Source organism: Pristiophorus japonicus, chromosome 11, assembly GCF_044704955.1.
Source record: "Pristiophorus japonicus isolate sPriJap1 chromosome 11, sPriJap1.hap1, whole genome shotgun sequence".
NCBI lineage: Eukaryota > Metazoa > Chordata > Chondrichthyes > Pristiophoridae > Pristiophorus > Pristiophorus japonicus.
In genome coordinates, this window is record NC_091987.1 from 75,709,746 (window position 1) to 75,980,456 (window position 270,711).

General features: G+C 46.5%; 1 protein-coding gene and 1 pseudogene across 3 annotated transcripts; one reads left to right on the forward strand and one right to left on the reverse strand.

The window, feature by feature from the left end:
• The first annotated feature begins 2,780 nt into the window (after positions 1–2,780).
• On the forward strand, positions 2,781–210,884 carry cfap91 (cilia and flagella associated protein 91). 3 transcript variants are annotated; one of them, XM_070893569.1, is made up of 18 exons: positions 2,781–3,024; positions 23,925–24,001; positions 34,302–34,459; positions 40,786–40,869; positions 46,315–46,371; positions 68,254–68,429; positions 74,231–74,408; positions 84,959–85,116; positions 104,203–104,385; positions 144,136–144,275; positions 152,689–152,805; positions 173,399–173,470; positions 173,925–174,071; positions 174,859–175,080; positions 185,336–185,484; positions 186,959–187,050; positions 189,483–189,662; positions 210,824–210,884. In XM_070893569.1, the coding sequence occupies exons 1-17, from the start codon at positions 2,949–2,951 to the stop codon at positions 189,659–189,661; spliced, it is 2,265 nt and encodes a 754-aa protein (XP_070749670.1). In that variant the 5' UTR covers positions 2,781–2,948; the 3' UTR covers position 189,662; positions 210,824–210,884. The 3 variants fall into 3 exon arrangements, with proteins under 3 accessions (XP_070749670.1, XP_070749669.1, XP_070749671.1); XM_070893568.1 differs by lacking the exon at positions 210,824–210,884 and having other exon boundaries at positions 189,483–190,276; XM_070893570.1 differs by lacking the exons at positions 104,203–104,385; positions 210,824–210,884 and having other exon boundaries at positions 189,483–190,276.
• A 48,194-nt stretch (positions 210,885–259,078) lies between these two features.
• On the reverse strand, positions 259,079–259,713 carry LOC139275539 (large ribosomal subunit protein mL46-like; annotated as a pseudogene).
• Positions 259,714–270,711: the final 10,998 nt, after the last annotated feature.

Sequence of the window (270,711 nt, forward strand, 5' to 3'; positions counted from 1 at the left end):
ATCTGTCCCCTTTAACGAATCAGAAATGGTAGAATGGTTGATAGTGCAAAATAGGACAAACCTAACCAAGGTGTCAGAAACGAAGGATCTAACAGAATGGAGGTCAGCAGGGTATAAACTTACAACCTTCCAGGGATGGTACCAGCCAAATTATAAAAATAACCGTCAGCCTCCCTTCCTAAGCATTACTCCCGGAATAGGAAATCCTGAAGGTATAATATGCCTAGTGAGTAATGATAATAAAGGACCAGAAATGGGTCGCAGCAAGTGTTCCCAAATGACTAAATGGCAAGCCACAACTAATCCCACTGATGGGAGAAAGATAGCAACTGTTGGCTGGACAATGGTCCATAACAAAGCCCCAGGTGAAGGGTGGGAAGGTGAGACCACTCGAGTATGAATGGCACGAAAGGACCAGGAGCTGACGTCCTATAATTGCACCTACTTTATTTGTGGCCATAAAGCCTACCCATGGTTATCAGTCAACTGGACAGGGTCCTGTTACTTAGGATATGTGGTACCCTTTATCAGATCAATAAAGACTCTAAGGGATGCCTATGGAAGTCATAGATTTAAACAGGATTTGACATGGCTAAATGGAATATTCAAGGTAATGGTGCCACCCTATGGAATAGCATCAACCGAATGGCAGTTATGGGAACTGGCTAACTTAGTCGAATCAGTAGCCAACGCAACTTCCCAAGCCTTTGAAGGGGTGAATGATGAAATGGTAGCTATTCGAACAGTGGCTCTCCAAAATTGTACGGCCTTAGATTATCTCCTAGCCAAGGAAGGAGGGACATGCGCATTAATAGGTGGAGAATGCTGTACGTATATCCCAGATAAATCAGAAGAAATCGGCAGTCTAGCTGAATACATTAGGAAAAAGGTAATAGAGTATAAACAGACAGTTGGCCAGGATGGTATCACCTTGTGGGGTTGGGCATCGGGATGGTTGGGATCTCTAGGGAGATCTGTGGTACAGGGTTTGATCATATTCCTGCTGATAGTCTTTGCCCTATATCTTTTATTTGTCTTGGTTAAGTGTTGCTGTGCCAGGGTGGGAAAAACCACGTTACCTACCGAGACCACGGCTAGAGTTATGGTAGCAACAACTACTGAAGGCTCTTGTGTGGAAATGGAAATAGAGAGACTGTACAAGATCAGAATGGATTAAGTTGTCCTTGTGAAGGACAAAATGGAGGAGTGTGGAAATGTATTTTTATCTAAGCTGTACCACATGGTATTTTTGTGCCCTTTTTAATATAAAACAAAATGGAGTCCTGGTCCTTCCAGAAATTTTTGCATAAAGCAGTCGGCTTGCATAAAGAGCTAAACCTGGCTTGAAATGGCTGATAGCTACCAGACAGCTAGGAGACAAGTCCTGCTGAAGACAAGTACCACCCATGGTTCTCTCCTATTGTCTATACGACACCAGTTCCACTCCACCCCACCCTTTTCGAAGTACTCAAACCACCAGCCATTATCTCTTGTACAGACCTCATCCATTTGATGCAAAAAGGTAACTGACCAGGAAACTGGACCATCCTGACACAATGCAAGGCAGGTAATAGCTCATTATCACACTCTCATCGAGTAATGGCCGGCTGGCCAACTAATAACCCTGACAAAAGGAAATATCTGGAAACCATGTCAGGACAAGGATGTAGTAATTAACTCTTTATCTGTATTCACTGACTGCGAGACAGAGCCAATACACAGGGAGAGGCCATAACTTGGGTTTTACTGTATAAATATCTTGTGAAATTGTACCATTGCGAAGGTGTTCACTTAGCCATTGATTGAGTGTGACCTTTCCCTTGCTAGCAAGTAAATTAAAGAAACTTCTGCCGGAGCTGAAGGTGTCTGAATCGTTTATCGGGGGTCGAGATTTCGACAGTCACCAGTCGCAAACGTTAGGCATTGGCTGTGTCGCTTCTGATTTGCTTCTATGCTTACCAGCAGCTAGAAGTTAGTTCCCACAACATTTAAGTAGGAAATCAATACAATTGCATCAATAATTTAAATATTATATTACTCCACAAGTTTTGAATCATGTAAAAAATATTTACCCTAAAAAGAAAATAATACAATGTGTTTTTTTACTGTGGAGATGCTATATTGACATCTAAAACTTAGCAAGTTGTATTGTAACAGATTTGACTTTCCCCTCATCTCTTACAGAAGTAACGTAAATCCTGTTCAGCTCAGCTCAGCTGCAGCCGTGAACCGCCAATACAAAAGTACTTTTCTCCGGGGCTGCTAGTTCCGGGAGACTCCTGGGCAATCTGGGAGGGTTGGCAACCCTAATAACCATCTTCAATATTTTTATAACTAATAAACTAATGTGTTCGAAGAAAATTTAAAAAACACAATGTTTTTAATGTCTCTTGATTTTTCTCCTAAATTGTTCACAACCGTATCCTGGAGATTATTCTTTAATTCCTGGAGACTCTAGGACAATCCTGGAGGGTTGACAACCCCACTTTTGGCTGCTGAATTGACCAATTATCCCAGTAGATAAATATTTTACAAAGTCTATCACCCCCTTCCCTGAAATTTCAGGTCAAGGTCGAAGATTAGAACTAGAATAATTTCCTCTTTAAAAATTTATTTTTTTGGATGACATTAATTGAATAAGTTTAGTTGTTAAAAAAAAAATTCCTACTTCCGTTAACTGAAAGGGTTGCAGGGGCCCGGCGGGTAGGTGGCAGTGTGTGTGGATGACAGCATTGCAGGCCCATCATTCCGCTCGTTTCCATCAGCCTTTGCTGTAAATGTGTTGCTGCGAGGTGGGTTGCTATGGTGACCTTACGCTACAAACAAGATTGCTGCTGAACGGATTTTTTCGTCGAAAAGGAGTTTAAACGGATGATTTATAATTAATAATTCGACTGAAATATCAAATCGTTGGAACTGTAATTAGCGGTCTTTCAAATTCAAGCACCATGAGCTTTACTATAACTCAGACCCTGCAGGAAAAGCAACGATTCAAGCCCGAGCGAACCCACGACTATATCTATGGTAAAGCAGCCGCGCTGTTCACTCACACTGCGGACCACTGCTATGCTGCCTATTGATCCACTCCTTTTCAATTATATTTTTTGCCATGTGTTTTTTTTGGTGGCTTCTTTTAACTTAAATTGATTTGCTCTCCTTTTCATTCTCTGCTTTCCTGGCTCACCTAAAATTAGGATTCTATGGGTACCGGTCACCCTCCAGTGCACTGCCCAAAAATGGCCATTTTGTATGTGTGAATCTACATAGTGAATATTGGGAAGCTTTTTGCCTCTGGGACCATTGCAGCTGCGTTTAATTCTGCCTTATCTGGACACAGAATAATACAGCACAGAATGAGGCCATTAGTCCATCGAGTCTATGCCGGCTCTTTCGAAGAGCAATTCAATTAGTCTCACTCCCCCGCTCTTTCCCCATTTTCGTGCAATTTTTTCTCCAAGTATTTATGCAATTCCCTTTTGAAAGCTCCTATTGAATCTGTTTCCACCACCTTATCAGGCAGTGCATTACAAATCTTAACCACTCGTTGAGTAAAAAATTGTTTTTCCTCATGTCTGTCGCCTCTGGTTCTTTTGTCAGTCATCTTAAATCTGTGCCCTCTGGTTAGAGACCCTTCAGCCATTGGAAACAGTTTCCCTTTATTTACTCTATCTAACTCCTTCATTATTTTAAACACCTCAATCAAATCTCGTGGCCTTCTCTGCTCTAAGGAGAACGTAGGAACAGGAGTAGGCCATTTAGCCCCTCGAGCCTGTTCTGCCATTAAATGGCTGATCTGCGAGCTAACTCCAGATACCTGCCTTTGGCAAATATCCCTTAATATCTATGGTTAACAAAAATGTATAAATCTCAGAATTAAAATTTAACAATTAATCTAACATCAGTTGCTGTTTGTGGAAGAGAGTTCCAAACTTCTACCACTCTTTGAGTGTAGAAGTGTTTCCTAATTTCACTCCTGAAAGGTCTGGCTCTTATTTTTAGACTATGGCTCCTAGAACTAGACTCCCCAACCAGTGGAACTAGATTTTCTTTATCTCCCCTACCTGTTCCCCTTAATATCTTGAAATCTTCGATCAGATCGCCCCTTAACCATACAAATTCTAGGGAATACAACCCTCATTTGTACAATCTCTCCTTGTAATTTAACCCTTGAGGTATGGGTATCATTTCTGGAAATTCCAGCTTCTACAGTCTATTCACGTAACTGTAAGCCCTTATCCCTGGATCCATTCTAGTAAATCTTTTCTGTATCTTCTCCAAAGCCTTCATGTCCTTCCTAAAGTGTGGTGCCCAGAATTGGACACAATACTCTAGCTGGGGCCGAACTAGTGATTGATAAAGGTTTAGCATAACTTCCTAGCTTTATACTTTTTGCCTCTAATTAATAAAACCCAGAATCTCATGTTTTATTAACTGCTTCGTTAACCTGTCTTGGCATCTTCAAAGATTTATGCACAAGCACTCCCGGGTCTCTCTCCTTGCATCCATTTTAAAATTGTATCAGTTAGCTTGTATTGTCCTCATTCTTCTGGCCAAAATCCATCATCTCACACTTCTCTGCGTTAAGTTTCATCTGCCATGTGTGCGTCCATTCCACTAGCCTGTCTATGTCCTCTTGAAGTCTATGTCCTCTTGCAGTCTATTACTACCTTCCTCACTGTTTACTACACTTCCAAGTTTCATGTCATCTGCAGATTTTGAAATTGTACCCTGTACTCCCAAGTCCAAGTCATGAATTTATATCAAAAACAGCAGTGGTTCTAATGCTGAACCCTGAGGAATACCACTGTATACCCACTCCAGTATGATAAACAGCCATTCACCACAAGTCTCTTTTCTATCCTTTAGTTAATTTTGTATCCATGCTGCTTCTGCCCCTTTAAACCCATGGGCTGCCATTTTGGGAACAAGCCTATTTTGTAGTGACACCTTTTGAAAATCCATATATACAACATCTACTGCACTGCACTCAGCCACCCTTTGTTACCACATTAAAGTTAGTCAAACACAATTTGCCCGTAACATATCTCTGCTGGCTTTCCTTTATTAGTCCGTACTGTGCTGTAAATGTTCTCCTGGATTATTGTTTCTAAAAGCTTCCCCACCACCAATGGTAAACTGACTGGCCTGTAATTGCCAGGTTTATTCTTCTCTCTTTGGAACAAAGGTGTAACATTTGCAATCCTCCAGTCCTCTGGCACCACCCTTGTATCAAAGGAGGATTGGAAGATTGTGACCAGCACCTCCACAATTTCTACCCTTGCTTCTCTCAGCAACCTAGGATGCATCCCATCCAGAATGAGTGACTTATCTGCTTTAAGTGCTGCCAGCCTTTCTAGTACCTCTTCTTTATCTATTTTATCACCCAGTAGCCCAACAACCTCCATAGCTTTGGCAAAGTCCTCTTACTTGGTAAATACCAATGCAAAGCACTCCTTTAGTACCTCAACCATGGCTTCTGCCCCCACCAAATGATCTCTATTTTGGTCCCGAATCGGCCCCATCGCACATCCGACAACCGTCAACACTTTTACTGTTAATATGCCTATAGAAGATCTTTAGTTTCCCTTTTATGTTAGCCACCAATCTATTCTTGTACTGTGTCTTTGCCCCTCATTTTTTTTCACTTTTTCTCGGTACTTTTTGAAATTCAGCCTGATTCTCCCTTATATTATCATCTGTCATACGCTCCCTTTTTCGGCTTCATTCTATTCTCTAACTCCTTCGTCTTCCAGGGAGGTCTAGCTTTGGTTGCCCTCTCTTTACCCCTTGTGGGAACGTACCTATACTGTACACAAATGATTGCTTTAAAGGCCGCCCATTGCTCCATTACATTTTTGCCTTCCAGTCTTTGACTCCAATTTACCTGTCCAGGTCCCTCATCAATTTGCTGAAATTAGTCCTCCTCCAGTTAGGTATTTTTATTCTGGATTGTTCTTTGTCCTTCTCTATAACTAATCTAAACCTTATCATACTATGATCGATATTCCTAAGATGCACCCCCACTGGTGACATTCTCCACTTGACCCACTTCATTCCCCAAGCCTAGATTTAGCAATGCCTCCTTCCTTGTTGGGCAGGAAACACACTGATCAAGCAAGTTCTCCTGAACACACTTCAGAAATTCTCTACCCTTAACACAATCACTGCCCCATTCAAGATTGGAGTAGTTAAAGTCTCCCATTATCACTACGCTATAGTTCATGCACCTCACAGTAATTTCCCTGCAAATCTGCTCCTCTATCTCCTTCCCACTATTTGGTGGCCTATAAAATACACCAAGTAGCGTAATAGCTCCTCTACTGTTTCTTAACTCCAACCAAATAGATTCTATTTTTGACCTCGCAAGGAGATTCTTTCTATTGTGTTCCTAACACAGATGAGACTGCACACAGTTATCTCAGTTTTTATTAAGACGCTCCAGAGTGAGGAACAGGCCTTAGGGGCCGGCTTATATACAGTGCTCCCAAGGGGTGTTGGGATCCCTTGGGACTTCAGGGGATGCACTCCCTGGTGGCGGAACATGGGAGTGCATGCTTTACAGATATACAACATAACTCCCCCGCCCTCCCCGCCCACCCCCCCAAAGTCAAAGTGAAAACTATTTACAAGGTGAGGCGGTCGGGAGCCTTTCTTTCCCTGGTGGACTGCCTCGTACAAATGTTTGTTCTGGTGTGTTGGCTGTGCCCTCGCTGGGCTGGCTTGTTGTTGGCCCTGCAGAGCTGCTGAGTGAGCCTGGCCTTGCTGGGCTGTTGGGCGTGATGGGTTTGATTTCCTGGTCCGGGGTGGTATCGTTGATCCTTTGGGTGTGTGTTGTGGGCTCGAAAAAGGTGGTGTCTGCTGTGGATTGTTCAAGGCAGTCTGTGAACCACAGCCTTGTTTGGTCCAGGTGCTTTCTGCAAATTTGTCCATTGTCTAGTTTGACTACAAACACCCTACTCCCTTCTTTAGCTATCACCATGCCCATGATCCACTTGGGACCATGTCCATAGTTTAGCACATACACAGGGTCATTCAGATCAATTTCCCGTGACACAGTGGCGCGACCATCGTTTACACTTTGTTGCAGCCGCCAGCTCTCTACCTGATCATGCAGGTTGGGGTGAACCAGCGAGAGTCTGGTTTTAAGTGTCCTTTTCATGAGTAGCTCAGCCGGGGGCACCCCTGTGAGTGAGTGGGGTCTCGTGCGGTAGCTGAGCAGTACTCGGGACAGGCGGGTTTGGAGTGAGCCTTCTGTGACTCGTTTAAGGCTCTGCTTGATTGTTTGTACTGCCCATTCTGCCTGCCCATTAGAGGCTGGTTTAAACGGGGCCGAGATGACATGTTTGATCCCATTGCGGGTCATGAATTCTTTAAATTCGGTACTGGTGAAACATGGCCCGTTGTCACTGACCAGTATGTCAGGCAGGCCGTGGGTGGCAAACATGGCACTCAGGCTTTCAATGGTGGCGGTGGCGGTGCTTCCCGACATTATTTCACATTCAATCCATTTTGAAAAAGCATCCACCACCACCAGGAACATTTTGCCGAGAAACAGGCCCGCTTAGTCGACATGGATCCTTGATCATGGTCTGGAGGGCCAGGACCACAAACTTAATGGTGCCACTCTGGGCGCGTTGCTCAACTGAGCACACCCACTGCATTGCCGTACACAGGACTCTAAGTCAGAGTCGATACCGGGCCACCGCACGTGGGATCTGGCTATCACTTTCATCATTACTATACCCGGGTGTGTGCTGTGGAGATCCGAGATGAACGTCTCCCTGCCCTTTTTGGGTAGCACTACGCGGTTACCCCACAACTGGCAGTCTGCCTGAATGGACAGCTTGTCCTTTCGCCGCTGGAATGGCTTGATTAGCTCTTGCATTTCAACGGGGATGCTGGCCCAGCTCCCATGCAGTACACAGTTTTTTCCTAGGGAGAGCAGAGGATCTTGGCTGGTCCAAGTGCTAATCTGGCGGGCCGTGACAGGTGATTTATCATTTTCAAACGCTTCCATGACCATCAACAAGTCTGCGGGCTGCGCCACCATCAACAAATCTGCAGGCTGCGCCATTTCCACCCCCGTGGTGGGCAATGGTAGCCGACTGAGAGCATCCGCACAGGTCTCGGTGCCTGGCCTATGGTGAATGGTACAGTTATACGCTGTTAGTGCGAGTGCCCACCTTTGTACGCGGGCTGAGGCATTAGTATTTATCCCCTTGTTTTCAGCGAACAGGGATATGAGGGGCTTGTGATCGGTTTCCAGCTCAAATTTGAGGCCAAACAGGTACTGATGCATTTTCTTTACCCCAAACACACACACGCTAATGCCTCTTTCTCAATCATGCTGTAGGCCCTCTCGGCCTAAGTCAAGCTCCTGGAGGCATAGGCGACAGGTTGCAACTTCCCCGCAACGTTAGCTTGTTGTAATACACACCCGACTCCGTACGACGACGCATCTTTTGCTAGCACAAGTCTTTTACACGGGTTATACAATACAAACAGCTTGTTGGAGCATAAAATGTTTCTGGCTTTCTCAAAAGCAATTACTTGTTTTTTTCCCAAAACCCAGTTCTCACCTTTACGCAATAACACATGTAGGGGCTCTAAGAGGGTGCTTAACCCCAGCAGCTCCGTGATGTTCTGTGGCCTGGGAGCGTTCCTGATACCCTCTGTCTTGGCGTCTGTGGGCCGAATGCCGTCCGGCGCGATCTTTCTCCCCAAAAACTCCACTTCTGTTGCCATGAAGACGCATTTCGACCTCTTCAGCCGCAGCCCTCAGCGATCCAGTCACTGGAGGACCTCCTCCAGGTTTTGTAGGTGCTCGACAGTGTCCCGGCCCGTGACCAATGTGTTGTCCTGGCAAACCACCATGCGTGGTACCGACTTGAGTAGGCTCTCCATGTTTCTTTGGAAGATCGTTGCAGCTGACCGAATTCCAAACAGGCATCTGTTGTAGATGAACAGTCCCTTGTGCGTGTTGATGCAGGTGAGGCCCTTCGAAAACTCCTCCAGCTCCTGCATTATGTAGGCCGAAGTCAGGTCGAGCTTGGTGAACGTCTTGCCTCCTGCCAGCATCGCAATAGGTCGTCTGCCTTAGGTAGCGGGTATTGGTCCTGTAACGAGAAATGATTAATAGTTATTTTATAATTGCCGCAAATCCTGACCGTGCCATCACTTTTGAGTACTGGGACAATCGGGCTGGGCCACTCTCTGAATTCCACTGGGGAGATGATGCTCTTGCGTTGCAGCCTGTCCACCTCGATGTCCACTCTCTCTCATCATGTGAGATACCGCTCGCGCCTTGTGGTGAATGGGTCGTGCCTCTGGGACCAAGTGGATCCGCACCTTCGCCCCGGAAAAGTTTCCAATGCCTGGCTCAAAAAGGGAAGGAAAATTTTTAAAACCTGGTATATGAGGCCTCATCGACATGTGATAGATTCGGATGTCATCCCAGTTCCAGCGGATTTTCCCCAGCCAGCTCCTTCCAAGCAGTAAAGGGGCCATCGCCCAGGACAATCCAGAGTGGCAGTTCATGCACCGTGCCCTCGTAGGTGACCTTGACCATGGAGCTGCCCAGGACAGTGATAAGCTCTTTGGTGTATGTTCTCAGTTTCGTGTGGATGGATCTCAGGGCTGGTCTGAATGCCTTGTTGCACCAGAGTCTCTCAAACATCTTTTTACTCATGATGGATTGGCTAGCGCCAGTGTCCACTTCCATGGCTATGGCTATGCCATTCAATTTTACATTTAGCATTATAGGTGGACATTTCGTCTCAAATGTGTGCACCTGGTGTACTTCAGCATCTGCCTCCTCTCTCTGACGCTCGAAATTGCTTTGATCCACCATGGACCAATCTTCCTCTGCCACGTGGTGGTTAGCAGGTTTTGCAGAGCTTGCAGCTCGTCTGGAAGCTCGTTGGAGGTGCCCCATTGTTCCACAGCTCTTGCAAACATACCCTTTGAAGCGGCATGAATCGGCTGAATGGAAGCCTCCACAACGCACACAAGGTGTGAATTGCCTTGCATTCATCCTTTGTTGCGGACTCTGAGTCATCTGGATCACCTGAGGCCTGCTGGCAGTTGCAGACTCGTGGTTTCTGCCCTGTACATTTCTGCTCGCAAACACAGTTCCAGTTAATTTATGAACATTGCTAGCACTTGTAGCTGAGAGATTTGTTTGGTGTTATCACTGGTGGACATAAACGCCTGTGCTATCGCAATGGCCTTACTGAGGGTCGGTGTCTCTACAGTCAAAAGTTTTCATAGGATGGTCTCGTGGCCAATGCCCAGTACAAAAAAGTCTCTGAGCATTTGCTCCAGGTAGCCATCAAACTCACATTGTCCTGCAAGTCGGCTTAGCTCGGCGACGTAGCTCGCCACTTCCTGACCTTCAGATCGCTGGCACGTGTAGAACCGATACCTCGCCATCAGCAAGCTCTCCCTCAAGATGCTCCCGAACCAGTGTACACAGCTCCTCATACGACTTATCTGTGGATTTCACCAAAGCCAGAAGATTCTTCATGAGGCTGTAGGTCGGTGCCCCGCAGACCGTGAGGAGGACCGCTCTCCTTTTTGCAGCGCTTCCTTCGCCGCCCAGCTCGTTGGCTACAAAGTACTGGTCTAGCCGTTCGACATAGGCTTCCCAGTCCTCACCCTCCGAGAACTTCTCCAGGGTGCTCACAGTTTGCTGTATCTTTGCATTGGATTCATATACTTGTCGCCAGTTATTGTGTTCCTGACACAGATGAGACTGCACCCATGGAGGTTAAAGTAGCAGTGACCTCAGTCTTTATTAAGACTCTCCAGAGTGAGGAACAGACCTCAGGGGCCGGCTTATATACAGTGCTCCCAAGGGATGCTGGGATCCCTTGGGATTTCAGGGGATGCGCTCCCTGGTGGCGGAACATGGGAGTGCATGCTTTACAGATACACAACACTTTCTAGCATTTTAATATTTTCCTTAATCAAAACTCTAGCCCTCCTTTTTTTTTCCTTCCCTCTCTTTTCTGAATACCTTGTACCAAAGAATATTAAGCATCCAAATCTACTCTTTTTGAGCCAGATCTCCATTATCATCACTACATCATATTCCCACGAGGTTATTTACGCCTGCAACTCCCCAACCTTATTAACCACACTTTGTGCATTTATATGAACATATGCACATGCACTTCAAATCTAACTTAGACATCTTTGTATTTTCTATGATCCCACCTAATTCTGTATTATTTCGAACTCAAACTGTCTCCTCCAGTCCTCTGTGCACCTTGTTTCTACTTTTGAACACTACATCTTGGTGCCCAATCCTTAACAAATGAGTTTAAACCCTTCCCCACAGCATTAGTTAACCTGCCCGTGAGGATATTGGTCCCAGCTCTGTTCAGGTGCAACCTGTCCATCTTGAACGGGTCCCTTATGCCACAGAACAGGTCCCAATGTCCCAGGAATCTGAAGCACTCCCTCCCACGCCATGTTTCTAGCCACACATTAACCTGCCTTATCCTCCTATTCCTATTCTCATTGGTGCATGGCACTGAGAGAATCCAGAGATTACTACCTTTGATATCCTGCTTTTTAATACATATGTACTTTTCAACATTAAAAGTAAGCAACAGCCCTGACTAATTTCTCCTCATCTTGGGGACACAGATCAGTTGCACAGCTTCCATTGCCACCCCGATTGAGTTTGGCAATTTCAGCACAGGCCAGAGATTGAATCTGGACCCTTCCTAGTGTCTGTGGAGTGCACCAAGGCATTTACTCACTGATCCATTGGGGGAGCCCACCACATTTTTGTTTTTTCCCTCTTTTATTTTCTAATATAATCAGGAAATAACCACTTTTTCAACACTGTGATAATTTAATTGTCAATTACAGTGAGCATAATTTTCTTAGAGGTGTGTGCTTCAGTTTGATATTCGTGGAGGTAGAATCAGCAGTGATATGATTCTAATGTGTTTACAAATAAACAATTGTTAATAAACAACAGAGGTTACAATGATGCAGTCATTGCCATAGTTACATTACCATGCCATCAGCTGTATCCGTTTAAGAACATAATAATTCAGAGCAGGAGTAGGCTATTCGGCCCCTAAAGCCTGCTCCGCCACTCAATAAGATCATGGCTGATCTTCTGCCTCAATTCCACTTTCCTGCAAAGTCCCCATATCCCTTGACGGATACATGGCTCCAGGGTGACCAAGGCTGGGAACTCAACATCCAGGGGTATTCAACATTTAGGAAGGGTAGACAGAAAGGAAAAGGAGGCGGGTGGCATTGCTGGTTAAAGAGAAAATTAATGCAATAGTAAGAAAGGACATTAGCTTGGATGATGTGGAATCGGTATGGGTGGAGCTGCGGAATACCAAAGGGCAGAAAACGCTAGTGGGAGTTGTGTACAGACCACCAAACAGTAGTAGCAAGGTTGGGGACAGCATCAAACAAGAAATTAGGGATGCATGCAATAAAGGTACAGCAGTTATCATGGGTGACTTTAATCTACATATTGATTGGGCTAACCAAACTGATAGAAATGCAGTGGAGGAGGATTTCCTGGAGTGTATTAGGGATGGTTTTCTAGACCAATATGTCGAGGCATCAACTAGGGAGCTGGCCATCCTAGACTGGGTGATGTGTAATGAGAAAGGACTAATTAGCAATCTTGTTCCCCTTTGGGGAAGAGTGGCCATAACATGGTAGAATTCTTTATTAAGATGGAGAGTGACACAGTTAATTCAGAAACTAGGGTCCTGAACATAAGGAAAGGTAACTTCGATGGTTTGAGGCGTGAATTGGCTAGAATAGACTGGCACATGATACTTAAAAGGTTGACAGTGGATAGGCAATGGCAAACATTTAAAGATCACATGGATGAACTTCAGCAATTGTACATCCCTGTCTGGAGTAAAAATAAAACTGGGAAGGTAGCTCAAGGGAAATTAAGGATAGTGTTAAATCCAAGCAAAGAGGCATATAAATTGGTTGGAAAAAGCAGCAAACCTGAGGACTGGGAGAAATTTAGAATTCAGCAGAGGAGGACAAAGCGTTTAATTAAGAGGGGGAAAATAGAGTATGAGAAGAAGCTTGCAGGGAACATAAAAACTGACTGCAAAAGCTTCTATAGATATGTGACGAGAAAACGATTAGTGAAGACAAATGTAGGTCCCTTGCAGTTGGATTCAGGTGAATTTATAATGGGGAACAAAAAAATGGCAGACCAATTGAACAAATACTTTGGTTCTGTCTTCACGAAGTAAGACACAAATAACCTTCCGGAAGTACTAGGGACCGAGGGTCTAGTGAGAAGGAGGAACTGAAGGATATCCTTATAAAGCGGGAAATTGTTAGGGAAATTGATGGGGTTGAAGGCCGATAAATCCCCGGGGCCTGATAGTCTGCATCCAAGAGTACTTAAGGAAGTGGCCCTAGAAATAGTGGATGCATTGGTGGTCATTTTCCAACAGTCTATCGACTCTGGATCAGTTCCTATGGACTGGAGGATAGCTAATGTGACACCACTTTTTAAAAAGGGAGGGAGAGAGAAAGCGGGTAATTATAGACCGTTTAGCCTGACATCAGTAGTGGGGAAAATGTTGGAATCAATTATTAAGGATGAAATAGCAGCTCATTTGGAAAGCAGTGACAGGATCGGTCCAAGTCAGCATTGATTTATGAAAGGGAAATCATGCTTGACAAATCTTCTGGAATTTTTTGAGGACGTAACTAGTAGAGTGGACAAGGGAGAACCAGTGGATGTGGTGTATTTGGACTTTCAAAAGGCTTTTGAGAAGGTCCCACACAAGAGATTGGTGTACAAAATCAAAGCACATGGTATTGGTGGTAATATACTGACGTGGATAGAGAACTGATTGGCAGACAGGAAGCAGAGAGTCGGGATAAACGGGTCCTTTTCAGAATGGCAGGCAGTGACTAGTGGAGTGCTGCAGGGCTCAGTGCTGGGACTCCAGCTCTTTACAATACACATCAATGATTTGGATGAAGGAATTGAGTGTAATATCTCCAAGTTTACAGATGACACTAAACTGGGTGGCGGTGTGAGCTGTGAGGGGGACGCTAAGAGGCTGCAGAGTGACTTGGACAGATTAGGTGAGTGGGCAAATGCATGGCAGATGCAGTATAATGTGGATAAATGTGAGGCTATCCACTTTGGGGGCAAAAACGCGAAGACAGAATATTATCTGAATGGCGGCAGATTAGGAAAAGGGGAGGTGCAACGAGACCTGGTTGTCATGGTTCATCAGTCATTGAAAGTTGGCATACAGGTACAGCAGGCGGTGAAGAAGGCAAATGGTATGTTGGCCTACATAGCTGGGGGATTTGAGTATAGGAGCAGGGATGTCTTACTGCAGTTGTACAGGGCCTTAGTGAGGCCTCACCTGAAATATTGTGTTCAGTTTTGGTCTCCTAATCTGAGGAAGGATGTTCTTGCTATTGAGGGAGTGCAGCGAAGGTTCACCAGACTGATTCCCGGGATTGACTGACATATGAGGAGAGACTGGATCAACTGGGCCTTTATACATTGGAGTGTAGAAGGATGAGGGGGGATCTCATAGAAAGATAAAAATTCTGATGGGACGGGACAGATTAGATGCAGGAACAATGTTCCCGATGTTGGGGAAGTCCAGAACCAGGAGACACAGTCTTAGGATAAGGGTAGGCCATTTAGGACTGAGATGAGGAGAAACTTCTTCACTCAGAGAGTTGTCAACCTGTGGAATTCCCTGCCGCAAAGAGTTGTTGATGCCAGTTCATTTGGATATATTCAAGAGGGAGTTAGATATTGCCCTTATAGCTAAGGGGGATCAAGGGAAATAGAGAGAAAGCAGGAAAGGGGTACTGAGGGAATGATCAGCCATGATCTTATTGAATGTCGGTGCGGGCTTGAAGGGCCGAATGGCCTACTCCTGCACCTATTTTCTATGTTTCTATGATTCCCTAATAAAATATCTATCGATCTCTGTCTTGAATATGCTCAACGACTGAGCCTCGAAAGCCCTCTGGGGTAGAGAATTCCAAAGATTCACCACCCTCTGAGTGAAGAAATTTCTCCTCATCTCAGTCCTAAATGGCTGACCCCTTATTCTGAGACTGTGACCCCTGGTTTTAGACTCCCCAGCCAAGGGAAACATCTACCCTGTCAAGCCCTGTAAAAAATGTTGTTTGTTTCAATGAGATCACCTCTCATTCTTCTAAACTCTAGAGAATGTAGGCCTAGTCTACTCAATCTCTCCTCATAGGATAATCCCCCCCCATCCCAGGAATCAGTCTGGTGAATCTTCGTTGCATTCCCTCTATGGCAAGTATATCCTTCCTTAGGTAAGGAGACCAAAACTGTACACAATGCTCCAGGTGTGGTCTCACCAGGGCCTTGTATAATTGCAATAAGATATCTTTACTCTTATACATCTTGCTCTCTCCTGAGTTCAACTACCCTCCTGTCCTCCCTTAATCTCTCCAACCATATAAATTCCTCAACCCATATTCACGGTCACCCCTATTACCTTGCAATCTCTCGTAGCCTTGCTACTCCAACTGTATCAATTAAAGATCAAGCCATCTCTGACCATTTCCTTGTATCACTCTTGACCCACGTCCCCCTTCCCCAATCCAAACCTACCTCCTTCTACATCTGCCCCTGGAAAAAACACTCTCCAAACTTTATTACAACTGCACTTATCAACTCCAAACTGTCCAACCTTTGGCTCTCTTTTAACAAAGACATTTCTGCAGCCACCGATCTACTCAACCACACCCTCACAGCCACTTTTGATGCCCTAGTACCTATTAAAATGATTACTCTCACCCACTCTGGCTGTTCCCCCCTGGTACAGCCCTCACCTTTGCTCCCTCAAGTCAAAAGGGTGCAGACTTGAACGGATGTGGAGGACAACTGGTTTAGCCATTCACCACCAGATCTGGCTGGACCACATAAAACATTATCGATTCCTACTCTTGTCTACAAAAACTGCTCACTATTCCAGGATCATTCTGGGTTGCAAAAATAACCCCCGGCTACTATTCTCTACTGCTAACCATCTCCTTAACCCCCTCGCCCCTGTCTCCACCACACTCACCTCCAACAACAAGTATGAGAAGCTCATGGACTTCTTTGTCTCAAAGATTGAGACCATCCGATCAGCTGCCTCTGCAAGTTCTGTTCCTTCACCTAGCCCACATGGTCAAACGTCATCTGAGGCTCCCACCTGCCCTAGCCCTAAACTCACATCTTTCTCTAATTTCTCTTTGATCTCCCCTCTTGATCTCTCCACGTTCATCTTGTCCACGAGACCTCCTTCCTGCTCTCTTGACCCTATTCTCACTAAACTGCTGACCACCCAACTTCCTTTTTTGGCTCCCATGCTAACGGTTCTCCTCGGGTACTGTTCCCCACTCCTTCAAATCTGCTGTCATCACCCCTCTCAAAAAACCAACCTTTGACTCCACTTTACTTGCTAGCTATCGACCCATCTCCAACCTCCCTTTCCTTTCCAAAGTACTTGAACATGGTGTCGCCTCCCAAATTTGTGAGCATCTTCCCATGACTTCAGTGTTTGAATCCCTTCAATCTGGTTTTCGCCCCTGCCACAGTACTGAAACTGCTCTCATCAAAGTCACAAGTGACATCCTTTGTGAGTGTGACAAAGGTAAACTATCCCTCCTTGTCCTCTTGGACCTGTCTGCAGCCTTTGACACAGTTGACTCCTCCAACACCTCTCCACCAATGTCCAGCTAGGTGGGACTGCACTCGCCTGGTTCCATTCTTATCTGTAGCCAGAAAATCTCCTGCAATGGCTTCTCTTCCCATTCCCACATCGTTACCTCTGGTGTCCCTCAAGGATATTCCTTGGCCCCCTCTTATTTCTCATCTCTATGCTGCCCCTTTGCGATATCATCCAAAAACACGGAGTCAGTTTCCAGATGTACGCTGACTATACCCAGCTCTACCTCTCCACCATTTCTCTCGACCCCTGCTTGATACCTAAATTGTCAGATTGCTTGTCCGACGTCCAGTACTGGATGAGCAGAAATTTCCTCCAATTAAATATTGGGAAGACCGAAGCCATTATCTTTGGTCCCCCCAACAAACTGCGGTCCCTAACCACTGACTCCATCCCTCTCCCTAGCATCAATCTGAGGGTGAACAAGACTGTTTGTAACCTAGGTGCCATATTTGACCCTGAAATGAGTTTCCAGCCACATATCTATGGCATAACTAAAACCGCCTTTTTCCACCTCCGTAACATTGCCCACCTCTGCACCGGCCTCAGCTCTTCTGCTGCTGAAACCCTCATCCATACCTTTGTTATTTCTAGACTTGACTACTCCAACTCACTCCTGGCCGGCCTCCCACATTACACACTACATAAGCTTGAGGTCATCCAAAACTCAGCAGCCCGTGTACTAACTGGCACCAAGTCAAGATCACCCATCACCCTTGTGCTTTCCGACCTACATTGGTTCTTAGTTAAACAACGCCTCTATTTCAAAATTCTCATCCTTGTTTACAAATCAATTTATGGCCTTGCCATTCCCTATCTCTGTAATCTTTTTCAGTCTCACAATCCCACAAGATGTCTGCGCTCCCCAAATTCTGGCCTCTTGAACATCCCTTATTTTAACTCAACCATCGGTGGATGTGCCTTCAGCTGCCTGGGCCCTAAGCTCTGGAACTCCCTCCCTCAACCTCTCTGCCTCTCTACCTCACTTTCCTCCTTTAAGATGCTCCTTAAAACCTACCTCTTTAAACAAGCTTTTGGTCATCTGCCTTAATTTCTTCCTTTGTGGCTCGGTGTCAAATTTATCTGTTTTGTCTTGTAACACTGTTGTGAAATGCCTTGGGACGTTTTACTGTGTTAAAGTTGCTACATTAAATAAAAGTTGTTATTATTATAATACTCAAATCCTCTTGCAATAAAGGCCAATATACCATTTGCTTTCTTAATTGCTTACTGTTAACTTTCAGTGATTCATGTACATGGACACCTAGGTCCCTCTGAACACCAACATTTCCCAATCTCTCACCATTTAAAAAAAAATACTCTGCTTTTCTATTTTTCCTACCAAAGTGGATAACTTCACATTTCTCCACATTATATTCCATTTGCCATGTTCTTGCCCATTTACTTAGCCTGTCTATATCCCCTTGAAGCCTCTTTGTATCCTCCTCACAACTTACATTCCCACCTAGCTTTGTATCATCAGCAAACTTGGATATATTACATTTGGTCCCCTCATCCAAATCATTGATATAGATTGTGAATAGCTGGGGCCCAAGCACCGATCCATGCGGTACCCCACTAGTTACAGCCTACCAACCTGAAAATGACCCGTTTATTCCTACTCTCTGTTTTCTGTCTGTTAACCAATCCACAATCCATGCTAGTATATTACCCCTAATCCCATTAGCACTAATTTTGTTTGATAACCTCTTGTGTAGCACCTTATTGAATGCCTTCTGAAAATCTGAATAAGTCACATCCACTGGTTCCCCCTTCTCTATTCTATGAGTTACATCCTGAAAAATCCATGTTATCTCTGCCCAATCCTATTATTATTTTCTAAGTGCTCTGTTACCATGTCCTTAATAATAGATTCTAGCATTTTCCCTATGACTGATGTCAGGCTAACTGGTCTGTAGTTCCCCATTTTTTCTCTCCCTCCTTTCCTAAATAGCGGGGTTACATTAGTTACCTTCCAATCTGAGGGAACCGTTCAAGAATCTCTGGAATTTTGGAAGATGACAACCAATGCATTCACTATCTCTATAGCCACCTCTTTCAAAATCGTAGGATGTAGGCCATCAGGTCCAGGAGATTTATTGGCTTTCAGTCCCATTAATTTCTCCAGTACTATGTTTTTACTAATACTAATTTCTTTCAGTTCCTCATTCTCGCTAGACCTTTAGTTCTCCACTATTTCCGGGAGGCTTTTTGTGTCTTCTTCTGTGAAGGCAGACACAAAGTTTAGTTTTCTTACTTAATTTGCTAAAAATATGAATAAAAATAATAATGGAAAATTTCCCCAGCTGCTGATGTGGTGCCTCTAGCAGCACACAGCCTGATGTTACAGGAACTGAACCTACATAAATAGGAGTGACAATACTCCTACTTTAAAAACAAAATCCAATGGTAATTATACAATATGAATAGCAGTTCTGCTGCCGATGGCCAATCTGGATGTTAACAGGCTGAAGGAATTCCTGTAGTTTGATGCTGGTTTTATTAACAGCATGTGGTATATCGACTGATTTGATGACAGAGGTTAGAGTGTTTTTGGACCTGGCCTGGAGACAGCGAAGGTTGAACAGCTTCCCACTGGTTCTGTAGTTTATCTCCACTCCAGCGGGGAGCTTATCAACTGTGAGGTGGAGCATGGCAGCAAGGAAGATTGAGAAGAGGGTTGGGGCGATGACGCAGCCCTGCTTGACCCCGGTCCAGACATGAATTGGATCTGTGATGGATCCGTTGGTAAGGATCACGGCTTGCATGTTGTCGTTGAGCAGGCGGAGTATGGTGATGTACTTTTGGGGGCATCCAAAACGAAGGATGACGCTCCATAGACCCTCGCGGTTGACAGTGTCAAAGACCTTTGTAAGGTCGAAGAAGGGCTGGCGCTGTTCCCTGCATTTCTCTGCAGCTGTCGCGCTGCAAACACACAGAGGCTGAACTCTGTGCACACACACAGGCTGAACTCCAGGACATAGTCGACGTATTTACCGAGGCATATGAAAGCATGGGCCTTACGCTAAATATTAGTAAGACAAAGATCCTCCACCAGCCTGTCCTCGCCGCACAGCACTGCCCCTAAACATCAAGATCCACGGCGTGGCCCTGGACAACGTGGACCACTTCCCCTATCTTGGGAGCCACCTATCAACAAGAGAAGGCATTGATGATGAGATCCAACACCGCCTCCAGTGCGCCAGTGTAGCCTTCGGCCGCCTGAGGAAAAGAGTGTTTGAAGATCAGTCCCTCAAAACTGTCACCATGGTCTACAGAGCCATAGTAATACCCGCCCTCCTGTATGGCTCAGAGACGTGGACCATGTACAGACACCTCAAGTCGCTGGAGAAATACCACCAGCGATGTCTCTGCAAGATCCTGTAAATCCCCTGGGAGGACAGACGCACAAACATTAGTGTCCTCGTCCAGGCCAACATCCCCAGCATTGAAGCACTGACCACACTTGGATCAGCTCCGCTGGGCAGGCCACATAGTTCGCATGCCAGACACGAGACTCCCAAAGTAAGCGCTCTACTCGGAACTCGTCCACGGCAAACGAGCCAAAGGCGGGCAGAGGAAACGTTACAAGGACATCCTCAAAGCCTCCCTGATTAAAGTGCGACATCCCCACTAACACCTGGGAGTCCTTGACCATAGACCGCCCTAAGTGGAGGAAGTGCATTCAGGAGGGCGCTGAGCTCCTCGAGTATCGTCGCCGAGAGCATGCAGAAATCAAGCGCAGGCAGCGGAAGGAGCGTGTGGCAAACCAGGCTCCCTGCCCACCCTTTCCCTCAACGACTATCTGTCCCACCTGTGACAGAAACTGTGGTTCTCATATTGGACTGTACAGCCACCTAAGAACTCATGCTAAGAGTGGAAGCAAGTCTTCTTCGATCCCGAGGGACTGCCGATGATGATGATTTCATGAGCTCATTGCTGTATCTATCATTTTTCCTGGGTGTATGAAAGCAGTAGCATTTGCATTGAGCATAGATATTTCAACATAAATTTTAAAACTACTACTCTGAGGAGAAATAAAGATACATTAAAATGACATCTTTTTAAAAAAAAAAATTCTACTTGTTTTAAAACCATCTTGGACTCGGGTACTTCTAGTGCAGAATTAACTGGATATAATTCTGATGAACAAAGTTCATGTATGAGCTTTAATACTACTTTCCTTTGAGTGCTAAGGTGTGGGTTAATGCCTGGATAAAAATAGCACCCACGGGAATGTAGTACAAGCATGTTAAGCATTTGTGCATGTAATTCACGATCAAATTTCTACCCTATTGTTTACCAAAGAAGCCTTCACTGCCCTCTTAAATTAAACAAAGTTTTATAAGTGGGCTGTAACAGAATAATAAACTTACTGTATCACCCAACTTCTGAGACTTGCATTATATGAAGAAACTGGTTCTGCATCTCATTTAATAAAGTTTCTAGTACAGTGAACATGTATAGGGAGGCCACTTATTTACAGTGACTATTCAATAATAAACAGTATACTAATGATTCACACTTGGATGTCCCTGGCTGGTCATGCTAGATTGTTTGTTCTATGTTCCATAGCAAGTGTCTTATTTTTGACCACATCATTCAGTGGCATTACACTGCAATTTGTGACTATGTTTGTTAATCCCTTGGATATATAAAAGAGTAGGAGTAAACGGGTACTTTTCAGAATGGCAGGCAGTGACTAGTGGAGTGCCGCAAGGTTCTGTGCTGGGGCCCCAGCTGTTTACATTGTACATTAATGATTTAGACGAGGGGATTAAATGCAGTATCGCCAAATTTGCGGATGATACTAAGTTGGGTGGCAGTGTGAGCTGCGAGGAGGATGCTATTAGGCTGCAGAGTGACTTGGATAGGTTAGGTGAGTGGGCAAATGCATGGCAGATGAAGTATAATGTGGATAAATGTGAGGTTATCCACTTTGGTGGTAAAAACAGAGAGACAGACTATTATCTGAATGGTGACAGATTAGGAAAAGGGAAGGTGCAACGAGACCTGGGTGTCATGGTACATCAGTCATTGAAGGTTGGCATGCAGGTACAGCAGGCGGTTAAGAAAGCAAATGGCATGTTGGCCTTCATAGCGAGGGGATTTGAATACAGGGGCAGGGAGGTGTTGCTACAGTTGTACAGGGCCTTGGTGAGGCCACACCTGGAGTATTGTGTACAGTTTTGGTCTCCTAACTTGAGGAAGGACATTCTTGCTATTGAGGGAGTGCAGCGAAGGTTCACCAGACTGATTCCCGGGATGGCGGGACTGACCTATCAAGAAAGATTGGATCAACTGGGCTTGTATTCACTGGAGTTCAGAAGAATGAGAGGGGACCTCATAGAAACGTTTAAAATTCTGACGGGTTTAGACAGGTTAGATGCAGAAAGAATGTTCCCAATGTTGGGGAAGTCCAGAACCAGGGGTCACAGTCTGAGGATAAGGGGTAAGCCATTTAGGACCGAGATGAGGAGAAACTTCTTCACCCAGAGAGTGGTGAACCTGTGGAATTCTCTACCACAGAAAGTAGTTGAGGCCAATTCACTAAATATATTCAAAAGGGAGTTAGATGAAGTCCTTACTACTCGGGGGATCAAGGGTTATGGCGAGAAAGCAGGAAGGGGGTACTGAAGTTTCATGTTCAGCCATGAACTCATTGAATGGCGGTGCAGGCTAGAAGGGCTGAATGGCCTGCTCCTGCACCTATTTTCTATGTTTCTATGTTTCTATTATAATCCATGTTAATTTTCTTATGTAATAGTATTTGAGTTTTGGAGGAAAATCACTTTGTCCAATTATTTGTAAATTTGTTCGCACTGTTTAAAAATGTAGTAATTGCATTCCTATTCTGTCTCCTGTCTTTATCCTCTCTTTTATTACCAGTGTAAGAGATCATAGCCTTGAAGTGTAGTGGTCCTCTATTTTTAAATTTTCTATCATAAGAGATCATAGCCCTGAAGCGTAGGGGTTATGGTATCGAAATAGTAAAGCGGAGGTTATGTTTCAAATCTCACGTGGCAATTTGTGAAATTGCTTTTAATAAATCTGGTCATTTGTGGCGCAGCATCAAAAAACAAGCTGCTGGATTGTTGTAAAACCCCAATTGGAACATTAATGTCTTTCAGAGAAGGGAAGCTGCTACCTCATAACTCACACTATGTGGTTGTCTCTTATTGATCTTTGAGATGGTATAGCAAGTTTCTCAGTTGTTATTACGGCAACGAGTGACTGGTAATAAATGTGGCCTTGCCAGCATCACTCACACCCAGATAACAAATAAAAATAATCTAACTTCTTTTGGTGCTGTATTTGCACAATATGGGTGAAGGGCAAAATTAGGGCAACTACAATATCCACCCTTTTTTTGCCCTGTTCTAGAATTCCAGTGGGGAGTAGGTGGGCACTTCCAAGGTGGCATCACAATAAGAACCGGGATTGTGGACTGATGTTCCCCGCCACAGGTTCCACCTATTCTGCCCAGCGTAAGACCAACATATAATACCATAGTGTCAAATGACAATCAATCTTATTACAGATCGATTGATGATCTTGGAGAGATTGATTGTTGTTAGAAAAACGGCAATGACACAGGGGAATACGTCAGGATGAAAATTGTGGCTAGACCAGTCCTTTGCCGCTTCCCACCCCCCACTCCCCCACGCTGTCACTGTGACTAGGTGAGACGCCAAAACTCCAAGGAGCACCGTAAATGGTGCAGGAGCTCATCCCATTTATACTAATGACCTGGGAATAAGATTTGCAATGAGGTCTCTGCTGGGGCAGTCTGGCAGGCAGAAGTCTAGCTCTGCTGCAGTTCTGGGGTGCAGAGACCCAACCAGAATTGCCCAGGTCTCTACCCATTTCAACTTTTTGTTTTTGTTTTAAATTGGTAGTATAGTTTTCAGAAATGGTATCGTCCCAGAACATAAATGTACTTTACTTTTGTGTGAATTACAGGACAAAATATAACCAAATTAATGCACTTATCTGGAAATTGATATTACAGTTAGATGATTTCTTAGAAACGAACTAATTACTTGGTGCTGAGGGATTTATGTTGATGACTCCTATAGTAAGCAGTCATTCTTATTTTAATTATATGCAGCAATACTTCTCATCAAGTTAGAAAATAATTCTGTTGATCTATTGAATAACAAATTCCTTTGTCCATCACAGATCCTCTGTATTCGGTATCTAGTGAGAAGGACCATGCCAAGATGTCCATGAAGGCATTCACATCCAGTAACAGATTAGTGAGTACTCACAATTGCAGTTTATCAATATAGCGCAATCTAAAAATAAATTCTTCACTAGAATGTGTTGAGGGGGTGAATGTGCTGGAATTTTTTCCACTTACTATTAAAATGCATGGAAATTCATAGAATAATAAGCTTTAGAAATGTATTATCTCTAGGATCATTTATGGTTATCATTTTTTTCTCAAAATAGTATTCATTCTCTAGATTTTTCTGAGTTCCCTCGTTTCCCCAGATAACACTCTCCTCTGATGCTATTCTGAGATGTTTCTAAAAGACATATAACAATAATTGGTACTGCTGACTATATTCTCTCCCCTCCCCCTTCCACATGGCACATTCTTTTGGTTCTTTCACACACTGGTCTGGATTGTCCTTAAGAAAACTGCCCATTTTCGGGTGGTGTAGATTCGGCCTGGCAAGTAAAATGGGGTGAAACTCTGCCTTTCAAAACAGCACCACATTTCCTTCACATAACCTGCTGTGATTTTGAATTGTGTGCATGAAGTGGCACCACTGCATGTGAATGGAGCGGGCAGAGGCATGGCCAAGAGGCCCCTGAGATTACCCTGCCTGTCTGCCTACTTGCTGCTCCTGAAAATCATATTGTAAAGGTGGCTCACAGGCAGGAAGCAATCAGGAAGGTCATGAGCTGTTTTTGTTCTGAGTCATTTCCACTACTTTGAAACTACAGTATTTGAGTATATGAAGGAACTTAGTGAAATTTGCTGAGAATTTAAAGGGTCCTCTGCATGATGAAATAATAGACTTCTCTCGGGATACTTTTGTCCCTGTGTTTTAAGCAGAGGAGGATAACATGGAAGAGGAAAGAATGGAAGCTAGGAGAATATAGCATTATATAAACATTCTACACTGGAGGTACAGGTATCTGTACCACACAGGATATATCTGGATTTTTCATATAGGGAATATCTGAGAAGGGTGCATTTTCTTCCTGACACTGTTATAAAGATATGTCAGCTATTGGAACCTGACCTGCATCCTCTTCCAACTAGGGGGATGTCTTGTCTGTGGCTTTGAAGGTGATAACTACACTTTTATGCATCCAGATGCTTCAAGTAGTATTACTCACATCAGTCAATCAGAGGTTCATTGCCACATTAGACAGGTCATGGATGCTCTTTTCAGGCACTCCTCTAAGTTTACTCAGTTATACATGGACCCAGCAATGCCGATGACACCTTTCAGAATCCAAAAACAGATTCAGTAAGGCCTTGAATGTTACCAGGATCATTGTGGAGCAGACAATTGGAATTCTCAAGTCCTGTTTCTGGTACTTGGACAGCTCAGAGGGAGTCCTGCAATATAATTCAGAATTATAACAGCATGTCGCATGCTTCATAATTGGTCATTACAAAAGGATTGGAACTTCCAAGCACAGAAGGTGAAAGGGAGAAGGTGCTGGAGACCAATCTACTCGTCGCGACGAAGAATCCCAGGAGAGAGAGGAGGTGGGGAATGACAGCCCATTGTCAAAAGCATGTGCCATCAGGCAAGAGATCATCAACAATTTCTTCTAATGAAGGGGGTACCCTCTATTTGAATGACACAGTAAAGCCCTTCATGATCCCTTACCTTTCCCTTGGATAACTATTCAGTGAATCTATAATACTTTCAATATCCTCTCTGGGATAGAACTGTTACAAACATTAATGACCATATATAGGGCCCAAGTTTCCACAAGAAAAAAAACGGGCGCCCCTCCGAGCTGGGCGCCCGTTTTTCGCGCCTAAAACGGCGCCTAAAAAAATCCTCGGTATTCTCCACCTACTTACAGGTCCTCTGGCTCTCGGCGCAGCCAGCACGAGCTGTGGGGGGGGGCGGAGCCAGGTCCCGGCGCTGAAAACAGTGCCGAGACCTCTGCACATGCGCGCTACAGTCGGCACGCAAGTGCAGTAGCTCCAGGCGCCGAACTGTGTGGGAGGGGCCCGAAGCACGCAGCCCCTAGCCCTGGCTGAATGGCCTCACTGGGGCTGCGTGAAGAAGGCTCCTCCCACGGCCAGCTCCTGCTCCTGCTCCCCGCCCCCGACCCGACACCCGCTCCCCCCCCCCCCCCCGCCGACCAGACCCGACCCGACACCCGCTCCCCCCGCCGACCTGACCCGACCCGACACCCGCTCCCCCCGCCCCCGCCGATCAGACCCGACCCGACACCCGCTTCGCCCCGACCCAACACCCGCTCCCCACCCCGCCCCGACCCGACACCCGCTACCCCCCCGCCCCAACCCGACACCCGCTCCCCCCCCCGCCCCAACCCGACACCCGCGGCCCCCCCCCCCTGCGCTCCTGTTCCCCAACCCGACCCCCCCCTCCCTCCCCTCTCACTCTCTCTCTCTCCCCCTCCCTCCCCTCTCTCTCCCTCCCCTCTCTCTCTCCCTCCCTCCCTCCCTCCCTCCCTCTCTCTCCCCCTCCCTCCCTCCCTCTCTCCCCCCCCTCCCTCCCTCTCTCTCTCTCTCCCCCCCCTCCCTCCCCCTCTCTCTCTCTCCCTCCCCTCTCTCTCTCTCCCCCTCTCTCTCCCTCCCCTCTCTCTCTCCCCCCCCTCTCTCTCTCTCTCTCTCTCCCCCCCCCCCTCTCTCTCTCTCTCCCCCTCCCGCTCAGCGGCACGAACGGCTGCAGAATTCTCCCTGGCTGAAGCACTTTCACAAGATGGTTTATTTAATCTTTTCTTGGCTTATAAATGTTTATTCAGGTTGGATTTATTTGTATAATATTTGTAGAAGTATAAATAAGGATTTATTGTTGAATTTAATGAGTTCCCTTCCCCCACCTCGTTCTGGACGCCTAATTTGTAACCTGCGCCTGATTTTTTAATGTGTAGAACAGGTTTTTTCAGTTCTACAAAAATCTTCACTTGCTCCATTCTACTTTAGTTTGGAGTACATTTTCACTGTGGAAACTTTCAAATTAGGCGTCAGTGGCCGGACACGACCCCTTTTGAAGAAAAAATTCTGTTCTAAACTAGAACTGTTCTACCTGACTAGAACTGAAGAAAAAAAAATGTGGAGAATTGCGATTTCTAAAATAGTCCGTTCTCCACCAGTTGCTCCTAAAAATCAGGCGCGAATCATGTGGAAACTTGGGCCCATAAAGTCTATCTTGAAAAAATACCCAAATATATTGAATTTCCGGAAATGTACCTGCTTACTACCATCTTGTCCATTCTTTGTGCCCTACTGCTTTTCACGTGTGATCCTTGCCTCTTATTCCCTCATGTTGTTACCTCACTACAGGTGGTTGTGAGGTTTGTGACTGAGAACTGATAGGGCATTCATCTCAATGGGCCCAAGTTTCCCCAGGAGTTGCTCCTATTTTTTTGGAGCAACTAGTTTTTTTTGGAGTATCTTAAAAATCACAATTCTCCCCATTTAGTTTGCTCCAGTTTCAGTGAGTTAGTTCAGTTTTTTTTCTCCAAAAGGAGGCGTTACCAGCCACTTACGCCTGTTTTGGCCATTTAAGCAAGTTTGGCCAGCGAAAAGTTACTCCAAACTAACTTAGGCCAGTGTATGTGTTCATTTTTGTACGCTCAGAAAAACCTTGCGGAGACTTAAGAAATCAGCGCAGGTAGCCAGAGATGGGGGGGCGGGGGGGAGGGAAGTTCGAGGATTTTCCAAAGCACTAAACACCTTCACAACAACATTAAAGAAGCATAAGTACATTTAAAGCACTAAGCACTAAACAAAGCAGTACATTTAAAGCACCAAGCATTAAACAAAGCACAAAAAGTAATAAGCAATTAATTAACAAATAAAAAATAGAAGGAACCCTGCACCTAAAGCACCAAGACCAAAGTAATAATCAATCAATCAATCAATCAAAAACAAATAAAAAATAGAAGTCCTACCTTTATGTGAAGGGAAGACAACGGGCTGCCGATGAGGGAGCCCGTTCGACCAGGGCTGGGGCGGTAAGACACAGCTCAACGCTAGGCTCAACGCAGCATCGGTGAAGGGGGTGGGTGGGAGAGGGAGGCCTATCCACCCAACAGCCAGGGGTGGTGCGTCAGAGGCCATTATAAAATCATCCACTTGTTTGTTTGAATGCGTGTATCGTGATATTCGCAGGAAAATTTCACAATGCAACTAGAAAATTTAAATTGATGTGTAGGCTGGCCCCTGTTATCTTCAATTACTCCCTCTTTGATTGATTTTCCATTCCGCTGCCCTGATCGCTCCCTTGCTGCTTGATTTTCTATCCCACTGCCTGGAGTCACTTCTTACCTAGTTCCTTCTCTAGGGAGCCTACTCGGCCAGGGCTAGGGGTGGCATGCTTCTGGCCCCTCCCACATAGCCTGCAGAGATTCAGGCCAAGGAGCTACTGCACATGCGCGCACATTCTAGCATTGTTTTCAGCGCCGGGACCTGGCTCCACTCCCCACTAGATCCGGAAGACGTCCTGAGGAGTGGGGAGAATTCACGGAGGTGCGTCATTCTAAGCATCGGGGCAAACTTGGGTCCAATGAAGCTAATGTCCTTAAAAAACTTGTTTCCAGAGCTATGTTGTTGCTTATGCGTCCAGTGTCTAAAAGGACCTGACTAGAAGGTCCTGTCTCTGCTGGCTTTGGAGAGGGCTGCATTGATGCTGGAATATTGTCATTGTCCGTGAGAAGCAGCAACATCTGCACCCGCTCCTTGCAGCCCACTAGTGATGGGCACGGGCTCAGTGGGCTAATTGTCTGCATTTTAGCAGGTTGAATAGTGTCTTAAGTCCTGAAAGCCCTGAGTTAGGATTCTCTTCAAGTCATCTATAGCAGTAGTCATTGTTGCTATTGTAGAAATGACAACTACCCTTGGGGCTTCCTCCTGATATTTTGAGGATGCATTGATTTCCTGGACATGGTCTCCCTCATGTCGTGCCATATCTCCTGCATTGTATTGCAGATGTAGGTTGTCGATTCCTCCAGCTTTTCCATCATCTGCACCATATGTGAGGACCCTGAATCACTGCTTACACATGTGATTGCGAGGGGGGTGGGGGTAATCAATACTGAGGAGGACTGCAACAAATTACAGGAGGACATTAATAAACTTGTAGAATGGGCATATAATTGACAAATGAAGTTCAACACAGATAAATGTGAGGTATTACATTTTGGTAGGAAGAATAGGAAGGTCACTTATTACTTGGGAGGGTGCGAGTCTAGGTGGGGTAGAGGAACAAAGGGAACTTGGAGTACAAACACACAAATCATTAAAAGTTGCGACACAGGTTAGCAAGGCCGTATAAAAAGCATATTTCTCAAGGCATAGAATTGAAAAGTAGGGAAGTTATGCTGAATCTTTATCGAACCTTGGTTAGACTACACTTGGAGTACTGTATACAGTTCTGGTCGCCATATTATAAAAAGGATATAGAGGCACTGGAGACGGTGCAGAGAAGATTTGCAAGGATGATACCAGAAATGCGAGGGTATAGATATCAGAAAAGGTTAAAAAGACTTTTTTTTCTCTTGAATAAGAAGGCTGTCTTTAAAATTGGGAAAGGTTTTGATAGAGTTCAGAGAGAATGTTTCCACTTATGCGGAAGAGCATAACTAGAGGCCATCAAGATAGGTTGGTCACCAAGAAATTCAATGGGGAATTCAGAAGAAACGCTGGCATGGACTGGTTGGGCCTAATGGCCTGTTTCTGTGCCGTAGATCCTAAATAATCCTATGCAATTGTATGTGATATATGCTACTGAATCATATATCTCTGAAAGACTAGGCCCTGATTCCTTGATCCTTGGGCTTCTCGACTGACAATGGCAGGAACTGAGGGAAATCCTTATTAGTCAAGAAATGGTGTTAGGGAAATTGATGGGATTGAAGGCTGATAAATCCCCAGGGTCTGATAGTCTGCATCCCAGAGCCCTAGAAATAGTAGATGCGTTGGTGGTCATTTTCCAACATTTCCTGGACTCTGGATCAGTTCCTATGGATTGGAGGGTAGCTAATGTAACCCCACTTTTTAAAAAAGGAGGAAGAGAGAAAATAGGGCATTATAGACCGGTGAGTCTGACATCGGTAGTGGGGAAAATACTGGAATCAATTATTAAAGGTGTAATAGCAGCGCATTTGGAAAGCAGTGACAGGATCGGTCCAAGTCAGCATGGATTTATGAAAGGGAAATCATGCTTGACAAATCTTCTGGAATTTTTTGAGGATGTAACTAGTAGAGTGGACAAGGGAGAACCAGTGGATGTGGTGTATTTGGACTTTCAAAAGGCTTTTAACAAGGTCCCACACAAGAGATTGGTGTGCAAAATTAAGGCACATGTTATTGGCTGTAATGTATTGATGTGGATAGAGAACTGGTTGGCAGACAGGAAGCAAAGAGTGGGAATAAACGGGTCCTTTTCAGAATGGCAGGCAGTGACTAGTGGGGTGCCGCAGGGTTCGGTGCTGGGACCCCAGCTATTTACAACATACATTAATGATTTAGACAAAGGAATTGAATGTAATATCTCCAAGTTTGCAGATGATACTAAGCTGGATGGCAGTGTGAACTGTGAGCTAAGAGGCTGCAGGGTGACTTAGACAGGTTAGGTGAGTGGGAAAATGCATGACAGATGCAATATAATGTGGATAAATGTGAGGTTATCCACTTTTGGTGGCAAAAACAGGAAGGCAGATTATTATCTGAATGGTGACAGATTAGTAAAAGGGGAGATGCAACGTGACCTGGGTGTCATAGTACATCAGTCATTGAAAGTAGGCATACATGTACAGCAGGCAGTAAAGAAAGCAAATGGCATGTTGGCCTTCATAGTGAGAGGATTTGAGTAAATGAGCAGGGAGGTCTTACTGCAGTTGTACAGGACCTTGGTGAGACCACACCTTGAGTATTGTGTGCAGTTTTGATCTCCTAATCCGAGGAAGGACATTCTTGCTATTGAGGGAGTGCAGCGAAGGTTCACCAGACTGATTCCCGGAATGGAAGAACTGACATATGAAGAAACACTGGATCGACTAGGCTTATATTCACTGGAATTTAGAAGAATGAGAGGGGATCTCATTAAAGCATATAAAATTCTGTCGGGATTGGACAGGTTATATGCAGGAAGAATGTTCCCGATGTTGGGGAAGTTCAGAACCAGGGGTCACAATCTAAGGATAAGGGGTAAGCCATCTAGAACCGAGATGAGGAGAAACTTTTCCACCCAGAGAATTGTGAACCTGTGGAATTCTCTAACACAGAAAGTTGTTGAGTTCAGTTCGTTGGATATATTCAAAAGGGAGTTAGATGTGGCCCTTATGGCTAAAGGGATCAGGGAGTATGGAGAGAAGGCAGGAGTTGGGTACTGAAGTTGCATAATCAGCCATGATCATATTGAATGGTGGTGCAGGCTCGAAGGGCTGAATGGTCTGATCCTGCACCTATTTTCTGTTTCTATGGGCCCAAGTTTCCACATGATTTGCGCCTGATTTTTAGGAGCAACTGGTGGAGAACGGACTATCTTAGAAATCGCAATTCTCCACATTTTTTTTTCTGCAGTTCAAGTCAGGTAGAATAGTTCTACTTTGGAACAGAATTGTTTCTTCAAAAGGGGGCGTGTCCGGCCACTGACGCCTGATTTGAAAGTTTCCACAGTGAAAACGTACTCCAAACTAAAGTAGAATGGAGCAAGTGAAGATTTTTGTAGAACTGAAAAAACCTGTTCTACACATTAAAAAATCAGGCGCAGGTTACAAATTAGGCGTCCAGAACGAGGTGGGGGGGGGGGAGGGAAGTCATTAAATTCTATAATAAATCCTTATTTATACTTATACAAATATTATACAAATAAATCCAACCTGAATAAACATTTATAAGCCAAGAAAAGATTAAATAAACCATCTTTCTACCTGTGTGAAAGTGCTTCAGGCAGGCCTTTCGGGACCGAAGGCTGAACGGGCCGGCCCGAGACTTCAGGCAGGGCCTGTCCCCAGCACCAGATTTACAGGTAGGTGGCGTTGGGTCGGGTCGGGGGGGTGGGGGGAGGGAGAGAGAGGGAGAGGGGGGGAGAGAGGGAGAGGGAGAGGGAGAGAGAGAGAGAGGGAGAGAGAGAGAGGGAGAGGGGGTGGGGGGAGGGAGAGGGGGGGGGAGAGAGAGGGGGGGGAAGAGAGAGGGGGGGGAAAGAGAGAGGGGGGGGAAAGAGAGAGGAGGGGAAAGAGAGAGGAGGGGAAAGAGAGAGGAGGGGAAAGAGAGAGGGGGGGAAAGAGAGAGGAGGGGAAAGAGAGAGGAGGGGAAAGAGAGAGGGGGGAAAGAGAGAGGGGGAAAAGAAAGAGGGAGGGGAAAGAGAGAGGGGGGGGAAGAGGGGAGGGGGAAGAGAGAGGGGGGGGGAAGAGAGAAGGGGTGAGGAGAGAGGGGGGCAGAGAGAGAGAGAGAGAGAGGGGGGAGAGGGAGGGAGGGAGGGGGAGAGGTCAGGTCGGATCCAGTCCGGGAGTCTGGTCGGGTCCAGTGGGGGGGGGTCGGGTCGGGGGGCGGGAGCGCGGGTCGGGTTGGGTCCAGTCGGGGGAGCGGGAACAGGAGTGCGAGTCGGGGAGGCGGGGAGCGGGAACAGGAGCGCGGGTCGGGTTGAGGCGGGGAGCAGGAACAGGAGCGCGGGTCGGGTTGGGTCGAGTCGGGGAGGCGGGGAGCGGGAACAGGAGCGCGGGTCGGGTCGAGTCGTGGAGGCGGGGAGCAGGAACAGGAGCGCGGGTCGGGTCGGGTCAGTCGGGGGGGCGCGGGTGTCGGGTCTGGTCCGGAGGCAGGGGGGGTGCGGGGAGCGGGTGTCGGGTCTGGTCGCGGGGGGGGGAAGCAGGAGCTGGCCGTGGGAGGAGCCTTATTCACGCAGCCCCAGTGAGGCCATTCAGCCAGGGCTAGGGGCTGCGTGCTTCGGGCCTCTCCCACACAGTTCGGCGCCTGGAGCTACTGCACTTGCGTGCCGACTGTAGCGCGCATGTGCAGAGGTCCCGGCACTGTTTTCAGCGCAGAGACCTGGCTCCGCCCCCCCATAGCTCATGCTGGCTGCGCCAAGGGCCAGAGGACCTGCAGGGAGGTGGAGAATACGGAGGATTTTTTTAGGCGCTCTTTGTGGCGCGAAAAACGGGCGTCCAGGTCGGGACTGCGCCGTTCTAGGCGCGTGTGGAAACTTGGGTCTTATGTTTCTATGCTCATCACTGTGTTGCCAAGTTATCTGGTATCCACTATTTATTGATTTTTCACTGTGCTAATGGATTCTTTCTGAAATTGACCAAGCAGGGAGCCATCATTTTGTTTTTGCACTTATATATATGTATTGCTTGTTTTTGAACACAAATTATCACCTTCTATATGTTTCATATTTCCCAATCTGTGACTGGGTTTCCTGAGATTCATGTTGTTTTTGGAAAATGTGCCTGCTTGTTGTGTGTCTTTAAGCAAAGCCACAAACCGTCATCATATCAATACTTCAAAGTACAAACCTGTTTGTAATTTCTGCAAATTAGAGATAAATTTCTTCTTTTCAAAAATGAATATACAGGAAGCAATGAGTGCAACCACATTAGTTTATAAAAACTCTGCAATGCCAACTGGCAGATAGAATGTTTGTAATGCAGTAGTGAGCTTCTGAATGACATAACAAGTCACAAACTATTCTTTCTTAATATTTGTCTAAGCAGAATAAGTAATGGTACAATTTACTGACGCAGGCTGGAATTTTCCTCTTTAAATAAAAACAGGTGGTTTGGAGCATGGGGGCTGTTAAATTGTTAAAAATGGGATTCCCAATCTGATCCAGCCTCCAACCTGCCCACTTCCGCTTTGCCGGAGACGGGACCAGGTTGGCGGCGGTGGGGGGGAGGGGGGAGGCAAGCAGCCAACCCAATCCCCCACCGATCCTGTCTTACCCACTCCTGCTGACTCTCGACCGATCCCCCCCCCCCCCCCCCAGACTTACCCCTCCCAACTGAGGCCTACTCACCCACAGCCAGCTAGCCTCTCAAGCTGGCTGGCTACGGGCGGGAAACCAAAGCCTCACATTCAAGTTAGGCACTGCTAATAAAGTCGGCTGGACCCACGGCAAACCCAGCCCCCCCCACTCCCCCAACAATAATCCGCCTCCTAGAAGAAAATTCTCGTTTATGTCAACAATATGCCTTGCAAATATCGAGTATTTATGAAGTGCAGAAATGTTTATTACACTGACATCTCCGCTAATTTACTGTTGTACTAAGCAGTGACATAACTGTATTTTTATATCCATATATTTATGTTAGTGTGTGCTTTGTGTGTGTTAGTGTTAGTTTGTCTTTGGGTCTAGTTGTCACTGAGTTTGTATTTCTTATATCATGCAGAAAAAAGTACCTGACTATGAGGCCATGTTCAGTAATTTGCAGCATTTTCCAAACTACACCCTTCAGCTGGATCATAATGACCCTGTCCCAAAATTTGTTGATCAACGCTGGAGAGGATATAGAGATAGAAAACAAGAAGCCATCAAGCAACTGGCAGCGTAATTTATTTTTCCTTTTTCCTTTTTAGATAAGATAAATAGTCAAAATCAAATAGACTTTTATTAAAAAGAAATCTTATAACTGGAGTTTAATCACATTTGAAGAGCATGTCTTGCTACAGATACCCGTTTGAAAAATGTAAAATTATTGCAAAAAAGTTTTAACAGTGTTTTCGAATTCTTTTTTTGTTCATTTTATTTATTTTTTTATAAATTGTGAACAGCTGTGACATTATTGGTGAATTGGTTGAGAGGAGTGGCTGAATGCAATTTCTGCAGGGTTTTCCCCATCTCCTGCTGTAAAGATTGACAGAGCCGTCTTGTAAATAGTCCCCATAAATGGCCATTTTTAGCCGTTTACACCATTTCTCTGGGGGTTCCACCAGTCTTCCTTCGAAGTTAGAGTGGGAGATTAGGAGAACCCCCAAGGAAATTTCAGATGAATGTGTGAGGGAGCTCAATTATCATTAGTAGATGGTCATTAAACCAGATGCTTTAAAAATCTTGTTAGTTCAGCTGTGTGTTAAGTAAGGTTTGTCAAACTGTTCAGTGTAATATTCATCTCAGCCAGTTCCTTTCATGTCTTCGGAGCTCAAATTTCAAAAAATTAAATGAAGCAAACAGGAAAGAAAAATGTCAGAAGATTTGTGCTGGTAGGGTGGATTAGCACCTTTTCTCTTTATGTCTAGATTTGAATGCAGCTAAGACTGATCATAGAATAGTAGAGCACAAAAGAAGGCCAATCGGCCCATCAAGTCTGCGTTGACTCTTTTAAAGAGCAATCCAGTTAGTCCTACTCCCCTGCTCTTGCTCCATATTGCTGTAATTTATTCTCTTTCATAGAAACATAGAAACATAGAAAATAGGTGCAGGTGTAGGCCATTCGGCCCTTCTAGCCTGCACTGCCATTCAATGAGTTCATGGCTGAACATGCAACTTCAGTACCCCATTCCTGCTTTCTCACCATACCCCTTGATTCCCCTAGTAGTAAGGACTTCATCTAACTCCTTTTTGAATATATTTAATGAATTGGCCTCAACAACTTTCTGTGGTAGAGAATTCCACAGGTTCACCACTCTCTGGGTGAAGAAATTCCTCCTCATCTCGGTCCTAAATAGCTTCCCCCTTATCCTTAGACTGTGTCCCCTGGTTCTGGACTTCCCCAACATTGGGAACATTCTTCCTGCATCTAACCTGTCTAACCCCGTCAGAATTTTAAACGTTTCTATGAGGTCGCCTCTCATTCTTCTGAACTCCAGTGAATACAAGCCCAGTTGATCCAGTCTTTCTTGATAGGTCAGTCCCGCCATCCCGGGAATCAATCTGGTGAACCTTCGCTGCACTCCCTCAATAGCAAGAATGTCCTTCCTCAGGTTAGGAGACCAAAACTGTACACAATACTCCAGGTGTGGCCTCACCAAGGCCCTGTACAATTGTAGCAACACCTCCCTGCCCCTGTACTCAAATCCCCTCGCTATGAAGGCCAACATGCCATTTGCTTTCTTAACCGCCTGCTGTACCTGCATGCCAACCTTCAATGACTGATGTACCATGACACCCAGGTCTCTTTGCACCTCCCCTTTTCCTAATCTGTCACCATTCAGATAATAGGCTGTCTCTCTGTTTTTACCACCAAAGTGGATAACCTCACATTTATCCACATTATACTTCATCTGCCATGCATTTGCCCACTCACCTAACCTATCCAAGTCGCTCTGCAGCCTCATAGCATCCTCCTCGCAGCTCACACTGCCACCCAACTTAGTGTCATCCGCAAATTTGGAGATACTACATTTAATCCCCTCGTCTAAATCATTAATGTACAGTGTAAACAGCTGGGGCCCCAGCACAGAACCTTGCGGTACCCCACTAGTCACTGCCTGCCATTCTGAAAAGTCCCCATTTACTCCTACTCTTTGCTTGCTGTCTGACAACCAGTTCTCAATCCATGTCAGCACACTACCCCCAATCCCATGTGCTTTAACTTTGCACATTAATCTCTTGTGTGGGACCTTGTCGAAAGCCTTCTGAAAGTCCAAATATACCACATCAACTGGTTCTCCCTTGTCCACTCTACTGGAAACATCCTCAAAAAATTCCAGAAGATTTGTCAAGCATGATTTCCCTTTCACAAATCCATGCTGACTTGGACCTATCATATTACCTCTTTCCAAATGCACTGCTATGACATCCTTAATAATTGATTCCATCATTTTACCCACTACCGATGTCAGGCTGACCGGTCTATAATTCCCTGTTTTCTCTCTCCCTCCTTTTTTAAAAAGTGGGGTTACATTGGCTACCCTCCACTCCATATGAACTGATCCAGAGTCAATGGAATGTTGGAAAATGACTGTCAATGCATCCACTATTTCCAAGGCCACCTCCTTAAGTACTCTGGGATGCAGTCCATCAGGCCCTGGGGATTTATCGGCCTTCAATCCCATCAATTTCCCCAACACAATTTCCCGACTAATAAGGATTTCCCTCAGTTCCTCCTCCTTACTAGACCCTCCGACCCCTTTTATATCCGGAAGGTTGTTTGTGTCCTCCTCAGTGAATACCGAACCAAAGTACTTGTGCAATTGGTCTGCCATTTCTTTGTTCCCCGTTATGACGTCTCCTGATTCTGACTGCAGGGGACCTACGTTTGTCTTTACTAACCTTTTTCTCTTTACATATCTGTAGAAACTTTTGCAATCCGTCTTAATGTTGCCTGCAAGCTTCTTCTCATACTCCATTTTCCCTGCCCTAATCAAACCCTTTGTTCTCCTCTGCTGAGTTCTAAATTTCTCCCAGTCCCCGGGTTCGCTGCTATTTCTGGCCAATTTGTATGCCACTTCCTTGGCTTTAATGCTATCCCTGATTTCTCTTGATAGCCATGGTTGAGCCACCTTCCCTTTTTTATTTTTACGCCAGACAGGAATGTACAATTGTTGTAGTTCATCCATGCGGTCTCTAAATGTCTGCCATTGCCCATCCACAGTCAACCCCTTAAGTATCATTCGCCAATCTATCCTAGCCAATTCACGCCTCATACCTTCAAAGTTACCCTTCTTTAAGTTCTGGACCATGGTCTCTGAATTAACTGTTTCATTCTCCATCCTAATGCAGAATTCCACCATATTATGGTCACTCTTCCCCAAGGGGCCTCGCACAACGAGATTGCTAATTAATCCTCTCTCATTACACAACACCCAGTCTAAGATGGCCTCCCTCCTAGTTGGTTCCTCGACATATTGGTCTAAAAAACCATCCCTTATGCACTCCAGGAAATCCTCCTCCACCGTATTGCTTCCAGTTTGGTTAACCCAATCTATGTGCATATTAAAGTCACCCATTATAACTGCTGCACCTTTATTGCACGCACCCCTAATTTCCTGTTTGATGCCCTCCCCAACATCACTACTACTGTTTGGAGGTCTGTACACAACTCCCACTAACGTTTTTTGCCCTTTGGTATTCTGCAACTCTACCCATATAGATTCCACATCATCCAAGCTAATGTCCTTCCGAACTATTGCCTTAATTTGCTCCTTAACCAGCAATGCTACCCCACCTCCTTTTCCTTTTATTCTATCTTTCCTGAATGTTGAATACCCCTGGATGTTGAGTTCCCAGCCCTGATCATCCTGGAGCCACGTCTCCGTAATCCCAATCACATCATATTTGGTAACATCTATTTGCACAGTTAATTCATCCACTTTATTGCAGATACTCTTTGCATTAAGACACAAAGCCTTCAGGCTTGTTTTTTAAACATCCTTTGTCCTTTTAGAATTTTGCTGTACAGTGGCCCTTTTTGTTCTTTGCCTTGGGTTTCTCTGCCCTCCACTTTTCCTCATCTCCTTTCTGTCTTTTGCTTTTGCCTCCTTTTTGTTTCCCTCTGTCTCCCTGCATTGGTTCCCATCCCCCTGCCATATTAGTTTAAATCCTCCCCAACAGCACTAGCAAACACTCCCCCTAGGACATTGGTTCCGGTCCTGCCCAGGTGCAGACCGTCCGGTTTGTACTGGTCCCACCTCCCTCAGAACCGGTTCCAATGCCCCAGGAATTTGAATCCCTACCTGCTGCACCACTGCTCAAGCCACGTATTCATCTGCGCTATCCTGCGATTCCTGCGATTTCAAGTATTTATCCAATTCCCTTTTGAAAGCTATCCACCACCCTATCAGACAGTACATTCCAAATCCTAGCCACTTGTGTGTAAAAAAAGGTTTTCCTCGTGTCGCCTCTGGTTCTTTTGCCAATCACCTTAAACCTGTGCCCTCTGATTATCGACCCTTCAGTCACTGGAAACAGTTTCTCTTTATTTACTCTATCTAAATCCTTCATGATTTTAAACACCTCGATCAAATCTCCTCTTAGCCTCCTCTGTTCCAACCCCAGCTTCTCTAGTCTATCTACTTAACTAATCGCTCATCCCTGGAACCATTGTAGTAAACCTCTTCAGTGCCTTCTTCAAAGCTTTCACGTCCTTCCTAAAGTGTGGTGCCCACAATTGGACACATTACTCCAGCTTGGGCCAAACTAGTATTTTATAAAGGTTTAGCAAAGTGTTTTATAAAGATGTAGCATACATTCCTTGTAGTCTATGCCTCTATTTATAAAGCCCAGGATCCCATATGCTTTATTAACTGTTTTGTTAACCTGTCTAACCACCATCAAGGATTTGTACACAAGCACTCCTAGGTCTCACTGTTCTTGCATCCCCTTTAAAATTGTATCCTTTAGTGTGTGAAATTGTGCCCTGTACCCCCAAGTCCAAGTTATTAATGTATATCAAAAACAACAGTGGTCCTCGTACTGAACCTTGGGGAATGCCACTGTATACCTCCCTCCAGTCTGATTGGATAGAAAACGTAAAAACAGGTGCAAGAGTAGGCCATTCAGCCCTTCGAGCCTGCACCACCATTCAATATAATCATGGCTGATCATGCAACTTCAGTACCCCATTCCTGCTTTCGCTCCATAACCCTTGATCCCTTTAGCCGTAAGGGTCACATCTAACTCCCTTTTGAATATATCTAAGGAACTGGCCTCAACAACTTTCTGTGGGAGAGAATTCCACAGGTTCACAATTCTCTGAGTGAAGATGTTTCTTCTCATCTCAGTCCTAAATGGCTTACCCCTTATCCTTAGACTGTGACCCCTGGTTCTGGACTTCCCCAACATCGGGAACATTCTTCCTGCATCTAACCTGTCCAATCCCGTCAGAATTTTATATGTTTCTATGAGATCCCCTCTCGTTCTTCTAAATTCCAGTGAATATAAGCCTAGTCGATCCAGTCTTTCTTCATATGTCAATCTTGCCATCTTGGGAATCAGTCTGGTGAACCTTCGTGCACTCCCTCAATAGCAAGAATGTCGTTCCTGCTATTACATCTTTAATAATTGATTCCAACATTTTCTCCACTACCGATGTCAGGCTAACCGGTCTATCATTCCCTGTTTTCTCTCTCCCTCCTTTTTTAAAAAGTGGGGTTACACTAGCTACCCTCCAATCCATAGGAACTGATCCAGAGTCTACAGAATGTTGGAAATTGACCATCAATGCATCCGCTATTTCTAGGGCCACCTCCTTAAGTACTCTGGGATGCAGACTATCAGGCCCTGGGGATTTATCGGCCTTCAAACCCATCAATTTCCCTCACAATTTCCTGGCTAATAAGGATTTCCTTCAGTTCCTCCTTCTCGCTAGACCCTCGGTCCCCTCTTATTTTCGGGAGGTTATTCGTGTCTTCCTTAGTGAAGACAGAACTAAAGTATTTGTTCAATTGGTCTGCCATTTCCTTGTTCCCCATTATAAATTCACCTGATTCTGACTGCAAGGGACCTACATTAGTCTTCACTAATCTTTTTCTCTTTACATATTTATAGAAGATTTTGCAGTCAGTTTTTATGTTCCCTGCAAGCTTACTCGCGTACTCTATTTTCCCCCGCTTAATTAAATCCTTAGTCCTCCTCTGCTGGATTCTGAATTTCTCCCAGTCCTCAGGTTTGCTGCTTTTTCTGGCCAATTTATATGTCTTTCCCTTGGATTTAACACTATCCCTAATTTCCCTTGTTAGAAAATCTTCTCTGTGCTGCCTTGTAAATGTTCCCTGCAAAGTGAGGTTAAGCAGTTCTAATTGCAATTCAGCAAGAATAATGCTTTTAAAAAGTCAACATCTATGAATTTTTTAACAAGAATTATTGATAAAGTACATTGATACTAGTCTCTACTTAGAAAATTCTTTTGCTTGTTATTTGCATTTTAACTTTTACAACAAGAAGCAGCAAAATTGATTCAAACCCATTCCACAAATATTTTATTTTCTTCCCAGTCATAACCCTTATATTAAAATGCAATTACAAGTGCAGGAAGATCCACAAGTGAGTGGTAGGAACCGGTGCAAATATTTCACAAGGTAAGATAACCAAAGAAAATATGTTTTCTATTTGCCAATATTTTTGTAAAAGTCAGCATGAGTATAAAGTGAAGAATTCAACTTTATATTCATGTTACTTAGTTTGAATTATTAGATAATTTGAATTTGATTTGTGTTATTAAACTCTCCTGTGTTGTGTTATTACAATTACTGGATAATTCAGATTTTTTTTACTGCACCCCAATGGCTTGTTTCTCATGTATGCAATTGTAATAAAAACACAGCAGTTTCATTTAATTTTGAGGTTCTTGTACAGATCAATCTTTCCAAGTTTGCTAATCAAATGTTGATGATTAACTGGGCTAATTTATAGTTTTGGTATACTTACTGCTTTGCATATATTTGTCAGTGTCCAGCTAATACATCTATGTGTTCTAGTTTTACAGCAATGTTAAGTATTTTGTAGAACAGGATCTAAATGGGCTCAGTTCTCCAAATTTGACAATATGTAGTGCTATGCAATGTCCTAGGACTTTCTGCATTTATTTATAGTATTCTGAATTTCCAGTAGCAGGAATGCATATGATTTGTTTGCTTGCTACCTGATGCACACACTAGTAGCAAATAACTACCTCTCCCTCTCTTTCTCTCAAACAGCACACTCCTTTAATGACTTACTTAATCTGAATCCTTGACCTTTTTAAAGCTAAGACACATAGCACGATAGCAGTCATCACATATGGATCAAAAGGGCTGGGTGAGGAGCGGCTGTCCAGGAGCAGCTACAAAATATGTGGGTGAGAGAGAACCTGGGGCAGAGGCAGGATCTGGGCCTGGGTTGCACCTCTTGCCTGGTCTGCAAGGCCAGTTGCACTGGGTCATGAGCTACAAGCTCAGCTGGTACTGGCAACATGTTCAGGTGAGTGAGAAATTGTGGCTAGGAAGAGACTTGGGAGTAAAGGGACCAGAACCTGGGGCTTGAAGAGTGCAGGTACATAGAGCGTGGGATAGAGGAGGAATTTAGGATCCAAGACTTGGGAAACAGCATGAGGGGCACAGCCTGTAAGTAACTGGATGGCTTGGAATGGAGTTATTGATGGGGGCATGCGCTACAGGCTCCCGCGAAATTACCCGGGAGTTAGCGCAAGCGCAAAACCGTAGCACCGCGCCCCAGCTGGTAGCGTCCCGGGCTGCTGCGCCTCAGGCAATCATGTCATCGCCATGTGCGTCCACCCCTTATCACCCCGTGGCAGAAATTGGGTAGCACCTGTGAGGCTGCTGCGACTGATATCAGCGTCAGCCGTGCAGGTCGTGAACTAGGCTACACTTTGCTCGTGGGGCGAAACATAAAGGAGAGGTGCGTGCTGATGTGTGCCGATATTTTTTTTTGGCCGACTTATAAGTCGGGCCTTTCTCTGCCAATTCCGCCGGGTCCATGCCGTGATCGTGCAGCTCGGCACTCCGTTTCGGGGGCGGTAAGCTCAATTTTGTTTCCGGGGCGGGACTTCTGCACTGTGCGCAGAATGTCCAGTCTTGGAACGGTTATCGCCCCAACCGGGACGATGTGCAATTTTGGCCCCCGAGTATTTGGGGTTGGGAGTCGGTGCTTGAACAGAAAGCGAAGCACTGAAATAAAAACAGAAAATGCTGGCAATCTCAGCATGTCAGGCAGCAACTGTGGAGTGAAAAACAGAGTTAATGTTTCAGGTCGATGACCCTTCGTCAGAACTGCCGAATGTTCGAAAAGAACTCATTCTTAAGAAACGCTGAAAGGGGGAGGGGAAGAAAGAAAAAAAGGGAAGGTCTGTGATAGGGTGGAAGGCAGGAGAGATTAGAGAGACAAAATGGATGATGGGCCAAATTGAAATGGTAATGACTGGAGTTAGAAAAAGGTTAATCTAGATAGGGTGTGAATGGTGGAATAATGACCAGCTGCCATTGAAGATAAAGAAAAAAACAACATAAGCTCGAGGCGGGGGGCGGAGGGAAGGAAGAGAGCCAAAGATGGGCAGAGGTTATGTTCTGAAATTGTTGAACTCGATGTTGAGTCCAGAAGGCTGTAAAGTGCCTAAACGAAAGATGAGGTGCTGTTCCTCGAGCTTGCGTTGAACTTCATTGGAACAGTGCAGGAGTCTGAGGAAGGAGATATTAGAGTGGGAGTGGAGTGGAGAATTAAAATGACAGATGGTCGGAAGCTCAGAGTCGCACTTACGGACTGAGTTGGAGCAAGGAGTGCAGCACTGTGGAAGCAGATTCTGAGTTACAGTGAAAAGCATATACATTTAATTGATCTCTGGTAACCACATGACTGATAACCCATTAAATATCACTTGGTTACCATGGACTACCGAAATATCTGGCAACGGACAGACACCCATCATTGTTTTTTTTAAAAAAAGGAAGCAGGCACAAATGTATAGGGTACAATAATGTTTTGGTTATGATACTGGACTAGCAACCCAGAGATTGTGAGTTCAAATCTCATCATGGCATAATTGAATTCAATAAATCTGGTAAGTTTTCAGCAAGTACTAGAAAATAAGTGATCATGAAAGCTGTTGGATTGTTATAAAAATCCAACTGGCTCACTTATGTGAAGGGAACTTGTTACTCTAAGGTGGTTTGGCCACTTCCTGGTGACTTCAGTCTCACACCATGAGGTTGACTCCTGATGAGTTCTGAAATAGCCTACATTTGCTATAACAGTACGCAAAAGAGGTCCACCAGGCAACTATGGACTATAAGTAAAAAGAGATGTACTTTAAACAAAATCACCACAACTGTCACAAAAAAAACAGCAAAATAAGGATACATATAGTATAGTATAACAAAATGTTCATGGACCTGTATGGACTGACCATGAAGCTGTCAGCTTGTTGTAAAAACACAACTGGTTCACTAATGTCCTTTAAGGAGGGAAACCTGCTGTCCTTGCCCGGTCTGGCCGATATGTGATTCCAGTCCTACACCAATGTGGTTTATCCTTAATTGCTTAATTAAGTGGGCCATTCAGATGTATGAAATCGCTACAAAGAAAATCACCATCTCAGGGCAACTGGGGATGGGCAATAAATGCTGACCTTGGCAATGACGCTGGCATCCCAAGATTTTAAAAACATGTTATAAAGATCTTTGCCATATTGTAATGTTGCAGTGCTCTTTTTTTATTCCACTTTACTAATAATAGCATTGTCACCAGTATGAAAAAATTACTTCAAATTACTCCTCAATGGGCCTTTGACCAGCAAAATTTTCCACCCCTTCATTTCCAAGATGCTGAAATTTCCACAGACACATTTTTATGGTTGGGATGGTGATTTAAAACTTTCTTCTAAAATACATCTACTGTAGCTTTCATCTAATAATTAAGTATAGGTCTTGAAATTAGTAATACCTTTCTGCCAAGTAATCATTTAACAACATTTGCCAAAGTTTTCCTTACTGCCATTGCTTGATACATCTGATGAAATAGAGGCAGGTTAAAGGATTCAAGTTGATTAATTAGAAGTCTATCATTACACCTCCAGTGTCTGTTCACACATTACCCTTTGCATACTCTTCCTTCACTTCAGCTGGCTGTAAGGATATTTATTAAATTTAGTAAGTTGTGCCTAGTTTATAGTGAATACTTTTGATGCTATTGGTTGAGGAATCATTTCCTCTAAAGGATGGCATCTCTAACAATACAGGACTCCATCTCGATTACATGCTCAAGTCCTGGAGAGGGGCTGTAATCTGCAACCTTCTGATTGCAGGCAAGAATGCTACCAAATAATTAATATATCTAAAAAGAATTGTATACATGCACCTTCTGTGCATAAGGATACAAAAATATATGTATGCCATATATATTTACATACAAGTACATCTTAGATACAATGATGTCTGCTATTTGAGCACAAGATAAGAGCTCACGGGGTTGGGGGTAATATATTAGCATGGATAGAGGATTGGCTAACTAACAGAAAACAGAGAGTCGGGATAAATGGGTAATTTTCCGGTTGGCAAATGGTAACTAGTGGAGTGCTACAGGAATCAGTGCTAGAGCCTCCACTATTTACAATCTATATTAATGACTTGCATGAAGGGACGGTGTAATGTAGCCAAGTTTGCTGATGATACAAAGATGGGTGGGAAAGCAAGTTGTGAGGAGTACACAAATAATCTGCAAAGGGATATAGCCAGGCTAAATGAGTGAGCAAATATTTGACAGATGGAGTATAATGTGGGAAAGTGTGAGGTTATCCACTTTGTCAGGAAAAATAAAAAGCAAATTATTATTTAAATGGAGAGAGATTACAAAATGCTGCAGTGCAGAGGGTTCTGGGGGGTCCTTGTGCATGAAACACAAAACATTAGTATGCAGGTACAGCAAGTAATCAGGAAGAAAATGGAATGCCAGGGGGAAGTAGTATAAAAGCAGAGAAGTCCTGCTACAACTGTACAGGGTATTGGTGAGACCACACTTGGAGTATTGCGTACAGTTTTGGTCTCCTTATTTAAGGAGGGATATACTTGCATTGGAGGCAGTTCAGAGAAGGTTCACTAGGTTGATTCCTGAGATGAAGGGGTTGACTTATGAAGAAAAGTTGGGCCTATACTCATTGGAGTTTAGAAGAATGAGAGGTGATCTTATTGAAACATATAAGATACTGAGGAGGCTCAATATGGTAGATGCAAAGAGGCTGTTTCCACTCATGGGGGAATCTAGAACTAGGGAGCATAGTTTAAGAATAAGGGGTCGCCCATTTAGAACTGAGATGAGGAGAAATGTCTTTCCTGAGGGTCGTAAATCTATGGAATTCTCTGCCCCAGAGAGCTGTGGTGGCTGGGTCATTGAATATATTTAAGGTGGAAATAGACAGATTTTTGAACAATTAGGGAGTGAAGGGTTATGGGGAGCGGGCAGGGAAGTGGAGCTGACCCTATGATCAGATCAGCCATGAGCTTATTAAATGGCGGAGCAAGCTCGAGGGGCCAATGGCCTACTCCTGCTCCCATTTCTTATGTTCTTATGTTCTTTTCTAACAGGGTGACTCCTGAGAGCAAAGAACTCCTGGTACAGGTTTTGGTACCTAGAAAATCTTAGTTTGTTGTCAATTAGAATTTGATCTCTGGAAATTCACTCGACCAATTCTCAATAGGGCCCCTAGATATTACAGTGTCCAGCAATGGAACATTTTATTTTCAAGGAACAAGCAGGGAGGCTGATTGAAACTGACCAGAATGGTCCGACTATGCATAAGTGTGCCTCTTATTGGCAATTTGTGAAGTTGCATTACATTGACAGGTCAGAAAGAAGCCTGGCTGTGCTGCCCTCATGATTGAGAAAAGAAATTGGGAGGGAGGAGGCAGCAGACTAAATGATGAAGAGGGAGAAAGAATTGAAATCTGTTTGAAGTATCTTGCCTTAAATAATTTTTGGCTCATAACAGCAGTCTTGTATTGTAATTTTTAATGGTTATATTTATGCTTGCTTTACAGGCCTATTATTCCCTTTGTACAACAGCTACCTGTAAATGTTATGCTGGAGATGACCAAGTAAGTTCATAATACCTTCTTATGGAGGTTAGTGATAAATTTGGTTTAGTGTATAACTCTGTCGATATAATATTTCCCCTTTTTTGGAGGAGGTTGGTAGAAAGGGAAGTAACTGAATCAGTTGGGCTTCTAAGTATGTCAATAGTTTCTGTTACTAGTCTAAGGGCTGGATTTTCGGCTTTTCTGTTTTCGGGGCGATAATGGCGGCGTGGTAGATAAGTTAGCGGCCGGGAATAGTTTCCGCTTTAGTATTTAAGTGTGGGCGTCTGGGCCATCAGGGGGTGCAGCGCTAAGGGAGGCATTGTACACCTCTTTTGGCACAAGGAAGGGAAACTCCCAAGCTAAACATTCCTAAAACATTCTTCTTCTTAGGCAGTCCCCTGGAGTCGAGGATGACTTGCTTCCACACTAAAAGGAGTTCTGAGGTGCCTGATGAGACCAATGTGGGATTTACAGTCTTTGTCACAGGTGGAACAGGTGGAGGGATGGGTTGCTTGATTTGTCATACACTCCTTCTGCTGTTTGTACTTGGCTTCTGTGTGCTCCCGGCGAAGAGACTCAAAGTGTTCGGTGCATTCTCGAACACTCTTCCTCCATTTTGAACAGTCTTGGGCCAGGGATTACCAAGAGTTGGTGGGAAGTTGCATTTTTTCAAGAAGGCTTTGAGGATGTCCTTAAAGCATTTCCTCTGCCCTCCTCGGACATGCCAGCCGTGACGTAACAGTAGTAATGAGGATCGGGACAGCATCAAACAAGAAATTAGGGATGCGTGCAATAAAGGTACAGCAGTTATCATGGGCGACTTCAATCTATATATTGACTGGGCTAACCAAACTGGTAGCAATGCGGTGGAGGAGGATTTCCTGGAGTGTATTAGGGATGGTTTTCTAGACCAATATGTCGAGGAACCAACTAGAGGGCTGGCCATCCTAGACTGGGTGATGTGTAATGAGAAAGGACTAATTAACAATCTTGTTGTGCGAGGTCCCTTGGGGAAGAGTGACCATAATATGGTAGAATTCTTTATTAAGATAGAGAGTGACACAGTTAATTCAGAGACTAGGGTCCTGAACTTGGGGAAAGGTAACTTCGATGGTATGAGACGTGAAGTGGCTAGAATAGACTGGCGAGTAATATTTAAAGGGTTGACGGTGGATAGGCAATGGCAAACATTTAAAGATCACATGGATGAACTTCAACAATTGTACAACCCTGTCTGGAGTAAAAATAAAATGGGGAAAGTGGCTCAACCGTGGCTAACAAGGGAAATTAGGGATAGTGTTAAATCCAAGGGAGAGGCATATAAATTGGCCAGAAAAAGCAGCAAACCTGAGGACTGGGAGAATTTTGTAATACAGCAGAGGAGGACAAAGGGTTTAATTAGGAGGGGGAAAATAGAGTATGAGAGGAAGCTTGCTGGGAACATAAAAACTGACTGCAAAAGCTTCTATAGATATGTGAAGAGAAAAAGATTAGTGAAAACAAACGTAGGTCCCTTGCAGTCAGATTCAGTGAATTTATAATGGGGAACAAAGAAATGGCGGACCAGTTAAACAAATACTAAGGTTCCGTTTTCACGAAGGAAGACACAAATAACCTTCCGGAAATACTAGGGGACTGAGGGTCTAGTGAGAAGGAAGAACTGAAGGATATCCTTATAAAGCGGGAAATTGTGTTAGGGAAATTGATGGGATTGAAGCCCGATAAATCCCCGGGGCCTGATAGTCTGCATCCCAGAGTACTTAAGGAAGTGGCCATAGAAATAGTGGATGCATTGGTGATCATTTTCCAACAGTCTATCGACTCTGGATCAGTTCCTATGGACTGGAGGGTAGCTAATGTAACACTACTGTTTAAAAAAGGAGGGAGAGAGAAAACGGGTAATTATAGACCGGTTAGCCTGACATCAGTAGTGGGGAAAATGTTGGAATCAATTATTAAAGATGAAATAGCAGCGCATTTGGAAAGCAGTGACCGGATCGGTCCAAGTCAGCATGGATTTATGAAAGGGAAATCATGCTTGACAAATCTTCTGGAATGTTTTGAGGATGTAACTAGTAGAGTGGACAAGGGAGAACCAGTGGATGTGGTGTATTTGGACTTTCAAAAGGCTTTTGACAAGGTCCCACAAAAGAGATTGGCGTGCAAAATCAAAGCACATGGTATTGGGGGTAATGTACTGACGTGGATAGAGAACTGGTTGGCAGACAGGAAGCAGAGAGTTGGGATAAACGGGTACTTTTCAGAATGGCAGGCAGTGACTAGTGGGGTGCCACAGGGCTCCGTGCTGGGAACCCAGCTCTTTACAATATACATTAATGATTTAGATGAAGGAATTGAGTGTAATATCTCCAAGTTTGCAGATGACACTAAACTGGGTGGCAGTGTGAGCTGTGAGGAGGACGCTAAAAGGCTGCAGGGTGACATGGACAGGTTAGGTGAGTGGGAAAATGCATGGCAGATGCAGTATAATGTGGATAAATGTGAAGTTATCCACCTTGGGGGCAAAAACACGAAGATAGAATATTATCTGAATGGCGACAGATTAGGAAAGGGGGAGGTGCAACGAGACCTGGGTGTCATGGTTCATCAGTCATTGAAAGTTCACATGCAGGTACAGCAGGCGGTGAAGAAGGCAAATGGTATGTTGGCCTTCATAGCTAGGGGATTTGAGTATAGGAGCAGGGAGGTCTTACTGCAGTTGTACAGGGCCTTGGTGAGGCCTCACCTGGAATATTGTATTCAGTTTGGGTCTCCTAATCTGAGGAAGGACGTTCTTGCTATTGAGGGAGTGCAACATAGGTTCACCAGACTGATTCCCCGGATGGCGGGACTGACATATGAGGAGAGACTGGATCAACTGGGCCTTTATACACTGGAGTTTAGAAGGATGAGAGGGGATCTCATAGAAACGTATAAGATTCTGACGGGACTGGACAGGTTAGATGCGGGAAGAATGTTCCTGATGATGTGGAAATCCAGAAGCAGGAGTAAGGTAAGGGTTCGGATAAGGGGTCGGCCATTTAGGACTGAGATGAGGAGAAACTGCTTCACTCAGAGAGTTGTTAACCTGTGGAATTCCCTACCGCAGAGAGTTGTTGATGCCAGTTCATTGGATATATTCAAGAGGGAGTTAGATATGGCCCTTATGGCTAAAGGGATCAAGGAGAGAAAGCAGGAAAGGGGCACTGAGGGAATGATCAGCCATGATCTTATTGAATGGTGGTGCAGGCTCAAGGGCTGAATGGCCTACTCCTGCACCTATTTTCTATATTTCTATGAGTAGAGTGCTTGTTTCGGCAGTCTAGCATCGGGCATGTGGACAATGTGACCCCCCCCCCCCCCCTCCACTGGAGCTGGTTGAGCATGGTCAATGCCTCGATGCTGGGGATGTTTGCCTGAGAGAGAACGCTGACAATGGTGTGCCTACCCTGCCAATTAATTTGCAGGATTTGTGGAGGCACTTCTCCAATGCTTTGGGATGCCTACTGTACATAGTCCACGTCTCTGAAGCATTTAGGAGGGCGGTTATCATTACTGCTCTGTAGACCATGAACTTGGTGCCAGGTTTGAGATCCTGGTCTTCGAACACTTTTCCTCAGGTGGCCGAAGGCTACACTGGCACACTGAAGGTAGTGTTGCACTTAGTTATTGATGTCTGCCCTTGCTAATAGTAGCTCCCAAGCTATGGAAAGTGGTCCACATTTTCCAAGGTCACATCGTGGATCTTGGTAACCGGGGAGCAGTACTGTGTGGCGGGGGCTGGTTGGTGGAGGACCTTTGTCTTACTGATGTTTAATCTGAGGCCCAGACTCTCGTATCTTTCAGTGAAGGTGTCAACGATGGTTTGGAGTTTGAACTCCGAGTGTGCACAAACGCAAGCGTCATCTGTATATTGTAATTCAGTGACAGAGGTTGGAGCAACCTTGGATCTGGATTGGAGGCGTCGGAGGTTGAACAATTTCCCGCTTGTCCTGTAGGTTAACTCCACTCCAGCGGGGAGCTTGTTAAGGGTGATATGAAGCATTACAGCGAGGAAGATTGAGTAGAGCGTTGGTGCGATGACACTGTCTTGCTTGACCCCGGTCTGCACTTGTATTGGGTCTGTGGTGGATCCATTGGTAAGAATCACAGCTTGCATGTCATCGTGAAGCAGGCGGAGGATGGTGCAGAATTTTTGTGGACAGCTGAATTTGAGAAGGACACATTGCCCACGCCACCGCAACACAAATTGTTCAAAAATTAAAAATTAAAAACACTTGGATTTACTTTTGTAGTACTTCACTTTCCTCTCCGCCGCTGGCATCGTGGAACCGCTCTGATTTCCCGGCGGTCATTGCGGGTGCACTTCCAGGTGGATGGGTTGGGCATAACTCAAAACTACGCCGGTGTCACAACCAGGGGAGTTGCACACCCGGAGCAGCTCTTCCCTTCCCAGTGCTGCTGCTCTGCACCGCTGCAAAACCCAACTGGAGGATCGCCACGAGGCGCTGGAGACCTCACCACCGCCTTTCACACTGCTCTGGGGCAAAACCTGGAGTGCAAAGGGCTTGAAAATCCAGTCCATAATAAGTAATTTAATCAGAGTAAAGGATTTGACAGTTTTTAAACCTAGACACAGCAACTTGAACCATGCAAAACCAATGTGAGACAAAAATGATGTTGTTTAGATAATGACTGCTGTTACTGAAATTTATGCTGATATAACACTAACATTTTGGTCAGTAAAATATAATCTTGGAGGATAAAGTCATTGTGCAAAGATAAAGGTAGAATAACTAGTTTCATTACCTGGTTTTGGAACAGTTAACCTGAGAATTCGTGAACTGATTTTCTGCTTTAGTACTGCATTTGTAATGCAGTTTCTGATCCCAGATCAGTAGTTTCAGCATCAGTTCCAGTTAGTACTCTGTTTACATTTTCTAGGTAAAAGTGCAATTCTGCTGCAACAACTACAACAAAAAAACGTGAATTTATATAGTGCCTTGCCACAGTACCGAAATGGCTCTTTTCAAAGTCACAGTGATATCCTTTGTGACTGCGACAAAGGTAAACTATCCCTCTTCATCCTTCATGAACTGCCTGCGACCTGTCTGCAGCCTTTGACATGGTTGACCACTCCAGCCTCCTCCAACGCCTCTCCACCATCGTTCAAATGGGTGGGACTGTGCTAATCTGGTTCTATTGTTATCTATCCAATCGTAGTTGCCAGAAAATCACCTGCAATGGCTTCTCTTCCCACTCCTGCATCGTTACCTCTGGGGTCCGCCAAGGATCTATCCTTGGCCACCTCTTATTTCTCAACTATATGCTGCCCCTTAGCGACATCATCCGAAAACACGCCGTCAGTTTCCACATATACGCTGATGACACCCAGCTCTACCTCACCACCACTTCCCTCGATCCCTCCATGGTCTCTAAATTGTCAGACTGCTTGTCCGTCATCCAGTACTGAATGAGCAGAAATTTTCTCCAATTAAATATTGGGAAGACCAAAGACATTATTTACGGGCCCCGTCACAAACTCTGTTCTCTAGCCACCAACTCCATCCCTCTACCTAGCATCTGTCTCAGGCTGAACCAGACTGTTTTCAACCTTTGTGTCATATTTGACCTTGAAATGAGATTCCAACCACAAATCCGTGACACAACTAAGACCGTCTATTTCCACCTCCGTAATATTGCCCGTCTCCGCCCCTGCCTCAGCTCATTTGATGCTGAACCCCTCATCCATGCCTTTGTTATCTCTAGACTTGACTATTCTGGCTGGCCTCTCACTATCTACCCTACATAAACTTGAGGTCATCCAAAACTCTGCTTTCTAACTCGCACCAAGTCCCGTTCACTCACACCCCTGTGCTTGCTGACCTCCATTGGCTCCCGGACAAGCAACACCTCGATTTCAAAATTCTCATCCTCGTTTTCAAATCCTTCCATGTCCTTGGCCCTTCCTATCTCTGTAATCTCCTCCAGTGTCGAAGGCCTTTGTGAGGTCAAAGAAGGTCAACCTCTGTACATGGCCTTCTTTGACCTCACAAAGGCCTTCGACATTGTCAAACCGTGAGGGTTTATGGAGCGTCCTCCTCAAATTCGGCTGCCCTTTTAAAAAAAAAAAAAAAAAAATTTCACCATCCTTCGCCTACTCCACGATGACATGCAAGCCGTGACCTGACCAATGGATCCACCACAGATCAAATTCACGTTCGGACCAGGGTCAAACAAGGCTGTGTCATCGCACCAAAGCTCTTCTCGATCTTCCTTATTGCAATGCTCCATCTCGCCCTCAGTAAGCTCCCTGCTGGAGTGGAGCTAATCTACAGAACAAACGGGAATCTGTTCAACCTCCGCTGCCTCCAGGTCAGATCCAAGGTTGTCCCACCCTCTGTCATTGAATTACAGTACGCAGACGATGCTTGCGTCTGCACACACTCGGAAGCTGAACTCCAAGCCATCGTCAACACCTTCACTGAAGCGAACGAGACCATGGGCCTTACACTAAGACAAAGGTCCTCTACCAACCTGCCCCCGCCACACAGCACTACTCCCCGATTATCAAAATCCACGACGAGGCCTTAGACAACGTGGATCATTTTCCATACCTCGGGAGCCTACTGGCAACAAGGGCAGACTTCGACGACAAGGTCCAACACCGCCTTCAGTGTACCAGCACAGCCTTTGGTCACCTGAGGAAGAGAGTGTTTGAAGACCAGGACCTCAAACCTGGCACCAGCTCATGGTCTACAGAGCAGTAGTGATACCGCCCTCCTATATGTTCAGAGACATGGACTATGTACAGCAGACACCGCAGAAGTACCACCAACGCTGCCTCCACAAGATCCTGCAAATCCATTGCCAGGATAGGCACACCAGCGTCAGTGTTCTCGCTCAGGCCAACATCCCCACCATCGAAGCATTGACCACGCTCGGATCAGTTCTGTTGGACGGGCCACATTGTCCACATGCCTGATATGAGACTCCCAAAACAAGTGCTCTACTCGGAGCTTCGACACGGCAAGCGAGCCCCAGGTGGGCAAAGGAAATGCTTCAAGGACACCCTCAAAGCCTCCTTGAAAAAGCGCAACATCCCCACCGACACCTGGGAATCCAAGACCGCTCAAAGTGGAGGAGAAGCATCCGGGTAGGCGCCAAACACCTCTAGTCTCTTCGTCGGGAGCAAGCGGAAGCCAAGCGTTGACAGCGGAAGGAGCGCACGGCAACCCAAGCACCCCACCCACTCGTTCCTTCAACCACCATCTGCCCACATGTGACAGAGACTGTCGGTCCCGCATTGGACTCATCTGTCACCTGAGAACTCATTTTTAGTGCGGAAACAAGTCATCCTCAACTCCGAGGAACTACCGAAGAAGAAGAAGAATCTCCTCAAATTCTGCCCTCTTGAGCATCCCTGACTATAATCGCTCAACTATTGGTGGCCATGCCTTCAGCTGCCTGGGCCTTAAGCTCTGGAACTCCCTCCCTAAACCTTTCCGTCCCTCTAGCTCTCTTTCCTCCTTTAAGATGCTCCTTAAAACCTACTTTTTGGTCATTTACTCTAATTTCTTGTGGCTCGGTGTCAACTTTTTGTCTTCTAACATTCCTGTGAAGCACTTTGGCGTGTTTTACTATGTTAAATGTTCTATATAAATCCAAATTGTTGTTATAACAGAGCTAATAGTAATAACAATAATAATAGTAATACTAATAACAGAATGTTTCAAGTATAAGAGGCATTTATTGTCTTTTTTGCATTATGAGCATATATTCTTGCACTTCAGAACTGTTTGGCTCATGTGTCAGATAAATTTTGGTGCAGTCTGAAATGCAGTAAGTAATTCCTACAAACATTAAAATCAATTATTTTTATGAATCTTTATATGCAGCTTTATCAAGGAATTATAATGTAAACTATGTACATTTTAGCCAGTTTGATAATATTTCATCGTTTTGCTCATGCATATTTTTTCTATCCTCATCATAGGTGAATTGTTCCGAGATTTGGAACAGACACCTTCAATTTAAAAAAAAAATCATATAATTCATGTGGGAGTGGTGCCAGAGGAGTTGAAAATGTTACACCCTGTTCCAGCTGTGGCTCAGTGAGTAGCACACTTGCCTCTGAGTCAGAAGATTGTGGGTTCAAGTCCCACTCCAGGGACTTGAGCACATAAATCTAGACTGACCCTCCAGTGCAGTGCTGAGGGAGTGCTGCACTGTCGGAGGTGCCGTCTTTTGGATGAGACATTAAACCGAGGCCCCGTCTGCTCTCTCGGGTGGATGTAAAAGATCCCATGGCACTATTTTGAAGAAAAGCAGGGGAATTATCCCCGGTGTCCTGGCCAATATTTATCCCTCAATCAACATCACTAAACAGATTATCTGGTCATTATCACATCGCTGTTTGTGGGAGCATGTTGTGCGTAAATTGGCTGCTGCATTTCCCACATTACAACAGTGACTACACTTCAAAAGTACTTAATTGACTGTAAAGCGCTTTGAGATGGCTGGTGGTTATGAAAGGTGTTATATAAATGCAATCTTTTCTTTCCTGTTTAAAAATAGCGGAGCGGGATAAACCCGGAAACTATGGCTCAATTTTAGCCAGGAGTTGCTCCATTTTTTGGGGAGTAGGCTGCTTTTTCTGGCCTAACTTAAAAATCCCCAGTTTTCTCAATGAATTTGCACCAGCGTAACTCACTTAGTTAGAAACATAGAAACATAGAAAATAGGTGCAGGAGTAGGCCATTCGGACCTTCGAGTCTACACCGCCATTCAATGAGTTCATGGCTGAACATGCAACTTCAGTACCCCATTCCTGCTTTCTTGCCATACCCCTTGATCCCCCTAGTAGGAAGGATTACATCTAACTCCTTTTTGAATATATTTAGTGAATTGGCCTCAACAACTTTCTGTGGTAGAGAATTCCACAGGTTCACCACTCTCTGGGTGAAGAAGTTTCTCCTCATCTCGGACCTAAATGGCTTACCCCTTATCCTTAGACTATGACCCCTGGTTCTGGACTTCCCCAACATTGGGAACATTCTCCCTGCATCGAACCTGTCTAAACCCGTCAGAACTTTAAACGTTTCTATGAGATCCCCTCTCATTCTTCTGAACTCCAGTGAATACAAGCCTAATTGATCCAGTCTTTCTTGATATGTCAGTCCCGCCATCCCGGGAATCAGTCTGGTGAACCTTCGCTGCACTCCCTCAATAGCAAGAATGTCCTTCCTCAAGTTAGGAGACCAAAACTGTACACAATACTCCAGGTGTGGCCTCACCAAGGCCCTGTACAACTATAGTAACACCTCCCTGCCCCTGTACTCAAATCCCCTCGCTATGACGGCCAACATGCCATTTGCCTTCTTAACCGCCTGCTGTACCTGCATGCCAACCTTCAATGACTGATGTACCATGACACCCAGGTCTCGTTGCATCTCCCCTTTTCCTAATCTGTCACCATTCAGATAATAGTCTGTCTCTCTGTTTTTACCACCAAAGTGGATAACCTCACATTTATCCACATTATACTTCATCTGCCATGCATTTACCCACTCACCTAACCTATCCAAGTCACTCTGCAGCCTCATAGCATCCTCCTCGCAGCTCACACTGCCACCCAACTTAGTGTCATCCGCAAATTTGGAGATACTACATTTAATCCCCTCGTCTAAATCATTAATGTACAATGTAAACAGCTGGGGCCCCAGCACAGAATCTTGCGGTACCCCACTAGTCACTGCCTACCATTCTGAAAAGTACCCATTCACTCCTACTCTTTGCTTCCTGTCTGCCAATCGATCCACGTCAGCACACTACCCCCAATCCTATGTGCTTTAACTTTGCACATTAATCTCTTGTGTGGGACCTTGTCGAAAGCCTTCTGAAAGTCAAAATACACCACATCAACTGGTTCTCTTTTATCCACTCTACTGGAAATATCCTCAAAAAATTCCATAAGATTTGTCAAGCATGATTTCCCTTTCACAAATCCATGCTGACTTGGACCTATCATGTCACCTCTTTCCAAATGCGCTGCTATGACATCCTTAATAATTGATTCCATCATTTTACCCACTACCGATGTCAGGCTGACCGGTCTATAATTCCCTGTTTTCTCTCCCTCCTTTTTTAAAAAGTGGGGTTACATTGGCTACCCTCCACTCCATAGGAACTTTTTTTTAGGTTAGTTTTTTTTTTTAACCAGCCACCTACGCCAGTTCTAGCCATTTAGGCAACTTTGGCCAGCTAATAGTTACTCCATTTCTACTTAGGCCAGCATATGTGGCCACTTGAGAAAACCCTTGTGGAGAGTTAAAGGAAATTGCCGCAGGTAGGTACATCGGAGGCCATTCGGCCTGGGATAGGGGCGGGAAGCGGAGAGGACCTGGACCTGAACCAACCAAGCCTTCGGGAACAGACTTGCAAAACCATCCTTCCTTCGCACAATTAAAATAAGAAATAAAAAATTTAAGTCCTACCTTCATCATCAAACTGCAATTCACCTTTCTGCACTCGGCCCGGGCAGGCAGCGGGGGTGCGGGAGGCCACACGGCCTGGGCTAGGGGCGGGACAATGCACCGGGAGGCCACTTGGCCTGGGCTAGGGGTGGGAGAACGCAGCGGGAGGCCACTCGGCCTGGGCTAGGGGTGGGAGAACGCACCAGGAGGCCACTCGGCCTGGGCTAGGGGTGGGAGAACGCACCGGGAGGCCACTCGGCCTGGGCTAGGGGTGGGAGAACGCACCAGGAGTCCACTCGGCCTGGGCTAGGGGCGGGACAATGCACCGGGAGGCCACTCGGCCTGGACTAGGGGCGGGACAATGCACCGGGAGGCCACTCAGCCTGGGCTAGGGGCGGGAGCGATCGAACTGGCCAACATCGGGGCCCACAGAGCAGCTGCAATTCAACGGAGAAGCTGCAATTCAACGGAAAGGGTGGGGGGAGGGAGGGAACGACCTGGCAAGCATCGGGGACCACAGAGAGGCTGCATTTCAACGGAGAGGGTGGTGGGGGAGGGGGGAGGTCACAAGACTCAAGGAGGTGGGGGAAGGAGAGAGGAGAGGACAAAAGAACTTTGGGTGCGGTCCATCCATACAGACCTTGGGGGGAGGGGGGAAGAGTGAGAGAGAGCGAGAATTGCAAACCTGTTCTGCCTGCTTTCCTGCCGTTTTGACCTTTTTTGAAAGAGCTCATCACATCAGGAACATCAGAGCCCGTAGGCTGCTGGGCAGGAGGCCTTACCCACCTCGGCAATTTCAAGACAGGCGTTCGTACCTGCACCTGAGTGATGCAGAATGTGTCAGAAGGCTGCGTTTCCGCAGAGAAGTTGTCCGTGAGATCTGTGAGTTGCTGAGACCTGCAGCTGAGAAGCGTCAGGTGGACTGCTTTGTCAGTTGAAGTGAAGGTTACAGCTGCACTTTCATTCTATGCCTCCGGATCGTTTCAAGTTACAACTGGAGATGTGTGCGCCAACTCTCAGCATGTAATACATGTCTCCATTCGCCAGGTCACGGCTGCACTGTATGCGCGGAGGAATGACTTCATCAAATTCCCAATGATTGCCCAAGCAATCCATGACAGGGCTGTGGGGTTCTCGAGGATTGCTGGCTTCCCAAAGGCACAGGGGCTGCATTGATTGCGAGCACCTTCGGAGGATTCCGAGATGTTCAGGAATAGAAAAGGCTTCCACTCCATTAATGTGCAGCTCGTGTGTGACAACATGCATCGCATCATGTCAGTCAATGCAAGATACCCTGGCAGCACCCATGATGCGTTCATCCTAAGTGACAGCGTTATATCTGCCATGTTTGAGCAGCAGCCAGAAGGGCAGAGCTGGCTACTGGGAGACAAAGGGTACGGCCTCGCCACCTGGCTTATGACGCCCCTACGTGTAACCCGGATGGAAGCTGACCATCAATACAACATGTCGCACATTGCGACGCGCAGCATCATAGAGAGGACCATTGGCATCTTGAAACAGCGTTTCCGATGCCTGGACCATTCCGGAGGCTACTTGCAATACTCCCCTGAGATTGTCGGTCAGTTCACTGTTGTGTGCTGCATGCCGCATAACTTAGCCATCATGAGGCAGCAGCAGCTGGTAGTGGAAGAAGACCCACCTGTGGTGAGAGTGGCTGATGATAATTATGTGGAAGATGCAGGTGACGAGCAGGAGGAGGTGATGGAGGAGGAGGACGACTAGGATGAGGAAACCATGCAAGTGCCTGAAGCCGGAGCACGATGGCGGAGGAGGGCAGGCCATTGTGCTCCTTTAACGATTGCTCAAGCCTTGCGCCAGCAGCTCATCCGTGAACACTTTACTGATGTCTGAGGGTTCAGCGACAACTATTCCGCATGGACATGTTTATTTTTTGGAGCTGTTCCGTAATGTTGTGTTGTGTTAATGGAACAAGATTCAGTTTTAATGTAAAATATATTTTATTCAAAAGTTTACAATGTACTTAACTTTACTATAATAAAATTATTCTTGTATCAAACGGAGTGAATGTTTAAGGTGGTGGATGGGGTGCCAATCAAGCGGGCTGCTTTGTCCTGGATGGTGTTGAGTTTCTTGAGTGTTGTTGGAGCTGCACTCATCTAGACAGGTGGAGAGTATTCCATCACACTCCTGACTTGTGCCTTGTAGATGGTGGAAAGGCTTTGGCGAGTCACGAGGTGAGACACACGCCGCAAAATACCCAGCCTCTAACCTGCTCTTGTTGCCACAGTATTTATGTGACTGGTCCAGTTAAGTTTCTGGTCAATGGTGACCCCCCCAGGATGTTGATGGTGGAGTATTCAACGATAGTAATGCCATTGAATGTCAAGAGGCGATGCTTAGACTCTTGATTGTTTTAGATAATCATTGCTTGGCACTTGTGTGGCGTTAGAGGGAGTTAGATACGGCCCTTATGGCTAAAGGGATCAAGGGATTATGGAGAGAAAGCAGGAAAGTGGTACCGAGGTGAATGATCAGTCATGATCTTATTGAATGGTGGTGCAGGCTCGAAGGGCTGAATGGCCTATTCCTGCACCTATTTTCTATGTTTCTATGTTTACTTTAATATTGTTGTGTTGCTAACACAGATGAGACTGCACACAGGGAGGTTAAAGTAACAGTGACCTCAGTCTTTATTAAGACACTCCAGAGTGTGTAACAGGCCTTAGGGGCCGGCTTATACACAGTGCTCCCAAGGGATGCTGGGAACCCTTGGGACTTCAGGGGTTGCGCTCCCTGGTGGCGAAACATGGGAGTGCATGCTTTACAGATACACAACAAATATGATTCTTTAAGATCACTTAAACTTTAAGATCACTTATAAAGTTGTAAATTTACATAACTTACAAAATACTTTTAATGTGAGAACATTTACAACTGTAACATCAACAACAACAAGAACAGCAGCAGCAAAGAAAGGCTGCAGCCATCTCTTATCCCCTTAGTGTAAGACCGCCCGCTGCACTTGATCTTGGACTCTCCTCCACCCCTGCCCGCAGGCGGTGGCGCAGTGATTTTGGGTTTGGTACCAAGCTTATTTCTTCTAACATCTCGGGTAATGCGCACTTCTCGATGGGGGGGGGGGGGGGGTGGAATTGGGGGGAGTGGTCAGGTGGTAATATGGAGGGCCCGGCTTGGGGTTCTTCAGAGGCTGGTGTGGGGATTGCAGTGGGAGTGGCAGTTGATTCTGTCAATGGGCGCATGGACTGGGTGTGTTCCCTTATTGCAGCAGCGAACTCACACATGCCCTCCCTCATGCACACTGACAGTGTCTCAGCGGACTGAAACATTCCCTCCCTGATGACCTGTGTCATTGCCAGTGTCATCCTTTCCACTACCTCTGATATTCCCTCCCTCATGGCCACTGCCGTGCTTTGCACCACCTCTGACATTCCCTCCCTCATGGCCACTGCCGTGCTTTGCACCACCTCTGACATTCCCTCCCTCATGGACACTATTCCCTCACTGATGGTCCCGGACATCGTTCCCATTTCCCATGTCATTGCTGTTACTTCTCCCGACAGTCCTGCTACCTCATCACTCACCCCACTGATGATGTCCAGGAGTGATCGGGTAAGGTCAATGCTCTCCGCACTCAATGACATGATCTGAACCACATCTGTTGCATCCTGCATCTCAGGAGAGCGTGGTCGATTTCTCCTTCCCCTCACTCTGGGTCTGCCTCACGGCATCCCAGTGGGACCCGCATCCTCGGACGGTGGGGCCCTGGGTGTGCCTCGCTGCATTCCACTGGGACCCGCATCCTCGGATGGTGGGACCCTGGATGTTACTTGCTGCAGCCAATACTGGGACTCGAAACCTCGGAGTGTGTGAAACCATGGACTGTCCCATCAGAAGTAAAACCACTAGTCATGGAAGGGGCGGGCATCTCCATGAACTGCACCTGCTCCATATTCAGTAGAAAAGTGGCAGCTTCATCCAGCACATGCCACTCCTCCTCCCCCTCCCACCCATGTTCTTGGTCTGGAGGGCTGGATTGTAAGATGTTCTCTTCAGGTTCATCCGCATCTGAATCTTCTTCTACATCTTCAGGATTGGCCTCAAGTTCTGCAAAATATAACAGAACAGTCAAATGGTTAGCAGCAAAGGAGGGGGCAGGGTGGGTGGCATGAGTAGGATCACACATAGCAGGCCAGGCAGCAGGTTGATTTGAAGGGCCATGATGAATTTTCAGGACTTACCCTCTCCCTCGAGTGTGGGCCCAGCTTGTGCAGTACTGATAGTTTTTCTCCAGGCAGGACCCATAAAGCAGCGATCCTGTCTTCCAAGGGTGTCAGTGGGTGCAGATTTGGCAGGCTACCCCCTGTTTGAGTTCTTTCCCTTTTGTTGTGGGACAATTTCTCTGCAAAGATGAAAATGCAACTTTTTAGAGAGGGTGTCTTTCTACTGGGTGGGACATATACAGCTGGTCACATTTACAATTGCAATGGCATTGAATAAATGAAAATATTACTTACACTAACTACTTGACCAAGGTCCTGCCATTTCTTTTTACACTGGCTTCAAGATCTCTTGGTGTTCACCAATGGCGCAGAAATCTTCTGCAAATTGGTTCCAGCGTTTCTTCATTTCTTTTGGTGGCACTTTTATGTGACCTCTGCTGGTATCCAGCTCCTGCCATCTGTTTTCAATGACATTAACTAGTGTCTCCATTTTTTCCAGCAAGAAATTCTTTGTCCTTGGTCCACGTTGCTGCATTGCTGTATTGCTGCAACTGCTCTGAGACACTCAGCACTTTTCCTCTTAAACACACAGTGATTTTTCCAAACACACAGGATTGATTTTGCATGCAGCAGTGATTTTTCCAAACAGAGCTCTGCTTCTGGCATTCAGCAGTGATTTTCCTAACACAGCATTCCTTCTGGCACGAAGACACAAGCAGCTCTTTAAAAATGGCTGATTGCCAACTCGCAGCGCTACTGCGCATGCGCAGCCATCAATATTCTCCACTGCGCATGTGCAGACGTCCCGGCACATTTTCCAGCGCAGAACGCAGGCTCCACCCCCCGAGGTGACTGGCCACGCTGCGCGGCTGCAGTGAAGAGGCCAGACAGCGGCCAAAGTTGGAACATTTTTTTCCGGAGCATCTCCGGACGTACTTAAGCGGCGTAACTTGGGTAAGTATGCTGAAAAACTGGCTCGGCCAAAATTGAGCCCTATGGGTCAGTCAGCTTAACGTCAGTGGTGGGGAAACTTTTAGATACAATGGGGGAAATTTTAACCCCCAAAAAACAGGTGGGTTTGAGTTGGATGGGAGGCTAAAGTAGTAGAAATCAGAATCTCGACCCCAACCTGCCCCCAACCCACCCACTTCCAATTTTAATGGAGGCAGGACGGGGGCCAACTCGATCCCAGCAGGTGGTTTGACATGAATCTTTATATGCAGCTTTATCAAGGAATTATAAAGTAAACTCATTTTTGAATCTCCATTTTAAATGTAACTCTGGGTGGCCAGGTCTTTAAAGTCTCCAGGAAACCGGTAACTAAAGGAAGGTGAGCACTGCTGGATTCAGGAGGTAAGTTCCTTTACACTTACCTGCTGGATCCAGTATTCCTGCCTCGCCAACCCCCATGATCAGACACCCCAGTCAAATCTTATGATCTCCCCCCTAACCTGCTACCATGAAGCCTCTGAACCCTCCCCCCTCATCCCCACGAGGCCTCTGACCCCCCCCCCCCCATCCCCACGAGGCCCCCCCCCCCTCCGGCCACCGATCCCTGTCTCCCTCCTTACTGCTCCCCAGCTGTGGATTGATGTCACAGGCCTACCTGCCTGACAACCAACCAGCCTCTCAAACTGGCTGGCTGCGGGGAGGAAAACAGAGAAAAAGAATGTTAATCAGGCCTTGCTGTTTAAATTTGGCAGGAGCGAAATCTGTTCACCCGGATTTCCTGACCGCAATCCAGCCCTCCCGTTCCCTACCTGCCTCCAAGTTAAAATCCTACCCAATAATCTGGAACAAAATTAATTGGCATTTGGAAAAATATGAGTTAATAAATGAAAGTGAGCACAGATTTATCAATGGCAAATTGTGTTTGACTAACTTGATTGAGTTCTTTTGATGAAGAACAGAAAGGGTTGATAAGGGTAGTGCGGTTGACTCTGTGTATATGGACTTTCAAAAAGCATTTGACAAAGTACCACATAATAGACTTGTTAGCAAAATTAAAGCCCATGGGATTAAAGGGTCAGTGGCAGTGTGAATACGAAATTGGCGGTGAACAGTTGTTTTTCAGACTGGAGGAAAGTATGCAGTGGTGTTCCCCGAATATCAGTATTGGGACAATTGATGTTTTGATATATATTAATGACCTGGACTTTGGTATACAGGGCATCATTTCAAAGTTTGCAGATGACCAGAATCTTGTAAATGTAGTAAACAAAGAGAGGATAGTAGCAGACTTCAGGAAGACATAGAGAGACTGGTAAAATGGGCAGATGAAATTTAACGCAGAGAAGTTTGAAATGATGCATTTTGGTAGAAAGAATGAGGCGAGACAATATCAACTAAATTATACAATGTTAAAGGGGGTGCAGTTTGGTATCTGGGATGAGGGACTTAAGTTATGTGGAGAAACTGGAGGAGCTGGGGTTGTTCTCCTCAGAGCAAGATGGTTAAGATGAGATTTGATAGAGGTGTTTAAAATCATGAATGGCTTTGATAGAGTAAATAAGGAGAAACCGTTTCCAAAGGCAGAAGCATCGATAACCAGAGGACACAGATTTAAGGTGATTGACAAAAGAAACACAGGCAACATGAGGAAATATTTTTTTACACAGTGAGTTGTTGTGATATGAACGCACTGCCTGAAAGTGAATTTGATAAATGCTTGAAGAGAAAATAAATTACAGGGCTATGGGAAAAATGTGGGGGAGTGGGACTCATTGGATTCCTCTACCAAAGAGCCGGCACAGGTAAATGGCCTCCTTCTGTGCTGTATCATTCTATGATTTTATGATAATTCCGCTGGAAATGTATTGTCATACAGATTAGAAGGACCAGGTTTGCTCCTGGGCTGCAATTTGCTTCTGTGCCCCAGGACTAAAGCAAGGAAAAATTAGCTAGTTTTCTTTAACCTGATTGCTATCCAATGTAAAAACAGAAAATGCTGGAAATCTCAGTGGGTCAGGCAGCATCTGTGGAGAGAAACAGAATTAATGTTTCAGGTCGATGCCCTTTCATCAGAACTGGCAAATGTTCGAAATGAACAAATTCTTAAGGAGCACTGAAAGGGGGAGGGGAGGCAAGAACAAAAGGGAAGGCCTGTAATAGGGTGGAAGACAGGAGAGATTTGAGAGACAAAAGGGATGATGGGCTGATGTGAGATGGTAATAGCAGAAGTTAGAAAAATATTAGTTTAGTTAGGGTGTGAATGGCAAGATAATTATCAGCTGCCATGAGAAACAAAGAGAGAGAAAAAATACATCTGAGCAAAATATGGGCAGAGGTTAAGATCTGAAATTGTTGAAATCGATGTTGAGTCCAGAAGGCTGTAAAATGCCTGAACGAAAGATGAGGTGCTGTTCCTCGAGCTTGCATTGAGCTTCATTGGAACAGTGCAGGAGTCTGAGGACAGAGATATCCGAGTGGGAGTGGAGCGGAGAATTAAAGTGACAGGCGACCGGAAGCTCGGACTGAACGGAGGTATTCCGCAAAGCGATCACACAATCTGCGTTTGGTCTCCCCAATGTAGAGGAGACCACATCGTGAGCGGTGAATACAGTATACTAAATTGAAAGAAGTACAAGTAAATCGCTGTTTCACCTGGAAGGAGTATTTGGGGCGCTGGACAGTGGGAAAGGAGGAACTAAAAGGGCAGTGTTGCATATCCTGCGCTTGCCAGGGGAGGGGGTGCTGGTGGTGACTGCGGAATGGACCAGGGTGCCGTGGAGGGAGCGGTCCCTTTGGAATGCTGAGGTGGAGCGGAGGGGAAGATGTGATTGGTGGTAGGATCATGCTGGAGGTGGTGGAAATGGTGGAGGATGATCTGTTGAACATGGAGGCTGGTGGGATGGACCCCTGTTGTGGTTCTGAGAGGGAGGGGAAGGGGTGAGAGCAGAAGTGCAGGAAATAGAACGGACAAGGTCGAGGGCCATGTTAACTATGGTGTAGGGGCATCCTCGGTTGCCAAAAAAGGAAGACATATCAGAGGCTTTCGTGTGGAAGGTGGCGGAGAAACTGGGAGAATGGAATGGAGTCCTTACAGAATGCGGGGGAAGTGTAGTTCAGGTAGCTGTGGGAGTCAGTCATCATCATAGGCAGTCCCTCGGAATCGAGGAAGACTTGCTTCCACTCTTAAAATGAGTCCTTAGGTGGCTGAACAGTCCAATATGAGAGCCGCAGTCCCTGTCACAGGTGGGACAGATGGTCGTTGAGGGTAAGGGAGGGTGGGACAGGTTTGCCGCACGCTCCTTCCACTGCCTGCGCTTAGTTTCTGCATGCTCTCGGCAATGAGACTCGAGATGCTCAGCGCCCTCCCAGTTGAATGCTTGTCAATAGTCTATCCCCAGAAATGGACACCGAGAAGTCGAGGAAGGGAAGGGAAGAGTCGGAGATGGACTATGTGAAGGTGAGGGAAGGGTGGAAATTGGATGCAAAGTGAATGAAGTTTTCTAGTTCAAGGCGAGAGCAGGATACGGCACCGATACAATCATCAATGTATTGGAAAAAGAGGTGAGGGAGGGGACCCAAGTAGGACTGGAACAAAGAATGTTCCACATATCCCACGAAAAGGCAAACATAGCTAGGAACACCTTTAATTTGGAGAAAGTGAGTGGAGTTAAAGAAGTTGTTCAATGTGAGAACAAGTTCAGCCAGGCAGAGGAGGAGGAGGGTGGTGGTGGATTGGACCTCTGCTCGAGGAAGAACTGGAACGCCCTCAGGCCATCCTGGTGGGGAATGGAAGTGTAGAGGGTTTGGACATCCATAGTGAAAAGTAGACGGTTGGGGCCAGGAAACTGGAAACTCTTAAAGTTGCGGAGGGCTTCGGAGGAGTCGCGGATGTAGGTGGGAAGAGAGTTGGCAAGGGGAGAAAAAATAGAGTCGAGATAGGAAGAAATCAGTTCACTGGGGCAAGAACAGGCTGAGTTGATGGGTCTACCAGGGCAGTCCTATTTGTGGATCTTGGGAAGGAGGTAGAAGCGGGCTGTGCGGGGTTGGGGAACTATGAGATTGGTGGCTGTGGAGGGAAGATCTTCAAAGGATATGAGGTCAGTGTCAGTCTGGGAAATTATGGCTTGATGTTCAGTAATGGGGTCATGGTTCAGGGGGAGATAGGAGGAGGTGTCAGAATTGCCGATCTCTCTCTGCAAGGTAGAGGTCGGTCTGCCAAACAACAACAGTGCCACCCTTGTCAGCAGGTTTAATGATGAAGTTGGGGTTGGAGTGCTGCAAGTTCAGAGGGAGATAGGTTGGAGTGAGTGAGGGGAGCAGAGAAATTGAGACGGCCAATGTCCCATCGGCAGTTCGCAATAAAGAGATCTAGAGAGGGTAAGAGGCAAGCGGGAGGGGTCCAGGTAGAGCGAGAATTCTGAAAATGAGAGAAAGGGTCTGCTGTGCGGAGAGAAGACTCCTGGCCGAAGAAGTGGGCACAGAGGCCAAGGCGATGGAAAAAGAGCTCAGCATCGTGCTCGAAATTCATTGAGGTGGAGACGCCTGGGGATGAAGCTCAGGCCTTTGCTGAGGACTGATCATTTGGGGTCAGAGAGGGTAAGGTCAGAGGGGATAGTGAAAACACAGCAGGGGGTGAGATTGGAAGAAGGGATGCGGTCAGAGGGAAGTTAAGGAGAAGATGGTTCCGAAGGGGCGTTGGTATCCAAGAGTTGTTGAAACAACTATTGCTATCCAATGTGTTTAGTCTGAAAAGTGTACTTGTGAGGACAGGATCAGGTGTGGCTATGATATGCTCCACAGCTAAACAGTTTCCCATATCCACTGTCTAGGCTCAAACATGAAGAATTGCTACTTGGGGCAAGTTATCAGAGGGTGGTCAGTGCTCGTTGACACATACACCAACAAGACTCAATTCCTTCAAGAGAAAATGAGGGAGAACTGGCAAAGCTGTTGAGGCAAATTTAAAACATGCAAGTAGATTCTGATGGTTGGCCAACAATGAGTTCTTAAATAAAATCAGAAAATGCTGGAAATCTCAGCAGGTCAGGCTGTGGAGAGAGAAACAGAGTTAACGTTTCATGTCGATGACCCTTCGTCAGAGATGGAGTGTTCGGAAAGAACACATTCATAAGAAGCGCTGAAAGGGGGAGGGGAAGAAAGAACAAAAGGGAAGGTCTGTGATAGGGTAGAAGACAAGAGAGATTAGAGAGACAAAAAGGATGATGGGCCAAATTGAAATGGTAATGCTAGGAGTTAAAAATTAGTCAAGATAGGGTGTGAATGGCGGGATAATGACCAACTGCCATTAGAGACGAGGAGAAAAAAAGAAACAGGCTTGGGGGGAGGGATTTGTGCCTCAGTAGGTAAGTTTGGGCATCTGGGCACTGCGTCAGGAGGAGCAGCGCTAAGGAAGGTGTTGTACATCTCTCTTGGCGCAAGGATGGGAAACTCCCGAGCTAAAGAGCCGGCCTGGGAGAGCTCCAAGAGACGTTCTGGGGGGTGGGGAAAAAAAACACAAAAATATTCCCAAAACATTACCCACGCCACCACAACACAAATCGCTAAAAAAAATTTTAAAAAAAACAATCACACTTACCTTAGGAGTCCATTACTCACCTCTTCATCAACAGGATGGTTGGACCGCCTTGATTTCCCTGGCGGTCATTGCAAATCGCGGTTCTGAGTGGACGGGTCGGGCAGGAGGTCAAACTCATGCCAGTGTCGCAACATGGGGCATTGCATACCGGTGTAGCTCTTCCGGGTGGTGCTGCTCCGCGCTGCCACAGAACTGGACCCCAGGATTGCTGCGGGGTGCTGGAGGCTGACCACCCACCCAGAAAACCTCACCTCCGCATCTGGAGTGAAAAACGGAGTGCAGAAGACCGGAAAATCCAGCCCATTATCTGGTCATTTATTTAATTGCAGTTTGCGCACAATTGGCTGCTGTATTTCTGTACATTACAATTGTGAATACGCTTCAAAAGTACTTCATTGGCTGTGAAATGTTTTTGGATATCTGAGGTTTTGAAAGGTGCTATATGAATGCAAGCTTTTCCTTTCCTGCAATGGATTGTGGGAAAATTTGTCTGTCACTCAGAGTGTCAGTCTACTAGAATCTCGAAAGCCAACTGTGATCGTGAGGTTGCCAACTGGGTTTAACAACATACACCATTAAAATTAAAATCCTGGAGGTAGTTTAGTTTTGTTTATCATCATTGTTCTAAAATTTATTTTCCTGTAATTCTTTTCAGGGATGGCTCTCCAATGAATTATCAGGATTTTGATTATCAATCTGTACACAGACGGACAGTAGGGGTACAAACCGATTACAGGGACAGTGAAACACAAACTGAGCCATATTCTCCAGAATATGTGGTGCAACCTGGATCGGCTCCTGAACTTCTTATTCTTGCTGCATTGAAATTTGGTGAGTCATATATAAAAATCAATGACAGTTAAAGCAGAGTAACGTAGTACTAATGTATGATCATTTGAGGAGCATTCAAGGCTGCTCTTTCAGATGTGATGTAAATAAAGTTAATGTAAATATGAAGTGATACATTTTGATAGAAAGAATGAGTACATGAGGGACCTGGGAGTGTGTGTGCACAAATTGTTGAAGGTGGCAGGGCAGGTTGAGAAAGCCATTAAAAATGCATACGGGATCCTAGGCTTTATAAATAGAGGTATAGAGTACAATTGTGTGGAAATGATGATGAACCTGTATAAAACACTGGTTCAGCCCTAACTGGAGTACTGTGTCCAGTTCTGGGCACCACACTTTAGGAAGGATGTGAAGACCTTGGAGAAGGTGCAGAAAAGATTTACGAGAATGATTCCAGAAATGAAGGTCTTCAGTTACGTTGATAGACTGGAGAAGCTAGGGTTGTTCTCCTTGGAGCAGAGAAGATTGATAGGAGATTTGATGGAGGTGTTCAAAATCATGAGGGGTCTGGACAAAGTAGATAGAGAGAAACTGTTCCCATTGGCAGAAGGGTCGAGAACCAGAGGAAACAGATTTAAGGTGATTGGCAAAAGAATCAAAGGCGATGTAAGAAAAATCTTTTTTATGCAGCGAGTGGTTGGGATCTGGAATGTACTGACTGAAAGGGTGGTGGAGGCAGACTTAATCTTATCTTTCAAAAAGGAGTTGGATAACTAGCTGAAGGGAAAAAAATTGCAGGGCTACGGGGAAAGTGCAGGGGAGTGGGACTAGCTGAGAGCCGACACGGGCTCGGCAGGCCAAATGGCCTTCTTCCATGCTGTAACCATTCTATGATTCTCAATAATTCCCCCAAGTTGTTCCCCCTCCAAATAAATATTTAACCAACCAAACAGGGTGAGGTCCAGGGTTTAGCGTAAGGCCCAGACCGCCCTAAGTGGAGGAAGTGCATCCAAGAGGGCGCTGAGCACCTCGAGTCTCAACGCCGAGAGCATGCAGAAATCAAGCGCAGGCAGCGGAAAGAGCGTGCGGCAAACCAGTCCCACCCACTCCTTCCCTCAATGACTATCTGTCCCACCTGTGACAGAGTCTGTGGCTCTCGTATTGGACTGTTCAGCCACCAAAGAACTCACTTCAGGAGTGGAAGCAAGTCTTCCTCGATTCCGAGGGACTACCTATGATGATGATGATGGTCCAGGGTGCACAAAATTCAGGGAAATGAAAAATATTGTGAACACTTATTTTTGCTGCTTGTAAAAGCTCACATCTGTCTTAAGTGCTTGTTTTCACATCTGTGTGTAGCATGGTGACTCATCTGCTAAACCTACGTCTCCTTTTATAAATTTGATTCTTGATAATGCCAGTTGATTTGCTTTTGCATTGCATCATTGGCATTGTTGTGATGTAATCTTGGCTGTAGATGAAAATCAAGTGTGCTGCATAAAATGAATAATTGTAATTCAGTGCACTATTATTGATGCTACCTGAAAAAGAGGTTAGCAACAAGCTTTAGTTTAAAAGAAACTGGTGTGAGGGTTGCCAAATAAAATAACCTTTCAAAACAAAAGACAACTTATATTTTAATGATTTAAAAACTCCGATTTCATGCAGTGAATGAGCCCTACAGATTAGGAAGGGTCCATGTTCGATTCGCTATTTGTGTTGAGTTGACTGATCTTAACCAGTATGGGGGTAAAGAGGCTACAGCTGGCCTCAGTGCTCCTTAGGGATGGAAAAATCAACTAGGACTCCTGCTTCTGAATGCTTTCCTGTGACCCTTGCTGAAAGTGCTCATATTTAGTCTTTAGGTGAGGACAGAATCAAATTTGGCAGTGGTGCCCACACATTGACTAGCTTGCCAACAGTCTTATCTAGGCTCATAAATAAATAACGCCCCCTTGGGTCAGGTAGTGGACGGCACCTGATACCCGTGGAACTATAACTCACCAAGCAGTCAATGCCTTCAAGAGATATGGGGAGAAAATTGATGAGAAAATTAAAAAAATTAAAGAAGGGTGAGGCCAGTAGCAGCATTGCATGCACATGTTTGTCTAAAGTTCTCTTGATGCACTGGGCTATGAAGCAGTCTTGTATTTCATTTATTAATTCTGATTCTAAATTGGTCGGGTTATGCAAGTTTATATTTTGCTGATTGAAATCACCCATTAAATTAGCTACTCATATAGAAACATAGAAACATAGAAAATAGGTGCAGGAGTAGGCCATTCGGCCCTTCTAGCCTGCACCGCCATTCAATGAGTTCATGGCTGAACATTCAACTTCAGTACCCCATTCCTGCTTTCTCGCCATACCCCTTGATCCCCCTAGCAGTAAGGACCTCATCTAACTCCTTTTTGAATATATTTAGTGAATTGGCCTCAACAACTTTCTGTGGTAGAGAATTCCACAGGTTCACCACTCTCTGGGTGAAGAAGTTCCTCCGCATCTCGGTCCTAAATGGCTTACCCCTTATCCTTAGACTGTGACCCCTGGTTCTGGACTTCCCCAACATTGGGAACATTCTTCCTGCATCTAACCTGTCTAACCCCGTCAGAATTTTATATGTTTCTATGAGGTCCCCTCTCATTCTTCTGAACTCCAGTGAATACAAGCCCAGTTGATCCAGTCTTTCTTGATAGGTCAGTCCCGCCATCCCGGGAATCAGTCTGGTGAACCTTCGCTGCACTCCCTCAATAGCAAGAATGTCCTTCCTCAGGTTAGGAGACCAAAACTGTACACAATACTCCAGGTGTGGCCTCACCAATGCCCTGTACAACTGTAGCAACACCTCCCTGCCCCTGTACTCAAATCCCCTTGCTATGAAGGCCAACATGCCATTTGCTTTCTTAACCGCCTGCTGCACCTGCATGCCAACCTTCAATGACTGATGTACCATGACACCCAGGTCTCTTTGCACCTCCCCTTTTCCTAATCTGTCACCATTCAGATAATAGTCTGTCTCTCTGTTTTTACCACCAAAGTGGATAACCTCACATTTATCCACATTATACTTCATCTGCCATGCATTTGCCCACTCACCTAACCTATCCAAGTCGCTCTGCAGCCTCACAGCATCCTCCTCGCAGCTCACACTGCCACCCAACTTAGTGTCATCCGCAAATTTGGAGATACTACATTTAATCCCCTCATCTAAATCATTAATGTACAGTGTAAACAGCTGGGGCCCCAGCACAGAACCTTGCGGTACCCCACTAGTCACTGCCTGCCATTCTGAAAAGTACCCATTTACTCCTACTCTTTGCTTCCTGTCTGACAACCAGTTCTCAATCCATGTCAGTACACTACCCCCAATCCCATGTGCTCTAACTTTGCACATCAATCTCTTGTGTGGGACCTTGTCGAACGCCTTCTGAAAGTCCAAATATACCACATCAACTGGTTCTCCCTTATCCACTCTACTGGAAACATCCTCAAAAAATTCCAGAAGATTTGTCAAGCATGATTTCCCTTTCACAAATCCATGCTGACTTGGACCTATCATGTCACCTCTTTCCAAATGCACTGCTATGACATCCTTAATAATTGATTCCATCATTTTACCCACTACCGATGTCAGGCTGACCGGTCTATAATTCCCTGTTTTCTCTCTCCCTCCTTTTTTATACCCTTCCTATTTCTTTACATAATAATTTAACCTTCTTATGCTGACCTGGTGGGCTGGTCATTACTATCAGCCTGGATTGTTTTGTTTGTCTAAACAGAGTAGTTCATTCTGAATCTGCATGCATTCTTGCCTCATGAATGCTGGCATGTTAATGCTGAGCATTATAATGATGGTCTTTTTCTCTCTTTCTCTTTCTTTTTATTTTCTTTCTTCTTTCTCTTCACAGCCTGCCTTTAGTATTTTATTAAAACTGCGGGGCTTGGAGAGGGAAAGAAGGAAAGAAAAAATTGTCAGACTGTGAAACTGAGAATTACTGGTGCAGTCTGTACAGGTGGGACAAGTATTTTTTCACTGCTGGAATTAGGTTGTCCCAGACAATATGAGACATTTGTAGACATATGCTACCTAATGAATTTCTGAACTGTTGTTTAATTCCATGAACATCCCCATCCTCAATGATGGCAGAGCCCAACACGTGAGTGTGAAAGTCAAGGCTAAAGCATTCGCAACCATCTTCAGCGAGAAGTACCGAGTGGATGATCCGTCTCAGCCACTCCTGAGGTCCCCACCATCACAGAAGCCAGTCCTCAGCCAATTTGATTCACTCCACGTGATATCAAGAAATGGCTGAGCACACTGGAAACCTAAAAGCTATGGCCCCAACAACATCCCGACTGTCATGCTGAAGACTTGTGCTCCACAACTAACCGCGCCTCGAGCCAACTTGTTTCTGCACAGCTACAACACTGGCATTTACCCGACAATGTGGAAAATTGCCCTGGGATGTCCTGTCCACAAAAAGCAGGACAAATCCAATCTGGTCAATTACCACCCCATCAGTCTACTCTCAATCATCAGCAAAGTGATGGAAGGTGTCTTCGACAGTGCTATCAAGTGGCACTTACTCACCAATAACCAGCTTACTGATGCTCAGTTTGAGTTTTACCAGGACTACTCAGCTCCTGACCTCATTACAGTCTTGGTCTAAACATGGACAAAAGAACTGAATTCCAGAGGGGAGGTGAGAGTGACTGCCCTTGACATAAAGGCAGCATTTGACCGAATGTAGCATCAAGGAGTCCTAGTAAAATTGAAGTCAATGGGAATCGAGGGTGGGGGGTGGGGGGGGTGGTTGGAGAAACTCTCCACTGGCTGGGGTCATACTTAACACAAAGGAAGATGATTGTGGTTATTGCAGGGCAAATCATCCCAGCCCCACAACATCGCTGCAGGAGTTCCTCAGAGCAGAGTCCTAGGCCCAATCATCTTTAGCTGCTTCATCAATTACCTTCCCTCCATCATAAGGTCAGAAGTGGGGATGTTCGCTGATGACTGCAGTGTTCAGTTCCATTCGCAATTTCTCAGATAATGAAGTAGTCTGTGCCTGCACGCAGCAAGACCTGGACGACATTCAGGCTTGGACTGATGAGTGGCAACATTCGCACCACAGAAGTGCAAGGCATGACTATCTTCAATAAGTGGGAGTCCAACCAGCCCCCCTTGACATTCAGTGGCATTACTATCACCGAATCCCCCATCATCAACATCCTGAGTGTTACTATTGACCAGAAACAAGACTGGACCAGTCACATATTCTGTACTTGCAGCTCCACCAACACTCAAGAAGCTCAACACTATCCAGGACAAAGCAGTCCACTTGATTGGCACCCCACCCACCACCTTAAACATTCACTCCCTCCACCACCGGCGCACCGTGGCTGCAGTGTTTACCATCTACAAGATGCACTGCAGCAACTCGCCAAGGCTCCTTCAACAGCACCTCCCAAATCCAAATGAAAAGAAACATACTGAAGGAAGTGTATCCAATTGTAACATTCACATAGAGTAATCCTCTGGTATAAGGTTTACTGATAAATTCTAATACATTCAGCATTTTTGCACAAACGTGTTCCTCAGCTGCAAAATAGAGGATGCAATGTACAATAGATACAATTGTCCTGTGTTCTGTGTAAAGATTATAGGTATAACTTGTGTACAGTTTTTTTTAAGTAAATGTAAATTAGGCTTCTGAAGAGCAAACAGGATCTGTCTTGTCATAACAATCCTTGAACATTTGTAGAAAATCTTTGCTTTCTTCTTAAAGTATATTCAGTCTTTTTTTCAGCTACTGAATGAATGGTACTCTCTCATGTGATCGCAGGCCGAGGCTTACCAGCAGGCTTAGCAGAAGTGGAGATGATTGAACGCGCACGAGCAAAGCGTGCTTGGGAAGCTACTCTGCCTCCATTGAGTGATCGCTGGCAACTTGAGAAGAGGATGAAGATGATGGAGGTTATGGAAAGAAAGGAGTGGGCATTCCGGGAACAAGAAATTGAAAAGTAGGCATTGTGCTCCTAACATAGATGAGGCTGCACACAGGGAGATTAAAGTAACAGTGACCTGTCTTTAATAAGACACTCCAGAGAGAGAAACAGGCCTTAGGGGCCGGCTTATATACAGTGCTCCCAAGGGATGCTGGGATCCCTTGGGACTTCAGGGAATGTGCTCCCTGGTGGCGGAACATGGGAGTGCATGCTTTGCAGATACACAACATCACTCCCCTGCCCACCCCCCCAAAGTCAAAGTGAAAACTATTTACAAGGTGAGGCGGTTAGGAGCCTTTCTTTTCCTGGTGCACCGCCTCAGTACAAATGTCTGTTCTGGTGTGTTGGCTGTGCCCTCGCTGGGCTGGCGTGTTGTTGGCCCTGCAGGGCTGCTGGGTGAGCCTGGTCTTGCTGGGCTGTTGGGCGTGATGGGTTCGATTTCCTTGTCCGGCGTGATGTCGTTGATCCTTTGGGTGTGTGTTGTGGGCTCGAAAAAGGTGGTGTCTGCTGTGGGTTGTTCAGGGCAGTCTGTGAACCACAGCCTCGTTTGGTCCAGGTGCTTTTTGCAAATTTGTCCATTGTCTAGTTTGACTACAAACAGCCTATTCCCTTCTTTAGCTATCACCGTGCCCGCGATCCACTTGGGACCATGTCCATAGTTTAGCACATACACAGGGTCATTCAGATCAATTTCCCGTGACACATCGTTTACATTTTGTTGTTGCCGCCTGCTCGCTACCTGATCATGCAGGTTGGGGTGAACCAGCGAGAGTCTGGTTTTAAGTGTCCTTTTCATGAGTAGCTCAGCTGAGGGCACCCCTGTGAGCGAGTGGGGTCTCGTGCGGTAGCTGAGCAGTACTCGGGACAGGCGGGTTTGGAGTGAGCCTTCTGTGACTCGTTTAAAGCTCTGTTTGATGGTTTGTACTGCCCGCTCTGCCTGCCCATTGGAGACTAGTTTAAACGGGGCCGAGGTGACATGTTTGATCCCACTGCGGGTCATGAATTCTTTAAATTCGGCACTGGTAAAACATGGCCCGTTGTCACTGACCAGTATGTCAGGCAGGCCGTGGGTGGCAAACATGGCCCTCAGGCTTTCAATGGTGGCGGTGGCGGTGCTTCCCGACATTATTTCATATTCAATCCATTTTGAAAAAGCATCCACCACCACCAGGAACATTTTACCGATAAACGGGCCCGCATTGTCGACATGGATCCTCGACCATGGTCTGGAGGGCGAGGACCACAAACTTAGTGGTGCCTCCATGGGCGCGTTGCTCAACTGAGCACACCCGCTGCATTGCCGTACACAGGACTCTAAGTCAGAGTCAATACGGGGCCACCACATGTGGGATCTGGGTATCGCATTCATCATTACTATACCCGGGTATGTGCAGTGGAGATCCGAGATGAACGTCTCCCTGCCCTTTTTTGGTAGCACTACGTGGTTACCCCACAACAGGCAGTGTGCCTGAATGGACAGCTCGTCCTTTCGCCGCTGGAACGGCTTGATTAGCTCTTGCATTTCAACGGGGATGCTGGCCCAGCTCCCATGCAGTACACAGCTTTTTACTAGGGACAGCAGAGGATCTTGGCTGGTCCAAGTCCTAATCTGGCGGGCCGTGACAGCTGATTTATCATTTTCAAACGCTTCCATGACCATCAACAAGTCGGCGGGCTGCGCCACCATCAACAAGTTTGCAGGTTGTGCCCTTTCCACCCCCGTGGTGGGCAATGGTAGCCGACTGAAAGCATCTGCACAGTTCTCGGTGCCTGGCCTGTGGCGGACGCTGATAGTGCGAGTGCCCACCTTTGTATGCGGGCTGAGGCATTAGTATTTATCCCCTTGTTTCCAGCGAACAGGGATATGAGGGGCTTGTGATCGGTTTCCAGCTCAAATTTGAGGCCAAACAGGTACTGATGCATTTTCTTTACCCCGAACACACACGCTAATGCCTCTTTCTCAATCATGTTGTAGGCCCTCTCGGCCTTAGACAAGTTCCTGGAGGCATAGGCGACAGGTTACAACTTCCCCGCAATGTTAGCTTGTTGTAATACACACCTGACTCCGCACGACGACGCATCACATGCTAGCACAAGTCTTTTACATGGGTTATACAATTCAAGCAGCTTGTTGGAGCATAAAATGTTTCCGGCTTTCTCAAAAGCAATTACTTGTTTTTTTTCCCCATACCCAGCTCTCACCTTTACGCAATAACACATGTAGGGGCTCTAAGAGGGTGCTTAACCCCAGTAGGAAGTTACCAAAATAGTTGGGGAGTCCCAGGAACGACCGCAGCTCTGTGACGTTCTGTGGCCTGGGCGCGTTCCTGATAGCCTCTGTCTTGGCATCTGTGGGCCGAATGCCATCCGCTGCGATGTTTCTCCCCAAAAACTCCACTTCTGTTGCCATGAAGACGCATTTCGACCTCTTCAGCTGCAGCCCTACGCGATCCAGTCACTGGAGGACCTCCCCCAGGTTTTGTAGGTGCTCCACGGTGTCCCGACCCGTGACCAATATGTCATCCTGAAAAACCACCGCGCTTGGTACCGACTTGAGTAGGCTCTGCATGTTCCTCTGGAAGATCGCTGCAGCCGACCGAATTCCAAACGGGCATCTGTTGTAGATGAACAGTCCCTTGTGCGTGTTGATGCAGGTGAGGCCCTTCGAAGACTCCTCCAGCTCCTGCGTCATGTAGACCGAAGTCAGGTCGAACTTGGTGAACATAGAAACATATAAAATAGGTGCAGGAGTAGGCCATTCAGCCCTTCGAGCCTGCACCGCCATTCAATAAGATCATGGCTGATCATTCCTTCAGTACCCCTTACCTGCTTTCTCTCTATACCGCTTAATCCCCTTAACCGTAAGGGCCATATCTAACTCCCTCTTGAATATATCCAAAGAACTGGCATCAACAATTCTCTGCGGCAGGGAATTCCACAGGTCAACAGCTCTCTGAGTGAAGAAGTTTCTCCTCATCTCAGTCCTAAATGGCCTACCCCTTATCCTAAGACTATGTCCCCTGGTTCTGGACTTCCCCAACATCGAGAACATTCTTCCCGCGTCTAACCTGTCCAGTCCCGTCGGGATCTTATATGTTTCTATGAGATCCCCTCATCCTTCTAAACGCCAGTGAATAAAGGCCCAGTTGATCCGGTCTCTCCTCATATGACAGCCCAGCCATCCCTGGAATCAGTCTGGTGAACCTTCGCTGCACTCCCTCAATAGTAATAACATCCTTCCTCAGACTAGGAGACCAAAACTGAACACAATATTCCAGGTGAGGCCTCACCAAGGCACTGTACAACTGCAGTAAGACCTCCCTGCTCCTATATTCAAATCCCCTAGCTATGAAGGCCAACATACCATTTGCCTTCTTTACCGCCTGCTGGACATGCGTGCCCACTTTCAGTGACCGATGAACCATGACACCCAGGTCTCGTTGCACTTCCCCTTTTTCTAGTCTCCCGCCGTTCAGTTAATATTCTGCCTTCATGTTTTTGCCCCCAAAATGGATAACTACACATTTATCCACATTATACTGCATCTGCCATGTATTTGCCCACTCACCTAATCTGTCCAAGTCACCCTGCAGCCTCTTAGTGTCCTCCTCACAGCTCACACCGCCACCCAGTTTAATGTCATCCGCAAACTTGGAGATATTACACTCTATTCCTTCATCCAAATCGTTAATGTATATTGTAAAGAGCTGGGGTCCCAACACTGAGCCCTGCGGCACCCCACTAGTAACTGCCTGCCATTCTGAAAGGGACCCGTTTATCCCGACTCTCTGCTTCCTGTCTGCCAACCAGTTCTCTATCCATTCAGTACATTACCCCCAATACCATGCGCTTTGATTTTGTACACCAATCTCTTGTGCGGGACCTTGTCAAAAGCCTTTTGAAAGTCCAAATACGCCACATCCACTGGTTCTCCCTTGTCCACTCTACTCGTTACATCCTCAAAAAATTCCAGAAGATTCGTCAAGCATGATTTCCCTTTCATAAATCCATGCTGACTCGGTCCTGTCACTGCTTTCCAAATGGGCTGCTATTTCATCCTTAATGATTGATTCCAACATTTTCCCCACTACTGATGTCAGGCTAACCGGTCTATAATTACCCGCTTTCTCTCTCCCTCCTTTTTAAAAAGTGGCGTTGCATTAGCTACCCTCCAGTCCATAGGAACTGATCCAGAGTCGATAGATTGTTGGAAAATGATCACCAATGCATCCACTATTTCTAGGTCCACTTCCTTAAGTACTCTGAGATGCAGACTATCAGGACCCGGGGATTTATCGGCCTTTAATCCCATCAATTTCCCGAACACAATTTCCCGCCTAATAAGGATATCTTTCAGTTCCTCATTCTCACTAGACCCACTGTCCCCTAGTACATTCGGAAGGTTCTTTGTATCTTCCTTTGTGAAGACAGAATCAAAGTATTGGTTCAATTGGTCTGCCATTTCTTTGTTGCCCATTATAAATCCACCTAAATCCGACTGCAAGTGACCTACGTTTGTCTTTACTAATCTTTTTCTCTTCACATATTCATCGATGCTTTTGCAGTCAGTTTTTATGTTCCCTGCAAGCTTCCTCTCGTACTCTATTTTCCCCTTCTTAATTGAACCCTTAGTCCTCCTCTGTTGAATTCTAAATTTCTCCCAGTCCTCAGGTTTGTTGCTTTTTCTAGCCAATTTATATGCCTCTTCCTTGGTTTTAACACTATCCTTAATTTCCCTTGTTAGCCATGGTTGAGCCACCTTCCCAGTTTTATTTTTACTCCAGACAGGGATGTACAATTGCTGAAGTTCATCCATGTGATCTTTAAATGTTTGCCATTGCTTATCCACCGTCAACCCTTTAAGTATCCTCTGCCAGTCTATTCTAGCCAATTTACACCTTGTACCGTCGAAGTTACCTTTCCTTAAGTTCAGGACCCTAATTTCCGAATTAATTTTGTCACTCTCCATCTTAATAAGGAATACTAGCATATTATGGTCACTTTTCCCCAAAGGGCCTCGCACAACAAGATTGCTAATTAGTCCCTTCTCATTACACATCACCCAGGCTAGGATGGCCAGCTTCCTGGTTGGTTCCTTGACATATTGGTCTAGAAAACCATCCCTATTACACTCCAGGAAATCCTCCACTGCATTGCTACCAGTTAGGTTAGCCCAATCTATATGTAGATTAAAGTCGCCCATGATTACTGCTGTACCTTTATTGCACACATCCTTTATTTCTTGTTTGATGCTGTCCCCAACCTCACTACTACTATTTGGTGGTCTATACACAACTCCCACTAGCGTTTTCTGCCCTTTGGAATTCCGCAGCTCCACCCATACCGATTCCACATCATCCAAGCTAATGTCCTTCCTTACAATTGCATTGATTTCCTCTTTAACCACCCTGCCTCCTTTTCCTTTCTGTCTATCCTTCCTAAATGCTGAATACCCTTGGATGTTGAGTTCCCAGCCCTGGTCATCCTGGAGCCATGTCTCCGTGATACCAACCACATCGTATCCGTTAACTGCTATCTGCGCAGTTAATTCATCCACCTTATTCCGAATACTCCTCGCATTGAGGCACAGAGCCTTCAGGCTTGTCTTTTTAACACACTTTGCCCCTTTTGAATCTTGCTCTAATGTGGCCCTTTTTGCTTTTTGCCTTGGGTTTCTCTGCCTTCCACTTTTACTATTCTCCTTTCTATCTTTTGCTTCTGTCCCCCTTCTATTTCCCTCTGTCTCCCTGCATAGGTTTCCATCCCCTGCCATATTAGAACGTCTTGCCTCCTGCCAGCGTCGCAAATAGGTCATCTGCCTTAGGTAGCGGGTATTGGTCCTGTAGTGAGAAACGATTAATAGTTACTTTATAATTGCCGCAATTCCTGACCGTGCCATCACTTTTGAGTACTGGGACAATTGGGCTGGCCCACTCCCTGAATTCCACTGGGGAGATGATGACCTCGCGTTGCAGCCTGTCCAGCTCGATTTCCACTCTCTCCCTCATCATGTGAGGTAGCGCTCGTGCCTTGCGAATGGGTCGTGCCTCTGGGACCAAGTGGATCTGCACCTTCGCCCCGGAAAAGTTTCCAATGCCTGGCTCAAAAAGGGAAGAAAATTTGTTAACAACCTGTGTACATGAGGCCTCATTGACATGTGACAGCGCTCGGATGTCATCCCAGTTCCAGCGGATTTTGCCCAGCCAGCTCCTTCCAAGCAGTGTGGGGCCATCGCCTGGGACAATCCAGAGTGGTAGTTCGTGCACCGTGCCCTCGTACGTGACCTTGACCATGGCGCTGCCCAGGACAGTGATAAGCTATTTGGTGTATGTTCTCAGTTTCGTGTGGATGGGACTCAGGGCTGGTCTGAGTGCCTTGTTGCACCACAGTCTCTCAAACATCTTTTACTCATGATGGATTGGCTAGCGCCAGTGTCCAGTTCCATGGCTATGGGTAAGCCATTTAATTTTATGTTTCGCATTATAGGTGGACATTTCGTCGAAAATGTGTGCACTCCGTGTACTTCAGCATCTGCCTCCTCTCTCTGAGGCTCGAAATTGCTTTGATCCACCATAGACCGATCTTCCTCTGCCACCTGGTGGTTAGCAGGTTTTTAGCTCGTCTGCAAGCTTGTTGGAGGTGCCCCATTGTTCCACAGCTCTTGCAAACATACCCTTTGAAGCGGCATGAATAGGCTGAATGGAGGCCTCCGCAACGCCAACAAGGTGTGAATTGCCTTGCATTCATCCTTTGTTGCAGACTCTGAGTCATCTGGATACCCCTGAAGCCTGCTGGCAGTTGCAGGCTCGTGGTTTCTGCCCTGTACATTTCTGTTCACAAACACAGTTCCAGTTAATTTATGAACATTGCTAGCACTTATGTGATGAGAGATTTGTTTGGTGTTATCACTGGTGGACATAAACGCTTGTGCTATCGCAATGGCCTTACTGAGGGTCGGTGTCTCTACAGTCAAAAGTTTTCGTAGGATGGTCTCGTGGCCAATGCCCAGTACAAAAAAGTCTCTGAGCATTTGCTCCAGGTAGCCATCAAGCTCACATTGCCCTGCACGTCGCCTTAGCTCGGCGACATAGTTCGCCACTTCCTGACCTTCAGATCGCTGGCACGTGTAGAATCGATACCTCGCCATCAGCACGCTCTCCCTCGGGTTAAGATGCTCCAGAACCAGTGTACACAGCTCCTCATACGACTTATCTGTGGGTTTCACTGGAGCCAGAAGATTCTTCATGAGGCTGTAGATCGGTGCCCCGCAAACCGTGAAGAGGACTGCTCTCCTTTTTGCAGCGCTTCCTTCTCCGTCCAGCTCATTGGCTACAAAATACTGGTCTAACAGTTCGACATAGGCTTCCTAGTCCTCATCCTCCGAGAACTTCTCCAGGATGCCCACAGTTTGCTGCATCTTTGTGTTGGATTCGTATACTCGTCGCCAGTTATTGTGTTCCTAACACAGATGAGACTGCACACCGGGAGGTTAAAGTAACAGTGACCTCAGTCTTTAATAAGAGACTCCAGAGAGAGGATCAGGCCTTAGGGACCAGCTTATATAGTGCTCCCAAGGAATGCTGGGACCCCTTGGGACTTCAGGGGATGCGCTCCCTGGTGGCGGAACATGGGAGTGCATGCTTTACAGAAACACAACATCAGGCATTAAAGCTGCACCCTAAAACTGAATGCTCCAACTGAGTTTCAATTGAGTGGGCAACTTGTATACAACAACAACAAAAAATTTTTTGTAGGCCTGTTAAGGAAACTGTTTAGATGATGCACAGAGTAGGAATGAGAATTATAGGGATGTGACAATAGGTAAAAGGGAGCTGCGAATAAGAAAATAGATGATTCTAATTGAACTTGGTTGTTGGCTGGCACCTCAGTGGGATACTGAGGGAGTGCTGCACTGTCAGAGGTGCCGTCTTTCAAATGAAATTGTAATCTGAGGCCTCATCTGCCCGTTCAAATGGATGTAAAAGATTCCACAGCACTATTCGAAGAGCAAGGGAGTACTCCCGGTGTCCTGGCCAACATTTATCCCTCAACCAATACATAAAATTAGATGTTTTAGTCATTTATTTCATTGCTGTTTGTGGGATCTTGCTGTGTGGAAATTGAAAGCCGAGCTTCCTACATTACAACAGTGACTACACTTCATAAATGGCTGTAAAGCATTTTGAGATGTCCGTAGATCAAGTGCAACTTCTTTCTTCTCGTCAAGATAGAATTATTGTCTTAGAATGACCAATCCAACACATTACTCCACAAAGTGGAAGTTCGTGTCTCTGCTTTGGTTGGACTGATAACAATCTATTATCAATCTATAATGTATTAAAGACCTTACACTTGCTCCATTTTCTGTCTGTGCCATTTGATTTCCTGTTATCACATTTTGGTCACTCATTTTGTGTCAAATTCTTCCAATTTAAATTCCTATGTCCACATTTGTGATGGAAAATGTCTTTGTAAACTTGTCACTCTGAATTCACAATCTGACCACTGGGTTCTGATAAATCTTTCCTCATTAACTGAAAGTTCTAATGCCTAAATTAAGGGTTTAAGAGTCTATGTGTATAATGGAGAGAAAGACATGACAGTGTTCTGATTGCACACCTATTGTTGCCATTAGCTTATGTTGTCTAAGCTTTCGAAAGTGAAAGCAAAAGGCACTGGGTTCAGTGAAAGAGAGAAAGAGGGTGAAGGCGGGGAATAAACCCTCTCCCCTGTCATCGAGGACCTTGTGCCTTCCTTGACACTAGCCCCTGTCCTCATGTCCTGTGTTACTAAATGTCAGTTCCTCCTGTCAGTCAGAACAGCTTCATGTTTAAGCGTTTTGAGTGTTTTAAAAACATGATTAACTTTTTTGAATCTGTGATCTTCCTGGTTTGTATGGTTCCGTACTATATTGGGTAGCGCATTAACCCAGTGAGCTATTGGGTAAGTTCAAAAATATTTTTGAAACAAAACACAATGATGCAGTGTTACACGTTATTGGAAATATCTTAAAGGAGGCCAGAAGAATAATATATTGTAACAAATGTTATTGTTTGAAAGATCATTGTCTATACTTTTTTTCAGTATATACTAACTACAGGATGCACTGCAGCAACTCATTCACTGACAGGAGGGTTGGTAACCAGAGAACACAGAGTTAAGCTAATTGGCAAAAGATCCAGAGGGGCGATGACATTTTCTTTTAAGCAGAGGCTTGTTGTGATCTAGAATTCACTGCCTGAAAGGGTAGTGGAAGCAGATTCAATAGTAACTTTCAAAAGGTCATTAGAAATACATTTGAAAAGGAAAAATGTAGCATGTTTGGCCTTGGTTCCTCTGGGCTCAATTTTGGCCCACCCCTTTTTTCGGTGCATTTACCGGAGATGCGCCGCTTTACTCCGTTGCCAAGTGCGCCGAAAAAATCGCTCCCCACTTTGGCTGCTGTCCGGCCTCTCCTCGGTTGTTGCGCAGCGTAGCCAGTCGAGTCGGGGGCGGAGCCAGTGTCCTGCAGTGAAAACAGTGCCGGGACGTCTGCACATGCGCAATGGAGTGTCCGCGCATGCGCAGTAGCTCCTCGCCCCCAGCCTTTCTGTGTGCATGCTGCAGTCGCTGTGTGTGTGGGACCAGATGCCCGCCCCCTATCCCTGGCCGAGCGGCCTCCCAGTGCGATCAACCCCAGGTTTGAAATTTTATGCACTGTAGCTATTTTTAAACTTTCTTAATGGCTTGTCATTTTCCTGGACTTTTGGATATTTTGAAAAAATGATGTAAATTTTGTCTCTTGTGAATAGTGGTGACCATTTGTCAAGCCTATTCACCTGGTGCTATTGTGAAAGAAGAACATAAGTGACGGAGGAACACTGAGAGAATATCTTATTTATTGAAGTAGACTTTATTTAGATAATATAGGCTCAATTTTGACCCAGTATACTTATTGCAAACAAATAGTTGTTTAAATTAGTTGTGAGATTAGGGCAATTTAATTCAACTATCTTTTACTTCTTTTATTGTTGTAGTTTAAGCTTCCATGAATGCTTCTGTTGTATAGTAAATTAACTTTGCGAAGTTTGTCATTTGATGTCCTGTATAGCTGTTTGAAGCTATTCACATTCTTTAGTCAAGTCATTAAGTTCCGCTGGCCTCGCGTCCCTATTCCAGGCCGAATGGCCTCCGATGTACCTACCTACGCTCATTTCTTAACTCTCCGCAAGGGTTTTCTGAAGTGGCCACATATGCTGGCCGAAGTAGATTTGGAGTAACTATTAGCTGGCCAAAGTGGCCTAAATGGCCAAAACTGGTGTAGATGGCTGGTAACGACCCCTTTTGAGAAAAAAAAACGGAACTAAAAAAATCCTAACTAACTCACTTACACTGGTGTAAATTGAATGTGCAAAATGGGGATTTTTAAGATACTCCAGAAAAATCAAGTTGCTCCTAAGAAAACGGAGCAACTCCTGGCCAAAATTGAACCCTCTGTTACTGTACCTTCTATCAGGTTGCAGCAGGCAGCCTTGCATTGTCAGTGTAATAAATGCATCCTTTTATATATTGTACTTTTTCTTAAGACTTCAGGAAATTCGACTAGAGGTTCTGAAGAATTTGTTACACCAACGTGAAGCAAAGCAACAGGAAATGAATGTGAAACGGGTTGAAGGACACTGGTCAAAGCTTCAGCAAAAGAAAGGAATGGCTACAAAGAAGATAAGATTGGAGCACATCAAAGGTACTGCTAGCTTCATTTAGAAGACTATGAGTGACTATTTCTGGTTTGACTTGTCTATCATTTGCTCACCTTTTTTCTTGTTATTCTTCTCCATTATTTCCCCTGTTAACAGGTCGGACCAGTGCCAATTCCATTATGCAACTTATCTTGGAGATGTGCAAGTGTGGCCTCGGTCACCTATCTCTGTTTATCAGCAATTTATCACTATGGGGAACAATTGGGGAAATACTTGTCGTACTACTCTGACGTAATCCTTTGCTACACCAGTTTCCTACGTTGCTGGACCTCACGGCTGCCTTTTTTGTCTCATGGAGTGCAAAGTTAATGTCCTTTATAGCATTATACATAATGTCATCATTAGATAGTCATGTTGCTCAGCTTATGAGGCTGCTTTATATAATCTATCCATATGGATGGGAATTCTGGTCCCAAAAAGGTTCTTTAACACTCTATGACTTGTGCTCCAATCTAGCAAGGCTCCATGCTGGAAGCAGTGCCTGGCAAAATTTACCCTATAGGATTTTTTGATTGGTTGCTTTTTGGAGAATGGGAAATCTGAGTCAGTAAGGATGTGTTGCATTCCATTGGCACATCAGAAACTTTCCCATGTTCTGTGGATACATCCTACATTGTTTAGATATATACTACAGGCAAATGGGCAGTGGATTAGCAGGAATTAAGCAAATGTACTAGCACATTTTCCCTGACATTGGTCACTGTGATTTGTACGATACATTGTTTTATAGCAACAGAAGCATTTGACCAGCTAATTTATAATTGATCTCTTGTGACGTAGTCCGGGCTTAACATTTTAATTATTTTTTAATTGTCCCGAGTTTGAATTTGCCAATTTCCCAACAGTAATTGATCACTCCGTGATTGATTGCTTTCGGGAAACCAGCCTTTTAAAGTTTTAATGACCCCACCCCCACAGACAACAACATCTGGTCCTAAAAAGATAGTAAAAGCTTTTACCGATATATAAAACGCAAAAGAGTGACTAAAGTAAGTGTTAGTCCCTCAGAAGATGAGAAGGGGGATTTAATAATGGGAAATGTGGAAATGGCTGAGACTTAAACAATTATTTTGCTTCGGTCTTCACAGGGAAGACACAAAAACCATGCCAAAAATTGCTGGTCACTGGAATGTGGGAAGGGAGGACCTTGAGATAATCACTATCACTAAGGGGGTAGTGCTGGACAGGCTAATGGGACTCAAGGTAGACAAGTCCCCTGGTCCTGATGAAATGCATCCCAGGGTATTAAAAGAGATAGTGGAAGTTATAGCAGATGCATTCGTTATAATCTACCAAAATTCTCTGGACTCTGGGGAGGTACCAGCGGATTGGAAAGCAGCTAATGTAATGCCTCTGTTTAAAAAAGGGGGCAGACAAAAGGCAGGTAACTATAGGCCGGTTAGTTTAACATCTGTAGTGGGGAAAATGCTTGAAGCTATCATTAAGGAAGAAATAGCGGGACATCTAGATAGGAATAGTGCAATCAAGCAGACGCAACATGGATTCATGAAGGGGAAATCGTGTTTAACTAATTTACTGGAATTCTTTGAGGATATAACGAGCATGGTGGATAGAGGTGTGCTGATGGATGTGGTGTATTTGGATTTCCAAAAGGCATTCGATAAGGTGCCACACAAAAGGTTAATGCAGAAGATAGAGGTACGCGGAGTCAGAGGAAATGTATTAATATGGATAGAGAATTGGCTGGCGAACAGAAAGCAGAGAGTCGGGATAAATGGGTCCTTTTCGGGTTGGAAATCGGTGGTTAGTGGTGTGCCACAAGGATTGGTGCTGGGACCACAACTGTTTACAATATACATAGATGACCTGGAAGAGGGGACAGAGTGTAGTGTAACAAAATTTGCAGATGACACAAAGATTAATGGGAAAGCGGGTTATGTAGAGGACACAGAGAGGCTGCAAAAAGATTTAGATAGGTTAAGCGAATGGGCTAAGGTTTGGCAGATGGAATACAATGTCGGAAAATGTGAGGTCATCCACCTTGGGAAAAAAAACAGTAAAAGGGAATATTATTTGAATGGGGAGAAATTACAACATGCTGCGGTGCAGAGGGACCTGGGGGTCCTTGTGCATGAAACTCTTTTGAGTTTACCTGCAAAACATAAAAAACATTAAACGGTGCCACCCGACCTGGGTGACACTCCAGACATTTACAAGGCCCTTTTTTTCCCCCCTTTTTTTTTTGTTTTTTTTTGTGTTTTTCTTTTTTGGTTTTTTTTTTTTGGGCACTAAATTCACAATTTTCCCCAGTGCCCCCTATAAAAGGGAAGGGGGACACTAAAAGCACCGGCAATTAAAACAAATTAAACTTAAAAAACGTAAAATCAAATTAAAATTTGGTTGCCGGGCGTGATGATGCACTCCAGTCCCTCCGGTGCCCACCTCTCGCGGAAGGCCGCGAGCGTACCGGTGGACACCGCGTGCTCCATCTCCAAGGACACCCTGGACCGGATGTAAGAGCGGAAGAGAGGCAGGCAGTCAGGTTGAACGACCCCCTCGACCGCCCGCTGCCTGGACCGGCTGATGGCACCCTTGGCCGTGCCCAGGAGCAGTCCTACGAGGAGGCCTTCGGACCTACCCGCTCCCCTCCGCACAGGGTGCCCAAAGATCAGGAGAGTGGGACTGAAGTGCAGCCAGAATTTCAGGAGCAGCCCCTTCAAATAGTGGAACAGGGGCTGCAACCTTGTGCATTCAATAAAAACATGGAACACGGACTCCTCCAGACCGCAGAAATTGCAGGCGGCCTGGGAGTCCGTGAACCGGCTTAAAAATTTATTGCACGGCACTGCTCCGTGCACCACCCTCCAGGCCAAGTCCCCGATGAATAGTGGGAGGACCCCTGCGTAGAGTGCCCTCCATCGGGGACCCCCACCTCCTCCGGACGGCAAGATGGTACGCCATGGCGTGTCCGGACGGCCGGCGAGGATGGCAAAGTTGAGGGTGTGCAGGAGCAGCCCGTACAGGAAACCCCTCCGCGCGGAACTGAAAGGCACGGAGGGGATTTCCCGGAGGCGGCTCAAGTTGTGAGGCGCCGGCCCCCGAGGGAGGTTCCGGGGTTTGGCGCCGATGAGGAATTCCGTTCCTTGTGCATGAATCCCAAAAAGTTAGTTTGCAGGTGCAGCAGGTAATCAGGAAGGCGAATGGAATGTTGGCCTTCATTGCGAGAGGGATGGAGTACAAAAGCAGGGAGGTCCTGCTGCAACTGTACAGGGTATTGGTGAGGCCGCACCTGGAGTACTGCGTGCAGTTTTGGTCACCTTACTTAAGGAAGGATATACTAGCTTTGGAGGGGGTACAGAGACGATTCACTAGGCTGATTCTGGAGATGAGGGGGTTACCTTATGATGATAGATTGAGTAGACTGGGTCTTTACTCGTTGGAGTTCAGAAGGATGAGGGGGGATCTTATAGAAACATTTAAAATAATGAAAGGGATAGACAAGATAGAGGCAGAGAGGTTGTTTCCACTGGTCGGGGAGACTAGAACTAGGGGGCACAGCCTCAAAATATGGGGGAGCCAATTTAAAACCGGGTTGAGAAGGATTTTCTTCTCCCAGAGGGTTGTGAATCTGTGGAATTCTCTGCCCAAGGAAGCAGTTGAGGCTAGCTCATTGAATGTATTCAAATCACAGATAGATAGATTTTTAACCAATAAGGGAATTAAGGGTTACGGGGAGCAGGCGGGTAAGTGGAGCTGAGTCCACGGCCAGATCAGCCATGATCTTGTTGAATGGTGGAGCAGGCTCAAGGGGCTAGATGGCCTACTCCTGTTCCTAATTCTTATGTTCTTATGTTGGACACCAGGGGCACACAGGAGGAGGGCCTTGTGCCCAGCATTGCTGGGGTACAAATAACAGGAAATAATGTTATATGTTATATGTCATATCTTGTCATAATGGCATGTTGTCATAATACACTTGAAAAATGTTTATGCTCCACACGAACCTCCTGCCACCCTTCTTCATCTAACCCCACCAACATATCCTTCTATTCCTTTCTCCCCCATGTATTTATCTAGCTTCCCCTTCAATGCATCTGTGCTAGTTGCCTCAACTACTCCTTGTGGTAGCAAGTTCCACATTCGAACCACTCTCCAGGTAAATACGTTTCTCCTGAATTCACTTTTGAATTTATTCGTGATTATCTTATATTTATGGCCCCTAGTTCAGGTCTCCAAGTGGAAACATCTCCTCTACGTCTACCCTATTAAACCCTTTCATAATCTTAAAGAACTCTTATCAGGTCACCCCTCAGTTTCTCTTTTCTAGAGAGAAGAGCCCCAGCCTGTTCAATCTTTCCGGATAGGTATAACCTCAATTTTGGCAATTCATTCTAGTAAATCTTTTTTGCACCTTTTTCGCTGCCTCTATATCCTTTTTATAACATGGATACTGGAACTAGAAAAGGAGGCAGACAAAAAGCAGGAAACTATAGACCAATTAATCTGTGGTTGGGAAAATGCTGGAGTCCATTATTAAAGAAGCAGTAACAGGACATTTAGAAAAGCAAAATTCAGTCAGGCAGAGTCAGCATGGATTTATGAAGGGCAAGTCATGTTTGACAAATTTGCTGGAATTCTTTGAGGATGTAACAAACAGGGTGGATAAAGGGGAACCAGTGGATGTGGTGTATTTGGACTTCCAGAAGGCATTTGACAAGGTGCCACACAAAAGGTTACTGCACAAGATACAAGTTCATGGGGTTGGGAGTAATATATTAGCATGATAGAAGATTGGCTGACAAACAGAAAACAGAGAGTCGGGATAAATGGTTAATTCTCTGGTTGGCAATCAGTAACGAGTGGGGTGCCGCAGGGATCAGTGCTGGGACCCCAACTATTTAATAACTTGGAAGAGGGAACTGAGTGTAACTTAGCCAAGTTTGCTGACGATACAAAGATGGGAGGAAGGATGATGTATGAGGAGGACATAAAGAGACTGCAGGAGGACATAGACAGGCTAAGTGAGTGGGCAAGAATTTGGCAGATGGAGTATAATGTTGGAAAGTATGAGGTCATGCACTTTTGCAGAAAAAGAATCAAAGAGCAAGTTATTATTTAAATGGAGAAAGATTGCAAAGTGCTGCAGTACAGCGGGACCTGGGGGTACTTGTGCATGAAACACAAAAGGTTAGTATGCAGATACAGCAAGTGATCAGGAAGGCCAATGGAATCTTGGCCTTTATTGCAAAGGGGATGGAGTATAAAAGCAGGGAAGTCTTGTTACAGCTGTACAGGGTATTGGTGAGGCCACACCTGGAATACTGCGTGCAGTTTTGGTTTCCATATTTACGAAAGGATATACTTGCTGTGGAGGCAGTTCAGAGAAGGTTCACTAGGTTGTACCCGGGAATGAGTGGATTGACTTATGAGGAAAGGTTTAGTAGGTTGGGCCTCTACTCAGTGGAATTCAGAAGAATGAGAGGTGATCTTATCGAAATGTATAAGATTATGAGGGGGCTTGACAAGGTGGATGCAGAGTAGATGTTTCCACTGATGGGGGAGACTAGAACTAGAGGGCATAATCTTAGGATAACGGGCAGCCCATTTAGAACTGAGATGAGGAGAAATTTCTTCTCTCAGAGGGTTGCGAATCTGTGGAATTCGCTGCCTCAGAGAGCTGTGGAAGCTGGAACATGAAATAAATTTAAGACAGAAATAGACAGTTTCATAAACAATGAGAGGAGAAGAGGCTATGGGGAGTGGGCAGGGAAGTGGAGCTGAGTCCATGATCGGATCAGCCATGATCTTTTTGAATGGCGGAGCAGGCTCGAGGGGCCTTATGGCCTACTCCTGCTCTGATTTCATAAGTTCTTATGTTCTTAAGTAACTGTTCAGAGTACACCGGGTGCAGTCTAACCAAGGTTCGATACAAGATAAACCCTCCCGCCCCGAATCATTCCTTCCACTTGGTGCCGAGAAGCAGGACGTGAGACCCAATCTGCCGACCTGAGGCCCCGACTCTCTTTCCCTCCCGACTCTCTCCCCCCCCACCGCCGACTCTCATCCCCACCCGACTCTCTTCCCACCCGACTCTCTTCCCCCCCGACTCTCTTTCCCCCACCGACTCTCTTTCCCCCACCGACTCTCTTCCCCCCACCGACTCTCTTCCCCCCACCGACTCTCTTTCCCCCCCCGACTCTCTTCCCTCCACGACTCTCTTCCCTCCACGACTCTCTTTCCCCCCCCGACTCTCTTTCCCCCCCGACTCTCTTTCCCCCCCGACTCTCTTCCCCCCCACAACTCTCTTTCCCCCCCCGACTCTCTTTCCCCCCCGACTCTCTTTCCCCCCCGACTCTCTTTCCCCCCCGACTCTCTTCCCCCCCCGACTCTCTTCCCCCCCGACTCTCTTTCCCCCCCGACTCTCTTTCCCCCACCGACTCTCTTTCCCCCCGACTCTCTTTCCCCCACCGACTCTCTTCCCCCCACTGACTCTCTTTCCCCCACCGGCTCTCTTTCCCCCCCCGACTCTCTTTCCCCCCCCGACTCTCTTTCCCCCCCCGACTCTCTTTCCCCCCCCGACTCTCTTCCCCCCCACCGACTCTCTTTACCCCCCCCGACTCTCTTTACCCCCCCCGACTCTCTTTCCCCCCTCCCCCCGACGCTCTTCCCCCCCGACTCTCTTCCCCCCCCCCCCGGCTCTCTTCCCCCCCGGCTCTCTTCCCCCCCGGCTCTCTTCCCCCCCGACTCTCTTCCCCCCCGACTCTCTTTCCCCCCCGACTCTCTTTCCCCCCCGACTCTCTTTCCCCCCCGACTCTCTTTACCCCCCCCGACTCTCTTTCCCCCCCGACTCTCTTTCCCCCCCGACTCTCTTTACCCCCCCCGACTCTCTTTCCCCCCCGGACTCTCTTTCCCCCCGACGCTCTTCCCCCCCGACTCTCTTCCCCCCCCCCCGACTCTCTTCCCCCCCGACTCTCTTTCCCCCCCGACTCTCTTTCCCCCCCGACTCTCTTCCCCCCCGACTCTCTTTCCCCCCCGACTCTCTTTCCCCCCCGACTCTCTTTCCCCCCCGACTCTCTTTCCCCCCCGACTCTCTTCCCCCCCCGACTCTCTTTCCTCCCCGACTCTCTTTCCCCCCCGACTCTCTTTCCCCCCGACTCTCTTCCCCCCCGACTCTCTTTCCCCCCCCCGACTCTCTTTCCTCCCCGACTCTCTTTCCCCCCCGACTCTCTTTCCCCCCGACTCTCTTCCCCCCACTGACTCTCTTTCCCCCACCGGCTCTCTTTCCCCCCCCCCGACTCTCTTTCCCCCCCCGACTCTCTTTCCCCCCCCGACTCTCTTTCCCCCCCCGACTCTCTTTCGCCCCCCGACTCTCTTCCCCCCCCACCGACTCTCTTTACCCCCCCCGACTCTCTTTACCCCCCCCGACTCTCTTTCCCCCCTCCCCCCGACGCTCTTCCCCCCCGGCTCTCTTCCCCCCCGACTCTCTTTCCCCCCTCCCCCCGGCTCTCTTCCCCCCCGGCTCTCTTCCCCCCCCATACTCTCTCCCCCCCCCCGACTCTCTTCCCCCCACAACTCTCTTCCCCCCCCCGACTCTCTTTCCCCCCGACTCTCTTTCCCCCCGACTCTCTTCCCCCCCCATACTCTCTCCCCCCCCCCGACTCTCTTCCCCCCACAACTCTCTTCCCCCCCCGACTCTCTTTCCCCCCGACTCTCTTTCCCCCCGACTCTCTTTCCCCCACTGACTCTCTTTCGCCCCCCACCGACTCTCTTTCCCCCCCCCACCAACTCTCTTTCCAACCCCACCGACTCTCTTTCCCCCCCCCCCACCGACTCTCTTTCTCCCCCCCGACTCTCTTCCCCCCCTCCGACTCTCTTTCCCCCCGCCGACTCTCAATCCCACCCCCGACTCTCTTTCCCCCCCCGACTCTCTTTCCCCCCCCGACTCTCTTTCCCCCCCAACTCTCTTCCCCCCCACCGACTCTCTTTCCCCCCCCGACTCTCTTTCCCCCCCGACGCTCTTCCCCCCCGACGCTCTTCCCCCCCGACTCTCTTCCTCCCCGACTCTCTTCCCCCCCGACTCTCTTCCCCCCCGGCTCTCTTCCCCCCCGGCTCTCTTCCCCCCCCACTCTCTTCCCCCCCCCTACTCTCTTCCCCCCCCTACTCTCTTCCCCCCCCCCGACTCTCTTCCCCCCCACAACTCTCTTCCCCCCCAGACTCTCTTTCCCCCCCGACTCTCTCTCCCCCCCCGACTCTCTTTCCCCTCCCGACTCTCTTTCCCCCCACGACTCTCTTTCCCCCCGACTCACTTTCCCCCCCGACTCTCTTTCCCCCCCGACTCTCTTTCCCCCCCGACTCTCTTTCCCCCCCGACTCTCTTTCCCCCCGACTCTCTTTCCCCCCGACTCTCTTTCCCCTCCCGACTCTCTTTCCCCCCACGACTCTCTTTGCCCCCGACTCTCTTTCCCCCGACTCTCTTTTCCCCCCCGACTCTCTTTCCCCCCCGACTCTCTTTCCCCTCCCGGCTCTCTTTCCCCCCACGACTCTCTTTCCCCCCGACTCACTTTCCCCCCCGACTCTCTTTCCCCCCCGACTCTCTTTCCCCCCCGACTCTCTTTCCCCCCGACTCTCTTTCCCCCCGACTCTCTTTCCCCCCGACTCTCTTTCCCCCCCGACTCTCTTTCCCCTCCCGACTCTCTTTCCCCCCACGACTCTCTTTCCCCCCGACTCACTTTCCCCCACGACTCTCTTTCCCCCCGACTCACTTTCCCCCCCGACTCACTTTCCCCCCCGACTCTCTTTCCCCCCCTACTCTCTTCCCCCCCGACTCTCTTTCCCCCCGACTCTCTTTCCCCCCGACTCACTTTCCCCCCCGACTCACTTTCCCCCCCGACTCACTTTCCCCCCGACTCTCTTTCCCCCCGACTCTCTTTCCCCCCTGACTCTCTTTCCCCCCCGACTCTCTTTCCCCCCCGACTTTCTTTCCCCCCGACTCTCTTTCCCCCCGACTCTCTTTCCCCCTGACTCACTTTCCCCCTGACTCTCTTTCCCCCTGACTCTCTTTCCCCCCGACTCTCTTTCCCCGACTCTCTTCCCTCCCCGACTCTCTTCCCTCCCCGACTCTCTTCCCTCCCTGACTCTCTTTCCCCCCCGACTCTCTTTCCCCCCTGACTCTCTTTTCCCCCTCCGACTCTCTTCCCCCCCGACTCTCCTTCCCCCCCGACTCTCTTTCCCCCCCCCGACTCTCTTTCCCCCCCCCGACTCTCTTTCCCCCCCGACTCTCTTTCCCCCCGACTCTCTTTCCCCTCCGACTCTCTTTCGCCCCGCCGACTCTCTTTCGCCCCCCCGACTCTCTTTCCCCCCCGACTCTCTTTCCCCCCCGACTCTCTTTCCCCCCCGACTCTCTTTCCCCCCCCGACTCTCTTTCCCCCCCCGACTCTCTTTCCCCCGGACTCTCTTTCACCCCGGACTCTCTTTCACCCCGGACTCTCTTTCCCCCCCGACTCTCTTTCCCCCCCGACTCTCTTTCCCCCCCCGACTCTCTTTCCCCCCGACTCACTTTCCCCCCCGACTCTCTTTCCCCCCCGACTCTCTTTCCCTCCGACTCTCTTTCCCCCCGACTCTCTTTCCCCCCCGACTCTCTTCCCCCCCGACTCTCTTTCCCCCCCGACTCTCATTCCCCCCGACTCTCTTTCCCCCCGACTCTCTTTCCCCCCCCCGACTCTCTTTCCCCCCCGACTCTCTTTCCCCCCGACACTCTTTCCCCCCCCCGACTTACTTTCCCCCCCGACTCTCTTTCCCCCCCGACTCTCTTTCCCCCCCGACTCTCTTTCCCCCCCGACTCTCTTTCCCCCCCGACTCTCTTTCCCCCCCGACTCTCTTTCCCCCCGACTCTCTTCCCCCCCGACTCTCTTTCCCCCCCGACTCTCTTTCCCCCCCGACTCTCTTTGCCCCACCGACTCTCTTTGCCCCCTGACTCTCTTTGCCCCCCGACTCTCTTTGTCCCCCCGACTCTCTTTGTCCCCCCGACTCTCTTTGCCCCCCCGACTCTCTTTGCCCCCCCGACTCTCTTTGCCCCCCCGACTCTCTTTGCCCCCCCGACTCTCTTTGCCCCCCTGACTCTCTTTGCCCCCGACTCTCTTTCCCCCGACTCTCTTTTCCCCGACTCTCTTTTCCCCGACTCTCTTTTCCCCCCGACTCTCTTTTCCCCCCGACTCTCTTTCCCCCGACTCTCTTTTCCCCGACTCTCTTTTCCCCCCGACTCTCTTTTCCCGCCGACTCTCTTTCCCCCCCGACTCTCTTTCCCCCCGACTCTCTTTCCCCCTGACTCTCTTTCCCCCCGACTCTCTTTCCCCGACTCTCTTCCCTCCCCGACTCTCTTCCCTCCCCGACTCTCTTCCCTCCCCGACTCTCTTCCCTCCCCGACTCTCTTTCCCCCCCGACTCTCTTTCCCCCGCCGACTCTCTTTCCCCCCCGACTTTCTTTCCCCTCGACTCTCTTTCCCCCCCGACTCTCTTTCCCCTCGACCCTCTTTCCCCCCCGACTCTCTCCCCCCCAACACTCCCCCCCAACTCTCTTTCTACCCGACTCTCTCTCCGACACTCTTTCCCCCCGACTCTCTTCCCCCCCCGACTCTCTTTCCCCCCGACTCTCTTTCTCCCCTGACTCTCTTCCCCCCCGACTCTCTTTGCCCCACCGACTCTCTTTGCCCCCTGACTCTCTTTGCCCCCCGACTCTCTCCGCCCCCCGACTCTCTTCCCCCCCCGACTCTCTTCCCCCCCCGACTCTCTTCCCCCCCTCGACTCTCTTCCCCCCCCGACTCTCTTCCCCCCCCCGACTCTCTTCCCCCCCCCGACTCTCTTTCCCCCCCCCGACTCTCTTTTCCCCCTCCGACTCTCTTTCCCCCCCGACTCTCTTTCCCCCCCGACTCTCTTTCCCCCCCCGACTCTCTTTCCCCCCCGACTCTCTTTCCCCCCCGACTCTCTTTCCCCCCCGACTCTCTCTCCCTCCCCCGACTCTCTCTCCCCCCCCCGACTCTCTTTGCCCCCCCCCCCCATCCGATTCTCTCTTCCCCCTCCCCCGACTCTCTCGGTCTGTCGTGAGGCCATGAGGGCCCAGCGTGGGGCCGAGTGTGGCGGCCAAGAGCGGCGAGCAGAGAAGTGGTGGGGTGCCTACAGAGAGGCAGAGGCTGGCAGGGAGAGGGGGAGAGAGAGAGAGAGAGAGAGGCTGGATGGAGAGAGAGATACTGAGCGGGGGAGAGAGACATTGCAGGGGGATGGTAGAGGGAGAGACATAGGTGGCCGGGGGGGATCGGTGGGGAGAGAGGGAACTCGGGGAGGACACATCACGTTCTTCCAACCCCCTACAAGGGACATCGTTGGAGTAGATGATATCCAGGAGTCACGACACTGTCACTATTCACTTCATACCCAATAAACCTGTTAACAATCTGTATACAGTGCCCCATCTATGGTGGGTGGAGGGAGCTGGGGGGAGGATGCACGCGCTGGGGTAAGGCACTTTAGCTGGGGTTGTCATGCAATTAGACTGGGGTAAGGCACTTTGGCTGGGGGAGGCATGCACTTGGGCTGGGGTAAGGCACTTTGACTGGGGGAGGCATGCACTTGGACTGGGGTAAGGCACTGGGGTAAGTGAGGGCCATTGTCGGAACTCAGTCGAGCTGGGATACCATATCTAGGAACGATTTCCCTCATTAACACTTTAACAACAGTTTGAGCCTTATTGTCCAGGGTAGGGTAAGCTTTGATCCATTTGTAAACACATCTACTATTACTAACACATATTTGTAACACTGAACTCTTTGCAACTCAATGTAGTCCAACTGCAAGGTCTCAAAGGGGCCTTCTGGTAGGGGCATCTTACCCCAATCACAGGGGACTCCCTTCCCCGGATTATGCTGCTGGCAAATAAGGCAGCGACTACTGATGTTCTGGGCCAGTGCCTGGAGTCTAGGGTGCCACCAAGTGGCCAAAAGCGTGTCACTTGTTGTCCTTGCTCCACAATGAGTAGCAAAGTGCATACATTCAACAACCCATAGGGCCAACTCGTCAGACATGCAAGTCTGTTCCGCGGGAGTGGTCCAGAGTTTAGAAACATTGTCATAAGTACATCCATAATCTTTCCACAACAGTTTATCTTTTTCAAGAGCGTCCTCCTGTGCTTTAATAACATCTTGGATGGTTGGCATTGGTTTTTCCGAGGCTAACTTATCCTTCACAGGATTTTTAGTTTGACTCATCATTCTGAGCACCACCATCTATTGTCCGCGAGAGGCCTATTTGGCCTCTCTGTCGGCACAGCGGTTCTCTATGTCAACCGGAGATTTTCCGGTAGTGTGGACGGTACATTTGACTGGCAATACGCTTAGGGAGCATAAGGGCCTGCAACAAGTCTGATACTAGTGGCCTATGGGATATTTCATTTCCATTTGAGGTCAAGAATCCCCTGTTTTTCCATAATTGTCCAAAATCATGGGCTACCCCAAAGGCATACCTAGAGTCGGTATAGATATTGACCTTGAGGTCTGTAGCTAAGATACAGGCTCGAGTGAGAGCGATTAGTTCAGCTTGTTGAGCGGAATAGGCAGTCTCGAAGGCGGCAGATTCCAGGACACGATTCTCCTGGTTTACTATAGCATATCCTGAAATTCATCCGCCCTCCGGGTCAATGGAAGAGTTTCCGTCAACATACATAATACAGTCGGGGTCCGCCATTGGTGCATCAACTAGATCTTCCCTAACAGAGGTGCTCTCTTGGATTAAGGATAAACAGTCATGACTTGGTTCCTCCTCACCTTGGGGTGGTTCAGTAAGGAAACAGGCCGGGTTAATAGCAGTACAGTGCCTAACTGTCAACTTGGGATTGTTCAGTAGGTAAATCTCATATCGACTTTGTCTGCCCATAGTAAGATGCTGAGTCTGCAACTGGCCCAGGAGCGCGGCTACGGAGTGAGAAGTATAGACAACAATGTCTTGCTGGGGAGTCAGGTTTGCAGCAGATTGGAGACTATTATAGATAGCCGCAAAAATTTGGGTACACACAGGGTGTCCCAAGGCAATGGGGTCTATTTTGGATGAATAATAGGCCACAGGCCGATGCTTATCTCCATGTGTCTGAGTTAAAACAGCAGTAGCACAGTCTTTCAGGATGGTACAATACAGCTGAAATGGCCGGTCATACAAAGGTCGGCCCAAGGCTGGAGCCTGTAGCAGAGCTGTCTTTAATTCTTTAAAGGCTTGGGTGTCCGCAGTTTCCATTTCGAATATGCCTTCTTTAGTGGTGTAGGGGGTGAGGTGCTTAGTCATCAGGGCAACGTTAGGTATCCAGGACCTACAGTAATTGATCATTCCCAACCATTGTCGCATCTGTTTGGCGGTACTCGGGACCGGAAATTGACAGATGGGTTCAACTCGGCTAGACTCCAGGGCTCGATGGGTCCCTGATAGAATAACCCCTAGAAACTTGACTTGGGGCTGGCCAATTTTGACCTTCGACAGTGAGACTATGTATCCCAGGGAGGACAAGTAATTCAGCAGCTGGTTGGAATCTTCCCGATCACTTGATTCGTCCGCACTAGCTATCAATAAATCGTCCACATATTGGATCAAGGTGGATCTTTTAGTCAGAGTTAGGGACTGTAGCTGTTTTTGCAGGCACCTCGAGAACAGGGTTGGGGAGTGAATGAATCCTTGCGGGAGTCTGGTCCAGGTATATTGCTGTCCCTGGTAAGTGAAGGCGAACAGGTACTGACTCGTCTGGGCCAATGGCAAGGCAAAGAAGGCGTGTTGAAGGTCCACAAGTGCGAAGATCTTGGCATTTGCCGGGATCAATGACAGTATCTGTGCTGGGTTGGGATTAATGGCTCGAAGGTCCTGGACCAAGCGGAACTGGTTTGGTTTGCCCGGCTTAGGGACTGCCAATATCGGTGTATTACATGGGGAGTGACATTGAACCAAAATCCCCTGTTCCACAAGGCCCTTAATCAATTTATGAATACTCGGTATTGCCTGTGGCTTCAGTGGATACTGACGAATGGAGGGCCAGTCCGCATCGTCCTGTACTAGGATCTCGATCGGGTCGATTGGCGTATAGCCCACTTGGGAGGGGTCCTCTGCCCATACATGAGGATCCACATAGTCGGGCACGTTAGCGCCAGTGTGGTGGTGCAGTGTCATCAGGACCTTCTTGGGGTTCCTGTAAAATTGGACCGTTCGGCCATGTCCCACAATCTGCAAGTCTGGACTAGTAGGGTCAGCCTCGTCTATAGCTTGGCGTACCATGATTCCTAAATCTTTGGCATGGTGAGGATGTAATACTTCACGAGTAACATGTGGCGCCACGGTCGGAGGCTGTCTCCACAGGGTCATATACACTTCTACAAAATCTGCCTCACCCTCCGGTCCAGTCACCCTGGCCCGTAGGAGGATTTCCCATTCTTCTCCTTCATGATCCTGATTCTTGCCACTAGGGTCATAGGCCAGGGTCACATGGTAAGGCGCTTGGGGCAAGTCTAGGGACCACCATTGAGGGGTCCGGGTGGTGTAACACTGCCGTTTAAAGGGTCCATGTTTTACAATGACCCCATCATCTCCTCATTCTAGATGTAACTGGAATTTGCAGAGGAGGTCCTTAGCCATCAAGTTACAGTTCAGATTGGTTGTAATGACAAATCGATGCTCCACAGATCCTTCCTTGTATATTACTTTAACTGGTTCTGACACCGGGAATGTTGAGACTTGCCCCAGGAATCCCGACAGTCCCTGAGTCTCGCTAGAGGTAGGGAGTTTAAGCTTCGACTGCATAGAGGCCATAGAGGCTCCTGTATCTATTAAGAAGGGTTGCCACTCATTTCGAATCTTTAATGATATCATCGGTTCCTCATCCGAGTGGGGTCCTTGTACAATCAAGCTACGTAGTCAATACTGATGTTGGGGTTGCGGTTGGGCGAAGGGGTTTGTCTGGGAGAAGTTAATGTAGGATCCTGTCCTCTCTCCCCTTGCCATCCTCCTCTCCCTCCCCGCCCTCTTCCTGGTCGGCGGGAGGGGCACTCCCTACTCCAGTGTCCCTCTTGTCCACAGTTAAAACATGCTCCCTGATAACATCCATCCCCTCTCCCCATGCCTGGTCGAGGGCAATAGGGCGGCCCGTAATTTGCAGGACCTGGATCATTTGGATGTTCAATATAGCCACAGCCCTGAGTATCCACCCAGCCCGGCCTCTGCACACAATACTGAGGCTCCATTTGATATCCTCTCGGGTCGGGTCTCGGTCCCGCCTTCTGGGGGACCTCCTTCTTAGTTACATATTCATTCTTAACCCGGGTTGGGGGCACATTTCCTCCTTCTCCCTTTTTTTTCCTGCCAGTAATATTTCACGGCTCTTTCCATCTGGGCCTTACTATTGTCTACCCAGTTCATATTATTTGTCCGGATGGCGTGAGCGATCGAATGAGGCAAACACTGGAGTAGGATGGCGCAGAATTGAGGTGAATTATCTCCCGCACGGAAGGCATTATCTCCCGACTGGCCTCCATAAATTTCAACAAATCTTTCCATAAATTCATCAGCGTTCTCGTCCTGTTTAGGTTTGGTTTCTAAGACATTGGCCATACTGATAGGTTTCTGGAGGGTAGTACCTAGAGCAGTAAAAATAGCGTTTTGCCGGTTCTGGTCATTGTTGGGATGTGCGATTAGCAGGGCGGCATGGTTGGCAAAATCCAGATGGGTTAAGAACCGGGCATGCTCGACAGGACTTAAGGTCTGTTGGACCAAGGACCACAAGTCCCTTGAATCCGCATTGTAGACCGCAATCGTGGTTCGGAGTTAATCTACAAACTTAACAGGTTCTCTTTTTCGGTCTGGCATACTGGCCAGAATGGCCATGATCTCATTTAGCTTCCACGGCACATATATGTCTATGGTAGGATTAGCAGCGACGGTTGTGGCGTCAAGATTTGGCATGGCTCGGACCGGGAATTGTTGCCTGAGCTTTGGGACAGGACTGCCCGTCTCGGACGCGGTTTCCCACTCAGGAGTCGGTAGAACTGGTGCTTGTACTACGGCGGTGATTGCTGGGCCGGCGGCGGCGGTGCCGTGATTCCGATGTTGACCGGGGCTTACGAGGGCACCTCGGTCGCCTCTCTTGGCTAGGAGTCCGATCAACTGAGCCGCGGGGTTGCCGATCCCTCGTGGTTCTAGACCGGATTCTGGCGGCTATTGAGTCATGCCAGGTATCCGACTCATTGTCAGAGGGGGAAGAGCCTATTCGGACTGGCGGGTGTGGGGCCGTCGGTGGGGGTTGGTCGGTGCCTTCCCTCTCCGTGGTGTGGTCGTAAGGTGGGGGTTGTAAGGAGGGGACCATGGGGTTCTGCTACGGGAGGCGCCGTCGGGCGCCGAGTCAGTGACCATTATTCAATTTCGTCCTCAGCCTCGGTCAATGCAAGGCCAACCATTTGACTATGTAGTCTGTCAATACCCTTCTCAGAGGTCCCTGTGGAACTCTTGGTACGTTTTTCGTGCGCGCACTCTTTCTTTAAAACATCGAGGGGTTTAACATGTCCTCCCTCCGTCAATGAGAATCCTAATTTAATGGCGTTTTCCTGCCAACTTGACAAAAGTGATGCATCTTTTAGTTTTTGACAATATTGTCTCCATGTGGCAATTAAACTTTTATCCCTTTTTCCTCGTCCCTTTTTCCAAATTAATGCCTGTGCTCTTTTTGCCACCTCTACACTCTTAGTGCCCCCTAGGGGCCATTGATCATCTCCTAACAATTTGTTCAAGGCTCCCGATAATTGTCTAAATTGCTCAGCCTTTTCAGGGAATTCTTCGCATAACTTCTGTAGCGGGCTGCCCGCATTCGTAGTTTTATCTAAATGATTGCCCATTCCCGCGTCGCCCCGCAGTAAAAGAGTATTTTATCTTATCCAGAGCCTAGGCGGACCAAGTGATATACAGGATCAACACCGTACCTGGCATAAGTACAAGTTAATTTTACACAATCCCTCACATCGCCCCGCGATAATCCTTACACAATCCCGCGTCGCCCCGCGGTAATCCTATTCGCGTTGCCCCGCGATAATCCTTAAACAATTCCTTTTATCCTTACACAATTCCTCGCGCCGCCCCGCGATAAAAGACTACTTTATTCCTCGCGTCGCCCCGCGATAAAAGACTACTTTATCTTACCCAGAGCTTTGGCGGACCAAGTGATATAGAAGGTCGACGCTGTACCTGGCGTAAGTACAATTTAGTCTTACACAATTTCCCTTTCCCTCCGCGTCGCCCCGCGGTGTTCCGATTTTAGTTTTACACAATTTCCTTTTCCCTCCGCGTCGCCCTGTGGTGTTCCTGTTCGCGTCGCCCCGCGATAGTCTATTTAAGTCCAATCAGCGCCTAGACGGGCCAAGTGAAATACAAGGTCGACATCGTACCTGACTTGGACACTTATTTCCTAAGTTAAAAGGTATTCGCCAGATTGACCTGGATCTCGTTCGGACGCTACCTGAGAACCAGCGAGTGGCAAAACTTTCTTCAGACTTTTGGGACTGGAGGGAACCGCAGTGGTACTTAAAAAGTACTCACTCCGGTAGCCATTTTCCTCCCGTCTCATCCGAGGCTAGTTCGGCTCTTAATTCGCAAGCTTTCGGCAGTCGTCCGTTGAGATCCCACTTCTGACACCAAATGAATTTTAGGTCCTTCATTGGAACACCTGTGAACTTATCCGTTTTTGGTGTGGAAGCAAGTCATCCTCATTTCGAGGGTCTGCCTATGATGATGATGAAGTTCTCAGGTGCCTGTACAATCCAATATGGAAATTACAGGCTCTGTCACAGGTGGGACAGACAGTGGTTGAAAGTAGGGGTGGGTGGGGAGTCTGGTTTGCCACACGCTCCTTCCGCTGTCTGCACTTGAATTCTATATGCTCTTGGCGATGAGACTCAAGGTGCTCAATGCCCTCCTGGATGTTCTTCCTCCACAGGGCATGGGGTTCCCAGGTGCCAGTGGGGATGTTGCACTTTATCAAGGAGGCTTTGAGTGTGTCCTTGAAGCATTTCCTCTGCCCACTTGGGGCTCGTTTGCCATGTAGGAGTTCCGAGTAGAGCGCTTGCTTTGGGAGTCTCATGTTGGGCATGCGGACGCATTAAACAACTAATGGGAGGAAGAGGCTCCATGAATATCTCCATCCTCAATGATGGCGGAGCCAAGCACGCAAGTGAAAAAGACAATGCTGAAGCATCCGCAACCATCTTCAGCCAGAAGTGCCGAGTGCCCACCATCACAGAAGCCAATCTTCAGCCAATTTGATTTACTCCACGTGATATCAAGAAATGGCTGAGCGCACTGGATACAGCAAAGGTTATGGGCCCCGACAACATCCCGGCTGTCATGCTGAAGATTACTGCTCTAGAACTAGCCGCAGCTCTAGCCAAGCTTTTCCAGTACAACGACAACACTGGTATCGATGTGACAATGCGGAAAACTACCCAGGTATGTCCTGTCCACAAAAAGCAGGACAAATCCAATCCGACCAATTACCAATCCAGCAGTCTATTCTCAATCATCAACAAAATGATAGAATGTGTCTTCAACAGTGCTATCAAGCGGCACTTGCTCACCAATAACCTACTCACCGATGCTCAATTTGGTTTATGCCAGGACCAATCGGCTCCAGACCTCATTACAGCCATGGTCCAAACATGGACAAAAGAGCTGAATTCTAAAGGTGAGATGAGCGTGACTGCCTTTGACATCAAGGCAGCAATTGATCGAGTATGGTACCAAGGATCCCTAGGAAAATTGAAGTCAATGGGAATCAGGGGGAAAACTCTCCATTACCTGGAGTCAGACCTAGCACAAAGGAAGATAGTTGTGGTTGTTGGAGGCAAAGCATCTCTGCCCCAGGACATCACTGCAAAAGTTCCTCAGCGCACTGTCCTGGGCCCAACCATCTCCAGCTGCTTCATCAATGACCTTTCCTCCATCATAAGTTCAGAAGTGGGGATGTTATCTGATGATTGCACAAGAATCAATGTTTAAATTATATAAAAAATGTATTCTGATCTTAATTAACTTTTAAAATTTGTCTTTCTAGAAATAAGAAAACTAATAGCTAAGAGGAGAAATGTGGAAGGGAAGCTTGAGCGGCGTAGCCTCATACAGGACTATGCAAATTATGGTTCACAGGCTTATGCACCTATATCTCGAATTGGCCTGTTTCCAGACCAGAATTCAGACCGTTACATTGTGAAAAGTCGTTTTCTATCCACATATGGTGGTAAGTTAATGAATGAAAAAACTACAAACTGTGTATACCTTTCCATCTGTTTTGGATTCCATTGTCATCTGAATGTCCAACAGGCAAACCTCAACTTTTTAAAAATTAATTCATGCGACGTGGGCGTCGCTGGCAAGGCCAGCATTAATTGCCTATCCTTAATTGCCCTCGAGAAGATGGTGGTGAGCCGCCTTCTTAAATACAACTGAGTGGCTTTCTAGGCTATTTCAGAGGGCAATTAAGAGTGGGTCTGGAGTCTGATTTAGGCCAGACTGGATAAGGATGGCAGTTTTCACAGCACTAAGAGACAGAGACATGAAGTTACTTGGTAAAGACCTGGTACAAAGGCAAATTCCAATGACACCACCATTTTTTTTGAAGATGAGGGTTAAAGGCTATGATCCATAATACATGTCACCTCGAGTTGAAATAGTAAAAGAGAAGATGATGTAAATTAGGAAGCAGTGATTGGTTGATTGCAAGCTTGAACTTTAAAATACAGAAAAAGGAAAGAAAGTCCAAGGGAGGTAAAGAGTTACACAATTTTAAGGCAAAAACAGAAAACACTGGAGACATTCAGCAGGTCAGGCAGTATCCATCGACAAACCATGAGTTATCATAGGAACAGGAGTAGGCCATTCAGCCGCTCGAGTCTATCCACCATTCACTGGCTGATCTGTACTCCCTTCAGGGTTTCTGTATCCCTTGAAACCCTTACACAACAAAAGGGTATAAAAGCAGGGACGTCTTGCTACAGTTATACAAGGTATTGGTGAGGCCACACCTGGAATACTGCGTGCAGTTTTGGTTTTCATATTTACGAAAGGATATACTTGCTTTGGAGGCAGTTCAGAGAAGGTTCACTTGGTTGATTCCGGAGATGAGGAGGTTGACTTATGAGGAAAGGTTGAGTAGGTTGGGCCTCTACTCATTGGAATTCAGAAGAATGAGAGATGATCTTACCGAAACATAAGATTATGAGGGGGCTTGACAAGGTGGATGCAGAGAGGATGTTTCCACTGATGGGGGAGACTAGAACTAGAGGGCATGATCTTAGAATAAGGGGCCGCCCATTTAAAACAGAGATGAGCAGAAATTTCTTCTCTGAGGGTTATGAATCTGTGGAATTCGCTGCCTCAGAGAGCTGTGGAAGCTGGGACACTGAATAAATTTAAGACAGAAATAGGCAGTTTCTTAAACGATAAGGGGATAAAGGGTTATGGAGAGTGGGCGGGGAAGTGGAACTGTGTCCATGATCAGATCAGCCATGATCTTATTGAATGGCGGAGCAGCCTCGAAGGGCCATATGGCCTACTCCTGTTCCTATTTCTTATCTAAAAATCTAATGATCTCAGTCTTGAAAATTTCAATTGACCCAGCATTTCCCTTTTAGGAGAGAAAGTTACAGAATTCACTACACTTTCTGTGAAAAAATATTTTCTGATTTCACTCCTAAATGGCCTAGCTGTACTTTTAAGATTATGCCCTCTTGTTTCTTGGCTCCTGGTTAAGCAATGTCTCGATCCCAAAATTCTCATCCTTGTTTTAAAATCCTTCCATGGCCTCGCCACTCCCTATCTCTGTAATCTCCTTCAGCCCCACAACCTCCCCACCCCCCCTCCGCCCAAGATGTCTGCGCTCCCCTAATTCTGCCCTCTTGAGCAACCCTGATTATAATCTCTCAACTATTGGTGGCCGTGCCTTCTGTTGCCTCGGCCCTAAACTCTGGAATTCCCTGCCTAAACCTCTCCACCTTTCTATCTCTTTTTCCTCCTTCAAGATGCTCCTTAACACCTACCTCTTTGACCAAGCTTTTGGTCACCTGCCCTAATTTCTCCTTCTGTGGCTCGGTGTCAATTTTTTTGTCTTGTAATACTCCTGTGAAGCGCCTGGGACTTTAAAAGCGCTATATAAATACAAGTTGTTGTATCTACCCTATCGAGTCCCTTTATTGTTTTAAACACCTCAATTAAGATCAATCCTCAACCTTCTAAATACATGGGAATGCAAGGCACGTTTAATCAGTCTGTCCTCATAATTTAATCCTTTAAACTCTGGTATCTGCTAAATCTGCACTGTACCTCTTCCAAGACCAATATATCATTCCTGAGGTATGCTGCCCAAAGCTGAACATCGTACTTCAGATAGCGCCTGATCATGGTTCTGTACAACTGAAGCAGTACTTCACTTTAGAATTCTAACCCTCTTGAGATAAAGGCAACATTTCATTAGCCTTTTTGATTACTTTTTATATTTGCATCCTGTTATGTCTTGGATAAAGAGTCAGACTAGATACTGCAAGCTCAAAGTAAGTGTGACCGTAGTCCTTTATTACAGATCTCAGAGTGCCTCTCCAGCCTGTGAGGCCTCCTTATATACAGGTGCTCCCAAGGGATTGTGGGATCCCTTGGGACTTCAGGGGATAAGCCCGCTGATGGTTAGACATGGTCATTACAGGTTTACATTCATAACAATACTCCCGCACCCCGCACCCCCCCCCCCCAAAGTCAACAGTGTAACTATTTACAATGTGAGTCGATCTGGGGCCTTCCTTTCCCTGGTTGATCGTCTCGGTGCAAATGCTGGTGTTGGTGAGTCGTTTGTGTGGTGTATGTAGCACACAAATCACTGACTCCACACAGTCTGGTGTTGATCTAACTGCTGAGACCTTAGTGCTTTATTGAACAGCTCCAGAGTGCTCCACAGGTGTGGTGGGCAGCCTTTTATACTGCCTCATGCAGGTACTTTCAGGTCTCCCACCACAGTGCCCTCTGTGGTGCACCATTGTACTTATCATACATTTAATGTACCAGAACAATACACATCATCACTTCCCCCACCCAGTTCAAAAAGCCGTTGCTTGAATCCCCTAAATCGAAAGACGCATTAGCCCATTGGTAATGTTGGTCACGGATCCACGTCCATTCAGCATTGAGATATTAACTCTTATTGTAATTCGCAATTCATGTCCATTATTTTAAACACAGTGACCACCCAGCATTAAAATGTTGATTCTTGTCATAAATCCATCATTCTACATTCACATAGCACACTTAGACTCACTCGAGCCTTACAAAAGTCCAAAAGTCTTTATGTGGGGACCGCAGTGGTGTAAGGCCCTTTTAAGACTCCCGGGAGCATTTCCCTTTTAAGACGCCATCTTGTGTATCCCACGAGGCTTCCTTTGGGCGCCGCCATCTTAGGTGTTCTGCTGGCCTTTGTCTCCATTGCCATGAGGCTCCCCACCATCTTGAGCTCGCTGGCGAGGAAAGAAGAAGAAACAAGGAAGGAGGGAAAAGGAAAAAGCAAAACGGCCCAGATCAATCCCTCTTACAGCAGTGGCTCCCTGGACTCGATCAGTCACAGTGAATCGCTCCGTGCTTGCTGCCGCATCCGCCGCTCTGCCTCACGTCCCGCCAAGTCGCGCCCGCCGCAGCCTCTGCTCCCGCCATGGCCGCCCCTCCTGCGGCCGCCGTGGCCGCCTCTCCTGCTGCCGCCTGACTGTTTCGCATGGGCCCCCCGGATCCGCCGGCCATCGATGGGCCTCCCGCTTCTTGCCCGCAGCGCCCCGCCGGCCCGCACCCCAGCAATAGGCCCGCACCTCAGCAATACCTGTTCTTCCAGGGTGGAGGCTGACCTGCAACTTTGTTCTTCCAGGGTCTGCTCATCTATGGAGGCTGAGGCTGCAGGATTGCTTGGGGTCAGGAGTTCTGGGCTGCTGTCGCCTGTGTGTGAATTTAGGCTGCAGCTCCAGCTCGGTTGGCGCTGATCTTTGGGGACCCGGGGAGCAGCAGTCTGTGGAGGAGTGAAGTCTTCCCTGCTCCCACGGACTTTTCCCATCCATCTTCTGCCGAGGAGCGTTGGCCCATCGCCTGCAATGACCCATAAGGGTAAACCGTGCGTCTCGCCACCGTGAGATACCTGCACATCCGCTCTGCCGCGAACAGGTATCAGTTTCTTGGTGTAGGTACGCAGCTTTGCCGTGACCGGGACCAACTTGGGTCGTGCGGCCGGGTTACCCCACAGTTTATCAAAAGTTCTCTGACTCACCAACGACGGACCCGATCCGTATCCACTGCCATACTCACTGGGACTCCGTCAATTTTTACTTCCATTATCACTGGGGGCGAATCGTCGGTGCATGTATACAGTCCCAACCCCTCATCTTCTTCTGCCTGCTCCTCGCTGAGCAGTGGATCATCCCCCATCTCCTCAGCCACATGGTGAGTCTTATTTCTTTTACACATACGCTGAAGGTGGCCTTTAACGTGGCAGGTATTGCACGTATACTCCGCAAACCTGCACCGGTGAGCCCCATGGCTTCCTCCGCAGCGCAAGCATGGTGCTGCTTGATTGGCCCCCCTCAGCGAACTCTGAGTTCCAGGACCCTGAGGTCTGTGCTCTCTGCCCCAGGCAGAGCCACGTTCTGCAGTTTTGTCCATGGTGGGCCCTATCCTGTGGACAGTGCTTGCCGGGTTCAAGACTGTGTGGATCATTTGCTTGGTGCTGCGTCGAGGTCATATATGCCCAGCTGATGGTGATGGCCTTTGTCAGAGTGACTGTGGGTTCCGTGGCTAACAGCTTGTGAAGGAGGCCGTCGTGGACAATCCCCATAACGAAAACGTCCCGCAATGCCTCATCAAGGTGTGTGCCAAAATCACACGGCGCCGCGAGTCTCCTGAGGTCCGCAGCATATCTGGTGACATCCTGGCCCTCGGGTTTGCAGTGATGGTAAAATTTGTATCTGGCCGTGAGGATGCTCTCCTTCGGTTTCAACTGGTCACGAATGAGTGCGATCAGCTCCTCATATGACTTGTCCCTGGCGCTCCTGGGTGCCAGCAAATCCCTGACGAGACAGTAAACCTTATCTCCACAACTGGAAAGCAATATCGCATTACGCTTATCTCTCATTGCGTCCGTGTCCTCTGTCAGGTCGTTTGCTGTGAAGTAGTACTCGAGCCTTTCCGTAAAGGCCTCCCAATCATTGCCCACGGTAAAATCCTTTAGCGAGCCTAGAGTAGCCATGGTTGCGTGGAGTTCGTCCGCTTCCTCGTTGCCAACATTGGGAACGTTCTTCCCGCATCTAACCTGTCCAGTCCCGTCAGAATCTTATACATTTCTATGAGATCCCCTCTCATCCTTCTAAACTCCAGTGAATAAAGGCCCAGTTGATCCAGTCTCTCCTCTTATGACAGCCCAGCCATCCCTGGAATCAGTCTGGTGAACCTTCGCTGCACTCCCTCAATAGCAAGAACGTCCTTCCTCAGATTAGGAGACCAAAACTGAACACAATATTCCAGGTGAGGTCCCACCAAGGCCCTGTACAACTGCAGTAAGACCTCCCTGCTTCTATACTCAAATCCCCTAGCTATGAAGGCCAACATACCATTTGCCGCCTTCATCGCCTGCTGTACCTGCATGCCCACTTTTAGTGACTGATGAACCATGACACCCAGGTCTCGTTGCACCTCCCCTTTTCCTAATCTGCCGCCATCCAGATAATATTCTGCCTTCGTGTTTTTGCCCCCAAAATGGATAACTTCACACTTATCTACATTATACTGCATCTGCCATGCATTTGCCCACTCACCTAACCTGTCCAAGTCACCCTGCAGCCTTTTAGCGTCCTCCTCACAGCTCACACCGCCACCTAGTTTAGTGTCATCTGCAAACTTGGAGATATTACACTCAATTCCTTCATCTAAATCGTTAATGTATATTGTAAAGAGCTGAGGTCCCAGCACTGAGCCCTGCGGCACTCCACTAGTCACTATGAAAAGGACCCGTTTATCCCGACTCTCTGCTTCCTGTCTGCCAACCAGTTCTCTATCCACGTCAGTACATTACCCCCAATGCCATGCACTTTGATTTTGCACAACAATCTCTTGTGTGGGACCTTGTCAAAAGTCTTTTGAAAGTCCAAATACACCACATCAACTGGTTCTCCCTTGTCCACTCTGCTAATTACGTCCTCAAAAAATTCCAGAAGATTCGTCAAGCATGATTTCCCTTTCATAAATCCATGCTGACTTGGTCCAATCCTGTCACTGCTTTCCAAATGCGCTGCTATTTCATCCTTAATTATTGATTCCAACATTTTCCCCACTACTTATGTCAGGCTATTACCTGTTTTCTCTCTCCCTCCTTTTTTAAAAAGTGGTGTTACATTAGCTACCCTCCAGTCCATAGGAACTGATCCAGAGTCAATAGACTGTTGGAAAAGCATCCACTATTTCTAGGGCCACTTCCTTAAGTACTCTGGGATGCAGACTATCAGACCCCGGGGATTTATCGGCCTTCAATCCCATCAGTTTCCCTCACACAACTTCCTGCCTTATAAGGATATCCTTCAGTTCCTCCTTCTCACTAGACCCACTGTCCCCTAGTACATTCGGAAGGTTATTTGTGTCTATCTTCGTGAAGTCAGAACCGAAGTATTTGTTCAATTGGTCTGCCATTTCTTTGTCCCCATTATAAATTCACCTGAATCCGACTGCAAGGGACCTACGTTTGTCTTCACTAATCTTTTTCTGTTCACATTTATAGAAGCTTTTGCAGTCAGTTGTTATGTTCCCTGCAAGCTTCCTCTCATACTCTATTTTCCCCCTCTTAATTAAACCCTTAGTCTTCCTCTGTTGAATTTTAAATGTCTCCCAGTCTTCAGGTTTGTTGCTTTTTCTAGCCAAATTACATGTATTACATTTGTGCACACAGGACTCTAAGTCTGCATCGATACCAGGCTACCGCACGTGGGATCTCGCTATCGCTTTCATCATTACAATGCCTGGGCGGGTACTGTGGAGATCACTAATGAAAGTATCCCTGCCCTTTTTTGGCACAACTACCCGATTATCCCATAGGAGGCAGTCTGCCTGTATAGACATTTCATCTTTGCGCCACTGGTACGGCTTTATTTCTTCCTGCATCTCTAACTGGACACTAGACCAACTCCCGTGGAGCATACAGTTTTTTACTAAGGACAGTAAGGGGTCCTGGCTCATCCAGGTTCTAATCTGTCGGGCGGTGACAGGTGATTGCTCATTCTCGAATGCTTCCATTACCATAACTAAATCTGCAGGCTGTGCCATCTCCACCCCGGTGGTGGGCAATGGTAACCTACTGAGAGCATCGGCACAGTTTTCTGTGCCTGGCCTGTAGCGGATGGCATAGTTGTATGTGGACAAAGTGAGCGCCCATCTCTTTATCCCCTTATTTTCAGAAAAGAGGGATATAAGCGGCTTATGATCGATTTCCAATTCAAATTGGAGCCCAAACAGATTTTGATGCATTTTCTTTACCCAGTAAACACACGCTCACGCTTCTTTTTCGATCATACTGTAGGCCCTCTCGCCCTTAGACAGACTTCTGGATGCATAAGCAACCGGTTGCAATTTCCCAAATTCATTAGCTTGTTGCAATACACACCCGACCCCGTACGACGACGCATCACATGCTAGTACCAAACGTTTACATGGATCATACAACACAAGCAATTTGTTTGAACATAACAGCTTCCTAGCTTTCTCAAAGGCATTTTCCTGGCTTTTACCCCATACCCATTCAGCTCCCTTAAGCAGTAAAGAGTGCAGGGGTTCTAACAATATGCTAAGACCCGGTAAGAAGTTATCAAAATAGTTCAGGAGTCCGAGAAACGACCGCAGCTCCGTCACGTTCTGTGGTCTCGGTGCGTTCTTGATTGCTCTGTCTTTGAATCGGTGGGCCTGATGCCATCCGCCGCAATTCTTCTCCCCAGGAACTCCACTTCAGGCGCCAGGAAAATGCACTTCAAGCATTTTAGCCTGAGCCCCACATGATTAAGCCGACTAAGAACCTCCTCCAAGTTCTGTAGGTGCTCGACGGTGTCCCGACCAGTAACCAAGATGTCATCCTAGAAGACCACGATGTGCGGGACCAACTTCAGCAAGCTTTCCATGTTCCTCTGGAATATCGCCGCAGCCGATCGAATCCCAAACGGACATCTGTTGTAAACGAAAAGACCTTTGTGCGTGTTGATGCAGGTGAGGCCTTTCGAAGATTCCTCCAGCTCCTGCGTCATGTAGGCCGAGGTCAAGTCCAGCTTCGTGAATGATTTCCCTCCCGCCAGCGTTGCAAATAGGTCGTCTGCCTTTGGTAGCAGGTATTAATCCTGCAGTGAGAAACGATTGATAGTTACTTTGTAATCACCACAGATTCTGACGGTGCCGTCTCCCTTGAGGACTGGAACAATCAGACTGGCCCACTCATTGAATTCGATCAACGAAATGATGCCCTCTCATTGCAACCTGTCCAGCTCGATCTCCACCCTCTCTCTCATCATGTAAGGTACCGCTCTCCCCTTGTGATGGATGGGTCGCGCCCTCGGAATCAAATGGATCTGCACTTTTGCTCCTTGGAACTTCCCGATGCCTGGTTCGAACAGCGAGGGGAACTTGCTTAGGACCTGGGCAGATGAGGTGTCATCGACGGTCGAAAGCGCTCGGACGTCGTCCCAGTTCCAGCTTATCTTTCCCAGCCAGCTCCTGCCGAATAGCCATTGCCCGGTACCACCCAGAGTGGTAAATCGTGCACTGCTCCATCGTAGGAGACCTTTACGGTAGCACTGCCAATTATGGGAATCAGTTCCTTTGTGTACGTTCTAAGTTTGGTGCGAATGGGAGTCAGCACTGGCCTTGAAGCCTTGTTGCACCACACAACAAAGTCTTTTTGCTCATTATGGACTGGCTTGCGCCCATGTCCAGGTCCATGGACACCGGAAGTCCATTTAATTCAACCTTCAGCATTATCAGGGGACACTTTGTGATAAATGTGTGCACCCCATATACCTCTGCCTCCTCGGTCTGAGGCTCTGGTTCATCATGATCCACCGTGGATCTGTCCTCCTCTGCAACATGGTGGTTTGCAGGATTAGCAGGGTTTGCAGCTCGTCTGCACATATGTTGGAGGTGTCCCATTTTTCCACAGCCCTTGCAAATGTATCCTTTGAAACGGAATGAATGGAATCAATGATCACCCCCGCAGTGCCAACAAGGTGTTAATTGCCTTGTATTCACCACCCTTGATGGCGGACTCTGAGTCATCTGCGGTTGTGCAGCTACAGGCATGTAAGTCCTGCCATGTACATTTCAATTTGAAAACAACGTTATTTTGTTCACAGTACTTGCAGCAGCACTGATGTGCTGGGAAATTTGTTTGGTATTGTCACTGGTGGTGATGAAAACCTGGGCTATCGTTATGGCTTTACTCAAGGTTGGGGTCTCTACAGTCAAAAGTTTGCGAAGTATTACTCCATGGCCAATGCCAAGTATAAAGAAGTCCTTGAGCATGTGCTCCAATTGTCCTTCAACTTCACAATGTCCTGCAAGGCGCCTTAGCTCGGCAACGTAGCTCGCCACTTCCTGGCCTTCAGACCTCTTGTACGTGTAGAACCGATACCTCGCCATCAGAACGCTTTCCTTCGGATTTAGATGCTCCCGGACCAGTCTGCACAACTCATCGTATGACTTGTCTGTGGATTTTGCTGAAGCGAGTAGGTTTTTCATGAGGCCATACGTTGATGCCCCGCAAATGGTGAGGAGGATCGCCCTTCGTTTGGCAGCGTTTCCTTCTCCTTCCAGCTCATTGGCCACGAAGTATTGGTCAAGTCGCTCCACGAAGTTTTCCCAACCATCTCCCTCCGAAAATTTCTCCAGGATGCATTGTTGCGTTGGGGTTTGTTATCTGTATCTCGTCGCCAGTTGTTATGTCTTGGATAAAGAGTCAGACTAGATACTGCAAGCTCAAAGGGATTGTGGGATCCCTTGGGACTCCAGGGGATAGAAACATAGAAAATAGGTGCAGGAGTAGGCCATTCAGCCCTTCTAGCCTGCACCGCCATTCAATGAGTTCATGGCTGAACATGCAACTTCAGTACCGCCTTCCTGCTTTCTCGCCATACCCCTTGATCCCCCTAGTAGTAAGGACTTCATCTAACTCCCTTTTGAATATATTTAGTGAATTGGCCTCAACTACTTTCTGTGGTAGAGAATTCCACAGGTTCACCACTCTCTGGGTGAAGAAGTTTCTCCTCATCTTGGTCCTAAATGGCTTACCCCTTATCCTTAGACTGTGACCCCTGGTTCTGGACTTCCCCAACATTGGGAACATTCTTCCTGCATCGAACCTGTCTAAACCCGTCAGAATTTTAAACGTTTCTATGAGGTCCCCTCTCATTCTTCTGAACTCCAGTGAATACAAGCCCAGTTGATCCAGTCTTTCTTGATATGTCAGTCCCACCATCCCGGGAATCAGTCTGGTGAATCTTCGCTGCACTCCCTCAATAGCAAGAATGTCCTTCCTCAAGTTAGGAGACCAAAACTGTACACAATACTCCAGGTGTGGCCTCACCAAGGCCCTGTACAACTGTAGCAACACCTCCCTGCCCCTGTACTCAAATCCCCTCACTATGAAGGCCAACATGCCATTTGCTTTCTTAACCGCCTGCTGTACCTGCATGCCAACCTTCAATGACTGATGTACCATGACACCCAGGTCTCGTTGCACCTCCCCTTTTCCTAATCTGTCACCATTCAGATAATAGTCTGTCTCTCTGTTTTTACCACCAAAGTGGATAACCTCACATTTATCCACATTATACTTCATCTGCCATGCATTTGCCCACTCACCTACCCTATCCAAGTCACTCTGCAGCCTCATAGCATCCTCCTTGCAGCTCACACTGCCACCCAACTTAGTGTCATCCACAAATTTGGAGATACTACATTTAATCCCCTCGTCTAAATCATTAATGTACAATGTAAACAGCTGGGGCCCCAGCACAGAACCTTGCGGTACCCCACTAGTCACTGCCTGCCATTCTGAAAAGTCCCCATTTACTCCTACTCTTTGCTTCCTGTCTGACAACCAGTTCTCAATCCACGTCACCACACTACCCCCAATCCCATGTGCTTTAACTTTGCACATTAATCTCTTGTGTGGGACCTTGTCGAAAGCCTTCTGAAAGTCCAAATATACCACATCAACTGGTTCTCCCTTGTCCACTTTACTGGAAACATCCTTAAAAAATCCCAGAAGATTTGTCAAGCATGATTTCCCTTTCACAAATCCATGCTGACTTGGACCTATCATGTCACCTTTTTCCAAATGCGCTGCTATGACATCCTTAATAATTGATTCCATCATTTTACCCACTACTGAGGTCAGGCTGACCGGTCTATAATTCCCTGTTTTCTCTCTCCCTCCTTTTTTAAAAAGTGGGGTTACATTGGCTACCCTCCACTCGATAGGAACTGATCCAGAGTCAATGGAATGTTGGAAAATGACTGTCAATGCATCCGCTATTTCCAAGGCCACCTCCTTAAGTACTCTGGGATGCAGTCCATCAGGCCCTGGGGATTTATCGGCCTGCAATCCCATCAATTTCCCCAACATAATTTCCCGACTAATAAAGATTTCCCTCAGATCCTCCTCCTTACTAGACCCTCTGACCCCTTTTATATCCGGAAGGTTGTTTGTGTCCTCCTTAGTGAATACCGAACCAAAGTACTTGTTCAATTGGTCTGCCATTTCTTTGTTCCCCGTTATGACTTCCCCTGATTCTGACTGCAGGGGACCCAAGTTTGTCTTTACTAACCTTTTTCTCTTTACATATCTATAGAAACTTTTGCAATCCGCCTTAATGTTCCCTGCAAGCTTCTTCTTATACTCCATTTTCCCTGCCCTAATCAAACCCTTTGTCCTCCTCTGCTGAGTTCTAAATTTCTCCCAGTCCCCGGGTTCGCTGCTATTTCTGGCCAATTTGTATGCCACTTCCTTGGCTTTAATACTATCCCTGATTTCCCTTGATAGCCACGGTTGAGCCAGCTTCCCTTTTTTATTTTTACGCCAGACAGGGATGTACAATTGTTGTCTCTAAATGTATGCCATTGCCCATCCACAGTCAACCCCTTAAGTATCATTCGCCAATCTATCCTAGCCATTTCACGCCTCATACCTTCAAAGTTACCCTTCTTCAAGTTCTGGACCATGGTCTCTGAATTAACTGTTTCATTCTCCATCCTAATGCAGAATTCCACCATATTATGGTCACTCTTCCCCAAGGGGCCTCGCACAATGAGATTGCTAATTAATCCTCTCTCATTACACAACACCCAGTCTAAGATGACCTCCCCCCTAGTTGGTTCCTCGACATATTGATCTGGAAAACCATCCCTTATGCACTCCAGGAAATCCTCCTCCACCGTATTGCTTCCAGTTTGGCTAGCCCAATCTATGTGCATATTAAAGTCACCCATTATAACTGCTGCACCTTTATTGCATGCACCCCTAATTTCCTATTTGATGCCCTCCCCAACATCACTACTACTGTTTGGAGGTCTGTACACAACTCCCACTAACGTTTTTTGCCCTTTGGTGTTCTGCAGCTCTACCCATATAGATTCCACATCATCCAAGCTAATGTCTTTCCTTACAATTGCATTAATCTCCTCTTTAACCAGCAATGCTACCCCACCTCCTTTTCCTTTTATTCTATCCTTCCTGAATGTTGAATACCCCTGGATGTTGAGTTCCCAGCCCTGATCATCCTAGAGTCACGTCTCCATAATCCTAATCACATCATATTTGTTAACATCTATTTGCACAGTTAATTCATCCACCTTATTGCGGATACTCCTTGCATTAAGACACAAAGGGATATGCCCTCTGGTGGTTAGATGTGGTAATTACAGGCTTACATGCATCACACATCCCACTACAGCTTACCTTTTGTTTGTGGGAAGATAGGAAATCAGTCAGCTCCCACGCTAAGCTGGCTGGCAGGTCAGGTTTCAGGGTGGGGGTAGAGGTGGCTTTGGGTGCAGCCTCGAATGGACCAGCAGTAGGCTGGAGTTTTTTGTGGTCACAAGACACGTACTCCTGCTCCTCCTGGCCCCACAAATTCAAAATTTCCTGGGCCATTTTCTGAGTGGCATCCAGCAGTTCCTTTAAGGACCGTGGTTAGGGTGCTCACTGCCTGGTACAAATAGGGTGGATGTCTGTGGCGCATATTCTGCCTATTTGAACCTGAACTTTGCAATTGGGGACATAGGACCCAATTTGCACAATTAATCACTCTCCTGCCTGTTTCATCAGGTCTGTCTTGGGTGTCAGTAGCGCGTTTGAGGCGCCCTCCAATTTTCATCTGCGAGCCACCCCTTTTTCGGATGAAAATGCAAGAAGTTGGGCAGCCAGCAGTTGAAAATTGCTCCCACAGCCTTTATAATTTAGAATCTGGCACTATAAAGCTCTACTTTCACTGTGAAATCTGTCAGAGGTCATGCATGTGCCTGTCCACTTAGACTGCAATATCGTAGGGAGAGCAAAAAAACTGATTCTGTCTTTTTGCTTGAGGGACATCTTTGACTGTGGGATTTCAATAAATCCATCTTTGTGTCCAGCACCATTACTGGCAAAAAGGGTTTTTCCAAGAATAATCTCCCTATCTGAGGTGAGAAGAAGTAGAGGAGGTCCACCAAAGAGATGCCAAGCTGGTCGGGCTTCTTGAGGTGTTCACCCAACAGTATCCACACATGTATCTGCAGATAGAGATGACCACTTCGCAGTTTGGCTGACGATTAGTACAAGCAGAAGCTCCAACTCTAAACATAAGTTTTAACAGCAGGCCTAGTGGAACAGATATGTTAGCCCCTGACTAACTGTTATGCTCACTTGCTGTGTAGACTCCCAAAGCAAGCGCTCTACTCGGAACTCCTACACAACAAGCGAGCCCCAGGTGGGCAGAGGAAATGTTTCAAGGACACCCTCAAAGCCTCCTTGATAAAGTGCAACATCCCCACCGACACCTGGGAGTCCCTGGCCAAAGACCGCCCTAAGTGGTGGAAGAGCATCCAGGAGGGCGCTGAGCACCTCGCGTCTCATTGCCGAGAGCATGCAGAAACCAAGCGCAGACAGCGGAAGGAGTGTGCGGCAAACCAGACTCCCCACCCACCTTTTCCTCCAACAACTGTCTGTCCCACCTGCGACAGAGACTGTAATTCCCGTATTGGACTGTTCAGTCACCTGAGAACTCACTTTTGGAGTGGAAGCAAGTCTTCCTCGATTTCGAGGGACTGCCTATGATGATGATGAACTGTTATGTTGAATGACTCTTCAGTAGCACCACAATCACAGATGCCCCTTCAGCCTTGGCAAATGCTAATAATAGGTCAACATGGCTTTTGAAGCCTTCCAAAGGCTATCTGAATTTTTGGCCACCATTGTGACACCTCCCTTTAATTGTTGCCATTTCTATAAATTTCACTTTCACGCAATTTTCTATTTCCACCACTACTGTGGTCCCAAGAGTTGCCCAAATTTGCATCTGGATCTGTGAAGAATTATGCAAAGGAACTGTCCCAGTAAATTTCCATGCTATTAGCATATGACCAGTCGCAGGGGATTAGCAGCAGTTCTAAAACTTTAGACATGACAGGGGTAATTTTAGTCCCCAAAAACGTTTGGGTTGGGTGGGAAGTTAAAATGTTAAAAATCTGAAATAGGAGCTCAGCCGCCTCAAACCCACCCACTTCCGGTTTTAATGAAGGTGAGTCGCGGGGGGGGGGGGTCACCAATCCGCTCCCAGGAGACGGGTTGGTTGTTGAAACCTTTTTTTTTAAAAGTTGCATGCCTCCGTATTAACAGTGCTTCTATTTTTAACCATGGTTGGCCGGGTTTCCCAGGCCTCGGGAAGCCCAGCAGCTAAAAGGTGGCGAGAAGGACTGGATCGGACAGGTAACTGCCTTTATATCACTGCTTGTGGGCCAGCAGGAGCACGAGTGTTTCCTCCAGGCCCAACAAGCTTAACCTGTAAACACTCCCTCCATGATCTCTGCCCCCGCCCCCCGCGATCACTGACCCTTTCCCAACCCCTCGATCTCTCCCCGATTCCCTCCCATCTCTGCCCCTGATCTCTTTCCAACCTCCTGTGATCACTTCCCAACCCTCCAAAACACTCTGTACCCACAGTTCCCCCCCCAACCGGCAATCAGACTGGCTTCTTGGCGAGGAACCTGTTTTTAAAAACAAACATGCACACCGCGTAGTTAAAACTTCACGTCGCTCTCCTGACCAGAACTCCTTCCCCGCTGATTATCAGGGCCAACATGTCCCATTAACATGGCAACCATTCCTTAGGCACTGTGTACCAGAATTATTTAAATGAGTTGTCATTGCATCATAGCATGAGTTCAGCTCAGCGCTGTGCATCTGCATCCAGAGCGCCTTGCGTTATTATTAGCCCTCAATATTAATGCCTTTCTACAGCATTCTGGTGCCATTTTCATGTACTTGCTCAGGGCATTATTTCTCTTTTATACTACGTAACTTTAACTTTGTATAGAAATTATCTATCAACTTTTATTCTATCTCAGTTCATTGGAGAAACAACTTTGATAGATGGAATAGCTGCAAATGATGAAAGCTGACTCTAGCTTCTTCCATAACATTGCTTTTCGCCAAGTTAATTGTAAGCCAATTACTTACAAAATGGAAATTAGAAAGTTTGTAGCTTTCTGACTCAAATTTTACACATTGTAATGTCCAAATAGTATCATGGCTCCTGTAGCCTTTACAGATTTTGAAATCTTGTATGCGGAAAATAGGATAGTTTCTGGGTAAAATGCTTTCTTTTGTTCTCAGCTGAGCAGTTTTAGACATAGTAAGGGAGCTGTTAGAGGATGATGGTCTGGAATATAAATTCTTGATTTTGGCAGAAATTAAGAATCTAGGAATCCGAAGCCAGCCATCATTTCCATTGTTGTCCAAACTGACTTTAGGGTTCGTCTCCTGTTATGTGGAATGCTGCTGGAGAAAGTTTGCACAGGGAAGTAAATTACATAAAGGTAAAAGACAGATGCTGATTAAAAGCAGTTACCTCAATACTTTTTAAGTGTCAGTTTGGCTCAGTTTGACTTAGAAGGGTATGGGTTTAAGCCCCGCTCTAGGATTTGAACACATAATCGAGGTTGACAATTCAATTCAGTACTGAGGCAGTGTTGCATTGTCAGAGGTATTGCCTTTCAGGTGAGATGTTGATCTGAGATCATGTCTGTCTGCTCAGGTGGACATGAAAGATCCCATGGCACTAGTCTTGGAATCCCAGCCAACATTCATTCCTCATTTGTTTGTGGCACCTTATTGTCGACAAACTGGTTCCCACATTTGCCTACAATACAGTGACTAATTTTCTAAAATAATGAATTAGCTGTTAAATACTATGGCACATCCTGAGAACATGGAAGGCACTATATAAAAAATGCAAGTTTTTTTCTTTGTTTTACTGTAAGGTTATCAACTAGCCTGAGGAAGATTTTGACAGTTTCTAACCATCCAGTGATGTTGTTACACTGCCAGACTTGTGACCAGTATTAAACTGTTGTGAGAAGTAAACAGCGAGCAATTTATATAGATGATTAGTAGTGGGAACCTTGACTAATATCCCCCTCCTCCAGGTCTGCTGAGGCCAATTCTAGTAATACCATGTTCTGACTGAGATTAACTAACTCAACACTAACCAGTGATTCATGTTCTTAGTTACAGTATAACATATCTAAACAGTGAACAACTCTTGGCTTAGTCAATCTCACTTTGTATTCAGATGTTTAGCTTGAATTTACTGCCATTTTTCACTGCATACCTCCTTCATGCAATTCCTCCAGTGAGAAAACTAGGGGTAATCGAGTACTTGATTTAGTTTTTAGTGGCGACCCTAATTCAGTATCAGACTTCCATGTGGGGTAACATCTGAGTATAATTTTTTAATATAATTTGATTCCTAAATATTCACGTAACCATTTTCTGTGCATATAAGATCCAGTTCTCGGAGGTGAGGATGGTACAGTGGACTGCTGCAGTTTTCCTCTGGAACCTGGGATCCAATCTAATTGAGCCAAATTCTCCCCTCTAGGTCAAATCAGTTTGGGTAGTCTCAACCTATTTTATAGTTAGCATGGGCCTGCAAAACAATTTTCTCCTAATTTGGTAATTGCTTTGGAGTAAAGTATCAAATTCAGAGAGGACACAAGGATGGGAAATTCTACTTCATTGTACATTAGGAAGCACTCCATCTGATTTGATCTGGGAGTGCTTGAGGCTAATACAGAATTGCCTGAAATGGGGAAGTGATCCATTGCCTTGCACTTGTATCTCACTATTTCTGGCCATTCATCAAGATCAGTTCTCAGAACCATATGCAAGTGTCGACTGGATACTAGCCTTGTGTATTTTCTTTTTCACATCCTGTGGTACACCTCTTCTTCAGAGTAGTTATCAAACCCACTTCAATCTGGAACATTGCACGTATTCACCTCTTTCTAACATCTCTCTTTACTGGGCAGATATCGGGCGATTTTCCATTTATGAGCTCCTGGCACATGCCATGAGTGCATAGTGGGAAATTGTGTACCTCCAGCATGTGATTTTCTATCCACTAAGATAATTGTCTTGAAAATCACTGGCCAGGCATGCAGTCTCTTGATAAGCATTCCTAGTATGTGTCTACAGTGTTGAAGTAGAATTTTCATAGAATGTCCCAAGGAACTGTTTACCTTACTATGGGCACAAAATTGGCCAGGAGTTGCTCTTTTTTTAGGAGCAACTTGATTTCTCTGGAGTATCTTAAAAATCCCCATTTTGCACATTCAATTTGCGCCAGTGTAAGTGAGTTAGTTAGGATTACCAGCCACCTATGCCAGTTTTGGCCATTTAGGCCACTTTGGCCAGATAATAGTTACTCCAAATCTACTTAGGCCAGCGTATGTGGCCACTTCAGAAAACCCTTGCGGAGAGTTAAGAAATCAGCGCAGGTAGGTACATCGGAGGCCATTCGGCCTGATATAGGGACGGGAAGGGAAGCAGAGAGGACCTTGCACCAAGACATACAAAGCACTAAACAAAGCACAACAAGTAATAACATAGAAACATAGAAAATAGGTACAGGAGTAGGCCATTTGGCCCTTCGAGCCTGCACCACCATTCAATATGATCATGGCTGATCATGCAACTTCAGTACCCCATTCCTGTTTTCTCTCCATGCCCCTTGATCCCTTTAGCCGTAAGGGTCATATCTAACTCCCTTTTGAATATATCTAACGAACTGGCCTCAACAACTTTCTGTGCTGGAGAATTCCACAGATTCACAATTCTCTGAGTGAAGAAATTTCTCCTCATCGCAGTCCTAAATGGCTTACCCCTTATCCTTAGACTGTGACCCCTGGTTCTGGACTTCCCCAACATTGGGAACATTCTTCCTGCATCTAACCTGTCCAATCCCGTCAAAATTTTATATGTTTCTATGAGATCCCCTCTCATTCTTCTAAATTCCATTGAATATAAGCCTAGTCGATCCAGTCTTTCTTCATATGTCAGTCCTGCCATCCCGGGAATCAGTCTGGTGAACCTTTGCTGCACTCCCTCAATAGCAAGAATGTCCTTCCTCAGATTAGGAGACCAAAACTGAACACAATATTCAAGGTGTGGCCTCATCAGGCCCTGTACAACTGCAGTAAGACCTCCCTGCTCCTATACTCAAATCCTCTCGCTATGAAGGCCAACATGCCATTTGCCTTCTTCACCATCTGCTGTACCTGCATGCCAACTTTCAATGACTGATGTACCATGACACCCAGGTCTCGTTGCATCTCCCTTTTTCCTAATCTGTCACCAATCAGATAATATTCTGCCTTCCTGTTTTTGCCACCAAAATGGATAACCTCACATTTATCTACATTATACTGCATCTGCCATGCATTTGCCCACTCATCTAACCTGTCCAAGTAACCCTGCAGCCTCTTAGCATCCTCCTCACAGCTCACACTGCCACCCAGCTTGGTGTCATCTGCAAACTTGGAGATATTACATTCAATTCCTTCGTCTAAATCATTAATGTATATTGTAAATAGCTGGGGTCCCAGCACTGAACCTTGCGGTACCCCATTAGTCACTGCCTGCCATTCTGAAAAGGATCCGTTTATTCCTACTCTTTGCTTCCTGTCTGCCAACCAGTTCTCTATCCACATCAATACATTACCCCCAATACCATGTGGTTTAATTTTGCACACTAATCTCTTGTATGGGACCTTGTCAAAAGCCTTTTGAAATTCCAAATACACCACATCCTCTGGTTCTCCCTTGTCCGCTCTATTAGTTACATCCTCAAAAAAATTCTAGAAGATTTGTCAGCATGATTTCCCTTTCATAAATCCATGCTGACTTGGACTGATCCTGTCATAATAAGCATTCAAGAAGAAATAAAAAATAAAACTAAGTCCTATCTTCATCTGAAAACTCAGCTTAGGAAGGCAACGGGCCGGCCGGTGCGGGAGACGACTCGGCCGGTTATAGGTGCGGGACGACAACGCACCGGGAGGCCACTCGACCAGGGTTAGGGGCGGGAACAATTGAACTGCCGACATCGGAGAACACACAGGCTACATGAAGCAAACTCACCGACCGGACAGGCTGCAAGGGCAAAACACAAGTAGCTACTTGAACAGCGGGCCGGCCGGTGCGGGAGCCCACCAGTTGGCCTGGGATAGGTGCGGGACAACCGGGAGACCACTCGGACAGGGATTGGGGCGGGACGACCGGGAGACCACTCGGCCAGGGAACTGCCGGCATTGAAGCACAAACAGGCTGCAGGAAGCAAACTCACCGGAAAGGCTGCAATAGGCTGGGTGGGGTGGAGGAGGAGGAGGAGGAAGAGAGAGGTCACATGATTCGAGGGGGGATGGGGAGAGGACAGAAGGCCTTTGGGTGTGGTCCATATACATACCATTGAGAGAGAGACACAGAACTGCGAATCTGTGCTGTGCTGCCTGTTTTCCTGCCATTTTGACCTTCTTTGAAAGTTTAACGTTAACTTTAACTATGGGGACAATAATATCAATGCCACACCTTTTGCGAGCGTTCTGCATCATTGTGCTACGTAGGAGACAATTGATTAGAGCTCATCACATCAGGAACATCAGAGCCGTAGGCAGCTGGGCAGGAGGCCTTACCCACCTCGGCAATTTCGAGACAGGCGTTCGTACCGGAGTGATGCAGAATGTGTCAGAAGGCTGCGTTTCCACAGAGAAGTTGTCCGTGAGATCTGTGAGTTGCTGAGACCAGACTTGCAGCCGAGAAGCAGCAGGTGGACTGCTTTGTCAGTTGAAGTGAAGGTTACAGCTGCACTTTTCTCCTATGCCTCGCGATCATTTCAAGTTACAACTGGAGATGTGTGCACCATCTCTCAACATGGAATACATGTCTCCATTCGCTAGGTCATGGCTGCACTGTATGCGCGGAGGAATGACTTCATCAATGTAAAGTCCTGTCCCCTCAGTACAGCTTCACACGAGGCATGTAGTGAAGTCAAGGTCACTCTGGACCTGCACCTTTTATTTCACAGCTCTGGAATGCTGTGCTTGCCTGAGACCTGTCCTTATATACCTGTCTCTTGCAAGTGCACCCCTAGTGGTAAGGTATGCTGGTGGTTACAGGTCATATCTTATTACAGTTATGTATAGCATGCTAGGATACAGTTATATATAATAATGTAAGATACATGACATCACCCTCCCCCAAGGTCTTATTGTCTTTATAGGTTCAGTCTCTCAGGTGGTTTACGCTCTCGCGTGGAGCGTCTGAGTTGTGGTTCAGTTGTTTGCCTTGGTGTCTGTTTTTCTTTGGGTGTGGTTGCTGGTATCTCACCTGGGCTGTCTGTTTCGATTGGTGTGATTGTTGTTGACTCGCCTGGGCTGTCTGTTGGGATTGCCCTTTCCTCAGGTTGTTCCCTCTGTCTGTCCACCAGATGTGGTGCGAGTTCCACATTGTAGTCTGCATCTGGTTCCGCAATGTTGTTGGTAAATCTACTTTTGACTTGGTCTACATGCCTCCGACAGGTTTGGCCATTGTCCATTTGTACTACCAGTAGCCTGTTTCCTTCCTTGTCCGATACTGTCCCTGCAAGCCATTTGGGACCCGTGCCGTAGTTCAGTACAAACACTTTGTCCCCTATCTCATTCCATCTCCCCCTCGAATTTCTGTCATGGTACTCAGTCAGCTTACGGCGCTTTGCCTCAATGATTTCATGCATGTCTGGGAGGATTAATGAGAGCCTTGTTTTTAAAGTCCTTTTCATTAACAGTTGCGCGGGGGGGATCCCAGTCAGTGAGTGCGGACGAGATCTGTATGCCAGCAGCATTCGCGACAGGCGACCCTGCAGCGTGGGACCTTGAATTTTAAGCATGACTTGTTTAATGATTTGCACTGCTCTCTCCGCCTGGCCGTTGGAGGCCGGCTTGAACGGTGCCGTCTTGACATAATTTATGCCGTGGTCAATTATAAAGTCTTGGAATTCTGCGCTGATGAAGCACGGACCATTGTCACTGACCAATATGTCAGGGATCCCTTGCGTTGCAAACATGGTTGCGAGGCTCTCCACAGTGGTGGAGGTTGTGCTCGAGTTTAAAATGGTGCATTCGATCCACTTTGAAAATGCATCTACAACTGCGAGGAACATTTTGCCATGAATGGGCCTGCATAGTCTACGTGCACCCGTGACCACGGTTTGGTAGGCCAGGGCTAGGGACTCAGTGGAGCCTCCCTGGGGGCATTGCTGAGTTGGGCACAAATGGTGCACCTTCGGATGCAGAGCTCCAAGTTCGCATCAATACCAGGCCACCAGACGTGGGATCTGGCTATGGCCTTCATGAGAACGATCCCCGGGTGCTCGCGGTGGAGCTCCCGGACAAACGCCTCTCTGCCTCGCAGAGGCATGACTACTCGGCTGCCCCACATCAGGCAGTCCGCTTGTAGTGATAGCTCATGCATGCACCTGTGAAAGGGTTTTAATTCCTCGGGGCAGGCATCGCAAGCCTCTGCCCAGTCACCGGTTAGGACACATCTTTTTACTAAGGATGACGTGGGGTCGCTGGCCTTCCAGGCTCTGATTTGGCGAGCCGTCATGGACGAACCTGTGGACTCAAAGGCATTGATTTCCATGACTATCTCACAGTCCTGTTCGTCAGACCCTTCCGTGGTCGCCAGGGGTAGCCTGCTGAGCATGTCGACACAGTTGTCTGTGCCTAGTCTGTGCCTTATCGTATAGTCGTAGGACGCCAGCATGAGTGCCCACCATTGAATTCGTGCTGAGGCGTTGGCGTTTATTGCCTTGCTCTCGGATAGGAGGGACGTGAGGGGCTTGTGGTCGGTTTCTAACGCGAACTTGGCCCCGAAAAGGTATTGGTGCATCTTTTTGACACCGTACATGCACGCGAGCGCCTCCTTCTCTACCATTCCGTACCCACGCTCCGCCCGCGAAAGTGACCTGGAGGCATAAGCTATTGGTTGTAATTTGCCCGCACTATTGACATGTTGCAAAACGCACCTGACCCCATACGCTGACGCATCGCATGTGAGAGCTATCTTTTTACCTGGGTCAAAGAAAATCAAAACACTGTTGGAACACAGAAGGTTGCGTGCCTTATTGAAGGCGCATTCCTGGGCGTCCCCCCAAAACCAATCGCACCCCTTCCTGAGTAGCACGTGGAGAGGCTCCAGCAGCGTGCTTAAGTTCTGCATAAAGTTCCCAAAGTAATTGAGTAGCCCGAGAAAGGCGCGCAGTTCTGAGACATTCCGGGGCCTGGGTGCCAGGCGAATTGCTTCTATTTTGGACTCTGTTGGGCGGATTCCATCAGCAGCAATCCTTCTGCCCAAAAATTCAACCTCGGGTGCGAGAAACAGGCACTTGGATTTCTTGATTCGTAGGCCTACCCAATCCAACCGCTTTAGTACTTCCTCCAAATTACGGAGATGGGAGTCGGTGTCCCTGCCCGTGATGAGTATGTCGTCTTGAATACAACCGTCCCCGGGATGGACTTGAGCAGACTCTCCATGTTGCGCTGGAATATGGCAGCTGCCGACCTGATGCCGAATGGGCATCGATTGTACATGAAAAAGCCTCGATGTATGTTGATGGTGGTGAGTAGCTTGGATTCCTCAATGTGGCAAATGTGGCAAATAAGTCCTCCGCTCTAGGCAGTGGGTACTGGTCCTGTAGGGAGACTCTGTTTATGGTCGATTTGTAGTCCCCACAGATTCGTACGGATCCATCAGGCTTCATGACTGGGACGATGGGACTTGCCCAGTCGCTAAATTCCACAGCTGATATAATGCCTTCCCGCAGAAGCCTGTCTAGTTCGTGTTCAATCTTTTCCCTCATCACATAGGATACAGCTCTGGCCTTGTGATGGACCGGTCTAGCATCCTGTGTGATGTAGATTTTGACTTTGGTCCCTTTGAAAGTGCCCACACCTGGCTGAAAGAGATGTTCAAATCGCTTTATAACTGTTGAGCAGGAGGTCCGTTCCTCTAATGAAATGGCATGGACATCATCCCATTTCCAGTTTAGTTTTGCCAGCCAGCTTCTCCCCAGCAGTGCTGGGGAGTCTCCGGGGACAATCCACAGGGGAAGTCGGTTCACTGTCCCTTTGTGTGTGACAGAGAGCATGGCGCTACCGAGGACTGGTACGATTTCTTTGGTATAGGTCCTTAGTTTGGTGTCGACCCTTGTGAGTTTTGGTCTGTCTCTTTTATGCGGCCACATTGTTAAAATTGTTGAGCGCCCATGAGACATTGACTCGCCCCCGTATCCAGCTCCATGATGAAATCGACATCCCCTTGACGAGTGCCCACCTCCACACCTCCAGCACAGACCTGTTCCTTTGTTCAAAGAATTCCCAAAGAATGAGCTGCGTCTGGCTGATCTCTCTTGAGCTTCTCTCAGTTTGTAGTTGATTGCTCGCATTGTGGGTTGATGAGGTGTGAACGGCCGTTCCTGTGGCCCTTGATGGCTTCTGTCTGCTGTCGAGAGCCTGTTCTCCCAGTTTTGTCTGTGTGTGGGGGTAGCAGCTTGTTTAGTGCTGTGAACTCCTTGTTTCATTATTTCATTAGTTGTCGTACCTGCACTGTAAATCAACCTCGTTTCTTCTTCCCCTACCAAGAATGTCTGTGCAACCAGTGCTGTTGCCTCTAAGGTCAGGTTCTTGCTCTCTGAGCTTTCGGAATATGCCTGCCTGGCCTATTCCTTCAATGAAAAACTCTCTCAGCATTTCTCTCCTCAGTTCATCGGAGAACTCACATAAACTAGCCAACCTCCGAAGTTCCGCCACGAAGTCGGGTATGCTCTGGCCCACACAGCGTCTGTAGTTGTAGAACCTGTGTCTGGCCATGTGTAGGCTGCTTGCTGGCTTCAGGTGGTCTCTTACCAGTGTGCTCAATTCTTCAAATGATTTGCTTGCTGGTTTCTCGGGTGCCAACAGATCCTTCATTAAAGCGTATGTTTTCGAGCCACAGCTAGTCAAGAGATGGGCTCTTCTCTTGTCTGCCTTATCATCGCCTAACCAGTCTTTGGTTACAAAGCTTTGCTGGTGCCTTTCTATAAAGTCCTCCCAATTGTCTCCCGCATTGTACTTTTCATCTGATCCGTTCGGCCATTCTGTGGATTCTGTAATCCCGTAACTCGTCGCCACTGTAAAGTCCTGTCCCCTCAGTACAGATTCACATGAGGCATGTAGTGAAGTCAAGGTCACTCTGGACCTGCACCTTTATTTCACAGCTCTGGAGTGCTGCACTTGCCTGAGACCTGTCCTTATATACCTGTCTCTTGCAAGTGCATCCCTGGTGGTAAGGTATGCTGGTGGTTACAGGTCATATCTTATTACAGTCATATATAGCATGTTAGGATACAGTTATATATAATAATGTAAGATACATGACACTCAAGTTCGCAATGACCGCCCAAGCAATCCATGACAGGGCTGTAGGCTTCTCCAGGATTGCTGGCTTCCCAAAGGTTCAGGACTGCATTGAGTGTACCCACATCGCCTTGCGAGCACCTGTGGAGGATGCCGAGCTGGTCAGGAATAGAAAAGGCTTCCACTCCGTGAATGTGCAGCTCGTGTGTGACGACAAGTATCGCATCATGTCAGTCGATGCAAGATACCCTGGCAGCTCCCATGATGCGTTCATCCTACGCGACAGTGTTGTATCTGACATGTTTGAACAGCAGCCAGAAGGACAGAGCTGGCTACTGGGAGACAAAAGGTACGGCCTCGCCACCTGGCTCATGAAGCCCCTACGCGTAACCCGGACGGAAGCTGACCATCAATACAACATGTCGCACATTACGACGCGCAGCATCATAGAGAGGACCATTGGCATCTTGAAACAGCGTTTCCGATGCCTGGACCATTCCGGAGGCTACTTGCAATATTCCCCTGAGATTGTCGGTCAGTTCACTGTTGTGTGCTGCATGCTGCATAACTTAGCCATCATGAGGCAGCAGCAGCTGATAGTGGAAGAAGAGGAAGACCCACCTGCGGTGAGAGTGGCTGATGATAATGATTTGGAAGATGCAGGTGACGAGCAGGAGGAGGTGATGGAGGAGGATGATGACGAGGATGAGGAAACCATGCAAGTGCCTGAGGCCGGAGCACAACATCGGAGGAGGGCAGGCTATCATGTTCCTTTAACGATTGCTCAAGCCTTGCGCCAGCAACTCATCCATGAATGCTTTACTGATGCCTGAGGGCTCAGCGACAACTATTCCACATGGACATGTTTATTTTTTGGAGTTGTTCCTAAATGTTGTGTTGAGTTAATGGAACATGATTCAGTTTTAATGTAAAATATATTTTATTCAAAAATTTACAATGTACTTAACTTTAGTGTAATAAAATTATTCTTGTATCAAACTTTACTTTAATATGACTCTTTAAGATCACTTAAAAACTTTAAGATCACTTATAAAGTTGTAAATTTACATAACTTACAAAAAACTTTCAATTTGAAAACAGTTACAACAGTAACATCAACAACAACAACAACAGTAGCAAAGAAAGGCTACACCCATCTCTCATCCCCATCTCGGTGAATGGGCACTTCTTCATGGGGGGGGTGGTGGCGGGGGTTGGGTTGGGGGGCAGGTGTTAATATGGAGGGCCCGGCTTGGGTCTCTTCAGAGGCTGGTGCGGGAATTGCAGTGGGAGTGGCAGTTGATTCTGACAATGGGTGCATGGTCTGGGTGCGTTCCCTTAATGCAGCAGCTAACTCACACATGCCCTCGCTGATGGCCTGTGTCATTGCCAGTGTCGTCCTTTCCACTACCTCTGCCATTCCCTCCCTCATGGACACTATTCCCTCACTGATGTTCCTGGAAATTGTTCCCATTTCCCGTGCGATTACTGTTACTTCTCCCGACAATCCCACTACCTCATCACTCAACCCACTAATGGTGTCCAAGAGTGATCGGGTAAGGTCAATGCATTCCCCAGTTAATGCCATGATCTGAACCACATCTGTTGCATCCTGCATTTCAGGAGAGCATGATCGATTTCTCCTTACCCGCACCCTGGGTCTGCCTCGTGGCACCCCCCCCCCGCCCCCCCAGTGGACAGCGCAGGCTGGGACGGTGGGGCCCTGGGTGTTCCATGCTGCCTCCCACCACCACTGGGAGGTGCAGGCTGGGACGATGGGGCCCGGGTGTTCCCTGCTGCATTCCACCACCACTGGGATCCTCAACCTCTGATGCTGTGAAACCATGCAATGTCGCATCAGAACTGAAACCACTAATCATGGACTGGCAGACACCAAGGAATGTCACACCGGAACTCATGGAAGGGGTTGCCAACAGCAAGTCCATTAATGTGGCCTCATCCATATTCAGTACAACATTGTCTCCTTCATCCATCTCCATCCCCTCCCCCCCCCCCCCCCCCACCCCACCATGTTGGTCTGCAGGGTTAGGCTCGTCTGCATCTGAATCTTCTTCTGGATCTTCAGGATGGGCATCAGATTCTGCAAAATATAACAGAACAGTCAAATGTTTAGCAGCACAGGAGGGGGCAGGATGGGTGGCATGAGTAGGCTCATACATAGCAGGCCAGGCAGCAGGTTGATTTGAAGGGCCACGATGAATTTTCAGAACCTACACTCTCCCTCGCGTATGGGCCCAGCTTGTGCAGTACTGATTGTTTTTCTCCAGGTAGGACCCATCAAAGCAGCAACAATCTGTTCCAAGGGTGTCAATCGGTGCAGATTTGGCGGGCCTCCTCATGTTCGAGTTGTTTCCCTTTTGTTCTGGGACAATTTCTTCTGCAAAGATGAAAATGCAACTTTTTAGAGAGGGTATCTTTCTGCTGGGTGGGTCATTTGCAGCTGGCCACATTTACAATTGCAAAGGCATTGAATAAATGAAAATATTACTTAAACTAACTACTTGACCAAGGTCCTGCCATTTCTTTTTACACTAGCCTCCAGATTTCGTGGTGGTCACCACTGCACAGTAATCTTCTGCAACTTGGTTCCAGCCAAGACAAATGTGGGTCCCTTACAGTCAGAATCAGGCGCATTTATAATAGGGAACAAAGAAATGGCAGACCAATTGAACAAATACTTTGGTTCTGTCTTCATTAAGGAAGACACAAACAACCTTCTGGAAATATTAGGGGACCGAGGATCTAGCAAGAAGGAGGAACTATAGGCAATCCTTATTAGTCAGCAAATTGTGTTAGGGAAATTGATGGGATGGAAGGCCGATAAATCCCCAGAGCCTGACAGTCTGCATCCCAGAGTACTTATGGAAGTGGCCCTAGAAATAGTGGATGCATTGGTGGTCATTTTCCAACATTCTATAGACTCTGGATCAGTTCCTATGGACTGGAGGGTAGCTAATGTAACGCCACTTTTTTAAAAAGGAGGGAGAGAGAAAACAGGGAATCATAGACCGGTCAGCCTGACGTCGGTGGTGGGGAAAATGTTGGAATCAATTATTAAAGATGTAATAGCAGCGCATTTGGAAAGCAGTGACAGGATCGGTCCAAGTCAGCATGGATTTATGAAAGGGAAATCATGCTTGACAAATCTAGAATTTTTTGAGGATGTAACTAGTAGAGAGGACAAGGAGGGGCCAGTGGATGTGGTGTATTTAGACTTTCAAAAGGCTTTTGACAAGGTCCCACACAAGAGATTAATGTGCAAAATTAAAGCACATGGTATTGGGGGTAATGTACTGACGTGGCTAGAGAACTGGTTGACAGACAGGAAGCAAAGAGTAGGAATAAACGGGTCCTTTTCAGAATGGCAGGCAGTGACTAGTGGAGTACCGCAAGGTTCAGTGCTGGGACCCCAGCTATTTACATTAATGATTTAGACGAAGGAATTGAATGTAATATCTCCAAGTTTGCAGATGACACTAAGCTGGGTGGCAGTGTGAGCTATGAGGAGGATGCTAAGAGGCTGCAGGGTGACTTGGACAGATTAGGTGAGTGGGCAAATACTTGGCAGATGTGGTATAATGTAGATAAATGTGAGGTTATCCACTTTGGTGGTAAAAACAGGAAGGCAGATTATTATCTGAATGGTGGCAGATTAGGAAAAGGCGAGGTGCAATGAGACCTGGGTGTCATGGTAGATCAGTCATTGAAAGTTGGCATACAGGTACAGCAGGTGGTGAAGAAGGCAAATGGCATGTTGGCCTTCATAGCGAGAGGATTTGAGTATAGGAGCAGGGAGGTCTTACTGCAGTTGTACATGGCCTTGGTGAGGCCACACCTTGAATATTGTGTTCAGTTTTGGTCTCCTAATCTGAGGAAGGACATTCTTGCTATTGAGGGAGTGCAGCGAAGGTTCACCAGACACTCATTCCCGGGATGACAAGACTGACATATGAAGAAAGACTGGATCGACTAGGCTTATATTCAATGGAATTTAGAAGAATGAGAGGGGATCTCATAGAAACATATAAAATTCTGACGGGATTGGACAGGTTCGATGCAGGAAGAATGTTCCCGATGTTGGGGAAGTCCAGAACCAGGGGTCACAGTCTAAGGATAAGGGATAAGCCATTTAGGACCGAGATGAGGAGAAACTTCTTCACTCAGAGAGTTGTGAGCATGTGGAATTCTCTACCACAGAAAGTTGTTGAGGCCAATTCGTTAGATAGATTCAAAAGGGAGTTAGATGCGACCCTTATGGCTAAAGGGATCAAGGGGTATGGAGAGAAAGCAGGAATGGGGTACTGAAGTTGCATGATCAGCCATGATCATATTGAATGGTGGTGCAGGCTCGAAGGGCCAAATGGCCTATTCCTGCACCTATTTTCTATGTTTCTATGTTTCATCATTTCTTTGGGTGGCACTTTTGTGCGACCTCTATTACTGGTATCCAGCTCCTGCCATCTGTTCTCAATGACATTAGCTAGTATCTCCACTTCGTCATGCAAGAAATTCTTCGTTCTTGGTGCACGTTGTTGCATTGCTGTATGGACTCTCACAGCACTTTTCCAATGCTCTTAGACACACAGTGATTTTTCCAAACACACAGTCCTTATTTTGCATGCAGCACTGATTTTCAGAAATACAGCACTTCTTCTGGAACTTTTGCAGGCATGCAGTACTGATATTAACACAGAGCACTCACTGCTTCTTGATACCAGCAATTGATGTCGTTCCACAGCACTCCTTCTGGCACCAAAACTCAAGCAGTTACGTATCTTTTTAAAAATGGCCGATTGCCAAATTTCAGCGCTACTGTGCATGCGCGGGCATTGCGACCTGACTCCAGTGCGCATGTGCAGACGTCCCGGCACTGTTTTCAGCACAGGACACTGGCTCCGCCCCTGACTCGACCTGCCACGCTGTGCGATGACCAAGGAGAGGCCGGACTGCGGCCAAAGTGGGGAGCGATTTTTTTCAGCGCACTTTTCAACGGAGAAAAGCGCCGCATCTCCGGTAAATGTGCCGAAAAAAGGGGTGGGCCTGTAATGTATTTAACTGTCATTGTAACCCATGTATAAACTGACCTAAGTTGTATACTGTGAGCACATTGACCACTAGATGAACTTGTGGGAGACACTCCTAACCTGGACTTTCAGGTATAAAAGGGGAAGCTCTACCCACCTTCATCACTTCAGTGCTGGCAAATAAAGGTTACTGGTCACAGAGTGACCTTCTCTCAAGTATGGGCCTCGTGTGCATTTATACTGTGTAGTAAGGACTTATCATTGGCGACGAGAAACTGGAATTTAAACCACGCGAGCATGGCAACTAGCAGCACAGACGAGAGGTACTGTGTTGGTGATGATTGGGCCGATTTTATTGAGAGACTACAGCAAAGTTTCATCACTAAGGCATGGCTGGGACAGGATTCTGTTGACAAACGCAGGGCTCATCTCCTGAAGGTTTGTGGATCCAGGACCTACTCCCTGATGAAGGACCTTCTAGCGCCAGAGAAGCCGGCAGACAAGACTTTTGAAGAGCTCAGTAAGTTGATCGGAGAACACTTTAAACCGGCGAGCAGCATGCACATGGCGAGACACTGGTTTTACACGCACCGGCAGCGAGAAGGGCAAAGCGTTCCAGACTTCGTGGCAGACCTCCGGCGACTGGCGAGCCTATGTAAGTTCCCAGATGCATGCAGAGCGGAGATGCTGCGAGACGTTTTTATTGAGGGCATCGGGCACGCTGGGGTTTTCAGAAAACTGATTGAGACCAAAGACTTGACCCTGGAAACGGTTGTTTTGATGGCCCAGACATTTATCTCAGGGGAGGAAGAGACCAGAATGATGTTTGACAAAAATCTTGGTTTAAATGCAGCAAATGGACAGGGAGTCAACGTTGTTAACGCAGCACACAGTTCTCCAAGTAGACGGGCAATCGGACATGCCCGAGCATATAGTCGAACCCAAAGGGGGAATTCAACAGAGACAATGGCTAGCTGAACGGTGATTCATTCCACCGCAAGAGACAATGCGGCCAGTAATGGGGCCATCAACACCTGTCAATGGTGCGCTTAAGAACAGTTACAGAGACAGTCAGAGACGATCGACTGGTAATGGACCTTTTGTTTCCAACAACGGCTCATGTTGGAGGTGTGGAGGCAAACATACAGCCAGAGCTTGCAAGTATCGGCAATATACCTACAGAAACTGCAACGTCAGCAGTCACTTGGCGCCTATGTGCAGGAAGCCTGCAGCCTGGTTGATGTATGAGGAGGACAGGGACGATGTAAGCCCTACGAGGCCAAATGGACACTGGGGGAAATCGCTGGAAGCTGAAGTTCAGCGAGTTCATGTGAAGCACATATACAGTTTTTACACCAGGATGCCACCGATAATGATGAAAGTGCTCCTCAATGGCATCCCAGTATCAATGGGGCTAGACACAGGGGCCAGCCAGTCCCTGACAAGTATCAAACAGTTCAACAAGTTGTGGGTGAGGAGGCCAAAATTATTGTTAATTGACGCACAGCTAAGGACATATACAAAGGAGATAATTCCGGTGCTAGGCAGCACCATGGTAGTCATGATCCACAAAGATTCGGAGAACAGGTTGCCACTCTGGATTGTCCCGGGGGACAGTCCTGCACTGCTGAGGAGGAGTTTGCTGGCTGTCATGAACTGGTAATGGGGGATGTCAATGCAATTTCTTCTGTGGAGCGAATATCATGCTCATATGTCCTGGACAAATTTGACTCTTTATTTCAACCCGGCATTGGCACTTTCATGGGGACTAAGGTAGTGATTCACATAAACGTGGATGCCAGGCCAGAACACCACAAGGCCAGAACGGTGACGTACATGATGCGGGAAAAGATAGAAGGCGAATTGGACCGCCTGCTGAGGGAAGGCATCATCTCGCCATCGAATTCAGTGACTGGGCGAGCCCGATTGTGCCGATGCTCAAGGTGGATGGGCGGTCAGGATATGTGGCGATTACAAGGCCACCATCAATCGGGTGTCACTCCAAGACCAGTACCCGCTACCGAGAGCGGAGGACCTCTTTGCGACGCTATCCGGTGGCAAACTTTTTTCAAAATTGGACCTGACCTCAGCTTACATGACCCAGGAGCTGGCGAGTGAGTCGAAGAAGCTGACCACCATCACGACACACAAGGGGTTGTTTGAGTACAACAGATGTCCGTTTGGGATTCGCTCGGCCGCCGCGATCTTTCAACGAAATATGGAAAGCCTCCTCAAGTCGATTCCAAGGACAGTGGTTTTTCAAGACGACATCCTCATCACGGGTTGTGATACTGAAGAATACCTCCACAACTTGGAGGAGGTGCTACGTAGGCTGGACCGGGTAGGTCTGCGACTGAAAAAGGCGAAGTGCGTCTTCCTAGCTCCAGAGATAGAATTCCTAGGGATGAAGGTAGCAGCAGACGGGATCAGACCTACTGCGTCCAAACCAGAAGCGATCCAGAGAGTACCCAGACCCCGTAACACGACGGAGCTGTGTTCGTTCCTGGGGCTCCTGAACTATTTTGGTAACTTTCTTCCCAAATTGAGCACGCTGTTAGAGCCGCTACATGTGCTCCTATGCAAAGGTCGCGAATGGGTCTGGGGGGACAGCCAGGAAAGGGCTTTTGATAGAGCACGAAATCTGTTATGCTCTAACAATCTGTTAACACTATATGACCCATGTAAGAAACTCGTTTTAACGTACGACGCGTCGTCCTATGGGGTCGGGTGTGTGTTGCAGCATGTTAATGCCAAGGGTCAGGTCTCGCCGGTAGTTTATGCCTCCAGAAGTCTGTCCCAGGCAGAACGGGGCTATGGGATGGTAGAAAAGGAAGCGCTTGCATGTGTATATGTTGTAAAAAAAAATGCACCAGTACCTGTCTGGCAGGAAATTTGAGCTGGAGACAGATCACAAACTCCTAACGTCCCGTTTGCCCGACAACAAGGCCATAAATGCAAATGCATCGGCCCACATACAGAGCTGGGCACTCACGTTAGCCGCCTATGACTATACAATTCGGCACAGAACGGGCACTGAAAACTGCGCCGATGCACTCAGCAGACTCCCACTAGCCACCACCGAGGGGGCAACCGAGCATGCTGCTGAAATGGCCATGGCTGTTGAAGCTTTCGAAAGCGAAGGCTCACCCGTGACAGCCCATCAGATTAAAGTCTGGACAAATAGAGACCCGCTACTGTCTTTAGTCAAGAAATGTGTCATGAATGGGGACTGGGCAGCCACGTACGGGATATGCCCTGAGAATTCAAACCATTTCACAAGCGCAAGGATGAACTCTCGATTCAGGCCGATTGCCTATTGTGGGGAAACCGAGTAGTCATGCCCCAGATGGGCAGAGAGATGTTCATCAGAGAACTCCACAATGAGCACCCGGGCATTGTCATGATGAAGGCAATTGCCAGGTCACACATTTGGTGGCCAGGGATAGATGCAGACCTGGAACTTTGTGTTCGCAGGTGCAACACGTGTGCCCAACTGGGCAATGCGCCCAGGAAAGCCCCCCTTAGTCCCTGGTCCAGGCCCGCCAAGCCATGGTCACGCATCCATGTGGACTACGCAGGTCCTTTCATGGGAAAAACGTTTTTGGTTGTAGACGCCTACTCCAAATGGATCGAGTGTGACATTCTCAATTCAAGTGCATCCTCTGCCACGGTAGAAAGTCTACGGGCAATGTTCGATGCCCATGGTCTACCGGACGTCTTGGTCAGCGACAATGGCCGGTGCTTTACGAGCATTGAATTCCAGGACTTCATGGCAGGAAATGGTATCAACCACGTCTAAACGGCACTATTCAAGCCGGCCTCAAATGGCCAGGCGGAACGAGCAGTGCAGATAATCAAACAGGGGATGCTCAGAATCCAAGGGGGTTCCATACAAAGCCACTTATCACGCCTCCTGTTAGCCAGTAGATCCCGACCACACTCGCTCACAGGGGTCCCACCCGCAGAGCTGCTAATGAAAAGGACGCTCAAAACCTGGTTATCCCTTATACACTCCACCATGAAAGAAATTGTTGAGAGCAGGCGCCAGTCACAATGTGACTACCATGACGGGAATGCGAGGGCGCAATGTATTGATGTCAATGACCCTGTCTTTGTCCTCAACTACGCTGCAGGACCTAAATGGCTCACAGGCACTGTGATTGCCAAAGAGGGGAATAGGATTCTGGTAATTAAACTTATCAATGGACAAATCTGCCGCAAACATGTGGATCAAACAAAAAAGAGGTTCAGCAACCCCAGAGAAGAGGCAGAGGAAGAACACGATGTAGAGTTCACTCCACCACAGGTGACCGAACACCGGAACCAAGTGGAGCAGAGCCCAGTCACTGTGGGCAGTCCGGACAGGCCTGAGGCACCGCAAACAGCAGACATTCAGGCAAACGCCCAACAACCGGAGCCCCAACTCAGGCGCTCTACAAGGGAGCGTAAACCACCAGAGACACTTAACCTGTGATCCCAATAAGACTTTGGGGGGGAGGTGATGTCATGTATTTAACTGTCATTGTAACACATGTATAAACTGACCTAAGTTGCACACTGTGAGAACATTGACCACTAGGTGGTGAACTTGTGGGAAACACTCCTAACCTGGACTTTCAGGTATGAAAGGGAAAGCTCCACCCACCTTCATCACTTCAGTGCTGACAAATAAAGGTTACTGGTCACAGAGTGACCTTCTCTCAAGTATGGGCCTCGTGTGCATTTATACTGTATAGTAAGGACATATCAGGGCCAATTTTGAGCCCAATAAAACTAAAGAGCTAGATTTTCGGTTCTGCTTATTTCGGGGCGGTAATGGTGGCAGGACGGTAAAGTTTACGGCAAGGAACAGTTTGCGTCTCAGTCAGCAAAATTCATCAGCTGGGCCCAGAGTGTGGGGCGGAGCGCTAAGGGAGGTATTACACACCTCTCCTAGGGCGCTAGGCCAGCTGAGCAAGTGAAAATCCCGAGCTAAACTGTAAAGTCCTGTCCCCTCAGTACAGATTCACACGAGGCATGTCGTGAAGCCAAGGTCACTCTGGACCTGCACCTTTATTTCACAGCTCTGGAATGCTGCACTTGCCTGAGACCTGTCCTTATATACCTGTCTCTTGCAAGTGCACCCCTGGTGGTAAGGTATGCTGGTGGTTACAAGTCATATCTTATTACAGTCATGGGGTACTAAAGTTGCATGTTCAGCCGTGAACTCATTGAATGGCGTTGCAGGCTCAAAGGGACGAATGGCCTACTCCTGCACCTATTTTCTATGTTTCTATGTTTCTATAGCATGTTAGGATACAGTTATATATAATAATGTAAGATACATGACATCATCCTCCCCCAAGGTCTTATTGTCTTTATAGGTTCAGTCTCTCAGGTGGTCTATGCTCTTGCGTGGAGCGTCTGAGTTGTGGTTCAGTTGTTTGCCTTGGTGTCTGTTTTACTTTGGGTGTGGTTGCTGGTATCTCACCTGGGCTGTCTGTTTCGATTGGTGTGATTGTTGTTGACTCGCCTGGGCTGTCTGTTGGGATTGCCCTTTCCTCAGGTTGTTTCCTCTGTCTGTCCACCAGGTGTGGTGCGAGTTCCACATTGTAGTCTGCCTCTGGTTCCTCAATGTTGTTGGTAAATCTGCTTTTGACTTGGTCTACATGCTTCCGGCAGGTTTGGCCATTGTCCATTTGTACTACCAGTAGCCTGTTTCCTTCCTTGCCCATTACTGTCCCTGCAAGCCATTTGGGACCCCTGCCATAGTTTAGTACAAACACTTTGTCCCCTATCTCATTCCATCTCCCTCTCGAATTTCTGTCATGGTACTCAGTCAGCTTATGATGCTTTGCCTCAACGATTTTGTGCATGTCTGGGAGGATTAATGAGAACCTTGTTTTTAAGGTCCTTTTCATCAACAGTTGCGTGGGGGGAATCCCAGTCAATGAGTGCGGACGAGATCTGTATGCCAGCAGCAGTCGTGACAGGCGACCCTGCAGCGTGGGACCTTGGATTTTAAGCATGCCTTATTTAATGACTTGCACTGCTCTCTCTGCCTGGCCGTTGGAGGCCGGCTTGAACGGTGCCTTCTTGACGTGATTTATGCCGTGGTCAATTATAAAATATTGGAATTCTACGCTGGTGAAGCACGGACCATTGTCAATAACCAATATGTCAGGGATTCCGTGCGTTGCAAACATGGTTGCGAGGTTCTCCACAGTGGTGGAGGTTGTGCTCGAGTTTAAAATGGTGCATTCGATCCACTTTGAAAATGCATCTACAACTACAAGGAACATTTTGCCCATGAATGGGCCCGCATAGTCTACGTGCACCTGCGACCACGGTTTGGTAAGCCAGGGGCTCAGGGGAGCCTCCCTGGGGGCATTGCTGAGTCGGACACAGAGCTCCAAGTCCGCGTCAATACCAGGCCACCAGACGTGGGATCTGGCTATGGCCTTCATGAGAACGATCCCCGGGTGCTCGCGGTGGAGCTCCCGGACAAATGCCTCTCTGCCTCGCAGAGGCATGACTACTCGGCTGCCCCACATCAGGCAGTCCGCTTGGTAGTGATAGCTCATGCATGCGCCTGTTAAAGGGTTTGAATTCCTCGGGGCAGGCATCGCGAGCCTCTGCCCAGTCACCTGTTCGGACACATCTTTTTACTAAGGATAACATGGGGTCGCTGGCCGTCCAGGCTCTGATTTGGGGAGCCGTCATGGGCAAACCTGTGGACTCAAAGGCATTGATTGCCATGACTATCTCACAGTCCTGTTCGTCAGACCCTTCCGTGGTTGCCAGGGGTAGCCTGCTGAGCGCGTCGGCACAGTTGTCTTTGCCTGGTCTGTGCCTTATGGTATAGTCGTAGGATGCCAGCATGAGTGCCCACCATTGAATTCGCGCCGAGGCATTGGCGTTTATTGCCTTGTTCTCGGATAGGAGAGACGTGAGGGGCTTGTGGTCGGTTTCTAACGCGAACTTGGCCCCGAAAAGGTATTGGTGCATCTTTTTGACACCATACATGCACGCGAGTGCGAGAAACAGGCACTTGGATTTCTTAACTCATAGGCCTACTTGATCCAACTGCTTTAGTACTTCCTCCAAATTACGGAGATGGGAGTCGGTGTCCCTGCCCATGATAAGTATGTCGTCTTGAAATACAACCGTCCCTGGGATGGACTTGAGCAGACTCTCCTTGTTGCACTGGAATATGGCACCTGCCGACCTGATGCCGAATGGGCATCGATTATACATGAAAAGGCCTCGATGTGTGTTGATGGTGGTGAGTAGCTTGGATTCCTCGGTCAATTCTTGCGTCATATACGCAGATGTGAGGTCTAGTTTTGTGAAAAGTTTACCTCCAGCCAATGTGGCAAATAAGTCCTCAGCTCTGGGTAGCGGGTACTGGTCCTATAGGGAGACTCTGTTTATGGTAGATTTGTAGTCCCCACAGATTCGTACGGATCCATCAGGCTTCATGACTGGGACGATGGCACTTGCCCAGTCGCTAAATTCCACAGGTGATATAATGCCTTCCTGCAGAAGCCTGTCTAGTTCGTGTTTAATCTTTTCCCTCATCACATCGGGTACCGCTCTGGCCTTGTGATGGACCGGTCTAGCATCCTGTGTGATGTCGATTTTGACTTTGGCCCCTTTGAAAGTGCCCACACCTGGCTGAAAGAGATGTTCAAATCACTTTATAACTGTTGAGCAAGAAGTCCGTTCCTCTGACGACATGGCATGAACATCACCCCATTTCCAGTTTAGTTTTGCCAGCCAGCTTCTCCCCAGCACTGCTGGGGGGTGTCTCCGTGGACAATCCACAGGGGAAGTCGGTTCACTGTCCCTTTGTGTGTGACGGAGAGCATGGCGCTGCCGAGGACTGGTACGATTTCTATGGTATAGGTCCTTAGTTTGGTGTCGACCCTTGTGAGTTTTGGTCTGTCTCTTTTATGCGGCCACATTGTTCAAATTGTTGAGCGCCCATAAGAGATTGACTCGCTCCCGTATCCAGCTCCATGTTGACAGGTATCCCGTTGAGTAGGACCCTCATCATTATAGGAGGCGTCTTGTTGTAGGAGCAGCGGCCATTGATCGTTTTGACCCGCTGTACATCGGTGTCCCGGGTACTGTCCCCACCGTCTTCTGGTCCGCTTTCCGACCCATCCGATTCGTATACCAGCCGAGCTGCCATTTTTTTGCACATGCGGGCCAGATGCCCTGTATATTCACAGTTCCTGCAAACAGCCTGCTGAAATCGACATCCCCTTGATGAGTGCCCACCACCACACCTCCAGCACAGACCACTTCCATTATTTCCAAAGAATGAGCTGCGCCTGGCTGATCTCTCTTGAGCTTCTCTCAGTTTGTAGTTGGTTGCTCGCATTGTGGGTTGATGAGGTGTGAACGGCCGTTCCTCTGGCCCTTAATGGCTTCTGGCGCCACTGCCTGCTGTCGAGGGCCTGCTCTTCCACTTTTGTCTGTGTGTGGGGGTAGCAGCTTGTTTCACACTGTGAACTCATTGCTCCGATATTTTGTTAGTTGTCGTGCCTGCATTGTAAATCAACCTCGTTTCTTCTTCTCCTGCCAAGAATGTCTGTGCAACCAGTGCTGCTGCCTCTAAGGCAGGTTCTTGGTCTCTATGAGCTTTCGGAATATGCCTGCGTGGCCTATTCCTTCAATGAAAAAGCCTCAGCATTTCTCTCCTCAGTTCATTGGAGAACTCACATAAACTAGCCAACCTCCGAAGTTCCGCCACGAAGTCGGGTATGCTCTGGCCCACACAGCGTCTGTAGTTGTAGAACCTGTGTCTGGCCATGTGTCGGCTGCTCGCTGGCTTCAGGTGGTCTCGTACCAGTGTGCTCAATTCTTCAAACGACTTGCTTGCTGGTTTCTCGGGTGCCAGCAGATCCTTCATTAAAGCGTATGTTTTCGAGCCACAGCTGGTCAAGAGATGGGCTCTTCTCTTGTCTGCTTTGTCGTCTCCTAACGAGTCTTTGGTTACAAAGCTGTGCTGGAGCCTTTCTATAAAGTCCTCCCAATTGTCTCCCGCATTGTACTTTTCATCTGATCCGCTTTTCGTCATTCTGTGGATTCTGTAATCCCATAACTCGTCGCCACTGTAAAGTCCTGTCCCCTCAGTACAGATTCACACGAGGCATGTCAAGGTCACTCTGGACCTACACCTTTATTTCACAGCTCTGTAATGCTGCACTTGCCTGAGACCTGTCCTTATATACCTGCCTCTTGCAAGTGCACCCCTGGTGGTAAGGTATGCTGGTGGTTACAGGTCATATCTTATTACAGTCATGTATAGCATGTTAGGATACAGTTATATATAATAATGTAAGATACATGACATAAACAGCCAGCCTTGGAGTTCTGTAGGAGAGGCTGGGGGAGGGGTTGCAAAAAAAACTCATTTAAAAAAAAACACCAGAACCATTCCCAATAAATAACTCATGCCACCACAACATAAATCCAAAAAATAAGAGACGATCACACTTACCTGAGGTTGACATTACTTACCTCACTGCAGCCACCACAGCTCAGAGCGCCAACTTTCACAGGCGGTCCCAGCAGGGCGTTCTACGGAGCATTAAGGTTAGGGCGGCAGTCAAAAATCAAGCTGATGTCGCAACCAGTGGAGTTAAACGGCACCGAAAATCTTGTCAGGGTATTGGAAGCTGGCTGCCCGCCTGGAAATGCTTACTGTCACCATTACCGCCCCTCCACGACACTGACGGGGGCGGCAGAAGCCTGAAAATCCAGCCCAGAGACTCTAGTTGATATCATTTGCATATATTTTTCTATCCCATACAAATGAAAGGTAAAAAGTTAGAAAAAAGACAGAGATAAATAAGTCCCTCTAAAAATTGAAAGGGACTTCCACTGTTAACAATTGATTTGAGCTGTTGCAGGCCTTTACTGTACACGTTAAAACATTTTTTTAGGTCTACTAGATTTGGAAGAGGCTCTACCAGATTTCGTTACTCAACCACGTATAAAAATTAGGAGACCAAAAAATACAACAAAGGACGGCTTCTTGAAGTATGCTGCTCGACAAGAGTTGGAGTTGGCTAAAATTCACAAGGTACACATTAGTGAACAGATGCTAGCTTGAGAGCTTGTTGGCTCTAGTTTTGTAACATTGGTTTTATAAATTTAGAGTAAAATGTGAGTTAGAAAATTGTTAATGCTGTCTCCACTACTGATGACCTATCCTATATTAAAAATGGTGTGTGGTCTCAACACTTAATTGGGACGACAGCTGTAGGTTTCACTATTGGTATAACCTTACTTAATCTGATGTTACCTGCCAGTCCTACCATGTTTTAGAGAAATCCATTAACATTCTGTTTGAAAATTGAAAGATCAAACTGAAGTTAAAATACAAAAAAATCTAAGAGAACACTCAAAATGAATAATAATTCTGGAAAGAAACGAACAGTAACTATGAACAATAAAAGCTGATGTTGGCACATTAATGGAAAGCATGAATTAAAGAAAGAAAAGAGTTATTGCTTTTCTGTAGTGTGTTTCACGACCTCCGTACGTCCCAAAGCTATTTACAGCCAATGTGTAGTCACTGTTGTAATATAGTGAAACGTGGCAGCCAATTTCTCACAGCAAGTTCCCACAAACAGGATTGAGATAATGACCAAGTAATCTGTTTTTTAGTGATGTTAGTTGAGGGATATATATTGGCCAGGACACCGAGGAGAATTCCCCTGCTTTTCAAATAGTGCCTTGGGATCTTTTACATCCACCGGAGATGACAGATGGGGTGTCGAATGAAGAAATGTACGCAGCCCAAACACAACAAGAAAAAGAGAACATAGGACCAGGAAATAGAGCAACTGAATATAAGAACATAAGGAACATAAGAAATAGGAGCAGGAGTAGGCCATACAGCCCCTCAAGCCTGCTTCTCCATTTAATACTATCATGGCTGATCTGATCATGGACTCAGGTCCACTTCCCTGCCCGCTCTCCATAGCCCCTTAATCCCTTACAGTTTCTTAGTCTATTTCTGTCATAAATTTATTCAATGTCCCAACTTCCACAGCTCTCTGAGGCAGCGAATTCCACAGATCCACAACCCTCTGAGAGAAGAAATTTCTCCTCATCCCAGTTTTAAATGGGCGGCCCCTTATTCTAAGATTATGCCCTCTAGTTCTAGTCTCCTCTATCAGTGGAAACATCCTCTCTGCATCCACCTTGTCAAGCCCCCTCATAATCTTACATGTTTCGATAAGATCACTTCTCATTCTTCTGAATTCCAATGAGTAGAGGCCCAACCTACTCAACCTTTCCTCATAAGTCAACCCCCTCATCTCCGGAATCAACCTTGTGAACCTTCTCTGAACTGCCTCCAAAGAAAGTATATCTTTTCGTAAATATGGAAACTAAAACTGCATGCAGTATTCCATGTGTGGCCTCACCAATACCCTGTACAACTGTAGCAAGACTTCCCTGCTTTTATACTCACACTTTCTAACATTATACCCCATCTGCCAAATTTTTGCCCACTCATTTAGCCTGTCTGTGTCCTTTTGCAGATTTTTTGTGTTCTCCTCACACATTGCATTTCCTCCAAGCTTTGTATCGTCGGTAAACTTGGCTACGTTACACTTGGTCCCTTCCTCCAAGTCGTTAATATAGATTGTAAATAGTTGGGTCCCAGCACTGATCCCTGCGTCAGCCCCACTGGTTACCCGAGAATGAACCATTTATCCCGACTCTCTGTTTTCTGTTCGTTAGCCAATCCTCTATCCATCCTAATATATTACTCCCAATCCCGTGAACTTTTATCTTGTGCAGTAACCTTTTGTGTGGCACGTTGTCAAATGCCTTCTGGAAGTCCAAATACATCACATCTACTGGTTCCTCTTTATCCACCCTGTTCGTTACATCCTCAAAGAGTTCTAGCAAATTTGTCAAACATGACTTCCCCTTCCTAAATACATGCTGACTCTGCCTGACCGAATTTTGCTTTTCCAAATGTCCTGCTACTGCTTCTTTAATAATGGACTCCAACATCTTCCCAACCACAGATGTTAGGCTAACTGGTCTTTAGTTTCCTGCTTTTTGTCTGCCTCCTTTTTTAAATAGGGGCGTTACATTTTCAGTTTTCCAATCTGCTGGGACCTCCCCAGAATCCAGGGAATTTTGGTAAATTACAACTAATGCGGTCCTACGAGACGAATTTAAGGAGCTGAATTAAAACGTAGGACCTCAAAAGTAGTAATCTCGGGATTGCTACCAGTGCCACGTGCTGGTCAGAGTAGGAATCGCAGGATAGCTCAGATGAATACGTGGCTTGAGCAGTGGTGCAGCAGGGAGGGATTCAAATTCCTGGGGCATTGGAACCGGTTCTGGGGGAGGTGGGACCAGTACAAACAGGACGATTTGCACCTGGGCAGGACCAGAACCAATGTCCTCGGGGGAGTGTTTGCTAGTGCTGTTGGGGAGGAGTTAAACTAATATGGCAGGGGGATGGGAACCAATGCAGGAAGACAGAGGGAAACAAAATGGAGACAGAAGCAAAAGACAGAAAGGAGATGAGTAAAAGTGGAGGGCAGAGAAACCCAAGGCAAAACACAAAAAGGGCCACTGTACAGCAAAATTCTAAAGGGTCAAAGTGTAATAAAAAGGCAAGCATGAAAGCTCGGTGCCTCAATGCAAGGAGTATTCAGAACCCAGGAGAGGGCTCTGAGCTAGTTAGAGTGGGTGAGAGCTCAGATAAACAGGACCCCAAGAAAGAATGCAAAAGGCAGGAGGCAACAGAGCAGAGTAGCACTGGGGTAAGTGTAAACCACAAGGTGATAGGAAGGGACAATATGTATGAATATAAAGGGGCTGCAGGAGGGGTCAAAACTAAAAATCATGGTTTAAAAACTAGTATTAAAACACTCTACCTAAACACACGCAGCATTCGAAATAAAGTAAATGAGTTGACGGCACAAATCATTACAAATGGGTATGATTTGGTGGCCATTACAGAAACGTGGTTGCAGAGTGGCCAAGACTGGGAATTAAACATACAGGGGTATCTGACAATTCGGAAAGATAGACAAGAAGGGAAAGGAGGTGGGGTGGCTCTGTTAATAAAGGATGATATCAGGGCAGTTGTGAGAGACGATATTGGCTCTAATGAACAAAATATTGAATCATTGTGGGTGGAGATTAGAGATAGTAAGGGGAAAAAGTCACTGGTGGGCGTAGTTTATAGGCCCCCAAATAATAACTTCACGGTGGGGCGGGCAATAATCAAGGGAATAATGGAGGCATGTGAAAAAGGAACGGCAGTAATCATGGGGGATTTTAACCTACATATTGATTGGTCAAATCAAATTGCATGGGGTAGCCTTGAGGAGGAATTCATAGAATGCATACGGGATTGTTTCTTAGAACAGTATGTTACAGAACCTTCCAAGGGAGCAAGCTATCTTAGATCTGGCCCTGTGTAATGAGACAGGAATAATAAACAATCTCCTAGTAAAAGATCCTCTCGGAATGAGTGATCACAGTATGGTTGAATTTGTAATACAGATTGAGGGTGAGGAAGTAGTGTCTCAAACGAGCGTACTATGCTTAAACAAAGGGGACTACAGTGGGATGAGGGCAGAGTTGGCGAAAGTAGGCTGGAAACACAGACTAAACGGTGGCACAATTGAGGAACAGTGGAGGACTTTTAAGGAGCTCTTTCAAAGTGCTCAACAAAAATATATTCCAGTGAAAAAGAAGGGTGGTAAGAGAAGGGATAACCAGCCATGGATAACCAAGGAAATAAAGGAGAGTATCAAATTAAAAACCAATGCGTATAAGGTGGCCAAGGTTGGTGGGAAACTAGAAGATTGGGAAAATTTTAAACAAAGAATGACTAAGAAAGCAATAAAGAAAGGAAAGATAGATGACGAAAGTAAACTTGCGCAAAACATAAAACAGATCGTAAAAGCTTTTACCGATATATAAAACGGATAAGAGTGACAAATGTAAATGTTGGTCCTTTAGAAGATGAGAAGGAGGATTTAATAATGGGAAATGTGGAAATGGCTGAGACCTTAAACAATTATTTTGCTTTGGTCTTCACAGTGGAAGACACAAAAACCATTAAGGAAGAAATAGCGGGACATCTAGATAGGAATAGTGCAATCAAGCAGACGCAGCATGGATTCATGAAGGAGAAATCATGTTTAACTAATTTACTGGAATTCTTTGAGGATATAACGAGCATGGTGGATAGAGGTGTACCGATGGATGTGGTGTATTTAGATTTTCAAAAGGCATTCGATAAGGTGCCACACAAAAGGTTACTGCAGAAGATAAGGGTACGCGGAGTCAGAGAAAATGTATTAGCATGGATAGAGAATTGGCTGGCGAACAGAAAGCAGAGAGTCGGGATAAATGGGTCCTTTTCGGGTTGGAAATCGGTGGTTAGTTTTGTGCCACAGGGATCGGTGCTGGGACCACAACTGTTTACAATATACATAGGTGACCTGGAAGAGGGGACAGAGTGTAGTGTAACAAAATTTGCAGATGACACAAAGATTAGTGGGAAAGCGGGTTGTGTAGAGGACACAGAAAGGCTGCAAAGAGATTTAGATAGGTTAAGCGAATGGGCTAAGGTTTAGCAGATGGAATACAATGTCGGAAAGTGTAAGGTCATCCATCTTGGGAAAAAAAACAGTAAAAGGGAATATTATTTGAATGGGGAGAAATTACAACATGCTGCGGTGCAGAGGGACCTGGGGATCCTTGTGCATGAATCCCAAAAAGTTAGCTTGCAGGTGCAGCAGGTAATCAGGAAGGCGAATGCAATGTTGGCCTTCATTGCGAGAGGGATGGAGTACAAAAGCAGGGAGGTCCTTCTGCAACTGTATAGGGTATTGGTGAGGCCGCACCTGGAGTTCTGCGTGCAGTTTTGGTCACCTTACTTAAGGAAGGATATACTAGCTTTGGAGGGGGTACAGAGACGATTCACAAGGCTGATTCCGGAGATGAGGGGGTTACCTTATGATGATAGATTGAGTAGACTGGGTCTTTACTCGTTGGAGTTCAGAAGGATGAGGGAGGATCTTATAGAAACATTTAAAATAATGAAAGGTATAGACACGATAGAGGCAGAGAGGTTGTTTCCACTGGTCGGGGAGACTAGAACTAGGGGCACAACCTCAAAATACGGGGGAGCCAATTTAAAACCGAGTTGAGAAGGAATTTCTTCTCCCAGAGGATTGTGAATCTATGGAATTCTCTGCCCAAGGAAGCAGTTGAGGCTAGCTCATTGAATGTATTCAAGTCACAGATAGATAGATTTTTAACCAATAAGGGAATTAAGGGTTACGGGGAGCGGGCGGATAAGTGGAGCTGAGTCCACGGCCAGATCAGCCCTCATCTTGTTGAATGGCGGAGCAGGCTCGAGGGGCTAGATGGCCTACTCCTGTTCCTAATTCTTATGTTCTTATATGCCAAAAATTGCTGGTCACGGGAATGTGATAAGGGAGGACCTTGAGATAATCACTATCACTCGGGGGGGTAGTGCTGAACAGGCTAATGGGACTCAAGGTAGACAAGTCCCCTGGTCCTGATGAAATGCATCCCAGGGTATTAAAAGAGATGGCGGAAGTTATAGCAGATGCATTCATTATAATCTACCAAAATTCTCTGGACTCTGGGGAGGTACCAGCGGATTGGAAAGCAGCTAATGTAATGCCTCTGTTTAAAAAAAGGGACAGACAAAAGGCAGGTAACTATAGGCCGGTTAGTTTAACATCTGTAGTGGGGAAAATGCTTGAAGCTATCATTAAGGAAGAAATAGCGGGACATCTAGAAAGGAATAGTGCAATCAAGCAGAAGCAACATGGATTCATGAAGGGGAAATCATGTTTAACTAATTTACTGGAATTCTTTGAGGATATAACGAACATGGTGGATGGAGCTGTACCGGTGGATGTGGTGTATTTAGATTTCCAAAAGGCATTCGATAAGGTGCCACACAAAAGGTTACTGCAGAAGATAGAGGTACGCGGAGTCAGAGAAAATGTATTAGCATGGATAGAGAATTGGCTGGCTAACAGAAAGCAGAGAGTTGGGATAAATGGGTCCTTTTCGGGTTGGAAATCGGTGGTTAGTGGTGTGCCACAGGGATCGGTGCTGGGACCACAACTGTTTACAATATACATAGATGACCTGGAAGAGGGGACAGAGTGTAGTGTAACAAAATTTGCAGATGATACAAAGATTAGTGGGAAAGCGGGTTGTGTAGAGGATACAGAGAGGCTGCAAAGAGATTTAAGATAGGTTAATCGAATGGGCTAAGGTTTGGCAGATGGAATACAATGTCGGAAAATGTGAGGTCATCCACCTTGGGAAAAAAAACTGTAAAAGGGAATATTATTTGAATGGGGAGAAATTACAACATGCTGCGGTGCAGAGGGACCTGGGGGTCCTTGTGCATGAATCCCAAAAAGTTAGTTTGCAGGTGCAGCAGGTAATCAGGAAGGCGAATGGAATGTTGGACTTCATTGCGAGAGGGATGGAATACAAAAGCAGGGAGGTCCTGCTGAAACTGTACAGGGTATTGGTGAGGCCACACCTGGAGTACTGCGTGCAGTTTTGGTCACCTTACTTAAGCTTTGGAGGGGGTACAGAGATGATTCACTAGGCTGATTCCGGAGATGAGGGGGTTACCTTATGATGATAGATTGAGTAGACTGGGTCTTTACTCGTTGGAGTTCAGAAGGATGAGGGGGGATCTTATAGAAACATTTAAAATAATGAAAGGGATAGACAAGATAGAGGCAGAGAGGTTGTTTCCACTGGTCGGGGAGACTAGAACTAGGGGGCACAGCCTCAAAATATGGAGGAGCCAATTTAAAACCGGGTTGAGAAGGAATTTCTTCTCTCAGAGGGTTGTGAATCTGTGGAATTCTCTGCCCAAGGAAGCAGTTGAGGCTAGCTCATTGAATGTATTCAAATCACAGATAGATAGATTTTTAACCAATAAGGGAATTAAGGGTTACGGGGAGCGGGCGGATCAGCCCTCATCTTGTTGAATGGTGGAGCAGGCTCAAGGGGCTAGATGGCCTACTCCTGTTCCTAATTATTATGTTCTTATGTCATGTTCATCTCTGGAATCAACCTAGAGAACCTGCTCTGAACTGCCTCCAAAGCAAGTTTATCCTTTTGTAAATATGGAAATTAAAACTGCACGCAGTATTCCAGGTGTGGCCTCACCACGACCCTGTATAACTGTAGCAAGACTTCCCTGCTTTTATACTCTATCCCCTTTGCAATAAAGGCCAAGATTCCATTGGCCTTCCTGATCACTTGCTGTACCTGCATACTATCTTTTTGTGTTTCCTGCACAGGTACTGCACAGGTACTGCTGTACATTTACATTTACTCTCGCCACTCTTTACCTTTTTATATACCTGTAGAAACTCTTCCCATCTGTTTTTAATATTTTGTGCTAGTTTATTTTCACAGTCTATCTTCCCGTAATCATTTTTTTTGTCATTCTTTGTTGGCTTTTAATCACTTCCTAATCTTCTGTCCTCCCACTAGTTTTGGACACATTGTATGCCCTTGTTTTTAATTGGATACTGTCCTTTATTTTTTTAGTTAGCCACGGATGGCAATCTTTTCTCTTACGTCTTTTCCTCCTCACTGGAAATTCCAACACATTGGAAGCAAAAATCCTTGGCAGTTCACAAGGACAACCACGGAAGAGCTATTGGATAGCTGTGAATCCCCTGTTACATTCATACTTTGCATGAGATTTTGTTGTACAGAACTGGTTGCAAGTATTACTCATGTTAACAATTAATATACTGCATTGATTTTTAGCCGGCGATTAGTATTACATGTATTGAGCAATTTTATTACCTATTTCATGCAACTTAGAAAAAGAATCCAGAAACAAACATATTTGACTTAAATTCTTTGCTTAATTTATTTATTGTTTCTACAATTTGTCAGTCATGGTATAATATTCTTATGTGACTTTCAACACTGATTCCTTCCAAATGATCTGGATCCCCATTCTGTTTCAGTGATTTTGTCCTGCCACTGGCTTCACTTGTCTGACGGCAGCAGTTTCACTTATTCCTCTAAAGGCTTTTGTAGCCCACATGTTTATGACCATTTTTCTTAACCAATCTCAAGGTACTTTTGCTTATTACCTTTCAGGTGTTCTCTTTAATTGTATTTCTTCTTCAATTTTCATCTTTTGATTTCAGCCCAACCACCCTTCAAAAAATTGTTTCAACTTCTCCCTTCCCTCTTCCCTCCTTCTCACCACTCCCCTCTCTAATAACCTCATGTCAGGCATGTTGTTTTGAAAATATTAGCGGTGCCACATAGCTTGATCTAAAAAGTATATTTTACATTAATAAAGATAAATACTGTATGATTCACTGATGTTTAATCTAATCACAGCTAGATCATTTAAAGAATAGTAGTAAATGCTGTACATTTACAGAGTTTGTGTCCGTAAAACTCAGGCTATACGGGAAGCAAAGTTTAAAGGAGAAAAACCAGAAAAGCCACTTCGTTTTCTGTTCAAGATTATAAAGCCTGTGTTACGTCCTCCAACACCTACAGTTGAGCCACCACCTGAGGTAAGGGATACAAATAAAGAGAAAGTATTTATTAACAATTTATTTTCCGCTACTGTTCATCTTCAAAATCAAGAATAAAAATATTTAAATGAGCTTGAAAAACTCTTGTATAGTATTACATAGTATTATATAATATTACATAGTATTACATAGCATTGACAGCACAGAAATGGGCTATTCAGCCCAACAGATCCATCCTGATGTTTATGCTCCACACGAGCCTCATCCCACCCTTCTTCATCTAACACTATTAACATATCCTTCTATTCCTTTCCCGCTCATGTGTTATCCAGCTTCCTCTTAAATGCATCTATGCTAGTCACCTCAATTACTCCTTCTGGTAGCAAGTTCAACATTCTAACCACACTCTGGGAAAAGAAGTCTCTTCTAAATTCCCTATTGGAATTATTAGTAACTATCTTATATTTATGGCCCCTTGTTCTAGTCTGCCCCACAAGTGGAAGCATCTCCTCTACATCTATCCTTCTATAATCTTAAAGATCTCCTATCAAATCAGTACTTCTAGAGAAAATAGCCCCAGCTTGTTCAATCTTTCCTGATGGGTATAATCTCTCAGTTCTGGTATCATGCCAGTAAATATTTTTTGCACCTTCTCAAGTGCCTCTATATCCTTTTTATAATATGGACACCAGAACTGTTCACATCATTTCAAGTATGATCTAACTAAGGTACTGTACAAGTTTAACATAACTTTGTGGCTTTTCAATTATATCCCTCAAGAAATGAGCCTCAGTGCTTTGTTTTTTTTATGGTCTTATTTACCTGTGTTGCTACTTTTAGTCATTTGTGTATCTGTACTACCAAATCCCTTTTAGTGATGTGTTTATCTGTGCCACCATATCCCTCTGCTCCTCTATCCCATTTAAACACATTTTCCAACTATATGGCCTCCTTATCCTTCCTACTGAAATGTACTACCTCACACTTATCTATAATGAAGTTTATTTACCAATTACATGCCCATTCTGTAAGTTTATTAATGTCTTCCTGTATTTTGTCGCAGTCCTCTGTATTAACTACGCCCCCAAATTTGGTGTTAACCGTAAGTTGTGATGGTGACAAAAAGATTGACCAATTAGGTTCCCAAATGAAAGGAAAATACAGCTGTTGTCATGTTTTTTGTGCACACCTTGCATTGCTTGTGTGACCTGCTGAACTTACCGAATTTGGTGGGCTCACTGGATTTAAATAACTGAATAGGTTAGACACTGGCACCAGTGACCACAACCCCACCTCCCCCAACCCCACCTCCCGCATTTTGGGAAATGCACCAGTGTGCTTACAATTGACCAAGTATGTCATGGTGTTCAGTGGTAAATGAGATAGAGATGCTGCCCGTGCTGGAAGCTGAGGCAGTTATCCTGGATAATTTGTAAGTGGGTACGCTAAGATCTGCAAAATGGTCTACGTCCTCCTGATCACACCTCAAATGCATCTTGCACCAAGAAACGGAGGTGCTTGACAAGAATCAAGTAAAAATGGCCATACAACTTTTTCCAAAGGTTCAGAAATAGGAAATATGGAAAAATGCCTAATGAAAAACACTGCGCTAAATAGATAACATAGCAGGTCCCTTTTTTGCCCAGTTTTCCTTCGATTTTCCCATCTCCAATATCTCCCCAGTCTTGTGTTTCAGCTGGCTATAGATGGCTTCAAAGTTAACCTAAACTAATTCAAAGCTTTTGTTCCCAATAAGACGTATGTCCCCCATCTACCATTTGAGATTTTTTTTTAAATGTTTAAAGCAAACTTTTCACAAACAAAACAATAAAATAATGTTGTACTTAGGTTACAGTCTGCTCTTGATAACTCAGTCATTTTTGCAGTAAAAAGAAATTGCACTTAAACAATATAAGTGACAAAAAAGTGAGAATTTAGTGCTAAAATAATTTTTTTTGTCTTATAACACTCCCGTGAAGCACCTTGGGATGTTTTACTATGTTAAAAGTGCTATATAAATACAAGTTGATGTTGTAAAATGAATTGTATTATCAGACAATTTGATTTAAGCAGGTATGAATTAAGAGGAATAGATTGTATATAAGAACATAAAAATTAGGCGCAGGAGTAGGCCATACAGTACCTCGAGCCTGCTCCGCCATTCAATAAGATCATGACTGATCTTCGACCTCGACTCCACTTTCCCGCCCGATCTCCAAATCTCTTGATTCCCCTGGAGTCTAAAAATCTATCTATCTCAGCCTTGAATATACTCAATGACTCAGCATCCACTGCCCTTTGGGGTAGAGAATTCTAAGATTCACAACCCTGTGAGTGAAGAAATTCCTCCTCATCTCAGTCTTAAATGGCTGATTCCCTTATCATGAGACTATGCTGCCTAGTTCTAGCCAGGAGAAACAACCTCTCGACATCTAACCTGTCAACCTCCCTCAGAATCTTGTATGTTTCAATGAGATCGCCTCTGATTCTTCTAAACTCCAGAGACTATAGGCCCAGTCAACTCAATCTCGCCTCATAGGACAACTCTCTCATCCCAGGAATCAATCAAGTGAACCTTCGTTGCACAAACTCTAAGGCAAGTATATCCTTCTTCCGATAAGGAGACAGTACTCCAAGTATGGTCTCACCAAGGCCCTGTTCAATAGTAGCAAGAGTTCCTTAATCTTGCACACCAACCCCCTTGCAATAAAGGCCAAGATTCAATTTGTCTTCCTAATTGCTTGCTGTACCTGCATTCTAACTGTGTTTCCTGTACGAAGACACCTTGTAATCTCTCTGAACACCAACATTTAATAATTTCTCACCATTTAAAGAATATTCTGTTTTTCTGTTCTTCCTACCAAAGTGGATAATCTCACATTTCCCCACATTATACTCCATCTGCCACCTCATTGCCCACTTACTTAACCTGTCTATGTTCCTTTGTAGGCTCTTTGTGTCCTCCTCACAGCTTACTTTCCCATCTAGCTTTGTATTGTCAGCAAACTTGGATAGATTACAGTCGGTTCCTTCATCTAAGTCATTGATATAAGTTGTAAATAGCTGAGGCCCAAGCACTGATTCTTGCAGGCACCCCATTAGTTACAGCCTGCCAATCTGAAAATGACCCGATTATCCCTAATTCTCTGTTTTCTATCCATTAACCAAACCGCTGTTCATGCTAATATATTACCCCCAACCCCATGAGCCTTTATCTTACGCAACAGCCTTTTATGTGACACCTTATCGAATGTCTTTTGAAAATCCAAATATTCTACATCCACTGGTTCCCCTTTATCTACCCTGCTAGTTACATCCCCCAAAAACTCTCCAATAAATCTGTTAAACACAATTTTCCTTTCATAAAACCTGCCTAATTATATTGTAATTTTCTAAGTGCCCTGTTACCACTTCCTTAATAATAGATTCCAGCATTTTCTCGACAACTGATGTCAGGCTAACTGGCCTATAATACCCTGTTTTCTTGATTAGCACTGTTACATTTGTTACCTTTCAATCTGGTGGGCCTGTTTTAGAATCTAGGGAATTTTGGAAGATCATAACCAATACATCCACTATCTCCTCTTTTAGTAGCCACTTCTTTTAGAACCATAGAATGTAGGACATCAGGTCCAGGGGATTTTTCAGCTTTTAGTCTCATTAGTTTCTCAAGTACTTTTTCTCTACTGATATTAATTACTTTTAAGTTCCTCACTCTCATTAGCCCCTTGGCTCCCCACTATTTTGGTATGCTTTTTATGTCTTCTACTGTGAAGACAGATACAAAATATTTATTTGAAGTCTGCCATTTCCTTATTTCCCATTATAATGTCGCCTCTCTCAGCCTCTAAGCCTCTTTGTTACTCTCTTCATTTTTACATACTTAGAAGCTCTTACAATTTATTTTTATATTTCTTGCTAGTATACTCTCATATTCTATTTTCTCCCTTTTTATCAATGTTTTGGTCATCCTTTGCTGGTTTCTAAAGCTCTCCCAATACTCAGCCTTACTACTATTCTTCACAGCAGTATATGCCTCTTCTTTAAATCTAATACTATCCTTAGCTTCTTTAGTTAGTTACGGATGGATCACTTCTTTTGGAATTTTTATTTCTCAATAGAATGTATATTCGGTGAGAATTTTGGAACATTTCTTTAAATGTTTGCCACTGCTTATCTACTGTCATACCTTTTAATCTAATTTCCCAATCTACCTTAGCCAGCTTGCTTCTCATATCTATGTAATTGCCTTTATTTAAGTTTAAGGCTCTAGTTTCAGGCTTAGGTAAGCCATTCTCAACCCCAATATGAAATTCTATCATATTATGATCACTCTTCCCCAGAGGATCCTTTACTATGAGAGTACTAATTAACCCTGTCTCATTACACAATACAAGATCTAAAATGGCCTGATCCCTGGTTAATTCCACAACATATTGTTCTAGGAAACTGTCTCAAATGCATTCCATGAACTCGTCCTCCAGACTACCTTTACCAATAGGATTTGCCAAGTCTATTATGAAGATTAAATTCCTCCATGATTATTGTATTACCTTTGTTACACGCTCCTAATATTTGTTGATTAATACTTTGTCCAACGATTTAGCTACTGTTGGGGGGGGGGCATAAACTGCTCCCACCTGTGTTTTCTGCCCCTTGTTGTTTCTTATCTCCACCCATACTGATTCTACTTCCTGATCTTCTGAGCCAAGATCCTTTCTCACTCCTGAACTTGTGTCATCCTTTATCATCAGGGCTACACCCACTGTTTCCCATTCTGCCTGTCTTTTCGAAACGTCAAGTACCCTGGAATATGTAGTTCCCAACCTTGGTCACTTTGCAACCATGTCTCTGTAATAGCTATTGGACCAAACCCATTTATCTTTATTTGCCACTAATTCATTTATGCATTCAGATAAAGAGCCTTTAATTTTTACATTTTATCATTATTCCCTTCTTTTATCTTATTCAATGATACACTATTTCCGTTAAACTCGCTGTCCCTTCGTGTCACACTCTGCTCATCTTTACTCAAATTGCTACATTGCTACATTACTCCATTGCTTTGACTTTTCTCTTTAGATTTCTAAATTTCCTCTCGCCTGACACCTCCCCCCCCCCCCACCGTTTTAGTTTAAAGCCCTATCTACAGCTCTAGTTATTAGATTCCAGCTTATTTTAAGTGCAGCCCGTCCCGACAGAATAATTCCCTCTTTCCCTAATACTGGTGCCAGTGCCCCATGAATTGAAAATATAGTTTTGTTATTTTAAATAAAATTGAAAAGAAGTAGTCTGTACTGCATTACAAATTATATATACACTATATCCGGGAAGTGACCTCATGCAATATGTTCATCTCAAGTTCCTCTATCTGCTATTTTAAAATAAATGGTTTAATCTTCCATTAGTGAACAGATAAATGTGCTAACTGTTTGTATTGTGCAGTGTAATTTTCAAGCTGATTGTAACTCTGCCTTCCCTACTTCACTAATGTTCATTAACAAACGGCACCTTTCATTTCTTAGCTTTGAATTTGATCTGGATTATATTATTGAAATAATGTGAAATGTTTCAAAGAAATTTAAGAAACAGTGTTAATTGAGCCCTACATCTCGAATATATTTAAAATACTGAACAGGCACAACACTCCGAATGTATTGCAACTGTGGGTGGTGCTGTGAGCAAAGTGTTATGTGGCATAATGTTGTATGACAGAGCCACTTTAAGGAAAAGTGTAGTAATTCACCTTTGGATCCATGCAGCGATTTATTTTAAGTTACTTAAGAAATGCAAGGCCATTTTCAAAACATAGAAACATAGAAAATAGGTGCAGGAGTAGACCATTCGGCCCTTCGAGCCTGCACCACCATTCAATAAGATCATGGCTGATCATTCACCTCAGTAACCCTTTCCTGCTTTCTCTCCATATCCCTTGATCCCTTTAGCCGTAAGGGCCACATCTAACTCTCTCTTGAATATATCCAATGAACTGGCATCAACAACTCTCTGCGGCAGGGAATTCCACAGGTTAACAACTCTCTGAGTGAAGAATTTTCTCCTCATCTCAGTCCTAAGTGGCTTACCCCTTATCCTTAGACTCTGTCCCCTGTTGCTGGACTTCCCCAACTTCGGAAACATTCTTCCTGCATCTAACCTGTCCAGTCCCGTCAGAATTTTATATGTTTCTATGAGATCCCCTCTCATCCTTCAAACTTCAGTGAATACAGGCCCAGTCGATCCAGTCTCTCCTCATATGTCAGTCCTGCCATCCCAGGAATCAGTCTGGTGAACCTTCGCTGAACTCCCTCAATAGCAAGAACGTCCTTCCTCAGATTAGGAGACCAAAACTGAACACAATATTCCAGGTGAGACCTCACCAAGGCCCTGTACAACTGCAGTAAGACCTCCCTGCTCCTATACTCAAATCCCCTAGCTGTGAAGGCCAACGTATCATTTGCCTTCTTCACCACCTGCAGTACCTGCATGCCAATTTTCAATGACTGATGAACCATGACACCCAGGTCTTGTTGCACCTCCCCGTTTCCTAATCTGCCACCATTCAGATAATATTTTGCCTACGCGTTTTTGCCACCAAAGTAGATAACCTCACATTTATCCACATGAAATGCCTACCCTTGGAAACCAATTTAAAGGGAGAATCTAGCTACCTCCCCATGATGTTCAATGGCATTACCATCGCCGAATACTCCCACCATCAACATCTTCGGTGTCACCATTGACCAGAAACTTGACTGAACCAGCCACGTAAACACTGTGACGACAAGAGCAGGCAGATGGGAACACCACCACTTGCAAATTCCTCTCCAAGTCACCCACCATCCTGACTTGGATATCGCCGTTCCTTCATTGTTGCTGGGTCAAAATCATGGAACTCTCTACCTAATAACACTGTGGCACCACATGGACTGCAGCAGTTCAAGAAGGCAGCTCACCACTGTTATGTATGAAGAAAGAGTCAGACTGAACACTGTGAGCTCAAAGTAAAGTGTGACCTTAGTCTTTTATTGCAGGTCTCCAGAGTGCCTCTCCCACCTGTGAGGCCTCCTTAAATGCCTGTGCTCCCAAGGGATTATGGGATCCCTTGGGACTCCAGGGGATGAACCCTCTGGTGGCTGTGCAGAGTATATACAAGTTTACATATATAACAACACTCCCCCCGCCCCCCCAAGAGTCAACAGTGTAACTATTTACAAGGTGAGTCGATCTGGGGCCCTTCTTGCCCTGGTTGATCGTCTCGGGGCACATGCTGGTATTGGTGAATCGTCTGCTGGGCCCTCGCTGGGCTGCTGTGCAGCTGGCCTTGCTTGGTTTCCTAGTGTGGTGAGTTCTGCTGGGCTGCTGTGGATCATGGGTTCTGCTTCGTGGCCAACTGCGATGTCGGTTGCCACTGGTGTATATGTTGGGGGGGGTCAAAGAAGGTAGGGTCCAAAGTGGGTTGCTCAGGATAGTCGTGAATCTGAGTTTGATTTGGTCTAAGTGTTTCCAGTGAATGAGTCCATTTGACAGTTTGACTCGAAACACACTGCTCCCCTCTTTGGCCACAACAGTGCCGGGAAGCCACTTGGGACCTTGTCCATAATTCAATACAAATACAGGATCATTGATTTCAATCTCGCGTGACACATTTGAGCTATCATGATATTGACTGTGTTAAAGCCGCCTGCTCTATACTTGTTCATGTAGATTGGGGTGAACTAACGAGAGCCTTGTCTTAAGTGCCCTTTTCATGAGCAGTTCAGCAGGTGGGATCCCAGTGAGCGAGTAGGGTCTCGTGCGGTAGCTAAGCAGGAATCAGGATAGGCGAGTCTGCAGTGAGCCTTCAGTTACCCTCTTCAAGCCTTGCTTGATGGTTTGCACTGCTCTCTCTGCCTGACTATTGGATGCTGGTTTAAACGGGACAGATGTAACATGTTTGATCCTGTTGCAGGTCATGAATTCTTTCAACTCAGCACTGGTAAAACATGGCCCGTTGTCGCTTACGAGGACATCGGGCAGGCTGTGCATGGCAAACATGGCCCGCAGGCTTTCTGTGGTGGCAGCTGACGTGCTTGCCGACATTATCTCACATTCAATCCATTTGGAATACACATCTACAACCACAAGGAACATGTTACCCTAGAAAGAGCCTGCATAGTCGACATGGACCCTAGACCATGGTTTGGAGAACCAAGACCATAAACTTAGTGGCGCCTCCCTGGGTACATTGCTTAGCTGCGAGCATGTGTTACATCTGTGCATGCAGGACTCTATAAGTCCACATCGATACCGGGCCACCACGCATGCGATCTGGCTATCGCTTTCATCATTACGATGCCTGGGTGGATACTGTGGAGGTCACTGATGAAGGTCTCTCTGCCCTTCTTGGGGATCACTACCCAATTACCCCACAGAAGGCAGTCTGCCTGTATAGACATTTCATCTTTGCGCCGCTGGAGCGGCATTATCTCTTCCTGCATTTCCACTGGGACACTGGACCAGCTCCCATGAAGCACACAGTTTTTAACTAGGGACAGTAAGGGGTCCTGGCTCATCCAGGTTTTAACCTGTCGGGCAGTGACGGGTGATTGCTCACTCTCAAAGGCTTCCATAACCATGACTAAGCCTGCGGGCCGCGCCATTTCCACCCCCGTGATGGGCAATGGCAGCCTACTGAGAGCATCGGCAGTTTTCTGTGCCTGGCCTGTGGCGGATGGCGTAGTTGTATGTGGACAACGTGAGCGCCCATCTCTGGATGCGGGCCGATGCATTAGTGTTTATCCCCTTACTCTTGGAAAACAGGGATATCAGTGGCTTATGGTCAATTTCCAATTCAAATTTTAGCCCAAACAGGTATTGATGCATTTTCTTTACCCCATAGACACACGCTAACGCTTCTTTTTCAATCATGCTGTCGGCTCTCTCAGCCTTAGACAGACTTCTGGATGCTTAAGCAATCGGTTGTAATATCCCAAAATCATTAGCTTGTTGCAATACACACCCGACGCCATATGACGCGCATCACATGCTAGTACCAAACGCTTACATGGATCATACAACACAAGCAATTTGTTTGAGCATAACAATTTTCTAGCTTTTACAAAGGCATTTTCTTGGCTTTTACCCCATACCCATTCGTCCCTTTTATACAGTAAGACATGCAGTGGTTCTAACAGTGTGCTGAGACCCGGTAAGAAGTTACCAAAGTAGTTCAGGAGTCCTAGAAACGACCGCAGCTCCATCACGTTCTGTGGCCTCGGTGTGTTCTCGATTGCCTCCGTCTTCGAATCGGTGGGCCTGATGCCGTCCGCCGCAATCCTCCTCCCCAAGAACTCCACTTCAGGTGCCAGGAAAACGCACTTCGAGCGTTTTAACTTGAGCCCCACACGGTTGAGTCGACTAAGAACCTCCTCCAGGTTCTGCAGATGCTCGACTATGTCCCGACTTGTGACCAAGATGCCATCCTGGAAGACCACCGTGCACAGGACCGACTTCAGTAAGCTTTCCATGTTTCTCTGGAATATTGCCGCCGCTGTTCGAATTCCAAACAGGCATCTGTTATAAATGAAGAGATCTTTGTGTGTGTTGATGCAGGTGAGGCCCTTCGAGGATTCCTCCAGTTCCTGCGTCATGTAGGCTGAAGTCAAGTCCAGCTTCGTGAACGTCTTTCCTCCCGCCAGTGTTGCAAAGAGGTCGTCGGCCTTTGGTAGTGGGTATTGGTCCTGCAGGGAGAAATGATTGATAGTTACTTTGTAATCACCACAGATTCTGACAGTGACGTCTCCCTTGAGGACTGGGACGATCGGGCTGGCCCACTCGTTGAATTCGATCGGTGAAATGATGCCCTCTCTTTGCAACCGGTCTAGCTCAATCTCTACCCTTTCTCTCACCATGTACGGTACTGCTCTCACCTTGTGATGGATGGGTCGCGCCCCCGGAATTAGGTGAATCCGCACTTTTGCTCCTTGGAATTTCACAATGCCTGGTTCGAACAACGAAGGAAACTTGTTTAAGCCTGGGCACACGAAGTATCATCAGCGGGCGAGAGCGCTCGGACATCGTCCCAGTTCCAGCATATCTTCCCCAGCCAGCTCTTGCTGAGCAGATGGGGACAATCGCCCGGTACCACACAGAGTGGTAGCTTGTGCACCGCTCCATTGTAGGAGACCTTTACGGTAGCATTGCCGATTATGGGGACCAGTTCCTTTGTATAAGTTCTTAGTTTCGTGCGAATTGGAGTTAATACTGGCCTTGAGGCCTTGCTGCACTACAATATTTCGAAAGTCTTTTTGCTCATGATGGACTGGCTCGCGCCCGTGTCCAGCTCCATTGACACTGGGAGTCCATTTAGTTCAACATTCAGCATTATCGGGGGACACTTTGTGGTAAATGTGTGCACCCCATGTACCTCTATCTCCTCTGTCTGAGGCTCTGGTTCGTCGTGATCCGTCGTGGATCTGTCCTCCTCTGCAACATGGTGGTTTACAGGATTAACAGGATTTGTAGCTCGCCTGCACATATGTTGGAGGTGTCCCATTGTTCCACAACCCTTGCAAACGTACCCTTTGAAGCGGCATGAATGGAAATGATGATCACCCTCGCATTGCTAACAATTTGTTAATGGCCTTGCATTCATCACCCTTGATGGTGGACTCTGAGACCTCTGCGGATGTGCAGCTGCAGGCAAGTGGGGCCTGCCCTGTACGTTGCGATTTGAAAACAACATCACTTTGTTCACAGTACTTGTAGCAGCACTTGTGTGCTGAAAGATTTGCTTCGTATTGTCACTAGTGGCAATGAACGCCTGGGCTATCGCTATGGCCTTACTCAAGGTTGGGGTGTCCACAGTCAAAAGCTTGCGAGGTATGGCTGCGTGGCCAGTGCCAAGTACGAAAAAGTCTCTGAGCATATGCTCCAAATGTCCTTCAAATTCGCAATGTCCTGCAAGGTGTTTTAGCTCGGCGACATAACTCGTCACTTCCTGGCCTTCAGACCTTTTGTAGGTGTAGAACCGGTACCTCGCCATAAGAACGCTTTCCTTCGGGTTCAAATGCTCCCGGACCAGTTGCACAAATCAACGTATGATTTCTCTCTGGGTTTCGCTGGAGCAAGCAGATTTTTCATGAGGCCATACGTTGGTGGCCCGCAGACGGTGAGGAGAATCTCCCTTCGTTTGGCAGCGTTTGCCTCTCCCTCCAGCTTGTTGGCTACAAAGTATTGGTCGAGTCGCTCCACAAAGGTTTCCCAATCATCTCCCTCCGAGAATTTCTCCAGGATGCCCACTATTCTCTGCATCGTTGGGTTCGCTATCTGTATCTCGTCGCCAGTTGTTATGTATGAAGAAAGACTCAGACTGAACACTGAGCTCAAAGTAAAGTGCAACCGTAGTCATTTATTGCAGGTCTCCAGAGTGCCTCTCCCACCTGTGAGGCCTCCTTAAATGCCTGTGCTCCCAAGGGATTATGGGATCCCTTGGGACTCCAGGGGATGCGCCCTCTGGTGGCTGTGCAGAGTATATACAAGTTTACATATATAACAACCACCATCTTCCCAAGGACAATTAGGGGTGGGCAATAAATGCTTGCCTTGCCAGCAATGCCCACATCTCATTAATTTTTTTTCAATAAAACCTCAAAACAAAATGAGAGGTAAGATACCAGCCTCGGCCAAATGCAACCTGTCATGTATTCAACCAGCATTGTAACCCATGTATAAACTGACCTAAGTTGTACACCGTGAGAACACTGACCACTCGGTGGGAGACACTCCTAACCTGGACCTTCAGGTATAAAAGGGGAAGCTCCACCCACCTTCATCACTTGAGTGCTAAGGAATAAAGGACAGGTCACAGACTGACCTTCTCTCAAGCATGGGCCTCGTGTGCATTTATACTGTGTAGTAAGGACGCATCACAACCCTTCACTGAGCAACCCACAAAGCAAAATAGAGAACTCAGAAAACATTTTGGAAAGACAAACTATCGTAGGAAAGATCAAATAATGCCTTGTAAGCACAAGAAACCACAGCATGATCGGAAAGTTGAAGCTGCCTGAACATGTCATCATCATAGGCAGTCCCTCGAAATCGAGGATGACTTTCTTCCACTCTAAAAGTGAGTTCTTAGGTGACTGATCAGTCCAATATGGGAATTACAGTCTCTGTCACAGGTGGGACAGACAGTCATGGAAGGAAAGGGAGGGTGCTGGGACGGCCAGTGTCCCTCTCTCTGTCTCTATCAGTGTCACTCTCTCTGTCTCTGTCAGTGTCGCTCTGTGTTTCTGACAGCAAGAGCGGGGGGGGGAGGAGAGGAGGAGGTGGAGGGGGGGAGAGAGGGGGAGGGGGTGGAGGGGGGAGAGACGAGAGAGAGGGAGGGGTGAGAGAGAGGGAGAGGAGTGGGGGTCGGGAGAGGAGGGGAGGGAGAGATGGGGGGAGAGGGGAGGGGGGGAAGGCTGAACGAGGGGGAGGGAGAGAAGGGGGGGGGACTGAACGGGCTGGGCTGCCGCCACCGACACTTTGGGAGGGGCCCGCTCCCAGCGAGATGCCGGGCGGGCCGGCTCCGCCAACGACATGGAGGGAGCGGTGGAGGAAGGCTGAATGGGAGGGAGGGGGGGGGGGAGTGGCTGAATGGGCCAGGCCGCCGCCGATGACACTTCGGGCGGGCCCCGCCGACGACGTGGAGGGAGGGGGAGAGCTGAACGGGAGGGAGGCCCAAGTCCCGATCTTCGCCCGGGGAGCCCATTTGACCAGGGCTAGGGCCAGCGTGCTTCAGACCCCTCCCACGCAGCCTTGGGGGCAAGGAGCTACTGCACATGCGTGCACACTCTAGCGCTCATGTGCAGAAGTCCCGGCACTGTTTTCAGCGCCGGGACCTGGCTCCGGGCCCGACCCCTTGTGCTGCACCACGCCGAGCATGAAGACATCCTGAGGAGACTGAAGAATCACAAGGTAAGTTTTCGGCGCCCTTTTTATTCCAGAAAGTCGGCGCACTTGATGGAGGTATGCCGTTTTTACAGAAGGCGGAAACTTGGGACCTTTAATACTGAATCTAAAGCAAAAAAATCTGCACCTCCCCCCGCCCCCCCCCACCACCATCACCAGTCTCTCTGACCTATCCCCATCTCTAACCCCTCCTCTCCCCTTACCTTTTCGCTCAATCTCTCCAGTCCATTCTCTCTCAAACCTCCTCTTTTCTCCGCCTAGTCTTTCCTCTTCATTGCTCCTCCGATCTCCCTTCTCTCACCTCCCCTCTTCCCTTTCGATTCTCTCCCCTCTTCCCATCTCCCCTTCCTTCTCTTCCTCCCTCTACTCCCCTCTCATTGCTTCCCACCCTCTCCTTTCTTCCCTCTCCTTTCTTCCCTCCACTCCTTTCTCTTTCCCTCCCCATCTTCCCCTCTTCTTCTCCCTCATCCTTCTCTTGCCCTCACACTCTTCGTCCTCTCTCTATCCCTCTCCTTCCACTCCATTCCTCATTCAAGAGGGTTGGAATACAAATGTGAGGAAGTGATCTGTCAGTTGTACAAAACCTAGCCCAGGCACAATCTGGAGTACAGGATTCAGCTTTGGGCACCAAACCTGAGGAAAGATATAGAAACATAGAAAAATAGGTGCAGGAGTAGGCCATTCGGCCCTTCGAGCCTGCACCGCCATTCAATAAGATCATGGCTGATCATTCCCTCAGTACCCCTTTCCTGCTTTCTCTCCATACCCCTTGATCCCGCTAGCCGTAAGGGCCATATCTAACTCCCTCTTGAATATATCCAATGAACTGGCATCAACAACTCTCTGCGGCAGGGAATTCCACAGGTTAACAACTCTCTGAGTGAAGAAGTTTCTCCTCATCTCAGTCCTAAATGGCCTACTCCTTATCCTAAGACTATGTCCCCTGGTTCTGGACTTCCCCAACATCGGGAACATTCTTCCCGCATCTAACCTGTCCAATCCCGTTGGAATCTTATACGTTTCTATGAGATCCCCTCTCATCCTTCTAAACTCCAGTGAATAAAGGCCCAGTTGATCCAGTCTCTCCTCATATGACAGTCCAGCCATCCCTGGAATCAGTCTGGTGAACCTTCGCTGCACTCCCTCAATAGCAAGAACGTCCTTCCTCAGATTAGGAGACCAAAACTGAACTTAGTATTCCAGGTGAGGCCTCACTAAGGCCCTGTACAACTGCAGTAAGACCTCCCTGCTCCTATACTCAAATCCCCTAGCTATGAAGCCCAACATACCATTTGCCTTCTTCATCGCCTGCAGTACCTGCATGCCCACTTTCAGTGACTGATGAACCATGACACCCAGGTCTCGTTGCACCTCCCCTTTTCCTAATCTGCCGCCATTCAGATAATATTCTGCCTTCATGTTTTTGTCCCCAAAATGGAGAACCTCACATTTATCCACATTATACTGCATCTGCCATGCATTTGCCCACTCACCTAACCTGTCAAGTCACCCTGCAGCCTCTTAGCGTCCTCCTCACAGCTCACACCACCACCCAGTTTAGTGTCATCTGCAAACTTGGAGATATTATACTCAAATCCTTCATCTAAATCGTTAATGTATATTGTAAAGAGCTGGGGTCCTAGCACTGAGCCCTGCGGCACTCCACTCGTCACTGCCTGCCATTCTGAAAAGGATCCGTTTATCCAGACTCTCTGCTTCCTGTCTGCCAACCAGTTCTCTATCCACGTCAGTACATTACCTCCAATACCATGCGCTTTGATTTTGCACGGCAATCTTTTGTGCGGGATCTTGTCAAAAGCCTTTTGAAAGTCCAAATATACCACATCCACTGATTCTTCCTTGTCCACTCTGCTAGTTACATCCTCAAAAAATTCCAGAAGATTCGTCAAGCATGATTTCCCTTTCATAAATCCATGCTGACTTGGTCCGATCCTGTCACTGCTTTCCAAATGCGCTGCTATTTCATCCTTAATGATTGGTTCCAACATTTTCCCCGCTACTGATGTCAGGCTAACTGGTCTATAATTACCCATTTTCTCTCTCCCTCCTTTTTTAAAAAGTGGTGTTACATTAGCTACTCTCCAGTCCATAGGAACTGATCCAGAATCGATAGACTGTTGGAAAATGATCACCTATGCATCCACTATTTCTAGGGCCACTTCCTTAAGTACTCTGGGATGCAGACTATCAGGACCCGGGGATTTATCGGCCTTCAATCTCATCAATTTCCCTAACACAATTTCCCGCCTAATAAGGATTTCCTTCAGTTTCTCCTTCTCACTAGACCCACTGTCCCCTAGTACATTCGGAAGGTTATTTGTGTCTTCCTTCATGAAGACAGAACCGAAGTATTTGTTCAATTGGTCTGCCATTTCTTTGTTCCACATTATAAATTCACCTGAATCCGACTGCAAGGGACCTACGTTTGTTTTCACTAATCTTTTTCTCTTCACATAATTATAGAAGCTTTTGCAGTCAGTTTTTATGTTCCCTGCAAGCTTCCTCTCGTACTCTATTTTCCCCCTCCTAATTAAACCCTTAGTCCTCCTCTGTTGAATTCTAAATTTCTCCCAGTCCTCAGGTTTGTTTTTTTCTAGCCAATTTATATGCCTCTTCCTTGGTTTTAACACTATCCTTAATTTCCCTTGTTACCCATGGTTGAGCCACCTTCCCTGTCTGGAGTTGTACTCCAGACAGGGATGTACAACTGCTAAAGTTCATCCATGTGACCTTTAAATGTTTGCCATTGCTTATCTACCGTCAACCCTTTAAGTATCCTTTGCCAGTCTATTCTAGCCAATTCACACATCATACCATCGAAGTTACCTTTCCTTAAGCTCAGGACCCTAGTTTCCGAATTAACTGTGTCACTCTCCATCTTAATAAAGAATTCTACCATATTATGGTCACTCTTCCCCAAGGGGCCTCGCAAAACAAGATTGCTAATTAGTCCCTTCTCATTACACATCACCCAGTCTAGGATGGCCAGCTCTCTGGTTGGTTCCTCGACATATTGGTCCAGAAAGCCATCCCTAATACACTCCAGGAAATCCTCCTCTGCCGCATTGCTACCAGTTTGGTTAGCCCAATCTATATGTAGATTAAAGTCACCCATGATAACTGCTGTACCTTTATTGCACACAAGCCTTATTTCTTGTTTGATGCTGTCCCCAACCTCACTACTACTGTTTGGTGGTGTGTACACAATTCCAACTAACTTTTTCTGCCCTTTGGAATTCCGCAGCTCCACCCATATCGATTCCACATCATCCAGGCTAATGTCCCTCCTTAATATTGCATTAATTTCCTCTTTAACCAGCAACGCCACCCTGCCTCCTTTTTCCTCTCTGCCTATCCTTCCTAAATGTTGAATACCCCTAGATGTTGAGTTTCCCAGCCTTGGTCACCGTGGAGCCATGTCTCCGTGATGCCAATTACATCCTATCTGTTAACTGCTGTCTGCGCAGTTAATTTGTCCACCTTATTCCGAATACTCCTCGCATTGAGGCACAGAGCCTTCAGGCTTGTCTTTTTAACACACTTTGCCCCTTTAGAATTTTTCTGTAATGTGGCCCTTTTTGTTTTTTGCCTTGGGTTTCTCTGCCCTCCACTTTTACTATTCTCCTTTCTATCTTTTGCTTCTGCCTCCATTTTATTTCCCTCTGATTCCCTGCATAGGTTCCCATCCCCCTGCCATGTTAGTTTAACTCCTCCCCAACAGCACTAGCAAACACTCCCCCTAGGACATTGGTTCCGATCCTGCCCAGGTGCAGAGCGTCCGGTTTGTACTGGTCCCACCTCCCCCAGAACCGGTTCCAATGTCCCAGGAATTTGAATCCCTCCCTCTTGCGCTACTCCTCAAGCCACATATTCATCTGAGCTATCCTGCGATTCCTACTCTGACTAGCAGGTGGCACTGGTAGCAATCCTGAGATTACTACCTTTGAGGTCCTACTTTTTAATTAAGCTCCTAGCTCCCTAAATTCGTCTCGTAGGACCTCATCCGGTTTTTTACCTATATCGTTGGTACCTATATGCACCACGACAACTGGCTGTTCACCCTCCCTTTTCAGAATGTCCTGCACCCGCTCCGAGACATCCTTGACCTTTGCACCAGGGAGGCAGCATACCATCCTGGAGTCTCGGTTGCGGCCGCAGAAATACCTATATATTCCCCTTACAATCGAATCCCCTATTACTATAGCTCTCCCACTCTTTTTCCTGCCCTCCTGTGCAGCAGAGCCACCCATGGTGCCATGAACTTGGCTGCTGCTGCTCCCCCCTGATAAGTCATCCCCCTCAACAGTACCCAAAGCAGTGTATCTGTTTTGCAGGGCGATGACCGCAGGGGACCCCTGCACTACCTTCCTTGCAGTGCTCTTCCTGCTGGTCACCCATTTACTATCAGGCTGTGTACCCTTTACCTGCGGTGAGACCAACTCACTAAACGTGCTATTCACGTCATTCTCAGCATCATGCATGCTCCAGAGTGAATCCACCCGCAGCTCCAGTGTCGCAATGCGGTCCGTCAGGAGCTGGAGGCGGATACATTTCCCGCACACGTAGTAGTCGGGGACACTGGAAGCGTCCCTGACTTCCCACATAATACAGGAGGAGCATAACACGTGTTCGAGCTGTCCTGCCATGACTTAACCCTTAGATTAACCTAATTGGGCAACAACAATGCTAAAGGTTACTTACTGATAGAGAAAAGAAAAAGAAAAGCACCAATCACCAACCAATCACTTACCCCCCTGGCTGTGATGTCACCTTTCGATTTCCTTCTACTTCTTTTCTGCCTTCTCTGCCTGCTGCAGCTGCACAAGCACGCCTTTATAGGCCTCCGCACGCTGCCTCACCGCGATGCTCGATCTCCCGCTGCCTCTCGCTGAACTCACCACGCTGGGTCTTTATAGGCCTCCGCACGCTGCCTCACCGCGCTGCTCGATCTCCCGCTGCCTCTCGCTGAACTCACCACGCTGGGTCTTTATAGGCCTCCGCACGCTGCCTCACCGCGCTGCTCGATCATCCGCTGCCCCTCGCCGAACTCACCACGCTGGGCCTTTATAGGCCTCCGCACGCTGCCTCACCGCGCTGCTCGATCCCCCGCTGCCTCTCGCCGAACTCACCACGCTGGGCCTTTATAGGCCTCCGCACGCTGCCTCACCGCGCTGCTCGATCTCCCGCTGCCTCTCGCTGAACTCACCACGCTGGGTCTTTATAGGCCTCCGCATGCTGCCTCACCGCGCTGCTCGATCTCCCGCTGCCTCTCGCTGAACTCACCACGCTGGGTCTTTATAGGCCTCCGCACGCTGCCTCACCGCGGCTGCTCGATCTCCCGCTGCCCCTCGCCGAACTCACCACGCTGGGTCTTTATAGGCCTCCGCACGCTGCCTCACCGCGCTGCTCGATCTCCCGCTGCCCCTCGCCGAACTCACCACGCTGGGCCTTTATAGGCCTCCGCACGCTGCCTCACCGCGCTGCTCGATCATCCGCTGCCCCTCGCCGAACTCACCACGCTGGGCCTTTATAGGCCTCCGCACGCTGCCTCACCGCACTGCTCGATCCCCCGCTGCCTCTCGCCGAACTCACCACGCTGGGCCTTTATAGGCCTCCGCACGCTGCCTCACCGCGCTGCTCGATCCCCCGCTGCCTCTCGCCGAACTCACCACGCTGGGCCTTTATAGGCCTCCCCACGCTGCCTCACCGCGCTGCTCGATCCCCCGCTGCCTCTCCGACTCACCGCGCTGGGCCTTTATCGGCCTCCGCACGCTGCCTCACCGCGCTGCTCGATCCCCCGCTGCCTCTCGCCGAACTCACCACGCTGGGCCTTTATCGGCCTCCGCACGCTGCCTCACCGCGCTGCTCGATCCCCCGCTGCCTCTCGCCGAACTCACCACGCTGGGCCTTTATCGGCCTCCGCACGCTGCCTCACCAACGCTGCTCGATCTCCCGCTGCCTCCCTTGGCCTTGGAAGGCATACAGGAATAGATTCACCAGAATTATGCTGGAGCTTAAAGGGTTAAATTATGAGAACAGGTTGTGTAAATGTCATGGCTTATAAATTCGGAAGCGCCTATTTTTTGGGCCCTGATATTAGGCCTTGGACCTCATTGTCATATCGCCTGCATGGTGCTGCAACCCACCCAAAAAAGGAGAGAATAAAAATCAGGCCACTTCTAGTGTCGCAGCAGCCCTCGGATAAGTGGATCCGTAGGTCGAGTCAGAGCCATGAGTTGGGTTGGGCATCCATGACTATGCATCATGCAACTAAGTTGCCAGGCAGGGGGGAGATGGAGCTTGATGTGACGCCTTGCCCAGTTATAGTGTGACTGGCAATACTTTTGAAAAGAATCAAATTTGCAAGAAATTTTAAAGATATTAAAATTACCATCTGGATTTTCCTTGGGTCCCACTCAGACACGATAAGTTTTTATGGAGTATTTTATTGATTACTCCGTGATATCAGTCAAAGTGACAATTTAAATTATAAATCCCACCCTGTCGGCAACTCTTAGCTTCCCTGGAAGACATGAACATGATGTTGTATGATATCATTTCATCATTCACATCCTATTAGAATTTGCCCAATGCCAGTTAGAATCATAGAAATTTACCGCACAGAAGGAGGCCATTCAGCCCATCATGTCTGTGCCGGTCGAAAAAGCGCTATCGAGTCTAATCCCACTTTGCAGCTCTTGGTACGTAGCTTTGCAGGTTACGGCACTTCAAGTGCATATCCAAGTACGTTTTAAATGTGATGAGGGTTTCTTCTTCCACCACTCTTTCAGGTAATGCATTCCAGACCCCCACCACCCTCTGGCTGAAAAAGTTCTCCTCAACTCCCCTCTAATTCTTCTATCAATTACTTTAAATCTATGCCCCCTGGTTATTGACATCTCTGCTGAGGGAAATAGGTCCTTCCTAGCCACTCTATCTAGGCCTCTCATAATACCTCAATTAAGTCTCCCCTCAGTCTCCTCTGTTCCAGCCTATCCAATCTGTCCTCATAGCTAAAATTCTCCAGTCCTGGCAACATCCTCACAAATCTCCTCTGTACCCTCTCTAGTGCAATCAGATCTTTCCTATAATGTGGTGACCAGAACTGTGCACAGTACTCTAGCTGTGGCATAACTAGTGTTTTATAGTTGTGGGAGAAAATCCAAAAAGTCGCATCGGTGATGTGGGGAGCCAGAATTTTCTTCTTCTGTCAGCACAGAGAAGGGAAGGGAAGGAGGGAAGGATAGAAGAAATTATGTAGTATAGAAATGAATGTTCCTAAAGTTGAAAAAATTGTGCGTCGCTACCGCTGAATGAATGTTAAATTAACATTGACAGGTCTTTTTTATTGGAATACACATTTTTGTTAGAATAAAGAGACATCAGCTAAAAACTTAAATTGCTGACAATGCATCTCTGTATATTTGGTTTACACTGCTATAATCCTCTTTCTGTAGACAATGTAGTTTTACAGCTCTGTAGAATTCCATCAAACATTTAATGATCTGTTTTAATTAATAAGGCTTTATACAATTCCACTTAATATCAAATTTTAAACATTAGGATTATACTTACAAGCTTTCTTCTTAAACCTAATGTGCTTGTGAAGACTGCCAATACGATGGATAATACCATCACTACATACAATATCTGCTCTAATTTCTCTACATTTCAGGGAAAGGAGGAAAAGGATCTGGCTATCATTTACCTGCAGAAATTAATAAGAGGAAGGGCTATTCAGAATATGGTATGTTTTTATGGCGTATTTATATATTATGAAACAAATATAGGATCTTCTATAACACAAGGTTGAAATTTATCAACTTGTGCAGTGTTGTGTACTTTGGGGGAATTTGAGGAACTATACATTACTGTGGTAAGAGGGTGACGGGGCTGTATGTCATTTTATTACTTGTGCAACAGCAAAATGATTTTGTTAGTTCTCAGCCAGTTGGTAAAGCTCTGTAATAGTAAAACATTGCATAATGGCTGAAAGGGCATCTAGCTTGCTTCACTTAAATTGCGCTTTCTGACAGCAACAATGTCATTGCTGACAGTTTTGGTGACCTGCAGTCAGGTTATTCCAACCATCCAACTTGGAGTTGGAATGTTGGCATGGGATAGGTTGGGCAAAATGAAAAGCAAGTATTTGGTAATCTTGAAGCTGTGGGACAACACTAATGTAATCCATAATCTTGTAGATGTTTGAAGGCAAGGAAAAGCGTATTGAGCTGATCAATGAACTCCGCATCACTCACGCACTCCAGGAGGACAGGCAACTAGTGAAGGAAGCAGAAATGCAGGCTATCTTGGCAGTCCAACGAGAACGTGACTCACAGCAGCAAAAGGTAAAGCAATGGAATTTGTAATAATTAATGGAAATCAATTCTATTGGAACATTGTTATGCTTTCTTTGTTTTTGTGATTTTGTGGCTAGTCTTACACATAGAAATAAAGGTCATGTAATATGAATGGCCCATATATTTATACAGTGCATTTTTTTATAAATCCTGTTAAATAAGATTGAAAATAATAAGGAGCTCCACATTCTGTTTTTTTTTTAAACTGACATTTCTGGTTGCGGCCTGCAGTGGTCCCTTTAAGGGCCGCTGGTTAGACTGCATATAGAGCTGGATTTCCTCAATGCAACCGGCCTGCCACCGATTGCGTTCAGGGCAAACCAATTTGGTAAAGGAGGCATCAAACAAGCGTTGGGTGCCTTATTTGCAAACGCAAAGTGCCTGTTTCAGGCGTGGGCTCTGGATTCCTCTTGTGATGCCTGTACCAGTATGGCGGCTGGTCCACTTCTGTATTGGAATGCGTATGTGCACGCCGCCTGTCACATTGAATGCTTTGGCGCCAGTTTTACACCTGTAAGATGGGCACTGCCTCATTGAATTTCTAGGCCATTCTGTTTCTGGTGATCCTGTTATACATTATCAAATAAAGTTATAGGCAGATATAATACTTCAGAACATTCTGCAATTTAAAATTGACATTTAAATCAGGAAAATGGACATAATGCAAAGTAAGTTAAATTCCTGTTAGACTGGATTATTAATCTTTTACAAATGAATATGTTTTTACAAACCATTATAACTTTATTACAATTATTATGAATTCTTCTTACTACAGCGTTCCACAATGGAAGACTATCTCTCGCACCTTGAAGATCGTGTACTCGCAGACATGTCTGACTTCCTAAATAAGGAGCTGCTGCGACTGCAGGAGGAACGACGCATTCATGCAATTGTTATGTTGGCCGAGCGCCGTCGTCGGATCAGAGAGGCAGAAGAGAGTGGATTACGTCAGGTAGAGGAGAGACGCAGAAGGGAGGAGGATGAAATTTTCAAACAGGTCAGATGCATGCAATATAAAATTACATTGTAACAACATAGGTATTAATTTACCATTATATATGTTGTCTATCAACTTAAAGATTGTATGTAAAACCAGGAATGAACAGAAAAGAAAGAATGTGCATTTATATAGCACCTTTCATGACCTTGGGATGTCCCAAAGTGCTTTACGTACTTTTGAAGTGCAGTCACTGTTGTAATGTGGGAAATGTTGTAGTGAATTTGTGCACAACAAGGTCCAACAAACAGCAATGTGGTAATAACCGGATAATAGTGATGTCGGTTGAGGGATAAATATTGACCAGGACACCGGGGAGAACACCCTTTTCCTTCTTCAAAAGACTGCCATGGGATCTTTTATGTCCACCTGAGAGGGTAAACAGGGCCTCGTTTAACATCTCAACCCCAAAGTCAGCACCTCCAACAGTACAGCACTCCCTCACTACTGCACTGAAGTGTCAGTCTAGATTTTGTGCTCAAGTCTCTGGAGTGGAACTTGAACCCACAACCTTCTGACTCAGAAGTGAGAATGCTACCAGTAAGCCAAGGCTGACACTGAAGCTTGTAATATAAAATGTAGTGGTAGAAATATGACCCCATCTTAGTCTTTTCAATGATTATATTTTTGTAGTTTCAAAAATAGATAAGAAAGTACAAAATAATGGCAACTGCATTTCAAAGCAACTTTTTGTTTGTAAAATATATTGAATGTTTTTGAAGACATATATAAATACAAGGATAGATACTGAGAAGCTATTTCCCCTGGCTGGAGAGTCTTAAACTAGGGGTCATAGTCTCAGGATAAGGGGTCTGTCATTTAAGACTGAGATGAGGAGAAACTTCTTCACTCAGGGGGTTGTGAATCTTTGGAATTCTCTATCCCAGAGGGGTATGGATGTTCAGTTGATGAGTATATTCAAGACTGAGGATTTGGGGAATCAAAGGATAGGGAGTTAGACATGGAAAATTGAGTTGATGTAGAAGTTTAGCCATGATCTTACTGAATGGCAGAGCAGGCTCGATGGGCCGCATGGCCTACTCCTGCTGCTATTTCTTTTTAAAGTTGTAGAATTGCATTCAGTACCAGTTTCAAAATTAAATTGTTACATTAAATATCAAATCTATCAGTCTGTATGTACTTGGCCACAAAACAGTATTTCCTGTTCTCATACTTTCATGTCAACCTTTCCATTATAAATTCCTGTATCCATATTTCAAATGGAAAAGCCGAGTGTCATCTGGCTTCTGTCACTTTGTAATTATGAATCTGGCCAACAAGTTACACAGTATCTTATTTTTCCCACAAATCGCTCAAAAGCTTTCTGAAAACCTTTCAGTGCTATGGCAGGGGAACAAACTTGATAGAAGAGATTCAAACAGGGAACTGCAAGGGAGATAAGCACAGACCTTATCACAGGAGGCAACAACACGTTCAAGGCCTTTGGAGAGGAACGGCTAGGTTGTAAATGGTTTGGTAGCTTGCAAGGGCAGAGGGATCAAGAGTAGATTTTTTGAGGAAGAACATAAGAAATAGGAGCAGGAGTAGGCCATACGGCCCCTCGAGCCTGCTCCGCCATTTAATATGATCATGGCTGATCCGATCATGGACTCAGGTCCACTTTCCTGCCCGCTCTCTATAGCCCCCTATTCCCTTTTCGTTCAAGAAATTGTCTATTTCTGTCTTAAATTTATTCAATGCCCTAGCTTCCACAGCTCTCTGAGGCAGCGAATTCGACAGATCCACAACCCACTGAGAAGAATTTTCTTCTCATCTCAGTTTTAAATGGGCGGCCCCTTATGCTAAGATTATGCCTTTTGGTTATGTGTCTCCCCTATCAGTGGAAACATCCTCTCTGTATCCACCCTGACAAGCCCCCTCATAATCTTATACGTTTCGATAAGATCACCTCTCATTTTTCTGAATTCCAATGAGTAGAGGCTCAACCTACTCAACCTTTCCTCATAAGTCAAACCCCTCATCTCCGGAATCAATCTTGCGAATCTTCTCTGAACTGCCTCCAAAGCAAGTATATCCTTTTGTAAATATGGAAACCAAAACTGCACACAGTATTCCAGGTGTGGCCTCACCAATACCCAGTACAACTGTAGCAAGACTTTCCTACTTTTATACTCCATCCCCGTTGCAATAAAGGCCAAGATTCCATTGGCCTTCCTGATCACTTGCTGTACCTGCATACTAACCTTTTGTGTTTCATTTACAAGTACCCCCAGGTTCCACTGTACTGCAGCACTTTGCAATCTTTCTCCAATTAAATAATAACTTGCTCTTTGATTTTTTTCTGTGGATCACTTTCCATACCTTGGGAGCCTACTGTCAACAAGGACAGACATCGATGACGATGTCCAACAGTGCCTTCAGTGTGCCAGTGCAGCCTTTGGTCGCCTGAGAAAGAGGGTGTCGATCAAGTTCTCAAATCCGGCACCAATCTCATGGTCTATAGAGCAGCAGTGATACCCACCCTCCTATATGCTTCAGAGACATGGACTATGTACAGTAGATACCTCAAAGTACTGGAGAAGTACCACTAATATTGCCTCCGAAAATCCTGCAAATCCATTGGCAGGATAGTTGCACCAATGTCGTTGTTCTCGCTCAGGTCAACATCCCCAGCATTGAAGTATTGACCACGCTCGACCAGCTCCGATGGATGGGTCACATTGTCCACATGCCCGACACTAGATTCTTGAAACAAGCGCTCTACTCCAAGCTCCGATATGGCAAGCGAGTCCCGGGAAGGCAGAGAAAACTCTGCAAGGACACCCTCAAATCCTCCTTGAAAAAGTGCAACATCCCCACCAACACTTGGGAATCCCTGGCCCAAGACCGCCCAAAGTGGAGGAAAAGCATCCGAGAAGGCATCGAACACTTCGAGTCTCTTCGTCGGGAGCACGCAGAAACCAAGCACAAACAGCGGAAGGAGTGTGCGACTACCCAAGCACTCCACCACCCATCCCTTCAACCACCACCTACCCCACCTGTGACAGAGACTGTAGATCCCGCATTGGTCTCATCCGTCACCTTAGAACTCATAATAGTGTGGAAGCAAGTCATTCTCGACACCGGGGACTGCCTAAGAAGATGATGCCAGATACACTGAAGTCTGTACTAGGGGAATGATCAGAATGGGAGTCAGTGGAGGTTTTTACGCATAAGTGCATCAAACGTGGAGATTAGTGAGTGGTTGAGCAAATTGACAGGGAGTGGGGTACTGAAGTTGCATGATCAGCCATGATCATATTGAATGGTGCTGCAGGCTCGAAGGGCCGAATGGCCTGCTCCTGCACCTATTTTCTATGTCTATGACAGCTGCAGAAGCATTGTGGTGAATAAAGGGCCAAAGGTTCAGCAGTTGGTCTTTGAAAATTGTAAGCGATGGAGAAACGTTTTCCCAGGGAAGGATGCAGGAGGAAGTGGTCATTGCTGATCTGACAGCATTCTGTACATGAAAGAAAAGCTTACTTAATCTAATTTGTCCAAGTTTTCCATAATTTTAAACACCTCAATCATATCTACCTCTACGTCTTCTATTTTCAAAAGAGAAAATACCTAAAGTAGTCAATGTTTTCTCATACTTAATTCCCTTCAGTTCTCTGATAAACCGTGCAGCCCTTGTCTGCCCTCCAATAATTGAATATCCTATTTGAAATAGAGGGATCAAAACTGCATGAAGTACAGGTGCAGTGTCGAGAATTCGGGACCGAGGCCGTTCTGGATTCCAGGCTCTTCCGGACTTTTGATCATCTTTCTGATGTCACAAATACAAAAACACCCGAGCCTAGGTTTGGGTATTTGTGGATTTTGAAACGTCAGAAAGGGGAGGGGGTTCCCGCTGAGAAGCTGTTTGGGTGGGCACCGTTGCCGAGGAGGTGTTCGGGCGGGGCCCTGCCGAAGACGAGGTGTTCAGGCGGGGCCCTGCCGAAGAGGAGGTGTTCGGGCGGGGCCTTGCTGAAGAGCTGTTCGGGCGGAGTCCCACCGAAGAGGAGGTGTTTGGGCAGGGCCCGTTGCCGAGGAGAAGCTGTTCCGGCGGGCCAGGTCGCCGAGGCGCTGTTCGGGTGGGGCCCTGCCGAAGAGGAGCTTTTCGGGCGGGGCCCCGCTGAGGAGGAGCTGTTCGGGCAGTGCCCCACTGAAAAGGATGTGTTTGGGCCGGCCGGCCCCATCGCGGAGGAGGTGTTTGGGCAGGCAGCGACGCCCCGAGGTGAAGTGGGCGGCGGCGAGGTAAGGGCAGCGGTGGCGAGCGGAGGCGAGGCCCGAGGACGGGCAGCGACAGAGCCCAAAGGTCGGCAGAGTCAGTAGGTCCGAATTCCGGAACATTTTACGGATTCCGGACAACCTTCCAACCGATCGGTCCTGAGTCCGGATTCCAGAACCTTCCGGATTCCGGAACTCTGGATTTTCGACGCTGCACCTGTACTCCAGATGTGGTCTCACCAAGGCCAAGTACGGTTAATGGGATTGGCACGAAATTTGAGTGCAAATAGACAGCAGCAAAACAAGCCTACGAATGGGTGGAATTTCAGGTGGAATTTCCCAATTATGCCCCCACAGGAAATTTCACCCCCAGATATCTACATGCCGTTGGTACTTGCATATCATCTTGCCATGTATTTTCAGCTTTAAAAAGGGTAAGGGAAGGCTACTTGTTTACAGTTTTCACAGAATACTGGGCACAGTTGTCAAATTCAATCTCCAAAGCACCAGTAAAAATTCCATAATATAATTTACTATAAATATAATCCAGTCATTGTAACTGAGTAGGCCTAACGTTATCCCCATATGTTATAAAATAGTATTGGGCCAGATTATGCTGAAAGAATAACGGTGTCTGAATGATGTATGGCGTTATTATTGCACAAATCGGCCAGCAATTTGTAACAAGGCATACCTGTGAATAGCGAATTGCCATAGATTGTTGGCCAATTTGCACCACTCCACCATTGGCTTCACAAAAATGTCATCTTGCACTCGACCTTCCTGTGATTTGCAAATTAATTTTCCATTAAACATGCCACAGAGGTAAGTTTTTTAATTAACAGCATGGGTGCCCTTTTAACAATGTGATAATTATTAATGACTTCCAATCACCCTCTCTTGCCCAGAAAGTAAACAATTGTAAGTCTCATTTCTTCAGGTTGTGAATTGTTTTAGATTTTAAAAATGTCAAATTAAAAAAAAATGGTTTTCTTACTTTTCCTTTGTCTTTCTTCTTCTCTCTCTTAATCCAATCTTTCTTTCCCACTTTATTTCTGTTCCAGTACCTGATTTGACATTGAAATCACCCACGCCCCTTCTCAGTCATTCCTCTATTTATTTCTCAATCCTTAAATCTAATTGGATAAAGAGATACTCTGTTTGTCTCACCAAGGTTTCTGATGCCCTGTTGCCCTTGCTGTGCTGTTATCAGCTCTGACTTCCAGAAACTTTGGGGTCAAGTTTCGGCATGAGTTGCTTCTATTTTTTTGGAGCACCTAGTTTAGAATGGAGTATCTTAGAAATTGCAATTCTCGACATTTAGTTTGCTCCAGTTCTAGTCAGTTAGAACTGTTTCATTTTAGAACAGATGTTTTTTTTCAAAAGGGGGCGTGTCCGGCCTCTTACGCCAGTTTTACAAGTTTAGGCAGCGAAAACTTACTCCAAATTAACTTAGAATGGAATAAGTGTATATTTTTGTATGCTCAGAAAAACCTTACCTACACTTAGAAATCAGGCATAGGTTACAAATCAGGCGTAGGGAATGGGGGGGCGGGGAGGGGGGGAGAAAGAGAAGTTTACAAACATTAAACACTTCACTTTTACAAATAAAGAGCCATCATCAATAATAAATGATAAATAAATCAATAAATAAACCAATAAATCCATCAAAAAAATGTAAACATTTAAAAAATAATAAAAATCACGATAAATAAAAAATTATTTCTACTCACCTACTGCAGTACCAGGGAGAAGAGAGGGGGTGAGAAGAGAGAGAGAGAGGGGGAGGGGGAGAAAAAAGAGAGGGGGGGAAAGAGAGAGAGAGGGGAGGGGGAGAAGAGAGAGACAAAGAGGGGGGGAGAAGAGAGGGGGGAGAGAAGAGAGAGAGAGGGGGGAGAGAAGCGAGAGAGAGGGGGGAGAGAAGCGAGAGAGAGAGGGGGGAAAAGAGAGAGGGGGAGGAGGAGAAGAGAGAAAGAGGGGGGAGAGAAGAGAGAGAGAGAGGGGTGGGGAGAAGCGAGAGAAAGAGGGGGGAGAGAAGAGAGAGGGGGAGAAGAGGAACTGGGAGGGGAGAAGAAGAATGGGGGGGGCAGAAGAAGAACAGGGAGGGGGAAAAGAGGAACTGGGGTGGGGGGGGAGAAGAGGAACTGGGAGGGGGAGAAGAAGAATGGGGGGGAGAAGAAGAACAGGGAGGGGGAGAAGAGGAACTGGGGGGGGGAAGAACGGAGGGGACGGGCAGAAGCAGAACGGGGGGGGGAGCAGAAGAAGGCGAAGCCAGACCCCGTCGAGGACTTCGGGCAGGGCCCGCACACAGAAGACACCGATGACTCTTCGGGCGGGGCCCGCCCTCAGCGAGATGCCGAGCGGGCGGGCCCCGCCGACGAGGTAAGATGCGTCAGGCCACTCGGCCCGGGATAGGGGCAAGGTCCCTTCGGTCTGGGATAGTTGCGTCGCCCGGGAGACAGAACGCGCTGGGAGGGCCGGGAGCTACTGCGCACACGCGCAGCCTCCACTGCGCACAGGCACAGCTGCCGGCACTGTTTTTGGCGCAGGGCTGTAGCTCCGTCCCCAGCAGCTCCTGCTGCGCCGCGCCGAGCTAGAAACGGGCCTACAGATATCAGAGAATCGCGAGGTAAGTATTCGACGCAATTTTTATTCTACAAATTAGGTGGGCCTCTCTGATGTGCGGCATTCTAGCGGGAGTCCGAAACTTGAGCCCCTTGTGAGAAAATTGTTTTAAAACCTAAACCTGCATGAACAAGTCTAACTAACAGGGCACGCTGTGAGATGCCCCACTCCATTATCTTCCCATTCACTGTGAGCAATGCATGGGAGATATGCTAGTTTATGGTAAAATATATAGATATTGGACTGACAGAATTTGATATTGGCTTATCCCTAGTTAAATGTTTTGTTTACGATCTTGTGTTACAGAATGTTTGCTAAATGCTTTTTCATGAAAATAGTCATCATCATAGGCAGTCCCTCGGAATCGAGGAAGACTTGCTTCCACTCTTAACATGAGTTCTTAGGTGGCTGTACAGTCCAATACGAGAGCCACAGTCTCTGTCACAGGTGGGGCAGATAGTCATTGAGGGAAGGGGTGGGTGGGACTGGTTTGCCACATGCTCTAGACTGGGTCTTGTGTAACGAGAGAGCATTAATTAGCAATCTGAACGTGCGAGGCCCCTTGGGGAAGAGTGACCCTAATATGGTAGAATTCTTCATTAACATGGAGAGCGACACAGTTAATTCAGAGACTAGGGTCCTGAACTTAAAGAAAGGAAACTTCGATAGTATGAGACATGATTTTGGCTAGGATAGACTGGCAAATGATACTTAAAGGGTTGACGGTGGATAGGCAATGGCAGACATTTAAAGATCATATGGATGAATTACAACTATTGTACATCCCTGTCTGGCGTAAAAATAAAACAGGAAAGGTGGCTCAACCATGGCTAACAAGAGAAATTACGGATAGTGTTAACTCCAAGGAAGAGGCATATAAATTGGCCAGAAAAAGCAGCAAACCTGAGGACTGGGAGAAATTTAGAATTCAGCAGAGGGTTTAATTAGGAGGAGGAAAATAGAGTATGAGAGTAAGCTTGCAGGGATCATAAAAACTGACTGCAAAAGCTTCTAAAGATATCTGAAGAGAAAAAGATTAGTGAAGACTAATGTAGGTCCCTTGCAATCAGAATCAGGTGAATTCATAATGGGGAACAAGGAAATGGCAGACCAATTGAACAAATACTTTGGTTCTGTCTTCACCAAGAAAGACACAAATAACCTCCTGAAAATACTAGGGGACCGAGGGTCTAGCGAGAAGGAGGAACTGAGGGAAATCCTTATTAGTCAGGAAATGGTGTTAGGGAAACTGATGGGATTGAAGGCCGATAAATTCCCAGGGCCTGATAGTCTGCATCCCAGAGTACTTAAGGAAGTGGCCCTAGAAATATTAGATGCATTGGTGGTCTTTTTCCAAAATTCCATGGATTCTGGATCAGTACTTATGGATTGGAGAGTAGCTAATGTAACCCCACTTTTTAAACATGGAATTATAGACCGGTTAGCTGACATCGGTAGTGGGGAAAATGCTGGAATCAATTATTAAAGATGTAATAGCAGCGCATTTGGAAAGCAGAAACAGGATCGGTCCAAGTCAGCATGGATTTATGAAAGGGAAATCATGCTTGATGAATCTTCTAGAATTTTTTGAGGATGTAACTAGTAGAGTGGACAAGGGAGAACCAGTGGATGTGGTGTATTTGGACTTTCAAAAGGCTTTTGACAAGGTCCCACACAAGAGATTAATGTGCAAGATTAAAGCACATGATATTGGGGGTAATGTATTGACATGGATAGAGAACTGGTTGGCAAACAGGAAGCAAAGAGTGGGAATAAACAGTCCTTTTCAGAATGGCAGGCAGTGACTAATGGGGTTCAATGCTGGGACCCCAGCTATTTACAATATACATTAATGATTTAGACGAAGGAATTGAATGTAATATCTCCAAGTTTGCAGATGACACTAAGCTGGGTGGCAGTGTGAGCTGTGAGGAGGATGCTAAGAGGCTGCAGGGTGACTTGGACAGGTTAGGTGAATGGGCAAATGCATGGCAGATGCGGTATAATGTGGATAAATGTGAGGTTATCCACTTTGGTGGCAAAAACAGGAAGGCAGGTTATTATCTGAATGGTGACAAATTAGTAAAAGGGGAGATGCAACGAGACCTGGGTGTCATGGTACATCAGTCACTGAAGGTAGGCATGCAGGTACAGCAGGCAGTAAAGAAAGCAAATGGCATGCTGGCCTTCATAGCGAGAGGATTTGAATATAGGAGCAGGGAGGTCTTACTGCAGTTGTACAGGGCCTTGGTGAGGCAACACCTTGAGTATTGTGTGCCGTTTTGGTCTCCTAATCTGAGGAAGGACGTGCTTGCTATTGAGGGAGTGCAGCGAAGGTTCACCAGACTAATTTCCGGGATGGCAGGACTGACATATGAAGAAAGATTGGATCGGCTGGGCTTATATTTACTGGAATTTAGAAGAATGAGAGGGGATCTCATAGAAACATATAAAATTCTGACGGGACTGGACAGGTTAGATGCAGGAAGAATGTTCACGATGTTCCCGGGAAGTCCAGAACCAGGGGTCACAGTCTAAGGATAAGGGGTACGCCATATAGGCCCGAGATGAGAAGAAACTTTTTCACTCAGAGAGTGGTGAACCTGTGGAATTCTCTACCTCAGAAAGTTGTGGAGTCCAGTTCATTGGATATATTGAAGAGGGAGTTAGATGTGGCCCTTACGGCTAAGGGGATCAGAGAGTATGGAGAGAAGGTGGGAGTTGGGTACTAAAGTTGCATAATCAGCCATGATCATATTGAATGGCCTGCTCCTGCACCTATTTTCTATGTTTCTATGTTTCTTTTCGCTGCCTGCACTTGGTTTCTGCATGCTCTCGGCGTTGAGACTTGAGGTGCTCAGCGTCCTCCTGGATGCACCTCCTCCACTTGGGGCGATCTTTGGTCAGGGACTCCCAGGTGTCAGTGGGGATGTTGCACTTTATCAGGGAGGCTTTGAGGATGTCCTTCTAACGTTTCCGCTGCCCACCTTTGGCTCGTTTGCCGTGAAGGAGTTCCGAGTAGAGCGTTACAGAATGTTTACTAAATGCTTTTGCATGAAAATAGTATCCCTTTACTGTATCAACCATAGTGCATCACAGGACTGAAATGTAGATCTGTTACTTTCTTGGGATACACTTTGACAATCATCAGCCAAGCGGAATATGGATGAGGAAAGGGGTTGAGGGGAAGAAAGACTTGGACATTGCATCTAACCAAGTCACTACAGGCTCAGCATGAAGTAACATTACAGTTAAATTATTAGAGGTTTACTGTCAACTTTCCAGGTCAAAGAAGTTGGATGGTGAGTATCCCAGTGGTTAAACAAGGAAATTGGTAACATAGCCTTCTGCTCTCTTCTCTCACCCAAACTAATGTTATATAATTCAAGTGATTTTCTGTCATCCTTGTCTGGTACAGGTTGTTAAAGTACACCAGACCACAGTGGACTCTTATTTGGAGGACATCTTGTTGAAGTCCATGCAAGATACAGCAGAGGATCAAGCACGCCAAGAGATCAACAAAATGGCCGATGAAATCAATGATGTTGCCTATGAAATTGAGCAGCAGTATGTAGCTATTAATTACTCGTTTTGTGCATCTAAACTTGATCAGCTGTAAATTTTATCATGATCAAAGATTGAACCAGAATAGCATTTGCCTTTTTGTGGCCTTTTCTAACTCCATTCCCATCTTTATAGGTCTATGTATCTGCACTGTATCTTTTTGTTTCCTCCATTCATTACAAATTTTATAATTTAGGATATATTTTAAGTGTTCTTTTCTCTGCATTGAACTGCATCTGTCCAATCTACTAATCTGTCTCTGCCCTCTTGCATTCTTCCTCACAGTTTGCCATGCCTTCTAATTTGGTATCATCAGCAGACTTCAATATCATTCCTCTTGTACCTATATCCAAATCATTTATATTCATAAAAAACTATAGATACCAGCAGAAATCCCCGAGGCGCACATTCTGCTAATCTGAAAAAAATATTTACCTCTAATCTTAGCTTTCTGTCTCTTCACCTCTTCACCACCTCTGTCCATGCGGTTACTTCAGGAAAATATTATGCGAAAGCAGATGCAAACTTACTTTACCTCCTAGGAATAGAAAACTAATATAGATTGCAATGGCATCAAATATGTTGACCCAGAAAATCCTCAGGCCCACTGCACTGGCAAAGGTATGGCAATGCAGGCATAACTGACCTCTGCTTCGGACCCTGCCAGAGTATCTGGGGTGAGGGTGGAGTCACCTCATTTAGATATTTTCAGCGGACACCTGTGCCAGTTTGGACATATTTTGGGCACCCCCTTTGGGGGGCGGGATGAAAATGTGGTATTTGCTCCTTGAATGTATTTCTGGATCCTTCCCAGTTTTCTGATCAACCTGGCCTTTTCTGCCCAATTTAACCCCCCCCCCCCACCCCCACAATTGAGAAGCTTCAGGCTGTGTAATTTTGTATATTTCAAAAGTATTGCCAATTAGAAACTGGAATGTTTCTGAATTTCTCTCATTTTACTTTAATATTCAGCACATGTACAGTAACATTTTTGTAAATGTTACGTGGAAGGAACTGTACATATTTAAAAACCCTGCTTTTTGTGTACTCGCCCAAGATGGTTGTTGAAAGCTTTAATCGGTTTGAGATACATTATTCCAGACTGTAATCATTTGAGATGGGCATAGTACAGATCAGTCAAATAGAATTATGTCATATGGTGGTGTGCGTTTAAGTATACTCTCAAATTCCTCACTGCTTTGAGTATCTTGTCTGCTGCAAGGAGGCCCTGAGTGGAGGCCAATGGTGGCACTGCTTTTAAAAATTACAAAGTGCAGAACTATTTGAAAATTTACGATTGTGAAGGTATTAATTTGGCTCTTATTCTGATAATGGAAAATAATTAATTATGTGATACACTGCTTATCCCATCACTTAGGGAATGTATTTCATTCAGGATGAACTGTTGCTTCCAAGTAGAAAATGTAGTGATTTATTCTGCTAAACAATAGTCTGACATTTTGCATTTTTTCATTAGCCGGACCCAGCTACAATCCGAAGAGATAGTTTCAGAATTGGTCCACAGCTTCTTAATTCCAGAAGCGCACAAAATAATAATGAGGGACAGAGGTAAGAAATATTAAAATGCGTAGAGAAACAGCCCTGATATTAATGGGGAAGCTGGGAGGGAGCAGAGGGGCAGTTTTGTAATTGGGAAATCCAGAAGAACGGGTTTCCCTCGGGTTCTGTCGAATTTAACTGCAGGACCTGATTAGCATTTTTGGAATCCGTCTCCCTGCTGCAGCCAGCCTGATTGAGAGGCTGGCCGGCTGATAGGAGGATAAACCTACGGCGCTAGCAGGGGAGCGGAGAGGATGGAGGGAGTGATCAGGAGTCAGGGGGACATCTAAAGCGGGACAGGAGAGGTCGGGGTTAGCTAGGGTCGATGGGGGGGGCTAGGAGACATCAGGGGTCGAGGGGCACATCAACAGGCTGGCAGGGGAGATCGGGGGAGGTGACATTGATTTGGAAGAACGAAGCTATTATCTTTGGTCCCCCCCACAAACTACATTCCCTAACCACTGACTCAATCCCTCTCCCTAGCATCAATCTGAGGGTAAACAAGACTGTTCACAAGCTAGTGTCATATTTGACCCTGAAATGAATTTCCAGCCACATATCCGCGGCATAACTAAAACTGCCTTTTTCCACCTCTGTAACATTGTCCGCCTCTACCCCTGCCTCAGCTCTTCTGCTGCGGAAACCCTCATTCCCTCTAGACTTGACTACTGCAACTCACTCCTGACCGGCCTTCCACATTCCACACTACGTAAACTTGAAGACATCCAAAACTCAGCAGCCCGTGTACTAACCCGCACCAAGTCAAGATCACTCATCTCCCCTGTGCTTTCTGACCTACATTGTCTCCCAGTTAAACAATGCCTCGATTTCAAAATTATCAACCTTGTTTACAAATCAATTTATGGCCTTGCCCCTCCCTATCTCTGTAATCTTTTTCAGCCTCACAATCCCTCAAGATGTCTGCGCTACTCCAATTCTGGCCTCTTGAACATATAAGAACATAAGAATTAGGAACAGGAGTAGGCCATCTAGCCCCTCGAGCCTGCTCCGCCATTCAATAAGGTCATGGCTGATCTGGCCGTGGACTCCACTTACCCGCCCGCTCCCCATAACCCTTAATTCCCTTATTGGTTAAAAATTCCCTTATTGGTTAAAACTAATAACCTCATCCCTCATTATAACTGTTCAACCATCGGTGGACGTGCCTTCAGCTGCCTGGGCCCTAAACTCTGGAACTCCCTCCCTAAACCTCTCCGCCTCTCTACTTCTCTTTCCTTCTTTTAGAAACTCGTTAAAACCTACCTCTTTAAACAAGCTTTTGAACATCTGCCTTAATTTCTTCTATGGCTCGGTGTCAAATTTATCTGTTTGACTGTAACACTGTAGTGAAGCGCCTTGGGACGTTTTACTATGTTAAAGGCGCTATATAAATAAAAGTTATTATTATTATTGATGTGGATGCCGGAGAGGTCACGAGAGATGAGAAGTAGGTCGCGGGGGACCAAGGGAGGACTTGGGGAGGCAGGAGGAGATAGTGGGACGTGGAGGATATTGGATCGCAAGGAGGAAGCAGCGATTGCTGGGGAGGGTAACAGCTTGGTGGGGTGGGAGGGCAGCACTCTTGCTGCTTCCATGCAACTGCCCTCGTCTCCCTTTAGCTGCCATGTTTCCCAAGGCCCGGGTAGCCTGGCTGGCCAGTGTTAAAGCTGGAACAGGGGAAAAAATGTGAACCATTCGGCCTCATTAAAATAGTAAAACGAGCGGCCCGCCTCCTGGAAGTGGGTTGGTTCCCCCACCCCACAGCCCCATCCTGCCTTTATTGAAACCAGAAGTGGGCAGGTTCGAGGCAGGTTGGCTACATGTTCGTGTTTGAGATTTTATTTACATTTTTACTTCCCATCCGACCCAAGCCCACCCATTTTGAGGGTTAAAATTCCCTCCATTATATTTGGATTTATTATCAAAACAAGATTTTTGAATTTGCTAAACCAAATATGAAGACAGATGGTAAGACAAGTTCTAAGGATCCCGCATCGTTCTCTTGCAAATAGAGCCATTCTATGAGGGCAGGCCACTTGCACTTTGTTTTCTTTATTTTGATATAATTTTCAAACTGATGTCATTCCTCAGCTTCTCACTACATCCATGCTAGTAGTCCCATCAATATCAGTGAGGAAAGATTAAGGAAGATTTTTTTTAAATTCCCACTATTAAAATCCATGTCACTTGGTGCTTTAAGCGGAGTTTAGTGTGGGAAAAACACAGTTGCTAATTTCGTAAAGGGTGAACATTCATAAATGCCAGCAGAAGTGGGCATTATCTCACTGCGCTAAACTTAAACAATGTTTTTTTTTAAGTAAATCCAGTTATTTAGGAAAGGTTTTGCAGTTTTATAAATGTCTCTAATTATGCTTTAGAATTCCATCAGAAAGATACAGAGAATCATTCATGAAATTTTTTTTCTTCTTTTCCTCCAATAGTAAAACTATTCCAAAGTAGACATCGCCTTGCCGCCCACCGCATCATTCATAATGAGGCTGAACTTGTCATAGAAGATGCATCCGTACCTATGTCACAAACCAGCAGTGCTGCACAGCATGCTTTAAATGTTTCTCTCAGCAAGGTGGAGAAAGAGCTGAAGAAGATCAATGAATCATAAAGTGAGAAACTGGAAAGTTTTAAATCTGCATCCGAGAGTAGGAAAGGAGACTGGGGCATAATTTTCAATTGCACTATTCGGGTACCAAATGTACTGGGTGTAACAATTTTTTGAGCCATTCAAAATTTGTGATTTTTTTTTCTGGTTTTGTGCCTTTCTCCGGGGACTACACGGCTGCAAGTGGGCAGGGATTATGCAGGAAGTCTAAACAGGCCTATGTAACCTGAGCTTTTCCCCTGTCCATTCGCGTGAGCACTTTGGCTGCCGCTTCGGACCCGAGCCATTCAATACTTTTCCATTTCCCCCCCCTTTCCTTTTCTATTTATCGCTCCCTGACCATTCTCCCCTATCATCATCAGGGACGGATTAAGGGTGCCTCAGGCCCCGGTCAGTACCCCGGCCATGAGCCCCCTACTCCCATTCACATCCTGCAGTAAATGACATTAGTGAGCTAAGTCACACGGCAATATACTGAGTATGAATCAGGTCAAGGTCAGATCAGGTCTACATCTCGGGTTATGTTCTCATTGATACTATGACGACACTCATTTAATATTTTATTATGTTTCCAAACAATCAAACCAATACCTTGATGAGATCCTGTATAAACAGTAAACAACAATGCTTTAATAAAAAAAAATCCTTACATTTTGAAACAAAATCGACAATGACAACAATTTAGAACAAGACAGCGCAATTTTTTTGGAAGACCATCATTTGTCATTTGCATCCCATTTTCTCCACAGAGGCAACTACAAGTATAACATTACATTGGTCTTTTCCTAGATTTTTGTCGGCTAAACTCGTCAATGATTTTCGAGAAGTCAAGTCTTCTCAGTACTTCACTCTCGATGCCCATGATTGAAAGACTATTAAGTCGATCTTGTCCCATTCGGTTCCTGACCTCATCCTTGATGTTTTTAGTGTCGAGAAGGACCACTCACTACTGCAATTTGATACCATCATCAATAGATGTATCCAAAGAGCTATTTCAATGCTAGAAAAGGTTTGGGTGAGGGTGTGCGTATGGAGGAATTGGTACATTGTCAGCTCTGCTGACTTGTTTGTTTGACACAAATTGAGGTTTAAAGCTCTGTCGAGGATGCCACCAAGCTAGAAAATGGGATGAATAGGTTCCAGATCTTTGGGATAGGTGTGGGCAAGATTTGCTGCGGCTTGCTTGATCTCATGAGTCGAGAGAGTGCCTAGCTTGGACAGGAATCCAAACTTACAAGAAGTCAAGTCCTCTCAGTACTTCGGTACTTACAAACAGCGCCAATCCCCGACCTAGGAGGGAACACCTGAGGAGGAGCGGGTATAAAGCAGCCAACCATTGCAGGGAGCAAGGCGAGCAGCTCAGAGAGAGCGACAAAGGCAAAGAGGGCGACTACTTCAACGTCACAGGAAAGCAGGGAAGTGATTGGTTGGTGAATTTCTCTCTCTTTTCTTGGGCATTGCTTTAAATTAAGGGGCAGGATTAAAAACTAAAACAAAGTAATTGAATACAATATTGAAGGGAGGATAGGTGATGTGTCCATTGAGGTCCATCGCGACCACATCTGCAGCAAGTGTCTGCAGCTCGAGGAACTTCGGCTCTGTGTTGATGAGCTGGATTCCGAGCTGCAGACACTGCGACACATCAGGGAGGGGGAGAGTTACCTGGACACTGCATTCCAGGAGGCAGTCACGCCCCTTGCATTAATTAATTCAAATTTGGTCCGTGGTCAGGGACAGGAGGATGTGACTACAAGTGAGGAAGGTATTGGGACCCAGGATGTAGTGATGGAGGAGCCTCAGCCCTTGCTCTTGTCTCACAGGTACGAGGCTATTACTCCCTGTGTGGACAAGAACAGGGACTGCAGGGAGGATGAGCAAACTGACTACAGCACCATGGTACAGGGCGCCATTCAAGTGGGGGGAGTAAAAAGAAATGTGGTAGTGGTGGGGGTCAGTATCGTTAGTATTATGTCTCGAATAAAGCAATGTAACTGAGTACTGTAGACATTAGTAAGTGTGACCTTAGTCTCTTTATTCTAACCCCAGAGTGTTGGTACAGCATGGGAGACCTGCTTATATACAGTGCTCCCAAGGGATGTTGGGATCCCTTGGGACTCCAACAGGTACGCCCTCTGGTGGCAGTGGAATGCTGTTTACATAGTGTTGCATACATAACATCACTCCCTCCCAAAGTCAATAGTACACTTGTTTACAGGGTGAGACGATCTGGGGCTTTCCGCTCCCGAGTCGATCGTCTCGGTACAAATGCAGGTGCAGGTGAGTTGGTTGGGCCTTCGCTGGGCTGCTGCGCAGCTGGTCTTGCTGGGCTGCTGGGGATGATGAGTTCAGCTTCATGATCAACCGTGATGTCGGTTGCCACTTGTGTGTGTATCGGAGGGTCGAAGTTGGTGGTGTCCTCTTCAGGTTGCGCGTGGCAGTCTGTGAATCGCAGTTTGGTTTGGTCCAAATGCTTTCTGCAACTTAGTCCATTTGCGAGTTTGACCTGAAACATTCTACTCCCTTCTTTGACTATGACAGTGCCAGCAAGCCATTTGGGACCATGTTCATAGTTGAGTACAAATTGACTTCAATATCGCGTGACAAATTTGGTACATGCTTTGTTGATGCCGCCTGCCCTTTTCATGAGCGCTCTTTTCATGAACGGCTCGGCTGGGGGAACCCCGCTGAGCGAGTTGGGTCTGGTGCGGTAGCTGAGCAGCACTCAGGACAGGCGGGTCTGCAGGGAGCCTTCCGACGCTCGTTCCAAGCTTTGCTTGATGGTTTGGACTGCCCGTGCTGCCTGGCCGTTAGATGTGGGTTTGAACAGGGTAGATGTGACATGCTTGATCCCATTGTGGGTCATGAGTTCCTTGAATTCAGCGCTGGTGAAACACGGCTCGTTGTCACTGATAAGGACATCAGGCAGGCCGTGCATGGCAAACATGGCTCGTAGGTTTTCGATGGTGGCAGTGGACATGCTTACAGACATTATTACACACTCAATCCATTTTGAATAAGCATCCACAACAACCAAGAACATTTTGCTTAGGAACGGGCCAGCGAAGTCAACATGGATCCGAGACCACGGTTTGCAGGACCATGACCACAAACATAGCGGTGCCTCCCTGGATGCATTGCTCAGTTGAGAACAAGTGTTTCATTGGCGCACGCAAGACTCCAAATCTGAGTCTATGCCGGGCCACCACACATGGGATCTGGCTATAGCTTTCATCATTACTATGCCTGGGTGGGTGCTGTGTAAGTCGCATATGAACGTTTCCCTGCCTTTCTTGGGCTAAACCATGTGATTACCCCACAAAAGACAGTCCGCCTGTATGGACATTTCGTCTTTACGCCGCTGGAACGGCTTGATCTCTTCTTGCATCTCTGCTGGGGCGTTGGACCAGCTCCCATGGAGGAAACGTTTTTTTATAAGGGACAGTAAAGGATCCTGGCTGGTCCAGGTCCTGATCTGGCAGGCCGTAACGGGTGACCTTTCGTTTTCAAATGCATCCATCCATCACCAAGAGCAAGTCTGCAGGCTGTGCCATTTTCACCCCGGTGGTGGGCAATGGTAGCCAACTGAGGGTGTCAGCGCAGTTCTCTCTGCCTGGCCTGTGGCGAATTACATAGTTATATGCAGTCAGCGTGAGCGCCCATCTTTGGATGCGAGCAGAGGCATTGGTATTGATACCTTTGCTCTCTGAGAATAGTGATATGAGCGGCTTGTGGTCAGTTTCTAACTCGAACTTAAGCCCAAACAGATACTGATGCATTTTTTTTACCCCATATACGCATGCCAGAGCTTCTTTTCCAATCATGCTGTAGGCCCTTTCGGCCTTGGACAAGTTCCTAGATGCATAAGCGACCGGTTGCAATGTTCCCGATTCGTTAGCTTGTTGTAATACACCCCGAACCTGTACAATGACGCATTTCAAGCTAACACTAAACGTTTACATGGACCGTACAAGACAAACAGTTTGTTGGAACATAACAGATTTCTGGCTTTCTCAAAAGCTGTCTCTTGTGATTTACCCCATACCCAGTCATCTTCCTTGCATAGCAACGCATGTAGAGATTCCAGCAAGGTGCTTAGCCCGGGTAGGAAATTACCAAAATAATTGAGGAGTCCCAGGAACGACCACAGCTCTGTCACGTTCTGTGGTCTTGGCGCGTTCTTGATGGCCTCTGTCTTGGCATCGGTGTGTCTGATGCCATCTGCCGTGATTTTTCTCTCTAAGAACTCGAACTCTGGCGCCAGGAAAACACACTTCGAGTGTTTCAACCTGAGTCTCACATGATCTAGCCAACTTAGAACCTCCTCCAGGTTCCTCAAGTGTTCTGTAAAGTCCTGTCCCCTCAGTACAGATTCACACGAGGCATATAGTGAAGTCAAGGTCACTCTGGACCTGCACCTTTATTTCACAGCTGTCCTTATATACCTGTCTCTTGCAAGTGCGCCCCTGGTGGTAAGGTATGCTGGTGGTTACAGGTCATACCTTATTACAGTCATGTATAGCATGTTAGGATACAGTTATATATAATAATGTAAGATACATGACATCACCCTCCCCCAAGGTCTTATTGTCTTTATAGGTTCAGTCTCTCAGGTGGTCTACGCTCTCGCATGGAGCGTCTGAGTTGTGGTTCAGTTGTTTGCCTTGGTGTCTGTTTTTCTTTGGGTGTGGTTGCTGGTATCTCGCCTGGGCTGTCTGTTTCGATTGGTGTGATTGTTGTTGACTCGCCTGGGCTGTCTGTTGGGATTGCCCTTTCCTCAGGTTGTTCCCTCTGTCTGTCCACCAGGTGTGGTGCGAGTTCCACATTGTAGTCTGCCTCTGGTTCCGCAGTGTTGTTGGTAAATCTGCTTTTGACTTGGTCTACATGCCTCCGGCAGGTTTTGCCATTGTCCATTTGTACAACCAGGAGTCTGTTTCCTTCCTTAGCCCGTTACTGTCCCTGCAAGCCATTTGGGACCCCTGCCATAGTTTAGTACAAACACTTTGTCCCCTATCTCATTCCATCTCCCCCTCGAATTTCTGTCATGGTATTCAGTCAGCTTACGGCGCTTTGCCTCAACGATTTTGTGCATGTCTGGGAGGATTAATGAGAGCCTTGTTTTTAAAGTCCTTTTCATCAACAGTTGCGCGGGGGGATCCCAGTCAGTGAGTGCAGACGAGATCTGTATGCCAGCAGCAGTCGCGACAGGCGACCCTGCAGCGTGGGACCTTGGATTTTAAGCATGCCTTGTTTAATGATTTGCACTGCTCTCTCCGCCTGGCCATTGGAGGCCGGCTTGAACGGTGCCGTCTTGACGTGATTTATGCCGTGGTCAATTATAAAGTCTTGGAATTCCGTGCTGGTGAAGCACGGACCATTGTCACTGACCAATATGTCAGGGATTCCGTGCGTTGCAAACATGGTTGCGAGGCTCTCCACAGTGGTGGAGGCTGTGCTCGAGTTTAAAATGGTGCATTTGATCCACTTTGAAAATGCATCTACAACTACGAGGAACATTTTGCCCATGAATGGGCCCGCATAGTCTACGTGCAACCGCGACCATGGTTCGGTAGGCCAGACCCAGGGGCTCAGTGAAGCCTCCCTGGGGGCATTGCTGAGTTGGGCACAAATGGTGCACCTTCGGACGCAGAGTTCCAAGTCCAGGTCACCAGACGTGGGATCTGGCTATGGCCTTCATGAGAACGATCCCCGGGTGCTCGCGGTGGAGCTCCCGGACAAATGCCTCTCTGCCTCTCAGAGGCATGACTACTCGGCTGCCCCACATCAGGCAGTCTGCTTGTAGTGATAGCTCATGCATGCGCCTGTGAAAGGGTTTTAATTCCTTGGGGCAGGCATCGCGAGCTTCTGCCCAGTCACCGGTTAGGACACATCTTTTTACTCAGGATAACGTGGGGTCGCTGGCCGTGCAGGCTCTGATTTGGCGAGCCGTCATGGGCGAACCTGTGGACTCAAAGGCATTGATTGCCATGACTATCTCACAGTCCTGTTCGTCAGACCCTTCCGTGGTTGCCAGGGGTAGCCTGCTGAGCGCATCGGCACAGTTGTCTGTGCCTGGTCTGTGCCTTATGGTATAATCGTAGGACGCCAGCATGAGTGCCCACCGTTGAATTCGCGCCGAGGCGTTGACGTTTATTGCCTTGCTCTCGGATAGGAGGCACGTGAGGGGCTTGTGGTCAGTTTCTAACACGAACTTAGCCCCGAAAAGGTATTGGTGCATCTTTTTGACACCGTACACGCACACGAGCGCCTCCTTCTCCACCATTCCATACCCGCGCTCTGCCCGCGAAAGTGACCTGGAGGCATAAGCTATGGCTTGTAATTTGCCCGCACTATTGACGTTGCAAAATGCACCCGACCCCATACGCTGACGCATCGCATTTGAGAACTAGCTTTTTACCTGGGTCAAAGAAAGTTAAAACACTGTTGGAACACAGAAGGTTGCGTGCCTTATTAAAGGCGCGTTCCTGGGCGTCCCCCCAAAACCAATCGCACCCTTTCCTGAGTAGCACGTGGAGAGGCTCCAGCAGCATGCTTAAGTTCTGCATAAAGTTCCCAAAGTAATTGAGAAGCCCGAGAAAGGCACGCAGTTCTGAGACATTCCAGGGCCTGGGTGCCAGGTGAATTGCTTCTGTTTTGGACTCTGTTGGGCGGATTCTATCAGCGGCAATCCTTCTGCCCAAAAATTCAACCTTGGGTACGAGAAACAGGCACTTGGATTTCTTGACTCGTAGGCCTACCCGATCCAACCGCTTTAGTACTTCCTCCAAATTACGGAGATGGGAGTCCGTGTCCCTGCCCGTGATAAGTATGTCGTCTTGAAATACAACCATCCCCGGGATGGACTTGAGCAGACTCTCCGTGTTGCGCTGGAATATGGCAGCTGCCGACCTGATGCTGAATGGGAATTGATTGTACGTGAAAAAGCCTCGATGTGTGTTGATGGTGGTGAGTAGCTTGGATTCCACGGTCAATTCTTGCTTTGTATATGCAGATGTGAGGTCTAGTTTTGAGAAACGTTTATCTCCAGCCAATGTGGCAAATAAGTCCTCCATTCTGGGCAGCGGGTACTGGTCCTGTAGGGAGACTCTGTTTATGGTAGATTTGTAGTCCCCACAGATTCGTACGGATCCATCAGGCTTCATGACTGGGACGATGCGATTTGCCCAGTCGCTAAATTCCGCAGGTGATATAATGCCTTCCCGCAGAAGCCTGTCTAGTTCGTGTTCAATCTTTTCCCTCATCACATAGGGTACTGCTCTGGCCTTGTGATGGACCGGTCTAGCATCCTGTGTGATGTAGATTTTGACTTTGGCCCTTTGAAAGTGCCCACACATGGATGAAAGAGATGTTCAAATCGCTTTATAACTGTTGAGCAAGAGGTCCGTTCCTCTAATGACATGGCATGGACATCATCCCATTTCCAGTTTAGTTTTGCCAGCCAGCTTCTCCCCAGCAGTGCTGGGGGATCTCCGGGGACAATCCACAGAGGAAGTCGGTTCACTGTCCCTTTGTGTGTGACAGAGAGCATGGCGCTGCCGAGGACTGGTACGATTTCTTTGGTATAGGTCCTTAGTTTGGTGTCAATCCTTATGAGTTTTGGTCTGTCTCTTTTATGCGGCCACAGTTGCTCAAATTGTTGAGCGCCCATGAGAGATTGACTCGCTCCCGTATCCAGCTCCACGTTGACAGATATCCCGTTGAGTAGGACCCTCATCATTATAGGAGGCGACCTATTGTAGGAGCAGCGGCCATTGATCGTGTTGACCCGCTGTACATCGGTGTCCCGGGTGCTGTCCCCACCATCTTCTGGTCCGCTTTCCGACCCATCCGATTCGTATACCAGCCGAGCTGCCGTTTTTTTGCACATGCGGGCCAAATGCCCTGTATATTCACAATTTCTGCAAACAGCCTGCTGAAATCGACATCCCCTTGACGAGTGCCCACCCCCACACCTCCAGCACAGACCTGTTCCATTGTTCAAAGTGTTTCCAAAGAATGAGCTGCGTCTGGCTGATCTCTCTTGAGCTTCTCTCAGTTTGTAGTTGATTGCTCGCATTGTGGGTTGATGAGGTGTGAACGGCCGTTCCTGTGGCCCTTGATGGCTTCTGTCTTCTGTCGAGAGCCTGTCCCCCCGGTTTTGTCTGTGTGTGGGGGTAGCAGCTTGTTTAGTGCTGTGAACTTCTTGTTCCGATATTTCGTTAGTTGTCGTACCTGCATTGTAAATCAACCTCATTTCTTCTTCCCCTACCAAGAATGCCTGTGCAACCAGTGCTGCTGCCTCTAAGGTCAGGTTCTTGGTCTCTATGAGCTTTCGGAATATGCCTGCGTGGCCTATTCCTTCAATGAAAAAGTCTCTCAGCATTTCTCTCCTCAGTTCATCGGAGAACTCACATAAACTAGCCAACCTCCGAAGTTCCGCCACGAAGTCGGGTATGCTCTGGCCCACACAGCGTCTGTAGTTGTAGAACCTGTGTCTGGCCATGTGTAGGCTGCTCGCTGGCTTCAGGTGGTCTCTTACCAGTGTGCTCAATTCTTCAAACGACTTGCTTGCTGGTTTCTCGGGTGCCAACAGATTCTTCATTCAAGCGTATGTTTTCGAGCCACAGCTGGTCAAGAGATGGGCTCTTCTCTTGTCTGCCTTATTGTCGCCTAACCAGTCTTTGGTTACAAAGCTTTGCTGGAGCCTTTCTATAAAGTCCTCCCAATTGTCTCCCGCATTGTAATTTTCATCTGATCCGTTGTTCGCATTCTGTGGATTCTGTAATCCCGTAACTCGTCGCCACTGTAAAGTCCTGTCCCCTCAGTACAGATTTACACGAGCATCTAGTGAAGTCAAGGTCACTCTGGACCTGCACCTTTATTTCATAGCTCTGGAATGCTGCACTTGCCTGAGACCTGTCCTTATATACCTGTCTCTTGCAAGTGCACCCCTGGTGGTAAGGTTTGCTGGTGGTTACAGGTCATAGCTTATTACTGTCATGTATAGCATGTAAGGATACAGTTATATATAATAATGTAAGATACATGACATGTTCGATGGTGTCCCAACCTGTGATCAATATGTCGTTCTGGAAAACCATGGTACGCGGAACCGACTTTAGCAGACTTCCCATGTTCCTTTGAAAAATCGCCGGAGCCGATCAAATCCCAAACAGACATCTATTGTAGATGAACAGACCTTTGTGCGTGTTGATGCAGGTGAGGCCTTTCGAAGATTCCGCCAGCTCCGGCGTCATGTAGGCCGAGGTCAGGTCCAACTTGGTGAATGTCTTTCCTCCTGCCAGCGTTGCAAATAGGTTGTCTGCCTTGGGTAGCGGGTACTGGTCCTGCAGCGAGAAACGGTTAATCGTTACTTTATAGTCCCCACAAATTCTGACCATGCCGTCGCCCTTGAGAACCGGAACAATCAGACTGGCCCACTCGTTGAACTCCACCGACACGATGATGCCCTCTCGTTGCATCCTGTCTAGCTTGATCTCCACTTTCTCTCGCATCATATATGGCACCGCCTGTGCCTTGTGGTGGATGGGTCGTGTACCAGGAACCAAGTGGATCTGCACCTTCGCCCCCGAGAAACTTCCAATGCCTGGCTTAAACAACGATGGAAACTTGCTCAGAAGCGTCGACGGACGAAAGCGCTCGGATGTCGCCCCAGTTCCAGCGGATTTTTCCCAGCCAGCTTCTGCCGAACAGTGTGAGGCCATCTCCTGGTACAATAAATAGTGGGAGTTTGTGCACTGCTCCATCATAGAAGAGTTTTACTGTTGTGCTGCCAATTTACAGGGATCAGTTCTTTAGTGTAAGTTCTCAGTTTGGTATGAATAGAACTCAGCTTGGGCCTTTGTGCCTTGTTGCACCACAGCCTGTTGAAGACCTTTTTGCTCATGATGGACTGACTCACACCCGTGTCCAGGTCCATGGATACTGGAATTCCGTTCAATTTGACTTTTAACATGATCGGTGGACATTTTGTGGTGAAGGTGTGTACCCTTTACATTTCTGTCTCCTCGGTTTAAGTCTCTAGTACAGTTTGATCCGCCATGGATCAGTCTTCCTCTGCAACGAGGTGGTTTGCAGCTCGTCTGCACATTCGCTGGAGGTGTGCCCATTGTTCCACAGCCTTTGCACTCATAGTGTTTGAAGCGGCATTGATGGACTCAATGATCCCCTCTGCAGCGCCAACAAGGTGCCAATTGCCTCGCATTAACGCTTGATGGCGGACTCTGGGTCATCTGAGATCATGCAGCTGCAGGCGTGTACGTTCTGCCATGTACATTCCTGCCAGAAAATGACATTACTTTGTGTACAGTACTTGCCAAAACATCTTTGTGCTGCGAAATTTGTTTGGTGTTATCGCTGGTGGACATAAATGCCTGGCTTTATGGCTTTGCTCAGGTTTGGTGTTTCAACAGTCAATAGTTTGCGAAGGATAAACTCATGGCCAATGCCAAGTACAAAGAAGTCTCTTAGCATTTGCTCCAGGAATCCATCGAATTCGCAATATCCTGCAAGGTGCCTTAGTTCGGCGACATAGCTCGCCACTTCCTGGCCTTCAGACCGTTGGCATGTGTAAAATTGATACCTTGCCATCAGAACACTCTCCTTCAGATTTAGGTGATCCCGGAACAGCGTACACAGTTCTTCATACGATTTGGTTGTTGGTTCCACTGGAGCAAGAAGAATCTTCATGAGGCGAAAGGTTGTTGCCCCACAGACAGTGAGGAGGATCGCCCTTTGAGTTGCTCCACGAAGGCCTCCCAATCGCATGGTTCGTTATCTCGTCGCCAGTTGTTATGTCTCAAATAAAGATGTAACTGAGTACTGTAGACGTGAGTAAGTGTGACCTTAGTCTCTTTATTCTAACTCCAGAGTGTTCATACAGCATGGGAGGCCTTCTTATATACAGTGCTCCCAAGGGATGCTGGGATCCCTTGGGACTTCAACAGATACGCCCTCTGGTGGAGGTGGAATGCTGGTTACATAGTGTTGCATACATAACAATTAGGGGGATAGATACATTTCTCTGCAGCCGAGAGCGTGAGTCCTGAAGGTTGTGTTGCCTGCCCGGTGCTAGGGTTAAGGTAAGGACATCTCCTGGAGAGGAACTTGGAATGGGAGGGGGAAGATCCAGTTGTTGTGGTCCACATGGGTACCAACGACATAGGTAGGACAAAAAAGAGGTTCTGCTGAGGGAGTTTGAGCAGCTAGGGGCCAAATTAAAAAGCAGGACCACAAAGGTAATAATCTCTGGATTACCACCTGAGCCACAAGCAAATTTGTATAGGGTAAATAAGATCAGAGAGTTAAACACGTGGCTCAAAGACTGGTATGGGAGAAATGGGATTTGGTCCGTGAGACATTGGCACCAGTACTGGGGTAAGAGGAAGCTGTTCCATTGGGATGGAATCCCCTCAGACCGTGCTGGGACCAGTGTCCTTGTGAATCGAATAATTAGGGCTGTAGATAGGGCTTTAAACTAATTAGTGTGGGGGGAGGGTTCAGGTGAGCAGGAATTTAAAAAATCAAAGAGCAAGGAGAAGGCAATAGAGCAGGGTAGGACTGGGGAAAATGATAACTAGAGCATAACAGGAAGGGACAGAATGTATAAACGTAAGAGTGTATCAGAAAGTGGGGTCAAAGCAGGAAAAATGGTTAAAAAAAATTACATGCTCTTTATCTGAATGCACGTAGCAAAATAGATGAGTTGACGGCACAAATAGATACAAATGGGTGTGATCTGATAGCCATTACAGAGATGTGGTTGCAAGGTGACCAAGGCTAGGAACTAAATATTATGGGGTATTTGACAATTCGGAAGGACAGACAGAAAGGAAAAGGAGGTGGGGTAGCTCTGTTAATAAAGGATGAGATCAGTGCAATGGTGAGAAATAATATTGGCTCAGAAGATCATGATGTAGAATCAGTTTGGGTGGAGATAAGGAATAATAAGGGGAAGAAATCATTGGTGGGCATAGTCTATTGGCCCCCTAACAGAAGTTGCACTATTGGACGAAGTATAAATCAAGAAATAATGGAGGCTTGTAAAAAAGGAACGGCAATAATCATGGGCGATTTTAATCTTCATATTGTTTGGACAAATCAAATTGGCCAAGGTACCCTTGAGGAAGAGTTCATAGAGTGTATCCGGGATAGTTTCCTTAAACAGTACGTTGTGGAGCCAATGAGACAGGATTAATAAATCCTAGTCAAGGATCCTCTAGGAAAGAATGAGCATAACATGGTTGAATTTCAAATTCATTTGGAGGGTGAGAAAGTTGGTTCTGAAACCAGTGTCCTAAGCTTAAATAAAGGAGACTACAAAGGTATGAAGGCAGAGTTGGCCAAAGTGGACTGGGAAAATAGATTAAAGTATGGGATGGTTGATGAGCAGTGGCGGACATTTAAGGAGATATTTCTTAACTCTCAACAAAAATATATTCCAATGAGAAGGAAAGACTTTAAGAGAAGGGATAACCATCCGTGGCTAACTAAGGAAATGAAGGATAGTATCAAATTGAAAACAAGGGCATACAAAGTGGCCAAGATTAGTGGGAGGCCAGCGGATTAGGAAACTTAAAAAAAAACAGCAAAGAACAACTAAAAAAATAATAGAGGGAAGATAGATTATGAAAGTAAACTAGTAAGAAATATAAAAATGGATAGTAAGAGTTTCTACAAGTATAAAAAGGAAAAGAGTAGCTAAAGTAAACATTGGTCCCTTAGAGGATGAGACTGGGAAATTAATAATGGGGAACAGGGAAATGGCAGAGACTTTGAACAAATATTTTGTATCGGTCTTCACGGTAAATGACACAAAAAACATCCCAATAGTGGATAATCAAGGTGCTATAGGGAGTGAGGAACTTAAAACAATCACTATCACTAAAGAAGAAGTACTTGGTAAAATAATAGTACTAAAGGTGGACAAGTACCCTGGACCTGATGACTTGCATCCTAGGGTCTTAACAAAGTGGTTGCAGAGATAGTGGATGCATTGGTTGTAATCTACCAAAATGTCCTGGATTCTGCGGAGGTCCCAGCAGATTGGAAAACTGCAAATGTAACGCCCCTATTTAAAAAAGGCAGACAGAAAGCAGGAAATTATAGACCAGTTAGCCTAACATCTGTCGTTGGGAAAATGCTGGAGTCCATTATTAAAGAAGCAGTAGCAGGACATTTGGAAAAGCATAATTCAGTCAAGCAGAGTCAGCACAATTTTATGAAAGGAAAATCATGTTTGACAAATTTGCTGGAGTTCTTTGAGGATGTAATGAGTAGGGTGGATAGGGGGGAACCAGTGGATGTGATGTATTTGGATTTTCAGGAGGCATTCGAGAAGATGCCACATAAAAGGTTACTGCACAAGATAAAAGTTCACTGGGTTGGGGTAATATATTGGCATGGATAGAGGATTGGTTAACTAACAGAAAACAGAGAGTCGGGATAAATGGGTCATTTTCTGGTTGGCAAACTAACTAGTGGGGTGCCACAGGGATCGGTGCTGGGGCCTCAACTATTTACAATCTATATTAATAAGTTGGATGAAGGGACCGCGTGTAATGTAGCCAACTTTGCTCTTGATACAAAAATGGGTGGGAAAGCAAGTTGTGAAGAGGACACAAAAAGTCTGCAAAGGGATATAGACTGGCTAAGTGAGTGGGCAAAAATTTTGCAAATGGAGTATAATATGGGAAAGTGTGAGGTTATCCACTTTGGCAGAAAAAATAAAAAAGCAAATTATTATTTAAATGGAGAAAAATTACAAAATGCTGCAGCACAGAGGGACCTGGGGGTCGTTGTGCATGAAACATAAAAAGTTAGTATGCAGGTACAGCAAGTAATCAGGAAGGCAAATGGAATGTTGGCCTTTATTGCACGGTGATGGTGTATAAAAGCAGAGAAGTCCTGCTGCAACTGTATAGGTTATTGGTGAGGCTACACCTAGAGCACTGTGTGCACTTTTGGTCACCTTATTTAAGGAAGGATATACTTGCATTGGAGGCTGTTCAGAGAACGTTCACTAGGTTAATTGCAGAGGTAAGAGAGTTGGCTTATGAAAAAAGGTTGAGTAGGTTGGGCCTATACTCACTGGAGTTCAGAAGAATGAGAAGTGATCTTATTGAAATGTATACGATAATGAGCAGGCTCGACAAGATAGATGCAGAGAGGATATTTCCATTCATGTGGAAATTTAAAACCAGGGGTACAGTTTCAGAATAAGGGGTTGTCCATGTAAAACTGAGATGAGGAGGAATTTCTTCTCTGAGGATTGTAAATCTGTGGAATTCTCTGCCCCAGAGAGCTGTGGAGGCTGGGTCATTGCATATATTTAAGGTGGAGGTAGACAGATTTTTGAAAGATAAGGGAGTGAACGGTTATGGGAAGCGGGCAGGGAAGTGGAACTGTGCCCAGGATCAGATCAGCCATGATCTTATTGAATAGCGGAGCAGGCTCGAGGGGCCAAATGGCCTACTCCTGCTCCTATTTCTTAAAAGTCTTATGATTTCCTTGTATGCTACAAGGCGGGGTTTCAAGGTACTGATTAGTTGATGAATGATGACAAGGAACACTTCAGTTTTGAATTTCTCCTTGGGTGACAGCACAGTGTTGTCAGCATCTCCATCATCATAGCGGCGGTTGTGTACCCGGACGCACCTCTGAGCTGAATTGTACTTATTGTGGCCACAAAGTTTAATCCCTAAGTCTTCAAAGTCCTCAAATTCTGTCCGCTGGTTTTTGACAAAATCGACAAGGGACTGAAGTAAGAACACCATGACATTCAGATTCAAGCCCGTCTCTTGAAGCGAGAGATTGGTCAGGTGAATGCGCTTCAAGACTGTCTTCCAAATAACAATGAGAATAGCTGAATCCAGTTCACCCAGTTTGTCAAGGATCAACTGAGCTTCAGGATCGGAACCAATGTCCTAGAGGGAGTGTTTGCTACTGCTGTTGGGGAGGGGTTAAACTAATATGGCAGGGGGGTGGGAACCTATGCAGGGAGACAGAGGGAAGTAGAATGGGGGCAGAAGCAAAAGATAGAAGAAAAGTAAAAGTGGAGGGCAGAGAAACCTAAGGCAAAAATCAAAAAGGGCCACATTACAGCAAAATTCTAAAGGGGCAAAGTGTGTTAAAAAGACAAGCCTGAAGGCTCTGTGCCTCAATGTGAGGAGTATTTGTAATAAGATGGACGAATTAACTGCGCAGATAGCTGTTAATGGATATGATGTAATTGGCATCACGGAGATATGGCTCCAAGGCTGGGAACTCAACATCCAGGGGTATTCAACATTCAGGACGGATAGACAGAAAGGAAAAGGAGGTGGGGTAGCGTTGCTGGTTAAAAAGGAAATTAACGCAATAGTAAGGAAGGACATTAGCTTGGAGGATGTGGAATCTGTATGGGTGGATCTGCAGAATACCAAAGGGCAGAAAACGCTAGTGGGAGTTGTGTACAGACCACCAAACAGTAGTAGTGAGGTTGGGGACAGCATCAAACAAGAAATTAGGGATGCATGCAATAAAGGTACAGCAGTTATCATCGGCAACTTTAATCGACATATAGATTGGGCTAACCAAACTGGTAGCAATACAGCGGAAGAGGATTTCCTGGTGTGTATTAGGGATGGTTTTCTCGACCAATATGTCGAGGAACCAACTAGAGGGCTGGCCATTATAGGCTGGGTGATGTTTAATGATAAAGGACTAATTAGAAATCTTGTGCGAGGCTCCTTGGGGAAGAGTGACCATAATATGGTAGAATTCTTTATTAAGATGGAGAGTGACACAGTTAATTCGGAGACTAGGGTCCTGAACTTAAGGAAAGGTAACTTCGATAGTCTGAGACGTGAATTGGCTAGAATGGACTGGCGAATGATACTTAAAGGGTTGACGGTGGATAGGCAATGGCAAACATTTAAAGATCACATGGATGAACTTCAACAATTGTACATCCCTGTCTGGAGTAAAAATAAAACGGGGAAGGTGACTCAACCGTGGCTAGCAAGGGAAATTAAGGATAGTGTTAAATTCAAGGAAGAGACATATAAATTGGCCAGAAAATGTAGCAAACCTGAGGACTGGGAGAAATTTAGAAATCAGCAGAGGAGGACAAAGGGCTCAATCAGGAGGGGGGAAATAGAGTATGAGAGGAAGCTTGCCGGGAACATAAAATCTGACTGCAAAAGCTTCTATAGATATGTGAAGCGAAAAAGATTAGTGAAGACAAACGTAGGTCCCTTGCGGTCAGATTCAGGTGAATTTATAATGGGGAACAAAGAAGTGGCAGACCAGTTGAACAAATACTTTGGTTCTGTCTTCACGAAGGAAGACACAAATAACCTTCCGGAAATACGAGGGGACCGATGATCGAGTGAGAAAGAGGAACTTAAGGAAATCCTTATTAGGCAGGAAATTGTGTTAGGGAAATTGATGGGATTGAAGGCCGATAAATCCCTGGAGCCTGATAGTCTGCATTCCAGAGGACTTAAGGAAGTGGCCCTAGAAATAGTGGATGCATTGGGGATTATTTTCCAACAGTCTATTAACTCTGGATCAGTTCCTATGGACTGGAGGGTAGCTAATGTAACACCACTTTTTAAAAAAGGAGGAAGAGAGAAAATGCGTAATTATAGACCGGTTAGCCTGACATCAGTAGTGGGGAAAATGTTGGAATCAATTATTAAAGATGAAATAGCAGCGCATTTGGAAAGCAGTGACAGGATCAGTCCAAGTCAGCATGGATTTATGAAAGGGAAATCATGTTTGACAAATCTAGAATTTTTTGAGGATGTAACTAGTGGAGTGGACAAGGGAGAACCATTGGATGTGGTGTATTTGGACTTTCAAAAGGCTTTTGACAAGGTCCCATACAAGAGATTGGTATGCAAAATCAAAGCACATGGCATTGGGGGTAATGTACTGACGTGGATACAGAACTGGTTGGCAGACAGGAAACAGAGAGTCGGGATAAACGGGTCCTTTTCAGAATGGCAGGCAGTGACTAGTGGGGTGCCGCAGGGCTCATTGCTGGGACCCCAGCTATGTACAATATATATCAATGATTTGGATGAAAGAATTGAGTGTAATATCTCCAAGTTTGCAGATGACACTAAGCTGGGTGGCGGTGTGAGCTGTGAGGAGGATGCTAAGAGGCTGCAGGGTGACTTGGACAGGTTAGATGAGTGGGCAAATGCATGGCAGATGCAGTACAATATGGATAAATGTGGGGTTATCCATTTGGTGGCAAAAACATGAAGGCAGAATATTATCTGAATGGCGGCAGATTAGGAAAAGGGGAGGTGCAACGAGACCTGGGTGTCATGGTACATCAGTCATTGAAAGTTGGCATGCAGGTATAGCAGGCGGTGAAGAAGGCAACTGGTATGTTGGTCTTCATAGCTAGGGGATTTGAGTATAGGAGCAGGGAGGTCTTACTGCAGTTGTACAGGGCCTTGGTGTGGAATATTGTGTTCAGTTTTGGTCTCCTAATCTGAGGAAGGACGTTCTTGCTATTGAGGGAGTGCAGTGAAGGTTCACCAGACTGATTCCCGGGATGACAGGACTTACGTATGATGAAAGACTGGATCGACTAGGCTTCTATTCACTAGAATTTAGAAGAATGAGAGGGTACCTCATAGAAACATATAAAATTCTGACGGGATTGGACAGGTTAGATGCAGGAAGAATGTTCCTGATGTTGGGGAAGTCCAGAACCAGGGGACACAGTCTAAGGATAAGGGGTAAGCCATTTAGGACCGAGATGAGGAGAAACTTCTTCACTCAGAGATTTGTGAACCTGTGGAATGCTCTACCACAGAAAGTTGTTGAGGCCAGTTCGTTAGATATATTCAAAAGGGAGTTAGATGTGGCTCTTATGGCTAAAGGGATCAAGGGATATGGAGAGAAAGCAGGAAAGGGGTACTGAGGTGAATGATCAGCCATGATCATATTGAATGGTGGTGCAGGCTTGAAGGGCCAAATGACCTACTCCTGCACCTATTTTCTATGTTTCTATGGTCAGCATTATTGACTGACAAATGTGCTTCTAGAAGAGCATGGTTATGGTCAGTTTTTTTTCCTCTACCACACACCACGATTAAGCAACAATTTGCTTGAGAGACTGGCATTATTTATTTGGATTTATTACAAATCCAAAAAAATTGTACAGAGGTTAGGGTGATCGCCGGGCTCCATGCATTATAAGCATATCTTGCAAAATAGCTGTGTACCATAGTTGGAGAAATATAAAATATTTTCTATTAAAAGTATCACATGTAACTTGGGGGAGAGTAAGGATATTGCATGTATTTTCATTGAAAATTACTTTAAACTTGTCCTCCATCTCCTCCAGTCATCCTTCTTCACCCTGTTCTTGGCTCAATATTGCATTAATGCATACATGTTCCTATAAGGCATGATTATTATAACAAAAAATCCAGTGGTTTAGATAATGAGCAATACCATAACCAGTTTACCTAGCAAAGAAAATACAAAAAGATAAAAACATAAAAAAGAATAAGACAGAAGTTTAAAATAGCTGAGCAAGATGGGCTTGCCTTACATCATAGCAGCATTGTCTTCTGAGTCTGAGACTTTCTGCTTAAACAGCTAGTCCACCAAAACCAATACTGTTCGTGATATTTACTATTGTGAAAATAACAGCACAAAACCTGCCGCTTTGAAAGTTATTTGAAAAAAATATTGTATCTGCTGATTAATAAAAATTCAAAATGTTTGTTGGCGCCTCAGCATTAGTCTACTGTGCCATCTGCATTTGAGCCACCACAACAAACCAGAGGATGGCTACATGTGCGATAAGGGCTATCCATTAACACTATGGCTCATGACACTGATGCACAATGCAAGCACACGTGGACAGCATTCATACAATGAAAGCCATGCTGCCACATGAAATATCATCGAGTAGACATTTGTGTGCTGAGGCAACTCTTCCGCTGCCTGGACCACTCTGGAGAAGCCCTGCAGAACTCAGCAGAGCAGGTGTTGAGATTCGTGGTGGTCTGCTGTATGCTGCACAATTTTGCCATTATGAGGGCACAGCCCTTGCCACCAGCTATATGGTGCCTAGCTCAGGAAGAGGAAGGGAGGAGACAACCTAGACAGGCCCTTTCTGGCCGGACCCGTGACCAACTCATCCGGCTGAGATACCAGTAAACACAACCCCAATTGCACATTTACCAACAATCCTACACCTTGCCTTCCATTAGTCACTGACCACCACAGCATCCGCTTGGTCATATGGAAAAATAAAAAGCAACACAAAATAAACATTCCAAACCAAATTTATAAATCAAATCATGCCACATTGCATAGCAAAGTCAAATAATCACCCTTGTACATTCTCTTAGTACTTGTCTTTGTGTGCCTTTGCATGTCCTAGTACACCTACACAGTACTAACCCAGTGGCTGCAGCATGCGCGGTGGAAGACTGCTGTATTTCCATGGAGGATACTGCAGATAGCCTTGCAGGACAACCTTGAGCAGCTCTGGGCCTAGAAGACCCAGCTTTGGACTGCGCCATCTTGGCATGAGTGACAGCAGTCTGTGTGGATGGCTGATGGGCAACAGCAAGGGCACGGGCAGAGTGACAGGGATGGGAGGACGTATGCCATCATCCGGAGAGAGGATAGCAGGTTCGTGCTCCATGGAGCCACTGCCACTACCCTGGGTGGCGCCTCTGTAATCCTAGTAATCTGTTGAAGGACGAATTGTTGGACTGCTTTGACACCCTGCAAGCCCCTTTGAACAGTGGTATTCACAGCCACGATGGCTGACTGGGCAGGCTGGATTTCTTGGGTATCTGAAATGAGAAAGGCACAAGGGTAGGGTTGTGGTGGGAAGGGGGCGAGTAAGAGGTGCATGCTTACACCATCTGCAACTTTTAGATCAAAAGACATTGTGGAATGAGTGAGAAGTGGGTTTGTGAGATGGAAGATTAGAAATGAGGATACCGTCATCGTCGATGGTTTCAGCCCCGCCACTAGCCACAGCCTTTGTGATGGCTGTTCCCACGATGGCGACCATTGTCTCCTCCATTGGAGTAAGGTCATACAGCTGTACTTGTCTCCTGCTAGTTAGTTCCTGCTGCCTCCGGTTATGCACCAACTTGTCCTGCAAGAGAGAGGGAAGTGTGTCAATGAGTGTGGTGAAAGGTGTTTGTGTGATGTGCCTGTCATGGTTGAATAGCTGACAGTGTGTGCAAACTGAGATGCGAGTGTGAGGCTTGCAGCAGGGTTAAGTGTGCAAGGGTGCGATGAAGCAATGAATGTGAAGTATGAGTTGTGATTGATAGAGATTGTTGGTAGCTGTGTGATGGGAGTTGGAACATTGCGCAGTGTGTGAGGCTAATGATGCAGATGGTGGGATGTGGCATTTGAAGATGAATTCACTGACCTTGACCACTCATGTGAGGTCATTAAACCTCTTGTGGCACTGTACTCAGATCCTCAGGGCTTGAGTCCTGGCATTGACCACAATGGCTATCTGCTCCCACAGCCTTCACAGAGTTTGTCTGGGGGGGGGGCTCCTGGCCCCGTGTGGATAGATGACCTCTCTCCTCCTGTCCACCTCCTCCAAGGCCTCCAATGTAGCGTCAGAAAACCTTGGAGCATGCTCTCTCCCCTGTTGTGCCATTATTCAGTCTTCTTCCTGCTCAGTGTCTCCTCCACAAAGTGTTCCAGCACCTACTTCAGCCCGAATGCACCTCCCCTTTAAAAGAGGTGCAGGCTGGCTTTAAGTAATGCAGGCTAGTTTTAAGTGGTGCTAGCCTCGCACTAACTTGGGCCCCCTGTCGAGATGTGCAGCCACTCACAGCGGGTTTAGTGCTGGCAGCACACTCCAATCATTTAAATTATCAGGTAGCACAAAGTTTGCGTGCTCCCTGCATTAGAAGCAACGGGTGTAGGTTAATCGCGCATTGTGATCCTCGTATTTGTTTTCGGGGGCTATCAAAGTCTTGTAACTCCTGGTAAAAAGAAGCACAGAGCTTTAATTGATTTTAAAGGCAAGCATCATTAAAAAACTAGGCTTTAAATATGCTATCTATATTTTAAATGCTACATATTTGCAGCTGACAGTTGTAGTTTGTGCATGTTTAAATGTTATTGAAACTATTTTTTTTCTTTCAGATAGTTACTGTGAACATTTCATCATCTACTTTGAATATTTATGAAGAAAGAAATCTGGTTAAAATGAAAAATGACTTTAGTGTAGTATTTCCTTTGTTCTTTTTCATATGCACTTTATCCACAAGCTCCTTCAGTAACTAATAATACTTAAAGTAATTAGAATGAAGTATAGAGCTAACTGTTAGTAATAAACTGACAATGTGAACAAAAAAAAAGCTAAATGTTTAACTAATATTGTTGTGCACTCATTAGATGGTAATTAACCATGTCTGACTGCAGAAGAGACGTAAGCACATTAGGATCTTACTTAAGTAATCACAAGATCACAAGATACAGAAGGTTGCGTATGGTCATTCACCCATATGGATAGAGATAAAAGATAATAAAGGATCAATCACACTCACAGGTGTAGTCTCCAGACCACCGAATGGTGGAAGGGAGGTGGAGAAATAAATATGCAGACAAATTAGGGAAATTAGTAAAAAACAGAATAATAATCTTGGGGGATTTCAACTACCCTGATAAAAATTGGACAGAAGAGGTAGGTAAAGGGGATAAGGGAATGGAGTTCCAACAATGTGTACAGGACTCCTTTCTAACCCAATGTGTAAAAAGCCCAAAAAGGAAGGATTTGCTATTGGATCTAGTAATGTGGAATGAACCAGAGCAGATAAGAGAAGTAAAAGTAGGGGAACATCTAGGCAATAGTGACTATAATATAATACGCTTTCAGATGATAATTGAGAAGGACATAAGTATGACAAAAACCAGGGTAATAGATTGGAGAAAAGCTGATTTTGAGGGGCTGAGAATAGAACTTGGGAAAATAAAATGGACAACAATATTGGCAAATAACAATGTAGAACAGCAGTGGGAAACATTTAAAACAGTGTTCAACAGAATGCAGGAACAATATATTCCGCTAAAAGGAAAGAACAAACTAAACACTAATGAGACTCCATGGATGAATAAAGCCATAAGGGAAAAATTGAGGGTAAGGAAAGAGACATACGTTAGAGGAGGGTGGGAAAGCAAGAGGTGCATGCTTCCACCATGTGCAGTTGTAGGTCAGAAGAGATTGTGGGATGAGGGGCAAATGGGATGCATGAATGAGGATACCAGCATTGTGTATCCTTTTAGCCCCATCGCTGGCCAAGGGCACAGCCATGCCCCCGCCAAGAATGGCTGGCAGCATCTCCTCCAAGGGGGTGAGGTGAAGCTAGAAATGTGAGGTGTGCCTCATGTTTGGTAGAGATTGTTGATAAATGAATGATTGGAAGTGGGTTCATGTAGTGAGCAGTGTGAGGCTGGTGGAGCATTTGGTAGGAGAAGGCTTTTGAAGATGCATTCACTGACCTTGACCACTTCTTTGGACACTGGAGCCAGGTCATGAGGCGACACTGGTGGCAGTGACGGCCTCGACAATCTGATCCCACATCCTTCTTTCTGGAGGGCCGCCTGACCTCCTGTGAGTAGGGGACCTCTCTTCCAGTGTTGATCCCCTGCACAAAGCTCGAGTGCTGTGCCCAAGTCCCTGGGATCCTTTTCCCTGGTTGGTTGAGTCATTTGTGTTAGTGCTAAAGTACTTTTAGCATTTATGTGCAGAAAGCAGTTCAGCTTTAAGAGCTGCAGACTGCCTAGTTTTAGAATCATCGAATCATAGAATGCTTACAGCACAGAAGGAGGCCATTCAGCCTGTCGAGCCTGTGCTGGCTCTCTGCAAAAGCACTTCAGCTAGTCCCACTCCCCCGTCCTTTCCCCGTAGCCCTGCAAAATTTTTCCTTCAGGCACTTATCCATTTCCCTTTTGAAAGTCATGATTGAATCTGCCTCCACCATCCTTTCAGGCAGTGCTTCAACTTTGCAGGAACGCCTACTGTGTGGCACTTTATCAAAAGCCTTTTGGAAGTTCATCAACCGCATTGCCCTCACATCTCTCTCTGTAACTGTTATGTATTTAATCCTTTGTAACCTGCATTACACCTGACCACCAGAGGGCCCACCTGTTGGAGTCCCATGGGATCCCAGCATCCCTTGGGAGCACAGTATATAAGCAGGCCACCCATGAGGTATCTGCACTCTGGAATCTTATTAAAGGAGCTAAGGTCACACTTGCTCATTACACACAGTACTCAGTCTCACCATTTATTGTGAGTGTAACAGTAACGTTATCAAAAAACTCAATCAAGTTAGTTAAACACGATTTGTCTTTGACAAATCCGTGTTGGCTCTCCTTAATTAATCCATACTTGTCCAAGTGACTGTTAATTTTGTTCCAGATTATCGTTTCTGAAAGCTTCCCAACTACCGAGGTTAAAATGACTGCTCTGTAGTTGCTGGGTTTATCCTTGCATCCTTTTTTGAAGAAGTGTGTAACATTTGCAATTCTCCAGTCCTCTAGCACCACCCTAAGGACGATTGAAAGATTATGGCCACTACCTCCACAATTTCTACCCTTGCCTCCATCAGCATCCTAGGATGCATTCCATCTGGTCCTAGTGACTTATCTACTTTAAGTACAGCTAGCCTTTCTTGTGCTTCTTCTTTATCAATTTTTATCCATCCAGTTTCTCAACTAACTCTTTCATTATGACTTTGACAGCATCTTCCTTGGTAAAGACAGATGCAAAGTATTCATTTAGTACCTCAGCCATGCCTTCTGCCTACATGCATAGGTCTCCTTTTTGGTCCCAACTCTTACTACCCGTTTATTATTTATATGCCTAAAGAAGACTTTTTGATTCCTTTTTTATGTTAGCTGTCAGTCTATTCTCATACTCTCTCTCTTTGCCCCACTTATTTCCTTTTTTACTTCCCCTCTGAACTTTTGAATTATTTTTTTTTCAGAAGGCAGGTCATCTTTAAGAGCTAAAGACTGCATTGAAAAGGAACAGACTAGCTTTAAGTAAAGCCAGCATTGCTCTAACGAGGCTAACTTGGGCCCCCTGCTGAGCACACAGCCTCTCGGCAATGCGATAGTCGCTAGGCTGTGTGCAACGATCATTTAAATTAGCAGGCAGCACCAAATTGGCATGCTGCCTGCACTTTTTGAACAGGCATGGGCATATCTCGAATCGTGGTGCCCGTGCCTGTTTTCTTGCCTTATCAAATTTTCTGGCCCCTAAAGTACAAAAGCCAGGAAGTTATGCTAAACCTTTATAAAACACTCCTTTGACCCCAGCTGGAGTATTGTGTCTAATTCTGTGCATCACAATTTAGGAAAGATGTGAAGGCTTTGGAGAGGGTGCAGAAGAGATTTACTAGAATGGTTCCCAGAGATGAGAGATTACAGTTACGTGATAGATGGAGAAGCTAGGGTTAGTCTGCTTGGAGCAGAGAAGGCCAAGAGGAGATTTGATAGAGGTGTTTAAAATTCTGAAGGGTTTAGATAGAGTAAATAAAGAGAAACTGTTTCCAATGGCTGAAGGGTGGGAATGCACTGCCTGATAGGGTGGTGGATACAGATTCTTAGCCTTCAAAAGGAATTGGATAAATATTTGAAGGACAAAAAATTGCAGCAATTATGGAGAAAGAGCGTGGGAGTGGGACTAACTGGATTGCTCTTCGAAAGAGCCAGTGCAGACACGATGTGCTGAATGGTCCCCTTCTGTGCTGTACTATTCTATGATTCTAATCCATTGGAGGTCGCATTTGTTTAAGTCTGAGCTTGCTGATCTTAGGTATGTAGTTGTTCTGCATATCCAGCATTATTCTTTTATAGATGCATAGATGCTCCATTTGTCTTCTACTGAAATGTTGACAATTATCCTCCTTCAATTCATTAATCTTAATTCTTCCCACATCTTTCAATTCAGCCTTTTTAACATTATAAATCTCGTTTGAATCAAGGGCAGATACAAGTAGGTCCCAGGAACTCCAGTATTTGATTTGCAGTAATATTGCTACTGTCCAAGTCAAAATATAACAGCCCTGGTGGTGATTTAATTAAAATAAACACAAGAAACACATTTGCTAAAAGATCTTTATACTCAATGGTGGCTAACTCTTTTCATCTATTGGCCATATTATAGCTGGACATAAGTATGTCTACACTCTGCTGTAAATTGCTCTGGGGTTTAATGATATATATTATTAAATGGAGTGACTATTTGTACTAACACTTTTCCCTTTCTTCTGTGCCTGCGTCCTCCGGACCCCTCCCACAGTCCCTGAACACCTCCTGCCCAAAACCGGAACCGTAAGTGGGGCCAGAATCAGATGTGGGGCCCCACAATTGACCACGTTGTCCGAGCCTGCCGCGGAGCCTCCGACTGAGCCGGGGAGAAAAAGGGGCGGTGGGGAGAGAGGGGCACTGGGGGAGAGAGAGAAGCAGTGGGGAAAAAGGGGCAACGGTGGCAGTGAGAGAGGGGCGACGAGGGGAAAAAGGGCGATAGGGAAAAAGGGACGGCGGAGAGAGAGATACGGGGGAGGGGGAAGAGAGACACAAGGGGGTGGGGGAGGAAAGACACACGTTGGAGGAAGAGAGACGGGGCAGGAAGAGAGACACGGGGGGTGGTGAAACACATGGTGGGGGGGCAAGGGAGAGACACGGGGGAGGAAGAGAGACACTCGGGGCGAGGGGAGAGACACACGGGGGGGAGACACATGTGGGGGTGGGGGGGAGACACACGGGGGTGGGCAGGGGGGAGACACGGGGGGAAGAGAGAGACACGGGGGGAAGAGAGAGACACGGGGGGGGGAGAGGAAGAGAGACACCGGGGGGGGGGCGGGCAGAGAGACACTCGGGAGGGGGAGAGAGAGACGTGGAGTGGGGGGGAAGAGAGACACTCGGGAGGGGGCGGGGGGAGAGAGACATGGGGAGGGGGGGAGAGAGAGACACGGGGGGGGGGGGAAGAGAGAGAGACACGGGGGATGTGGGAAGAGAGACACGTGGGGGGGAGAGAGAGACACGGGGGAGGGGGAGAGAGAGACACGGGGGAGGGGAGAGAGAGACACGGGGGGTGCGGGAAGAGAGACACATATGGGGGGGAGAGAGACACGGGGGAGGCGGGAAGAGAGACACTCGGGAGGGGGAGAGAGAGACATGGAGTGGGGGGGAAGAGAGACACTCGGGGGGGGGGGGAGAGAGAGACACGGGGGGGCGAAGAGAGAGAGTCACGGGGGGTGCGGGAAGAGAGACACGTGGGGGGGAGAGAGAGACACGGGACGGGGAAGAGAGAGGGGATATAGGGAACTCTGGGAAGATGGATCACATTTCTTGGAAAGCTCAGTGGGTCAGGGACAACGTTGGAGTGAATGAAATCCAGAAGTCACAAATCTGTCACTGTTCACTTCATACCCAATAAACCTGTTAACAATCCGTGACCCACACAATGCCCCATCTATGGTGGGGAGGGGGGAGGCAAGGTCATGCTCTTATGCTGGGGTAAGGGACTTCAGCTGGGGAAGGCAGCACTTGCGCTGGGATAAGGGACTTCGGCTGGAACTTGGTGGCTTTTGCAAGGATGCTGGATTGTTCGAGATCTGTATTCTCTGGCTTCTGAAGTCACAATGGATCCTAAGACTAGTGGGAGGCCAGAGAATTGGGAAACTTTTAAAAACCAGCAAAGAATGACTAAATGAATATAAAGAAGGGGAAGATAGATTATGAGAGTAAACTAGCACGAAATATAAAAACAAATAGCAAGAGTTTCTACAGGTAGATAAAAAGGAAAAAGTGGCTAAAGTAAATGTTGGTCCCCTAGAGGATGAGAATGAGGAATTAATAATGGGGAACAGGGAAATGGCAGAGACTTTGAACAAATATTTTGTATCGATCTTCATAGTAGAAGACACTAAAAACAACCCAATAGTGGATAATCAAGGGGCTATAGGGAGAGAGGAACTTAATACAATCACTATCACTAAAGAAGTAGTACTCGGTAAAATAATCGGACTAAAGGCAGACAAGTCCCCTGGACCTGATGGCTTACATCCTAGGGACCTAAAAGAAGTGGCTGCGGTAATAATGGATGCATTGATTGTGGTCTATGAAAATTCCCTGGATTCTGGAGCTGTCCCAGCGGATTAGAAAACTGCAAATGTAACGTACCTATTTAAAAAAGGAGGCAGACGAAAAGCAGGAAAGTATAGACCAGTTAGCCTAACATTTGTCGTTGGGAAAATGCTAGAGTCCATCATTAAGGAAGCAGTAACAGGACATTTGGAAAAGCATAATTCAATTAAGCAGAGTCAGCATAGTTTTATGAAAGGGAAATCATGTTTGATAAATTTGTTGGAGTTCTTTGAGGATGTAACGAGCAGGGTGGATAAGGGGGAACCAGTGGATGTGGTGTATTTGGATTTCCAGAAGGCATTCGATAAGATGCCACATAAAAGATTACTGCACAAGATAAAAGTTCACTGGGTTGGGGGTAATATATTTGCATGGATAGAGGATTGGCTAACTAACAGAAAACAGAGAGTCGGGATAAATGGGTCATTTTCCGGTTGGTAAACAGTAACTAGTGGGGTGCCGCAGGGATCAGTGCTGGGTCCTCAGCTATTTACAATCTATATTAATGACTTGGATGAATGGACCGAGTGTAATGTTGCCAAGTTTGCTGATGATACAAAAATGGGTGGGAAAGCAAGTTGTGAGGAGGACACAAAAAATCTGCAAAGGGATATAGACTGGTTAAGTGAGTGGGCAAAAAATTTGGCAGATGGCGTATTATGTGGGAAAATGTGAGGTTATCCACTTTGGCAGAAAAGCAAATTATAATTTAAATGGAGAAAAATTACAAAGTGCTGCAATACAGAGGGACCTGGGAGTCCTTGTGCATGAAACACAAAAAGTGAGTATGCAGCTGCAGTAACTCAATAGCTCAATAGTATGAACTGGTGGGGTGGCAGTGATGTTGTGTATTGCTCTGGTACATTAAATGTATGATAAGTACAATGGTGCACCACAGAGGGCGCTGTGTTGGGAGACCTGAAAGTACGTGCACGAGGCAGTATAAAAGGCTGCCCACCACACCTGTGGAACACTCTGGAGCTGTTCAATAAAGGACCAAGGTCACAGCAGCAAGATCAACACCAGTGTGGAATCAGTAATTTGTGTGCAACATACACGACAGATGGGAACCTATGCAGGGAGACAGAGGGAAGTAGAATGGGGGCAGAAGCAAAAGATAGAAAGAAGAAAAGTAAAAGTGGAGGGCAGGGAAACCCAAGGCAAAATTCAAAAAGGGCCACATTACAGCAAAATCCTAAAAGGGCAAAGTGTGTTAAAAAGACAAGCCTGAAGGCTCTGTGCCTCAATGCGAGGAGTATTCGTAATAAGGTGGACAAATTAACTGCGCAGGTAGCAATTAACAAAAATGATACAATTGGCATCATGGAGACATGGCTCCAGGGTGACCAAGGTTGGGAACTCAACATCCAGGGGTATTCAATATTCAGGAAGGATAGACAGAACGGAAAAGGAGGTGGTGTAGCGTTGCTGGTTAAAGAGGAAATTAACGCAATATTAAGGAAGGACATTAGCTTGGAGATGTGGAATCTGTAAGGGTGGATCTGCGGAATACCAAAGGGCAGAAAACACTAGTGGGAGTTGTGTACAGACCACCAAACAGTAGTAGTGAGGTTGGAGACAGCATCAAACAAGAAATTAGGGATGTGTGCAATAAAGGTACAGCAGTTATCATGGGCGACTTTAATCTACATATAGATTGGGCTATCCAAACTGGTAGCAATGAGGTGGAAGAGGAATCTTCTGGAGAGTATTAGGGATGATTTTCAAGACCAATATGTCGAGGAACCAACTAGAGAGCTGGCCATCCTAGACTGGGTGATGTGTAATGAGAAAGGACCAATTAGCAATCTTGTTGTGCGAGGCTCCTTGGGGAAGAGTGACCTTAGTATGGTAGAATTCTTTATTAAGATGGAGAGTGACACAGTTAATTCAGAGACTAGGGTTCTGAATTTAAGGAAAGGTAACTTCGATGGTATGAGACGTGAATTGACTGGAATAGACTGGCGAATGATACTTAAAGGGTTGATGGTGGATAGGCAATGGCAAACATGTAAAGATCACATGGATGAACTTCAACAATTGTACATCCCTGTCTGGAGTAAAAATAAAACGGGGAAGGTGGCTCAACTGTGGTTAACAAGGGAAATTAAGGATAGTGTTAAATCCAAGGAAGAGGCATATAAATTGCCCAGAAAAAGCAGCAAACCTGAGTACTGGGATAAATTTAGAATTCAGCAGAGGAGGACAAAGGGTTTAATTAGGAGGGGGAAAATAGAGTATGACGGGAAGCTTGCTGAGAACATAAAAACTGACCGCAAAAGCTTCTATAGATATGTGAAGAGAAAAAGATTAATGAAGACAAACGTAAGTCCCTTGCAGTCAGATTCAGGTGATTTTATAATGGGGACAAAGAAATGGCAGCCCCGTTGAACAAATACTTTGGTTCTGTCTTCACGAAGGAAGACACAAATAATCTTCCAGAAATACCAGGGGACCAAGGGTCTAGGGAGAAGGAGGAACTGAAGGAAATCCTTATTAGGCGGGAAATTGTGTTAGGGAAATTGATGGGATTGAAGGCCGATAAATCCCCGGGGCCTGATAGTCTGAGTACTTAAAGAAGTGGCCCTAGAAATAGTGGATGCATTGGTGATCATTTTCCAACAGTCTATCGACACTGGATCAGTTCCTATGGACTGGAGGGTAGCTAATGTAACACCACTTTTTTAAAAAGGAGGGAGAGAGAAAACAGGTAATTATAGACCAGTTAGCCTGACATCAGTAGTGGGGAAAATGTTGTAATCAATTATTAAAGATGAAATAGCAAAGCATTTGGAAAGCAGTGACAGAATTGGTCCAAGTCAGCATGGATTTATGAAAGGGAAACCATGCTTGACAAATCTTCTGGAATTTTTTGAGGATGTAACTAGTAGAGTGAACAAGGGAGAACCAGTGAATGTGGTGTATTTGGACTTTCAAAAGGCTTTTGACAAGGTCCCACACACGAGATTGGTGTGCAAAATTAAAGCACATGGTATTGGGGGTAATGTACTGACGTGGATAGAGAACTGGTTGGCAGACAGGAAGCAGAGAGTCGGGATAAACGGGACCTTTTCAGAATGGCAGGCAGTGACAAGTGGGGTGCCGCAGGGCTCAGTGCTGGGACCCCAGCTACTTACAACATACATCAATGATTTAGATGAAGGCATTGAGTGTAATATCTCCAAGTTGAGGCGTGAGTCCGGGGTCGACGCGAGGCCTACAAAAGGCCGCGAGTTCAACAGTCGGGAGGTGCGACGCTGAGGCTGGAGTTCCGGGGTCGACGCGAGGCCTACAAAAGGCCGCGAGTTCAACAGTCGGGAGGTGCGACGCTGAGGCTGGAGTTCCGGGGTCGGCGAGAGGCCTACAAAAGGCCGTGAGTTCAACAGTTGGGAGGTGCGTCGCTGAGGTGTGAGTCCGGGGTCGGCACGAGGCCTACAAAAGGCCGCGAGTTCAACAGTTGGGAGGTTCGTCGCTGAGGCGTGAGTCCGGGGTCAGCGCGAGGCCTACAAAAGGCCGCGAGTTCAACAGTCGGGAGGTTCGTCGCTGAGGTGGGAGTTCCGGGGTTGGCGAGAGGCCTACAAAAGGCCCAGCCGGTGCAGCTACAGGGAGAGGGCAAAAAAGAAGTAGAAAGAAATAGAAAGGTGACGTCACAGCCAAGGGGGTTAGTGATTGGCTGGTAATTAGTGAGTAGCTTTTCTTTTTTCTTTATCAGTAAGTAACTTTTAGCACTGTTACCAATTTAAGTTAATCTAAGGGTTAAGTCATGGCAGGAGAGCTCGGACACATGTTATGCTCCTCCGTACGATGTGGGAAATCAGGGACGCCTCTGGTGTCCCTGACGACTACATGTGCGGGAAGCGTATCCGCCTCCAGCTCCTGACGGACCGTGTTGCGGAATTGGAGCTGAAGGTGGATTCACTCTGGAGCATCCACGATGCTGAGAATGACGTGAATAGTACATTTAGTGAGTTGGTCTTACCGCAGGTATGGGTCCACAGCCAGATAGGGAATGGAAGACCAACAGGAAGAGCAGTGCAAGGAAGGTAGTGCAGGGGTCCCCTGTGGTCATCCTCCTGCAAAACAGATACACCGCTTTGAGTACTGTTGAGGGGGATGACTCATCAGGGGAGGGCAGCAGCAGCCAAGTTCATGGCACCGTGGCTGGCTCTGCTGCACAGGAGGGCAGGAAAAAGAGTGGGAGAATGATAGTGATAGGGGATTCAATTGTAAGGGGAATAGATAGGTGTTTCTGCGACCACAACCGAGACTCCAGGATGGTATGTTGCCTCCCTAGTGCAAAGGTCAAGGATGTCTCGGAGCGGGTGCAGGACATTCTGAAAAGGGAGGGTGAACAGCCAGTTGTCGTGGTGCACATTGGTACCAACGATATAGGTAACAAATGGGATGCGGCCCTACGAGAAGAATTTAAGGAGCTAGGAGCTAAATTAAAAAGTAGGACCTCAAAAGTAGTAATCTCGGGATTACTACCAGTGCCACGTGCTAGTCAGAATAGGAATCGCAGGATAGCTCAGATGAATACATGGCTTGAGCAGTGGTGCAGCAGGGAGGGATTCAAATTCCTGGGGCATTGGAAGCAGTTCTGGGGGAGGTGGGACCAGTACAAACCGGACGGTCTGCATCTAGGCAGAACTGGAACCAATGTCCTAGGAGGAGTGTTTGTTAGTGCTGTTGGGGAGGAGTTAAACTAATATGGCAGGGGGATGGGAACCAATGCAGGGGGTCAGAGGGAAACAAAATGGAGAAAGAAGCAAAAGACAGAAAGGAGATGAGTAAAAGTGGAGGGCAGAGAAACCCAAGGCAAAAAACAAAACGGGCCACTTTGCAGCAAAATTCTAAAGAGTCAAAGTGTGTTAAAAAGGCAAGCCTGAAGGCTCTGTGCCTCAATACGAGGAGTATTCGGAATAAGGTGGACGAATTAACTGTGCAGATAGCAGTTAACGGATACGATGTGGTTGGCATCACGGAGACATGGCTCCAGGGTGACCAAGGCTGGGAACTCAACATCCAAGGGTATTCAACATTTAGGAAGGATAGACAGAAAGGAAAAGGAGGCGTTGTGGCGTTGCTGGTTAAAGAGGAAATTAATGCAATTGTAAGGAAAGACATTAGCTTGGATGATGTAGAATCGGTATGGCTGGAGCAACGGAATACCAAAGGGCAGAAAACGCTAGTGGGAGTTGTGTACAGACCTCCAAACAGTAGTAGTGATGTTGGGGAGGGCATCAAACAGGAAATTAGGGGTGCATGCAACAAAAGTGCAGTAGTTATCATGGGTGACTTTAATATGAATATAGATTGGGCTAACCAAACTAGAAACAATATGGTGGAGGAGGATTTCCTGGAGTGCATAAGGGATGGTTTTCTAGACCAATATGTCGAGGAACCAACTAGCAGGGAGACCATCTTAGACTGGGTGTTGTGTAATGAGAGAGGATTAATTAACAATCTCGTTGTGCGAGGCCCCTTGGGGAAGAGTGACCATAATATGGTGGAATTCTACATTAGGATGGAGAATGAAACAGTTAATTCAGAGACCATGGAACAGAACTTAAAGAAGGGTAACTTTGAAGGTATGAGGCGTGAATTGGCTAAGGTAGATTGGCGAATGATACTTAAAGGGTTGACAGCGGATGGGCAATGGCAGACATTTAGAGACCGCATGGATGAACTACAACAATTGTACATCCCTGTCTGGCGTAAAAATAAAAAAGGCAAGGTGGCTCAATTATGGCTATCAAGGGAAATCAGGGATTGTATAAAAGCCAAGGAAGTGGCATACAAATTGGCCAGAAATAGCAGCGAACCCGGGGACTGGGAGAAATTTAGAACTCAGCAGAGAAGGACAAAGGGTTTGATTAGGGTAGGGAAAATAGAGTACAAGAGGAAGCTTGCAGGGAACATTAGAATGGACTGCAAAAGCTTCTATAGGTATGTAAAGAGAAAAAGGTTAGTAAAGACAAACGTAGGTCCCCAGCAGTCAGAATCAGGGAAAGTCATAACTGGGAACAAAGAAATGGCAGACCAATTGAACAAGTACTTTGGTTCGGTATTCATTCAGGAGGACACAAACAACCTTCGGATATAAAAGGGGTCAGAGGGTCTAGTAAGAAGGGGGAACTGAGGAAAATCCTTATTAGTTGGGAAATTGTGTTGGGGAAATTGGTGGGACTGAAGGCCGATAAATCCCCAGGGCCTGATGGTCTGCATCCCAGAGTACTTAAGGAGGTGGCCTTGGAAATAACGGATGCATTGACAGTCATTTTCCAACATTCCATAGAGTCTGGATCAGTTCCTATGGAGTGGAGGGTAGCCAATCTAACCCCACTTTTTAAAAAAGGAGGGAGAGAGAAAACAGGGAATTATAGACCGGTTAGCCTGACATCGGTAGTGGGTAAAATGATGGAATCAATTATTAAGGATGTCATAGCAGCGCATTTGGAAAGAGGTGACATGATAGGTCCAAGTCAGCATGGATTTGTGAAAGGGAAATCATGCTTGACAAATCTTCTGGAATTTTTTAAGGATGTTTCCAGTAGAGTGGACAAGGGAGAACCAGTTGATGTGGTGTATTTGGACTTTCAGAAGGCTTTCGACAAGGTCCCACACAAGAGGTTAATGTGCAAAGTTAAAGCACATGGGATTGGGGGTAGTGTGCTGACGTGGATTGAGAACTAGTTGTCAGACAGGAAGCAAAGAGTAGGAGTAAATGGGTACTTTTCAGAATGGCAGGCAGTGACTAGTGGGGTACCGCAAGGTTCTGTGCTGGGGCCCCAACTGTTTACACTGTACATTAATGATTTAGACGAGGGGATTAAATGTAGTATCTCCAAATTTGCGGATGACACTAAGTTGGGTGGCAGTGTGAGCTGCGAGGAGGATGCTATGAGATTGCAGAGTGACTTGGATAGGTTAGGAGAGTGGGCAAATGCATGGCAGATGAAGTATAATGTGGATAAATGTGAGGTTATCACTTTGGTGGTAAAAACAGAGAGACAGACTATTTTCTGAATGGTGATAGATTAGGAAAAGAGGAGGTGCAACGAGACCGGGGTGTCATGGTACATCAGTCATTGAAGGTTGGCATGCAGGTACAGCAGGCGGTTAAGAAAGCAAATGGCATGTTGGCCTTCATAGCGAGGGGATTTGAGTAAGGGGCAGGGAGGTGTTACTACAGTTGCACAGGGCCTTGGTGAGGCCACACCTGGAGTATTGCGTACAGTTTTGGTCTCCTAACTTGAGGAAGGACATTCTTGCTATTGAGGGAGTGCAGCGAAGGTTCACCAGACTGATTCCCGGGATGGCGGGACTGACATATCAAGAAAGACTGGATCAACTAGGCTTGTATTCGCTGGAGTTCAGAAGAATGAGAGGGGATCTCATAGAAACATTTAAAATTATGACGGGTTTGGACAGGTTAGATGCAGGAAGAATGTTCCCAATGTTGGGGAAGTCCAGAACCAGGGGTCACAGTCTAAGGATAAGGGATGAGCCATTTAGGACCGAGATGAAGAGAAACTTCTTCACCCAGAGAGTGGTGAACCTGTGGAATTCTCTACCACAGAAAGTTGTTGAGGCCAATTCACTAAATATATTCAAAAAGGAGTTAGATGTAGTCCTTACTACTACAGGGATCAAGGAGTATGACGAGAAAGCAGGAATGGGGTACTGAAGTTGCATGTTCAGCCATGAACTCATTGAATGGCGGTGCAGGCTCGAAGGGCCGAATGTCCTACTCCTGCACATATTTTCTATGTTTCTATGTTTCTAAGTTTGCAGATGACACTAAGCTGGGTGGCGATGTGAGCTGTGAGGAGGATGCTAAGAGGCTGCAGGGTGATTTGGACAGGTTAGGTGAGTGGGCAAATGCATGGCAGATGCAGTATAATGTGGATAAATGTGAGATTATCCACTTTGGTGGCAAAAACATCTGAATGGCGGCAGATTAGGAAAAGGGGAGGTGCAACGAGACCTGGGTGTCATGGTACATCAGTCATTGAATGTTGGCATGCAGGTACAGCAGGCAGTGAAGAAGGCAAATGGTATGTTGGCCTTCATAGCTAGGGGATTTGAGTATAGGAGCAGGAAGGTCTTACTGCAGTTGTACAGGACCTTGGTGAGGCCTCACCTGGAATATTGTGTTCAGTTTTGGTCTCCTAATCTGAGGAAGGACATTCTTGCTATTGAGGGAGTGCAGTGAAGGTTCACCAGACTGATTCCTGGGATGGCAGGACTGACACATGAGGAGAGACTGGATCAACTGGGCCTGCAGTCACTGGAGTTTAGAAGGATGAGAGGGGATCTCATAGAAACATATACAATTCTGACGGGACTGGACAGATTAGATGCAGGAAGAATGTTCCTGATGTTAGGGAAGTCCAGAACCAGGGGACACAGTCTAAGGATAAGGGGTAAGCCATTTAGGACTGAGATGAGGAGAAACTTCTTCACTCAGAGAGTTGTTAACTTGTGGAATTCTCTACCGCAGAGAGTTGTTGATGCCAGTTCGTTGGATATATTCAAGAGGGAGTTAGATATGGCCCTTATGGCTAAAGTGATCAAGGGGTATGGAGAGAAAGCAGGAAAGGAGTACTGAGGTGAATGATCAGCCATGATCTTATTGAATGGTGGTGCAGGCTCGAAGGGCCGAATGGCCTACTCCTGCACCATTTTCTATGTTTCTCTGTCTATATGTCAATAGTTCAGCCGGGGAGACTCCGGTAAGCTTATGGGGTCTTGTCCTGTAACTAAGCAATATGCGTGACAAGCGAGTTTGCAATGAACCTTGAGTTACACGTTTCATACTCTGCTTAATGGTTTGGACTGCTCACTCTGCTTGTCCATTGGATGTGGGTTTGAATAGTGCTGACCTCACATGTTTGATACCATTGAGTTTCATGAACACTTGAAACTCCATACTGGTGAAGCAAGATCCGTTGTCGCTTACAACGATGTCAGGCAGACCATGCGTAGCAAACATGATACGAAGACTCTCAGTGATAGCTGTGGATGTGCTGGATGACATGATTGTACACTCTATCCACTTGGAGTAAGCATCCACTACAACTAAGAACATCTTTCCCAGGAAGGGATGTGGATGTGGATGCTGGACCATGGTTTAGGTGGCCACAACCACAGACTCAGCGGCGATTCCGCTGGTGCTTTACTAAGCTGCATGCAAGTGTTGCACTGATGCACACATGATTCCAAATCAGAGTCAATTCCAGGCCACCATACATGAGACCTGGCAATGGCTTTCATCATCACAATACCGAGATGCGTGCTATGTGGATCATGCACAAATTTCTCTCTGCCTTTCTTGTGCATAACAACACGATTACCCCACAGTATACAATCTGATTGAATGGATAGTTCGTCTTTGCGACAGATGTGAGGTTTGGTCTCCTCACACATTTGCTTGGGTATGGCAGACCAATCACCACTAAGGATACAACATTTCACAACTGATAATATCAGGTCCTGGCTGATCCAGGTTTTAACTTATTGGGCTGTGACAGGGGTTTCTTCACTTTCAAAAGCATCCATGACTAACAGTAGGTCTGCCGGTTGTGGTGTTTCCACTTCCAGTGTGAGCAACGGCAGACGGTTCAGTGCATCGGCACAATTCTTGGTGCCAGGTCTATGGCGAATGACATAATCATAGACAGATAATGTCAGCGCCCACCTCTGGATGCGGGACGATGCATTGATATTGATACCTTTGTTTTCCGAAAACAAAGAAATGAGCGGCTTGTGATCTGTTTCCAGTTCAAACCGAAGAGCAAACAGGTACTGATGCATCTTTTTGACCCCATACACACAGGCTAGTGCTTCTTTCTCGACCATGCCATAGGCTCTTCCCACCTTTGACAAACGTTTTGAACCATATGCAACAGGTTGTAATTTGCCCGACTCATTAGCTTGTTGGCGCACGCAACCAACTCCATATGATGAAGCATCACAGGCCAATACTAGACGCTTACACAGATCATAATGTACCAGCAGCTTGTTAGAGCAAAGCAGATTAGTAGCTTTCTCATAAGCTCTATCTTGAGATGCACCCCTAACCCAGTTGTTGCCTTTTCTTAGCAGAATGTGCAGTAGCTCTAATAAGGTGCTCAATCTAGGTAAGAAATTACCGAAGTTGAGTAGACTCAGGAACGAACGCATCTCTGTAACATTCTGAGGCTTGGGTGCATTTTTGATGGCCTTTGTTTTCGAGTCTGTCGGCCTGATGCCATCAGCAGCAATTTTCCTCCCCAGAAATTCGACTTCCAGTGCCATGAAGACGCACTTTGAGCGTTTCAGTCTGAGTCCCACTTTGTCCAGATGATGTAGAACCTCTTCCAGGTTGTTTAGATGTCCAGCGAAATCACACTGTGACCAGTATGTCATCTTGGAACACGACGGTTCTAGGGACAAACTTCAGCAGCTTGTTAGAGCAAAGCAGATTAGTAGCATTCTCAAAAGCTCTATCTTGAGACGCACCCCTAACCCAGTTGTTGCCTTTTCTCAGCAGCATGTGCAGTGGCTCTAATAAGGTACTCAATCTAGGTAAGAAATTACCGAATGTTCCTCTGAAATATGGCTGCAGCCGAGCGAATTCCAAAAGGGCACCTGTTGTAGATAAACAGTCCCTTTTGAGTGTCGATGCACGTAAGTTTCTTCGACGTCTCGACCAGCACCTGTGTCATGTAGGCCGACGTCAGATCCAGTTTTGTGAACGACTTCCCCCGGCTAGTGTTGCAAACAAGTCATCAGCCTTCGGTAACGGGTATTGATCCTGTTTCAAAAATCAGTTGATCGTAACCTTGTAGTCTCCACAAATCCTGACAGTGCCATCACTTTTCAACACAGGAACAATGGGGCTGGCCCATTCATTAAATTCGACCAGTGATATGATCCCTTCATGTTGGAGTCTGTCCAGTTCGATTTTAACCTTCTCCCTCATCATGTACGGAACTGCTCGAGCTTTATGATGGACGGGTCTTGCATCCAAGTCCACGTGGATCTGCACCTTGGCTCCCGTGAAATTGTCGATGCCTGGTTCAAACAGCAAGGGAACTTGCTCAGCACTTGAGCACATGGAGTATCCTCCTCCGACGACAACGCTTTGATCTCGTTCCAGTTCCATTTGATTTTTTCTAACCAGTTCCTATCGAACATCGTTGGACCATTACCTGGAGCAATCCATTACGGTAAATCGTGAACTACACCATCATACGACACCTTGATTACTGCACTGCCAATCACCGTTATGAATTCTTTAGTGTACGTATGCAACTTGGCATTGACTGGACTCAACTTAGGCCTCACAGCCTTAGTATCCCACAGCCTGTCGAATGTCCTCTAGCTCATTATTGATTGACTCGCACCCATGTCCAATTCCATTGATACCAGCACACCATTAAGTTTTACGTTAATCATTATCGGTTGGCTCTTTTTTAGGAACGAATACAGTCCATATACTTCCTCCTCTGGTATCTCGGATTGCATATCCGGATCCGCGCTAGACTGGTCGTCATCCTCCATGTGGTGTGTCGCAGCATGCTTGCTCAGTTGCGGACACAGGCGCTGGAGATGCCCCACTCTCGAACATCCTTTACAAATATACTATTTAAACCGACACTGATGATGCCGATGATTTCCCCCACAATGCCAACACGGTGATATCGGATTCATTCCCATTGGCGGACTTTGAGCAGCCACAGGTCTCGCTTACGCAGTCGGGTAGGCCCTGCCATATGCAGCTCTGCTAACGACAATACAATCTTGTTTACAGTACTTGCCAGGTTCCGATTTTTCAATGATATCTGCTTTAAGCTTTTGTCCGTCGTCATGCAAGATTGGGCAATCATGATGACCTTGCTCAAATCCAGTGTCTCCGTCGCCAGTAGCTTAAGCAGGATCACCTCATGGTTGATGTCGATTACAAAGAAGTCTCACAGCATGTCTGCCAACGCAGTTTCGAACTTACACGGTCCAGCTAGACATCTTAGGTCGGCAACGAATTCTGATACATCCTAGCCCTCAGTACGAACATTCGTATAGAATCGATATCTTGAGATGATGATGCCTTCATCTGGTTTGAGATGGTCACGTACCAGAGCACACAATGTTTCATAGTCCTTGTCCATTGGACTTAAGGGTGAGAGGAGATTCTTAATGAGCCCATAGATTTTCAAACCGCAAACTGTGAGGAGCACCGCCCAGCGCCGAAATGTATCTGCCTCTTTTTCCATTTTGTTGATCACGAAGTACTGGTTCAAGCGGGTTACAAAGTCTGCCCAATCTTCTCCCTCCATGAATCGCTCCAGAATTGCAATTGTGCTCATTTTTGTATGCGAAGGTTCTTGTTACCTCGTTGCCAAATGTTGTGTATGGAATAACTCAATAGACTGAATAATGTAAACTCCAAACAGGTACAAACCTGGCTCTACTTTATTAGGGCCCAAAGTGATTACATTACAAGATGGCTGGCTTTTTATACCTGGGCCGCACACACGTGTGCACAGCTCAATGACCTCTGACAGTGGTGCCACCTGGTGGCTAGTAAAACCAAGCATACATACATGACAACAGGTGCAGCAAGTAATCAGGAAGGCAAATGGAATGTTGGCCTTTATTGCAAGGGGGATAGAGTATAAAAGCAGAGAAGTCCTGCTACAACGGTACAGGGTATTGGTGAGGCCACACCTGGAGTACTGCGTACAGTTTTGGTCTCCGTATTTAAGGAAGGATATACTTCCATTGGAGGCTGTTCAGAGAAGGTTAACTAGGTTGATTCCGGAGATGAGGGGGTTGAGTTATGAAAATAGGTTGAGTAGGTTGGGCCTATTATACTCATTGGAGTTCAGACGAATGTGAGGTGATCTTATCGAAACATATAAAATAATGAGGGGGCTCGACAAGGTGGATGCAGAGAGGATATTTCCATTCCTGGAGCAAACTAAAACTAGGGGACATAGTCTCAGAATAAGGGGCTGCCCATTTAAAACTGAGATGAGGAAGAATTTCTTCTCTCAGAGGGTTGTAAACCTGTGGAATTCTGTGTCCCAGAGAACTGTGGAGGCTGGGTCATTGAATATATTTAAGGTGGTGATAGACAGATTTTTGAGCGATAAGGGAATAAAGGGTTATGGGGAGAGGGCAGGGAAGTTGAGCTGAGTCCATGATCAGATCAGCCATGATCTTATTAAATGGCGGAGCAGGCTCGAGGGGCCAGGTGGCCTACTCCTGCTCCTATTTCTTATTTTCTTATGAATTACAATTTGCAAAGTCAGTCAGAACTTGGGCTGGGTGGTTCCAGTTACACATTCCAGAGAAACGTCAGGGTGTAGCTTATCTACCAATGGGACCAATCAGCAATAGGTCATGTGATAAGGGAGAGCCAATCAGTGACACGACGACCATTTTATTAGTACAAGTACATGCATCTATTATTAAGCCTATTACATTTTGCACAGTTGCAGGAATGTTTCACTGAGAGTCTGCCTCCTGATATTCCTGGGTTCTTTCTGGCCTTAGTACTGCCTATACTACTGATGTCCTTCTATACCTACTCTCTAGACCAGGGGTTCTCAACCAGGTGTTTAGGGGGCCATGAGAAGATTTCAAGGGGTCTACCCTATACCATGCATGCACACTGCCACTTTCACCATCCAAACAGCAATTTGGCCTCCACTTTTAGCCCGCTCTGCTGGTAAAATCTAACTGTTCACGAGGTTTTTTTGGTCAGCGTCTCCATGGCCTAGCCACACATGCGTAATGGTAAATGCTACAGCAGCATGTTTGTCCACTTTCGCGACCTGTATGCACCATGCTGTAGCATGTTAGCGGCGCTAGAGCCTGACAGCAACCCTTGAAGGAGCAGGAAAGGCAACTGAGGCGGGCCTTAGCAGGGCTTCAGTTCAGAACGCTGTGCTCCTCGGTGCCCAGTATCCAGTGCTTTGATCCGTAGGCAATTGGGCCACATTTGCAGCAGGGTATGAGTGGTTAGAAAGGATTCAGGGCCATGGTGGACATCAGGTTTGTCATCAAGGAGTGAGGCAGGTTGCAGCCCTTCTCAATACATGAAGTGCTTAATCACCAGAGTCATCCACAGTAAATCACATGTTTAAACCAACATCAGTGACTCACTGCTAATGCATGAGATTCACAGGACTTAGTTTCATCATTTGATAATTTTATCCCCCTTCCACAATCTAGATGTTGAATTTTTAATTTCCTGTTGTACAGTTCCCATGTATAACTTTTCTTGGGAGGGGAGGGATTCGATGCTGGGAACGTGAAATTAAAACCAGAAAATGTTGGAAAGCGGGTGGAAAGAGAAACGGAGTTAACGTTTCAGGCCGATGACTAGTTCTGATGAAAGGTCATCGAACTGAAATACTGGCTGGGATTTTGCTCACCTCAGCGGGTCCATGGCAGGTGACGTCGGGGGTGGATCCCGACCCCGTTCCTGGCTCCACCTGCTCTGTGAAATGAATTTACGCTGATTGGGCTTGTTAAGCCCGTCCAGCGCGTTACCCAGCTAATTAGATGAAGCGGGTCTGGTGACATCATTTGATGACACGTTATCAGCCTTAAAAGAACCATGTCCAAATCGATTTTGACATCTGTGCTGTCAATGCTCTACAGCATTGAGGTGCTGCAAAGACTGACAAACACTGCACAAAGGCACAGGGCAGCACTCAGGCTCTCCCATGACTCCCTCCAGATGCTTATGGAGTGAGTCACAGCACGCAGGGAGGTTCTTTTCCCTTCCCATGGACAGAAGCAACTTCCCCAGGAGACCAATACAGCCTGGTTGCACATTGCAGAGGAGGGCACAAGCAGGGATGTTGTCAGGAAAACCTGGGTGTCATGCCACAAACGTTTCAATGTTCTCAGTAGATCACGAAATGTTAGTACAAAGCCACACTCAACCTCATCCTGCTATGCCTCTCATCACATCCCCATCACTCTGGCTTTCCTACCCTACTCTTGCACATCCTTACACCAACTTACCTTAGACCTCCACCCATCCTCCTTTATCTATATTGTCACATCCCCATCTCACTCGCCAACCCTCACCCTCATCCTAGTGCAATCATACCAACCAACAACTCACAAGGGTAGGCACTTGGGTGTTTTATGCAATATTCATGTAAAGTTTCTGTTAATGTGGTGTCAAACACTGAAACCTTTATTTTGAACACTTTGCGTTCTTGGAGAGATTTGTGTGCACCTTTGGAAGTGGCTTCGTGAGTTGCAATGAATGGTGAGACATAACGATACCCCCCGCAATGAGCGATGAGTGTGAAAGAAATGGCTTGGGCATTGTAGGGATGCTTTATGGTGCTGGTGTGGGGTGGTGCCATCCCTGGCCTCCCAGGCAGCAGTGTAGTCGGGTGCTGAAACCCTGTGCAGCATCAGTTGATTGCGGAGAAGGTTGGTGTTGTTGTTGGTGATGCCGGTGTGCCTGGTGCTGCTGTTGATTGCAGTCATCATCATCATAGGCAGTCCCTCGAAATCAAGGAAGACTTGCTTCCACTCTAAAAATGAGTTCAGTCCAATATGGGAATTACAATCTCTGTCACAGGTGGGACAGACAGCGGTTGAAGGAAAAGGTGGGTGGGAATGGTTTGCTGCACGGTCTTTCCACTCTCTGCACTTGGTTTCTGCATGCTCTCAGCAACGAGACTCAAGGTGCTCAACGTCCTCCCGGATGATCTACCTCCACTTAGGGTGGTCTTGGGCCAGGGATTCCCAGGTGCCGGTGGAGATGTTGTACTTTATCAAGGAGGCTTTGAGGGTGTCCTTGAAATATTTCCTCTGCCCACCAGGGGCTCGCTTGCTGTGGGCAGGCCAATCGTCCGCATGCCCAACATGAGACTTCCAAAGCAAGCGCTGATTGTAGTGAGATTCTGAGGACCAAGGTGAAAGAGTATAGAGGGCACGCATGCTGATGAAATAGATTGCAGGTGAAGTAGAGGTGATAGAAGCGATCTGTCAATGGTGAGACAGGTAATGAGGTCAGACTAAATGGAGATTTATGTAAAGACTTGCAGCATGGTGAATCTGTTGTGGAAATGCAGTGAAGAAGATCTTGTGGCTAAGGGAAGATATACATTTGAAGCTGTCAACTCATCAGCTGATTCAATGGCCACTGACCTCTCACCTTAGGTTGACAGACGTGGTCCATGACCAACGTGGACACTGTGGGCAAGCTGTCAAATGCAAAAGGTGAGCTGAAAATCATTCTTAAGTGGCTTTAAACAAGCCACTAATTACCTGAATTGGGTCCCCCGCCATTGCCTGTTTGGTCTGCTCAGTGCTGACAAACTCAACATTGGGAAAGACCCGTGGGAGCGAGTTCAAAACTATCAAATGCTGGATCTAGTTCTGGGGAATGAAGTAGAGCATGTTTCAGTGGGAGAGCATTTGTGGAACAGTAATCATAGTTTTATCAGGTTTAGAATAGTTATGGAAAAGGAAAAAGTACAATCAAGCATAAAAATATTTAACTGGAGGAGGGCTAACTTCAATGAGTTGAAAAGGGATTTGGCCCAGCTGGATTGGAATGAAAAATTGGTAGGCAAAACAGTAATTGAACAATGGGAGGCCTTCAAAGAAGAGATGGTTTGAGTACAGAGTAGACACATTCCCACGAGTGGAGAGGCAGGGGAGGGGGGGGAAGGGAGGGCATCCAAAGCTAGGGCTCCCTGGATGAATAAAATAGAGGTTAAGATGAGATAGAAAAAGGAGGCTTATGACAATTGTATGGTTCATAATACAGTAGAGAACCAAGCTGAATATAGAAAGTACAGTCAAGATCTAAATAAGGGAATAAGAGGGACAAAGAGGAATATGAGAATATATTAGTGGCTAACATAAACGGGAACCCAAACATCTTTTATAAACACATATATAGTAAAAGGGTAGTCAAAGGTAGGGTAGGGTTAATTAGGAACCAAACAAAAGATCTTGTGGAGACTAAGGCATGGCTGAGGTACTAAATGAATACTTTGCATCTGTCCTCACTAGAGAAGAGGATGCTGTTGTAGCAGTAAGGGAGGAGGAAGTAGCGACACTGATAGGATAAAAATAGCTAAAGTACGTAAAAGGTTGGCAGTACTCAAAGTGGATACGTCACCCAGTCCGGATGGAATACATCCTAGGTTACGGAGGGAAGCAAGGGTGGAAATTGCAAAGGCTCTGACCACAATCACATGGCTCCGGTTGGGGTGGAGTGTAGAATGTTTCAGTGTAAGGGGTGTCGCAGTTGTGTGGGGTGGACTGGTTGGGGTTGGGTGCTCTTTACCTTTCTGCCATTGTTCATAGGTAACTTTTAGGGCTGCTGACCAAGGGCTGTGCGGCTCTTTGTCGGCCGGAACAGACACGATGGGCCGAAATGGCCTCCTTCTGTGCTGTAAATTTCTGTTTCTAATCTTCCAATCCTCCTTAAATATGGGGGTGCTGCTGGAGCACTGGAGGATTGCAAATGTTACACCCCTGTTCAAAAAAGGGGAAAGGAATAAACCCGGTAACTGTAGGCCAGTCAGCCTAATGTTGGTGGTGGAGAAACTTGTAGAGACAATAATCCAGGACAAAATTTATTGGTATTTGGAAACGTATGGGCTAATAAATGAAAGTCAGCATGGGTTTGTTAAAGGCAAATCATGTTTGACTAATTTGATTGAGGTCTTTGATGAAATAACGGAGAGAGTTGAAGAGGGTAGTGCAGTTTATGTTGTGTATATGGACTTTCAAAAGGCATTTGACAAAGTACCGCATAATAGATTTGTTAACAAAATTAAAACCCATGGGATTAAAGGGGCAGCGGCACATTTTGGTAGAAGAATAAGGAGAGGCAATATATATTAAATGGTACAATTTTAAAGGGGTTGCGTGAACAGCGAGACCTGGGGATGTATCTAAACAAATCTTTGAAGGCGGGGGGTAAAGTTGAGAAGGTTGTTAAAAAAGCGTATGGGATCTTTGGCTTTAGTCATAGAGGACAAAGGCAAGGAAGTTATGCTAAACCTTTATAAAACTGATTAGACTTCAGCTGGAGTATTGTGTTCAATTCTGCACACCACACTTTAAGAATGGTACCAGGGATGAGGGACTTCAGTTATGTGCAGAGATTGGAGAAGCTGAGGTTGTTTCCCCTTCAGAGCAGAGCAGGTTAAGAGGAAATTTGATAGAGGTGTTCAAAATCATGAACGGTTTTGATAGAGCAAATAAGGAGAAACTGTTTCCAGTGACAGAAGGATCTGTAACCAGAGGACACAGATTTAAGGTGATTGAAAAAAGAAGAAGCGACATGAGGAAAGATTTTTTTATGCAGCGAGTTGTTGTGATCTGTATTGCACTGCCTGAAAGGGTGATGGAAGCAAATTCAATAATAACATTCAAAGGAGAATTGGATAAACACTTGAAGGGAAAAAATGACAGGGCTATGGGGAAAGAGCAGGGAGTGGGATTAATTGGATAGCTCGACCAAAGATTTGGCACAGGCACGATGGGCTGAATGTTCTCCTTCTGTGCTGTATCATTCTGTGATATTTATTTTCTAGCAGTCTGTTTATTTTATGATTGCATTGTGAATGACTCCAATAAATCACTTTGGGGATAAATTAATGTTTTTAACCACACTTGGCTGACCTTTGTGCCCAATTGAGGTGAGGAAAGAGAGACTGTAGAGGAAGAAACGGTAAGAAATGCAGAAATACAATGCAAAGTGCCAATTAGGACCAGCCAGATACATAAGGGAAATTCTAATTACCCCCATGATACTGATAATGAGAACAGAAAGAGGATTGTATGTTTCTAGAATTAGTTAGATAATTGGCATAATTTCACAATGTTGCATACATACCACCCTCAATTAAAGGGGAGGGCCGCTGCCAACTCTGCAACAACTCTGCAACCTTGTAAATTATGACAGAGTAAGGCACTTGTAGCTTTAGAAAGGGGCATTAGAATACATAAAAGCAGACTTAATCAGTGTATCATTTTACATGGTTTAAGCAACTTCAAATATTATGATACTTGTGAATCATTAGAATGTTAAAATAATATACTATTACTGGTTTGCAAGGAAACAAATGAATGGAATAATCCTACGTGTAATGATAAAATATCGAATTCACTTTTGATTTCTCAGTGTATGAATCACAGTAAAATGGCGACTTGTTCTGTGTGATTATAGACATATTTTCAATGATGGCAAATTAGTTAGGCTGAAAATTTCTACAAAAACTGGGATGCAGCTGTCTAAAATTGTTATTGATAGTCTATTCCAGGTTTCTAATTAAAAAAAGACCGCAGAATTCCTGGGTTCCTGATGAGCAGACAGAAATATAGCAGTGTGGGACGACTGCCTGCCGATAACCAAGATTGCTGCCCCTGTCAAAATTCTTGGGGTCAGTTACTTTGCATAGTGCTGGACAGGACAAGGATATGCCAGTAAGAGACCAGGGGGAGAAAATTGCCCCTTTCGATAAGTCCTCAGCAGCGGCCATGGGACGGTGCAGAATGGCCACTGACTCTCGTGGTAGGGCCGCCATTTTAGAAATTGCCTTCCTCAGGAGCGGAGCAGTGTCTGGGTCCGCTCTATCTGTTTTCCTGCCATGGCGTGCACACAATAACCCCTTACCATCTGGCAGGGACCCACCGCGCAAAATTGCCCCTTACCCGAAATTGCCCCACAGGTACAGCCCCGCCACCGGCTGGTGCCCCCGACAGCTTTAGCACTCTGTGTGAAATGGCGGCATGGCCGCCCTTAAAGGGGAGGGCGCACTGCTGCGGCCTCCATGTTATTTTCTTTTGTCGGCCGACTGTCAGGTCAGGCTGACAATTATGCTCCGGGTTCAGCCGGGCCGTCAACAGGCAATCTGGCAACCCCTCTTGGATTCCAGGGTGCTTGCCTGGCTGAAACCCTCCCTAGTGGCCCAGTGGACCTAATTGAAGTTGTTGCAGAGTTGGCAGCGGCCCTCCCCTTTAACTGAGGGTGGTATGTATGCAACACCTTGTAACCAGCATTCTACTGCCACCAGAGGACGCATCTGTTGGAGTCCCAAGGGATCTCAGCATCCCTTGGGAGCACTGCATATAAGCAGGCCTCCCATGCTGTGCCAGCACTCTGGAGTCAGAATAAAGAGACTAAGGTCACACTTACTCAAGTCTACTCTGCTCAGTCACATTACTTTATTTGAGACATAACAGAGGGGGAGACGTTGTGATGCGCCAGCGCGATGACATCATCAGGGCGGTGCTGATGACTGACAGCTGCGGACACTACGTCCACCCCCACTTCCGCCCCTCTAGTGACACCCACTCCGCTCCGCTTATACTTCTGCCCCCGTGATGATCCACTTCCGCCCCGCTGGAAAAAAAAACCCGAGGAGCTGAATTTCGCCAGATAGATTGGCCAGAAGCCTTCAAATACGGTTGGTGCTCCCCGCTTCTGGCGGTGGACAATTTCTACCCCCAGGAATTCAAGAACAATGCGGGGCAGTTGTACTGGTTTATTTAAAGAGCTGCATTGATTTAAAAAGCTGAGCTAGGAAGAAACCATCAAAGGCCGCATCATGGGCTATGTGGAAGGAGGTTGCTGCTGCTGTAAGTGGCATCTGGATAACCCCAAGGGTCCCCTTTCAGTATCTGTAGAAGTTTAATGGCTCGTTATGTTAGCAAAAATGTCAGTTGTCAGCTAAATAACAGGAAAGTGCATTGAAACATAGATGAAGAAAATGGGTATTCCCTGATATTCAAGCTGCCCCATTTAAGGTATCACATGACACAATGTTTCTTGCCCCAGAAGCACTGTAGCCTGGTATCACTTTTATCAATCGGTTGATATTCTGTAACGCATGCTTGCACATTGAAGTCGCACATCCTAGGTCCTTGCCCCCTTCCATCTACCATTATTTCCATTCCTTCAATGAATTTAGCAAATTATGGAGAATGTTATAATCAATTAAGACAATTCATTCCTCCTGCAGCTGGAGGCATCTGATAATACAAGGAATACCAGACCACTGGGCAAGAAAGTCCAGATATCTGCACATTAGGTTAACAGGAAAGGAAGCAGTGGGCATGTATGAAATCAACTCGGGCTTGACAGTCAGGGATGTGGGAATCAGTGTGTCTTCAGTGCAACTGAGCACCTGCAACTTTTATTGTATTATGGTTTCTACTTTGACTCCCAGTGGCAAGTGACCCGCCCCAGAGCGGGAGTGGGAGCCTGGGCCGATTTTAACATCCATGCCTCATTAGCATGCCACTTCCACTTCCCCACCAAGACGGCTGAGGTTGGCGGGAAGTGGCTGCCTGGCAGTTCACATTGAGCCTGGGGCCTGCGGGAATGGTGCCTGGCACAAGGTGAGTGGATCGGAGCAGCTCAGCAGGGGTGCTATCAGAGGGAGGGCCAGGGGAGGCCCAACCTTTCCCTGTAGGGCCCGGAGGGGCTGTCCTGCTCCTGTTGGCCCACAAGGACTCTTCCAAAACAGGTTTTAAAAACTTAGCTTATTGGGCCTCTGCTGGCCCTTGATGCAACTATGGGATGACAGGGAAGGCCAAAATACAAGTCGCACTTCATTGGAGGCCAATCTGCATATTCAAAGCATGATCCTGCAAGCTTCCGACAGCTGTCCTTGCTGCCTACAATTTAAAATTGCAGTTGGCTAGCTTGGGATGAGAGCACAGTGGGTAAGGTCCCAGCTTCATTATAACTACCCATTTTCCGGGGGGGCGGGCGGGATGGTTAAAATCGAATCCCATATTTCCATCTATTCTTCACTCTCTCCACCAGATACCGATGACTCAAGATTCACTCCCTAAACCTTTCTATCCTCCTTCCTTTAAGACACTCCTTAAAACCTACCTCTTTGACCAAGCTTTTGTTCTTTTGCCCTAATATCTCCTTATGTGGCTCGGTGTCAAATTTTGTTTGATAACGCTCCTGTGAAGCATCTTGAGACGTTTTTAAAGGCGCTATAGAAATACAAGTTGTTGTTAAAAGAACTGAATTTTCCTCCAGCGGCTGCAAGCCAGGAAACAGAAGTCAGTTTAGAAATGAACTAGGATTTGACTTAACTAGAGTGATTCTTTAAGGAAAACCATGTAAAATGAAGGGTAGAAAAGGCTCACTTTGATCAGCATTATTCTGAAGCCTTCAATAATCTTTGGCTGTGTCATCACTTTCAGTGACAACAGCATAGCCCAATAATGAAAAGACAGCCTGCACGATCCCAGGTGCTGGTTAGGCGTAAAGTCTATTTCTGCGATTTTCTGCTTCCACTTCTTCCCCACAACTGGCAGAATGCATCATGGGATTTACCCTAGAATTCTTAGCAACAGGTGGATTCAGAAACATAGGGGCACTATTACAAATTAATCTGATTGAGGGTCAGATGGGAGTCAATCAGGAAAAGACTTGGAGAAAGATAACAGTCAGCTCTAAGGGAAATGAGGTTAAATATTCAGGGATGATGTCAGACAGGTGGATGACTGCTTTCAGCAACTGCAAACCACTTTGGAGCAAAGCTTGGCACATCACGTCAGAATTATGGGCTGCAGGTTAGGTTTTTGTCTGTGGTAATTGCCAATCTAAACAACATATGCTTCGAAGTGGTTTAAAGTGCTGGTGAGTGTTAAGCACTGTTGTGTCCAGGATGCCAGCTTTGAGCTGAAAATGAATGAAATAAAAACAACTTTAACATTAAGAGGCTAATATTTTCAGCAATGCATAAAGTAAAAAAGGAGGCAGACAAAAAGCAGCAAACTATAGACCAGTTAACCTAACATCTGTGGTTGGGAAAATGTTGGAGTCCATTATTAAAGAAGCAGTAGCAGGACATTTGGAAAAGCAAAATTCGGTCAGGCAGAGTCAGCATGGATTTATGAAGGGGAAGTCATATTTGACAAATTTGCTGGAGTTCTTTGAGGATGTAACCAACAGGGTGATAAAGGGGAACCAGTGGATGTGGTGTATTTGGACTTCCAGAAGGCATTTGACAAGGTGCCACATAAAAGGTAACTGCACAAGATAAAAGTTCATGGAGTTGGGGGTAATATATTAGCATGGATAGAGGATTGGCTAACTAACAGAGAACACAGAGTCGGGATAAATGGTTCATTCTCTGGTTGGCAACCAGTAACTAGTGGGATGCCACAGGGATAATTGCTGGAACCCCAACTGTTATATCTGTAATGTACCTATGAATGACTCCACGAGGCAATGTGTTGTACTCAAACTGTAGTGACCTTCATTCTTTATTCGTAACTCCAGAGTGAGCAGCTGCATGGTGGCTCCCCTTTTATACGGCCCCTGCTACCAGGGCAGGAAACCCCGGTCTCCACCAATTGCACCCTCTAGTGGTGCCAGCATGTATATACAGTGTAAACCTTATTGATAGTATATCAGGTCAACAAGTCTCCATCTTATGCAACTATACAGTGACTACACAGAGAATATATCTATAGTCTGCATATATAACATCACTCTCCCCCAAGTCCTTTGTGCCAATTACATTTGCATTATGTGCTCTGGCTTAGCTCTCATCCAGACTTAAATGCCAATAGCCCTTGCACCTTGGCTGTGCTTTGGCTTGGTTCCTTCTCTGTTAACCCCCAAGTCTTTTTGCCACAACGTTGAGTAGTGGTTACCAGTTTGGATGGTTCGATGATGCAGTGGAGGTTCCAGTGGGTTCTGGGTGTGATCCATGTGTGTGTCCATGGCTGTACACATCCATTCCCCGCCCCCCACAGCGAGATCATGCAGCTGGCCCATTACATTAACATACAGGATCAGACACAGTGCAAGTACAAAGAAAGGAAGAAAAAAAAAAATTTTTTTTTTACACTTTGTATCATGACACCTTGGTTCAGTGACTTTTGTTATGTTACATTTATGTTATAAAACATTTGTTATGTTTTACGGTCGTGTGCCAGGATTGGGTAGACTGCATTCATGGTTCAGTCATGGTCAGTGCTGAGGTAGCAGTACAAGTATGCGAGGATGCTAGTTCCAGAGCAACCGGACGGGGTCCTAGTCGTCTGATGGCGACGCTGCACCCCCTGCTAGCGGGTGGGCTTGGTTCGCTCACCTTGCCAGGACTCAGGGCCTTTGCCGTTGCCGAGTGGTGGACAGAGCCACAGATGTGTGTGGCCTCCCTGTCCTCCTATGAGGGCTGCAGAGTCTTCTGCCTGCTCTCTAACGGTGTTGGGAACCTGGTTGTTCCAGGTCCCGTTTGGGGAACTCGTTGGTTCTGTCCTCTCGCTCCAGGACATGGCTGAGGTAGCGACTGGGTCTGGGGACTGGGCCGTCTCCACCTGGGTGGTGGGTAACAGTGGCCGACTGCGCGTATTGGCGTCATTTTTGTTTCCAGCTCCATGGTGAATAGTGCCATTGGGTGACTGCAGTGTGGGATAGATCAGGGCAGGGTATCAGGATCAGCGCTTTTATCCTCCCGAATTCGCTCGCTTGCTACTTTTGGGGACACTCTATTCCCGTCATCTTGCAACATTTTGTTCTTTACATTCTTAATTGGTTTGTTACATTGATTGCCATGCATACAATGTCTCTTTAAGTTTAGTTGGTTGCAGGTCTCCTTTAAGAGAACCCTGCCACACCATGCTGCACCTCGCTGCAGCAGGGACGCCATCTTGCCTCTGTCCTCGAGGTTGACTGCTTGATCCTTCTCTCCCACGATTCTGTCACAAAAGCTGGAAGAGTGCCTGTGAATTCGATCTTCCTTCCCAGGAGTCCTGCCACTGGAGCCGGGAAGGTACTTTTAGGTCGTTCCGGTCGGATCATTGCCATGCAGTCATGATGGACGGTCTGTGCCTCAGGTGCTGCGCTGGTCTGTTCTCTGGTGCCAGGCCCAAGTGAAGGTGAGGTTTTGCTCTGCCTCTGAGCACGGGGGATATCGATTGCTGGAGTGAAGAGGTCTTCCCATTATCACTGGATCATCCCCATCCACCTTCTTCCTAGTAGCATTGGACCATCACCCGCAACAATCCACAGAGGTAACTTGTGCACCACACCATTATGGATCACACTTACATCTGCACTACCAAAGACTGGGATCAGCTCCTTGGTGTAGGTGCACAACTTTTCCTGTACTGGAACCAGCTCGGGTCATTTTTCGTTCCATAGCCTCTCAAACGCATCCTGGTTCATCACTGACTGGCTCGCTCTTGTGTCCACTTCCATGAAGACTGGAACGCTGTTTATCTCGACTTCCATCTTCACTGGAGGACAATCGGTGGTGCAGGTATACACTCCATACACTTCTTCTTGGGGCTGAGCTGCCTCTCTGGCCAAATCATCATAATCCCTGCTGGATTCAAAGTCATCTACCGACTCCTCTGCTAGATGGTGAGTCGTATTTCTTTTACACATATGCTCGAGGTGGCCCTTCGTGTTACAGGCTTTGCATACATACTCAGCAAACCGACACTGGTGAGCCCTATGGTTTCCTCCGCAACACCAGCATGGTGCTGCTCGATTAGCACCCCTCGGCGGACTCTGAGTTCTGGAACCGTGAGGTCTTTGCTCTCTGCCCTGGGCTGAGCCATGTTCTACAGTCTTGCCTGTGAAAGGCACCATTCTGTGTACAGTACTTGCGGGTTTGAGTCCACAGGATGAGTAATTTGCTTGGTGCTGCAGGTCGAGGTCATGAACGCCTGACTGATGCTGATGGCTTTCTGCAGGTTGACTGTGGTGTCCGCAGATAATTGCTTGTGAAGGAGGCCCTCATGCCCAATTCCTATAACGAAGATGTCTCGCAATGCTTTGTTGAGGTGCGTGCCAAAATCACATGGTGCCGCAAGTCTCCTGAGGTCGGCAGCATATTTTGCAATCTTCTGGCCCTCAGGTCTGCGGTGGGTGTAGAAGCTGTGCCTGGCCATGAGGATTCTCTCTTTTGGTTTTAGTTGGTCGCGAATTAGTTCAGTCAGCTCATCGTATGTCTTATCCTTGGCCTTAGACCTCGTGCCTACAACTGGTCAGCAGTATAGGCTTGCGCTTCTCCGCCGATGCGTCCGTCTCCCCTGCCAGGTTGTTTGCAATGAAATATAGCTCGAGCCTTTCCATGAAGGCATCCCTTTGCGAAGTGTGCCAAAGGTAGCCATAATCGCGTGTAAGTCCGTATTCTCGTCGCCAGTTGTTATGTCTATATTGTACTATGATTGACTCCACGAGGCAATGTGTTGCACTCAAACTGTAGTGACCTTGGTCCTTTATTCGTAACTCCAGAGTGAGCAGCCGCATGGTGGCACTCCTTTTATACAGCCCCTGCCACTAGAGCAGAAAACCCCGGTCTCCACCAGTTGCACCCTCTAGTGGTGCTAGCATGTATATACACAGTGTAAACCTTATTGATAGTGTAAACCTTATTGATAGTATATCAGGTAAACAAGTCTCCATCTTATGCAACTATACAGTGACCACACAGAGACTATAACTACAGTCTGCATTTATAACACCAACTATTTACAATCTGTATTAATGACTTGGAAGAAGGGACTGAGCGTAACGTAGTCAAGTTTGCTGATGATACAAAGGTGGGCGGAAAAGCAATGAGTGAGGAGAAACATAGAAACAGAAAATAGGTGCAGGAGTAGGCCATTCTGCCCTTCGAGTCTGCACCACCATTCAATAAGATCATGGCTGATCATTCACCTCAGTACCCCTTTCCTGCTTTCTCTCCATACCTCTTGACCCCTTTAGCCGTAAGGGTAATATCCAACACCCTCTTGAATATATCCTTAGACTGTGACCCCTGGTTCTGGACTCCCCCAATATCGGGAACATTCTTTCTGCATCTAATCTGTCCAGTCCCGTCAGAATTTTATATGTTTCTATGAGATCCCCTCTCATTCTTCTAAACTCCAGTGAATACAGGCCCAGTTGATCCAGTCTCTCCTCATATGTCAGTTCTGCCATTCGGGAATCAGTCTGGTGAATCTTCACTGCACAAAAAATCTGCAAAAGGACATAGACAGGCTAAGTGAGTGGGCATAAATTTGGCAGATTCAGTATAATGTTGGAAAGTGTGAGGTCATGCACTTTGGCAGAAAAAAATCAAACAGCAAGTTATTATTTAATTGGAGAAAGATTGCAAAGTGTCGCAGTACAGCAGGACCTGGGGGTACTTGTGCATGAAACACAAAAGGATAGTATGCAGGTACAGCAAGTGATCAGGAAGGCCAATGGTATCTTGGTCTTTATTGCAAAGGGGATGGAGTATAAAAGCAGGGAAGTCTTACTACAGCTATATAAGGTATTGGTGAGGCCACACCTGGAATATTGCATGCAGTTTTGGTTTCCATATTCACGAAAATATATACTTGCTTTGGAGGCAGTTCAGAGAAGGTTCACTCGGTTGATTCCGGGAATGAGGGGTTGACTTATGAGGAAAGGTTGAGTAGGTTGGGTCTCTACTCATTGGAATTCAGAAGAATGTGAGGTGATCTTATCGAGACATATAAGATTATGAAGGCCTTGACCGGGTGGATGCAGAGAGGATATTTGCACTGATGGGGGAGACTCGAACTAGAGGGCACGATGTTAGAAAAAATGGCCGCCCATTTAAAACAGAGATGAGGAGAAATTTCTTCTCTCAGAGGCTTGTAAATATGTGGAATTCGCTGCCTCAGAGAGCTGTGGAAGACAGGACATTGAATAAACTTAAGACAGAAATAGACGGTTTCTTAATCGATAAGGGGATATGGGGAGCGGGCAGGGAAGTGGACCTGAGTCCATGATCAGATCAGCCATGATCTTATTGAATGGCGGAGCAGGCTCGAGGGGTCGTATAGTCTGCTCCTGTTCCTATTTCTTATGTTGTTATGTTAGGAAGAGAGGTTGTGCCACTGATTAGTCAATTGTTACTTTTGGTGATTAAAGTGCCAATCTGTGCTAAGCAACACTGCTAATCTGTTTAACTACAATGAGAATTCTTGCATAAAACTGATCAATAAAACCGATGGAATAGATAATATAAATGGGTTTTAGAAATTTCAGTTGGAGTACAATGTCCATCTGACCACTATAAGCAGTAATCACTAAAAGTTGATTCCACTGTATTGGAACACGTCTATTTGGTATTCATAGAAATAAAAAGATGTTGAGTACTAACAATGTGACTGTGCATTATTGCTCACCTGGTTACCAGCTCCTGGAACAATTATCACTCTGCAGCCAAATCTCAGTCTGTCCTATACCTTCAACAGATGCCCCAGCTTTCCAACACAAATATTTGCTGCAGCTATCAGAAGTTTGCAGCCCCAAGTCTCCCTCTAGATCTCTGACAACAGAAAGGAAAAGGAGAAAATATAAGATATACACAAAAAGAGTCATGCGGAGAGAATGTGTCTTATGGAACGAAAGACATAAAGTGTGTGAGGCATAATAATAATAAGAGTCCCAGTAAAGAGGAGGCAGATGAAGAAACATTGACACAATGATTGTAGAGAGAAATAAAAATCCTGCCCTCCTGACTATTTACCCACATTCCCTAATGCCTCATTAAGAGTTACATTTTCAAAGGCATCTAAAACCTGCCTCAGTAATAGAAATCTCACATTCTCACAAGTCATCTACTCATGTCCACTAAGTTGTGTACATCCAACTTGATAGCATATCAACTAACGTACTCCCTTCAAACTATTGTTGTTATTGCTATTGATGTTTGATGCTCAAACCAGTATGTGGTGTATTACATTAGTTCTCACTTGGGCTGCTTTAGGTAGTGGCTTATATCCTAGTGATGTTATGGGAATATTTAGGTCCCTTGAGCATCACCCACCTGTTCCAGGGCAGGAACGCCCAGTGCTGTATGAACAAAATTCAAGCTCCTATGATGAGTCCAATTGTGTCAGTGTGTGATTAATCAAAAGCCTGATGGCGGGAAAGTATAGATTATCTGCTGGACATCTGCCAGAGTCTTGGCTGCAAGGTTGCAAGGAGTCACTTAGGTATTGATGCACAGTAATATGTTGCAGATGTCTGTACACAGCAAATACATAAAGGAACTTTGAAAATCCTCTGGTGTTGTGTATGCAATAACTGTTAGACTGAGTACTGCTTAACTCCAAGATGTATGACCTTGGCTCTGCTTTATTAAGGCCCAAAGTGACTAATATACAAAATGGCTGGCCTTTTATACTTGGGCCGCACACACGTGCATGCAGCCCAATGGCCTCCAATAGTGACGCCATCTAGTGGCTAGTGATCCCAAAAGTACATACATGACAATATCCCCCTCTGAGATACTAACACAGTCTTTTACAAATTGAGATGGTCCGGTGTTTTACGCTCCCGGGTTGACCATCTCAGTTCAACTCCAGCCTTGGGTGAGTATTCAGAGTTTGTTGTGACTGGTGGCTGGGTGGCTGACCTGATGGGAGTAGCAACAGCCATGTCAGGGATTGAAAGTCCATTTTCATTGAACATGTCAGTGATTGAAAGTCCCAATTCACTGATGACCACTGACTGGGGGTAGGTTGGTTGGTCGTCGATTGTCTCTTCCTCCGACTGTTCCGTATGTCTGTGTGCCGCAGCTTTGTCTGATCCATATGTTTCCTGCATGTTTGCCTATTTTTGAGCTTGACAATAAATACTCTGTTGCCCTCCTTGGCCATGACAGTACCAGCGATCCACTTGGGACCCTGACCATGGCCCCAAGTTTCGACATGATTTGCTCCTGATTTTTAGGAGCAACTGGTGTAGAATGGAGTATCTTAGAAATCGGAATTCTCGACATTTAGAACAGTTTCACTTTGGAACAGAATTTTTTTTTCAAAAGGGGGCGTGTCCGGCCACTTACGCCTGTTTTCAAAGTTTCGTCAGTGAAAACTTACTCCAAACTAACTTAGAATGGAGTAAGTGAAGATTTTTGTACGCTCGAAAAAACCTTGTCTACACTTTAGAAAATCAGGCGTAGGTTACAAATTAGGCATAGGGAATGGTGGGGGGGGGAGGGGGGGAAGGGAAGTCATTAAATTCTACAATCAATCCTTAGTTATACTTATACAAATATTATACAAATAAATCCAACCTGAATAAAAATTTATAAGCAAAGAAAAGATTAAATAAACCATGTTCCTACCTGTGTGAAATAGCATCAGCCTTCGAGCTGCTGTGCTTCAGGCAGGCCTTTCATGTTGGAGACAGGCAGGGGTGTGCCAGCTTCGAGCTGAGCTGCGGTGCTTGAGGCAGGCCTTCATTCTCTTTGTGGCTGGCCGCGAAGAAGCAACACCGGACGGACCCGAGGCCATTCGGCCATGAGATATCAGCGGCGTCAGTGGCTGGCCGGCAGCCGAAGAATCAGCAGCGGACCGACGTGAGGCCATTCGGCCATAGGATATCAGCGGCGTCAGTGGCTGGCCAGCAGCCGAAGAATCAACACCTGACACACGCAGCTCTTTATGGTGCTTGAGGCCATTCGGTCACGCTTTAGGGGCGGCGTCAGTGGCTGGCCGGCAGCCGAAGATACAGCAGCAGCCTTCGAGCTGTGAGGGGGACTGAGGCCATTTGGACAGGGAGAGGCAGCCACATCGACAGTTTTATATTTAAATTTGCAAAGTTGAATTGGCACTCTTATTTCTCCAAACACACAGTCCTTAATTTGCATGCACCAATGCAGCACCGGTTCTGCAAGTTTAGCAGTGAAAAGCTGAACTCACTGATTTCAGCAGGTGATTTATTCAGCAGTGCTGCTAAAAGCACTCACTCACACACAGAAATATTAAAAAAAATTAGATTACAAGCCTTTGCAGGGGTCCAAGAAACAAATCTTCACTTTTTCTGCAGTCCTTTTAAAAATGGCCGAGTGCCAATGTTTGTGTGAGACTGCGCATGTGCGCACGCTCCAACGCGCACGCGCAGGGTTGCCGGCACCACGAAGGCTAATTTAAATTGTACCCGCCCCCTGCTACTTAGAAAATCGGCGCGAGTGTTAGGCTCCGCCCCCTGCTGCGAAGAGCGCGCTGCGCCAAGCAGACATCGAGCTCCAAGGAGCTCGAGAATATTGGACTTTTTTTAAGTGCAGTTTTTGGTGCGAAAAACAGACGCCCAGCTCGGAGGAGCGCCGTTTTCGCCGCGGGACGAAACTTGGGGCCATAATTCAGAACATATACAGGATCATTTACAGAAATATCGCGTGACACAGCTGTGCGATCGTGATACCCTTGCTGACTTTGTCTTCTATATTCAACATGATTATTCAAGTCAGAGTGTACAAGAGATAGCTTGCCTTAAGACCTCTCTTCATCACTAGTTCAACAGGCAAGATCCCAGTAAGCGTGTGTGGTCTTGTCCTGTAACTAATGCATGACAGGCGGGTCTGCAGTGACCCTTGGGATATTCGCTTCATACTCTGCTTTATGATTTGGACAGCACGTTCTGCTTGCCCATTGGATGCAGGTTTGAACGTTGCTGATCTTACATGTTTGATATCATTGAGTTTCATGAACTCTTGAAACTCCTGACTGGTGAAGCACGATCCGTTGTTACTAGCAACGATGTCAGGCAGACCATGTGTTGCGAACATGACACTGAGATTCTCAATGGTAGCTGTAGATGTACTGGATGACATGATTATACACTCAATCCACTTCGAATAAGCATCCACCACAACTAAAAACATCTTCCCCAGGAAGGGACCTGCAAAGTCTATGTGGATCCTGGACCATGGTTTGGATGGCCATGACCACAGACTCAGCGACGATTCTGCTGGTGCTTTTGAAAGCAGTACACAAAACGGATGGGAATACATTTACATTTCTTTACAAGTTATTAAACAGTGTAGAGACTTTCAATTTACATGGCACAACACAGGTGTTTTTCAGTACATGGTGCTCTATATATAGAAGCAGATTAACAAGTACAGCCCGAGGGGGGTCTGATTCCATCCCCTGGGTTTATCGTGGCGGAAGGGCCTTAAACTTGGCTTTTCCCCATCGTGCCTTTGTGTTGTTCATCTGCATAGTGCTACATGTAACGTGATTCATGATCGGTATTGAAATATATCCTGGAATGTAATGTAAACCTGTTCTCATCTGCTCCATGTAATACCCTTATTTGCACAGTACTACATGTAACATGATTTACGGATTATACTAAACTGTACCTTGAAATGAAATGCAACCTAGTGCATTCTATGGAACTGCTGTCAGCATCCAAACGAATTGTATGGAATTGCTGACCGCAAGGTACTGAGCTATTTTTCAATGTATTGTGAAAATTTTATATGAATAAAGTATATTTTTGGGGAAAAAAAGATTCCGCTGGTGCTTTGCTGAACTGCATGCAAACATTGCACTGATGCACACATGATTCCAGCTCAGAGTCAATTCCCGGCCACCATACATGAGACCTGGCGATGGCTTTCATCATTACAATGCCAGAATGTGTGCTATGTAGCACACGTACAAATTTCTCTCTCCCTTTCTTGGGCATAACAACACGATTGCCCCACAGTATACAATCTGACTGAATAGACAGTTCATCTTTGCGACGAATGAAAGGTTTGGTCTCCTCGCACATTTGCTTGGGTATGGCAGACCAATCACCTTTGAGGATGCAACTCTTCACCACCGATAAAATCAGGTCTTGGCTGATCCAGGTCTTAACTTGTTGAGCCGTGACAGGGGTTCCTTCACTCTCAAAAGCATCCATTACTAACTATAGGTCTGCCGGTTGTGGCGTTTCCACTTCCGGTGTGGGCAACGGCAGACGGCTCAAAGCATCGGCACAATTCTCAGTGCCAGGTCTATGGTGAATGACATAATCATAAGCGGATAATGTCAGCGCCCACCTCTGGATGCGGGATGAAGCATTGGTATTGATACCTTTGTTTTCAGAGAACAGTGAAATGAGCGGCTTGTGATCTGTCTCCAGTTCAAACCGAAGACCAAACAGATACTGATGCATCTTTTTAACTCCATACACACAGGCTAGTGCTTCTTTCTCTACCATGCTGTCGGCTCTTTCCGCTTTAGACAAACTTTTTGAAGCATACGCGACTGGTTGAAGTTTACCCAACTCATTAGCTTGTTGGAGTAAGCAACCAATTCCATATGACGAAGCATCACAGGCTAATACTAAACATTTACATGGGTCATAATGTACCAGCAGCTTGTTAGAGCAAAGCAGATTAGTGGCTTTCTCAAAATCTCTGTCTTGAGATGCACCCCACACCCAGTTGTCGCCTTTTCTTAGCAGCATGTGCAGTGTTTCTAATAAGGTGCTCAATTTAGGTAGGAAGTTACCAAAGTAGTTGAGTAGACCCAGGAACGAACGCAGCTCCGTCACATTCTGTGGCTTGGGTGCATTCTTGATGGCCTTGGTTTTCGCGTCGGTGGGCCTGATGCCGTCAGCAGCAATTTTCCTCCCCAGGAATTCGACTTCCGGTGCCATGAAGACGCCCTTCGAGCGTTTCAGTCTGAGTCCCACATCGTCCAGACGATGTAGAACCTCTGCCGGGTTGTTCAGATGTTCCTTGGAGTCACGACCTATGATCAGGATGTCATCTTGGAACACGATGGTTCTGGGAACGGACTTCAGTAGACTCTCCATGTTCCTCTGAAATATTGCTGCAGCCGAGCGAATTCTAAAAGGGCACCTGTGATAAATAAACAGTCCTTTGTGCGTGTTAATGCACGTAAGTCTCTTCGACGTTGTTATGTATGCAAACCTCACCAATGTGTAAGACTTGCCACCAGGGGGCCCACCTGTGGGAGATCTAAGGGTCACCTGTGCACCCTGGGCAAGCAGGTATAAAAGGCAATCCACCATGCTGCTTCCTCACTTTGGAGTTACATTAAAGAGACCAAGGTCACAACAGTTTGAGCTTACAATACAGTCTTGTGGAGTTATGCTGAACATAATAATTGGCAACGAGTTACAGATCACGAACTTTCACGCGGTAATGGCTGCCATTGGTATTCTTTTAGAGATTTGTTGAGGGTGATGATTGGGAAGCCTTTGTTGAGCGTCTAGACCAGTACTTTGTGGCCAACGAGCTGGACACAGCGGAGATGGCGGTCAAGTGCAGGGCGATTCTCCTCACCGTCTTCGATATATGGCCTCATCAAAAATCTGCTGGCACCGGTCAAACTAACGGACAAGACTTACACAGAACTGTGCACGCTGGTTCGGGAACACCTCAAGCAGAAAGAGAGCATCTTAATGGCCAGGTATCGCTTTTACATGCACCATCGCTCCGAGGGCCAGAACGTGGCGAGCTATGTCGCCGACCTAAGACGCCTTGCGGGACCGTGCGTATTTGCTGGATTTTTGGGGGAAATGTTGCGGGACTCTATCGTGCTTGGAATCGGCCACGAAGTCATTCTTCACAAACTGCTGTCTGCCGAATCCCTAGATCTGAGCAAGGCCATCACGATAACCCAGGCTTTCATATCCACGAGCGACAACACGAAACAGATATCTTCACAGCATCGAAGCTCACCGGCAAGTACTGTGTATAAAATAATGCCTTCAGCAGGCAGAACTGTCCATGGCAGGGCCTCAGAGACCAGGCCTAGGGTGACTCAGAGGCCGCTGTGGGGTGTGAATGAGTATCCATTAACACCATGTTGGCACTGCGGAAGCAGTCATAGAGCCCATCAATGTCGATTCAAGCACTATGTGTGCAAGGGCTGTGGAACAATGGGACACCTCCAGCGAATGTGCAAATGACCTCTGACTCACCACGTGGCAGAGTCAGTAGAGGACGACTGATCCAGAGCGGATCACGCTGAACGAGCAGGAGAGGCAACTCAACCTGAGGATGAAGAGGAAGTGTATGGGGTACACACCGTCACCACCAAAAGCCTTCCAATAATGTTAAAAGTTAAACTTAACGGCATTCCAGTCTCCACGGAATTGGACATGGGGGCGAGTCAATCAATCATGAGCCGGAAGGCTTTTGAGAAACTGTGGGGCAACAAGGCACAGAGGCCAAAACTGAGCCAGATTCACACAACGCTGCGCACTTACACCAAAGAACTCATACCTGTTATCGGCAGTGCGGCAGTGGAAGTATCGTACGACGGAATGATGCATGATTTACCACTGTGGATTGTACCAGGCGATGGCCCAACGCTGTTCGGCAGAAGCTGCTAGGAAAGATCCGATGGAACTGGGACAGCATCAAAGCACTGTCTTCGGTGGATGACGCCTCGTGCGCCCAGGTGCTAAACAAATTTCCGGCGTTATTTGAACCAGGCACCGGCAACTTCACAGGTGCCAAAGTGCAGATCCATATTGTTTCAGGGGCACGGCCCATTCATCACAAGGCCCGAGCAGTCCCATATATGATGCGAGAGAAAATCAAGATCGAGCTGGACAGACTTCAACGAGAGGGAATCATATCGCCAGTCGAGTTCAACGAGTGGGCCAGTCCAATCGTGCCGGTGCTAAAGAGCGATGGGACGGTCAGAATCTGCGGAGACTACAAGGTAACGATCAACCGAGTCTCGTTATAGGACCAGTACCCACTACCTAAAGCGGAGGACCTATTCGCAATGCTAGTAGGGGGAAAGTCGTTCACCAAGCTAGATCTGCTTACATGACACAGGAGCTGGCGTGCACCAACACGCACAAAGGACTATTCATGTACCACAGATGCCCCTTTGGGATTCGCTCGGCTGCGGCCATCTTCCAGAGTCTGCTGAAATCGGTTCCATTCACCTTGGTGTTCCAAGACGGCATCTTGATCACTGGTCACACCACCATCGAACACTTGCACAACCTGGAAGAGGTTTTAAAGTGACTGAACAGAGTGGGACTCGGGCTGAAACACTCCAGGGTGTTTTCCTGGCACCTGTTTCTGGGGAGAAAGATTGCGGCAGATGGCATCAGACCCATGAACTCCAAGACGGAGGCCATCAAGAATGCACCTAGACCACAGAATGTGATGGAGCTGCGTTCGTTCCTGGGACTCCTCAACTATTTTGGTAATTCTACCAGGTTGAGCGCTTTGCTGGAACCATTGCATTTATTGCTACGCAACGGTGACGACTGGGTTTGGGGTAAATCTCAAGAGACAGCCTTTATGCTCTAACAAGTTACTTGTATAGTATGACCCATGCGAACGTTTAGTACTAGCTTGTGATGCGTCGTCGTTCGGGGTCGGTTATGTATTACAGCAAGAAAATGTGTCAGGCAAACTGCAACTGGTTGCATATGCATCCAGAAGTTTATCCAAGGCTGAAAGAGCCTACAGTATGGTTGAGAAAGAAGCGTTAGCATGTGTGTAAGGCGTTAAGAAAATGCACCAATACTGATTTGGTCTCCAGTGCGAGCTCAAAACCGACCACAAACCGCTTGCCTCACTGCTCTCAGAAAGCAAAGGTATCAACTCCAATGCTTCATCCCACATCCAAAGACGGGCACTAACATTGTCTGCATATGGCTATGTAATCCACCACAGACCAGGCACTGAGAACTGCGCTGATGCCCTCAGTCGGCTACCATTGCCCACCACCGGGGTGGAAATGGCGCAACCCGCAGATTTGCTTCTGGTAATGGATGGTTTTGAGAGCGAGGGGTCACCTGTCATGGCTCGCCAGATCAGGACCTGGGCTAGCCAGGACCCTATGCTATCACTGGTAAAAAGCTGTATCCTTAATAGGAGCTGGTCGGCGGTTCCCGGGGAAATGCAAGATGAAATTAAGCCGTTCCACCGACGTAAGGATGAATTGTCCATCCAATCGGATTGTCTCCTATGGGGGAATCGCGTGGTTTTGCCAAAAAAAAGGCAGGGAAACATTTATACGCGACCGACACAGTACCCACCTAGGCATAGTCATGATGAAGGCTATCGCCAGGTCACACGTTTGATGGCCCGGCACTGACTCCAAATTGGAGTCACGCTTACACCAATGCAACACTTTCTCACAGTTGAGCAACACACCCAGGGAGGCCCCACTGAGCCTGTGGTCATGGCCCTCCAAACCGTGGTCCAAAGTCCACGTAGATTTCGCTGGCCCTTTTCTAGGAAAGATGTTTCTAGTAGCTGTGGACACTTACTCTAAATGGATTGAATGTATAATAATGTCGTCATGTACGTCCACTGCCACCATTGAAAGCCTCAGGGCCATGTTCGCCACCCATGGTTTGCCCGACGTCCTTGTTGTGACAATAGACCCCGTTTCACCAGCTTGGAATTCAACGAGTTCATGACCCGCAATGGCATTAAGCATGTCAGGTCTGCGCCATTTAAGCCCGCATCTAATGGTCAAGCGTAACGGGCAGTCCAAACCATCAAACAGAGCTTGAAACAGGTAACGGACGGCTCCTTGCAGACCCAGTTATCTCGGGTCCTGCTCGGCTACCGGACTCACCCCCACTCACTCACCGGGGTTCCCCCTGCAGAATTGTTAATGAAGAGAGCACTTAAAACCAGGCTCTCCCTAGTCTACCTGGATCTCAATGATCATGTAAAAACCCGGCAGCACCGGCATAACGTGTACTACGATCGCACGGCTGCATCGCATGACATTGAGGTTAATGATCCTGTGTTTGTTCACACTTACGGTCATGGTCCCAAATGGATTGCTGGCACTGTTTTAGCCAAGGAGGGAAATAGAGTGTTTGTTGTTAAACTGTTGAATGGGCAAATGTGCAGAAAGCACTTGGATCAGACCAAACTGCGATTCACTGACAACCAAGAACAGCTTGAAGAAGACTTTACCATCTATGATCCACCAGCAATCGACCTCACTGTCAACCACGAGGATGAACCCACCGTGCCTGACAGTCCGATCAGACCAGCTGCACTGGCGTACAGCAATGATCCGACCAACTCACCCATGCCAGGAATTCAACTCAGGCGATTGACCCGGGAACGCAGAGTGCCAGATCGCCTCAACCTATAAATAACTTGTACCTAAGACTTTGGGGGGGAGGGGGGGGGGAAGTGATGTTATGTATGCAAACCTCACCAATGTGTGAGACTTGCCACCAGGGGGCACACTTGTGTGAGACCTAAGGGTCACCTGTGCACCCTGGGCAAGCAGGTATAAAAGGCAATCCACCATGCTGCTTCCTCGCTTTGGAGTTACATTAAAGAGACCAAGGTCACAATGGTTTGAGCTTACAACACAGTCTTGTGGAGCTATTCTGAACATAACAGACATCTCGACCAGCTCCTGTGTCATATAGGCCAGCACCAAGTCCAGTTTGGTGAATGACTTCCCCCCGGCTAGCATTGCAAACAAGTCATCAGCCTTCGGTAATGGGTACTGATCCTGTTTCAAAACCCTGTTGATCGTAGCCTTGTAGTCTCCACATATTCTGACTGTGCCATCACTTTTCAGCACAGGAACAATGGGGCTGGCCCATTCATTAAATTCAACCAGTGATATGATCCCTTCACGCTGGTGTCTATCCAGTTCGATTTTCACCTTCTCCCTCGTCATATACAGAATTGCCCGAGCTTTATGATGGACGGGTCTTGCATCAGAGTCCACGTGGATCTGCACCTTGGCTCCCGTGAAGTTGTCGATGCCTGGTTCGAACAGCGAGGGGAACTTGCTCAGTACTTGGGCACATGTATCTTTCTCCGACGACAACACCTTGATGTCGTCCTAATCGCATCTGATTTTTTCAAGCCAGTTCCTGCCAAACAGCGTTGGGCCATTGCCTGGGACAATCCATAGTGGTAACTCATGAACCGCACCGTTATATGACACTTTAATTGTGGCACTGCCAATCACTGTTATGAGTTCTTTGGTGTACGTGTGCAACATGGCATTGACTGGACTCAGCCTGGACCTCACAGCTTTAGTATCCTACAGCTTGTCAAATGCCCTCTGGTTCATTATCGAGTGACTCGCCCCCATGTCCAGTTCCATCGATACCGGCACCCCATTAAATTTCATGATGATCATTATCGGTTTGCTCTTGGTTAGGAACGAGTACAGTCCATACACTTCCTCCTCTGGTATCTCAGATTGCGTATCCAGATCCGCGCTAGTCTGACCATCATCCTCCATGTGGTGTGTCGCAGCACGCTTGCTCATCTGCGGACACTTGCGCTGGAGATGCCCCACTCTCAGACAGCCTTTGCAACTATATTGCTTAAATCAGTACTGCTGGTGCCGGTGATTTCCCCCACAACGCCAACACGGGGAAATCGGATGCATTCCCGCTGGCAGACTTTGGGCGGCCACAGGTTTCACGTATGCAGTCGGGTAGGCCCTGCCATGTGCCGCTCTGCCAAACGCTGAATCGATCTCATTTACAGTACTTGCTGAGTTTCAATTTTTCACTGTTATCTGCTTTAGACTTCTATCCGTCGTCATGCATGACTGAGTGATCGGGATGGCCCTGTTCAAGTTCAACATCTCCACCGCCAGTAGCTTACGCAGGATCACCTCGTGGTTGATGCCGAATACAAAGAAGTCCCACAGCATGTCTGCCAACAGAGCCCCGAACTTAGACGGTCCCGCTAGATGTCTCAGGTCGGCAACGAATTCCGCCACATTCTGGCCCTCTGAGTGAACGTGCGTGTAAAATCGATATCTCGAGATGATGATGCCTTCGTCAGGCTTAAGGTGGTCCTGTACCAGTGTACACAATTCTTCATACATCTTCTCTGTTGGACTCACAGGCAGGAGTAGATTCTTTATCAGACCATAAATTTTTGGACCGCAAACCGTGAGGAACACCGCCCAGCGCCGATCTGCGTCGCTGACCTCCTCCATTTTGTTGGCCATGAAGAACTAGCTCAAACAGCTCACAAAGTTTGCCCAATCTTCTCCTTCCACAAATTGCTCCAACAATCCAATTGTGCTCATTTTTGCATGCAAAGGTTCTTGTTGCCTCGTCACCAAATGTTGTGTATGCAATAACTGTTAGACTGAGTACTGTTTAACTCCAAGAAGTATGACCTTGACTCTTTTTTATTAAGCCCAAAGTGACTAAAATACAAAATGGCTGGCCTTTTATACTTGGGCTGCACACACATGCATGCAGCCCAATGGCCTCCAACAGTGACGCCATCTAGTGGCTAGTGATCACAAAAGTACATACAGGACATCTGGGAACTTAGAAATCATTGAGAAAAGGGGGTCAGAGAGGAATTTTTCAGTTTTTTGGGGGGGTTGACTATTTGTGCTGTACTTTTCTGTCGAGTCCCGGCCCCCGATGCCTCCCACCCGAACTGAACGTGCCGGAACCGTAAGTGTGGCTCCAAACCAGAAATAGGACCCTGCAATCAGTCCAACCACTTTCCCCGAGCTTCGAGCGACCGGGGGGGGGGGGGGAAAGAGAGATCCTGGGGAGGAGAGAGGCGGACAGGGAGAGAGGTGGCCGGGCAGAAAGGTGGGCGGGCGGGGAGAGAGGCCGGCGGACGGGGAGAAAGGCAGACCAATGGGTGGAGAGAGAGGCGGGCGGACGGGGAGAGAGCGGGCGGACGGGGGGAGAGGCGGACCAATGGGTGGAGAGAGAGGCGGGCAGATGGGGAGAGAGCGGGGAGAGAGGCAGGCGGGGAGAATTAGAGCTGAGCTGCGGTAGTGGCGGTCGGTGGGGATGAGAGAGAGAGAGACTGGGGGGGGGGGGTGCGGGGGAAGAGAGAGCTTGGGAGGGGGGAGAGAGAGAGCGAGAGTCTGGAGGAAAGAGAGAGGGAGCTTGGGGGAGAGAGAGACTGGGGGAAAGAGAGCTTGGGGGCAGAGAGAGAACTTGGGGGAGGGAGGCAGAGAGAGTCTGGAGAGGAGAGAGAGGCTGGGGGAGGGGGAAGAGAGAGACAGGGTGGAGGATCGGAGGGGAGAGAGGTTCTTCTGATCCAGGAGTCACGACACTGTCACTATTCACTTCATACCCAATAAACCTGTTAACAATCTGTACACAATGACCCATCTATGGCGGGGTGTCGTGCTGATGTATGGGACTTTGGCTGGCACTTGGTGGCTTCTGGGGAGATCTATTCTCTGTGGCTTCTGGAAGTTAAAGTGGATCGAGTTACAATTTGCAGTCAGTGAGAACTTGGTCCGGGCGTTCCAGTTACACATTCCAGTGAAACTTCAAGGTGTGGTTTATCCTCCAAGGGGACCAATCAGAGACAAGGGGGGTGGGGCATTTTTACTGTACAAATAAGTGCGTCCGCTTGGTCCCCTTGGAGGATAAGCCACACCCTGACGTTTCTCCGAAATCTGTAATAGGCCTTGGGCATTTATTTTTTTTGCCTCTCCCAGAGATGACAAGGCTGCTCATGGGTAGACGGTATCTAATGATGTTTAAGGCAACAAATCAGAATTAAATATTTTTGATTTAACTATACTCTTGAATTATGTACTGCTCATCATATGGCAAGCTAAAGCCAATCATCAGAATCATGAAATACTTCCAGAACTGACTTGTGATTGATTTTAATTTGTAGCTAAATAAACTTAGAAGAGAAGGAATAAAGTATGTTTAAAATTGTGAAAAGTACAATATCTAGAGAAATTAACAGTCATGTATTGTCGCAGTTCCAAAGTCAAATAAAATATTTTGATGCACAAGTAGACCTATGGAATATATAATTTAATAAAGGGAAGTGATAGCGACGGACAAATGACATTATGAAGACCTGTTGTATCCCATGACTGCTGCTGGGCTGATAACTGACCAGTGACAAAGTTGTGATTAAGTTACGATCAGCTGTAAAATAATGAGATATAAACTCTGCCTGAGGAGTATCTATCATGTATTCTAGTTTTACTATGTATTAAAACTTGATGTCAAAGTTAGAAAGAAAGACCTTGCATTTATATAGCATGTTTCACGATCACTAGACGTCACAAAGCATTTTACAGCCAATGACGTATTTCTGAAGTGTAGTCTCTGTTGTAATGTAGGAAAAGCATTCGTCAATTTGCGCACAGCAAGCTCCCACATGCAGCAATGAGATAATGAACAGATAAATGCGATTGCATTTTTTGTATTTCCACAGAAAAGATTGCCATGGAGATTTCCTTTATTTATATTTATTCTGTTTCCATACCCTTAATGAGCACACAGCTTATCATGGGTGTTACTCTTGGAACGTTCATTTGTTTAAGTGGAGGAAGAGGAGCAGCACGATTCCCAGCCACAGGAAGCAGCAGTTGGGTCTGTTAGGAGACAAAACATATGGGGGGGGGGGGGGGGGTGCTAAAAGAAGGCCTTTAAAAAGAAATTCAACACATAATTTAATTTTCACAATGATTCCACTTTAACAAAATAAAACAAATCTTCTACATCTCCACTGCCGAGGTATCAAAGATGAAGCGATTAACTTGTTGCAGGTATTTCGGTTAGAGGTAGTCCTTTAGTTCACTCTTAGTTACCCACCTGTAGTCTCCCTTCTTTCGTGTCTTGAAGTCTGCATTTATCAGCAAGGCTTTAAAGAAAAACACTTTGGCCCCCACATTGCTGGAAGTTCGCACGGCCTTAGGATACTTGTACTTATAGAAGCCGGCCGGAGTGTTGCCCAGAAAAACTGCTCGCAATTCATTTCCAGAAGTGTAAACAAGGTGCGTTCGGCACCATGGTTTCCCCTGGTTTCCATTCACTCTGTGGCAGCAACCAAATCTCTTCATTACCCATGTTTTCCTTTATTAATAATACAAGTTTTTCATCCAATCGCCTGTTCAATGTTGATCTGTCGTTCTTCTTGTCAGTTTTTAGTACTCTGTCAGCAACTTTGAACTGTCTGAGCGTCTGTTCCCACACATCTTCCTGATCTTGGCCAGTCACAAAATGTCTTGGCCAACATCCACTTCCTCGTCCGAACCATAGTCATCTGCGTGCTTCCGCCAATTTTTTTCCCTTCATCTTCAAAGACTCGGAGCTCGTGATCAGAGTAAAAGTTTTTCTCCACCCAGCCCATAGGGTGTACAAGCCTGGAGTAGGTTTCCTGTATTTGTCAGAGGAGCAAGGTTGGCTGCTGCAGACCTCTGCAGCTTCCAGCAATATGACACAGGGCCTGCTTTGCTGGAAACAGTGAAAGTCCCCATCTTTTAACTTCTTTGCCTCAGGCTCTTTCCAGAAAGCAACAGGGTATGTTTCTTGCATCTCTAAATGTAGCAAGTAGGTCACCAACATCCTCTTTGACAGGGCCAACAACTCCATTAGATCCATATAATGTATGTGTCAGCTGTGGCTCAGTGGGTAGTACCCTCACCTCTGAGTCATAAAGGTTGTGGGTTCAAGTTCCACTCCAGGGATTAAGCATAAAAAATCTAGGCTAACCTTCCAGTGCAGTACTTAGGGTGTACGGAGGTGCTGTCTTTTGGATGCGATGTCCATTCTACTCTCTCAAGTGGAACTAAAAGATCCCATGGCAGTAGTTTGAAGAAGAGCAGGGGATTTATTCCCAGTGCCCTGGCCAATATTTATCCCCTAATCAACAGCACCAAAAAAAACTGATTATTTGGTCATTATCGCATTACTGTTTGTGGGAGCTTGCTGTCGCATTTCCAATATTACAATAGTGACTACACTTCATTGGCTGTAAAGTGCTTTGGGATGTTGTGTGGTCACGAAAGGCGCTATATTTCTTTCCTTTTCAGTAGATGGGGAGAGTGATCGAAAGAAAGATGTTAAGGTAGAAAAAAACATACAGGGAGATTCCTCATTCTAATTTGTTTTTTTTTTAAGTTGAATTTTGAAAGCAAACAAAGCCTCTAATGGAAATAGATAGCAACGAGGGAGAGGAAGTAAACTAGTTGAAAGTGAGGGGGCCTCGACCCTCTCAGTACCCACATTTGGGGGAAGCACGTGGGGATGGGAGTGAATGGAGGATTTAGGGTGAGATGACAACAGAGCGGGGGAGGGGGAGGGAAAAAAGGGGTTGAGTAGGTAGGTTCAAAAGGGAAACAGTAGGAATGCTGCAGGTATGGTAACAAGCCAAATGGGTGATGAGATGTTGAAAAGGTAGTGGATGCTGTACCTCTCCTCCTTTAAGATTTTCCTTAAAATCTACCTATTTGACCTTTTTGTATATAGGACTGTCTTCCTCAGGGCTACAGATGTGTACCGAGAACTGCATGACGTGTGTGTAGTCATTCATTCATAGGCGGTCCCTCGAACGAGGATGACTTGCTTCCACAAGAGTTAACAGATGTTTCAATGAAGGACCTGATGTTCCAGTCCTGAACTCCAATTGAGGGGGTGGAAGATGCCTGTGCGTGGATTTTTTTAACGTGTGGTGACCGTTGCACATCAGCCACCACACAGGCTCGACAGAGCTAGGCCTTTATCCAGTGGCGAGGGTTAACCAGGACGACTGGAGACCAGCTCTGCTGCACGGACTTAGTGCGCATACATATCGCAGTGTGGGCTGCTCCGTGCTGCCCCTGGGCCCTCAGCTCTTCTGGGCCCCGTACTCTTATTCATCACCACAAAAACATTAATTCCAGGGCCAGTGCTCCAGCTCTATTTATAGCCCCGACCTGCAGTGGTGTTCTCACACAGGTCGGGGCGGCCCACAATGTTCCAAGGCCCGGCGCTCCAGCTCAACATCGTGTGTATAGTACTACATTTGCAACTTATATATAATGCAGTGAATGTTTTCTTTAATGCAAATGGGAAAGTATGTCAATAAAATGTATTTTGAGATATATTGCTGAGTAATAAGAAAGCACATTACTTGTTAAAACCTGGCCTCTTCATTTTCTGTTAAATGTCCTTTTCCCTAATTGAATCCCCATGTTGCAAAAATCAAGATTATGCTGGAATCTTTTTTCTGTGCTGGATGAGCTCCACCTGTGACCACCCTACTTAATCTTCATTGGACGTAAGTTAATGTAAGTGCCATATTAAGCATTTTGTTTGCTCCTACTTGTCTTGTTCCAACTCCATAATTTACAACAGCACCCAAAAGATGGTAAATTGCCAAATGCTATGGTAAATGAGGAGGTTGCTGGGATACTGGATGAGATAAAACTAGATAAAGAGGAGGTATGAGACAGGCTGGCAGCAGTTAAAGTGGATAAATCACCCGGTCCAGCTAGGATGCTAAGGGAAGGGTAGAAATTGCAGAGCTGCTGGCCTCAATCTTCCAATCCTCCTTCGATACAGGGGTGGTGGCAGAGGACTGGAGGATTGCTCCATGTCCAACTGTTATACCCTTGTTCAAAAAAGGGGCGAAGCACAGCCACTTAGACAAGTATGGACTAATAAAGGAGAGTGTTGCTCGAACGGCAATTTCACTAGTCGTGTGACTAGTAGTTGCCTGCAACGATTCTTGAGTTAAATACCAAATGACACACTAGGCAATGGCAGTACCGTTAATGCTCATTTAATACAGAAGAAGTACAAGACTCACCACTTATACTTTATAGGTCCGTGGATGATCAGTCCGTCCTAACACTGTTCCGTCAAGGGTTTCTTCCCTGGTGTCTACTTCTGTCGAGTTTTACTCCTAGGTCCTCGCTATGGATTGTCTGAACCTGTCTATCTTTATACCCTCCTTTTCATACCTAACTAGTCAAGTTGGTGCCAGTAAGTCCGAGGTGATCAGGGTCTTTCCTGCTGTCGAGTTGGTGCCAGTAAGTCTGAGGTGATCAGGGTCTTTCCTACTGAAATTGACAGTGCATACTCGGTCTTTATGTTGGGGGAAATTGGCTCTGCTTTGGCTGCCCAGATCTGTGACCTTATGGCCAGTACTTCCACAGAGAACCAGCACAGATTTGTTAAGGGATATAATTTTTGACTAACTTGATTGAATTTTTTGATGCGGTGGCGGACCCGAGTGGGAGTGGGGATAAAAAAAGAGCAGGCCCGAGACCAGGGACGCAGACTGAGCGGGAACGGAGTGAGAGCTCAGCGGGGATGTGTAGAAAGTGTCATCAGCTGGAGGAGCTCGAGCTCCGGGTTTCAGAGCTTGAGCAGCAGCTGGTGTTGCTGTAGTGTTTGGAGCGTGGGCAGGAACATCGGTGGGGCCCAGGTACTGCAGAGGAGCGGGAAGGTCGGGGTGGATGAGTGATGGGAGATCGTGGCAGAGGTGTGACAAATGGTTGAGGCGGAGAAGTGGCGCGAGATCGAAGCAGAAATGTGGCGGATGATCAGAGCGGAGGAGCGGTGAGGGATCGTGGATGAGATTCGGCGAGTGATCGTGGCGCAGGTGCGGCAAATGTTTGGTGCGGAGGTGCGGTGAGAGATCGGGGCGGCGAGTGTTTTTTGACGGAGGACTGGTGAGAGATTGTGGCGGGGGTGCGCAAATGGAGTATGGGGCCCAGAAAAGCTGAGGGCCCAGGGGCAGCACGGGCCAGTCCACACTGCGATATGTGCGAGCACTAGGCCTGTGCAGCAAAGCAGGTCTCCAGTCGTCACCCTTGCCACTGGATAAAGGCCTAGCTCTGTCAAGTCCGTGTAGTGGCTGATGTGCAACAGTCAACATGTTTAAAAAAATCCACATACATCTTTCACCCCTGGAGCTCAGAACTGGAATATCGGGTCCTTCATTGAAACATCTGTAAACTCATTCCTTTTGGTGTGGAAGCAAGTCATCCTTGTTCGAGGGACCGCCTATGATGATGATGGTGCATCCGTGAGGCTGAGAGCTATGTCGAGAGCAGGTTTCAGGTGGTCGTCACCCCACAGCTTAAGAGTGTACAGGCAAAGAATGAATGGGTGACCGCCAGACAGAAAAAAAGAGGACCAGGCAGGTAATGCAGGAGTCCACCGAGTGCATCTCGCTTTCTAACCAAATAGATTCTCTATTCTATACCGGTTGGAGTTAAGGAACAAGAGAGGTGTCATTACACTACTTGGTGTATTCTATAGGCCACCTACCAGTGGGAAGGACATAGAGGAGCAAATTTGCAGGGACATTACAGAGAGACTGTTATGCATGCAATAACTGTTAGACTGAGTACTGTTTAACTCCAAGAGGTATGACCTTGGCTCTGCTTTATTAAGGCCCAAAGTGCCTAATATACAAAATGGCTGGCCTTTTATACTTGGGCTGCACACCTGTGCATGCAGCCCAATGGCCTCCAACAGTGACGCCATCTGGTGGCTAGTGATCCCAAAAGTACATGCATGACAGAGATGCAAGAACTATAGAGTAGTGAATGGGGGACTTCAATTATCCTAATATAGACTGGGATAGTAAAAGTGTAAAGGGCAGAGAGGGGGAACAATTTCTGAAGAAGAACTTTCTTGATCATTATGTTTTTGGCCCAACAACAAAAGGAGGCAGTGCTGGATCTGGTACTGGGGAATGAGGGGGGCTCAGGTGGATAAAGTTTCAGATAGGGAACATTTAGGGAACAGTGATCATAGTATCATAGGGTTTAGGTTAGCTATGGAAAAGGACAAAGAACAATCTAGAATCAAAATACTTAATTGGAGATACAATTTCAGTGGGTTGAGAACAGACCTAGCCTGGGTAAATTGGAATCAAAGAATGGCAGGCAAAACTGTAATTCAACAATGGGCTGCCTTTTAAAGAGGAGATGGTTCAGGTACAGTCGAGGTACATTCCCATGAGGGGAAAAGGTAGGGCAATGAAAGCCACAGCTCCCTGGATGACAAAAGAGATAGAGAGTAAGATAAAGCAGAAAAAAGCGCCATATGACAGATTAAGAATACAAGTGAGAACCAGGCTGAATATAGAAAGTTCAGAGGGGACGTGAAAAAGGAAAGAAGAGGGACAAAGAGGGATTATGAGAATAGATTGGCAGTTAACATAAAAAAGGAATCAAAGTCCTCTATAGGCATATAAATAGTAAATGAGTAGTATCCAGGATTAGGGATCAAAAAGGACAGCTACGCATGAAGGCAGAGGGCATGGCTGAGTTAATAAATGAGTGCGTTGTATCTGTCTTTACCAAGAAAAATTATGCTTCCAAAGTCATAGTGAAAGAGGAAGTAGTTGAGATATTGGATGGGATAAAAATTGATAAAGAGGAGGCACTAGAAAGGCTGGCTGTACTGAAAGTAGGTAAGTCACCAGGACCGAATACGATGCATCCTTGGATGCCGAGGGAAGGAAAGGTGGAAATTGCGGAGGAACTGGCCATGATCTTCCAATCCTCCTTGGATATGGGGGTGGTGCCAGAGGATTGTAGAATTGAAAATGTTACACCGTTGTTCAAAAAAGGTGCAAGGATAAAACCAGCTCAATCAATTTAACCTCAGTAGTGGGGAAGCTTTTAGAAATGATAATCCAGGACAAAATTATCACTTGGCCAAGCACGGATTAATTAAGGAAAGCCAGCACATTTGTTAAGGCAAATAGTGTTTAAGCAACTTGATTGAATCTTTTAGTGAGATAATATAGAGGTTGATGAGGGCAGTGTGGTTGATGTGGTGTACATGGACTTCCAAAAGGCATTTGATAAAATGTGACATAATAGGCTTGCCAGCAAAGTTGAGAAAGTGGTTAAAAAAAAGCATACAGGATCCCAGCTGGAGTATTGTGCCCAATTGTGGGCACCACACTTTAGGAAGGATGTGAAGGCTTTGGAGAGGGCACAGAAGAGAGTTACTAGAATGGTTTCAAGGATTATGATATGGCCTTACTATACAGTATAAATGCATACGAGGCCCATACTTGAGAGAAGGTTACTCTGTGACCAGTTACCTTTATTACCAAGACCTGAAGTGATGAAGGTGGGTGGAGCTTCCCCTTTTATACCTGAAAGTCCAGTTTAGGAGTGTCTCCCACAAGCGCACCCCTTGTGGTCAATGTTCTCAAGGTGTACAACTTAGGTCAGATTATACATGGGTTACAATGGTAGTTGAATATATGACATCACCTCCCCCCCAAAGTCTTATTGGGACCACAGGTTAAGTCTCTCTGGTGGTTTATGCTCCCTTGTAGAGTGCCTGAGTTGGGGCTCCGGTTGTTGGGCGCTGCCTGAGTGTCTGCTGTTTGCGGTGCCTCAGGCCTGTCTGGACTGCCCACAGTGACTGGGCTCTCCTCCACTTGGTTCCGGTGTTCGGTCACCTGTGGTGGAGTAAACTCTATGTTGTGTTCTTCCTCTGCTTCTTCTATGGGGTTGCTGAACCTCCTTTTAGTTTGATCCACATGTTTGCGGCAGATTTGTCCATTGGTAAGTTTAACTACCAAAACCCTATTTCCCTCTTTGGCAATCACGGTGCCTGCAAGCCATTTGGGCCCTGCAGCGTAATTAAGGACAAAAACAGGGTCATTGACATCAATACATTGCGCCCTCGCATTCCTGTCATGGTAGTCACATTGTGACTGACACCTGCACTCAACAATTTCTTTCATAGTAGGGTGTATAAGGGATAACCTGGTTTTGAGCATCCTTTTCATTAGCAGCTCTGTGGGTGGAACCCCTGTGAGCGAGTATGGTCGGGATCTATTGGCCAACAGGAGGTGTGATAAGCGGCTTTGTAGGAAACCCCCTTGGATTCGGAGCATCCCGTTTGATTATCTGCACTGCTCGTTTGAGGCCGGCTTGAAGAGTGCCGTTCTGACATGGTTGATTCCATTGCCTGCCATGAAGTCCTGGAATTCAGTGCTTGTGAAGTACGGGCCATTGTCGCTGACCAAGACATCATACATGGGCTACGAACATTGCCCGTAGACTTTCTACCGTGGCAGAGGATGTGCTTGAATTTAAAATGGCACATTCAATCCATTTGGAGTAGGCGTCTACTACAACCAAAAACATTTTTCCCATGAAAGGACCTGCATAGTCCACATGGATGCGTGACCATGGCTTGGCGGGCCAGGACCAGGGGCTAAGGGGGGCTTCCCTGGGTGCGTTGCCCAGCTGAGCACATGTGTTGCACCTGCGAACACAAAGTTCCAGGTCTGCATCTATCCTTGGCCACCAAACGTGTGACCTGGCAATTGCCTTCATCATGACAATGCCCGGGTGCTCATTGTGAAAGTCTCTGATAAACACATCTCTGCCCTTCTGGGGCATGACTTCTCGATTTCCCCACAGTAGGCAATCGGCCTGAATCGAGAGTTCATCCTTGCACCTTGAAATGGTTAAAATTCCTCAGGGCATGCCCCGTACGTGGCTGTCCAGTCCCCATTCAGGACACATTTCTTAACTAAAGACAGTAACGGGTCTTTATTTGTCCAGACTTTAATCTGACGGGCTGTCACAGGTGAGCCTTTGCTTTCAAAAGCTTCAACAGCCATGACCATCTCAGCATCATGCTCAGTTGCCCCTTCAGTGGTGGCTAGTGGGAGCCTGCTGAGTGCATCGGCGCAATTTTCAGTGCCCGGTCTGTGCCGAATTGTGTAGTCATAGGTGGCTAACGTGAGTGCCCACCTCTGTATGCGGGCCGATGCATTCGCATTTATGGCCTTATTGTCGGCCAAAAGGGACGTTAGGGGTTTGTGATCTGTCTCCAGCTCAAATTTCCTGCCAAACAGGTACTGGTGCATTTTTTTTACTGCATATACACATGCTAGCGCTTCCTTTTCTACCATCCCGTAGCCCCTTTCTGCCTGGGACAGACTTCTGGAGGCATAAGCTACCGGCTGGATCTGACGATTGGCATTCACATGCTGCAACACACACCCGACCCCATAGGACGACGCATCGCACGTTATAACAAGTTTCTTACATGGGTCATATAACGTTAACAGTGTGTTGGAGCACAACAAGCAGGAATGGGGTACTGAAGTTGCGTGTTCAGCCATGAACTCATTGAATGGCAGTGTAGGCTCGAAGGGCCGAATGGCCTACTCCTGCACCTATTTTCTATGTTTCTAACAAGTTGCGTGCTCTATCAAAAGCCCTTTCCTGGCTGTCCCCCCAGACCCAATCACAACCTTTGCATAGCAGCACGTGTAGCGGCTCTAACAGCGTGCTCAATTTGGGAAGAAAGTTACCATCGTGTTACGGGGTCTGGGTGCTTTCTGGATCGCTTCCGTTTTGGACGCAGTGGGTCTGATCCCATCTGCTGCTACCCTCCTTCCCAGGAATTCTACCTCTGGAGGCAAGAAGACGCACTTCGCATTTTTCAGTCGCAGCCCTACCCGGTCCAGTCTGCGTAGCACCTCCTCCAGGTTGTGGAGGTGTTCTTCAGTATCGCAACCCGTGATGAGGATGTCGTCTTGAAAAACCACCTACCTTGGAATCGACTTGAGGAGGCTTTCCATATTTCGCTGAAAGATTGCGGCGGCCGAACGAATCCCGAATGGACATCTGTTATACTCAAACAACCCCTTGTGTGTTGTGATGGTGGTCAGCTTCTTTGACTCACTCGCCAGCTCCTGGGTCATGTAAGCTGAGGTCAGGTCCAATTTTGAAAAAAGTTTGCCACCGGATAGCGTCGCAAAGAGGTCCTCTGCTCTCAGTAGCGGGTGCTGGTCTTGGAGTGACACCCGATTGATGGTGGCCTTGTAATCGCCACATATCCTGACTGACCCATCCGCCTTGAGCACCGGCACGATCGGGCTCGCCCAGTCACTGAATTTGACTGGCGAGATGATGCCTTCCCTCAGCAGGTGGTCCAATTCGCATTCTATCTTTTCCCGCATCACGTACAGCACCACTCTGACCTTGTTGTGTACTGGCCTGGCGTCCGGGTTTATGTGAATTACTACTACCTTGGCCCCCATGAAAGTGCCGATGCCGGGTTGAAATAATGAGTCAAATTTGTCCAGGATCTGTGAGCATGATACTCGCTCCACAGAGGAAATTGCAATGACATCGCCCCATTTCCAGTTCAAGCCAACTCCTCCCCAGTAGTGTGGGACCGTCCCCCGGGACAATCCAGAGTGGCAACCTGTTCTCCAAATCTTTGTGGGTCACGACTACCGTGGCGCTGCCTAGCACCGGAGTGATCTCCTTTGAATATGTACGTAGCTGTGCGTCAATCGGCAATAATTTTGGCCTCCTGGCCTTGGTCACCCACAACCTTTCGAACTGTTTGATACTCATCAGGGACTGGCTGGCCCCCGGGTCTAGCTCCATTAATACTGGGATGCCATTGAGGAGCACTTTCATCATTATCAGTGGCGTCCTGGTATATGAACTGTATATGTGCTCCACATGAAATCGCTGAACTTCAGCTTCCAGCGATTTCCCCCAGTATTCATTTGGTCTCATAGGGCTTACGTCGGGCCCATCCTCCTCGTACATCGACCTGGCTGCAGGCTTCCTGCACATACGCGCCAAGTGACCGCTGACGTTGCAGTTTCTGCAGGGATATTGCTGATACTTGCAAGCTCTGGCTGGGTGTTTGCCTCCACACCTCCAGCATGAGCTGGAGGCCCCATTGTTGGAAACAAAAGATCCATTACCAGTCGATCGTCTCTGACTGTCTCTTAAACTTCCTTAAGCGCACCATTAACAGGTGTTAATGCCCCCATTACTGGCCGCATTGTCCATTGCGATGGCATGAATCACCGTTCAGCTAGCCATTGTCTCTGTTGAATTCCCCCTCTGGGTTCGACTACATGCTGGGGCATGTCCGATTGCCCTTGTCTGCCTAGAGAACTGTGTGCCGCGTTAATAATGTTGACTCCCTGGTCATTTGTTGCATTTGAGCCAAGATTTTTGTCATACATCATTCTGGTCTCTTCCTCCCGAGATAAATGTGTGGGCTATCAGAGCCGCCGCTTCCAAGGTCAAGTCTTTGGTCTCAATCAGTTTCCTGAAAATCCCAGCGAGCCCGATGCCCTCAATAAAAAAGTCTCGCAGCATCTCCGCTCTGCATGCACCTGGGAACTTACATAGGCTCGCCAGTCGTCGGAGATCTGCCACGAAGTCTGGAACGCTTTGCCCTTCTCGCCGCCGGTGCATGTAAAACCGGTGTCTCGCCATGTGCATGCTGCTCACCAGTTTAAGGTGTTCCCCGATCAACTTACTGAGCTCTTCGAACGTCTTGTCCACCAGCTTCTCTGGCGCTAGAAGGTCCTTCATCAGGGAGTACGTTCTGGATCCACAAACCGTCAGGAAATGAGCCCTGCGTTTGTCGGCTGAATCCTGTCCCAACCATTCCTTGGTGACAAAACTTTGCTACAGTCTCTCAATAAAGTCGTCCCAATCATCACCAACACAGTACCTCTCTTCTGTGCTGCTAGTGGCCATGCTCGCGTGGTTTAAATCCCAGTTTCTCGTCGGCAATAATATGTTCTTACTATACAGTATAAATGCACACGAGGCCCATACTTGAGAGAAGGTCACTCTGTGACCAGTTACCTTTATTACCAAGACCTCCAGTGATGAAGGTGGGTGGAGCTTCCCCTTTTATACCTGTAAGTCCAGGTTAGGAGTGTCTCGCACAAGTGCACCCCTTGTGGTCAATGTTCTCAAGGTGTACAACTTCGGTCAGCTTATACATGGGTTACAATGATAGTTGAATACATGACAGACTAGTTACCTGGATTAACTGGAGATGCTTGGGTTGTTCTCCTTACAGCAGTGGAGGTTTAGAGACAATTTGGTAGAGGTGTTTAAAATCATGAAGGGTTTAGATGGAGTAAATAAAGTGAAACTGTTTTCAATGGCTGAAAGGTCAATAACCAAAGGGCACAGGCGTACGGAAAAAACTTATTTATGCAACGAGTGGTTAGGATTTGGAATGCACTGTCTTCTCCGAGGGTTGTAAATCTGTGGAATTTGCTGCTTCAGAGAGCTGTGGAAGCCGGGACATTGAATAAATTTAAGACAGAGATAGACAATTTCTTAACCGATAAGGGATTAAGAGGTCATGGGGAGCGGACAGGGTAGTGGACCTGAGTCCATGATTAGATCAGCCATGATCGCATTAAATGGCGGAACAGGCTCAAGGGGCCGTATGGTCTACTCCTGCTCCTATTTCTTATGTTCTTATTAACTGCTGTTCGAAAGCTGGCGCAGACTCAATGGGCCAAATGGCTTCCTTCTGTGCTGTACTGTTCTATGATTAAGTCAGTCCCTTTTAGATTGATGCAAAC

What these genes read in the sequence shown, in the direction of transcription:
- cfap91 (XM_070893569.1), top strand. Translation starts at nt 2,949, where the DNA reads ATGAGCTTTACTATAACTCAGACCCTGCAGGAAAAGCAACGATTCAAG. An exon ending in AAGATTGGAGCACATCAAAG is followed by an intron (nt 85,117 to 104,202) that starts GTACTGCTAGCT and finishes TTGTCTTTCTAG; the next exon opens with AAATAAGAAAACTAATAGCT. An exon ending in AATAATAATGAGGGACAGAG is followed by an intron (nt 187,051 to 189,482) that starts GTAAGAAATATT and finishes TTCCTCCAATAG; the next exon opens with TAAAACTATTCCAAAGTAGA.